The sequence below is a fragment of the Pelodiscus sinensis genome, chromosome 18 (assembly GCF_049634645.1).
Source record: "Pelodiscus sinensis isolate JC-2024 chromosome 18, ASM4963464v1, whole genome shotgun sequence".
Lineage (NCBI taxonomy): Eukaryota > Metazoa > Chordata > Testudines > Trionychidae > Pelodiscus > Pelodiscus sinensis.
Window position 1 is genome coordinate 2,421,238 of NC_134728.1, and position 245,764 is coordinate 2,667,001.

Below are 245,764 nucleotides of genomic sequence, written 5' to 3' on the forward strand. Positions count from 1 at the left end.
AGACGCCCCCCTCGAACTTCCGGTGCGGGGTGTGAACTACCGCCATCCAGCAGTCTCCGGGCATTGGATGCCACGCATGCACGTTGGCGGCCGGAGACCTGGCAACTTGGCGGCCGTCTGCGCCACGAGGAAGAGGCCAGCACCCGCGCGGGAGGCAGGGGCAGGGTGTCCCTGGGGAGTAGGCAGTCACGGCAGGCTGTTGTCATCCCTGGGCACCGCTCCGCAGGACGGGCGAGGGAGAGCGGACGTCATCTCCAGGGGCAGACCCAGGTGGTTGAAAAGGGGGAGTTGGAGCCCCGAGGAGGCGGAGGGAGGAAAGAGGCTTCAGGCTGGACTAGGAAGTCTTGCTTTCCCTCTCCCCAGGTGCCACGACAAGGGGGTGAAACCCCAGAGACTCTGAGGGGCCAGAGGGTCGGCATCGCGTCCGCTGACACTGACAAGTAGCAATTCCAGAGTGAGAGACCCGGGCCGGAGTTTGAACTTTGACCAAAAACCCCCGGGCATACCGGCTAGAACAAGCAAAAGCAAGAGTAAAAAGGCAAGGGTGGGCTTAACTGGATTCCGACTAGGGGTCCTGGGGTACCCCTCTTTCATTCGGACTAGGGGTCCTGGGGTACCCCTCTTTCATTCGGACTAGGGGTCCTGGGTATCTGGCCTTGCTACAGGGTCCAGTGAATTCCCCCAGTGCGAGAGAGGGAGAACAAAATCCGTCGCCTCTTCTACTGTCAGCCAGAGGTGACTGCCCCCCGCTGCCTGTGTGGGGTCCCCGCTCAGGGGTCAGGCCTCCTGCCGTCTCCTTGCTCTGGGAGGAGAAGCCCAAAGCTGACTGCAAAGAGCTACAAAGGGATCTTACCAAACAGAGTGACCGAGCAACAAAATGGCAGGCGAACGTCAGTGTTGATAAATGCAAGTCATGCACACTGGGAAGCACCCCACTCCACGTACAAACCGAGGGGGGGGGGAGTCTACACTAGCTGTTACCATGCACGAGAGAGATCGTGGAGTCGCTGTGGAGAGCTCTCTGCAAACATCCCCTCAATGCGCAGTGGCAGTCAAAAAAGCAACCAGACTGTTGGGAATCAGTAAGAAAGGGATAGAGAGTAAGACAGAAAATACCACATTGCCTCTATATAACATTACGGTCCGCCCACATCTTGAATCCTGCATGCAGATCTGGTCACCCCATCTAAAAAAAAGGATAGATTGGATTTGGAAAAGGTTCAGAAAAGGGCAACAGAAATGATGAGGGGTTTGGAATGGGAGCCCTCTGAGGAGAGATTAATAAAACTGGGACTTTTCAGCTTGGAAAAGAGACTATAGGGGGATATGATAAAAATCTAGAAACTCATGACTGGGGAAGGGAAAGGAAATAAGGAATTGTTATTTACTCCTTCCCATAACACAAGAACAAGGGATCGTCCCATGAAATGAATAGGTAGCAGGTTTCAAACAAGCAAAAGGAAGTATTTCGTCACACAATGCACAGTCAACCTGTGGAACTCCTCGCTAGAGGATGTTGTGAAAACTAGGACTGTAACAAGGTTCAAAAAAAGAGCTAGATACATTCCTGGAGGTTAGGGTCCATCAATGGCTGATAGCCAGGATGGGCAGGAATGGTGTTCCCAGCCACGGTTTGTCAGAAATTGGGAATGGGCGAGAGGGGAGGGATCACTGGATGATTCCCTGTTCTGTTTCCTCCCTCCAGGGCACCTGGCATTGGCCACTGTGGGCAGACAGGACACTGGGCTAGAATGACCTTTGGGCTGACCCAGTCTGGCCGCTCTTATGAGGAGTCCCACAGCTCTCTCCCTCTGCTCCTGGACTGTAGGCCGCAGTTCACTGGGGCTCTCTCAGCAGGTCCGGCGTGGGCTCGGCACCAGCTGCCCTGTCTCCTGAGGGTGTAGAGGCTCGTCCAGGGTGCCAGGCGCTTGCTCTTCTTCCAGACGGAGCCCCGCTAGGACTAAGCCACTGAACTACTTCAGGCCCTGCACAGAGCCCCCATCCCTCTCTTGGTCACAGTTCCATGCCGGGTCTCGGCGAGGGAGCCAGGTTAGCGATGAGGAGTCCTGTGGCATCTCAGGGTGCATCTGCACAGCACAGTTATTTCGAAAGAACAATGTGAGCGTCTGCACGGCAATACCGTGATACATTCGCAAAAACGGAGGGAGGGCCGATTCCGACTTCAGTGAACCTCATTCCATGAGGAATAACGCCTCTTCTGAAATAGTGTGGACGTGCCACTGCTGCTGTTTCAAAATAGCTCCTCCCCAGGGCCAATCAGAGTAAATCCTCCCTAGTGCCTCCTGGGGCTCTCAATCGAGGTAACCCGTCCACGTTAGAGGAGCCTGCCTCGGACTAATGGTGAGGCTTCCCTGCAGTGTAGACGTGCTATTCCGAAATTGACTATTTCAGAGGATTTCTTCCGGAATAGCTTATTTTGGAATAAGTGTGCAGTGTAGACGTACCCCCAGAGACGAACCGATTTATTTGGGCATCAGATGCATGTGATGAAGTGGGTTTTACCCACGAAAGCTGGTGGCCAAATACATCTGTGACTCTTTAAGGTGCCACCGGACTCCTCGTCATTTCATGTCAGTTTCTGGAGCCAGGGAGGGAGTCCCTGCTGCCAGATCAAGGCTGTCTCTCCACACGCAGTTTGATCCTTGCCTCCCAGGTCTCTTGAACCAGGACAGAGCAATCCAAGATATTTCCCCAAGGGCTGTAATTTCCCCAGCCTTCTCCCTGTATTAGGAACAGAGCCGGATTAAGGCCTGGGCTAGCTGGGCAGCTGCCCAGGGTGCCAACCTATGGGGGGCGTCTGATGGCAGCTGTAAGGGGCACGCAGCATCCCTTATAGCTGCCATCAGGCGCCGTGCGCCCGGCTCCCGGATCGCAGGTTGCAGCAGCTCCCAGCGGGCACCCTGCAGTGGCCGGCCAGGGTGGGGGCCGCATTAACCCCCACAGTGCCGGCCAGCACCACCCTTCCCCCCGCAGCTGCGGGGCCCTACACGGCTTGGCTCGGCCAGCCCCAGGCGGCCCCGGGCTACGCATCAGCGGTGGCAGCTTGGTTGGGCCGGGCCAGGCACGTGCATCCTGCCACCGCCAGCTCCACGTGCCCTCTCCCACACGCTGGGTGGGGGTGGGGCTGTGCAACCCGGGACACAATTCAGCTGTCTGTCCAGGGCACCAGAATGACTCGGTCCGGCCTTGATTTAGGAATTTACATGAATTATCTCCCCTCCTCCCCCAACCCCGTGATTTCGGTTCCTGCAGAAGCATCATTTAGCTGCCCTGTTGAGCCCAGAGCCCGGTCCCTGGCAGGCCCATAGGACACAGAAACACAGAACATTTCGGAAGTGGATACGATAGCCTCTAAATATTCCCTCTGTCTGTGACATCTGCCCCAGCTCAGCGACATATGGTCTGCTGCGTTCATGCTGTCAAAGCGCTGCATTTATCCTTAGCCGCTGGTTCACAGAACTTCTAAGGTGGGAAGGTCTCACTGGGATACTCTAGGCTGACCTCCCGAGTAACACGAGCTAGTGAATTTCACCCAGTTACCCCTGGCTTGAGCCCAGTAACTTGTTCAGTTCAGCTGGCAGCTTCCTCAAGCTTCCGTTAGACACTTTTAACAGGAAGAGAGGAACCAGAGCTCAGCACGGGGTTAGGATCTGCATCCAGCAAGCCCCGGACTGTCCACCCTGGTGGAAGGCCGCACCCATAGCACCATTCTCGGACTTGGGCAGACTGAGCTAAGGCCACCTGAGTCATTCCTGGGGAGGCAGGGGGTTTCCTAGTCCAGGACGGGGGATGGAGAGTGTTGGGCCATGCTGACTTCTGCTGATGAAGAAAAGCACTGAGAAAACATCCAGGTCTAGTTGGCATGTCCCAGCCGACCCACCCGTGCTCATTCAGCCATTCCAGCTCTATGGTTCTAGGATTCTATGAATCATAGTATCATAGACTCCTGGAACTGGAAGGGACCTTGAGAGGTCACCAAGTCCAGTTTCCTGACCTCAAGGCAGGACCTAGCACCATCTAGACCATCCGAGACAGGTGTCTGTCCAACCTGCTCTTCAATATCTCCAGAGACAGAGATTCCACAACCTCCCTGGGCAATTTATTCCAGTGTTTAACCACCCTGACAGTTAGGAACTTTTTCCCTAATGTCCGACCTAAACCTCCCTCGCTACAATTTAAGTCCATTGCATCTTGTCCTAGCCTCAGAGGCCAAGGAGAACAATGTTTCTCCCTCCCCCTCATAACACCCTTTTAGATACTTGAAAACTGCTCTCATGTCCCCTCTCAGTCTTCTCTTTGCACGCTCCAACATGGGACGTGGGCTGGTTTTAATCTGGCTTGAATCTCTGAGTCAGTGGAGGACCCCGGCCCTATGAGACCAACGAGGGAGGTACCCACGGCCACGCTGCCCCATGGCGGGAGTCTCTCTGCAGAGACGCGGGGCCTGCCCCAGACTGCGGCTGAGAGCGAGCGAGGAAGTCGTCCCCGTGGCGGAATCTTTGGGAGGGGGGTGGGGGCGGAAGGTTCTCCGTTCCCTCAGCCAGCCTGAGGGAACCCTGAAAAGTGCCGCCCCAGAATGGCTGGGCTTTGTGAGCCGCCCCAGTGGGGCTTGCGGGGAAAGGCCTCAGACTATACACAGCCTCCTTCCCTGGTGGAAGATGTCTGGGCCTCCTGCGCGCCGAGGAGCGCTCCGCTTGGCTTTGGCGGCCGGCTCTCTGGAGAGGGCCTGGAACCCGGCCTGAGTGCCTGACAGGACAGGGCCGTACGTTGGGGATAACGCCCCGGGTGTGGCAGGCCAGCGAGGGCAGTGCCGTAAACCTGAGCCGTCTGCCCTTGGCACGAGCCGCTCCGAAGAGGTGGGCCCGGCCCCCTGGCTGCGGCGGTCAGCAGAAACAGAGCCGCTGCACACCTGGCCTCCACACCACGGCTCCGAGGGAGGCCACTGCTGATTCTTTCAGCCGGCCCCACCCAGCCTCATGTGATTTTCCAAAACAAGCCCCAGCAGGAGCCAGGCAGCTTTTCTGAATCCGGGTTGACGTTAGCTGGCGTTCCCTCTCCCGGCCAAACGGGCAGCTCCTTTGCTGCCAGCGGCCCGGCTTTGGCTTCCTCTCTTCCCCCCAGAGACGAGGGAGAAACGCCAACGGGAGTGTCCCTCTGCCGGACTCCCCACCAGCCAGGCAAAGCCAAACTCCCTCCGGGGGGCTCGACGATGCGCCTGGGCCTCGCGCCCGGACCGACGCAGAACATCTTAAAAGCCTGCCGGGCCCAGAGAGCCATCCGGAATGTTCCTTCTCCCGCCCCAGAGGGCTGGCAAAATCCATCTGTGCTGGGATCGCGGCTGTCCAAATGCCGCGGGAGTCCAGGAGGGTTTCGGTGCCAGAACAGAAGCGAACGGGAAAACCAACATGTGTGTCGCGCCGCACCGGAGGAAGGGAGGTAGGGGGCGGAGAAGAGGAGCTGACGGGGAGAAGAGAAGGAAAGGGGGAGAGGGAGGAAGGGGGGCAGAAGTCATTCCTCCCTCCTGCCCACGGAACCCACTCTCCGTGTTTGTTTTATCGCGTTCCTTTCGTGCCTGGGCGGGAGTGTGTATTAAACAGCCTGGCTTTGGAGAATGGAAATAATTGAAGCAATACTTTTCCTCCCCAGCTGCTACTTGCATGATTGCAGCCAGCAGAGGCCTGTCTCCTATAGGTGGCCGGGACAGAAAGTGCCCTGGGCAGTAGCTAACTGGTTATTGTTGACACATGTCGACGGCATCTTCCAATTTTCTTACAGCTGTTAAAACAGAACGCGGAGCAGTGGCTCCCGGAGGCCACGACTCCTCGCCTGGGTGGTACTGGACCACGATCAACCTGCTCGGCACACCCAGGCTCCAGTGCAAAGCGGCCGGCAGGCAGAAAGAGCAGAGTTCGGTTGCCATCAGAGAGAGAGTCCTGGGGTCACAGCATTCTCCAGAGAGTGCACCAAGAGGAGGAAGGATGGCCTAGTGGTTGGAATATGGGGGCCTAACCCAGGCAGTGAGAGACCTGTGTTCAGTGCTCTCCTATGCCACAGACTTCCAGCATGACTTGGTGTAACGAACCAAGCCGTGTCTGGGCACAGCTGAGGGCATCTGCTCGGGGCGAATTGCTCAACTTTGGGGCTCCTTACAGCCCCTGACTGGTGACCTCTCCAACCAGGCCACAAACCAGTCCCACAGAGCGCTTCAGCTGCCTGCCTGAAGCCTCACGAGCAAAACCCCTCCGACACCCCAGCAATATCCGTGCCCCAGATGGCCCCGGGCCTCATACACAGGTGGGGGGTCCTAGCACCCAATCCCACCTACCCCGAACAAGTTCTGTCCGGTTCCAAGAAACCAGCCACAGATCCCTGGTCAATTTACCCTCTGGACCTTACCCACAAATCACGCTGGGCCAATCCTTTAGAATCTATATCTAAAGGTTTATTATCACAAGAAAGAAAAGCATGAGAGTCAGGTTGTTAAAGAATAGTACGTTACATGCACTGAATCTCTCAGTCCTCGACGCAGGCTCTAGCAGAGATGTTACAGCTGCTGGTTTAAAAGTTCTTGTTGCACATCCTAGCATCAGGATGGGTTCACAGGTCTTCCGGGCTCTTCGATCCCTGCGATGCTGCCTCTGGGATGAAGTGCTGAGCTGAGAACAAAATGGCATCGACCACATGGCCTCTTTATACCTCCTTCCTGGCCTCTTCTAGTATGCAGCCAGTCACCTGGCCCTCAGCCTCTCTCTGCTGCAGCTCTTAGGTCTCCACCCTCCTGCTTTAGGTGTGTCCTTGGCCCATCCAGTGCCATTGTCCCACAGGGCCTTGCTAATCAGCCTGTCCATAGCAATGCTCAACCACATTCAGAGAAATATTCAGCTTCCACACAGATTCCAGATTCCTACCTACACACACAGACATTATACACTCACATAAATAGCGTACACAGGATCAGCAAACAATAAGCTCCATTCAATACCCCACATGGCCCCCTTTTATATCCTTGTTGGGGCCAGCACCCCCACCTATGGGTGCAGCCATGATCTGGCTGCTTCCCTCAAATTTCAGTAACGTGACACTTGGGCAAGTCACCTATTCTCTCAGGCGCTCCGTGCAAATGGAGAAAACGGCCCCTCCCACCCACGCTGCATGGGGATGTCTGAAAATGAGTGAATGCTGGTGAGGCCCTCAGACACAGCACGGGCAGGTAGCATCTCAGCCACATTCGTGAGGCCAGCGGCTGTAAGGTGTCGTTCCCCCCCTCACCTCCCTGTTGCTCCCCTCATCCCCCTGCAGCCACAAGCCCCCAGCGCCCGACATTTCACCGGCCCCTCCCCTCAGTGCTGGGCCGCGGCCCGGAGTTTGCAAACCACTGTGCTAATCAGAACCAGGAGAACTGCAGCCCCTGGCCAGACTGAGGGCAGTGGTTATCTCTCCCCCTTGACAGAAAGTCTGGTGGAAGGGAGATTGATGCCCCGGCGTGGCTGAGCTGAGGCCAGGCAGTGCACCCTCATGGCCAGGAAAGTATGCTTTTATCTTCCCTTAGCTCCCCGCCCTGCCCTGCCGCTGCCAGAAAAATGTAAAAAACTCTCCCGGCAGTAACTCCAATCTTGGCATTTTCTCTAGCTGAGGCTTTTTTAATAATTCCCACGTCTACAGGAGCACGGCGCCCACGGGCCCTGGCCTGCCGACGCGTCCGCGCGTGACGGTCTGCGGGCATTAGCAGGACAGGGGTAGGCGTGGTGGCAGGCTTAGGCTCTCGCGGCAAAGGGGCCCTTTTTTTTTTTAACCCGGCGTGTCTGCTTTGCTTCATGCGTGTCATGGGCATCGGGTGTGTAAGGCAGGGGGAGGCGTTGCCTTCCCAAACCACCAGCCTGGCCCCGCCCACACTCCACTCCCCAGAACCCCTGCTATAGGCTACTGGGGGTGAAGTGTTGCTGCCCCCCTCGTGCTCCAGCTGCCTCCCTTCCCACCTTTCCAGGGGTGGGGCGGCTCAGGCTGGTCCGTACCACATGGCTGCCTTCCTCCCTGCTGCTTCAGGGGCCTGCTTACACTGCATGGCCTCTTTGCTCCCCGGTGCTCCGGGGAAGCTGGGACGCACACTTCCCCTCTCCCTAATGGGGTTGATGTGCACTGCTGCCCTTCTTCCTCCTCCCCTCCCCAGGGTGGGGGCGGAGCCTCAGCTGAGGGGGCGGGGCTTGTAGGTAGGGCTGGGGACCTGCCTCCCCCAGCCCCAGCTGCACCGACCGCCCACGATTCGTGTGATTTTATTTGCAATCCTCCCAAAAATTAAAAAAAAAGTCAGTTTCACACCAGGCTGTCGGCCATTTTCAGTATCCCGTTCGGGGAGGTGACTAGGTTGGGTTGTCAGTCCATCGAGGGAAGGGCTAATTTGCTAAAAACAACGTAGAAATATGACAGAAACATCAGCAGAACATTGGAGCCGGCCTTCGGGGTTTGTCAACAAATTGGTTGCATGAAATCTAAATGTGGGAGGGTCAGACATGACATAGGTTGACGCAGTTCTTGGGAGGGGGACAGCCTGGGGAGGGGGCATGCCCATGTGGGTTTGAACCATCTTTGCACCCCCCAGAATCTAGACTGCAGGCTCCTGGAATAACTTAGACAGCCGGAGGAGGCTACAGTGGAACTTGGCATCTCAGTCCCACTCCCAACATGCCCTACCAGCCTGGCTCCGGATGCTTGGCTGCTGGGGGAAGCAGCAGTCTGGAGCCCTTGGGGTCCATGGCTTTCGGGCAGACCACGTGGTGTGGTTATCCCAGAGCTGTGGTCCCTGGAAAGCCCTGGCATGCCACATGTGTTCCAAATTTCCAAGCAGCTCCATCACCGTGACTGGGAAGATGACACCAGGCCTGCTTATTCTTTGGAAATCAGAAATGTCACAGCCAAAACAATTGCAAACCCTCCCCCCCATGTTTCCAAGACAAAAGGAACAGCTGTGCTCCCCTGCCGCTCTTGCAAATCTCCCAAACATGGGACTTTTCCCAAACCCTGAGCCACTCCTCTGAGCAGCCTGAGGTTCAGAAACGAAGACAACAAGCTGAGGAAGCTGCTTGGCTTCGAACTTTGTCACCGTGAGACACCGTGTGAATGCTGGCCCTGCAGCAGACTCCGGGGAGACAGTAGGTTTGCAAGCCCTGGCAAGCACTAAGCATGCTGGGGAAAAAGACATGCAGGACAGGGGCATGCTGGGAAATGCTATGCCTTTGAACGGCACGTCTCCTGGGGTACGTCTACACAGCAGTGTTATTTCAGACTAATCGACGTTATTCCGAAATAACGAAGAGCACATCTACACAGCAAGCCGTTATTTCGAAGTAATGTCGAGCTGGAGGACTTCTGACTCCAATTCCTGTAAGCCTCACGTCACGAGGAGTAAAGGAAGTTGGAGGAAGAGTGTTCTTTGACTTCCTGCTGTAGAGACAGCGCCAAAAGCCGAATCAAACTACTTGGACTTCAGCGACGCAGTTGACGTAGCTGAAGTTACATAGCTTACTTCGACTTTTGCCCTGCTGTGTAGACATACCCCTGAGTCCTGGGGCAGCCAGTGCACCCCTGCTGGGGCGTGGCATCGGAATAGACCACGGTTTCTCTAATGTAGGTGCTTCTAAGGCCGTCGGGACCAAACTATCTGAGCACCTCCGAATGTCCTTAGCCCCGTTGTACCCTTTCGTTGCCCTCCCAGCGCCCCAGGGAAGTGGAGAACCACTAATATTGCCACTTCATAGGTGAGGTACCGTGACTCAGTGACCAACCCAGGCCACGCAGGAAGGCTGTGCTCACACCACTGCCCCTCCCTGCCCTGTCCCTCTCTCAGGGGGTACGTCTACACTACAAAGTTAGTTCGAACTAACTTTGTAGTGTAGACATACCCAGGGAGACTAGCACTCCATAGCACCCTGTGACTACGTTCCAGTTGCTGTGCTCTGTGGAAGGCTCTTTCACCGACTCAGAGGCCAGACAGAGCTTGGGCAGAGCCTGAACTTTCCAATGGCCCATCTATCTCCAATAAAAGGAAAACACAAGAGGGATGTAAGCTTCATGGGGCAAGTTCCTTGCCTCTGTATGGGCTCCCTGCTGGGTGCTAGCACACCCTGGACTGGACTGCTCTCTCCCTTCTTTGCCATCTGTCTGTGGCTGGGAGCTGTCCGGGTTTTCTTGTAGTGTCCCTCCTGTGTTTATTATTGAACACTATGAATCAAGGGTATTTTTGTAGCCAGAATTCCCCCAGTCCAGTGGTTCTCAAACTTTGATACTGGTGACTCTTTTCTCACACAGCAAGCCTGCGAGTGCAGCCCTCCTTATAAATTGAAAGCACATTTTCATATTTAACACTAGTTAAACCAGGGAAGTACAGACCGGTCCACTTCATTTCTGGGAAGATAAGGGAGCAAATAATTAAGGAATCCATTTGCAAGCATCTAGAAGACAAAAAGATAAATAACAGCATGGATTTGTCAAGAACAAATCATGTCAAGCCAACCGGATCATAAGAACATAAGAACTCTGTCACTTTCTTTGACAGAGTAACTAGACTTGCCACTAAGGGGGAAGTGGTAGATGTAGTACATCTAGACTTTAGTAAGGCTTTTGATACACTTTTGCCTGATCTTCTCATTAACAATTAGAAATACAATCTAGATGGAGCTACTATAAGGTGGGTGCATAACTGATTGGATAACCTTTCCCAAAGAGTAGCAATCAATGCTTCACAGTCATGCTGGAAGGGCATGAAGAGTAGGGATCAGTTCTGGCCCTGGTTCTGTTCAATATCTTCATCAGTTATTTAGATAATGACAAAGAGGGTACACTTATAAAGTTTGTGGATGATCCCAAGCTTTGGGGGTGGGGAGTGTTGCAAGTACTTTGGAAGATAGGGTCAGAATTCAAACTGATCTGGACAAACTGGAGAAATGGTCTAAGATCAATAGGATGAAATTCAATAAGGACAAATCTTATGTCAGCCTGATTTGTGTCCCCCAATGGGTAGTTCCATGCACACACAATTCAAATACTGGGGCAGGTTCATGGGCACAAATTATAAACCGTATAAGGGAGGCCCCTGCACAGAAAATGTGTCCCGGGAATTCTAAACTGCCTCAGCATCCCATCGCAAGCATCCACGGCCACATAGAATCCCGACACCGCGCCGGCCCTTTAAAACAGAGGAACACCACAGAAGTGGCAACTGACAACATGTTTTTCTCACCGCTTGACTTTTCATTTGGCACATGTCACGTTGCGGCGGCGCTGTGCTGGCACTCGCAACGCGGGGTTTCATTGAATGTCTTAATAACGTGAAAACATCTTGTTCCTGTCTAACTGAACACCAGCCCAGTTATGCAAACGCCTTTCCAGCCAGCTCGGGTGGATGGGGGCTTTTTTTCATGAATTGCATTTTATTATTAATGAAAAGTTCATGTTGCCACATCTGGAGCCCCTTCCGTGGGCAGCCAAGTTCTCTCCTGAATATGCTATTTTTATTGGGAGGCTCTAATGCTAGTTAAAAGGGGGCGCATTGGCATATTTGTCACACCCCACCGTGCTTTATGAAAATTGGCTTCTGGGTATGAATATGCATAACTCAAAGATGCTGTATGCAACACGGATTACGAAACATGGCATTTTACAGTTACAGTCGGCTGAATCTGTATGGCCTATTTTTGTGCATGTATCATTCTTGTACGTACAGTTAGACAGATGAAGTGTGGATCTGTTTATAGTTCTAAATGTGCTTGTGAGGGCCATTACTGATGCTCCAGTTCTTAATCATAGAGTCACAGAATCCTAGAACTGGAAGGGACCTCGAGAGATCATCAAGTCCAGTCCCCTGCCCTCACGGGAGGACCGAGCACTGTCTAGATCTTCCCTGATAGATGCCTATCTAACCTGCTCTTCAATATCTCCAGTGATGGAGATTCCACAACCTATGAATCATAGTATCATAGACTCCTCGAACTGGAAGGGACCTTGAGAGGTCACCAAGTCCAGTTTCCTGACCTCAAGGCAGGACCAAGCACCAACTAGACCATCCGAGACAGGTGTCTGTCCAACCTGCTCTTCAATATCTCCAGTGATGGAGATTCCACAACCTCCCTGGGCAATTTATCCCAGTGTTTGACCACCCTGACAGGAGGAAGTTTTTCCTAATGTCCAACCTAAACCTCCCTTGCTGCAATTTAAGCCCATTGCTTCTTTTCCTATCCTCAAAGGCCAAGAAGAACAATTTCCCCCCCCTCCTCCTTGTAACATCCTTATAGGTACTGGAAAGCTGCTCTCATGTCCCCTTTCTGCCTTCTCTTTTCCAAACTAAACAAACCTACTGGCTCAGTACTCAAAGCAATCACCTGCGAATAATCTTGTTTGTCCTATAAGCCCAAACTGTGGTTGGTCCTAGAAAGACATGTGACCATGCCACCTGGTGCAGGAATCCATCTTGAGCCTGGTATTTTTCCATAGGGAATGGGGGTGCCGAACAAAGGGTTCCCATCCTGGGGGAAAGTCTAGGTAAACAATAAGAAGCCATCGGTCCTTTGTCTTCAGCTGGCCCTTTGAAACTGCCTGGCCCACCCTACTAGGATACTTGACAATGAAGAACTCTGAAAAAGGCTGTAGACCCAGGCCAGACTAAAGAGCAATGCTGATTAAAGCTCTTTACCTGACATAAAAACAGCAGTGTAGGGTGAGAATTTGCCTGTAACAAGTTTCTTAGTAGATGTACATGGGTCGTCTCACGCTCACCCCCGTGAGGGGCCAGTCTCTCGCCAGCGTCACCTCCTCGATTTGACGGCAAATGGCGGCCCCAATTCCAGACTCCATCACCTCCCTAGTCCAGGAACGTGGGGTAGGGGGACCCGGGCCCGCCCTCTCTCATGGGCCCCAGTCCAGGGCCCTAAGGACAGGTTTGCCGAGCCCTGTCTGGCCGGTGAAGGTTTGGCCCACAACTCACTGGCCTGCTGGCCTAACCTAAAGGCCCTGCCCTGGGCTACTTCCTACCCTGCTGGTTCCAGCGGCGTCTCCACACTCCCTACCAGACTACTCCTCATCCGTCCTTCCCCCTTGCTCTCTTCCTCTCTGGCTTTTAACCTCCGCCCTCCCCCTGACCTACTGACGTCACCCGCCAACCTTGCCAACAAGCAGAGTGTCCTCTCACCCTGAGCGTGCCCCGGCGCTCGGCAGACTCTCCAAACTCGCCCCGCCGCTGCCCATCAGCTGCGCTGCTGCTGCCGAGCAACGGACGCAGACAACCAGGGCTTCCCAGCTGGTCCCGAGGAGCGCGAGCGCTACCGTGGGGTCAGTGCGGGGCGGATCGGCTCCAGCCGGGCGGAGGCGGTCCGCCCCGTCACAGTGGAGTAGAGCTAAACATTTTTTGTTCTTTTTAACTTAGTAACTTTCTTTGCTCTGACTGTTTTCACTTGCAACCACTGAAAGCCTATTTTTATACGTTAATAAAACACTTTTGTTTATTATCTAGCCCACTGTAAATAACTGTTACCAGGAGGGAGGGGGCAACCACCGTGCATATCTCTCTTTCATTGATAAAGTGGGCAAAGCTTATTAGCTTTCATTGTGTAAAACTTTTACACAGAGAAAGACGGATTTGTTTGAGGTCTCTTTTGGGGGTTTTGGTCCCTTTTGGGGGTTGGTTTCCTGGGTGCTGAGTCCTGGAGCTGAGTCCTGGTTCAGTGGCTGTGTTGTTCTGTAGGGGCGCGGTAACCCCAACTCTGTGTCTTGTCTGAGGGAAACTAGAGGATCTGACTCAGCAGGACAGGGTGGAGGGGAGCGCCCGAGGGCAGGGAGGCAGATGTCAGTAGCATGATCAGCACACCAGGGGATAACCCAAAGGGGACTTCTGTGATTCAACTCATCGCAGCATTGTCTTCATGTTTCCATCTGCACAGCAGCAACTGTATTGCACTGGTAAAATACAACAACAGGCAATAAAATCCACTCCTATCAGACCCCCTTCCTCCATCCCTGCCTTTGGCTGGTTGGGTTTTTCCACTGATTGTTTTTCAGTTCCAATTTGTATGGAAGTCAGAAAACAATCCAACCCTGCGACCCTCCCATGCCTGCTCAGCCGTATGGTACCCAGCTGCAGCCTTGCAACCGATAGCAACCGCTGGGTGGTGGGAATGATCTTCCATGGCATCATGTAGGCTCTGGATTTGGGGGAAATGGACACAACCCTTTCCAGAATCGGCCTTTGAGGGTCTTTCTTATCAGTCTGCCTACCCATTGCAAATGATGCTTTCCTACTCGCCGGATCCGGAGGGTGCATGTACCACACACAAGCTCATGGGCTGTAGTTCTCAGGAGGAACTTTGGTTTTACAGCCTGGTCAACTGAGGACCATCATGTAGGATTCCTATTGGGGTCCGCCCCGCCCTCCCCAAAAATTCCAGTCCACCTTTCCCTGAATATCCAACTTGGCTCCCAATCAAATCAATCAATTCTGCCTTCCAGTCAGTTCCCCTCCCCCAATAAATTCTGCCTTTCCCAAACAAATAAGTCAACGCTGCTCCTCCTAATTCTCTCGCCAGCGATACTGTCAGTCCTGCTAGAGCCATAGGAAATCTTTGGTTTCTCGCTCTCTCCACTCCAGTTAGGGTCCTATTTACCTTAGAGATCTGCCTATGAGCTACACGGATTCTGCCCTTCCTAGCTTTTGAGTGCTAAACAGGCCATAGCCCAAAGAACAGATCTTCACTAGTGGGGCACATCAGCTCGTTGAAGTGTTGGAGCAAGATTCTTGGTAAAGCAGTGGAAGTGGGAAAAGAGAAAGAGGTGTGTGTGTGTGTGTGTGTGTGTGTGTGTGTATTAAAGTGACCTACAAATACTTTTCCCAGAATTAATAAACCAGGGGAGGAAACATCAATATTTCCGGAGGGGAACTAGATGGGCAATTATACAATTTTTGGTCAAAATTTGAGAAACTCATTTCCCCTGATGAACTGCAGCTGGTCTCGTTCTCCCCGCTGATGTCACAATGCGCCACTCGCCGATGTGAATTTCGGAAAATCTGGTGACAAATAAAAAATATAAGGCGGAAAGGGTGACGGGAAGAGGCTTGGGTTTAATAAAACGAAATAACTGGGAATAGTTCTTAAGGCAGGAGCGGGACAGAGCCAGTCCCAATGACCTGCCAAATCACAGGGCTTTTGTTCATGTGCCTGAAAAGTTGTCTTTGGAGATGACAGGGATGGCGGGGACCGCAGGGCTTAATAGAGCCCCACTGCGGGGGGAGGGCTGCTGCTACACACACCCCATCAACTTCTGGGCTCACATGTTTTAACAATTGCAGACCTAAGGAGAAAACGTTCTCAGGAACTCTTCCCTGCCAGAGCCCCCGGCACGATCAGAACTTGCTGCCGTCTGGTTGCGGGGCTGGTAGCATAGTGGGGAATCAGGGCTGAGCTGCTTTTCGGAGAGATGATTGGGATCCAGGGGGCAGAGCCAGGGGTAAGAGTTAGGTCTCTGCCAGGGCCACAAAGCTTGGATCTTCAGCCTGAACGCCCCCCGAGTTCGGTGTTGTTCCGACGTTCTTTAGGAACACGGGTTTGGGAGGGAACTCGGGGGTTACCCTTGTTATCAAAAGCAATCACCTCAGCCCTTTATACTGACAGGGAGAATCAGGGAGTTTACGTCTAGAGTCACATCCAGTGGCGAGGGAGGATCTGCCACCAAGCCCCAGCTCTGCCACTGATTCTTGGTATAGCCTCAGGCATATCACTTAGCTGCTCTTCATCTCACATGCCCTGTCTTTAAAATGGTGGTATAAAACCCCACCGGCCATAAGGCTGCTTACGGGAGGTCACCGATGGCACAGGGATCATACGGCCCATGTTGAGCTCACGTAAGCTCTCCCTCAGGGAGAGGCTGCGCATGAAACTAATGTGACAAGTTTGACCCCCCCCCCCGCCCACTCAGCCTCACTCTCAGCTCCAGCTCATTCCACATCATCTCCTCTCTGTCCCAACAAGTAATGTGGCTCAAGAGGGCTTGGTGGGTTTTGTTAGCAGGGCAACGTCATGCAGCTGCTGAAACACTGAATATTTAAGAGCAGCCAGACTGGGTCAGACCAAAGGTCCCTCCAGCCCAGAGTCCTGTCTGCCCACAGTGGCCAATGCCGGGTGCCCCAGACAGAGTGAACAAAACAGGGAATCATCAAGTGATCCCTCCCCTGTCACCCATTTCCAGCCTCTGGCAAACAGAGGCTGGGGACACCATCCCGGCCCATCCTGGCTAACAGCCATCGATGGACCAAATCTCCATGAATTTATCTAGTATTTTTTTCTGAACCCTGTTAAAGTCCTGATCTTCACAACATCCTCTGGCGAGGAGTTCCACAGGTTCACTGTGCGCTGCATGAAACAAAACTTTGTTTTGTTTGTTTTAAACTCACTACCTATTGATTTCATTTGGTGACCCCTTGTTCTTAGGTTATGGGAACAAGTCAATAACTTTTCCTTGTTCACATTCTCCACACCAGTCACGATCCTATCCCCCCCCTTAGTCTCCTCTTTTCTAAGATGAAAAGTCCCAGTCTTTTTCATCTGTCTTCATACAGCAGCTGTTCCAAACCCCTCACTGTGTTTGTTGCCCTTTTCTGCAACAAATTCCTCGGAGGAACATGTCCTTTGAGGAATCGGATGGAGTGAAATAGTCAGTCATTCAGCAGCAACACAGCCTACTAATGTACAGAGATATCAAATCTTGGATTATAATAACCACCAAGGCTATGTCTACACTGGTGGGTTCTTGCACAAGAATATCTTGCACAAGGATTCTTGTGCAAGGACTCTTGCACAAGAACATGTGCACACGGCCATGTGCTTTTCCACAAGAGAATCCATGGCAGTGTGGACGCTGTCTTGTGCAAGAAAGCCTTGATGGCCATTTTAGCCATACAGCTTTCTTGCGCAAGAGACTTCTGCCGCACGTCCACACTGCCCTCTTGCGCAAGAGAGCTTACACTTGTTAGAAAAGAGCGTAGCTCTTGCGCAAGAAGCCCTCTCCTACCACGCTTTACAGTAAATCTTCTTGCGCAATCTTCTTGTAGACGTAACCCAACTGTGTTCTCCCCCAAGGGTGGATTAGTGTTCTACCAGGCAAGGGCCCACCAGGCAAAAATCCACAGGGGTGTAACTCTATTGATGCGAAGAGCCCCCGCTGACTTCACAGTGTGCAAAGTTAAGCGCATTTGTACGTTTCTGTGAGATCATGCTCAAAATGAGCGTCCGAAAATCTCCTCTACAAACCAGCCAAGACAGAGCCATGTGGGTAAACGTACAGGTCCTGATTCTCATTCACACTCACGACTGTTTCACACCTCTCCGGCAGGGGTGTAAAACGACCGTGGTGCAAATGAGCATCACTCCCATAAACCCCCTTTTCACTGAGGATGACCACATGGCCCCTTTGGAGAACAGCAGCTGATTGCTTTCCTCTCCCGGGATTGTTGGTTCAAACCTTGAATTAGAGCCCTGAACTCCTTAGGTGTGTGGGGTCTTGCATCAAGACTGGACAAATTTATCAACATGGTGTAATCCGGCACCGTGTACTGGAGGCGCCATAAAACCAAGACGGAAACCTCAAGTCCTGCCACAAATGGAATGAGGCAGATGGTGCAGAAATCAGATTTTACGCTACTGACACAGCAAGGCAGTCTGCACAGCTGACAACTGTGCCTGGCTCTGTGTACTCTTACTTGTTTTTGTGTTCTTCTCGCCCCCCTCCCTCACTGCGGTGTCGGATGTGCTGCGGCAGCGCCGGGCGGGCGGTACACGTCCGGCACGTGAGGGGTGGTTGAAACATGGAAACGTCGGTCGCCAGGAATCTGTTCCAGTTTGGGTCAGAAAAAATTCTGAATTTGCACATTTTCCCATGGGCGCTAGTGAAAAGCAATGGCTGTACTGGAGATCTTGGGGCTTTTCAGCCAGGCCGGGGGGCTGCATGCGGCCTATTGGGGTTCTTGGTGCGGCCTGTGAGACATTTTGTTTGCTACGGCCCAAGAGCAAGGTCGCCAGAGTCCGCTGGTTTCTGTCTGCGTAGCTCGTTCCTACCAATATTACTGACGTAGCCCGCACGCAAAGCAAGGCTCTTTGGGTGGGGGGGGGAGACAGGCTGATTGGTCACAGAAATGACCATGAGAGCCGCACGGCCCCTCTGCAGCCAATCAGAGCGCTGCCACGGTGCAGTCGGTCCACCCTGAGAAGTCTAGGGGGAGAACGTGTCTCAGTGATTCTAAAGGGCCCAGGGCCACTGCTGGGAGCCCCGAGCCTGTTAAATCGCTGCCCGAGTGCCACCCAGCATGCTCTGAGCGGCTGGGAGGGGGAGCGGCGTGGCGCACTCCCGGCAGTACTGAAGGCTGCACCCGGCCCTACCCCTTCCACCGAAGGCCCTGCCCCTTCTGGGAACACGGAGTCCCATCCCCCCCTCGCATGGTCAGCCCCCCCGACAAATGCAATAAGCATAATTACCCTCTCCTGGAAGACCGACTTGATTATGCCAATCTTGCATCCCACTCACTAGCCTGGGTTGCCCCTCGCTGCGTTAAGTGAAACTGACGCATAAACAGAAGCCAAACACTCCGGGTTACGGTTTCAACTGCCTCCCCAATCAGACGCGCCAGCCCCCCCGACAGGAGTGGGAGTTGCAGCAGCCCGACGCCACGGGGAGGGAGACGGGAGCAAGGATGCTGCGACAGAGCCAGGGGACCTGTGCCCAGCACGAGGCTCTTAGAAATGTAACACATAGAATCGCCACTGGTTGCTGGTCTGCGCGTTGTATTTTCCAGCCGTTCCCACGCTCGGGTTGGGGTGTTGCTGAACTTGCTCTCAGCCCAGGACACAAAGAAACACCCTCGTTCCACAGCCTCTGGAGATCATTAAAGGCGCAGACAACTGGCAGCAAGCAGGGTTAAGAACAGACCCATCATCCTGTATTTCTTGCTTTGTTTCATTTTGTTTCGTCCCCATTTGTTCGGGGGACTCGCAACAATATTTTTTCCTGACGACGGAAATGCAGCCGACGACGAAATGAAACAATCGGACAGTAAAGGTTTCATAAAAAAGCAGTGTGACCAAGAGGGTTTTAAAGAACCCTACCTTTGCAAACCCCCTTTCCTGTAAGTAGCCCGTGATCGAATGGTACGGCCAAATCCAATGGCTACATCGTGCACCCCCTTTTAGCTGCAGACTTCAGCCAACAGAACCCAGCAGAGTTATGCTGGCTGCGCTGTTTTCCGGGGTTTCATTTCACAGTCCTGGCTCTCTGCCATCCCACGTTCTGCCTCCTGTTTTCAAGGGATGTCCCTGCACCTCCCCAGCCACATCATTCCGCCCCCTCCCCGTCTTTATCCATCCACGTGAAAATGAAACAAAATATCTGATCCTGCAGAAACTTGCTCATTGGCCTGTTATAGGTTCCCCACTGCCCGACATTCTGATCCGCTTGTTAGTGGCACTTAGAGGGAACCGAACGGGTGTCAACTTTCTCATAGGCTATTTAAAAAGAATGGAGCAAAGGAGAGCGGATCTGGTTGTGATTAGCGGCTGGGGTTTTTAATATCGTATAGGACTGTCATGTGATGTGATCCACACAGGTTGCTTCCTCTCTTGCAGCGAGAGCAAGGGAGAAAAAAAGTTTCCTTCCCAAACCCTCCCCCCCCCTTTTTTTTGCAGCACATTATGTCCTGTTTATACCACCACCAAATTGAATTTTCAGGAGTTGGATGAAACACAAAGTTCAGTTTAATAGGTTTGAGTTGTTTCAAATGTAATGTCTTTGTGGGAAGCGCGTCTCTTTGAGGGCACGGAGGAAGTTCCGTTTACGATCCTTTCAAAAAATGCTGAACCACAAAACGGAGAGAAACAGGGAACGGCTCAAAGAGAGACAGACCAGGCAAGGGCTCTCGGCAAAAGGCCTTGGCGAGTCAGTGGAGTGGGGGCTGGAAATCAAATTAATATTAAAGGCCAGACTCGAGTAGGGAGGTGACGGCATGAAAAATCTTCTGGGACGTCAAGGATAGATTGCCAGGAGACACAGTGCAGCTCTCGGGCCACTGGACAATGGCTTGGCCCCTCAAGCTCCATCAGGGCTCTCTACATTACAGAGGCGATCTGGAGGTCGATCTTCTAGCGTTCGATTGATCAGGTCTAGTGTAGACCCCTCAAATCGAACGCTGAGGGCAGCCCCTGCCGGCATTGCATATGCCTCATTCTGGGAGGAGTAAGGAAAGCCGACGGGAGCGTGTGGTCCTATCGGTCTCCTGCAGTATAGATGCCGCAACAGCTCCGCATAAGGCAAGCCCAATCCAGCTACACATTTTACATAGCTGAATGGCGTATCTTAGCATGACCTGCCTGGCCTAGTGTAGACCAGGCCTTGCTGGAATGTGAATAAAGGCACATTTCCCTCACAACTGACAGCAGATAAGTCCCCCAGGATAGACCTGAGGCCCTATTTCAGGGTGGGAAACGCCAGCTTATAATAACCAGTTTTCTTCCTCTCTGCAGAAGACACCACAGGGGTTGCAGCAGAGACCTGTGGCTTCAAGTTGTGGGGCCCAACTTGAGACATCTTACAGAGCCTGGTTTTTAGGGAGCGACACAGCCCTAGGGATGATCATGCATGTTGGGAGGAGTCCTCAGGAGACAGTCAGAGATCTGCGTGACACAGGCTCACAGGAATCCCCTTGGGGTTGTCCTTCAGTGCCACTGACACTCACCTTCCAGCCTTCTGGGGCTCCCCAACACCCCATCCTGATGGGCCAGAAGCTCTAGTCTCCTCCAGCCAAGGCACAGAGTTGGGATTACCATCCCCCTGCAGAGCAACACAGACACTAAACCAGTTCAGCTCTGGGATGGCTCAGTTATAAGAGCTCAGCTCCCAGGAAACCAGCCCCCAAAAGAGACCAAATACCCCAGTAAATCTGTCTTACCCTGTGTAAACGTTTAACACAAAGAAAACTCATTAGGTCAGCTCCCTTTATCAATGAAAGAGAGATATGCACAATGGTTGTTTCCCCCTTCCACAGGTACCAATTATTTACAATGGGCTTGATAATAAACAAAAGTGTTTTTATTAAGTATAACAAGTAGGATTTCAGGGGTTGCAAGTGAAAATGGCTAAATCAAAGCAAGTTACTGAGTTAAAGTAGACCAAAAAAAAGCCAACTAATTCTAATATACTAAGAAGCTTGTTATATGCAAATGTTTACCCTAAACGGTTATTCATATCTCAGGTAAAATGCTTCAAGTCAGAGTTGATCTTTACTCTGGCCTGGGTCTGCAGCTTTTCTCAGAGTGCTTTGTTGCCAGGTTTCTTCATGTGCATCCTCTTGGGGTGGGTGAGGCTTCCGGTGCCAGATGGCATGGTCTCGTCTTTCCAAGGCCAACCACAGCTTGGACATACAGGACATAAGAACGGCCATACTGGGTCAGACCAAAGTCCAACCTAGTGTCCTGTCTGCCGACAGTGGCCAATGCCAGGTGCCCCAGAGGGAGTGAAGCGAACAGGTAATGATCAAGCGATCTCTCTCCTGCCATCCATCTCCACCCTCTGACAAACAGAAGCTAGGGACACCGTTCCTTACCCGTACTGGCTAATAGCCATTGATGGACTTAACCTCCATGAATTTATCTAGTTCTCTTTTAAACCCTGTTATAGTCCTAGCCTTCACAACCTCCTCAGGCAAGGAGTTCCACAGATTGACAATGCGCTGTGTAAAGAAGAACTTCCTTTTATTTGTTTTAAACCTGCTGCCCATTAGTTTCATTTGGTGGCCCCATAGTTCTTATATTATGGGAACAAGTAAATAACTTTTCCTTATTCACTTTCTCCAAACCACTCATGATTTTATAGACCTCTATCCTATCCCCCCTTAGTCTCCTCTTTTCCAAGCTGAAGAGTCCCAGTCTCTTTAATCTCTCCTCATATGGGACCCATTCCAAACCTCTCATCATTTTAGTTGCCCTTCTCTGAACCTTTTATAATGCCAGTATATCTTTTTTGAGATGAGGAGACAACATCTGTATGAACAAGACCATTCCCAGGCCTTGGTTTGAGTGCTCCTTGTCACGTTACTGAATTTGAGGGAAGCAGCCAGATCACTGCTGCACCCATAGGTTGGGGTGTTGGCCCCAAAAATGGTATAAAATGGGGCCATGTGGGGTGTTGAATAGAAGCTCGCTGTCTGCTAATCCTATGGACGCTGTTCATGTGGTTGTATAATGTCTCTGTGTGTGGTTAGGAATCTGTAATCGGTGCGGATACTGAATATTTCTCTGCATGTTGTTGAGCATTGGGCAGAGGCCGGCCTATGGACATGCTAATTAGCGGGGCCCTGTGGGATAATGGCACTCAATGGGCCAAGGACACACCTGAAGAATGAGGGCTGACATCTAAGGGCTGCCAGCAAGGAACGCAGGGATAGGCTGCTGGCCAGGTGACCTGCTGCAGCCAAGAAGAGCCCAGGAAGGATGTATAAAGAGGCCATGTGTGGGCTCCGTCTTGGTACTCAGCTCAGCACTTCATCCCAGAGGCAGCAGTGCAGGGATCGAAGAGCCGGAAAGAACTGTGGACCCATCCTGATCCTAGGATGTGCAACAAGGACTTTTAAGCCAGCAGCTGTAACATCTCTGCTAGAGCCTGCGTCGAGAACTCTCATGCTTTTCTTTCTTGTGATAATAAACCTTTAGTTGTTAGATGCTAAAGGATTGGCCCAGCGTGATTTGTGGGTAAGGTCCAAAGGGTAAATAGATCAGGGATCTGTGGCTGGTTTCTTGGAACTGGACAGAACTTGTTCGGGGTAGGTGGGATTGGGTTCTAAGACCCCCCACTGGTGTATGAGGCCCGGGGCCATCTGGGGCACAGATATTGCTGGGATGTCGGAGGGGTTTTGCTCGTGAGGCTTCAGGCAGGCTGCTGAAGCGCTCTGTGAGACTGGTTTGTGGCCTGTTTGGAGAGGTCACCATTCTGGGGGCTGTAAGGAGCCCCAAAGATGAGCAATTCGCCCTGAGCGGACACCCTCAGCTGTGCCCAGACTCAGCCCAGTGTGTCACACTCCTTAAGGTCCAAAAGTATCACTAATAGCCCTCATTAGCACACAGAATTAAAACTAGATCCCCGCTTCGTAGGTCTAACTTCACAGACAAGCATGAAGAGCAAAAATAGGATATACAGATTCAGCAGATTGTAACTCTAAAATGGATACGTTACATACTGCACTTTGCATAAAGTGGCTTTGAGTTCTGCATATTCATAAGCCAATTTTCATAAAGTGTGGTGGAGGGGGACATGGCAATATGAATCCAGGGGATTCTAACAGATGTAAATGGAATGTGAATTTTGAATTTGCCCCATTCTTGCTGTTTTCAATTCCGGCAACCACAAACCAGCTGAATGCATGAAAATGGATTTTGCTCTGAGATGCTGTTCTTCCTACTTTCCCCTAGATTCCCTTCTTTTTAAACTTGTGAGTTTTCTCTTCACCGCTTAGGCGAGCAATTAGGGTTACCAGGTGTCCGGTTTTGAACCAGACAGTCCAGTATTTGAGCTTTCTGTTTGGGAAACAAATTGAGAAAATAGAAATGAGAAAATAGAACTCTACGGTATTTTCTAAATCAGATGGAATGGGGATTGTGATGTCATGTCCAGTGTGTCCGGTATTTCTGTTGAAACCATCTGGCAACCCTATGAGCGATCTGGTTCTCTGACCCCTGCAAACGTGTGATGAAGGGAACACGATCGCTTGAAGGCCCGGGGGGTCCCGTTGCCGTCCAACACAAGGAGGCAAATTCCGCTCTCTCCTCCTCTGAAGTGACTGCACTGCAAAGCAAGGGGTCATACTTGTGCAACCAAGCAGAACTTGGTCTGGTGGCACGGCCAAGTCGGCTGCCGCCAGGGCTGGTGGTTCGGGTGGATATGTGGATTGTAGGCATCTGACCAGCAACTCCTTTTGCTCCAGACGAAACCAAACACAACTGGAGACCACGGAGACCACAAACACATAAATACCATGACAAATAACAGAATGTGCCCTTCCCATTTAGGAGAAAGGAATCTGCCCATTGCCTGGCCGAGAGAACAACGCTCCGATTCTCCCTGATTAACAGGAGCCGATCCAGCCACGACGGGAGCCAGGGAGACCCACCGCGGGAAGCACAGGGTGTGATTTAGAAACCGTCAGGCTAAACCCCCAGAGGTACCAAAGCTGCCTTCAGAACAAAGGCCCCCCTCCGCCTGCTCCCCCAGCGACAACATCACAGTGGGAACCCCAGACCTTCTCCCCTGGCCTTGGGGTGGCTTCACAACAGAAGGCTTCGTTGGCCGAGCAGCTCCGGTGAGTGGAAAAGACCTGGGAAGGGAGCTGAACAGAGATTGTCAATCTGGCCTGGGGACACATGAGCAATATCTAAGCAAGGAGAGGGGAAGAAAGGAGCATCTCGGTAGCCCACCCTTCCAGAGAGTCTTTAGCACGTCCCCCTAGACCGCATGTAGCATGTCCCCCTAGATCGCATGTAGCATGTCCCCCTAGATTGCATGTAGCACGTCCCCCTAGAACGTATGTAGCACGTCCCCCTAAACCGCATGTAGTACGTCCCCCTAGACCGCATGTAGCACGTCCCCCTAGATTGCATGCACGTTGTCCCCCTAGACTGTATGTAGCACGTCCCCTTAGACTGCATGCAGCATGTCCCCCTAGACCGCATGCAGCACGTCCCCCAAGACCGCATGTAGCACGTTCCCCTAGATCGCATGTAGCATGTCCCCCTAGATTGCATGTAGCACGTCCCCCTAGACCGTATGTAGCACGTCCCCCTAGACCGCATGTAGCACGTCCCCCTAAACCGCATGTAGCACGTCCCCCTAGACCGCATGTAGCACGTCCCCCTAAACCGCATGTAGCACGTCCCCCTAGATTGCATGCAGGTTGTCCCCCTAGACCGTATGTAGCACGTCCCCCTAGACCGCATGCAGCACGTCCCCCTAGACCACATGTAGCACGTCCCCCTAGATCACATGTAGCATGTCCCCCTAGATTGCATGTAGCACGTCCCCCTAGACCGTATGTAGCACGTCCCCCTAGATCGCATGTAGCACGTCCCGCTAGACCGCATGTAGCACGTCCCCCTAGACCGCATGTAGCACGTCCCCCTAGATTGCATGCAGGTTGTCCCCCTAGACCACATGCAGCACGTCCCCCTAGACCGCATGTAGCACGTCCCCCTAGACCGCATGCAGGTTGTCCCCCTAGACCGCATGTAGCACATCCCCCTAGACCGCATGCAGCACGTCCCGCTAGACCGCATGTAGCACATCCCCCTAGACCGCATGCAGCACGTCCCGCTAGACCGCATGCAGGACGTCCCGCTAGACCGCATGCAGCACGTCCCCCTAGACCTCATGTAGCACGTCCCGCTAGACCGCATGCAGCACATCCCCCTAGACCGCATGCAGCACGTCCCTCTAGACCGCATGCAGCACGTCCCTCTAGACCGCATGCAGCACGTCCCCCTAGACCGCATGCAGCATGTCCCCCTAGACCGCATGCAGCACATCCCTCTAGACCGCGGTCAACACGTCCCTCTAGACTGCATGCAGCATGTCCCTCTAGACCGCGTGCAACATGTCCCTCTATACCGCATGCAGCGTGTCCCCCTAGACCGCATGCAGCACGTTCCCCTAGACCGCATGCAGCACGTCCCCCTCGAGTTCATGTAATGTGCTCCTGCACAGTGCATGCAGCATATCCTCTCAGCACAGCAGCCCATCAGAGCCCATGCAGTACATATCTTCCCAGTGCATCCCTCTAGAGTGTTTGCTGGGCCTTGCAGTGCGCATGCAACACACCCTTCCTGAGTGCATGCCGCACACTCCTACAGGGCTTGCACAGCTACGGCCCCCCACGGGGCTCACTTAGCCATGCCCCCTGCAGACACACACACTGCACTTTTTTAGTCTTGCCTCTCATCTTTCATAGCTGCTCTGAAAATAGCCCTCCGAACATTCCCAGTTTCCAACCCGCATCCTCTGTTAAGATGGGGTTAACCATAAATGCATCCCAGGGACCTCGAAGGCCCAGATTGTGAAAAATGAGTCTCTCCCCATTGTGGCTGAAGCTGCTATTTCGGCTCCCAGATAAATGGTTTCATTTCCTAACATCCTCAGCCCCCAGCAATCCCATTAAAACCAATGGGAGGAGTTACAAACCCCAACAGCCTTCGCTGGGTCGGATCCCAGAACTCAGCGCACCGGGCCGGATGGAGCCATCGTGAGCAGCACCGAGTGTCTCAGCAGTGGAGCATAGAGGAGGCGCATCTGCTGGCACTAGGGGAGCCAGCTCTAAATGAACAGGACGGCAGTGAACACAATAGAGCAGAAACCTCAGCAGGGCTGGGTTCACGCCCCCGGTACGGTCCCTTGGCCGCACTTTGGCTCCCCGTGGAGACTTTTCTCACATGGATGCAGGCAGCATCCTGCTGTAGATTCACAGCTGTAATCTAGAGCGGGGGTTGCAAACGACAGGCTGCGCTGGGGGTGGGATGTCGGGCGTGGGGGTTCGTGGCTGCAGGGGGATCGGGGGAGCAGTGGGGGGCTAAGGCAGCTCCCTGCCTGGCCTGGCCCTGCAGACTGCACTGCACCCCAGAAGTGGCCGGCAACAGGCCCAGCTCCTTGGTTTGGGGGGAGGGGGGAGCACACAGGGCTCCCTGCACTGCCCCTGCCTGGAGTGCTAGCTCTGTACTCCCATGGGCTGGGAACCTGCTGCTGGCTGCTTCTAGGGGAGGCATGGTTTGCGGGGCCAGGAAGCTGCCTTAGCGCCCCCCCCCACTACACCACTGACTGGGAGCCACTAGAGGTAAGCCCCTCTGCCCCAGCCCTGCCCCCCCCAAAGCCGGAGCTTCCTCCTGCACCCCACCCTCAGCCCCACCCCGCAGCCCACCCTCCAGTCACATGATGTTGTGCCGTGGGATCGACGATTTCCTTCAACTGGGTCACGAGAGAAAAAAGGCAGAAGCCGGCTGGCCTAGAGCCGATGAACGCGGGGGAGACTTCAGAACAATTGCCCCTCTGCAGAATGGTCCTTAGAAGCGGAGGGGGCTTTCCTCGGCCCTGCGGGATGTCCACACACCCGTAGCGCCTGCTGGGCATCCTGCTGCCGGTGCTTGGGGCTAGGGGCATGAAAACATTTTAAATGCAGGAGGCAGGAAAGGCTCCCTGCTGGAAATACAAGCAGCTAATCAAGGTCTGGCAGCTAGCGAGAGGCCAGTCTGAACGTCAGCCTTGTGTGGAGAGTTAATAAAGGGAATCAGAATGTGTTTTTACATTCCAGAGGGTTCGCTTTCCCTAGAAATACAGGTTGGACCTCGCTGGTCCGGCACCCTCGGGACCTGACTGCTCCCGAACGAGGGATGTGCCGGACCAGGGAAGGTCCCTCCCTTTGGGGCAGGGCTGCCACCTGGCTAGGGCCCCAGCCTGCCCCTGCTGCTGCCTCAGCCCCCTGGGGCTCTCGCTGGCCCCGCTAGTGCCAGGGCCGGAGCGCCACAGCCAGAGCTGTGCAGCCGCCTGTCTCCGCAGCCGGGGCTGAGCTCCGAACCCGCCTGGCTTCACGGCTGGGGTTGGCGCTCCGGGGCGGGGGCTGGAGTTCCCAGACCTCTGGAGCCAGAACTCCCCACCATGCTGTCCGTCCTCCACGCCCCCACCACACACACTCCGGGGCTCCCCGCTGAGTCACCGGTGCCCCTTATGCACTCCTGCCCCGCCGCCAGACCTCCCTCATCCTGGGTGCTGGTCCAGCAGCATCCATGCTCCATGCTGGACCACGGAGGTTGCCGGACCAGGCAGTCCTGGTTAAGGGAGGTACGACCTCTACTGTATTTGGAGTGGAATGATTGAAAAGTGTGTCCCACTGTAAACGTGGCACTGCTGGTCTTCAGTTCTTGCGGGTCACTTTAACTTAGGGGAGGGGAACTTTTGGGGGGGGGTCAGGGGCTGCTGAGCCCCAGAACAATCAGTCGGAGGCTGCCCAAGTGAGAAGCAAAAAAAAGTCACTGAGTGGCCCCCAACTGGGAAGGAAAAAGACTCTCCTCACATTCCCCTCCCGTACCAGAGCCTAGAGGGGACCAGGCTAGTAGATTTTGGAGCCCCCCTGCCGGCTCCGGGGTGGTGACAGAAACGAGGGGTTCGGTGTGTGGGAGGGAGCTGCCGGGAAACGGGTTTGGGGTGTGGGCTCTGGGTGGAAGGGAGGCTGCAGGAGCTTCAGGGGCCAAATCCAGGCAAGTTGGGGGCCAGATCCGGCCCCTGGGCCGTGTGTTCCCCACCCCTGCTTCAATGTGATAACTGAGGAAGCAAACCTGCATTGCTTTGCGGGCTGCAGCGGGAATCGGGCGGCTAGGATCCGCTCTTCCTCCTGTCCGGCTTGGCCATCGGAGCAGCGCCCCAGCCGCCGGAGCAGCGTTGAGTCAGGCGGCGCGGCTGTTGGCAGAGGTGCCCTGTGGGTGTTCTGACGAGTGAGACAGGCCGACACGCTCCCACGTTTATGGAGCACCACGGAGAGTCTAGAAGCGCCCTTTAACACCCGGCAGCGTCCGCAGCGGGAGAGGCTGCCAGTTACCAGCTGAGGGGTCACATTCGCTTTGCCCGGCCAGTCAGTCTGCCTGGGGAGCCAGCCTGCACTTTTACTCCTGGGATACTCCCTGCTGCAGGATTTGTCAGGCCAGGTTGGACCAGCGCAGTGCTCCCTGTAAGCTGAGCGCTTGGGGGGGACCGTCCAGGAGAGAGTCCAATGCTGCCCAGCTGCTTGGCAGTGTCCACAGCCTCCGATAGTGTGTGCTTGTATTTGTGGTGCACATCCACACATGGCCCAGTGCAGAGAACAACATTTATTCCTCACATGGATGGAAACAATTAGCGGGAACATTGGACTTGAGGTGATTGCCAGGCCCCTAGGCAATATGTGGTGGGAGGTGTGTCTGTACTCTTGGCATGGGCGGAGTCTTGGGCAGAAGGGGCGGGGCTAAGGCAGCCAGCTCCACTGTGTCATCCACGCTACCCGCACCCCTCTCCCTGCCAGCCCTCTATTCCACCTGGAGCGTGCAACATGGCGCTCCCATGGTGCTTTAAAAGGCCCAGGGCTCCAGCCACAACGGGGGTGGCAGGAACTCTGGATCCTTTAGGATCGATGGGCCTACGGGCAATTGTCCCCGTTGATCCCCTGACCCCTGCTGGTGGGTCTGGGTCATAGAATCACAGACACTAGGACTGGAAGGGACCTCGAGAGTCATCGAGTCCAGGCCCCTGCCCTCCCGGCAGGACCCAGCACCGTCTAGATCATCCCTGCCAGGTGTCTGTCCAACCTGCTCTTCAATATCTCCAGGGATGGAGATTCCACAACCTCCCTGGGCAATTTATTCCAGTGTTTCACCACCCGGACAGGTAGGAATTTTTTCCTAATGTCCAACCTGAACCTCCCTTGCTGCAAGTTAGTCCATTGTTCAGTTTGACAACGGGGAAGCCTGGGTACTTTGCAACAAGGCACGAAACCCCTTACTGGCCAATTACAGAGACCCTACCCGTCTACCTCACCCTTCCTCCCCACACTAATGTAAGTGGGACATAAATCAAGCCAGGTAGCGAGGCTATCTGCAGGAAGGGGACACAGTGCAGCCGACAGGCTCAGAAGACCACAGGTACCGCCCCTGACTGCATTCCCCTCGCTCCGTTCCCACTAGCGACGGCCTGGGGTCTCGTGGTTCAAAACCCGCGTCTCCCGCAGCCAGTAAGTTCAAAGGCAGCGGCGTCTTCGTAAAGCTCCGTAGCAGGGCGGACTCCCCCCTACAGCACCCCCTGCTGGCCCTTCTAGGAATGAGCTCGGTTCTTCCGCACGGCGCCCTTCTCTGGTGCTGTCTCACTACTAGGACTTCTGCTCCGGGTCCATGTCGCCTCGAGGATTGTGGCATCCCCTTCAGGACACAGCCCTCTGGCCATGCCCCCTCCGTTTTCCTCCCCGCTGGGGGCAACAGCGGCCCTTTCTCCCACCACGCCCCTCAGTGGCAAGGAGGAGAAAGGCAGGAACCCAGGCTCACCCGTTATCCTGAGTCCAGACCCAGGGACCCTGTAGCTGGCAGCCATGTACTGCCCCGTCTCCGGCTCCTCAATCTACTTCCCACAGCAGCCCCCAGCCCTCTTCTGCCCGCATGTCAATGCCTCAGTCGGGCATCGGGCCGGGAGCATCCCCTTGCTCCACTGGACCCTGCCCAGCACTGCTCTGTCCAGGGTGCTGGTGGTTCCTGCAGGGACCCAGTACTTCTCCCCTCGGCTCCTAAGAAGGAACTGAGTCCTAGGCCCTCCTGTCCTTCTTATATATGGACCTGCTCTGCCCTGATTGGCTGCTCCTTGCAGCCCCTCTCTTATTGGCTGCCTACAGGGCAGCCTCCCCAGCTTTTAGCAAATGCTTATTGGATAGTTGACACACTAGTTGACTAGTCACTTCCCACCCCTCCCTTGCTGCATCTATCAGAAAAAGGCAGCAAGGGAGGGGAAGAGCAGGGGGTGCTTCAAAGTGTCATTGCCGCATGGAGCCCGGGGTCCGAGTCCTCAGCTGACCCCGGGCTCCATGTGATGCTGCCACTTTGAAACGCCGCAGGGAGCATAGGGCCAGCAGGAACGGCTCGAGTCCCGCGCTGGCCTTGAGCTCTCCGCAGCGCTTTCGCCTTTGAAATGTAGCAACAGCCCCGGCTGTTCGAGTAGCCGATGCATCTAACTCGAACATCCCTCGCTCAGCCTCCCTACCGCCTCCTCTGAACTCTCCCATCATGTTTTGCTGTGGTTCGCCCAGATGACGACTTCCAGGGATGCTTTGCTCCTATTGTCCAGGCGAGACAATAGCTCCTTTCCTTGGCTGAATGCTCCCGGTTCCACCACATTCCTTGCCCCCGTCCACCTCCTGCGGCTTTTTCATTTCTTTATTAACGGCAGAAGAGGGCTGCTCGTCGCGGCCCTGGCTTCCCGCCTTGTTCTCATCAAGGACCCGCGCAGCCTCTTGGCCAACTGTGTGTGTTGTTCCCTCTTTCCGCTCCGCTGCCATGTCACTATGTCTCATGAAAGGGCTGCGGGTCAAGCACATCTCCGTGAGCATCACATTCCACCCCCCTGCTCATGGGTTCCTGGAAAACACTGGGCAGCAGGCAACTGGAGCCAAGAGGGACCTCCGAAGGGAGCTCAGGGTGTGTCTCCTTTCCAAGGGGTCTGTGATGTTTTGATGAGCCTTTGTCAAAGAGTCCTGCTGTCCGAGGGGGGCCAGTTTTCCTGAGCCCTGAGCACCTCTAGCCGAGGGATTTGCGAGGGCTGAGGCCGCAGGGTGAAGACGGGGCCCCAAGAAGCCAATCGCACACATGCTGAGATACCAGGAAAGATGGTGATGCTGGATCTTTCAGCGTGGTCGAGGGCTGCAGTTTTATCCCTGGGCTAAAGGGTTCCGAGCCTCCTTGTCTCCAGCCGGCTCTCTCACTGCTACCGGACAGTGTCAGGCTGTCCCACATTCTCACACCCCCACAGGTGGCTTGGGTAGGGTCGATGTGTCTGGACCGGGATGCCCAAAGACAGTCGTACTAGATCAAAGAGCAGCTGGGAATCAGCTGTGTGTGTCAGGCGCCGCGTGGGGGGTACTTCCAGGCTGCTGCTCCTTGGGCCCGATGCTCCATTGCAAAAGCCCTACAAGCGCCTGCCCCTTCCTCCCTCCCATCCCACTGCTGCTTTTGTCCACTTTCACATTTTCCACCATAAGAGAGAACCGGACTCACCACCAGCCCCCTGCCTCTCCCCACTGACTTCCCAGACTGCAAAGGGCAGCAGGGCCATGTTCCTGGCTCACGACATGTGTCCGTAGCTCGTGGTTTGTGTCCGGGGCGCTTTCCTGTCATTAAGAAAGTCCCTCAGGGTACGTCTACACTACAGCGCTAGTTCGAACTAACTTAGTTCGAATTAGTTAATTCGAACTAAGCTAGTTCGAACTAACGCATCTAGAACTAAAAACTAGTTCGAACTAGCGTTTTGCTAGTTCGAACTAGTAAGTCCACATTGAGTGGACTCTGAACAGGGCTTAATGATGGCCGGAAGCAGTGCCGGCAGGGCATAAAAGGAGGACTTAGAGCATGGAGATGCTGTCTCAGGCTAGCCGAGGGCTGCGCTTAAAGGGTCCCGACCCCCACCCCGGACACACAGTTCTAAGGGGTGCCCCGCTTGCAAAGAAGTTCTGGCTTGGAGTGCCCTGAGTGCCCACACTGGGCACATCACACCACTCGGCCATCAGCCCGGCTGCACTTGCCGCAGGCTGCCATCTGGGGAGAGGGAGTAATTGGGGGGCTGCAGGAGAGCTTCCACCCCCAGAAGCCCGCAGAGCCAGCCCAGTCCTCCCCATCGGGGGCTCGTACCCCATTCCTCCCTCACCTCCTTCCACTTGCCCTTCCCTAGCCCCCCTTCTTCTTGATGTACAAAATAAAGATAACGTTTCTTCCAACATTGACTCTGTCTTTATTGAAAAAAACTGGGGGAGACTGGGAAAAGGAGGTGGGAGAGGGGAAGAGAAAGGCTGGGAGAGGGGAGGGCAACTAACATGATCAGGGGTTGGGAACAGGTCCCAGATGAAGAGAGGCTACAGAGACTGGGACTGTTCAGCTTAGAAAAGAGGAGACGGAGGGGGGACAGGATAGAGGTCTCTAAAAGCAGGGGTTGGGTGGAGAGGGTGCATTCAGAAAAGTTCTTCCTGAGTTCCCATAAAGAAGGACTAGAGGACACCAAAGGAAAGGAATGGGTAGCAGGCTTGAAACTAGTAAGAGAAAGTTGTTGTTGTTGACAAAGCAAATAGTTAACCTGTGGAACTCCTTGCTGCAGGAGGCTGTGAAGGCTAGAACTAGAACAGAGTTTAAAGGGAAGTGAGATCAAGTCATGGAGGTTGGGTCCATGGAGTCCTATTAGCCAGAGGGTAGGAGTGGTGTCCCTGCCCAAAGTTTGTGGAAGGCTGGAGAGGGATGGCACGAGACAAATGGCTTGGTCATTGTCTTCGGTCCATCCCCTCCAGGGTCCCTAGGGTTGGCCGCTGTCGGCAGACAGGCTACTGGGCTAGATGGACCTTTGGTCTGACCCAGGACGGCCATTGTAAGCTCAGGGCTCAGTGTCGGGGGTCTCAGTGGACCCCCTTGATTTTCATGCACACCTGGTCCTGGGTGGCCAGGCTGGCAGCTCTCCTGCCCTAGACGGCCACTTTCCTGTGCCTAGTGCGGAGATCGTGGACGAGGTCCACGATGTCCGCACTAGCCCAGGAAGGTGCCCGCCTCTTGCGGTCCAGGGCAAGCTCCCGGGAGCCGCCAGCCTGGTCCCGGCAAGAGGGGGTGGGCTGGGGGGCATCGGGTGGGTGGCTCTGTGCCGTGCCAGGTGCAGGGTCTGCTAGCTGGGTGCTGGCAGGCTTGCACCTGGCACGGGCACCGTAGCCAGCCCGTGCCCCTTTAAGGGGTCCGGGGCCGGGAGGGGGGCATAGAGTTTCCCTGGTGTTGGCCAGAGTGGCCACCAGGGAAACCTGGGGAGGGCTAGCCTCCCACTAGTTCGAACTAAAGGGCTACACAGCCCTTAGTTCGAACTAGCTAGTTCGAACTAGGCGTTAGTCCTCGTAAAATGAGGTTTACCTAGTTCGAACTAAGCGCTCTGCTAGTTCGATTCAAATTCGAACTAGCGGAGCGCTAGTGTAGCACCTATTAAAGTTAGTTCGAACTAACGTCCGTTAGTTCGAACTAACTTTGTAGTGTAGACATACCCTCACTGAGTGTAGCCCGCATGCCTCTGCACGTGTGGCTGCTTAATACCAGCCAGCTTTGCAGGACAGGAACCACTGTTGAATCTGCTGCTACTGGGGTAGATCTCGTCAGGAGCAACAGGGGAATGTAACACCAGTGGGGACAATGTCAGGCTGAGTGGGGCTTGATCCCACAGCCCCGTGCTCCCCATCCACATTCCCTATCCAGAACCCACCCCACCTCCGGGGTCACCCTTATCCTGCTTTCCTAATGGGGGAGCCAGCTGCATCTCGGGGGCAAGTGGTGTCCAGCTGCAGCAGGGTTCAAACCCACAACCTTGTCAAATGCCCTAGGCCACCCATGAGCCCACTCCCTCCCTCCCTCCCGGGCATCCCTTTTCCTGTCTTCCAAATGGGGAAGCCAGCTCTCTCCCTGGGGTATCTGGTGCTGGCTGTGAGGACACTCCCAGGGTGGGCGGAGCTCAGACTCACAACCCTGCAGCCCCCAGGCAAATGCCCTAGCCCCTGGGCCACAGGAAAGGAGTAAGGGCTCCCTGCATCCTAGGCAGCTGCTGGGCAGACCATTCGCACACCGGATCCCCTCGCTTCGTTCCAAGAGGGAGGCGGGACGCATGGAGCTGGCCAGCAGGGCTAAGAGAGGGGAAAACGAGGGACCCTCAAAGAAATGCAAAGCAGTGGGTGGGGCGTGTCCTTGGATTCCACGATGGACTGACCCTGTGCGCTGCAGAAGTCCTTGCAATCACGCTTTCCATGAGCGCCAGTTGCACCCACCCTAGCTGTGGGTCCCTAGGACCGTGTCTGCAGCCACAACACTTTGGCCCACCCTGGCATCCACGGCTGCATCCACGCTGCCCTTTTGTTCTCATTGCCCGCTCTTGCCAGGCCAGGTTCGCACCAGAACACACTAACTCCGAGCGAGGCGCCCGCCCCTGCTCCGGCTCGAGTCCAGTGCCCCTCCTGCAATCGGCAGGGGAAGCGGTGTATAAACAGATCAAGTTTGCCAAAGTAAATAGAGGCAGGAGAGAAATCTTCTGAAGGTGAAACAACTCTACAGGCAGGACCTCCCTGGCCCGGCTCCCTTGGGACCTGACCGGTTCTGGACAAGGGAGTTTTCTGGACCAGGGAAGGTTGTGTGTGTGTGGGGCGGAGAGACGGAAAAATACTGCCTAGCACCATAGGCCTGTGCGCCCAGCTACAGCAGCCCTGCGGGTTCTGCGGCCCTGGGAGTTCCAGTGGTGGCCCTGTGGGCACTTGCAGCCCCTCACTTCCAGCTGCAGGCACGGTGCCCCCTCCCCGCAGACTCCAGCGGCCCAGCCAGCTTCCTAGCCTGGCCAGCTATGGGCTCTGGTGCCCCGCTGGCCCCGCCAGTCTGCTGTGATCCCAGCCACTGGCAACCTCTGTTCTGGGGCTCTCTAGTCCAGCAACATCCATGGTCCTCCCGGACCAGAGAGATTCAACCTGTGTTATCGGTGAGAAACTGATTCTCTGCTGGCTTATGTCTAGAGTGGCGTTCCTGGGAAGCTGGGTGCTTGGGCGGCCACTCAAAAGAGATTCCAGTGCTGCCAGCTGATTGGCGCCCACAGCTAGTTTTGTTTCTATTGGTGGTGCACATTCACACATCCCTGAGTGCACATACCAAAATTTATTCCGCACATGGCTAGACAAGATTAGAGGGAATATTGAGTGGCCAGTCATTTGAGCTTGCAAAAATCTAGCAAATCCGGTAGCACACTTGCTTTGCAAAGGGCCATGTGATGACACAAGGTGTGGAGGGGAATCAGACCAGCAGGTGAAATTCACCAGCGATGTAAACTGGGGAAGATTCGCTGTCACCAACAGCGTCCTGGCTGCTTGCCCCACCGGACAGCGTGTGTCCGGGTGTGAGTGGGTATAAGCATCAGCAGGGGCAGAGCGTCCCCAGCTGGAAATAACGATGGTAACATTCAAAAATCATGAAAGGGACGAGAAATGCGTCTGAACATCAGGGAGGCGGGAACAGCCAACACAGCGGACGGGGCAGCGGGAGCAGCCGGCCTGGTTTAGAAAACCTCCGAGACAGGACCCTATTTAAGCTCTCCAAGGGGAAGAGCTCAGTCTGGTGCAGCGGTTTCAGCGTGGAAGGATCGTTTGACAGATTATTGCCAGGAAATTGGGTCCAGGCGTCGGATCGCCCAGCCGCCGTCTTCTTATTTACCACGTCGCTGGCATGTCAGCAAAACTGCTCGGTGCCTGAGCACGGGGGCTTGTGCGTTTCCATGCAACTGTGTGTGTCCGCCCGCTTACCAGGGTCCCTGTGCACTGCACACCTCCCCAGGTTGACACAAGAGAATTATTCGGCTGGGGAGGGAGGGGCGCTCCAGTAAGTCACCTCCCTCCCCCTCCGTGCCTTCTTTGCCTTTTCTCCTGCTCTTTTTGGTCCTCGCTTATTTCCAGCGTGGTCGGTCACAGGCGGAGCAAGCAGGGAGAGAAAGAGGAAAACGCATAAGAGCTCCTGAAGCAATTGAGGTGGGGCTCTTTTTGCCTTGGGGATTTGTGAGTCCTTACGCTTCCCATCGTCAAAACTTCTCCCGGCAACCAGCAGGAGTAGAAGAAAGTGGAGATGCTCCCATAATCACCTGACTCCAGGTGCTGGGGCTTTAAGGGAACCAGCGACGACCCTGCAGATTGCAAGAGCTGGACACACAGCAACTGAAGAGCGGGGGAGGGCTTAGTGACTCCTTTTTTGTCGTGTCCTTTTGTGATGGCGCAGTCGGGGTCCCCCTGATCCTGCACCCCTGTCGCAGCAAGAACAGAGTCCGCCAGCAGTAGAATAGAGGGAGTTTATTGCTTCTCCGGGATACAGCCCAGCACAGATGTGATGTGTTTACAGGCGTCTGGGCCAGGATACTTCAGACCCCTTGAGATGAGGTTCATAGGCCCCTGGATTCCAGCCCTCTCCTTAGACTGGTTCCTCCATGATTCCAGCCCAAGACTGACCCTTCCCCCAGCACACGCTCCCTTTGTCCCCTCTCTTCCCTGAACCAGTAGAACCGGTTTGGCCACTGTCCGGAGGCCCCTCTTGCTGGGCCGTGATACAGAGGCCAGCAGGGGTCCTCCACAGCCCACTGCCCCAGCACAGCAACCAGCAAGGTACTGACACTACATCACAGCAGGGGGGCGAGTCAATGGGAATCACACCTCACAACACAGCGGGACCCCGGGATCCAGAGCAGACAGCCCCCCACGACGCCACACCTTGACGCTTAACTAGATAGGTTATGGTGTCCCGACATAGCACTGCAGTGTAGTCGTACCCCAAGATGCCATGGGAAGTCTGGATGTAGACCGGGGTGGGCAAAAGAGCCTCCACGGGCCGGATCTGGCCTGCCGAGCGGGTGGATCCGGCCCACGGAGGCCCTGCTGCTCCCCTGCCCCTAGGCCAATTAGGGCCTGGGGGTGCCAGGAGCATGTGGTGCTTTGACGTGCCACATGCTGCTCGTGGGGAAGAGAGGGGGGCGAGTGGAGGAGGCTTCGCACACTCCCCCACTGCCAGACCCTAATTAGCCTAGGGACAGGGGAGGGAGGGAAGTCTCCTCCTACACCAGGGGCATGGGCACGTTGGAGGAACTTAGGGGTGGGGGCAAAGGCACTCCCTCACCCCGACCAATCATTGTCTAAGGGTGGGGAACCTGGAAATATCTTGGCCCCGCCCCTTCCGCTCGATGCCCCGCCCCTTCCGCTCGATGCCCCCACCCCTGCCGCTCGATGCCCTGCCCCTTCCGCTCAATGCCCCGTCCCTTTTACACGATGCCCCGCCCCTTTCACTCGATGTCCCGCCCCTTCCGCTCGATGCCCCGCCCCTTTCACACGATGCCCCGCCCCTTTCACTCGATGCCCCACCCCTTCCGCACGATGCCCTGCCCCTTTCACACGATGTCCCGCCCCTTCCTGTGCTGCGCGGGGCCACTTCAAAAATGTTCGGCAAAAATTTTTTGGCCCGCCCCGACGTAGACGATTCTCTTTTCCAATCCTCACTAAGTCACCTTCCTCCCCCACCCGCCCACTGCTTTGTATTTTGTCCCGTTCTTTTTTTTTTTTTTGTCCTCTTTCATTTTCAGCACTGTAAATCTTTACAACAAAGGAAATTAAAAAACCCGAAAGAACGATTCTCCAAATAATTTCACAATCAAAACGTATCCCCCAGTGAATTTAATTTGTAGGAAATAAAGAACAAAGTATTGCAATAAAGGGCTTCTAAGCAAACCCTAATGCCTAACACATGTCAATGCCTCGGCTACACGGAGGCAGCACATTTAGGTTGCTCACTGTTTGAACAGAAGCTTGCACATTTTGTTTGCAATTCCCTGACCGGCCATTTATTGCTGTGCCCTGGGTTAGGGGCTCTCCTTTTTTTAGCTTTTCAGTTTAGGTGCTCAGTAGATGTGATTCCTCTTTCGCGCTGCCCCAGGGGAAAGAGGGCGCAAATGCCATTGCATTTAGGCTGATGATGGCGAAACGGGTCAGGCACATCTCCGGGGAAATGCAGCCCGGAGGGCCGAATCCCGCGTCAGTTCCACATGTGCAAATCCAGGTCAGCTCCTCTGTCGTCAGAGGGATCACTGTCATTTTACAGAAGTGTAAAGGAGAATGGAATGGGCCCCTAAGAAATGCCTTGCACCTCCCCAAGGTAGGGTCCATAAGAACATAAGAACGGCCGTACTGGGTCAGACCAAAGGTCCATCTAGCCCAGTATCCTGTCTGCCGACAGTGGCCAGCACCAGCTGCCCCAGAGAGGGTGGACCGAAGACAATGATCAAGCGATTTGTCTCCTGCCATCCCTCTCCAGCCTCTGACAAACAGAGGCCAAGGACACCATTTTATCCCCTGGCTAATAGCCTTTTATGGACCTAACCTCCATGAAATTATCCAGCTTCTCTTTAAACTCTATTATAGTCCTAGCCTTCACAGCCTCCTCTGGCAAGGAGTTCCACAGGTTGACTATGCGCTGTGTGAAGAAGAACTTTCTTTTATTAGTTTTAAACCTGCTCCCCATTAATTTCATTTGGTGTCTTCTAGTTCTTCTATTTAGGGAACTAATAAATAACTTTTCTTTATCCGCCCTCTCCACACCACTCATGATTTTATAGACCTCTATCAGATATAAGAATGGCCAGACTGGATCAGACCCAAGGTCCATGTCTCCCAGTGTCCTGGCTGCTGACCATGGCCAGTGCCAGGTGCCCCGGAGGGAGTGGACAGAACAGGGAATCATCACGTGATCCCTCCCCTGTCGCTCATTCCCAGCTTGTGGACAAAAAAAAAAAAAAAAATGCACATAGATAACACTCTGTCTGCCCCTTAGTACCTGGACCTGGACTCCAAGCACCTTCCTAGTTAGGTGTTAGGGCCCCAACAAGGGAGTAACTAAGAACAGAATTGTGCTCCATACGTGTGAGACTAGCCACTGTTCTGGGAAAGAGTGAATAAGGAAACGTTATTTACTTATTCCCACAACGTAAGAACTAGGGGCCACCAAATGAAGTGAATAGGCAGCAGGTTTAAAACAACCAAAAGGAAGTTTTGCTTCACTCAACGCACAGTTAACCTGTGGAACTCCTCGCCAGAGGATGTGGTGAAGGCTAAAACTTTAACAGGGTTCAAAAAAGAGCTAGCTAGATTCATGGAGGGTAGGTCTATCGATGGCCATTAGCCAGGATGGGTAGGAATGGTGTCCCTGGCCTCTGTTTGTCTGGAAATGGCTACAGGAGAGGGATCGTGTGAGGATTCCTTGTTGTGGTCCTTCCCTCTGGGCATCTGGTGTTGGCCACTGTGGGCAGACAGGACACTGGGCTGAATGGACCATTGCTCTGACTCAGTCTGGCCGTTCTTATGTTCTTATGACCTCGGAGACCCACATACCCATCCCAGCAGGTCGGGGTGAGTTTCAGAATCCGTCACTCCTGAGGGTTGGATTTGTGCTTACATCCCAGGAAGCCAGGAATTGCCACCCCAGACTACTCCACAGGCCTCTCGAAGTCAGGCGCCCTCCCCTGACAGCCAGCAAGTAATAGCTCCCAATGGCCCGGGTGTTCTGGAGCTATCTCCCCCTCTCGCTCGCTTTGGTTTGGATGGGCTGGTACCCCCTTGCCTCCCTCTACAGTACTTTGAACAAGCCATTCACAACTGCCTAGGGGGCTGTGGAACCTCCATCCCTGGAGATATTGAAGAGCAGGTTGGACAGACACCTGTCTTGGGTGATCTAGACAGTACTTGGCCCTGCCAGGAGGGCAGGGGGCTGGACTTGATCTCTCGAAGTCCCATCCAGTTCTAGGATTCTATGTCATTCAGCTGCATCCCCAGGGACCTCACCCCTTGATCGACACCAGCCCCCTGCTTTGGGGATGGCAAATGGCTAAAAGCGGGCGGTGGCCATCCCTGGAGTCAGGGCTTCTTTCTGGGGTCAGTAGCAGCCCCGCTCACCCATCCAAACACAGGTTCAGTTACAGCGGGATGCGGCGCACGTTCAAACTGTGCGTGGGGCAGAGCCATTGGATTCGATGCCGCATCCGAGCAGTGACCGCGGACGCTGTGCCGTTCAGTCGCCCAGCTGTTGGAACCACGGGACGTTGGAGGGATATTTATTTTTCCATATATTCTTTTTCCAGCTTGTGGTGGTACCTCCCCCTCTCTCTCTCTTAATCATACCTGGCACCTCCAGGAGAATTTTCCCTTCAAATATCCAGCACCACGTTTAATGACTTTTATTCTGCATCGTAATTAATGAGCTGGAAAAAAAGGTCGACGTTCCATATGTGAGTCTGCCCCTCCATTTGCAGGGGAAGGAGACTCACTCCTAAACGGTTTCCAAGCCCGTTATTGGACCAACCGGCAGAGATAGGCCAGTAAGCTCACCCTGCCGTCACAGCAACTGATGCTGGTTTAAATTAAACAAGGAAGCCCCTCTCCCCTCCTCCACGATTGGATTTCAGCTCCTCCCTTACTCCGGTGGAGAGATCGGGCTGTGCGGTACACGTCCGACGGCCAAGCCCGCACCTACCTCCAGCCCAATTCTTTTTCCAATACAACCCTGGCTGCCGCATTGACCCCATGCAGGAGGTTTCCTGTTTTGAGCAGGCCTGCGGTTCGTTAGCAAGGTTAACGAGACCAAGCTGCCCCACATGGCTTGCATTAGGGGCGACATTCGGTGCACCGTCCTGTGGGTTCCTGCCCTTCGCAGCGCCCGAGAGGCCCTCACCAGCTGCATCGATGCACATTTCGGGAGCTGCTGGGGAAGCCGCGTTGCTTATCTCTGGTATCTATTTTCTTCCCGGACCATTTAAGCAAGAAATAACTCTCACCCGCCTCATTTCCTTCCTTGAAACTGCTCTGCTGCTGATAGAGCCCTGAACAACAGTCACCCTGCCAGGGTACACACCCCACCACCTGTCATGCTGGGGCCGGGATCCTTCTGTTGTTTCTTTGGGTTCCATCATTTCTCCATTCCCCTCTGTCGTCTCGTGGCTTGTACTCAGACTGCCACGGGGCAGGTTCCAGCTTCTTGTTCTGTGTTTGTACAGCGCCTAGCACAACCGCGTCTGGTAAGCGAGGCTCAGAGGCGCTACCCTATGAAAAATAGGGAGGTGAAAGGGTAACCGTGTACACACACACTCCCGGTGTGTGTGGGGGGCAGGCTGAAAAGCCGGCTCTCTGTGCGCACCAGCTCCCTAGCGAGCCACCTGTCCCATCCCACACGCTGTTACCTCTGTACTCTCAGGGAGCCGCCTACCCCCTACCGTGTAATGGTGCAACTGCTGAAATTTTCAGCGGTTACACAGTTAATTAATTAAATACATTTGAACATCCCTAATTATAAATAATAATGACACGCCAATAACAATAAAAGATGCTGTCTCCTGAGGTTTAATGGTGAGCACATAAACCGGGGTGAGGGGGGGGGGGCGGGACTGGAGATTCACGTCTGAACACCCCCATGTGCTTCTGATCCAGTTTCAGATCCAGGCTACCCAGCCCAGTCAATCTGCATTGAAGTTTCATCCCTCTGGAGCCTCTCCGCCTTTGGGGAAGCTTGGAACTGCATCCAGGCCCGGGGTCATCTCATGATCTCCCTGGTCGTGTGACCAAACTGTACGTCCACTCAGGCCAATGTGGCTTCATGGGCACCGCGTCCCTGCAGCCTGTACGATCTCCGAGCGCCTCACAAGCAACACAGCCGCTGGGGAGATGCCAAGGAGCAACCAGGAAAAAGGAGACAGAACAATACGGGTGTGACGGCGCGTTGGGGTTTTCCCGTCTCCTGCACCCCCATAATGGCACAGACAGACTCCACCAGCCAGTAGAATAGAGGGAGTTTATTGCTTCTCCAGGATACAGCACAGCACAGATGTCATCTGGTTACAGGCCAGGCCTAGGATGCCTCAGCCCCCCTGGAGATGGGGGAGCCTGGGCCCCTAAATCCCAGCCCATTGCTTAGGCTGCTTCCTCCATGATACCAGCCAGAAACCTAACTCCCTCACTTCCAGCCCTGCTCCCAGCCAGGGCTCCCCTCCCCTTCTTCCCATTGTTCCGCTCCCTGGGAGATACTGGTCAGACAGGTTCGGAGTCCCCTTTGCATAATGACTCACCCCTGCCCTGCTGGGCCGTGCTGCAGCCAGTGGGGGTCACTCACAACCCACTGCCCAGCATAGCAACCAGCGTCAAAGCGGGGGAGAGAGGTGGCTATTGGGACAGACCTTTGTTGCAGTGGCATAGCCATGGGTGGGACTGAGTGAGCTGTGGCCTGACCACTTATGATCCAGGCCCACCCACCCCATCTCCCTAGCACCCTCTTCCCAGCTCCGCCTGCCTGGCGCGCCTGCTGAGGTTAGGCACAAAGCTTGCTTGGCTCTTCCCTTTTGGTGCCTCAGGTGTGGAGCCCAATTGGGACCAAGCCCCCGCGGCCCGACCCTGCTCCCCAGAGGGAGTGTCAGGAAGATCAGGCAAGCCCTCAGCCCACTCCCCAGCTGTAGTGCCAGGTAGGGGACAAAAGACAGGACTATGCAGCACTTTAAAGACTAACAAGATGGTTTATTAGGTGATGAGCTTTCGTGGGCCAGACCCACTTCCTCAGATCAAATAGTGGAAGAAAATTGGCACAACCATAGATACCAAAGGGATACAATCAAAAAAAAGTAGGGGACAGTGGGGGTGCACTTTTTTCAACCCCTCCCTTGCCTCCAGGGTGCTGGCTTTGGGGGGGGGGGAGAAGATGGCCCTGATGGCTCCAGCCCTGCCCTCTTGTCTGTGCCCCCCCCCCAAATTGAGTCCCATCCAAGCGTCCCAGCCTGCCCATGTCACTGCCTTGTGGTATGAAAAGTCCCACAGACCAGTAACGTTCACCTGGGCCAGACTCGGTTACATGACCAGGTGTGTTGTGAGCGAGACACGAGGAGTCCTTCTTCCGCTCTACTCTGTGCTGATTGGGCCTCAGTTGGAGTCTTGTGTCCAGTTCTGGGCACTGCATTTTAAGAAAGATGTGGAGAAATTGGAGAGGGTCCGGAGAAGAGCAACAAGAATGATGAAAAGTCTAGAGAACAGGAGCTGTGAGGGAAGGCTGAAGGAATTGGGCTTGTTTAGTTTGGAAAGGAGAAGACAGAGGGGACATGAGAGCAGTTTTCAGGTATCTAAAAGGGTGTTACAAGGAGAAGGGGAAAAATTGTTCTCCTTGGCCTCTGATAGGACAAGAAGCAAGGGGCTTAAATTGCAGCAAGGGAGGTTTAGGTTGGACATTAGGAAAAAGTTCCTAACTGTCAGGGTGGTGAAACACTGGAATAAATTGCCCAGGGAGGTTGTGGAATCCCCATCTCTGGAGATATTTAAGAGCAGGTTGGATAAACACCTATCCAGTGCTTGGTGCTGCTGTGAGCACAGGGGACTGGACTTGATGACCTCTCAGGGTGCTTCCCCGTTCTAGTGTCTGTGATTCTAGGAAAGGTTTTACCCAGGAGATCTCTGTTCCCGGGGCGTGACACACGAGGTGCTGACTGCTCTGGCCCCCAGCCAGCACGGCACATGTGCTTAAATGTGTTGCTGGATGAAGGCCAAAGAATTCAGCACTGGGCAGTGTTCAGCTCCTGGGTCAATTGAGCTGATATAAGACTCATCGAAACTCCCCAGGGAGCAGGAGAACTGAGTATCCTCCATGGCAGGGCCAGAGGGCAGGTATGTGTCCAAAATTTGCTAACAGGCTAGAAAGGGATTTCTAGAGACTCAACATGCTCTCTCGTGGTTCATGGCCCCACAGTGCTCCAGTGAACTGAATAAGGATCCATGCACTTTAGCACATTTCTCATGTGCGGATCTCAGTGGACCTGAGTGGACATTCGTCAATGTCACCTCAACAACCTCCCTGGGACTATTGTCCCTATTTCATAGATGGGGAAACTGAGGCACAGGGTGATTGACATGATCCGCCCCAGGTCATGCCCCATGTTAGGGGCTGAGCAGGGAATAGATCCCATGAAGCTTGGTTCTCGGGCTCAGGCCACACTGCCTAACTCATGCCGGCTACGTCTACACTGGCCCCTTTTCCGGAAGGGGCATGTAAATTTCATGAGTCGTCGTAGGGAAATCCGCGGGGGATTTAAATATCCCCCGCGGCATTTAAATAAAAATGTCCGCCGCTTTTTTCCGGCTTTTAATAAAGCCGGAAAAGAGCGTCTAGACTGGCCCCGATCCTCCGGAAAAAGTGCCCTTTTCCGGAGGCTCTTATTCCTACTTCAAAGTCGGGCACTTTTTCCGGAGGATCGGGGCCAGTCTAGACGCTCTTTTCCGGCTTTTTTAAAAGCCGGAAAAAAGCGGCGGACATTTTTATTTAAATGCCGCGGGGGATATTTAAATCCCCCGCGGATTTCCCTACGACGACTAGTGAAATTTACATGCCCCTTCCGGAAAAGGGGCCAGTGTAGACGTAGCCGCCGTGTTTCCAGCCAGAACTGACCCTGTACCACAATATTGCAACCTGGCAATTTCTTAGCAAAAAGCGCCATACAGGAAAGGGAAAGAAAACACTTTCTATGCCCAACGAAGTGGAGCGAAGTTTGCCTAAATGACCCGGACGCCAATGGGGCTGCGCAGGATGTAATTCAGAAAACCCGGAACACGTCCTCATCCTGCATCTTAAAGGACAGTGCCTAATCTTCCATGACCTTTATCGGCTATGGAATTCCTGAAACGCATTTGATACCAGTAACGAGATTTGCAAGTGAAAGGCCACAGGCTGCAATACAAACGTGTGCTCTTGTATCAAGACTCTAAACATAGTAATAGAGATGTAGCCGTGTTAAGAATCAATGCACACAAAATGGATATCAAACAGTATCACAAAGAAAAAACAGTTTCTTACCAGTTCAACCAGAAAGGGCATTGTCTCAAGGACTTGATTATCTGCATACTGCTTCAAAGGCATTTTCACACCAGACTTGAAAGAGAAACCTCTGAACTGTCATTCATGCTTAAATTTGCAAAAGCGGCGAGGAGTCCTGTGGCACCTTATAGACTAACTGAAGTGTAGGAGCATAAGCTTTCGTGGGCAAAGACCCACTTCATCATCTGACATGCATCTGACGAAGTGGGTCTTTGCCCACGAAAGCTTATGCTCCTACACTTCAGTTAGTCTATAAGGTGCCACAGGACTCCTCGTCGCTTTTGCAGATTCAGACTAACACGGCTACCCCTCTGATGCTTAAATTTGACACTTTACGCAGGGGTCTTAACAAAGACGCTAATTACCTTACCCATTACAAAGATAGCTTCCCCAATTATCACCTCTAATATCATTAGCCCACAGACATTTACCTCCCCCCCCCAATCCCCTTCTGTTCTGAAATTTGATTTGTCCTTTTTATGTGTTCACTTTTTTTGATTGTATCCCTTTGGTATCTATGATCATGCCTATTTTCTTCCACAATTTGATCTGAGGAAGTGGGTCTGGCCCATGAAAGCTCATCACCTACTAAACCATCTTGTTAGTCTTTAAAGTGCTACATAGTCCTGTCTTTTGACTCTAAACATGTGTGTCTTTTGCAAAAAAGCTTTGCCCTATATTGTAAAAGGCTTCGCTTTATTTCCTTACGAATATAAAAATGGTCCATCTAGTCCAGGGCCCTGTCATCCAGCCATGGCCACTGCCAGGTACCCCGGGGGAATGAACAGAACAGGGAAACATCATGTGACCCCTTCCCTGTCACCCACTCAAAGCATGGCTAACCGCTATTCATGGACCGAGGTCCTTGAAATGGGGGTGATTACTCCCACAAAAAGTTGCCAGCATTCCCTGGAAAAATGAAATCAAAACACACATGGAAAAAGCATGAGGATTTGTCAACAGGGAAGAGATTCAAACCACATGCTGGGAGAGGGAGCAGCAGTAGCAGTCGACGGAAGCGGGCAGTAAAAGCACAGTTAGGCAAAGCAATATATCTATCAACAGCGATGTTAAATGGAACCTACATTAATTTAGCTTTGAAAACAACACGCTCTGGCTTAGGGGTTTAAACCAATTAGAAAACCAAAGGGGTTTAAACACAATTAGAAAAAGGCCAATCTCGCGTCTTCTCAGCACAGCCTGTTAAATCTGTGATGAAAGTCCGGTAGGGAGCGTCTCACTCACGTGGATTCATGACTCAGCAGCTGGACGCGTCTGCGATCGTGCTGGTTTTAAGAGCGAAAAGGGCTGGAGTTCTTACTAAGGATGTTAAGCAAATGCTTATCAGATAGTCCAGTCGACTAGTCAATACCCCTCCCTTTGCTGCGACTATCAGATAGAGGCAGCAATGGGGGGGAAGAGGGGGACTTTCAAAGCAGCAGCACGGCACAGCCGAGTCAGGTCTGGCCCACGAAAGCTCATCGCCTAATAAACCATCTTGTGAGTCTTTAAAGCGCTACAAAGTCCTGTCTTTTGTTTCAGCTACACCAGACTAACACGGCTGCATCTCTATCACTGTTCCACCAGGAGGTGGCGCTCCGGGGCAAAGGAATTCCCCGGAGCACAGTCCTAGCAGCTGCCTGTGCCCTGCGACCCAGGCTGGCAGGGGGCAGTTGACTCCCCACCTGCTCGCTATAGAAAACCCTCCAGTCTCCAGTCGCCACAACAATCAATGGGAGGGAACCTGGATTCGGGCTCCTCACCCGCCGTGAGAAAAGCCAGCTGCAAGCGGGGGAACCCTAGAACTCTGGGGCCGGCAGAGCCCTCTGGAGGCATCGAGTCCGGCCCCCGGCCCAAAGCAGGACCAAGCCCAACTAAATCAACCCGGCCAGGGCTTGGTCAAGCCGGGACTTAAAAACCTCTAGGGTGGAGATTCCACCCCCTCCCTCGGGAACCCAGCCCAGCGCTTCCCACCCGCCTAGGGAAAGAGTTTTTCCTAATATCCAACCTAGACCTCCCCCGCTGCAACTTGAGCCCATTGCTCCTTGTTCTGCCACCTGCCACCAGCCTCTCTCCAGCCTCTTTGGAACCCCTCTTCAGGGAGTTGAAGGCTGCTCTCAAATCCCCCCTCCCTCTTCTCTTCTGCAGGCTAAACAAGCCCAAATCCCTCAGTCTCCCCTCGCAGGTCATGTGCTCCAGCCCCCGAATCATTTTGGTTGCCCTCCGCTGGACCCTCTCCAATGCGTCCCCATCCTTTCCGTAGTGGGGGCCTAGAACTAGAGGCAAAACTCCAGATGTGGCCTCATCAGGACCGACCAAAGAACTCCCCTCTATCTGCTGGCCATGCTGCTGCTGATGCAGCCCAATATGCCGTGAGCCTTCTTGGCTACCAGGGCATCCTATTGACTCACAAGAAGCTGCTGGCCCCTAGGAGGGACCCCCGTGTCACCAGCACCCACAAGGAAGCTGGGAGGCAGAGGAGCAGTAGCCTCCCCAGGAATTGAAATTGGGGGGGTGTTTGAGTTTACATGGGGGGGTGTCAGGGCCGATGAGGGGTGAGACCGGGAGGGTGAAGTGGGCTGTTTGGCACCATAGTTCACAAAACTGGGGGGGGGGGAATTTGGGGGGGATACGTGTAGGGAAATCCCTGCAGAGGAGGGGGGGAAGGTCTCCCAGCCCACACTTTCTGGTAAAAGCGGTGGCACTGCCCTGCTCCAGAACTACGGTGCCTACGAACTCCCACCCGTCTCGTCCCCCCGGCCTGATGCCCGGAACGGGAGGTTTAAATGCTCTGCAGGCTCCATTTCACCCCCGCTCCTTCCAGAGTGGACTCGGCCCTTAACCAGCAAGGCATCACAAGGACCTCTGTGAACACCTCCCGTGAGCATCCCCACCCATCTCGGCTGGCAAGAGGGTGCCCCAAGAAAGCTGTTCAGCCCCTACCCGTCACTGCCCCCAGGACCAGCTGTGTTCTGCCTAACAGGTGGCTTCCCATATTCCCACAAGTAGTGTGGGCACCGTGGTGCTGGACCCCAGGGATCTCCGGCGGGCGCTGCTGGAGAACGGATCAGCGACAGCTGCCATTAGCATCCCCTCGACCACTGGCACCTCTAGGAGGACTTGCGCCCATAGCCCCTTCCGCTTCCCCCGTGGTGCACTCTGGAAAGCACCGCCCGGCCCTGCAAACTCCCCCACAGCTTCGTCCTGCTGCAGGCAGGTAGGCGGGAGCGGTGCTTCTTGGGTAACCGTGGGGTCCGGCATGTCAGACAGGTGCGGTCCTATTGCAACCCGGGGCCCTGCCAGCTCCTTAAACAGCCCCCGGCTGGCTTTTGCCGTAGGGTGCCCCCGCTTCCTTTCAGCTCTGCATGCCAGGGAGTGCTAGCTCAGCCTTCACGGCTGCTTTGGCGCTGGGCAACGGCAGGCCCTTGGCAATGATGAAGCAGCTAAAAAGCCAAGCGCCGGGGTTATTGCTTGGGAGGGCTGCAGCACAGACGCTCCCCAGGCAGTGCGTCCGGGCGCCCGGATGTATTCCTACCACGCTCTGGCTGCCCTGCCTGCAGCGAGAGCCCTGGGACTAAACCCACATGCATGCCCGAGGCCGGTGTCCACGCTGCCTGTGATGACAAGCTGCTTCCCGCGCTGCGAGGGGGTGCCGCGGTTCCCACTCCGCCGCCCGGCAGGATCGTGCACCACCCACGTCACTTCCGCTGAGCTGGCGGCCGCTCCTGCTCTCTCTGCCTCCAGGCTGCGTGTCTGCGCCGCCGCTGGAGAAATCTGGTTTCCTTTCCCCTCATTAGAGTGAAATATTGCACCAGGGCTCATCCGTCGGGAGCAGTGAGCCAAAGGGAAAGTATGAACGCTGGAAAGGGCTGTGGTTTGCGTGACGGAGCCAGAGCCGAGCGTGCGATTCTGCGGCAAGTGACACATCGCTCTACCTGCCTCCTGCGGCCAGCCCCGGGGGCTTCCTTCCAGGCCAGCCGGGCTCGTGTAGAGCGGCACGAACTTAACGAGCTGTCACCATCGCTTCCCGCTTTGGCTCGCCCCCTGCGATTCGGAGGCTGCTACAGGTCGTCGGGCAGGTCCCTGGAGTCATTTGGACCCAGCAGGGATGGGTAGTGAAACTGGCACAGCTGGAGGCGTTAATCTCAGTTCAGGATATGCGCTGGGCATCTGTCGGTCGCAGCCCAACCCATCCCTGTTACTAATTTACCGCACAACTCCTGGTGCCTTTCCCAGGGCCTTTCTTCAACAGTTCTCAGAGGTTCCTTTCTGGTAGCTCCTATTCGAACACAGGCGTGGGTCATAGCCCTAGTTTAGTGCAGGGATGTAACTTGCAGCGATGTTGCTCCAAGGAGTGAGAACTAGACGCTCTGCCAATGGGACACAGGAGTCTACGTAAGGGGCCTAATGCCATTCCGATGGGAAAGCAAATAATGTTTGGCACAGTTGAGGCAAACTACACCTGTACTCCCACTCCATAAGAACATAAGAATGGCCGTACTGGGTCAGACCAAAGGTCCATCTAGCCCAGTATCCTGTCTGCCGACAGTGGCCAGCACCAGGTGCCCCAGAGAGGGTGGACCGAAGACAATGATCAAGCGATTTGTCTCCTGCCATCCCTCTCCAGCCTCTGACAAACAGAGGCCAAGGACACCATTTTATCCCCTGGCTAATAGCCTTTTATGGATCTAACCTCCAAGAAATTATCTAGCTTCTCTTTAAACTCTATTATAGTCCTAGCCTTCACAGCCTCCTCTGGCAAGGAGTTCCACAGGTTGACTACACGCTGTGTGAAGAAGAACTTTCTTTTATTAGTTTTAAACCTGCTCCCCATTAATTTCATTTGGTGTCCTCTGGTTCTCCTATTATGGGAACTAATAAATAACTTCTCTTTATCGGCCCTCTCCACACCACTCATGATTTTATAGACCTCTATCATATCCCCCCTCAGTCTCCTCTTTTCTGAACTCCGTGGTCCACCAAAGGCACCCGCTGTAGATTTCTGGCTCCCAGCCATCACTTTAGCGTTGCCAGGTGTCCGGTTTTCACATGGACAGTCCGGTAATTGCATCTTCTGTCTGGTAAAAAAAAACCCAGAAAATACTGGACATGTAAAATGGGAATTTTCCCAGTATGTTCAGGATTTTTCCCGCCACGCTTGAGATTTTTTGGGAAAATACCTGGCAACCCTACCTCTCTTGGGCAGAGACCAGAGAGCTGCCTGCAGTTTTGACGCCACACATCTCCTGCTAAGCAAGTACATTTATTCTTAAGGAGACAGCGTTACCGAGAAAAGAGATTAAAACAATACAAGAACCTGCCCACATGCTAAAAAGCTCACCTGAAGGTCTCCTCCAAACCCAACCTAGGCCTCTGGTCGGTTCTAGGTCTTCAAAACCCACAACTGAGTTTTTACACCCTGTCTGACCAATGTAGCATTTTATGTGTAGTCCTGCCCTGAGTTTTCCAGACTTGAAGAAGAGCGCTGTGTAAGCATGACAGCTTGTCTTCATTACCAACAGAAACTGGTCCAATAAAAGATATTACCTCACCCACCTTGTATCTGCACAGCCTTCCAGATGAGGCCCAGCATGTATTTTTAAAAGCTGCATTTTCCAAATGCCGGAGGAATTAAATGTGTAAGCACTCCTGCCTGTGGCCTCGGGAAGGCAAGAGAATCCGCTGACTCACAAAGGATGTTCTGATTTCTCTGTTCCAGATTACTTGTGGGCAAGGTCACCTTGATAGTCTCCTGAAGATGATACATGAACTTCCCTGTGGTTTGTGGCTTCTCTGACATTGTTCATGCCTCTGATTTATGTGAATCAAAATTAATTGGCATAGAAAATGAAAATTGCTGAAAACATTTCAACTCTCGTTACCACAAAAAAAATAAAGATGAACACGTTATAAACCAAGTGGCTCAGTGAAAAATGAGCATGCAAACATGAAAATAACCCTGTTGGAATGAAGAGCTGTCCTTAATTGTGGTACAGCCACAAATGCCTGAGTGAAAGTAAAGGGATGCTTTTCTTTACACACAAAAAAAAATCCCACCGTGATACTGATGCATATTTTAATGTTTTGTAATATTGGTTTTTCTTTTAAAAATTAGGTTAGCAAAATATTTTGGTCTTATATTGGCAAACTCTGCTTAGTAGAGGCTGCAGAGATATCGATGGGGATCTAGAAAACAAGATAGGGCAGACTTTCAAACAGGCATGTCCTTCAGCTACATACACTAAGTGTGAGTCTATGTTGCATGCCCACTTACCAAAATTATGAACCTAACTTGGATAACAACATACACAAATGACCAGAACGGGCCCTTTTACGTGTGCAGTTACTGAATCGACCGGCACAAACATACCCACTGAGCATACAAATTAGATTCACAACTGCGCGTTTGTTTTGATCCTGGAACAGGGCTATTTGTTTCTTTGCAAGCCAATCCCTCAGTTTCAAAGCGGGAATGTACCAAGCGTTGACAGCCAATAGGTTTCATGCAGTGTTTTAGGCTGAATGAAAACTGGACTGCAGTTGGATATCTGCAGGCCACAGGAAAGTTCAAGGGAGCAACATGGGATATTTGAGGTGACTTTTCCTTCATTATGTTACTGGCACACTATGTCCCCTGACCCACTTGCATACCTGGATGCGGGCTGCTTATCTCTGATACCACACCTTAATGAGGTGGGATCTTTCCAGTTCCCATTTACCACCCCAACGTGGTTGGATAGCCTGCACAAAACCACTGAGGAGAAATCAGTGACGGGGAAAGGGGCAGAGAATTGGGGTTGGCGCCATCCAGAAAACCAACCTGCTCTTCACAGAGCTACCGCCAGAGAATTGGGGAGTGACACCAGCAGACTGGTACAGGCGTCAAAGATGGATGGTAGCTGGTTACCAGGACAGCTATTTCCCTGGCAACCAGAAGGCAGGAAGGAAACGGAGGAGGAAGATGGCAGGGTGTGTTTAGCTGGGGGGTGAGATAAGACCAACACTTGCGTGAGACTGGTGCGCTCAAAGCACCGACAGACATTCACTAATTAAGCCCCAAAAAGGCCTATGGGATGGGTACACCTTAGCCCCTTTTATGGCTTGGGAACCTGGGACCCAAAAGTTAAGGGCTGCTAACGTTTGATTGCTCCATTGTAGGGTCCTGTTGTCGGTGCCTCGGGCCTGCTATCCAGAGGTGATGAGCACTGTGGCAGGGCTGCGGGAGTTTGGAGGAGGTCAGGTACACGGGAGGTGGGTGAGTGGGTTCCTGTTCCCTGCACAGGCGGCCAGAGACCGCTGCTCAGCACCCAAGACAGGCAGGCACCAGAGCCATGCAGAGCCAGCCTGCAGCAGCAGGCTAACGGGACACCAGCCACTCGTTAAGGCCGGGTGGGCCACTACACAGTAATTCCTCATGTAACACGGTAGATACATTTCAGAAAATGATCGTGTTACGTGAAAACATGCTACGTAGGGTCAATTTTCCCACTGAAAATAATGGAACAGGTGGAGGTTGTGTTTCAAGCGGTGGTGTCGAAATCAATTTTCTGTTGGTGCTGAGTCGTCAATGTCAATATTAGACGATGTACTGTACTGAACAGTAAAACTCCCAATAGGGCATCAGCTGGAACCCAGAAGTGCTCCGGTCAGCTGCTCTCTCGGCGGGGCTGCTCAGAGCCGCATGTGCGCTCACGGCTCCAGCCTGCACTTGTTAGCAGCCGGGACCGGGACATAAGGTTGGGGGAGAAAGGGGACTGGGTTATAGCAGGGAGGGGAGAGGTTTGGCTCTGGGGAAGGGACGGAGAGGAGAGGGAAGGAGGATTGGGTTGGGAGTACAGTATGCCGCTGTGACGGGTCTTCCGGGACCCACACTGCGTCCGTGCGTCTGACGAGGGGGGGGTCGCCGGGGAATGGCGCGGCGAGCGGCGAACCCTCCGCCGCTTTGCAGGGAGGCGGGGGAAGCCCTGCGCAGCTGTCGGCGACAGGCCGGCTGGGGAAACGGTGTTATTTCAGGGACGGTCGTGTTATTCAAAAAACGTTCCCCTCAAAAAATCGCGCTATCGTGAAAACATGTTAAGTGGGCACGTGTTAAACGAGTAATTACTGTAAAAGGCTTCCCCTCAGGGGAGGAGGGGGAAGGAGAAGGGTGACTGACGGGAGACGGGGGAGGTGCAGCGTGGAGGGGAACTGAAGGCTACAAGCAGGAGAGGCGTCACCAAGGTGCCAGGAAAAGGTGCTATGGGAGCTATCGGGGAAGTGGCCCTGGGAGAGGCTGCTATTCTGTGGGGATAAGGACAGGAGCCCACTAGTGGCTGCTACCTAGGGCCCTGGGCTGGAACCTGGAGTAAGGGGAGGCCCCTGACTCTCCCCACGCCCGGGGGCTGCCACTGGGGTAAAAGAGGAGCCTAGGACCACGGAAGGGGTTTTCCCGCACGCTAGTGACTGGCCTGCAATGAGAATGGCTTGTTAGGTGGGGATACTTGCCGGTGGGAGGGTCACCGTGCGTCGGGGGCAAACTAAAAAATCCACAGTGGCTGCCAGCTACATTCCACATCCTAATGACAAAAAAACCAGCCAAAGGGCACTTAGGCTATGGCCACACTCGCGGCTTCTTGCGCCAGAAATATGCAAATGAGGCTGAGCGTGGAATATTGCCGAGCCTCGTCTGCGTACCTAACGAGCCGCCATTTTCGCAGAAGAGGCTCTTGCGCCAGAAGGAGCTGTCTACACGGCCCCTTCTTGCGCCACAAAACCCCTCTTGCGCAACGCCGTTCTTCCTGAAAAGTGATCGCAAGAGGGTTTTGTGGCGCAAGAAGGGGCCGTGTAGACAGCTCCTTCTGGCGCAAGAGCCTCTTCTGCGAAAATGGCGGCTCGTTAGGTACGCAATGAGGCTCGGCGATATTCCACGCTTAGCCTCATTTGCATATTTCTGGCGCGAGAAGCCGCGAGTGTAGACACAGCCCTGGTCTCTCCCTGTCTGCCCTAGCGCGGGGGCCGAAGCAGCCAGTGCTCACCTCAGTCTGGTTTCTTTCCCCACGCTCCTCACGGCAGAACCCAAGTGCGGGCCCATAGCACACGCAGCACCTTGACGGCACGTGACCCAGGGGGAGATGCCCATGCAATGGAGCCGCTTGTTTTGGTAGGGGGTTTTGTTTTATTCGGGTGTCTTCTGCCCCCTGCTGGCAGAAGGAGACACCTTCCCCGACCCCTCAGAGCTGTCTGTTGTACCTCTTCCTACCAACACCCTTCTTTTGAGTTCTCCTGGCCCAGCATGGGGCCTTCCGTGCAGGCAGGCCGACCTCCTTCCACGGAGCCGCTGGCCCAGCACTCAGCCCTGCTCCTCATCCCTATTTCACTCTGACTGTCCCCGCTCCCCTGGGCGGGACGTCTGGGTTCTGACACACTGCACAACCAGGACCAAATCCCCTGAGGTCTGTGCCTCAGTTTACCCAACTACAAAACTGGGGTTGCGCCTGCCTGCCGGGGCGCTGGCAAAGTTGTGCGCAAAGCAAGCTGAGAAGGAGTGGGGAGGGGGGCTAGTACAGTGGAGGCAGCAGATCTGGCAAAGCAGTTGGACCCTACAGGGATAGGACTGAACCTGCCTCCTGCCCCCAAACCTTGGGAGCATTTAGGCTGGGAAACCTGATCTTTGCAAGGCCCTCTTTCTGTGTCTCTAACCTGCTGCCTCTTCTCCCTCGACAAGGGGGGAGGAAGTTCGGGGGCTGCAGCGGGGGCTCCCCCTCGCCTGCCTTTCTGCATCGGAGGCAGGCAGGGGGTTACCCTGGTGGAGGAGCCAGGCATGCCTCTCCTTGGGGGTACACGTTTCCTTGAGCCTTGAAACGGAGACTCACCTCCAGGGTCAGACATTCAGTCTAGCAAGTGCAGCCCCATTCGGCCCAGTGTCTTATTGGAAGACACAGAGGGCCCTCTAGTGGGCATTTGTAATTCCTGGAACAATTGCCTGTCCAGAACCAGGCCTGGTGAGCCCATGACTGTACCACCCTGAACATGCCGGATCTTGTGTGATGTTGGAAGCTAAGCAGGGTCGGGCCTGGTTAGTACTTGGATGGGAGACTTCCTGGGAATTCTGGGTGCTATAGCTCTGCCCTTTATCCTGGACACAGGGACCAACCAATCACTCTGATCTGCTTCCTGGGGTTTGCAGGTGGTGGGGAGATGAATTGAGGACAGTGTTAGATCTCCGGTCACAAGAGAGTGCCGTTCCTTGCTGCAGAGAAGTTGTCTCCTTCCAAATACAGCAATGTACCACAACCATCCTCTTGCCAGCATTTCCACCAGCCTCCTGCTGGCCTGTGATTTCACACACACTGGAGGGCACATGCTGAGAGAGACACTTTCCTGCCCAGTCCCCCTCTCCAGAGCCCCACCGTGGAATAGGGGCATTTGATTTATTTCAGGCGGGATTTGATTTGTCAGGAAAGGTCCTTTGCAGAATTTCCTTCACATGGGAGACTATTTCTGCTCCCAGGAGAATTCCAGGGTGCATCTACACTGCATTATTGCAGCTCTGGGATGGTACTCGCTTTAATCCAGCAGGCATGGCTAAAAGCAGCAGTGAAGATCCACAGATGCACAGGTTCCGGCGCAGGCTTGCAATGCAAGCACGTACCCGGGGCCCCTGGCTGTACTTGTACAGCCTGCTCTGAAACCCATTCTGCCATGCCTTCCCTGCTCTTAGTTGTGCCAGCCTGCCCAGCCTAGGGATGTAATAGCACAGTCGATTAACCGATAAGCAAAAGCTTATAGGTTACTGGTATAGACTACACACGTTTCTCTCCCCCTCCCCTGCCAGTTAATTTTTTAGCAGGCTGGCCAGCAGCCCGGCTCAGTCTTGAATCACGCTGGGTCTGGGACCTATCCCCGCTGTGGGTCTGCATTTAAAGTGTATTAGGAGCTAGGCGGGCACTGCTGCCACGCAGGGTGACAGGTAGCCAGTCTGTGAGGGGAGCTGGATTTTAAACTGCTCCCACCTAGCACCCCATGCTGCTCCCTCTGATCCAGAGGCAGCATTGCAGAGTGGAGGGGGCTCCTCGGGAGTGGGGCCGGCGTGCACTGGCTGCCAGCCCTGCCCCCAGGGCCTATAGAATAGTCGAGTAACCAATAAGAATTAATGAGGTTCATCGACTAGTCAATTAACCAACATTTAACACCCTTCGCCCAGCCATGCTCCAATCACACCTTTGATTGCTATGTAGACAGCCCTCTCCCCCCCGACTGGAGTGTGGTAGCCCCACAGCGCTGGAAGTGAATAAATACGACTTTCGAGACGGCAGGACTCCGCTACAGCTGGCTTCCTGTTCCTCTGGGCTGAACTGCTCGGGAGCAAACCGCCTCCTTGTCAGGTACGTGGTTCTCAAATGTCAGTATCCGTGGCCCCTTTCACATGGCAAGTCTCTGAGTGTGACCCCTAGGTATGGCCGTTAGAAATGATAAAGAAGCAAGGCTTGGGGGTGGAGGCTGGCAGGGCTTTCTTGCAACCTAACCCATAATAACCTCGTGACCCCCAGTCTGAGAGCCCCGGCAGAAAACAGCACGCACAGCTCCACTCTCCATCCCCGGACAGCTCAGAACCTGGAACTCAGAACTCTACAAACATCATCACTCGGCAACCTCGGGGTAAGCAGCAGAAGCTGCATCTGCTGAGTTCCCGTCACCTCCCCTGGGCAGGGCAGAACCGGGTCATTTCAGGCATGGGGGAGAGCTGCTGAAAAGGTCAGTAACAGGCCAGGCAGGGTCTGATTCTGCACCAGGAGGAGGTCCTGCTGCATTCACCAGGGTACCCGTTACTCTTCATACAAAGAGGACCTGATTCTCTGCTCGCACCGTCAGTTTTCCGCCCGAGCACGTGCCTTGATTTCAGAGGCGTTCATCTGGACAGGCACTGATGTGAGGTCAGTAGCATTCCAGGGCTCTGCCTGCTGCTCCAAGCTCAGATCAGCTGGGTTTGTAATGGAGCCAGAGCTTCCCAATGGGACTGAGGGGACGGGCTTCATTGTCCCTCCCTTAAACCACCTCTCCACCCCAGCTTGCCAGCAACAGCAGGTTCACAACTACTTGTGAAAGTCCCATCCAATGAAGCGGGATATGTGGGTGGCACCTTGGAGCAGTAAGGCCCTGGTCTTGCTCACACATATGTGGGAACTTATTTCGCAACACCCCAGAAGTGTTTGCAGCAGTAGGGCCTAAGACAATTGTAAAATAGTCACTTCTTCCTGGAATAACCCGCCCCTGCTCCCATGTACACAGCCTCAGAAGCTGGGCCAATAACAGATATTACCTCACCCACCTGTTCTCCCTAACGTATGTCCTGATCCGCCGGATCACTCCTTCCTGTTAGCTTAGCATCAGAGCGTGGTGAATCAAAGGTGCTCTTTTGTAATTCTGTCCCCTGGCAGGAAATCCTCTGATCCATTCCCTGGCAAGAATACTAGCTACATCTACACTGGCAGCTTCTTGTGCAAGAACTCTTCCAGAAGAGAGCGTCTACACTAGCCTGTGCTTTTGCACAGGAGCATCCGTGCCAGTGTAGACGCTCTCTTGCACAAGAAAGCTCCGGTGGCCATTTTAACCATAGGGCTTTCTTGCGCAAGAAATTCATGTTGCCTGTCTGCACTGGCCTCTTGCGCAAGAACAGTTGCGCAAAAGGGCTTATTCCTGAGCGGGAGTGTCAGAGTTCTGGTGCAAGAAGCCCTGATTTCATCCATTAGAACGTCAGTTTACTTGCGCAAGAACACGCGGCCAGTGTAGACAGGCAGCAAGTTTTTGCACAAGAGGGGCTGCTGTGGCACAAGATCGCGCCAGTGTAGACACAGCCTTGGGGTGTTTTGTTAGTTTTAATAGGGACTGTTACTAGGTATTCTCCCCAGTATCCATACTGAACATAACTGGAAACTAGGGATGTTCAATTGCGGGTAATCAGCTAATTGAGTAGTTGATGGAATTTCCGTTGATGGGGGAAACTGCAGAGCCGGCCCTGGGAGCTAACCCCACTGCAGCTCTGCCTTTTAAAATTCATTAAGAGCTGCCAGGCTCTTAATACGTTTAAAAAGCATAGGCACAGCAGGGACCAGGCGCAAGCCAGCTGATTCCCGGCTCGTACCCAGTCCCTGCTACGCTTCTGCCTCCTCTGCCCCATCTGCCCCCGAGATGGTGCTGGAGGGAGCCGGCTTAAAATTCGGCTCCCCAGCACTGACTCCTGCTCCCCCCGCCTCGCTGTCTCTCTCTGATAGAGGCAGCATGGGGTGGGAGGGAAGAGCGACTAGTTGATTCACTACTTGACTACCCAGTAAGTGCATGCTTATCAGGGAGTCAACTAGTCACGTACATCCCTACTGGAAAACTCCGTAAAAAGGCCCAGATCCTGCCAACACTTATGACAAGCTTCACTAGATTTCTGAGAGTGCTCAGTGAAGTGTTTGCAGGATCAGGGCCCATGCCCACCTGGCTCAATTAAACCGAAATCTGGGTGCCAGAATTAGTTCAACCCCCCTGACAAGTCAAACAGTAACTACATCAGCCTGACCAACAGACAATGGAAGTTTCAGGTTTTCCCACCAGGAAGTCAAGTGCAACCTGACTTTCCACCTCTTTTGCCTACAACTGAGTTTTCCCCATTGCCAAATGTGATTAAACTAAAATGTCAGATTTTTTTTACCCTCAGCTCCTCAGACTAAAAACAGCCTTTAAAAGCATCTTTGGGGAGCCTGTGCTTTGATGCTGGATAAAGTTTCTCCGGCTCTGACGGAGAATTCCCAGATTGACTTGGGGACAACAGAAGGGGAAAGTCAGGGAGACCCTTCTATCAGATTTGGGGCCACCTCCTGCATGAATAACTCAGGGGTGCACCACTCTCCTGGACATAGGGGAAGTGATATGACCCTGTGGTGCCCTCGCACCAGGAATATTCTTGGCCTGGAGCTGCGTCCCAGTGTTCCCTGTAAGCCGAGCACTTGGGCAGCCACCCAGGAGAGATTCAAATGGTGCCGCGCTGATAAGCAGAGCGCCCACAGTCAGCAGCAAGTGTTTATATTGGCGGTGCACATGACAAAGTTTATTCTGCACACAGATGGAAAAATTAGAGAGAACATTGCTGGGCTCCAGCAAACCTTGCCGCCTGGCCCTGCATCTCCCTAACCCTAACCCAGTCCCACCTGCTACCCCTGGGCGATTTACAATGCTTGGGGGGGGGGGGCGCGTCACCAGTACTGGCAGTGCAGCGGGGTTAGGGTGCACAGCCCCCCAGCTGCAGGGATGCACGTGTGGGCAGCTGTGGGAATAAGCAGCCGGAAGCCGCTGTAGCCACACTGAGCTGCCGGTCCCCACCTTTCAGTGTTTTAACTTGCCCAGGGATAGCAGGCAGTCTGGGGGATACCTGGGAGGAGCCGGCAGGGTGGCAGGAGGGATGGGGGAGAACACGCTACCACGGGGGCAGCAGCACCCAGTTAACCTCCACTCCTCCAGGAACCATTACCAGAGAGGGGCACCCCTATCCACTCCCCCACTTGTGTACCCCACTCCCTCCAGAGCCTGCACCCTCTTCCCCTCGCCAGCCCCCAAACTTTCTCCCAGAGCCTGCACCCAGGACCTCCACCTCCCACTCCCCCCTGAGCTCCACCCCTCACCCCGCCTGCACCCAAGCTTTAGGCAGGTGGGGGGGGTGAGCGAACTTGGGGGGGGGTTCTGGGCACCCCCAAAACTTCTGCCAATCTGGAACAGGGTTTGTAGGGGGGGGCTGACGTGAGCCAAACAGGGCGCCCCCCCCCAGAAGGGAAACCACTTCAAGGCAGGGGGAGCTGCCGCGCCCCCCCCCCGTTCCAGCCCCAACGCGAGCAGGGAGGCGGGTCTCGGGCAGCAGCTGACCGCGGGGGGGTGGCGGCTGAGCACCGCACGCCCCGCCCCAGTTCTCGCCGCGGCAGGCAGGCAGGCGGGGCTCGCAGGGCGGCATGGCGGGCCTGGAGCTGCTCCACGCCTCGCAGGCGGCCGGGCTCGCTTGCCCGCAGGACGCGCTCATCTGCTTCGTGCACTGGCAGCTGCTCTCGCACCGGTACCGGGCGCTGGGCACCGGGGACCAGGTAAGGGGGCCGCGGGGGGCGGGGCACCGCCTGGGGGGGGGGGCGGGCTCTGCAAGGCGCCCCCTCCCCGCTGTGCAAAGCCCAGCTGGGCGGCTGAGCCCCGAGTGGAACCCGCTGCCAAGCCCGCACCCCACATGCCCGGGGGGGGGGGGGGGGAGCAGAGGTTCCCACCAGGGCAGGGGCAGAGCGCGCTGCCCGGAATGACTGGCAATCGGGGGGGAGACGGACGGACAGACGGACAGACCTCCAGCAGGCCCTGACGGTGCAGAGAGAGGGCCGGGCCCGCCGTGCAGCAGGACTAGGGCCTGCGCCTTGCTCCTGGAGGTGGTGTCGGCTTTCCCCAGGCCCGGGGGATGGGCTGGCCTGAGCCAGGACCCGGCTGAGTTTCACTTTTGTTTCTGTTGTTTTTGCCCTGCCAGACGCAGGGGCCTGTCTCTGGAGCATCCCACGCCTGTCCCCCCCCCCCCCCCCCCCCCCCCCGCACTGTCCTTATTGCAGAGCGCACAGCCTGAGGCTGCCTGGAAGTTGAATGGGGTTTTTTTTTCTTGCCCCACGTAAAGTTGCGACCCCGAAATGGCACAAACAGACTGCACCAGCCGGTGGAATAGAGGAAGTTTATTGCCTCTCCAGGATACAGCACAGCACAGATGTAGTCTGGTCACAGAGCTGGGCTAGGATGCCTCAGGCCCCCTTGAGATGGGGGAGACTGGGCCCCTAAACTCCAGCCCCTTCTCCTAGGCTCTCCTCCATGCTCTCCCACCATAACTAACTAAATTCCCTTGCCGCCCTGCCCCCCAGCCAGGGCAGCATTCCACCTTCCTTTGTTCCTCTCCATGGGGGGTGTCTGGCCACTGGTTCAACAAGTTTGGCATTACCTCTGCCTAGCGAGGTTTTCCCTGCTGGGTCTTGCTCCAGACAGCAGGGGTCACCACAGCCCAGCAAGTACCCCCACTACGTCACAGGCGGAAAAGGGTTTTCCTTGCCTTTAGGAGCCACCGATGAGACTTCGGGATGCTTCAGCGCTTCCTGCTCTGCATGGCCCTTCCCTGGGCTTGCAAGGCTATTGAAGTGGGGCCCGTTGTGGACCGTGATCAGCCCATGTGGATTAGCTTGCAGGGCCCGATCCTGCATACTCTAGGAAGCGGCGGGAGCGGGGTCCTCTCCGGGGGGGCATGTGTGTTTACATCGAGAGAGCTACCTGTAAGAACGCGCCTGGGCTTTGCAGTGACGCTGTAGCTAGCTGTAAGCGTTGTATCATATAGCAAGTATGTACAGGATAGGGCCCTGAAAGGGCTGTAATGGGTTAATTAAGAAGGGAAGGACTTTGACTGTTAGCTGGCAGACTGTCTTGGCCTGGGGGCTCCTTTAGAGAGGTTACATGTATAATCCCCAAGTGCCAATGCCGGAAAATACCCTGCTCGGGGGAGGGGGTCTCATTCGGGAGAGGGTTGTTTGCAGCCTGTTTTGTGGGCGTGATCCAGGTCGCCTGTGCAGCAGAACCCTGGGTCCCGATCCTGTAATCAGTGCAGCCCCTTGGGGGGGGGGTCCCCCTCCTGTCTGATTCCTATGCCCAGCCGGCGTCTCCGGGCAGTGTCGGCAGTGACTCCAGCTGTGCTCTTTCTGACGCCCTTGCGCAGCCGGGTCCCAACGAGAGGAAGTCAGAGCTGCTGCCGCCCGGGTGGAACGCCAACAAGGACCTGTACACGCTGCGGTACAAGTCCACGGACGACCGCCACGAGCTCCTGCTGAAGGGCATCATGGTGGACAGCAGCATGATTCTCAACATCATGGTGAGGCTGGGCGCTGTGTACGGATCAGGCCCCCAGGGCGTCTCCACTCCCAGGAGGCGCGGGGTCCGTGCCGTCCCCGTAAGGGATAACCACAGGGGCTCCCTCAAGAATCCGTTTTCCTGGGCCCCTAGGTTCCCCCGATGCCCGTGGCGCCTGTTGAGTGAGAGGCAAGAAACCCAGACAGCTGAAGGGCAGAGCGGTAGCCCGCGTGGCCCTGATTCTGTGCTCGGGGCACGCGAGTCGGTGTCCCCGACGTCCGAGAGGAGCGTGGCACCGGCGGCTGTGATGGTGGGGTGGTGCCGAGCTCACGCCCGGGATAGATCCACTGCTGGTGGAGATCAGTGTCCCGTCAGGCCTGCCACGGTGTGGTGCTCTTTCCTGCCCACCGAGGATCTAGCCCAGGCCGTGCTGTGCCCGGTGCAAAGCAGGAGGCTACAGTCAGACATGCCTCGCGGTGTAGCAGGGATCTGACTGCCCAACCCACGCCGGCTGACACGTTGCAGCATCCACTACAACTGGCCCCTGGTTGCCAGCCTGCGTGGTCGGCCCCGTCTGCTTTGTAACGGCCCCTCTCCTGCTGGGTCAGCGCAGCGCCTGGCTAGCCCTTGGCAGCCCAGACAGGCAGAGCGGGTTGCACTGGGGCAGCTGAGAATCCAGACACGTGGATCCTGCATTGACGAGCGCCGGAGAAGCCACAAACTCCCGTGAGGGCCCCTGCGTTAGATCCCTCCTCCTCCCCCCCCACATGCTCACTCGCCTGTTCTGCTGTTGTCTGCGCCCCCTCCCCCGCGTGCGTGGCTGCTGAGGCAGCATGTCGTGTGTCCTTCCCCAGGATTGCAGCTCCAAGCAGGTGGCGGATTTGACCTTGAGCGTGGCGGATTACATCGACCCGGAGCACTTGGAGGATTTCCACAGGTACCGGCCTGCCCCCCACAAGCCCGGGAGGGGAGGGGAGGCGAGCAGCCAGAGGAAGGGGCGGGGCAGTGAAACAAACAAGGGGGAAGAGGAACGTGAGAGGCTGTTTGCAGAAAAAGCTTAAATGCCCCTCCCTGTTCTCCCCTTTCCCCAAGCCCTGGTGCACCCCAGGAGGCTGGGAGAAAAGAGGGAGCTAGGCCACGAGGCCTCTGGCTCAGGCCCGGGATGGGAGTCGCTGCTTTGGGTGTCCTAATCCCAGCTGAGCCTCTGGCTGGCTCTGCAACTTCATTTCCCTGCGTGAAAGCAGAGCCCCTGTCTCCATGGAGCCGACAGCCTGAATCCAACACAGACCCCGCGGTACAGACCTCGGCCATTGACTGGCCGTGGGGGAAGTGGTGGTACTTCGGGGAGGTTTGCTTGCAGTCACGGGTGATGGGTGAAGGTCGGGCTGGGGAAGACAAGCCCCCAGCCCCGCCCCTTCTGCCTAGGCCATGCCCCCATTATGGGGGGTGAGGGGGAGCTCAGAGCATGGGGAGGGCGGGTGCTTGCGGGGCAGCAACACTTCGCCCCCAGTAGCCAACACTTCGCCCCCAGTAGCCAACACTTCGCCCCCAGTAGCAGGGGTTCTGGGGATGGAGTGTGGGCGAGGCCAGGCTGGCGGTTTGGAAAGGCAACGCCTCCTCCTGCCTTACGCACCGGCCGCCCATGCATGCAACCCTGCACATGTACCCGTGGGCGATTGTAGCACTGGAATGGTCACTGGAGGGTGGTTGTGGGTGCTCTGGGGCTTAGGACATCCGACCCTAGAGTTCACCAAGCACCCAGCATGAGGTGCAGGGAGCAACGCCGCCCCAGCTGCGGGGGGCGGGGACTATCCCACAGGGATTTATTTTCCCCGCTTCCAAGTTCTGCAATTCCCTCCTGCCTCTGTCCACTCTCCTGCAAAGCGGAGACTTGCCCCGCTGCTCCCTGCTTCCCAGGCTGCGTCTCGGCCGACACGTCCGCACAGGCCAGTGCCAGGTGTCTGGCAGTGGTTCTGTTCCAGCGTTTGTCACTTCCCCTTTAGCAGAGCCCCGCTGGGGCTGCCGGCTGCCCCACCGTTCACAGATAAGGGAACCCTAGCTTGGACGCCGGCCAGCAATGCCAAAGGAGAAACACGCCCAAATCCACAGAGGTCCCTCCCGCTCGGACAGTCTGGCCGGGGCCGCGGGCCAACCCTGCCCACTGCTGGGGAGTTGGAGAGGGCGCTTGTGCTGCGTGTGTCCCCCATTGGGAGCCCATCGCCCCGTGGCCTTAGGGCCTTCCCCACCCCCCCCTTCCTCGCGGGACCCTGGGAGCGGCCCCGTCAGCCCGGACGCTCCCTCTCGCCCCGCAGGGTGTACAAGAACGTTGAGGAGCTGCAGACCAGGATTGTCACCGGCATCATCTCTCCCTTGGGGGCTCCCAAGGAGAAGGGCGACCCCGAAAAGGAGCCCAAGCCCGAGAAGAACGTCCCGCCTGCCCCCGCTCCGGATTGCGACCCCTTTCGGATTCCTCCCCGGCAGCCTCTCCGGGACTGGCAGCCATCTTGGTGAGCGAGACGCGGGCCAGGGGACGGGGCGGCGTAGCCAGCGCTGCTTTTAGATGAGGTGGGGGGTAGGAAAGCAGCGACGGAGCATCTGGCTCTCCAGAGACCCCCACGTTCCTTCCCACCCTCTGCCCCACTGCCATGGGCCCGGGTGCGTAGTCTAGCGCTGTGTGGCAGGCCTAGCTCTGAAGGGATTAATGGTCTGTCGGGAGCGTCCTGGCTTGGGGAGGGGCCTGCAGCCAAGTCAGGAGGGCTCAGGACAGGGAGGGAAGCAGGCTGGTCTCTGAGGCGTCTGCCCAGCCGAGGGGGGGGCTGAGTGCCCAGGGCTGGGGGGCAAGGGGCTGCCCAGGGGAAGGAGGCTCCCGTAGCCAGCTGGCAGCTCAGCGATGGGCGAGCTGCCCGTGTCTGCGCTAGGTCAGGGCCGATGCTGAGTCCAGCCTGGTGCCTCGTGACTGGAGCGGGGAGGGCAGACGGCCGAGCTCCCTTCCATCCCCGGAGCGGAGCTGGGGTCTGGTGAGGGAGGCCCTGCGGGACAAGCCTGGAGCTGTGTTCTTGTGATGGGGTGTTATCGGGGGCCCGCCTGGCGGTGGCGGGAAGAGCCGTTTGTGTGCCCCGCAGTGCCTCCTATGCTGCCAGGGGCTGAGCCGTGGCCCTGCAGGGGCAGAAGACCCAGCGCCCGCTTATGGGAGGGCGAGGAAAAGCCTTTTCACTTTGCTTCCCTTATCAATGATCTCCCCTCCCCCCCTCCCCTGGAACAGCTTGGCAGCACAACTCCCCGGATGGAGAATCATGATGCTGCAGCTGCACTGCCAACACTTCTCCCTCCTCGCCCCCCCCCCCCCCCCCCGCCAGTGGGTGGGGTCCCTCTGCAGGCTCAGAGAGGGAGTTTGGAGGTGGGGGCGGCAAATTCAATGGACCCATGATGCCCAGGGGCCCTGCTCCAGCAAAGTACTGGGCTGGGTGTCTTCCCTGGCCCTGCGTGCTACTCCCCTCTTCCCCCCCACCCACACACACCTTCCCTGGTTCATCCCCTGGGCCACCCATTGTATCCCCTGGCCCCACCTGTTACCCCTTCCCTTTCCCCGGTGTGTCCTCCAGCCCCACCTGCCTCCCCACTCCTTCCCCGGTGTGTCCGCTTCCAAACTCCCTCTCTGAGCGTGCACCCCCCCACACACACACCCTCTTGCCCCCTCCCCCACCCCCAAACTGTTCCAGACCTTGCACCCCAATCCTCTGCCCAGCCTGGAGCCTGCACCCAAATTCCCTCCCAGGGCCTGCCCCCGCCCCCACCCTCTCCTAGAACCTTAGGCAGATGTGGGGAGGATGCCTCAGCGGGGGAAGGATTTGTGGGCGTTCTGGGTACCACGAAAATTTCCACAGGCCTGCCGCCCCGTCCCGCGACCTGCGGTCTTCTCCCACTCGTCTCTGTACGAATTAAAGCCACCGGCCACCTCCCAAGATGCTGTTAGCGGCTCGCCGGCCCTGACATGCCGGTAACTCTAGTCCGCACAGGGAGTGAAACCGGATTGTTCTATACTGTAGACAAAAATACCCCTCCCCGGCTGCAGCAGAGTCTCGCCCCTGAGCGCAGCCTTCCTCTCCAGCAGCAGGCTCCGCTAGCCGCACGGGCGCATCTGCATGGGGTCTCAGTGCTTCCTGCCCTCTTTCCCCGCACCCGCCGGCCACCGTGAACTCGGCCCTCTCATTGTGCCTTGTGTTTCAGGCCTGATCCGCTGGGCCCCTTTGCTGTGGGTGGAGAGGACCTGGACCCCTTTGGGTGAGTATCACCAGGAGAGGATCTGGCCCCTCGTCAGTTCGCACCCTGGCCTCCAAATGTAGATCCGCTCCGTCAGCTTCTCAGGGCGGCGCGGGGAGCGACCGAAATTCCTCGGCTCGGCCTTGCTGCTGCTGTCACTGACCCAGTTTGCGTGTGTCACGAGCCAGGGACCAACAGCTGGTTCCAAACGAAAAAGGGGGGCGAATTGTTCTGAGTCCCTGCCTCCCCCATAGCTGATCGGTCGAACATGCGGTAATTCCTCTAGTGCATCAAAGGTAAAGACGCAGCCAAGTGCATTTAAGCCTCCCATTGACACGGTGGCTTTTTCTAGCCCCCGTACTCTCCAGCCCTGTTGGATCTGTGGGCTGTTCCGACACAGGAGCGAGCTGCCCGATGTGATGTGAGGTTGAGATGAATGGGGGAGCTGGGGGGGGAGGGGTGTTTCTGCCCTGGGCCTCCAGCCCTGTGGCGTGGGGAGGGGGGAACGGTGCCGTCACTTTCCATTCCAGGAAAAGAGCCGTGTAACCAAAGTCAGCCCAGTCCGTGGGCAGGCTAACCAGCTCGTTAGGGAGGCCGGGAAGTCCTGCCATTCGGAGCTCGGGATGTTCGATTTCGATTCCTCGGCTAATCGAATAGTCGGTGCAATTTGCTACACTTGAAAGGCGAGAGCACCGCGGGGAACACGGGGCCAGCGGGGGACTCGAGCCGGCCCCATGGTCCTCACAGCGATTCGAAGCGGTAGGGCCCAGAGTCTGGCCCGGGGTCCGTGCGGCACTGCCGCGTTAAAGCGCCTTCTCCTCTTTCTGACGGAGGCGGCGATGGCAGGGGGAGCTGCTAGTGGTCTAGTGTCGACTGTCCGAGAAGCATTTGCTTAGCGGAGTCGGCTCGTCGTTCCCATCCCGATTTGGAGCCTCGGGCTGCTGAGGTTCGTTTCCCCTCCGAGGGCTTTGTTCTGCAGGGGCTGGCTAGAAAGGGATCTTCGGGAAACCTCCCGTAGAGGCTGGAGAGAGGAGTGTGAAGTGGAGGGGGTTAGAAATCAGTCCTGCATGCCCAGCGGCGGGAGATCAGCCCGGTCCCTTGCCAGCCCGCTTCCCGTCTCCGAAAGCGATTTCTTTCTTACGTGTACTTAGCGTCTGGCTCTGAAGGGGGCCTCCCTGTGGGCTTCCCCTGACGGGCGAGTGGCCCACGAAGGCGCCTGCTGTAGCTGAGGCCAATTACTTGTCTTGTGGTAGCGTCCCGAGGCTCCAGCTGCGATCACACACACTGGACTACCAGGGCAGTGCCGTGCAAGGGACAGAGGCTGGCACAGCTGGGCTAGCACGCGGCTTCCAGGCCCGGCTTTGGAAAAGGTGCCAAGCGGCTGGGCCCAAAGAAGGGTTCTGGGAACTCCCGCGACATGGCCTTGGGGCAGGAAATGGGGCATTTCATAAAACCCTAGAACTGGCAGGGCCCTCGAGAGGAATCGAGTCCAGTCCCCAGCCCTCCCGGCAGGACCAAGCACCATATAGATCAGTGTTTCCAAATGGGTGCTCCCCCGCAGCCTCTTAAAGAGACAGAGCTTTTTTGTGTTTGGACTTTTTTTTTGCTCAACAAATTGCCGGGGGCTTTTTTTATTTTTAGGCCACCTTAGGGGTTCCATGGCCAAATAAAATTGGGAAACACTGATCTGCATCATCCCTGACAGGTGTCTATCCAACTGGCTCTTAAATATCTCCAGGGATGGAGATTCCACAGCCTCCCTGGGCAATTTATTCCAGTGTTTAACCACCCGGACAGGCAGGAAGTTTTTCCTGCTGTCCAACCTAAACCTCCCTGGCTGCAATTGAAGCCCCTTGCTTCTTGTCCTGTCCTCGGAGGCCAAGGAGAATAATTTTTCCCTCTCCTCCTTGTAACACCCTTTTAGATACTTGAAAACGGCTCTCATGTCCCCTCTCAGTCTTCTCTATTCCGAAACTAAAGAAGCCCAGTTCTTCCCTCATAGCTCATGTTTTCTAGACTTTTGATCACTTTTGTTGCTCGTCTCTGGCCCCTCTCCAATTTCTCCCCATCTTTCTTGAAATGCGGTGCCCAGAACTGGACACAAGACTCCAACTGAGGCCTAACCAGCGCAGAGTAGAGCGGAAGAATGACTCCTCGTGTCTTGCTCACAACGCTCCTGTTCATGCAGCCCAGAATGATGCTTGTTTGTTTGGCAATAACTCTGCAATTTGTATTTAATCAGAGGCAGCCAAGAGCAGGGAGCTACATGAGTGGAAGGAACAGCCATCAATCAGCAAAGGAAACCGAGGCCGGGGAGGGAGGGGGGAAGCGTCTGACCATTCCTGAAGCTCCACAGGTCTGCGGCAGCAGGGGCGGGAGGGGTGACGCGCTGCCGTCCCAAATATTCTCACAGCTGGCGTGGCTCACGGAGCGTCTCTTGACTCCTTGGAGAACCTGGAGGAAAGTGGAACCTGCCCCTCGGCTGAGCCTCCCCCAGTTCGTGGCTGAGCCCCCCATCACAGAAATGTGGGGAGTCACCGGGTCCTGACTCAGCTGGCAGGGAGAACGGAAGGTTTATTAGTTGACAGGGACTCTGCGCAGGACAGACTGGCTGGCACAGACCCCAGGAGCAGTCAGGGCAGAGGGGGGCCCCGAGCCTGGGCCCCCTACCTGCATCTTACGCCAGCCGAGACTCACTCACCCTCGGCAACTGGTTCCGGCCTCGCCTCTTCCCTTGTCCAGCTTCCCCTGCAGAAGGTGTTGCCGGGTTGCACCCTTCTCCCAGGCTCAGGCGACCAAGGGCATCAGCCAATGGGTACCTGCTGAGGCAGCCTCCGTCCATGAGTCACGCCCGAAATCCCCATCCCCATCTAGGGATGGGTGCAGCGCCCAGGGAAACTGAGGCACAGCCAGGGGGCCGTTGCAGGCCAGCAGAGATCCCATGCCACACAAGGAAGCGAGCAGAGCAAAGACCATCCCGGCTTCGTCTCTTACCCCCCCCTCCGCCTCACCACACCCCCCCACTCCCCATGATGGCCAGCGGGGCTGCAAGGGATGCATCTGCCTTGAACAGGCTGCTTTGGGGACAGGAAGGCAGGGCGGTGAAGGGGCCTGTCATTTCCCAGCATGCATTGCGGTAGAACAGGTGTTAACTGACCCTACTCAGCACCCTGGGCAGTGTCTCTTCTCCCCTCCCTCCCCCCGGGGGGTGAAGTACTCGGGCCCCTGACGCGATGGGAACCACAACAGCCCTTAGCTAACGCTAAGCAAACAATTCCGTTGTGTAGGAAAGATAGAAAATATGGCAAAAGACCAGCTTGGCTTAACAAGGAGATCTTGCATGATCTCAAAATAAAAAAGGAGTCATATAAAAAATGGAAACTAGGACAACTAACAAAGGATGAATATAGGCAAGCAACACGGGAATGCAGGGGCAAGATTAGAAAGGCAAAGGCACAAAATGAGATCAAACTAGCTACAGGCATAAAGGGAAACAAGAAGACCTTTTATAAATACATTAAAAGCAAGAGGAAGACCAAGGACAGGGTAGGCCCACTGCTCAGTGAGGAGGGAGAAGCAGTAACAGGAAACTTGGAAATGGCGGAGATGCTCAATCACTTCTTTGTTTCGGTCTTCACCGAGAAGTCTGGAGGTGTGCCAAACGTAGTGAATACAAGCAGAGAGAGGGTAAGTTTAGAAGATAGGATACACAAAGAACAAGTTAAAAATCACTTAGGAAAGTTAGATGTCAGCAAGTCACCAGGTCCTGATGAAATGCATCCCAGGATACTCAAGGAGCTGATAGAGGAGGTATCTGAGCCTTTAGCTATGATCTTTGAAAAATCATGGCAGACAGGAGATTCCAGAAGACTGGAAAAGGGCAAATATTGTGCCCATCTATAAAAAGGGGAATAAGAACAACCCAGGAAACTACAGACCGGTCAGTTTAACGTCTGTCCCAGGGAAGATAATGGAGCAGGTAATTAAGGAAATCATATGCAAACACTTGGAAGGTAATAAAGTGATAGGGAATAGCCAGCATGGGTTTGTGAAGAACAAGTCATGCCAAACTAATCTGATAGCTTTCTTTGATAGGATAACGAGCCTTGTGGATAAGGGAGAAGCGGTGGATGTCATATACCTAGACTTTAGTAAGGCATTTGATACGGTCTCGCATGATATTCTTATTGATAAACTAGGCAAATATAACTTAGATAGGGCCACGATAAGGTGGGTGCATAATTGGCTGGATAACCATAGTCAGAGAGTTGTTGTTAACGGTGCTAAATCCTGCTGGAAAGGGATAACAAGTGGAGTTCCGCAAGGGTCTGTTTTGGGACCCGTACTGTTCAAAATCTTCATCAATGATGTAGATATTGGGATAGAGAGTACGCTTATTAAGTTTGCAGATGATACCAAACTGGGTGGGGTTGCGACTTCTTTGGAGGATAGGGACATAATTCAAAATGACCTTAGCAAGTTAGAGAAATGGTCAGAGGTAAACAGGATGAGGTTTAATAAAGAGAAATGCAAAGTGCTCCACTTAGGAAGGAACAATCAGTTCCATACATACAAGATGGGAAGCGACTGTCTAGGAAGGAGCATGGCGGAAAGGGATCTAGGGGTCATAGTGGACCACAAGTTGAATATGAGTCAACAGTGTGATGCTGTTGCAAAAAAAGCAAATATGATTCTAGGTTGTATCAACAGTTGTGTTGTAAGCAAAACTCGTGAAGTCATTCTGCCGCTCTACTCTGCACTAGTTAGGCCTCAGCTGGAGTACTGTGTCCAGTTCTGGGCGCCACATTTCAAGAAAGATGTGGAGAAATTGGAAAGGGTACAGAGAAGAGTGACAAGAATGATTAAAGGTCTAGAGAACATGACCTATGAAGCCAGGCTTCATGAACTGGGCTTGTTTAGTTTGGAAAAAAGAAGATTAAGGGGGGACATGATAGCGGTTTTCAAATATCTAAAAGGGTGTCACAAGGAGGAAGGAAAAAATTTGTTCCTCTTGGTTTCTGCGGACAGGACAAGGAGTAATGGGCTTAAAGTGCAGCAGGGGAGGTTTAGATTGGACATTAGGAAAAAATTCCTAACTGTCAGGGTGGTCAAATATTGGAATAAATTGCCAAGGGAGGTGGTGGAATCTCCCTCTCTGGAGATATTTAAGAACAGGTTAGATAGACATCTGTCAGGGATGGTGTAGACGGAGCTTGGTCCTGCCTTGAGGGCGGGGGGCTGGACTCGATGACCTCTCGAGGTCCCTTCCAGTCCTATGATTCTATGATTCCCTGTTTCCCATCACGCCAGTGCACACGGGTTCTCATGCTCGGAGCTTTCCCAGTAAGACCGGTGATGTCAGGCATTGGATGGCGGGGGTTGGTTCCCACTCACTCTGCGGCCCCTTTGTGTGGCCAGCGCAGACCACAGGGCCTTGGAGCTGAGCAGGTGTGAAGTCTCCCCCTTGTGCTGTGCCTCTTGTCCCCCGGTCTTGGGATTACACCTAACCACGCTGGTTCTCGCTGCCTGACTCTCCCCCAGTCCCTGCTCTGCTGCGCTACACCCGGGCAGTCCCACCCCTCGTCCCGCGCTGCCATTCAACACCGGACTCCGTTTTCCTGGCTGCTCGGGGAGCAGGGATCCGCGCTCGGAGTAGGCGGGAGCCGGAGACCCTGCTTGCCAATTCGGGCTAGCTGAGACCCTGCGCTCATTCGCCTCTCTTCTTCCTCCCAGGGGCCGCCGGGGCGGTATGATCGCCGATCCGCTCCGCTCCGGATTTCGAAGGCCTCCTTTCAACCCATCCTCTGGGCTCCCAAGCAGGCTTCCGCCTGGGGCTGTTCCGCCAGGTGCCAGATTCGACCCGTTTGGCCCCGGGAGGGGCGGTCCTGCAGGGTGGGTACCTAGCTGTGCGTCTGTGTGTTGCTTCACGGACTGTTACCAGGCTGGAGTTTTCCTGTTGTTTGCTATCTACACCCGACTCTCTTGGCTCTCTGGGTTGCCCAGGGAGGGGTGTTGCATTCTGACTTCCCTCTCTCTCATCCTTCCTTGTTGCAGGCCAGATCCGGATCACCTGCCCCCTCCAGGCTATGACGACATGTTCATGTGAGGACGTTCCCGACTCCTCCTTCGCTGAGAGAGACGCACCTTTGCCCCACCTTTCCCCTTTCTGGAGGACTTCAGTGTCTTCTGCAGTAGTTTTCTCCCCGGGCACTGGAGTCTTTCCCTACACTGAAGATCAGCTTTCAAGGTTTTGCTGCCTGTATAACAGCCGAGAGGCGGAGTGTGGGTCTCGTCCCTTTCCATGCTTGCTACCCTGGGGGAATCCCTTGCCGCTTGTAACCTAACACCCGTTGAAACATGACTGCCGTGTGCTGAGAACCGAAAGCGGCGTGGAGTGTGTTATTCACAACCGGAACTGCTGTAGGAGAACTCTAGGGGAAAGATTGTCACTTCCCGGGCTTCGCTTGTGCCGCCTCCTTGGGAGTGACGTGCTGTTCGCTCTGGGATTGGCTCAGCTGTCGGTTGCTAGAGAGGAACGTTCACGTCCCTTCCCCGGTCCGGGAACGACTTGGTCTCGACGACCTTGCTGTGACCGAGCCCTACGTTCCAGCTGGCCACGTGTGTGCGTCTCCGACCTGGCCTAGAGTGCAGCGAGCCACGGAGGGGCCAAAGCAGGAAGGGGTAGTGTGGCTGCTGCAACAGGCATCTAAAGGCCTCTGTGGCTTCTCCCCTGTTCTTGGCCCTTCAGCTGCCTGTTGAGTAAGTGATTAGGGAGAGCTGGGAGAGACAATGGATTGATTCTTTGCATTTCTGCCTTGGGAACGGCATGGCCGGATTCTCAGAGCTAGACCCAGTTGCTTGGGTCTGTGCCAATTGACACCCGCTGCACATCTGGCCCCGAGGTGTAAGGACACCAACATGCAATCCAGTCAGTTGGTAAAAAGTTCCCGTTTGGTTCAGATCCTGCCCTTGTGTGGATTTTCTGATGGCTTCGGTCTGTCTGGAAGTCTGGCTCTCTCCCTGTTGCAGTGAGGGAGTCATACACAGCTGGTGGGAAGATAGCAGTGACTGTCTCTCAAATGCACAAGAGGAATACGCGGGGGGGACACGGGGAGAATGGCTTTTTTCCTCCCCCTGTGCACAGTCGAATCTGTAATAGCTCCCTTAGTTTGGGAGAGGTCCCTGTGCTCTGGGGTGGGTTGGAGTCACTGAGATCATGGTGGGTTTTATTGTTGAGGGGGAGAGAGAGAAGACCGGGGGGAGCCACTTAGAGCTGTGACTCCCCTTACGTTTTACAGGAGGGCTTTTCCAGCGGGTGGTTCTTTGTTGTATTATCAGTCACACCCGGCTAGTCTGTTAATGGTAGTTCCCAACCTCTGCCAGTCCTGCCGGCTGAATGCACTGATCTCAGTTTTCCAAAGTGAGTCCCGAGTTGGGGAGCTGCTGTCAGAGGGGCCTGATTCTCAGAGGGCGGGCACCTCACACAGTCGGAAAGTCCTGCTCCGTGGCAGGCCCGCAAGCTCGGACCCGCATTGTTAGTTGTTACTGTTGAAAATTTGAGTTGCTGATTCGTCTCTTGGTTTGAATTTTTTTTAAGGAGCCTCTAACTCAAATAAAAACTTGGTGAACTGCTGCCTTTGTGCTTCCTGGACTCTGCCCCCTCCTCTGACTTACAGGCAGCGAGGCGACGTCTCCAACTTTCAGCCCAGCAGCCGCTTCTTCAGTGACAAAGCAAAGCTTCCGCCAGGCGTCCTCATCTTCTCGCTTTCCTTCCTGGATAGAAAAATCAGAGTCACATGAAATGTTTTATAAGGGATTGGGCAACAAAATGACAACTGAAATTTAATGTTGATAAAAAGTTGGAGAAAAGAATCCCAACTATACATACAATATGGTGGGGACTAATTTAGCTGTAACTACTCCAGACAGAGATCTTGGAGTCACGGTGGATAGTTTTCTGAAAATATCCACTCAGTGCGCAGCACCAGTCAAAACAGCAAACATTAGGAATCATTTAAAAAGGGATAGAGAATAAGACAGAAAATACTGTAATGCCTCTGTATAAAACCATGGTACGCACACGCTGCATGCAGATGTAGAATAGTGATAGAAATGTAGCCGTGTTAGTCTGGTGTAGCTGAAGCAAAATACAGGACTATGTAGCACTTTAAAGACTAACAAGATGGTTTATTAGATGAACAGCTTTCGTGGGCCAGACCCACTTCCTCAGATCAAATACTGGAAGAAAATAGTCACAACCATATATACCAAAGGATACAATTTAAAAAAATGAACACATATGAAAAGGACAAATCAAATATCAGAACTGAAGATAACAGAAGATAACACTCTAGTTATCTTGCCCATTACAAAGATAGCTTCCCCAATTATCACCTCTAATATCATTAGCTCACAGACATTTACCTTCCCCCTCCCCGCCCCCCCCGCATCCCCCTTCTGTTCTGATATTTGATTTGTCCTTTTCATATTTGTTCATTTTTTTTAATTATATCCTTTGGTATATATGGTTGTGACTATTTTCTTCCACTATTTGATCTGAGGAAGTGGGTCTGGCCCACGAAAGCTCATCACCTAATAAACCATCTTGTTAGTCTTTAAAGTGCTACATAGTCCTGTATTTTGCATGCAGATGTGGTTGCCTCATCTGAAAAAAATCTCTTGGTATCGGAAAAGGTTCAGAAAAGGGCAACAAAAATGATTCGGGGTTTGGAATGGGTCCCATATAAAGCATGGTTAATAAGACTTGGACTTTTCAGCTTAGAAAAGAGACTAAGGGCGATATGATAGAGGTCTATAAAATCATGACCGGTGGGGAGAAAGTGAAGAAGGAAAAGTTATTTACTTGTTCTCATAACATAAGAACTAGGGGTCACCAAATGAAATGAATAGGTAGCAGGTTTAAAACAATCAAAAGGAATTATTCATACAATGCAGTCAACCTGTGGAACTCCTTGCCAGAGGATGTTGTGAAGACCAGGACTTGAACGGGGTTCAAAAAAGGACTAGATCAATTCATGGAGGTTAGGGCCATTGATACTTATTAGCCAAGGCGGGTGGGAATGGTGTCCCTAGCCTCTTGTCTGTCAGAGGCTGGAAGTTTGTGATGGGATGGATCTCTGGGTGATTCCCTGTTCTGTTCCTTCTGGGGCACCTGGCATTGGCCACTGTGGGCAGACAGGACACTGGGCTAGATGGACCTTTGGTCTGACCCAGTCTAGCTGTTCTTACGTTCCTTCCTTGATTCCCCCTCCCCACAAGCTCAGATGTTCTCTTTTCAGACCCCCTTGCAGAAGCTGTGGTGGATAACAGCTGAGTTCCCAGCACTGGGTAGTTGGAGGACCAGCCAGTGCTATCAAGTTAGCACCATGGCCAGCTCCTGTGTCAGGGTTCATGGTTCCATCAGTCTCCTGCCCTGGCCACTAAGGCTGCAGCGTCATATCCTTGCACTACCCTGGCCCACCCTCCAGTGCCCCTCTCCGTTGGAGCGTGGCCCCTCCACGGTTCACGGTTCTGTGACTCTTTCCGGTCACTGTGAGGAAGGAAGCAGGTTTTCCCAATGGGCTGCCATTGCCGAGATCAGCCAGGGAAGGAAGAGCCTGGCACAGTTTAGTAAAACACGTTAAGCTGTCTGTTTCCGTTCTGTCCATGCGGGGGGAGGGAGGGTGCTGGGGGCAGGGCAAAGGGGGTCGGGGATGTTCTGGCTCCCGCGTGGAAAATGCCAGTTCCTCCGCTGTCTTTCTTTCCAGGAGGACTGTGTGCCGTTAAGGGCTCATGACAGCGACAGTGGGCAGGGTGGGTAATACCAGTGTCCGGCACACAGCCCAGTGGAGGAGATCCCGGGGGAGTGCGTGGGATGGTCAGAGCTGGACGATCTCCCATGTGCCCGCGCGGGGAAGCTGGCCGCCAGCATGGGCTGCGCTATGAGCCGCTCGGACGTGGCGGGTGGGAGCCCAAGCAGCCGTCTCCTGGTGAGGGGGCAGCCAAGTTTGCGCAGGCAAGATGAGGCGCTTTATCCCGCAGCGCGAGGGAGGCTGCTGGGGGTCGGAGCCCAGGGAGAGCCCACGCCCTGCTCTTGTGCATGACAGGCCTGAGTCAGCCACAGGCCGAGCACCATCGCCTCCTGCCCACGGCCGGCTGGGGGGAGGGGAGGGAGCTCGGCGCCTGACAGGCTTGCTCCCTCAGCCGTGGGGGCTGTATAACAGCGAGGCAGAGGAGCGGAGGGCCCTCAGCTCCCATCTCAGCCAGTGCCCTGAACTTTGTTTGTTCCAACCGCTCCCGGCCCTTGAGCGCCTGCCCACGTGTGCGATTGCCAGAGAGTCCAGCAAAGCCCCGCTCGCGGCCCCCAGGGCAAGCCCCGCCCCCCCCCGTTTGCTTTCCCGCTGGGCAGGATTCCTAGCCAGGCAGCACTAGGGATGCTAAATATCGGTTAATCGAATAGCCAAGTAACCTCGTGAATTCTTATCGGTTCATCGACTATTTGATAGTCCCTGGGGCGGGCCTGGCAACCAGTGTGCTCCAGCCCCACTCCCGAGGACTCCCCTGCCACTCGGCGGGGGGTGCCAGGTGGGAGCTGGTCCGCGAGGGGAGCCAGTTTAAAAACCAGCCCCCATCACAGACCGTCTGCCTGTCGCCCAGTACCTCTGATATAGAGGCAGCAGTGCAGGGCGGCAGCAGCCCCCGTCTGAGGGTGGGGCCAGAGAATGCATGTAGTCTATAGCATTAACCTATAATGAATTGGTTAATTGACTACACTATTACACCCCTAGGCAGCACGGTCCCTGGCCCTGCTGAAACATTTGCCCTAGACTGGCAGGAGAAGGGTTTGGCTATCTCCTGTGGGGGCTGGCACAGAGAGGGGTGGAAGGCAGTGGATTATATTGGAGGGGATAGCTGAAACAAAAGACAGGACTATGTAGCACTTTAAAGACTAACAAGATGGTTTATTAGGTGATGAGCTTTCGTGGGCCAGACCCACTTCCTCAGATCAAATAGTGGAAGAAAATTGTCACGACCATATATACCAAAGATATAATTTAAAAAAATGAACACACATGAAAAGGACAAATCAAATTTCAGAACGGAAGGAGGATGGTGGGGAGAGGTAAATGTCTGTGAGCTAATGATATTAGAGGTGATAATTGGGGAAGCTATCTTTGTAATGGGTAAGATAATTAAAGTCTTTGTTCAAACTTAGGTGTAAAGTGTTGAATTTAAGCATGAATGACAGTTCAGAGGATTCTCTTTCAAGTGCAGTCTTAAAAGGTCTTTGAAGCAGGATGGAGGGAATCAAGTTGTTGAGACAATGTCCTTTCTGGTTGAAATGGCAAGAAACTGTCTTTTCTTTGTGATCCTGGCTAATATCTGTTTTGTGGGTATTGATCCTTTGGTGAAGTGTCTGAGATGTTTGTCCAATGTACATAGCAGACGGACACTTTAGGCACGTGATGGCATAATTTGTATTTCTGGATGAACAGGAATATGTGTTCTTGATCTTGGAATAGGGATGGTTAGGTCCAATAATGCTATCAGCAGAGTAAATATGTGGACAAAGCTGGCACCGGGGTTTGTTGCAAGGGAAAGTTCCAGGGTTGGTATTAGTGTGGTATGTCCTGTAGTTGTAGGTAAGAATCATCGGCTGTGTCTAGACTGGCAAGTTTTTCCGCAAAAGTAGCTGCTTTTGCGGAAAAACTTGCCAGCTGTCTACACTGGCCGCTTGAATTTCCGCAAGAACACTGCCGATCTCATGTAAGAAATCAGTGCTTCTTGCGGAAATACTATGCTGCTCCCATTCGGGCAAAAGTCCTTTTGTGCAAAAGCTTTTGTGCAAAAGGGCCAGTGTAGACAGCCCAGATTTGTTTTGTGCAAAAAAGCCCTGATTGCGAAAATGGCGATCGGGGCTTTTTTGCGGAAAAGCACGTCTAGATTGGCACGGACGCTTTTCCACAAAAAGTCCGTGCCAATCTAGACGCTCTTTTCCGCAAATGCTTTTAACGGAAAACTTTTCCGTTAAAAGCATTTGCAGAAAATCATGCCAGTCTAGACGTAGCCATCCTGAGGTTAGGTGCTTGTCTATAGGAGACTATGGGTAGTTCTCTAAAGCACTGAGTCTCCAAGTGTGGGCCGCAGACCACAACTGTCTTGCAGGTGGGCTCAGGGCTCATCCTGCCCTCCCCACTGCCGGTGAGGTTGGAGCACAACCACTGGCTTCCTGTTGTGGGGGGGAACCTCGCAGGCCGGATCCAGCTGCTGGGACAGGACATGGCTCCCTGTGCTGCCGCTTCCCCGCCTCCTGATGGGGGCGAACAGCAGCACAGGAAACTGCTCGCCTGGAGGCTTTCCCTGCTGCTCCCATTGGCTGGAATCATAGCCAATGGGAGCAGCAGGAGCAGTGCCTGGGAGTCAGGTATGCGCCCCCCATTCCCTGCATGCCTGGACCCTGCACCCCCACCCTGCTCCTGTTCCCTTCCTCCCACCAATACCCCACTCCTACACCCTCCCTCTCAGACCCTTGCCTTCAGCCAACTCCTGCACCCTACTTCCTGGCCGGACCCTGCACCCCCACCCCCTCCTGCATCCATTTTGTCATCATGGGTGGTGGCTGGTGGTTCACAGAAAGGTCTGCATTGAGTGGGGTGGGCAGACAGCCAAAAAGTTTGAGAACCGCTGGTCTAGAGAAAGCACCCGAGTAGAAAGCAGGAGGCTAGAAAGCCCCGATTCTAAACCTGTCTCTGCCACTGCTTTCCTCTGGCTTTGGGCAAGTCAGTTTGCCTCCCTGTGCCTCAGTTTCTCCCTCTGTGAAATGGGGGAGTCTTACTACAAAAGGCCATTGGGCTCTTCTGGAGACACAGGTGGGGTGGATGCCCGGAGGTGAAGATGAAAGCACTCAAGCCCGACCCTGTGACTCAACGCCTGGCTAGGCCAGCAGAACTCCCCTGTCTTCCGCCCTTCCCGTTCTCGGTGCCCACTGGGTTTCGCCTCCTGCAGAATGTGGCTGAAACGCCAGCCAGCTTTTCTGCAAGTCCATTTGCCACGCCCCTTAATCAGACCATTGGCCGGCTCGGCGCCGCCGTTCCCAAAGCAATGCCCCACCCAACCATATATATATGGTTGTGCCAATTTTCTTCCACTATTTGATCTGAGGAAGTGGGTCTGGCCCACGAAAGCTCATCACCTAATAAACCATCTTGTTAGTCTTTAAAGTGCTGCATAGCCCTGGTTTTTGTTTCAGCTACACCAGACTAACACGGCTCCATTTCTATCACCACCCAAACCTGCACTCTTCTCCTCCACTGGCATCACTTTTCCACGGGTGTGTTAACCACACGCTGCTGCCTTTGGGAAGGAAGGAAAATGCAGCTTGCTTGCGTGTGGCCACTTATCGGGAGTTGAGTTCTTGTGGGAGAGGGAGTTTTTTCTCTGGATCCACGTTCCTTAGGCTGCAGGATTTAACCCTTGTGGGTGCATGACTCTGTGATGCTGGAGGAAGAGACACAAAAAGAGCCCATTAAAAAGGCCAGTTGACTTGGCCCCTCATTTTGTAACAATACAGAGTCAGCCTATTTCCCTACCCAGCTCCTGGCTCCAAACTCCCCAAAGTGGACAAGAAAGGGGAGTTTTTCACAAATGAGCGAGTCCCAGGTTCCTAAATCCCTTTGTCACTTTAGAAAGTCTTAGAACAACCTGTCCATACGGGACATTTCTTGTAGCAATGCAATGGCCCAAAGCAGAGAGATTTATAGAAGAGCTGCCCAGAACACGTCAACACTGTCAAAAACGTTGGCACAAATACTAGGGGGGAAAAGTCCCAATTGTGACAATTTCCTCCCCATTTTTAGGCAGTTCACATTTATCTCCCATCTTTTAAAGCCCTAGCAAAGCAAACAGCCATGTCTTCCTTATGGGGAGAACTGTCTAGTCCTTTCTTAGAAACTTACAAAGCTTCTGTCCTCAAGGTAAGTTTGTGGCAAGGAGTTCCACAGATTCATTCTAGGGGGTGCTTGAAAAGAAACCCCTTTTACCACTTGTAAACTTGCTGATGGTGCAGCGATAGGTCAGAGGCAATCACTGATATACAGCACTGAAAGCTTTGTCCTTGGTTAGGTGCATGGGCTGGGATTTTCCCATTTAAGACAAGTAACCCCTAATTGGAGGTGAAATCATTATCAGCTGGAGAAGAGGGAGAGCCAATAATCACAGCTGCTTGGCTCTGTTAAATCTACGGAGCTGGTCCCAGAATGGTGCACTGGGGAGGAAAATTGTTATAAGCGGGCAACCCAATACTAGATAGACTTTTAGTGCCAGGGTGTCTGGGGAAGGGGCTTTGCTATGTTGTGTTTACCTGCACTCTGGAAGCAGGTGCACAACAGGGAAAGAGTCAGCCTGCCTTTCAGATTGTCTGGTGCTTAGGGCAGTCATGCCTAGTGGTCAGAGTCAGGAGCCAGAAACTGGAGCTGGGCTTCAGAGCTGGAGGGAGCGAGAATAAGACAGAGAATCTCTTATTGTCTCTGTATAAATCCATGTTGTGCCCACATCCTGAATCCTGCATGCAGACATGGTCGCCTCATCTCAAAAAAGATCTTTTGGCATTGGAAAAGGTTCAGAAAAGAGCAAAAATAATAATGAAAGATTTGGAATGGCTGCCATTTGAAGAGAGATTAAAAAGACTGGGACTTTTCAGCTTAGAAAAGAGGAGACTGAGGGAGGGGATAGGATAGAGATCTATAAAATCATGGCAGGTGTGGAGAAAGTGAATAAGGAAAAGTTATGTATTTGTTCCCATAATATAAGAACGAGGGGTCACCAAATGAAATGAATAGGCAGCAGGTTTAAAACAAACAAAAGGAAGTTTTGCTTCATGCTGTGCAAAACCTGTGGAACTCCTCGCCAGAGGATGTTGTGAAGGCCAGGACTTTAATAGGGTTCAAAAAAGAACTAGATACATTCATGGAGAGTCGGTCCATCAGTGCCTATTAGCCAAGAAGGGTAGGAACGGGGTCTCTAGCTTCTGTTTGTCAGAGGCTGGGAATGGGCGACTGGGGAGGGATCACTGGATGATTCAATGTTCTGTTCACTCCCTCTGGGGCTCCTGGCACTGGCCCCTGTTGGCAGATAGGACACTGGGCTAGATGGGCCTTTGGTCTGACCCGGTCTGGCTGTTCCTATGTGTTGAGACCTGTGAACCCGCCCAGGCTGGCACTCAGGGACAAGCAAGTTGTATTTAGTTGAGAAGAACACATGGGACTATCCCCTTTTTGGGCCGTGCCCAGTTCAATGGGTGCTTGTCCATTAGAGCCGGTCCTAGACGCTCCCACCCTGCGAACACTCATTGTTAAAGCCAATGACCAATCAAAGCCACTGCAGAGTCATGCCTGAACTCACCATCCTTTTGTTTGAGCTCCCTCACCTTCCCTTGCCCAAAAACAGGCTCGGGCTGTCTTGGGGGTGATGGGGTGGAATCCTCCATGGTCCCCTCCTCTCCCCAGGAGTTGGGGTTAGCTGTGTCCCGGATGGTTGAGGCTGCGTGGGGGTGAGTGCTTTCCCAGGTTAGTGTGTCAAGGAACAGGGCAGGGGATATGCACGCTGATTGTACAGACAGGCCATAAAGACAGACGGAAGCTGGACAATCAGCATTCGTGGTGGAGGCTCGGGCCACAGACAACGAAGAAACAGCCCTGCTCCTCCGTGGGCTAAAGACAAGTCACTTAAATGTCACATTCTAAGAAATGCACTTGCCAGAGTAGTGGCAGTAGCTCAAGATTACTAGAGGCCCGTTTGGGATCTCCATGTCCCATTTCTTCAGCCCCAGGGCAGCCAACAGGTGGGGGAAAAGTCCCAGATCTGCAGACAGCAGGGCTATGTCTAGACTGGCATGATTTTCCAGAAATGCTTTTAATGCAAAAGTTTTTCCGTTAAAAGCATTTTCGGAAAAGAGCGTCTAGATTGGCACGGACACATTTCTGCAAAAGCACTTTTTGTGGAAGAGCGTCCGTGGCCAATCTAGATGCGCTTTTCCGCAAAAAAAGCCCCGATCACCATTTTCGCGATCGGGGCTTTTTTGCAGAAAACAAATCTGAGCTGTCTACACTGGCCCTTTTGTGCAAAAGTTTTGCACAAAAGGGACTTTTGCCCTAACGGGAGCAGCATCGTATTCCCGCAAGAAGCACTGATTTCAGACAGTAGGAAGTCAGTGCTTTTGTGGAAATTCAAGCGGCCAGTGTAGACAGCTGGCAAGTTTTTCCGCAAAAGCGGCTGATTTTCCAGAAAAACTGGCCAGTCTAGACACAGCCCAGCATGGATCTAAGCCGTGCTGGACTGAGCCATATTTGCACCCCGGGCAGCGGGCGCACGGCGCATGCACAGCCCCACCCCGGGTGCGTGGCACCTGATTGACATGGTAAGGGGTGCCACACCCTTGGGCGAGCTGCACAGGTGCGGCTGCACCCCCGGGTGCAAACCTATGGGGGAAGCCTGATTGAAGTGGTAAGGGGTGCGCGCACCCGGATGCACGGTGTATGCGTGGCATCCCCTTACCACTTCAGTCAGGTGCCCCCCATAGACTGGCAACCCAGACAGCTGCTCAACTAACCCCCCTCTTAATCCAGCCCTGGATCTAAGGGTAGCACTAACAGACCCTACCACTCTTACATCTGCGCTGCTGCTTCTGCTGGCTCTTCCCTCAGAGCTAGGATCCCGGCCAGCAGCCGCTGCTCTCCAGCAGCCCAGCCCTGAAGGCAGCATCTGCACAGAAATATGTGTTGAAGCATCACAACTTCCCCTCCAAGAACCTTGCACTCCTCCGCCCCACAACTGATCAGGACCCCTACAATTACAATGCCAGGACAGTTCAGATTTAAACAGCAGAAATCATGAACTTGACTATTTTAAAAATCCTATAACTATTAAATTAATACAAATGGTCCCTAACTTTGGTAGAGCCCTGCTTATAAGTGCCTAGAGAGACTGGGGTTGAAATAAACAATTTCTCTGTTTGAATTACTGTGCCTATCACACCAATTGAGCCTATGGCTCTTTGGAAGCTGAAATGTGTAGATGCCAAGGCTGGAACGGACCATTATTCTCCCCTACCTTCCTGCATGACCCAGGCCAGTGAGCATAATTCCTGCACTGAGCCCATAACTTCTGATTGAGCAAGACACAGCTGTTAAACTCTCCCTGTGAGGGCAGTGCTCTGGAAAGGAGACATCCCTGGCCTCTCCTACTCCCCGCTTATTCCTGAAATGAATACAGCATGGACAGGGACAGCACATGTGTTCCCATACTGCTCTGCCAGGGCGCTGCATGCTTGAACTAGAGGGACTCTCATCCCATTTACCCTTTCTACATCTTGGCACAACAAGAGCTTCTGTCCAGTCTTCAGGAACATCCTCTGTGTTCCCCGACTTATTGGAAAAGCAACCTTGATGGGCCATTGAGTGCCTCGGCCAGTTCTTCTAAAACTCTTGGGTGCAAGTTATCAGAGCTGCTCATTTAAAAATATCTGCCCATAGTAGCCTCTCTTTGACATGCTTCTGAGATACTAGTGGGATGTAAAGACTGTTGTAAATATGATAGCCGCATCAGTTTCCCCCACCCCCAACACAGGACGGAAATATGTATTGAACAATTCCACTTTTTCTCCACTACTATTGAAAATTCTACCATTTCCCTCTAGTAATAAACCAATGCCATTTTTAGCGTTCCTAAAATGTTTTAAAACACCTTATTGGGCTTAGCGCTGCTAGCCATAGAGGTCTCCTTGTGTCCTTTTGCTTCCTTTATCAACTTGCTATAATTCCTAGGTTCTGGTTTATAGTCATTGCTATTATCTTCCATTTGTTTTATGTAAAAAATTCACTTCTCCTCTAATGCAGGTCAGTTTTTCAACCAACATGGCCTTCCTCCTTGATTGTGGCTTTCAGGGCATTTAGTAAGTTCTTAAACAATTCCTATTTACCACTCCCATTTTTTTGGATTGAATTCTTCCTCCCAGCTGATTTGGCTTTTACTAGTTTTCAGCTTTGTAAAATTGATCTTTCTTCCCTCGCACATTCTACACAGGTTTGTAAGGAGCCAGTCCTCCTGTCCCTAATCTGGTGGTTTGTAGCCAACACCAACTAATCCCCCCTTGGTTGGTGCATAAGTATTGAGGATCATTTTCTTACATGTTACCAGTGACTCAGAAACGGGGAATGCCATTTTTTATGTAAATTTCTTGTCCCTCCCGTCCCCTTTTGCCTACTCGATCCTCTAAAAAGGCCACAACCACTGACTTTTAACATCACAGTCCTGCGCATCTCCCCAGCTGGTTTCAGTAAAACCAACCAGATCAAATTTGTGCTCACAAATATGCAATTCAAATTCCTCTTGTTCATAGCATGGCTGTCGAGACAACTTGAGAATTTCTTCTCTTCATAACCTTTGGAGTCTGGATTGATTTTGTTCCACCATCTTGATTTTGTCTTAAATGAATGCTTCTTCTCTCTTTTCATTCCCCTCTTTAGTTCTTAGTTTAACACCCTCCTCCTGCGGATCCTCCCACCAGATTTCAGTAACACCAACTAGATGGTATGTATGCTGACTAATGCCCAGGCCTCTTCCCTGCCCAACCTTGGTGCCTTGGTTAATTTTGTTCAGAGCATCCCAGTTTGGGCCCCGACCTGGTGTGGGCTGGTAAAGAATCCCCCAATGCTTTGCTCTAAGCCTGCCCAAAGAATAGAGGGGATGGTGGGGGTCTTGATTGAAAGGCATTGACAAAGCTGTGTGAAGACTACCGGTACTTGCCCCATCCAGCTTCCTTTATGGCCCAATTCTACTCTTAGGCAGCTGATGGCAAAGCTCACCCCGACTTCAACAGGAGCAGGATTGGGCCCTGCATCTGGCTCTCCCTGGCCACATCAATCCTCCACTCCGATCAATGCTGAAACTGACGCCAGCCCACGACCAACGCGGCGGCAGAACAGCTGTACCAGCTCACTCCACAGACAGGCGTGCCCAAGGGGGCTGAAAACAGACTGAGCGTATCGCACAAATAATTGTAACGAGCCCACGGAATAAATAAGTGCACTGGTTAGAGAACCCCCACGGCTAGAAATCCATCGGCTCTGCGGGGCTCCCTGTTAATCGCTCGATCTTACAGTGAGGGACACAGACACGTTACTCAAGGCAGACAGTGCTTAAAATGGGAGGGGAGGAATAACTTAGAATGGCCCTGCTGAGGGGCTGTTTTGAAATAGCAGCAGTGGAGCATCTACACTGGGGATGTTAAATGTCGATTAATTGAATAGTTGATTAAACTCATGAATTCTCAGTGGTTACTCGACTATTCTATAGTTCCCGAGGACGAGGCCGGCAGCCAGTGTGCTCCATCCCCACTCCTGAGGAGCCCCCTGCCACTCCGTGCTGCTGCCTCTGTATCAGAGGCAGCAGCGTGGGATGCCAGGCTGGAGCTGGTCCACGAGGGGATCCGGTTTAAAAACCATCTCCCTTCGCAGCCCGGCTGCCTGTCGCCCTGCACTGCTGCACAGTGTGAAGCGGCAGCAGCCCCTGTCCAGGGGGAGGAGCAGGACTGAGTTCCCAGACCCAGCACGAGCTGAACTGCCTGCCTGCCTGGCTCCTGATAATTTTAAATGCAGAGCCACTGCAGGGATAGGTCCCAGACACAGTGCAACCCAGGACTGAATTGGGCTGCTGGCCAGCCTGCTAAAAAATTTACTGGCCAGGGGGGAAGGAATGCCTGTAGTCTATAGCATTAATCCATACGCTTTTGCTTATCAGTTAATTGGTTAATCGAAAACACTATTACATACCTAATCTACACGTGCCATATTTCGAAATAGCTATTTTGGAATAGGCCTTATTCCTCGTAGAATGCGGTTTATAGATTTCGGCATAAGCCATCTGTTATTTCAAAATTATTTTGAAATAACAGAATGGCTGAGTAGACATTCGCCTTGTTATTTCATAACGCTAGTTATCTCGAAATAACGGTACAGTGTAGGCGCACCCTACGATGACTCTATTCTGCCTCTGCAGGATATTAGTGATTCCCCTGGATGGAAATAGAAGTTACTTGACTCCTGTTGTGGGAAGATGGAATGCAGATCCTATCTGATCGGACGCTGCAGTGTAGTGAGTAAAGCACGGCTCTGCAAGCTATCCCTGGCGCACAATCCAGGACTCACACGTGCAGGTTCTGTTTCGTTTTATGTTCCGACAGACGAAATCCACAAATTCTAATCAGCAAAGATTGCAGGGATGCTGAACGGAGGCCTTTTTTTTGTTTCTCGTAAGAGCTTCTATTGTTCTCTTGTTGAACAACTCATCACAGAGAAAAGTTACCCCCTTTACCCACAAACCTGGCTTTACCTGGAAAAAACTGTGAAAGGATCTGGCAATGTAACTGGCATGTGAAATATACGAGGGCGGAAATGGCTCTCATTTTGGGTCATTCCAGTTCAGAATTAAGACTCTCCGTAGCCATGATCCTTGCAGAGTCATTTCAAAGTCCCTTCCAGTGATTTTATGCAAATGGATGGAAAAAAATGAGGGAAACTCATTTTCTACCCTAAAAGAATCAAATAATCCCTAATTTTTGGCTCTGGGGCCTATCTGACTCCCATGCTAACAGAAATCAGCTCTGACCTTAAGATCAAAAATGTTCCCAGACAGGGACTGATTTTTCCCTTCACTTTAGAATGTTTGTGGGGTTTATTATCACTTGCTAACTCCATGGTGGCACAAAGTTTGGCTTAGTCCCTAGCATTAACCTCTCTGGGGTGGTTTTTCGCCTCCATTTTACAAATTCAACGGATCACTGGGCAGTGAGCAGAGATAAGTAAAAAGAAAATAAATGTTAAGCAAATTGTAAAAAAGCTCATTCCAGATGCATGTGGATAGCTGGACCTCTGTGTGAGGTGACTGTTTGCCAGAAAAAAACCAGCTGGCTTTAAATCGAATGTACATCTGTGGGTGTGTCTACAGAGCACCCTAAACTCAAAGTAAGACACACAATTTGCGCCATGTGAATTGTGTCTCTTATCTCGAATCTATTTTGAAATAGCTTATTTTAAAATTTGGCACATCTATAACGCACTATGTCAAGGCATCGCTTACCCCTCATGTAACAAGGTTTATCGGGATGGTGAAATAGAATACCCATTATTTTGAAAAATACTTTGAAATAACTGGCGGCTTGTGTAGACATGGGGTAGCTATTTTGGGATACCTCCGGTATTCCAAAATAGCCATGTAGTGTAGACGTACCCATAGTTTACCAGCATCTGGGTGATTTTTTTTTTAAGTCTCTCTCAATACCTAGAGTTTTCTGATGTTACAGCCTCTCTCTCTCTCATGTATTTTTTCCTAGATACTCTTCATTCATCCTAAACATTTATATTTCATTCAAGGGGATTTCTTCCCCAGCCTCCAGGCCTCCTTAAGGAATATTACAGTAATACATTGGGAAAGCAATGACAGCCTGATTCCATTAAATTCTCTTCTTAACCAGCCTTATGTTATCATAGAAATGGAGCCCTTCTTATACCCTCATAAATCAGGGGTGCAGCAGATCTAATCTCCTAACAGGTTCATCCTTTCAACACTTAAGAAGCATTTTGTCTTATTTAAAGTGATAGAAATTGATTTGTCATTTTATTCCCTTAACAGGCTTATTCTCCAAACTGGTCTCCTCGTCACTATGATTTGGCATGCCGGGGGTTCCTTTCGCTCATTGCGGAGGGCTAGTCTGCACTCCAGACAGCCACTGGAAGTGGATTTTGTGTTCTTAGAGCAGGTTTAAAGCCTGGGGCCAGATCACTGCACCCTTTATTCACTTGACTACTCCCATGGGGACCAATCTGAGCCTGATTCTGTACCTTCTGGGAAGCACTGAGGGTCTTTATCTCTGGCTGATACTAGCGTCAATTCTAGCTCTGCATCTTATTGGATCAAGCTGATTAACTTCAGAGGGAGTGGCATTTGCTCAATACCTGCACTGATTTAGGGATGGAAAGGGTTAACCAGTTAACCAGTTCTCTGGTAAGTGGTGATGCTTACTGGGTAAGCGGTTAACCAGCAGCCAAACCGTGCTGAAGCAGACCCCTGCCAACACGATCCCAGTTAACCAGTTACATTTAACGGTTCACTGGTTAATTTTTTAAATGGGATTTTACATCTCTACACAAATTTGGACCCATGATTTTAATCCCCGTCATGGATGTCCACACTGATTATCCTCTAGCAAACCTCCCCAATGAGTTTGGGGTAAGAGGCACCAGTAAGGACTGCAGTGCCGGTTCCCATTGATTTCCAGGTGCAAGAGTGTGACCTCAAGCCCAGTGAAGATAACACAAAGACTCCCTTTGATTTTCAGGAGGGGTTGGATCAGGTGTAACAGGATTTCACCAGGGCTTCTCAATGCTCAATGAAGAGTTACAGAACATGGCATCTGAGATTTAATTAACTCCACAAAGATCACAGTTTCTAGGGACCATTAAAGAATGTGGTACTTCAATGGAGTTTATCTAAGGTACTAGAAACCATAATTTAATTCTGTCTCTTTAGGAAGACCCCACCGCAAACTGCCAGAAAAACCCCCCACCAGCTGGTGTATCGACTACTCCCCCTCAATGGATAAACTTTAATAGTTATTTTAGGGGTAACCTTTGAAAGCATTGAAATAAAATATCACATGAGCAATTCTTTTGCAGGCAAAATGACTGTTTTGCTGGTAGACATTTTGTGTTTGGATATTTAAATATATATTTGTGTGTGCCTGGGCACATTTGAATGAAGCCATTAATAGTATATATTTATTTATATACTATTACACAGGATATATGCACTGCGGTACACTGCAAATGTCACCTTTTGCTTAGATTATTTTCCTGTCAAAGAATTATTCCCACTTTTAGACTTCCTGCTTACGCTATTTTTTTCTCTCTCTATGCAGAATATTTTGCTTTACTTATATTTCAGGTTTTATTGCCAAGATGTTACTTCGTCTTCTAACTGCAGGCCCTCTGTTCTGGGGCCAGCATAAATGATCGACCTCAAATATCTGAATGGGGAGAAATGGTTCATTTAAAATGAAAATCGGGAAATTGTTTACAATGCAAGTTGGTTTTCTGATTTCTCATCTTCTGGGCAAAGCAGAAGGTTTTAAAAAGGCTTCGAGGGCTGTGGATTTGCTGGTGTGACTCTCAGGTGGAGTGAAGATTGTGTGTTTTCTATCCTCTGTTGTGCAGTCAGGAGGCCATGGTGAAGGACTGGAGAAGTCTTTTATACCCACATAACTTGTGAAAACAGTCGCATGTTATCCTCATATTCCGCCCTTACAGTTAGGAACAGTGAAAGCTGCCACACAAGTGTTCCAATTCACTATTGCTAAAAAGTTGTGTACAGCTGAAAATCACACCCGACCTAAAAAACAAAACTGGGGCTCTCCCTGTGTTTTGTGGCCCATACCTAGCTCACCAGAGGGCCGCTGATATGTGACTTTGGCTATGCTTATTACCGCAAGCTACCACTGGAACCCCTGGCACCAAAAACTCCCCGAAATCTTGCCCTTTTCCCTCATTCTGATGGCAAGGAAGCAACTCCCTCCCCTCATGCTCTTAGAAAAAGCCACATTTGGTTCCCCAAAGGCTGCTGGCCTTGTTCAGTAGTGGGGTGGGAGTGTGAGCTGCATGTTCAGTGTCTTGTTCTTGCTTTCTTGCAGCAGGTGAAATTCCAATAGCCCTGCTCGGCTCTGGGGCTTGGAGTGACTGTGAAAACCTCCTTGCTCGACAGTCAACCCCCCACCCCCGTTTTCGGGGTGTGTTCACCAGGCAGGCCCCAGGCAGGGGCAGGGTGAGCGGGGGTCTAAGACCCCTGGCTGGTGGTCACCTGGGCGGCTTCATTCTCCACCAAGGCCTGTCCCCCGTCGCCGCCCAGCTGCCTGAGCCTCAGGCTGACGGAGCCGTAGGTTTTCCTGGGCCCCCTGGCGCCGGGGAAGCTCCGCCCGCGGTGCAGCTCCCCCTTGCAGATGGAGGCCATGAGCAGGCCGGAGAGCAGCAGCCCCCCCACGGTCAGCAGCCCCAGCCCCGCGATGATGCACCGGTCCAGGCGCGTGCCCAGGCGGGCGTAGTAGAGCTCCAGCCGCTCCATCTCGCGGGCCGGCAGGGCGGCGGGGTCCACGCGCGGCGCCCGGGGGATGGCGTAGGCGAGCCCCACCAGCAGGATCCCGCTGCCCAGCAGCAGCAGGGCGGACACGAAGCCGTAGTCCACCGAGGGGCCGGCGGGCTCCGGCGGGGGCGCGTCCTCCGAGCGGGGCGAGAGCTCAGCGCGCTGCGCCCGGGCCCGGCCGGGGCTCCCCGCCTCCGCCGCGCCGCGGAACCGGGTCTCCTCCTCCTCCTCCTCCGGCGCCTGGTAGGAGGCGTTGTCCAGGCCGGCGGGCGCTGTCCGCGGTGCTGAGCCGCTCCTCGGGCTCCTCAGCTCCAGCGCCATGGGCCGGGCGCTCGCCGGGCCTGCGGAGACACGAGAGCGGGCGAGCCCCGGGCAGCCAGCGCCCCCGCAGCCCCGCGCCAGGGCCGCCCGGGGCGCACGCGGGGATTGCGGGGCGCACGGTCTGCAGGGCGCACGCGGGGGGGGGGGGGCTGCGGGGCGCACGCGGGGGGCGGGGGCTGCGGGGCGCACGGGCAGGTGCCGGCAATACCCCCCCCCCCCCCCCGCCGCCGCTCACTTGTTATTCTCGGACCTGCCCCGGACGCGCGCTGCGGGTTGGCTGCGCGGGGACGGGCGGGGGTCGGTCCCGGAGCTCGGCTCTGCGGCACAGCATGGGTGCGGGGGGAGGCCCTGCCCCGCGGGCTGCGCCCTCCGGAGGTCAGGCCGGCGAGGCGTGGCCGGCGGGGCTGCGCGCCCAGCCCGGCGAGTGGAGTCCCGCAGTGTCTCCCGCCCAGCTCAGCCCCGGCCTCCTCCCTCCAGGCCCGCCAGAGACACCTGCTGCAAAGCAGCCGCCGCCCCTGGCCGCTGCTCGGTTCCCGGGGGCGCCCCCCAGCTGGCTCTGGGGCGCCGGATCGCAGGGGGCTACGCCAGCCCGGGGTCGGGGCCGGTAAACAAAGGCGCCGCCCGGCAGATCCTCCTCCTGCGGCCAGACAAGGGGCCCCGGAGACCAGCGGCCGAGCAGCCGCCTGCGGGGAGGGGACGCGGGGGCACCTACCTGGCTGGGCAGGGCCGCAGCCGCCTGGCCGAGGCGATGGAGCCCGCGGGCTGCTCCGGGCTCCCTGCGGACAGCGCGGAGACATCCCCCCGGGCCCGCCAGCCAATGGGGCCGGGCTGAGCGAGCCAATGAGGGCACCTACCTGCGGGCTGGGGAGGCCGGGCGTGCGGGGCGGGGCGGCGCAGAGCGGAGCGGCCGAGCCCAGCCCGGAGCCGAGACAGGCCGGGCGCACGGAGCCACGAGAGAGACCAGCCGGCGAGAAAGTCCGCGGACTGCCATGCCTGGCGCTGGGGTGTGCCGGGGGAGGGGTCATGTCTCCCGTCACTGGGGGGGGGGGGGGGGGAAGGAGAGTCCCACATGGCGGGCGCCACTGCGCCCCTCTTGCCAACCAAGGGCCTGGCTCAAAGCCCCGGGGAGCCAGTTGATGTCAGTGGAGTCGGGATCAGCCCTAAATGTTGCTCAGTTGCTCCATCGATTGCTCCTAGCGGCCTAATGCACGGGGCAAAGCTGCACCGTGTCCCTGCCGTGGCACACTGAGATTCGGCCCTGGCACACAGCAACCCCCCCTCCACCCCGCCCCAGGGTGGCTTCCTTGGCACATCTCTATTTCCTGCCTTCTGTGTCCTCCAAACATTCAGATGGGAGCCCTTCCATTTCCCTCTCCCAGGGGGAGCTGGGTTGGTCTGTAACTGTAAAAAACAACCCGCAGGTCTAGGACACCTTAGAAACTAACAGATTCTTTAGGCCAGGAGCTTTGGTGGATAAAACCCACTTCCTCAGATGGGTTGGAGTGGAAATAACAGAACCCAGGGTCTCTATAACTGCAAAAGAAGTCACCTGTCAATTGTAGGTCCAGTGATAACTTAGCTCATTCAGTCAGGCTGGATGCCTCTCATTCACAGCCCGTGATGTGGAGATGCAAATATCAAAGCCAGGGAAGTTGCCTTTGCAGTGTGTTAACCAGTCCAGATCTTTATTCACACCTAAGTTGATAGTGTTGAGCTTGCAAATGAACTTCCATCTCTGGATTGGCCTGCGGGTGGGGTTCGTTTATCTGTTTCTGAAATATGTGTTCATTCTTCTGCCTGTACCTAGAGACTGTGTTGTGGACATAAATACAAAAATGATGTGGGGGAGAAGGGAGGGATATTCAGAGCCAACTAAGAAACATGGGCATGCCATCCCCAGTTGTTGTAAGGCATCAGTATCCCCCCGGCAGCTTCAAACTCCCACGCTGTGTCTACATTGGCGTGATCTTGCGCAAAAGCAACCGCTTTTGTGCAAAAACTTGCTACCTGTCTACACTGGCTGTGAGTTCTTGTGCAAGAACACTGACGTTCTAATGTGTGAAATCAGTGCTTCTTGCGCAAGAACTATGATGCTCCCGCTCAGGAATAAGCCTCTTGCGCAACTGTTCTTGCACAAGAGGCCAGTGTAGACAGGCAACATGAATTTCTTGCACAAGAAAGCCCTATGGCTAAAATGGTCATCGGAGCTTTTTTGCACAAGAGAGTGTCTACACTGGCACGGATGCTCTTGTGCAAAAGCACATCGCTTGCACAAAGGCACGTGCCAGTGTCGACGCTCTCTTCTGGAAGAGTTTTTGCACAAGAACTCTTCCTCAAAAGAGTTCTTGCACAAGATCATGCCAGTGTAGACGCTCTCTTGTGCAAATACTTTAACGCAAGAAGTCTTGCGCAAGAGTATTTGCGCAAGATCATGCCAATGTAGACGTAGCGCCAGCCATTGCAATGAATAAAGTTCTTAGCCTGACCAGCAGATGCTCGGATGAGGGCGGTGTAGTAACTGGAATTGACTAGTAGGCCACATTTATCCCAGGGACAAGCCTGTTGTATGTGACACAGTCCCACCATGGGTAAGATGAACTGCATGGATGACCTTTATCTTCGATATTGCCACCTCTGAACATCTTTTAGAGCCAGCTTTAGTGTTTCCTTTTTACAGAAACTACCCCCTTGCTAATGGGGATGTGGGATTTTAGCTGCCTCCTCTGATTTGATCGCAGTGCACCCAGTTCTCTTAACAGTGGGTGGGAGGGGGAGGTCTTAGCCCAGTGTGCAGTAGACAAGAGGCCAAGGTCTGACTAAGGACGGGGATTGAACTTTCTGCTCACCCCCAGAAGCCCTCTCTCAAGGTCCTGACTGGGGCACACGGGCGGGGCATTGTATTAGGGGGAGGGGGAGTTGGACTGTCATTCCCTGTCTTGTACCTCTCCCCTGGACAAGGGGTTTCAGTCTCTGTGTTTGTCAGGCCAGGAATTCTTTCGGGGCACCCCTCTGGCCTGTGTTCTACACGATCAGACTGAGGATCCCAGAGGTCCTTGCTATGACTCTCTGAGCTTGGCAATACTTTTCAAAGAGGGATGCACTGAATTTGGGGCTGTGTGGCCTGCACCTACCATGCAACCGCTCGCTCACATCTCCAGCTCTTCGTTGTATCTGTCAGACCCACAAAGCTTTCCAGGAGCCTAGGAGCTGCTGCTCCCCAGGATGCCTCCATAACTGGGGCCTTACAAGCAGAATTAAAGTATAAACAAATGTGCACCCAATATGGTAACCCCATGGACACAGATTGCCAAGCTACACATTCCTAGGGCTAGAAAAATAGCCTCAGACCCAGGCAGATCCTGGGTGGCTGGTAATGCAGGCAAGGGAAGGCATTGCCTTCTCAACATTGCCTACACGCCCTGGCCACCGGGAAGTCTTGGGCCACAGCATGGCAACACGGCTTCCCCAGCCCACTAGGAGAACTGGGCCCCAGCCCTCCAGGTGGCCAGAAAGGGTCAGGCTGGGGTGGGTGAAGCTTGGCTCCAGGGGCAGGGCTGCCTTCCCCAACACACACACACACACACACACACACACACACACACACACACACACACACACACACACCTCGCCTATGTGCAGATCAGGTAGATGCTTAACCCAAAATGGTGCATCCTCATGGGAATATGTGTGCATAGTGTGTGGGCACACGTGTGTGGATAGATAGATAGATAGATGGGGGGGTGTATGGGATAGATCATGGGTTTCCAAACTGGGGGGCATGCCCCCCGGGGGGCAAGAAGAAATTCCAGGGGTGCGAGGTGACCCAACCCCTCCCCCCATCAAATTTTGATGCCCTAGTCAGTTCCTTTTTTTTTCTCAAGTTTTGCTGCTATTTGGGAGGGGAGGCATGAGGGTTTCTCAAAAATCAAAAAGGGGACGTGATACTGAAAAGTTTGGGAACCACTGGGATAGATAGATAGATAGATAGAGGGGGTGTGTGGGGATAGATAGATAGATAGATAGATAGATAGATAGATGGGGTGTGTGGGGATAGATAGATAGATAGATAGATAGATAGATAGATAGATAGATAGATAGATAGATAGATAGATAGAGGGGGTGTGTGGGGATAGATAGATAGATAGATAGATAGATAGATAGATAGATAGATAGATAGATAGATAGATAGATAGATAGATAGAGGGGGGTGTGGGGATAGATAGATAGATAGATAGATAGATAGATAGATAGATAGATAGATAGATAGATAGATAGATAGATAGAAACTGATTTATCCACTAGACAGAGACTCTTCTAATTATATTTAAATCATTGTAATAAAGAAATTCCAGCCCATATTTCCTCTAGCAGAGCAATGACTTATTTATTTTCTGGCTTTGTCTGTGAGCTTTTATGGGGCTCAGGACTAGTGATGGGAATGGTTAATTGGTTAACCAGTAAGCATCCCCCTTACCATGTGATGTTTAACTGGAGGGGGCTAGAGCAGCTCTTGTCCATGGCAGGGTCAGCCCAGTACTCCAGACTGGCTGAAGCAGCCCCCATCCATGGTGGGCCTGGCCTGGCATGCTGTGGGCAGGGATGCTCCCGCCTGGCAGCCTCCCCCTCACCCATCCCCGTTTAATCGGTTAATATCACATTGAACCGGTTCACTACTTAAATAGGATTTTACACCCCTACGCAGAACACTGTGGCCAATATTTTCAGAAGTGACAAGTGACTTTGAGTGCCTAGCCAGAGACACCCGAAAGGGTCCAATTTCCTGAAAGAGCCGAGCACCCGCCTCTGAGAATCAGACCCCACAACAGAGCCAAACTGAACCTCTAAAGACCAGGCATGGATAGCTTGTCAATTACAGGTCTCCGCCCCTTTAAGGCCAGGGACCTGAAGAGCATGTGACTGGAACTGGCCACTCAGAGGCTGGTCTGCTGGGCTATAAAAGAGGCAGCCTGGTGCTGCCTATGGCAGAGTGTGTGGCTGTGAGAGAGGGAAGTGCTTTTCTGGGGGAGCTGAAGGGGAACAGCTGTGGCTGTGAAGTCCATCCTGGCACCCCCTTTCCTGGGTCTCAAGCCGAGCGCCCAATGCATGGAGGCCTGCAGGTGGCTAGTGACTGCTAACAGCCCTTGGCCAGCCGTTAGGGTTGCCAGGTGTCCAGGATTCAACCGGACAGTCCGGTTTTTGGGTTCTCTGTCCGGTAAAATAATTCAGGCTGGGTGCCCGATGGAAGCCTGGCGGGGGTGGGGGAAGTGGCTGGGAGGCGGGCTGAGAGCCTCTGGTTGTGTCTGACATAGAAGTGATGCCTTGGGGAGGAGGAGAAGCCTTGTCCGTGCTCCTGAGCACTCGTGCTTTGTCAGGACCGTGCGCGGGACGGGCAGCGCCCTGGCATCTGCATGTGCCCAGGTCAGTCCCGCTCCCCGCTGGCCAATTCTCCCCCCCCCCCCCCACCCTCTCGGCAAGCTTTGCTTCCTGCCGACTGGTTCTCCTCCTCCCGATCTCTCTGTCTTCTATCACAGCCTCTCACAGGCCCCCTGCACAAGGGCACAGGTGCGAGCACACACACGTCTCTGCCATTACACTGCTACCCTGGGACTTGGGAGAGCCCGGCTCCTGCAGCCTTCCCTTGGGTCCTTGGGCAAGTCACTTAGCCGCTCTGTGCCTCAGTTTCTCATCTATACAATGTGGATAACAGCCCTGCCTTGCCCCTTAGAGGTGGTGTAAGATGCTGAAATACTGCAGGGATGAGGGGGGATATAAGCAGAGCCCTGGAAATTTGTGGGGATCACTTTTATATCCACATCCGCATGCGTGGCTGCAGGTATCTGTGACTCATTTTTGTGGATGCAGATACACATTTTGGATGCACGCAGGGCTGTACATAAGTCTGCATGTGGGGCCTGGCTCCCCACGGTGCATCTTCACTTGTATGCTCAGGGGTGGCCCCCACAGTGTCCGCGGCGTTTCACTGCCATACAAACGGGAGTCCCGCAGCGGTGTCTTGGACCCGCTTGTGCTTGGGGCTGGGCTCAGTCTCCTGCCTGCCCCCAGCCTCATCTTGGACTCACTGGGAGACGAACCTGACGGCCCTCTGGGGCTTTTCTCTCCCCTCCGCTTGGCCAGCCCATGAGGCTCTGCCTCTGCACGGGGCTTACTGCCTCGCCCACTTCTGCTCCATGCAGTCCCACCAGCCCCGAGCGGGTACCTTGCAACATTGCCCCTGCATAGTTCCTGTCCTATTTACCCTGCACGCCTGCCCCAGCGGCTGTGTGCTCCCTGCCCCGGCATCCGCAGCGAGCGAGAGGGGCTGCCGCTGGCCTTGCTTGGCTTGGGTGGTTTTCTCTGTGGGGAGCAGCGAGAAGCTCTCTCCTGCGTTCTCTGCCAAAGCCCAGAGGTCGGGCCTGGTTCCACATGACTCACAGCTGCCTCCCCGCTTCACTTGGAGCGAAAACCCACACGTGCACGGTTGAGTCACCAGTTGCTTTTATTCTGCTCGGTGCCACTGTGCAGGGGACGCTGCCGAGCTCGTGCAGCCGATGCGGAGCTGCCCAAGGACGGGGAGGGAGCAGAGGGAAGATGTCCCAGAGGCCTTAGGGGCCCATGCGGGGGCCCAGCCAGCAGGGATGCAGCTGGAGGAGGAGCAGAAACTGCATCTGGAGCAGGCGCTGGCCTGGCTGAGGAGGGAGCTGGTAAGACCTCTTCAATTTCATAGCCCTGCCCAGAACCCTCCCTTCCCTCTGCAAACATGTGAGCACACACAGCCAGGCCTGCAAGATGTGAGCGCACGCGCGCGCGCACACACACACACACACACACACACACACACAGAGCCAGGCCTGCAAGATGTGAGCACACACACACACACACACACAGACAGAGCCAGACCTGCAAGATGTGAGCGCGCGCACATACACACACACACACACACACACACACACAGAGCCAGGCCTGCAAGATGTGAGCGCACACACACACACACACACACAGACAGAGCCAGACCTGCAAGATGTGAGCGTGCACACACACACACACACAGCCGGGCCTGCAAGATGTGAGTGTGTGCGCGTACACACACACACACACACACACACACACACAGCTGGGCCTGCAAGATGTGAGCGCGCGCACACACTCAAACACAGAGCCAGGCCTGCAAGATGTGAGCGCGCGCACACACTCAAACACAGAGCCAGGCCTGCAAGATGTGAGTGCGCACACACACGCTCGCGCACACACACACACAGCCAGGCCTGCAAGATGTGAGTGCACACGTGCATACACACACACACACACACAAACACAGAGCCACCCCTGCAAGATGTGAGCGCACACGTGCACATACACACACACAGCCGGGCCTGCAAGATGTGAGTGCGCACTTGCATACACACACACATACACACACACACACAGCCGGGCCTGCAAGATGTGAGTGCGCACTTGCATACACACACACACACACACAGAGCTGGGCCTGCAAGATGTGAGTGCACACATGCACGCGCGCACACACACACACACACACACACACACACGCACACATACAGCCAGGCCTGCAAGATGTGAGCGCACACGTTAGTGGACTTACCATGGGATCAGTTTTGTACCCAACTCCCTACAGCTCCCAGCCCGGTTACACCAGGGGCCAATCTGGCAGCGGCCTGCCAATAGGGAAGATCAGGCCAAGCCCAGGGCTGATGATATAAGCAAAGTCTTAACTCCCCCCTTTGGCTGCCTATTCCAGCACGTCACCCAGATGCGGAGGGGTTCGGATCAGCGTGGACAGGGAAGCGAGCCCAGTCGCCTTAAAACTACAGCGCCCCCTGCTGGGGCGGGCCGTGGTTACTGGGATGCGCAGGGCCTGTTGCCCCCAAACATATGTAAGCCAAGGATGGTGGAGGACCCTCCCCATGGAGAATCCGCCTCTTGGTCAGAGCTGCCCCCAAAGCCACATGATCTGCAAGAAGAGAATCCCTGGACCAGAGACGTTCGGGAGCTCTGCTACCCTAGAATGGGGTGGGAGGGAGGCATAGACAGGAGAAGGCTGCAGTTACTGTCTGCGACTCGGGAGCCGGGAGCAGCAGGGAAGGGCCGCGCTCGAACAACGGGGATGCCAGTGGAAAAGAGAGATGGCTTACGTGGATGGGGTCCAGAGTGACCCGGACAGATTAGAGGACTGGGCCAAACGAAATCTGATGAGGTTCAGCAAGGACCAGTGCAGAGTCCTGCCCTTGGGACGGAAGAATCCCAAGCATAGTTACAGGCTGGGGACCGACTGGCTAAGCAGCAGTTCTGCAGAAAAGGACCTGGGGGTTACACTGGATGAGAGGCTGGAGATGAGTCAACAGGGCGCCCTTGTAGCCAAGAAGGCTAATGGCATATTAGGGGGCATTAGGAGGAGCATTGCCAGCAGATCCAGAGATGTCATTGTTCCCCTTTATTCGGCTCTGGTGAGGCCACATCTGGAGTATCATGTCCAGTTCTGGGGCCTCCACTGTAGAAAGGATGTGGACGCATTGGAGAGGGTCCAGCCGAGGCAACCAAAATGATTCAGGGGCTGGAGCGCATGACATATGAGGAGAGGCTGAGGGATTTGGGTTTGGTTAGTCTGTGGAAGAGAAGAGTGAGGGGGGATTTGAGAGCAGCCTTCAACGTCCTGAAGGGAGGTTCCAAAGAGGATGGAGAGAGGCTGTTCTCAGTAGTGACAGGTGGCAGAACCAGGAGTAATGGGCTCAAGTTGCAGCGGGGGAGGTCTAGGTTGGAGATTAGGAAAAACTCTTTCCCTAGGAGGGTGGGGAAGCGCTGGGCTGGGTTCCCTAGGGAGGGGGTGGAATCTCCATCCCTAGAGGTGTTTAAGTCTCGGCTTGACAAAGCCCTGGCTGGGTTGATTTAGTTGGGTTGGTCCTGCCTAGAGCAGGGGCTGGACTTGACCTTCTGAGGTCTCTTCCAGTTCTATGGTTCTATGGAGAAAAACCAGATTGGGCTTGTGGAAGATGCTGGGGGGGGGGGGGGGGAGAGTTGGGAGACTAATTAGAAATGGGGGTGGCTGGAAGGAGAGAGAGACACTGGTGGACAGAGACGCGGGGGTGCTATGTAAGGGAGGTCCAGGAGGGGATTGGCCACTTGGGAAGTGGCAGCACAGTTCAAAAGGGAGGGAGTGTTGGAGGAGAGATGGGAACCAGACAACGGGCCCATAAATGAGGGGGCGGCTGGAAAGTTCTTGGGAGTGAAGAAATGGGAAGGGGGAGAGACGCGTGTGAAGGGCAGGGGCTGGGGGGGGGGGGTGTCCTGCAATGCACGGTGATTTCGCTGGCAGAAAAGGCGATGTGGGGGGGGGGGAGGCCGCACTCCACTGTGGCCCAGGCCCGAGCTGGCATTCGCTGCCAGCCCTGCTGGGAGGGAACGTTTCATTCCTGCCTCTTTAGTATTCATAGCTTTCCACAGCAGCCTGCACACCCGCTGCTGAATGCAGCTCAAGGGGACGCAAAGGTCAGGTCTGGATTATGAGAAAAACAACCGAGCAATTCTGGAGCCAGCGAAAAGCACCGGAGGTCGGGGGGGGGGGCTTTATACTGAGGCAAAGAACCGCATCTGCTGCGGGGCTTTCTAGCACACCGGCCGCCTGGCGACGCCACGCCGGGGCATGTGCTGAGGTAGAATCCCTCTCTGAATACAGAGAGCGCTACGCCCACGCACACACACAGTGCATGCCCTGTCACGCTAAACATGGCTTCTCCGCTCCTGCCCACGCACAATCACTCCCCTATTCACAATTAAACGCTTGCGCATGCTCAGAATCACTCATCCCAGAGTCGTGGCCGGAGCTGCAGAACTAGGACTGCCGCTTAGACGGCAACTAAACGTTAGGCCCTGGTGACCTGGCTTCGGCTCCTAGCTTGGCAGCAGACTCCCCGTGTGACCCTGAGCAAGACACGCACTCCCTCTGTGCCTCAGTTTCCCCACCTGGGAAACGGGGGGTTTATAATCCTTCCTTTGTCTGCCATATTTGCGTGGCTTGTAAGGTCTTTGAGGCAGAGCTCGTCTCTTATTACATGTATGTACAGCCCGGGGGTGGGGGGGGGGGCCTGATTTCAGCTGGATACTCTAGGTGCTACCTAATAGGTGCCTAGAATCCAGGCTGGCATTTAAAACCACAAAGGACCGTTTTTCTAATGCCCATTCCTGGTTTCAAGGCCCCATCTTCCCTTCCCAGACTAGAGCCCATATTCTACCATGGGCCCTTTCCTCGGGGTCCTGGAAACACTCCCAAGATGAAGTTAGTCATTTAGGATTGAGGTGCCCATAGCATGGGGTTATGGCCAGGGCTGCCGGTGGCTTGCCAGGAGCACAGGCCTCCTTAACGGCCTGAGTTTAACACACAGACCCGGTCTGAGCGTGGGCAGCTCAGTCTCAACCACAGGGTCCCCACCGGGCAGGGGTCTGAGCGTTGCTCTGGTTTTATGTCCCGCCCTCGGTCCATTCAGCGAGACCCGGATCCTGCACCTCCGCTGCTGCGGGGTGGGGCTGCTCAGGCTGAATGCGCCCCCGTTGTGGAACCATTTGTATCCCCCCCCCCCCCGGTGTTCAGCGGTGCACAGGACAAGACGCGGGACAGAATGAGCCGCCTCTGTCCCTTTGCTCCACTCCCCGAGGGCCTGGCCCGACGCCCCGTGAAACCACCGACAAGGCTCCCACTGACGTAACGGCCTTGGATCGGCCTCACGTCCCCTTTGTCCTTCCTTTGATGTCCGGGGTGGCTGGGTTCCCGCCACGCTGCCAAGTTCTGATCTCCAGCCAAGTGTGGGCATGAGGCGGAACCCACTGGGGGTCCACCGCTCGGCGGCCAGGGGAGCTCCGTTTTATCTGTTCCACCGACAGGAACAGTTCATCTGCAGTGGTGCTGTGGTGCTGGCGCCTTGCGGAGGGAGATTCCCTCAGGAGCCCACTTGCTGTGCCAAAGGATACCAAAGTATTTCCCTAAAACGTGTCCCATTGTACACCCCTGCACACACAAACACACACGCACAAAGACTTACCTGGCATTGCCCAAGTCCTTCAGTGGGGGCGTCCAGGAGTCAGGGCAGGGCCTTGGGATGTGGGGGGCAGGGCAGGAGACCGAGGGCTTGGGGGTGCAGGAGTCAGGGTGGAAGGCTGAGGAAGGCCTCAGGGCAGGAGCTGGGGATGTGGGGGGGTACAAGAGTGAGGGTTGGGGAGTGAGGAAGGACTCAGGATGGGGGGGTCCCATTGAGCAGGGCCTTCTCCCCCCCCCATCTCCCAGTAAGCACAGGCCTTCTGCCCCCTCCCCCCCCCGGTCCCCAAGCTGGCAAAGGCCTTCTGTGTCGCCCCCAGCCCTCCAGTCCTCCCAGTGCGGAAGCTAAGGGCCGGGGGGTGGGAAGGGTTTGGGGCAGGGGGGCTACTTACCTGGTCTTGTGGCAGGCAAGATGATGAGCCCCAGCCCTGTTGGCTGCTCTCTTGGTGCAGCTGCCCCCTAGTGGCCAATCTGCAGTTTAGCTCTCCCCTGCGCTCGCTGCCTCCAGTGGCCACGCTCAGTATCACGGCCCTCCTCGCTGTGCCCCCTCCCTTTCCATGGTATGGAAAATAGTCCCATTCTCAGCACTTCCTGTTTTCCTGGCACAACCAAGCCCTGACCTTGCTTTAACTTTGTGCCTTTGCTGGGAGAGACAAAACAAAACACAACACACCAGCTAAGCTTAATATACTAAGGAATTTGTTACATCCACATTCTTCCCCTAACAATAGTTCTAATCATCTTTTTCACAAGCTAGGCAGCCTCCTAGCTTGGGTCTGATCCTCCCACTGTTCAGATTTCAGCAGGCATCTTGGGTGGTAAGGCATCTCCTGGCACCTGGCAATTGCCCTATTGTTTGGTTTCCCACCTTTATATCCCCTTTGCCCAAGGCAGGAATTCTTTGTGTTCAGTTCCAGATCCAAAATGGGTTCCAGCATCAGGTGATCTGGCCGCATGTCTTGGCAGGACCAACCACAGTCCAGGCTGACAGGTCATTGGTTTGAGCACCAAGCTATTATGTTTCCAGAGTGGCCCTCATTAGCACATCTAGAGTTATAAACAGATCCACACCTCTAATTTCATATGCAAGAACGATACCTGCACACAAACAGAATATACCCCATTCGGCAGATTGTAACTTTAAAAATGAGATGTCACGTGATGCATTTTGCCCAAAGCATCTCTGTGTTATGCATATTCATATTTATACAAACATTTCCATAAAGCAGGGGAAAACCCTTCGCCCGTGACTCACTAACCCTGCCTCCCTTGGGCTTCAGTCTGTTTCCCCATGTCCACCCCCCCTTCAGAAAGCCCCCTCCTGTCCTCCAGCAAGGGCTGGAGGGCTGCAGCAAGAGGAGAGGGGTGAAAGGTTGAGGGTTCCCAGTATTGGTTCCCTCATGTCTAGCTCAGACAATTCTCAGCAGTGGCTGGTCAGGACCCCCTCGTGTTTCTTTTCCCCCTTCTCTGCACGGATGGAATAACAGTCTCATTACCCAAAGGCAGATACAGTGGTAAAGACTCAGCGCCCCAGCTACATATATATATTTTTATGCCCTGCTCCAGTCTGAGATGCAGCTCCAGGATCAGCAGCTGCTGGAGAAGCTGGTACAGCTGCATACCAGCATCAAGGAGCTGAAAGTGGAATGGGCGTACTGGGAGAGCGCCGACCCGAGCAGGGAGACAGTCAGCACCAGAGCGCGGTCTAGCTCAGAAGACAGGGGAGCTCCAGTTCCGACAGGAGCCTCGGCGCCATCCCCGAAAGGAGAGACAAGCCGGAGAAACTCCGTCCCGTAGGGTGGCCCCAAGCCATGGGAGGAACAGAACTGCTGGTCCCGTCAACGTGACATTCATCTGGAAACAACAAGACGCCTTCTCTCTTTTGTTTTCATGGCCATCCCAATGCATGCGTTGGGGCTGCGCGGGTCACTCTCCATGAACTGAACCAAGCGTTCATCACATGCACCGTCAATCAGTGATACTGCCACGTCCGTCTTGGCATCTTCAGCCCAGCGGGCCAGGATGGTCCCGGCCAACAGGCCTCCTTCAGGGGGCACCGTTTTAATCCAACGCCCCTTCTGGGAAACACCTGTGCATGCTCCCTAGAAAACCACCACAGGCACCGGTTTCATGAACCTTCCTTCCCACTTCCCACCCCCACTGCCCCATGCTTGGGGCAAGTCACCACGAGAGCTTCCAAAGGACAGGAAGCCTGGGAAGGGATTTGGTTGGGTTCCTGAGCATGTCGACATCTTTACTGCCACTCAGAATCACCGTCCTCCCCTTAGTCAATGGGGCGCCTCATGGAATAGGGGCCCGCTAAACCCGAGATAAGGGGTTGTCTGCACTGGCTGACGAGGGTGCTCTCCGGGGCAGCTAGCCGGACACACGTTAGCTCTGTTTGAGCGATCGTGCTGGTACGGCGGCTGCAGCAACGTGCCTGGCTCCTTGGGCTCGCCATGAAGGTTCCTAGGGGGTCGCACAGGCTTGTAGTCAGGCACGTGATTGACGCCCCAAGTCCCAGTTCGTGGGGTGGGGGGGAGGAATTGGCTCCCCCTCCCACAGCTGGTGCAGTAAAGTGCTGCCTGGAGGCTTTTTTCCCCACAAAATCTACTAGTCTGCCCCCCCCCCCCCAGTTTCTTCTGTGCAAGGGGAATATGGAAGAGGGTATTTTTACTTCTCAGTCAGGGGCCCAGTCCCTGAGGTGTTACTGTTTGTTTTGCTTCTCACTTGTGTGTGGCCCCTCGCTGATCTTTCCATGGGGTCGGGGGCTGCTGACCCACAGAACTAATCGGTCGGGGGCCACACAAAAGTGGACCACCCCTGCGAGACACCTGCAGACTGTGCTCTGGGGCTGAGTGCTGAGTCCCCCCTGCTCCATGGCCTTCCTCTCTCCGCCGATTCTCTGTAGCTCTCCGGAGAGGTTCAGTGACCCCTGCCAAGGAGGGAAGAGCCGACCTACGGCAGAGCGATCCTGCAGGCCGCAGTGGGTGGAACGAGCCGCGGATCCATCACCCGGTGAAACCCATGCGGAAGGAAGGACACATACCCCCTGGTGGGAACCAGTCCCCCCTCCCGCCCCAAAGGTTCAATCTGCCCCACTGCAGGTCCTGTGAGCTCTGCACTTCTGAGAGGGGGGCCTATCCCCAGCAGACACGCACAGCAGCAGGCAAAGGATCTGTTTCTAATCCCAAAAGCCGCTCGGGGGGTGGGCGGGGACCACTGGGGTGCCAGGGATTTGCATAAGAAATGTGTCAGTAGGTAACCTAGGATAACTGACGTCTAATTATCTTCAGCTAGCACCAGGCCACGGGGGAGGTGGGGGACGCCGCAGGGGGCGGACGTGTCCCTGGCGCTGAGGCGGCTGATGAGTCAGGCAGAGGCTTTGACGCCCGGGGGGCTGTTGTCTGTGCTTGGCTTTAAGGTAAAGCAAAGTGGATGTGACCAGGCTGCAAAACCCAGTTCGCTGTCTTCTTTTTGCTGGGATGTGTACCAGTGGGGTGGACCAGCTACCTCCCTTGGAGCCATTTGTGGGGAGAGGGGCTGTGTGCCATTGAGGCAGCAGCGGCGGCTGGAGATGCCCTGGGCCCCTCTGAATAGCCAGGCCCTAAGGCAATTGCCCCATTTGCACGCCCCTGTTGGCGGGCCTGGCCGAGCCGCTGCATATCCCATCACCACTGCAGCTCAGAAACAAAAGATTTTCCATCAGACGCAGAGAGGGAGGCTCACTTTTCTTATCTGTGGTTTCTCGTAGGGCCTGGGATGTCAGCCCAGGGCTTTTATTAATCACTCGCAGACTTACCCGGCACTGCCCGGGTCCTTCAGGGCAGGGGGCTGGCGGGGTGAGTGATGCAGGAGTCAAGCCAGGACCTTGGGAGTGTGGGGGGCAGGGCAGGAGGCTCGGAGCATGGGGGGGGGGGTATAGAATCATAGAGCACTAGGACTGGAAGGGACCTCGAGAGTCATCGAGTCCAGTCCCCTGCCCTCATGGCAGGACTCAGTACTGTCTAGACCATCCCTGATAGACATTTATCTAACCTACTTTGAAATATCTCCAGAGACAGGGATTCCACAACCTCCCTGGGCAATTTATTCCAGTGTTTAACCACCCTGACAGTTAGGAACTTTTTCCTAATGTCCAACCTAAACCTCCCTTGCTGCAGTTTAAGCCCATTGCTTCTTGTTCTATCCTCAGAGGCCAAGATGAACAAGTTTTCTCCCTCCTTCTTATGACACCCCTTTAGATACCTGAAAACGGCTCTCATGTCCCCCCTCAATCTTCTCTTTTCTAAACTAAACAAGCCCAGTTCTTTCAGCCTTCCTCCATAGCTCATGTTCTCTAGACCTTTCATCATTCTTGTTGCTCTTCTCTGGCCCCTCTCCAATTTCTCCACATCCTTCTTGAAATGCGGTGCCCAGAACTGGACACAAGACTCCAACTGAGGCCTAAGTAGCACAGAGTAGATCGGAAGAATGACTCCTCGTGTCTTGCTCACCGCACACCTGTTCATGGAGCCCAGAATCTCGTTTGCTTTTTTTGCAACAGCATCACACTTCTGACTCATGTTCAGCTTGTGGTCCACTACAACCCCTAGATCCCTTTCTGCCGTACTCCTTCCTAGACAGTCGCTTCCCATTCTGTATGTGTGAAACTGATTGTTCCTTCCTAAGGGGAGCACTTTGCATTTGTCTTTATTAAATTTACAAGATAAAATAAAAACGTTATTAAACTTACAAGGGTACAAGAGGAAGGATTGGAGGTGAGGAGGGGCTCGGGTGGGGGATCTCATCCAGCAAGGTTTTCTCCCCACCCCAGGCCAGCGGGGCCTTCTGTCTCCCCCTAGTCTCCCAGGGGACTTTTCTCCCCCACCCTCCCTTCCTGTGCTACTTTTCTTACATTCAATACCCAATTGACATATCTCGATAGATTTGTTAGTCTCTAGGGTGCTTACTACAGGACACTCATTTTTCTCAGAGGATTTGGTGAGTTCCAACAGGGCTCCCATCACCCAATGGGGGACAGTCTCAGAGGGGAGGTGGGCAGGGGTGGCCCGTGGCTATAGGCCGACTCGGCTGTCGCCTAGGGCGCTGCCTTCAATGGCGCCCGATGATGATGTCATGGGGCGCCTGGGGCGCCCGATGACGATGTCACCCCATTGACGGCTCAGTGCAGGCGGGGGTGCCGATTGCTCAGTGCAGGCGGGGGTGCCGATTGCTCAGTGCAGGCGGGGGTGCCGATTGCACATTCCGCCTGGGGCGCCAGCTGCCGCAGCCAGCCTCAGGCTGCTCCTGGAGGTGGGTCGTGTCTTCTGGGGTCCCATTGCCTGGCTTCTGTCCAGGTCACTTTTCTATTGGGGCCCATGTCCCAGGGGGGTTTCCTCACCTCTGGCGGAGCAGCCGTTTGTAAAGCCGGTAAGTTGAGGGTCAGTAATATGGAGTCAGCAGGCCTAAGGCCTGCAACATGGAAACAGCAACAGGCCTGCAATCTAGTGAGCAAGACTTTGGTTCAGTAACAGGAGCCAAGAAAGAGGCCCTATTGATAACTGTGTGATTGTGTCAGTTAGGTCGAGCATGGAAGGACACAGGGAGGCACTGGGTACAGACTGTGAGCCAAAGGGGAGTATTGGAACATCTTAATAAGAAATGTCTTGGTACAAAAACTCCCTAAAAACTAATGCACAGACCGACCTAGGTTCGGGACCGGGTCGAAATTGACAGCATGAAGGATAGTAAGGAAGCCCCCCTTCCATAAGGTGAGGGGTGGTAACTAGGCAACAGAGGGTGGTAACCTGGTACGTAAAGAAATGATGTAAGGTGTTTGTACCTGTCTATAAAAGGACACCGCAGAGGGTGCTCTCTGGCCGACCTTGGGGGGGGGGGGGTGTGCACTAGGCGCCTGAACAGCAGGTGTCATTGCCTAAACTTACAGAATGCACAGTAACTTAACTTTGACTAACTGCTGTTAATATCTGTTATACGGCAATAGGCCTGCCCGATGTTGGTACCTTGTCAACGCGGGCCATAGTGCCCAGTGGTGTAACATTGTACTGATCTCTGTGACCAGCTGGTAGAGCTTCGCATTTGACAATAAACCTGCTCGATTGATTTCAAACCTTTCCTGCATCTGTCGTTTCCGGGGCCTCTCAGAGATCTCTTGTGTTGACCCAAGTGCACGGGGTCTAACACTCTAGATAAAGGGAGTACCGATTGTTACGCACACAGCCGAGAGTTTATCATCACCGACGGAGTAGAGGACGACCCTGACCAGATGACGCTGACATTGACAGTCCAGACCACCGAAGGTACCGAGGTACGAAAACACCGAGGTACGACAGTGGAATCGCCATCCCTGGAGAGATTGAAGAGCAGATTAGACAGACACCTGTCAGGGATGATCTAGATGGTGTTTGGTCCTGCCGGAAGGGCAGGGGACTGGACTTGATGGCATCTCGGGGTCCCTTCCAGTTCTAGTGTTCTATGTTCCTATGGTTCTATGACGGTGCAGGCAGGAAGGGGCGAGGTACCTCTAGCCATAGGGGATTGGGGGATGGTAGCGAAGTGATAACCTCCGGAAAAACATGGGTCAGGTTATCCGAACCTTCGCCCTTACCCCCATTCCATTGGGAGTAGCTCCCACCCCTTCACTCATGCACATTGCTGATAGGTGGCTGCCTGCCATGTTCTGGTGTGAACCCCGACAGAAACCTCGGGAGGGGTCATGTGATCTTGCATCCTCCCCACATGTTGCCTTGAGAAGATGTGGTGCTGGGTACCAGGAGAGGCGCGTCCAACCCAGGGGCCCAGCCGGGTCTGAAGAGCAGAGAGCACTGGGTATTGAGGATTGGGCCAGGACAGTCAGTCACCCATATCCCCGTATGAGAGAAGTATATGCCAGGGGTGGGCAATAATTTTTGTAGGGGGGCCACTTCACCAATGTTGGTAGTGGTTGTGGGCCCATACTGGAAGGGGCGGAGACTCAGGCAGAATGGGAGGGGCCTCAGGCGGAAGGGGCAGTTCTCTCTAGGCCTCGTGCGTGTGTGTGTGGGGGGAGGGGGAGAAGACTTTGCATGCTGCCCCATGGGGTGGAGGAGCACAGGAGTTCTCTCTCCATCCCCCGCCTTGCCCTGCTAGGGGCGTGTGGCTCCCAGAGGGAACTGCCAGCCAGTTTGAACAGCTGGTGGTTCCCTCTGGTGCCGTGCATCCTGGCTGGGAGAGAAGACTTAGCACACTCCCCGGGCGCTGCAGGGTGGGCCGTGGGCCAGATCATACGGCTTGGCGGGTGGGATCCAGGCTGCGGGCCATATCTTGCCCACCCTTGGTGTATGGGGATGTGTGAATGTCAACTCTCCCCATGCAATCATTAAAGATAACAAGGTAAATAAAAAGACTCCAGCTAGGCAGTATTTCTTTTTAACAGGGGTTCAGTCAATTTTAGGTATAGAATCATAGAATCATAGAATCATAGGACTGGAAGGGACCTCGAGAGGTCATCGAGTCCAGCCCCCCGCCCTCAAGGCAGGATCAAGCTCCGTCTACACCATCCCTGACAGATGTCTATCTAACCTGTTCTTAAATATCTCCAGAGAGGGAGATTCCACCACCTCCCTTGGCAATTTATTCCAATATTTGACCACCCTGACAGTTAGGAATTTTTTCCTAATGTCCAATCTAAACCTCCCCTGCTGCACTTTAAGCCCATTACTCCTTGTCCTGTCCTCAGAAACCAAGAGGAACAAATTTTCTCCTTCCTCCTTGTGACACCCTTTTAGATATTTGAAAACCGCTATCATGTCCCCCCTTAATCTTCTTTTTTCCAAACTAAACAAGCCCAGTTCATGAAGCCTGGCTTCATAGGTCATGTTCTCTAAACCTTTAATCATTCTTGTCGCTCTTCTCTGTACCCTTTCCAATTTCTCCACATCTTTCTTGAAATGTGGCGCCCAGAACTGGACACAGTACTCCAGCTGAGGCCTAACTAGTGCAGAGTAGAGCGGCAGAATGACTTCACGAGTTTTGCTTACAACACACCTGTTGATACAACCTAGAATCATATTTGCTTTTTTTGCAACAGCATCACACTGTTGACTCATATTCAACTTGTGGTCCACTATGACCCCTAGATCCCTTTCCGCCATGCTCCTTCCTAGACAGTCGCTTCCCATCTTGTATGTATGGAACGGATTGTTCCTTCCTAAGTGGAGCACTTGTATGTAATATGTAATATGTAATCAATTTTAGGTATGTAATATGTAATATGTAATCAATTGGTAAATATTATTAGAACCATCAAGTCTCGCTTTGCTATAAAATGGGCTTAGTAAGAACAATCGATGAGAGAGAATGGGCAGGATTGACCCACAGGTCCTGTGCGATGTAATTAGACGTTAACAGGCCCTTCACACCGGTGACCCAGTGCATGGCGTTCCAATGCGTGGGAATTAAAGGAACCACGACCTCCTGCCTGGTACTGTAGTGAAGTGTAAGTGAACTAGGCTTTATTATTGCATTATAGTAGATCTTCTATTAATTGTTTTTCCATTGCTTTGCACTGTATTAATTGCTTTAGAATGTATAGTATTTAAGGTTTCAATTGTATAGTAATTGTTTTTAAGGCTTGTAAAACTTAAACAACTTTGTTAACTGCTTAAAGCTTGCAAAAAATAAGAAAGTGGTTAAGTAGCCCTGGAGTGTCTTAGTTTCCCTTGGATCTCAAATAAATTGAACCACACAACACCTGAGCCCTCAGCCATGATCCTATCTCACTCAGGTTCCTGGTTCTGCTGCCTTCTTGAATGAAGAAAGAGAAAAGGGAAGAAAGTTTCATCCTGGGCAAAGCCAGAGTAATTCAGATGCACATTGAGCTAGTGCCAATGCAAATGTTTTGTGCAATTCTCTATATGCAGGGAGAATCACAGCAACAGAATTGCAAAAAAGCCATGGGAATCTTTGTCCCTGCCTCAGTCTGACCTGGAATGTATCATTGTGGCAATTCTCCAGAACGTGCAAAACCAGCATGAGTGACTTGTCTGTCCATCTCACCATGAGCACTACTTAATGCCAGACACTGACGTAGAAGAGTCCATTGGTGCAGCTGTCAGATCATTCGATTTATCCTTTACAGGGGCAGTGCCACCTGGCGTCCAGGTCATGTAAGTTACTGTTCAAAATGCCATTCTGGGAAAGTGATTGTAAAAGGACACTGTAGGGTTCTATATTTAGACTCATTTAAAATGTGCTCAGTTCACAAATCAAAGCAGCTTTTGTCTCAAGGCCACAGTTGCATGTTACACCAGGCATGTGAAAAGCCAGCTGTGTGCAGATTCCCACCTCAGCGTCTTAGCAAGTGCAATTGGAACGTCCGGCTCACTCTTGCATATCTGCATAATAATCGGAGTAAATGAACTGGCTCAGATGCAGACTACTAGGAACTCATGAAACAGGTGCTCATGTCTCTTCACTGCCCTACAAGCGCGATTCTGAGATGACCATGAAGATCGTCAAATCTCTGAATGGTATGGAACCCGGTTATCTGACTAACATCTCTCTCCTTGGCCCAGCACGTTGGCTGAGATCCATTCAGATGTTCTTCCTGCCAGCTTCTATGGGTAAACTCTGAGCAGTAGCAGCTTTCTGCCAGGGGCTGTCACCCTTTGGAATCATTCTCCATGATTAGGGAGAGTCTGAGTTTTGGAAGTTGGTCGGGCCCAAGACCTGTTTATTGTCTTTTGCACAGGGCTGATTAATTTTGTTCTAGGTTTATTTTCTATTGACATTTGTTGAGGAGTTAGCTGGGGGGAGGGCGGAGAAAAGGGCCACCATTTCAAGGGAGCTAAGGTTGGCTCATATAAGTCTTGTTCTGCATTCACTTACACCAGTATAATTTTGCCCGAGTTCAGAGGAAATAGTCCTGCTTCACACCAGCATCAGATCAGCTTTCCATTCTATGGGCCAGATTCCATTCTCCTATATTCTAGTGTAAACACAGAGTAATTGCATTGCAGCTAATAGATTTATAGCCATATTAACAAAAGCAGCATTTGGTCCTTTCTTAATGTACCTTTCTTAATGTCATGGTGATAGGTGTTGTGTAATTAATACATCATTGCACTGTTTTTATTAATTGACAATGGTTTATTGTGTCCTGTGGATGTTAGCTTAGGCAATTGGACATCCCATTGAGCAAAGAATATAGCAGAGTAGGGTATATAGCTTGATGGGTATGAATGCACATTTCAGACTGGTGGATATACTCGTTGGTCTCTTGCCATTCAAGTAAACCGAAGATTTGCCATTGACTTCAAAGGGAGCTAGTGACGAAAGATTTTTAAGGGCAACCAACCACTGTAAATTGCATGAGCAGATTTAGCAAACATATTTCTTCACTGACAGGAAGGGCGAGTTTCAATAAAATTCAGACCCCTTTCCTAGAGGTGAAGGCTGTTTAAGTTCATTTTGAACTAGGCACAATAGGCAAATTGTGGATGTGTGTTCGAAATGTTGTCCCTTATGTAGGTCTGTTTGTTTTTCTTTTAAAGATAGTTTCAAAACTCAGGGCAGCATAATCAAACATATTGCCAGAAAAAACAAATTCCTAACATCCTGCGCCTAACGTGAGGCATGTATGTCAGCAATTGCAGGAGCTAGGGCTTAGCTCGCAAAAAGCTATTCATAAATAAAATAATGATTATGATGCTGACAAAAGAATGGCATTTTGCGCTGATAGGACACCTTTCCTCTCCGGCTCTCAAAGTGCTTTACAATGGAGTCTGGTTACCTGGGGGCTGATTGCATGCCAGGGGGAAAACAAGGCAGAAAGAGCCGTGGCTAACTCGTGTTTACCCACCGAGTCAGTGCAGGGATAAGTTAAAGCACGTGTGTCCGGTTGCATGTTGACATGATCCATGCATGCCGCATGGTACACAGCAAAATGCAGGACAATGTAGCACTTTAAAGACTAACAAGATGGTTTATTAGATGATGAGCTTTCGTGGGCCAGACCCACCGTTTGCACCTGGGGGTGGTGTATGTTTCTGGCAGGCGCCACACCCACCAGCGCACAAAGCCCTGAAAACAGCGGCAGCCAATGCAAGCAGCTCCCACCCGCAACCCCTCTAGCGTGGCTAGGCCGAAGCGCGCGCGCACAGCCGACCGTGCGCGTGCTCCCGGGCAGCTCCCGGGCGGCAGAGCGCGAGCGAGTTCCCAGGTGCGCGCGCCCACTCTGGGCCCCTCGCCAACGGTAGCGGGTGCCTGGTGGCCCAGTGCGCATGCGCAGGCGGGAGGCGTTGGTCGGGCTGACGGCGGCGGGCGCTGAGGAGAAACGCACGGGCTACGGGCCGGGGCTGCCGCTGCTCTGCGTGTACGGGCTCCCCGCGGGCTATGGCTGCGCCCCCCCCCCGTGTGCACCCCGCCCCTCACCCCCTGTGTGCGCCCTCCGCCCCAGCCCCCCCGCCCCTCTGTGTGCCCCCCTTCTCCTGCCCCTCACCCCCTGTGTGTGCCCTCTGCCCCCCCTGCCCCTCTGTGCCCCCTTTCTCCTGCCCCTCACCCCCTATGTGCACCCTCCGTCCCAGCCACCCCTGCACCTCTGTGTGCCCCCTTTCTCCTGCCCCTCCCCCCTGTGTGCGCCCTCCGCCCCAGCCCCCCCTGCCCCTCTGTGCCCCCCTTTCTCCTGCCCCTCACCCCCTGTGTGCGCCCTCCGCCCCAGCCCCCCCTGCCCCTCTGTGTGCCCCCCCTTCTCCTGCCCCTCACCCCCTGTGTGCGCCCTCCGCCCCAGCTACCCCCTGCCCCTCTGTGCCCCCCTTTCTCCTGCCCCTCACCCCCTGTGTGCGCCCTCCGCCCCAGCCACCCCTGCCCCTCTGTGCCCCCCTTTCTCCTGCCCCTCACCCCCTGTGTGCGCCCTCCGCCCCAGCCACCCTGCCCCTCTGTGTGCCCCCCTTTCTCCTGCCCCTCCCCTCTGTGTGCGCCCTCTGCCCCAGCCACCCCCTGCCCCTCTGTGTGCCCCCCTTCTCCTGCCCCTCACCCCCTGTGTGCGCCCTCCGCCCCAGCCCCCCCTGCCCCTCTGTGTGCCCCCCTTTCTCCTGCCCCTCACCCCCTGTGCACCCTGCCCCTCCCCCCCTGTGTGCGCCCTCCGCCCCAGCCACCCCTGCCCCTCTGTGCCCCCCTTTCTCCTGCCCCCCACCCCCTGTCTGCACCCTCCGCCCCAGCCACCCCCTGCCCCTCTGTGTGCCCCCCATTCTCCTGCCCCTCATCCCGTGTGCGCCCTCCGCCCCAGCCCCCCTGCCCCTCTGTGTGCCCCCCTTTCTCCTGCCCCTCACCCCCTGTGTGCACCCTCTGCCCCAGCCCCCCTGCCCCTCTGTGTGCCCCCCTTTCTCCTGCCCCCCACCCCCTGTCTGCACCCTCCGCCCCAGCCACCCCCTGCCCCTCTGTGTGCCCCCCTTTCTCCTGCCCCTCACCCCCTGTGTGCGCCCTCCGCCCCAGCCCCCCTGCCCCTCTGTGTGCCCCCCTTTCTCCTGCCCCTCACCCCCTGTGTGCACCCTCTGCCCCAGCCCCCCTGCCCCTCTGTGTGCCCCCCTTTCTCCTGCCCCTCACCCCCTGTGTGCATCCTCTGCCCCAGCCCCCCTGCCCCTCTGTGTGCCCCCCTTTCTCCTGCCCCTCACTCCCTGTGTGCCCCCCTTTCTCCTGCCCCTCACCCCCTGTGTGCGCCCTCCGCCCCAGCCCCCCCTTACCCCATGTGTGCCCCCCTTTCTCCTGCCCCTCACCCCCTGTGTGCACCCTCCGCCCCAGCCCCCCCTGCTCCTTTGTGTGCCCCCTTTCTCCTGCCCCTCACTCCCTGTGCCCCCCTTTCTCCTGCCCCTCAACCCCTGTGTGCGCCCTCCGCCCCAGCCCCCCCTGCCCCTCTGTGTGCCCCCCTTTCTCCTGCCCCTCACCCCGTGTGCCCCCCTTTCTCCTGCCCCTCACCCCCTGTGTGTGCCCTCTGCCCCAGCCACCCCCTGCCCCTCTGTGTGCCCCCCTTTCTCCTGCCCCTCACCCCCTGTGTGCGCCCTCTGCCCCAGCCACCCCCTGCCCCTCTGTGTGCCCCCCTTTCTCCTGCCCCTCACCCCCTGTGTGCGCCCTCTGCCCCAGCCACCCCCTGCCCCTCTGTGCCCCCCTTTCTCCTGCCCCTCACCCCCTGTGTGCGCCCTCCGCCCCAGCCACCCCCTGCCCCTCTGTGCCCCCCTTTCTCCTGCCCCTCACCCCCTGTGTGCACCCTCCGCCCCAGCCCCCCCTGCCCCTCTGTGTGCCCCCCTTTCTCCTGCCCCTCACCCCCTGTGTGCGCCCTCCGCCCCAGCCACCCCCTGCCCCTCTGTGTGCCCCCCTTTCTCCTGCCCCCCACCCCCTGTGTGCGCCCTCCGCCCCAGCCCCCCCTGCCCCTCTGTGTGCCCCCCTTTCTCCTGCCCCTCACCCCCTGTGTGCGCCCTCCGCCCCAGCCACCCCCTGCACCTCTGTGCCCCCCTTTCTCCTGCCCCTCACCCCCTGTGCACCCTGCCCCTCCCCCCTGTGTGCGCCCTCCGCCCCAGCCACCCCCTGCCCCTCTGTGTGCCCCCCTTTCTCCTGCCCCTCACCCCTGTGTGCGCCCTCTGCCCCAGCCACCCCCTGCCCCTCTGTGTGCCCCCCTTTCTCCTGCCCCTCACCCTCTGTGTGCGCCCTCTGCCCCAGCCACCCCTTCACCTGTGTGTGCCCCCCTTTCTCCTGCCCCTCACCCCCTGTGTGCACCCTGCCCCTCACCCCCTGTGTGCGCCCTCCGCCCCAGCCACCCCTGCACCTCTGTGTGCCCCCATTTCTCCTGCCCCTCACCCCCTGTGCACCCTGCCCCTCACCCCCTGTGTGCGCCCTCCGCCCCAGCCACCCCCTGCCCCTCTGTGTGCCCCCTTTCTCCTGCCCCTCACCCCTGTGTGCGCCCTCTGCCCCAGCCACCCCCTGCCCCTCTGTGTGCCCCCCTTTCTCCTGCCCCTCACCCTCTGTGTGCGCCCTCTGCCCCAGCCACCCCTGCACCTGTGCCCCCCTTTCTCCTGCCCCTCACCCCGTGTGCACCCTGCCCCTCACCCCCTGTGTGCGCCCTCCGCCCCAGCCACCCCCTGCCCCTCTGTGTGCCCCCCTTTCTCCTGCCCCTCACCCCATGTGCACCCTCCATCCCAGCCACACCCTGTGTGCGCCCCTTTCTCCCGTCCCTCACCCCTTGCTATCCTGTGTGCGTCCCACGCCTCCCTCACCCTCTGTGCCCCCTTTTTCCTGCCCCTCACTCACTCTGTATACCCTCCGCCCCAGCCACCCCCTACACCATTGTGTGTGCCCCGCTCCTCCCTCACCCCGTGTGCACCCCCACCCTTCACCCCAGCCACCCCGTGCACCTCCTTTGTGCACCCCGCCCCTCATCCCCTGTGTGCGCCTCAGCCACCCCCTGTGTGCCCCGCACCTGCCTCACCCTCTGTGTGTGCCCCCACCCTCTGCCTCAGCCACCCCCCTTCTCTCCTGTGTGTGTCCTGCGCCTCCCTCACTGTGTGTACCGCCACCCTCTGCCCTTCACCCCAGCCACCGTGTCCTGAACTCCTTGTCCCCACCCCCTCCCTGCACCTCCTGTGTGCACCCCGCTCCTTCCTCGCCCCCTCTGTACACCGCCACCCTGTCCTGCACCCCCTGTGTGCACCCCGCTCCTCCTTCACCCCCTGTGTGTACTGCCACCCCTCTCCTCCCTCACCCCCCTGTGTGCAACCCTCTCCTCCCTCACCCCCCTGTGTACACTACCACCCTGCCCTGCACCCGCTGTGCGTACCCCGCTCCTCCTTCACCCCATGTGAACAACACCACCCTGCTCCTCCCTCACCCCCTGTGTGCACCCTGCTCCTCCCTCACCCCCTGTGTGCACCCCGCTCCTCCCTCACCCCCCTGTGTACTACCCTCCTGTGTACTGCCATCCTGGCCTGTACCCCCTGTGTGCACCCCGCTGCTCCCTCATCCCATGGGTGCACTGCCATCCCGCCCTGCACCCTCTGTCCCCTGCATCCCAAAACCTTCATGCATTTGCCAGGCTGGGCATGGGTAACGGGGCGGGATCACTGGTTGATTCCCTGTTCTCTTCCCTCCCTCCCTCCAGGGCATCTGGCACTAGTCACTGTTGGAAGACAGGACACTGATGTCCTTGGGACCTTGGGTCTGACCTAGATGGACCTTGGGTCTGACCTGTCTGGCTGTTATGTATTCCCCCACCTATCCCTGTCCTGTACCCCCTGTGTTCATCCCTCACCCTCTGTCCCTGCATCACAGCCACTCCACCCTCAATTCCCCACACTCCAGTTACCCCCCTCCCTGCACCCGGGGTCCTCTGTCCCCACGTACCCTCACCCTGTGCCCCGGGTGTATGCCACATCCTCAATCCCCAAACCCCAACCACCTCGCTGAACCCCTTGTGTGTACCTCCACCTTCTGTCCCCCACATTCCAACCCTGCAACTCCTGTGTGCATCCCACACCCTAACCATCTTTCCCTGCACCCCTGGTCCTCTGTCCTCACCTATCCCCGCTCTGCACCCCCTGTGTGCATCCCACATCCTTCACCCCCCTCACTCCAACCACCCCACCTGTACCCCATGTGCACCCTGCACCCTCTATTTCCTGAACCACAATTACCCCATCCTGCTTCCATGGTCCTCTATCCTCACCTACCTCTTTGTGCACCTAACCCCATCTATCCCCTCCCTGCATCCTTTGTGTACACCACACATCCTCCATTCCCCTCACCCAAACCACGCTGTCCTGCACCCTGTGTGCACCGTGCACCCTCTGTTCCTTGAACTACAATTACCCTACTCTGCATCCACTCTCCTCCATCCTCACCTATTTCTTGTGTCCACCCTACCCCACCTATCCCTGCCCTGTATCCCTTGTGTGCACACCACACTCTGTCCGTCCCCCTTACCCAACCACCCCACCCTGCACCCTGTGTTCCCCTCACCGAACCCCTCCACCTGCAGCCCCACATCCTCCCCACCCTGCATCCCTGAATGCACTTCCACATTCTGTCCCCTGAACCAGTTACCCCACCCTGCACCCTCAGTTCTCCATCGCTACGTACCCCTGCCGTGCACCCCATCCTACATCCCTCTCACCCCAACCAACCCACTCTGCACCCCTTGTTTACATCCCCTAGTCTCCATTCCCTGCACCCCAACTGCCCCTGCCCTGCACCTGTTCTCCTCCATCCCTCCATCCCACACCCCCTGTGTGCATACCATCCCCGACACCCCAGCCACCCTAATGTACACCCCCTGTGTGCACCAGCATTCCAGCCACCCCACACTCGGTACACTTCTCATCCTATGTCCCCCTCACCTCAATCACTCAGTCTGCAACCCTGTGTGCAGCCTGCATCCTCCGTTGCTCACACCCCAGCAACTTGCCCTTCACCCCTGGTCTTCCATTCCCACCTACCTTGGGCCTGCACCCCCGTGTGCATTCCTGTCCTCTGACCCTCTTCCCACTTTACCTTCCCCCCATGTGCACCTCACATCCTCTGTCCCCTGCATCCCAATCCACACCACCCTGCCCCCATGTACACTTCCAGCCCTCCGGTCCCTGCACTGCCAGCCACCTCATCCTGTATCTCCTACTTACACTCCACACTCTGTCCTCACCTACTCCGGGTGCACTCTCCTGCCCTCCACTCAACTACTCTGTACTCCCTTGCTCCCCAGTTACCCTCGCCCTGTATTCCTCTGTCCCCTCCTATGCTGCATCCTGCACTCCCCAAATACTTCTGCTTTGCACCCCTAGGTATATCCCATCCCTCACGCTAGTTACTCCCCCACCACGCACCCCCGCAAACTACCCACACTCTCCACCCCCCTCATCCCCAACTACCTGCACCTTGCACTCCCTCTGTGCACTCCAGGCCCCCCATCCTTCTCACCCCTGCTCTGTACCTCACACACCTATATTACCCCCCTCATAAACACCACACACCCTCCGTCACCCTCACCCCCTACTATCTTTCATTCTGAGTTCCCATGTGCTCCCCAGGCCCTCTAGCCCCCTCAGTCCTGTTTTTCACCCTGCATGCCCTATGTACACCCCACACCCTCTGTTCCCCTCATCCCTGCTTTGCACTCCATATCCGCCATCCTTCTCACCATTGCTTTGCATACTGCACCCCCTTACCCTACGTACCCCACCTAGCATACCCATATACAACCCATGCACTCCACCCCTTCACCAATATCACCACATACCCCACCCTGCACCCCTTACATCCCTATCTTGCACACTCCATGCCCTCCACTCCATACACTCCTGCATATTCCATCCAGCATCCCCTGCTCCGTATAACCTGTACTTCATTCACTCCATTCAACCCCCATCTTACACCCCATTTATTGTATCACCCTTACCCCATACACCTGCACTGCATAGATACGCCAACCTGTTTTCCCCATGGCTTGTACAATCTTACCCCATACATCCACATGTATCCTCCCACCATGTATTCCCATCAAGGATGTAAAATTGCATTTAATCTGTTAACTGGTTAAATGAAATGTTTAACCGGTTCACCGTTATCCCTGTGTGTGGGGGCTACTTTGGCCAAGGTGAGCTGGAGCACCCCGCAGCATGGCACAATCTCTCAGCTCCTATTGGCTGGAAACCACAGCGCAGAGAGCTATGTGAACCAGCTAGCCATTTTGAGCCAGGGGCTGTGGCAGACAGGAAGTCTGCCTGAGGGTCCTGCTGGCTGGAGCCACCTGGTTAAATGCCTCCTGACTAGAACCTGCACCTAGTACCTCACCCTCTCTTGAACCCCAACTCCCTGCCTCAAGTCACCACCTAAACCCTCTGTACCCTCTCCTTGTCCCACATCACAACACCCTCCTAGATCCTGCACCCCATCCTACATCCTATTGCCCCCCGCCCTATACCCTATAATATCCCTGCCCCTTCACTCTTTTCCCCATGTACCTCTCTCATTCTCTATGCCACCCTCCTATTAAACATAATCCATCATCCCTGCCCACATATCTTCTGCATCTTCCCCTTCTCCCTGTGCCCCCTTCTCACATCCTTGATCCCTTCTCATCCTATACTCTTTCCCCCTACATGCCATATAATACAGCTCTCTTCCCCATATACCTCTTTCACCTCATTCTCTGCTACATGTTTGTGGCTTACAATCTACTTCTCCCACAAACTTAGATCATAGCTGCTCCCCTAATCTTCGCCCCTACACATTTTTCCACCCTCCAATTTTGTTTCCCCTTTCCATCTACCCCTGCATCTTTATTTCTCCAGACCCCCCACTTATCCTGTTCTTTCAAACTAAACAAATCTTAAGTGGGCAGCACGTTTTGAAAACATTCTCTTCCATGCACCAACAAATTTAGTGATTCTAGATGCTTCACATTGAGTTGTGTGTCTGCTAATGAAATGAGTGTTCCAAATCTCACCCTCACACCCTCTGATGTGTATTGTTTCATGGGGTTGTGGCACACTCAAAGAAGTTCAAGAGGCTGTAAGGCTAGTTGGTGATGATTGGAAAGAGGGGATGAAAATAAGTACTCCAAACTTTGTTCTATTCCTGTCTGCTTTCATGTTATTCCACATCTATTGCTGGATCTGCTCATCTTCCTGTGAACTGGATCCCCATGCTAGTGAAACCTTCCCAATTTCCAGATTTATCCCTACACAAAAGAGAACCCTTGCAGCCCAAGCTTCTTCCTATCATATTCATGCTTTCATGAAAAGCTGCCTCTTAACTCAAAATTGTCACATTAGCACATACACACACACACACACTCTCTCTCTCTCTCCTTCCCTGATGAGCCTCCCAGTGCTATGCAACACTTATCCAAGGGGTATGGAAAGGTCTCTTACGTGTTAGCTGTGTTCTCAAGTTCCTTCCTTCTTTCAAGACTTTAAAGAAACTTTATAATTTCTGTCATATCATATAAACCCACTTTACAGAATGAATAACAGTGACACTTTTCAATATGTTTAAAGTATGAAGCAGTAGATTGAGGTGAAAGAGGAACAATAGGTGGCTATTCGCAAGAAGGAACTAGAGGAATGGTATTCGGAAGAGGATTGCAAAAGTAGCTGCTTGTACTTTCAGCAGATCTATGGTATTCTCTTTGCTCCCTCCTTTTCTGAAGATCATTGCAACATTTTATAAAAGTGCATCTTGGGAAGTCTGTGCCCTAGAATGTCCTCTGCTGTGACTCATTGGTACTTCAGAGGCAGTGGCTCCTTTCTTCAGTGGGGAGCCCAAGGAGTACGGTGGTCTTTTTTCAGCCATGATGTGGTGGAAAACAGTCAAATGGCTGTTTCTTGAATCCATGGGTCATGAGATAATAATACTTAAATCTTTTATAGCACTTTTTATCTGTAGATTTCAAAGCATTTTGCGAAAGAATTATTCCTGTCTCTACCCACGCTGAGAAGATAGAAACAATCGCTTCTTGCCTTTATAAGCTAGCACTACAAAAGAAAGAAATGTTGGGTTTTACCTCATGCCCCTGTTTTCCTTTCAGTATTGATTTCCTTTTATATCTCCTACTTTTTCTCTTTTTTTGGCCTATCCCCTTTTCTTCCTCTCCATTTTATTAATTTTCTCTGCATTTAAGTCTTCCCTTTTACTGAAAACACTTTTTAAATTTTCTTTCATTCGTTTGTTTTTTAGCATGCCAGAACATATGTGCAATATTAAAGCAGTCTAATTTATTCTGATATCTCCGAGAGTGGCAAATATAAGATGCTTGAGAGGAAGGCATAAAACTTCTATATACCTAATTATGTTTTTGTTTCCTGATATGTGTTGTTCTTTTGCTTTACCTAATACACTCTGCAATATTTTCCCTGTTCTCTTGTTTTTGTTCGCTGTCCCTCTTTCCACTTCTTGTGTGTGTGTGTGTGTGTGTGTGTTCTGTTACCATTCTCTGTCAGAATAACCAATTCAGGTTTTTGTACTACTGGGCCAAGTACTTTAAAAAATAAACATTCTGTTTAAAAAATAGAAACACCTGCTATTGGATTTCTGACTCAAATGTTCAGTGTGGCTTACAGTTTATCTCTTTAGTTAGGGTTACAGATTATTTGACGTACGTCTCTATCAAGACAAGAGGCTTCTAATAATTTACTAAAAGATCTAGATTTTTACAGAGCTTAGGGCCCACAATTCACATGCATATATGTAGTTGCCACCATTAAGCACAGAAACAGCTAATCAGGCACATTTTCATGTCTAATCATACAATTTCTACACACAATAGGATTAATTGCACAAACATTTTGCAGGCCTAAACTGCCTAAAAATCCAATCCAAAGTATTTTATCCCTTTTATCTTATAATGAACATTAACATAATTTTTCTTTAATCTCCACTAAAACTCTGCATTCCCATTTTTAAGATTAATTCTTATGTTTTTCCCTAGTGCATGCAAGTTCAGTTACGGAGTGAAGGCAACATGTTTTATATGCATTTGCTTATGAACAAGCGTGGGCCATTGGCCAAAATATGGCTTGCTGCTCACTGGGAGAAGAAGGTCACAAAAACACACATATTTGAATGTAATTTGGAGACTACTATTGAAAAGATCATTTCACCAGGGGTATGTAGCCAATTATGATATTTAAGACCAGTTGTAGAAAGGTAGATCTTTTATTGGATAAAGAATATATCTACAGATTTTGTAAAGGTCCTTATTTGAAGTTAGGGAGACAAGGTGAGTGATGTAATATCTTTTATTGGACCAACTTCTGTTCATGCAGGAAACAAGCCTGTCTTAGAGATCTTCAGGTGTGGGAAAGTACTTGGTGTAGTTATTCAAGAGGGCGGTCGGGATTTACTGCCGAGGTGTTCTCACAGGTTCTGGCTCTGTTGATGATAACTAGAATGCTGCTTTCATGTGTGCTCAGTGCTGTGTGCTGTGTAGACTTGTGCACTTAGTCTCCACAGCAGACCCCAAGAGAGACCCAAAGACCACAAACCAGATAAGGATCAAAGGCTTCCGGCCAGGTTTATTGCTAAGCGAAGTACAGTAATAGTTGTCAATAGACTCTACTGAACCACTATGCATATGTACCCCATAGCAATGGAATGATTCAATCAGTTGGGAATTTCCACTGCCCCCTAGGTCATCCAAAGACTGTCCCCCCAAGACACCACCTTACATGCAGGTACAACAAATCACACCTCACTGCTGACAGATTACTACCCTCTGATGCTACTTAGATACCACCCATCACTCTGTACCTCATGGTTTTATTAGATCATCTCTGTGCATCATTCTGTCATTTTTAGACCCTTTCCTACACCTGAGTCTATAGTCTTTTTAATGAACTAGTGATATAATGCACTTTCCACTTATGACCAGTACGAATTATTGTTCTGCAGTCAGTACCTAGCACCAGTTAGTTTTTTGCACACTCAGCCCTGTTCATGCCAAGTTCAGTGGGCTGACACCTGCCTCTTGCTCACAGATATGTTTTGTCCATTGTTAGGGAGGCCTCAGGCCTCAGACCAGCCCTGTGCTGCACGGGCTTATGTTTTAGGCCTTCATCTTACTACACTCGGAGTGCCACAGCTAAAATAGCATGAAATGGATTGTTTAGCATAAGTAGTTATTAGGGCTGTGGTAGTGTACACAAATAAATGATTACCCTTCACAGTTACACACAGGCTCCACCACCCCTGTGCTGCTGCCTCTGTTTCAGAAGCAACAACACGGGAGTGGGGTTGGGGGGAGCAGGTGGGAGCTGGTACACGTGGGGAGCTGGCTTTTAAGCCAGCTCACTATGCATACTCCCCTTACCTCATGTTGCTGCCTCTGATATAGAGGCAACAGCACAGGGGGAGGGGCAAGCAGCTCTGTGGGAGCCAGTGCTCGTGGGAAACCAGCTTAAAATGTTCAGCGGTTACACATTTACCGTAATCAATGCATTTTAATGTCCCCAGCAGTTAATAGGGATGTAAGAATTTAACTGGTTAAACTCCCGGCCACAGATTAGTTATACAGTTAGGGATTTTTAAAAAAAATTGTACATCCCTAGTAGTTAACATATATGAAGGAACCCTCCAAGGTGAAGTGGGACAAAGGAAGAGGGGTAAGGCTGCTGGCGTGAACAGGTTGTTTATGGATCATAGATTGTTTTTAATAAGCAACAAAGCCAGACCCTCTGTTCCCATGATACTTAGTGGCTATTAGAATTATACATTTAATCTCCAAAGTTTATTTTCTTGTAGGGGTTGGGCAGGTTTCCTTTGATAAAAGGGACTGAGAGATCAAATACGTAGTGATCAGTTAGTGAAAAGTGTTCACCCACAGACATGTGGTGGTGGTGTTCTTTTTCTTTTTCCCATGATAATTCATGTGATATCATCATCATTGTTTTGCTTCACCAACATAGTTGTTGATGGGGAACTTACTGCACTGATGAAGTATGCCATGTATTGTAGTAGCCATGTGTGAGACAACTGGATTTTGAAAGGTGTGTTGTACTCATTGGAACAGTATAGATATGTCTGCAGATTTTGCATCTGTTTTTCTGGCTGGGTCTGGTGCTACTTTGAGATCCACGGACAGGGGCTGCTGCTGGGGTCCAGCCTCTCTACCGAGAGCTCAAGCCCACCACAGACAGAAGCTGCTTCACAGTAGCCTCCCCTGTTCCCTCCAGCAGAGGGACACGGGGCAGACAGCACCACAGAGCCAGTGCAAGGAGAAACCATCTTTTAAGCCGGCTTCTCCCCCCCCCCCCCCCCCCCCCCCCCCCCCCCCCGTTGCTGTCTCTGATACAGAGGCAAGCATGGGGGGGGGGGAGAATGCGTGCAGTTGACAAGATTAACTGATAAGCCTAGGCTTATCAGTTAATCGTATAGTCAACTGCACATCGACATCCCGAGTGTGGAGTGCAGCGGATGGTGGCATCTAGGAACAGGGTGGTGCCACAACTCTGTTGGCAGAGATGGGAAGGTGTTCTAAAAAAAGTTTTGGGACACTGGCTGTGAGGGGAGGGCGGTCATGCAGCTGCTCTGTCAGTGCTAGAAGCGGCTCCAGTGTGTTCACTTGCTGCTCCATATGTGCCCAACCCCTATTCAACTCCAGCTGAGACAGGGGTTATTGCTTGTCATGGTCCCAGCCTTCCCTGGCTGCTGGGGAGCCAGGCTGCCGTGTGGTGTGGCCCCAGGCCCTCCTGGGCGACTGGTCATTGTAGGCAGTTTTGCCTGTATTACCCACCACCCATGAACAAATGGTGGGTAGGGAGACAGAACAGAGAGGTGAAGTGAGTTGCCCAAGGTCAAATAGCAAGTGTGGCAGAGCCAGGAACAGAACCAAAGTCTTCTGAGTCCTAGTCCAATGTTTATCTACAAGGAATTGTCTTCTTTAAGTGATGATGACTCTTGATCTCCAACCCTGTGTTAACTTGAATATCTCAGTGCCAGATATTGTGTTATTTTATTGTTTAATTGAACTCCTTTTCTATGCTTAGTTTGCATAAAATTTATTCCAAGGCTTCACTGGTATACTTTTTGCTTTGTGTAATAATGGAAATGATTTTGTTTTAATAATTTGGCCAAAATAATAAGACTTATACAATTTTTAAAAATTGTTAAAGGTTAAAATTGCTCTGCGCACGTCAGGACACTTGCTTTTGGGAGTGGTGCGAATATATCATAGGAAAGTAAAGTATCTCTTGGCAGACTGCAATGAAGCTTTAGTGAAAATGAAGATGGCCTTTCGTCCAGGTATGTGCAGAAGTCTTCATTTCTCAGACCATATCTTTTATAGTGTCTCTTTAAATGTTCTTTGGGATAGTCCAGTCAGACATACATGATTGATTTCAAGAGAAGCTGGACTTCCTGGTGTATAAATGACTATTACATTTTGTTGTTTTAGTATATTTTGATCTTTTTTGGCTCCTTTATAGTGGAGGAACTAGTGACAATGAAGACAAAACTATCCTGTTAAATACAGATACTTTTTCATTGTTACTTCATTCCTTGTCCTTTCTAATCCGGACACCCAAATTCTCTGCTGACCCTAGCAGTTAGTGCCAATTGTGTTAGTGTTTTTGTAATCTACCAGGATGCAGACCACCACATTCATTTAAAATGTAGCATCTGTTAAAGTTTCCTTTTATTTGGGTACCTAATAAGGAGGTAGTATTGTCTCATAGTTAGAGCAGAGGACTATGAACAGTGGAACTTCCACTCTATTCCCATGTGTACCATTGAATAATTCTATCACCTTTATCAAGTCACTTAAGCTTTTTATGATCTAGGGCAGGTCTACACTTAAGCTGTTGACACTACATTCCTCTGGGGGAGCATCCAGTAACCCCATATTAATCATTTATATATAATTGTGATACTTCACAGGGCATGCTTTCTGTGAAATATTGGGAAAGGCTATGATCTGCTAAATGCCATTGTTCTATCTAAATATGGATATTATTAGTGCATATGAAGTTATGACGCTGTTTTATGGTGGTCACTAAAATATACTGTGATTTGGGGAAGTGCCAAGATATTAGATCCCTGGAGACTAGGAAAAGGAAGCCAATAATGCCTGGGTGGGTGGTGAACAACCATCAATAGTCATTGTCCAGAAAAGGAGTTACAAGTCAATGACTCACTTGCACAAGGCCACATACTGGGAGAATTGCTATGCCCTGGGGATGTCATCAGATAAACCACTGTAGCAGCACAGCTTCAGGGCTTCAGTGAAGATATTACCTATGCCAGAGGGAGATAGGCACTCCACCAGGGCTGCAAACAGCTGAAAATGAATTTTATGGACAGTATATAAAAAAATTACAGACATCCAACTTTTTTTAAGGACACATTCTTATGTAATATAAAGATGGTTCAAAAGGATAAAAATGAACAGTATTTAGTGTTTGTATTCATTCATCACAACAGTCACGTTGTTGTGCTACTTTAATCTACTTACTAGCCACATCAGCGTCCTCTTAATTCTCCAGTTTGTGATCATACATTGCAGTAGCCACACTGTCAACCATTGCTTTAGTAATTTTTCCAGATCCATTTTTGACAATCAGTAATCTTTCCAGCATGGGAGTGGATGGTTTATGTCTTAGATTTAAGTGACTAACCCGCTGCTACACGTGATTCGCCAGCTGAGGAGAGCCCAGCAGGGGTATGTGCTGCATGCCCACACACCCACCAAAAGTTGCTGCTCTGCTGATGCTATGATGCTGAAGAAGAGTTCAAAGCTGGAGGCAGAGAAGAGCAGCCCCCATCAGTTAGGTCTCTGCCAGGAGAATTTCCTTCCCCTCACCTGCCCCAGGAATTGTAGATCCCCTGAAGCTGCCCTGTAGCACAGAGCTCACCCCAAGCCAAAGGGGAGGGAATGCAAAGCTTGATTTTTTTTTTTTTTAACTGATATCTAAATGTTTTTACGGATTTTATTGAGAGATCCAATTTTAGCTCTCTTTTGTAGACTGTCCATGAATTTACTGATGGTTGGCAAGCCAGTACTCTACCTCTCCATGAGATGGTAGCTGTGTCAGTGGAAGAATTCTCCTGTCACATTGTCTGTACAAGCCATTTTGTTGTCTGTTCAGGTTGTCCATACAGGTCAGTTTCACTGTGTCACCTCAGCCATATCTAGAGTGTGGGAAGATTGACATTGTGGCGTTTGATTTAGTGGGCCTAGTAAAGACCAGCTAAATCAAACACTGAGGGCACCCCTGTCGGCATCAGTACTCCTCACTGTCGCAAGGAGTAAGGGAAGTTGACAGGAGTATTTCTCCCATCGACCTCCCATTGTGGGAATGGCGCCGAAGTTTGCCTTAAGGTACTTTGACTCCAGCTACGTTATTTACATAGCTGGAATTGCATACCTTAAGCTAACCTTCTCCCATAGTATAGACCAGGCCTTAGGGTGTGGATTATTCACACCTCTGAGCAATGTAGTTATGTCAACCTAATTTTCCTGGGTAGACCTGACCCTAGTGGCTGTCAGTGACCAAAAGCTTCCATGGCCTTTAGTGCTACTAGTAGTAGTTCTAGCAGATTTACAGCATTGCAGAACCTCTAACAATTTTCAATGGTACAGTACATTCGTAGGTATGCCAATAAATAGTGTGCCTCTAAAATGTACATAAATTAAAGATCAAATTCTATTTTGGACTCCTAGTGACAATGGCAAACTTTGTTTAGGTTGGCAACAGAACGCCCTGATTGATTTAGTCTTACTGTATACAGGCAGTCCCCGACTTACGTGGATCCGACTTACGTCGGATCCCTAGATACGAACGGGGTGAGGCAACTCCCACACATGCGCAGCAGCATTCCCGGGGCTCGCTCACCTGGGTCCTAGGATCCTCTTCCTCCTCGGGCGGCTCCGACTGGGGTCCCGCAGAGCTGCCGGGCAGAGGAAAAGTGCCTCCCCACGCCCGCTGCCCCCCCTGCCAGCAACAGGCTGCCCCCTCCCCTGAGCAACAGGCTGCCGAACAGACAAAAGCAGCCTCTCCGCCCCTCCTCCCCTCTATACATGCCGGGCTCCCGGAGCGCAGCAGCGTCCCCGGGGCTCGCTCACCTGGGTCCTAGAATCTACCTGCTCCTCCTCTTCGGCCAGCTCCAACTGGCCTCTGCCTGCAGCAGCTGGCCACAGGGACAGGGATCCCGCAGAGCTGCCGGGCAGAGGAAAAGTGCCTCCCCACGCCCGCTGCCCCCCCCCCCCCGCGGCCTCGCATCCTGCACGCCTCCCCCCTCCCCCCTGCCAGCAACAGGCTGCCCCCTCCCCTGAGCAACAGGCTGCCGAACAGCGGACAAAAGCAGCCTCTCCGCCCCTCCTCCCCCTATACATGCTGGGCTCCCTGGGCAAACAAAGACTCCACCAAAACAAACAAAGTGCTGGCCTCATTGTGTTAGCAAAAAAAGGACCCTCCTCCTAGAACCCTGGGTGGTGTGTGGAAATAAAGCTATTAGCTCAAAGCATGGTGCAGAGCTGTTTGGTATTTGATGAGTTACTCCTTTAGTCCTGAGTTTGTCACAGGGACAGAAATAGATGTGAAATCTTCTGAACAGGGGAACAGACAGCAAAACAAACATTAGAGGGGAGTTAACCTTTCCCTATGCTATCCAAAACTAAAAAAAATGTTTGGCTAGAGTTTCCCCTACAATATGTACCAGTTCCGACTTACATACAAATTCAACTTAAGAACAAACCTACAGTCCCTATCTTGTATGTAACCCGGGGACTGCCTGTATGCTTGTGAGAACATGATTGTTTATCACTGCTAATTTTGTTATGTTTTGCATTTCTTTTAGGACTTATTGATTTTCCAAAAGAGTGCTTTGAAGCTGCTTATAATTCTATTACATTGCCTGAAGAATTTCCTGATTTTGACACACAGCTGCCTGACTTGAGGTAAATGTTTCTCAAGGTTTTTTATATATTTTTTATATTTTGTTTGGCCTCATTCTTTCAGAGATAAAATGTATACTCTCGCTTGTTTTCTGACCCATATCCAACATACAGGTAGTCATTCTGGTTATTTGAATTTAATAACCTGATTCTTTCCTATTTTAAGATGTAGAATTATGTATTGGTACAGTTCTTCCAGTCACCTTTTATGAACACAGATTTTTTTCAGTTTAGTAGTTGTTTTTCTTTAGGCTTTAGAAGTTTTTCATTTTATTTATTTGAATGAATACTAGAGACAGAAAAGTTGAACTGCTTTCCTCCAAAGGAAGCAGCCCAAATAGCCCAGTTCATTCTTTTGTAAGAACAGAGTAGCTTGTATCCATGGCATAGCAGTCCTTTACAGCTAAGATATAAAATTGAATGTATTATTCTGGTCTTTTGCTCCCCTGGTATGCTCCCCTAGGGGTAACATGTTGACACTTTAAAGGTTATGAAGAGCTAGGAACTAAAATACTTTTTTCTGAATTACTTTAGTGGGGGTCAGAGCCAAGGCATAATGCACCTTCAGAGAGATTTCCCCTTTATGTCACAATACATTTATTTTGGATCTGAAAGTCTTTAGTGGGGTTTTTTTGTTGTTACAAATCTAATTTAAGAATGCCTGTAGCTTACTGATAAATAATACATAACTATTTTCAGTCTAATCAAATAGCACAGTGTGGCAATCTGTGAGGAACAATGATGGGTCTCCCTCTTTAAAATTACCTTAAGAGTTTATAGGATTTAATTTACAGGTGATAACGCTGTGTTGAGGAGTCCAATATGTGGCATTTTAACAGAAAAAAAACAGATCTTGTTTGTAAGAAAATTTTATAGAATTTTATAGAAGCTGAAGTTGGGGAAGATAAAAATGTGGTTGGTAGACAAAAAGAAGATTTTATAGAACATTATGGGGTGATATTTTCCCCTGTTAAGGGGATGCCCCCATCTTTTGTTAAGCAGGTTTGGAGTCAAGGGATATATCTTGATTACAGATTGCTCTTGGAGTTAGAGGTGGTATCAGTACACAGTAGCACCTCTTTCTAACTGCACTTAGCTAAATACTTTCTCGACAGTGTGGACCTTACCATAGTCATTGTACCTTTGTAACTTCATGCTTAGATTATTTAAAATTCCGTGCAAGCTTTTTTGAAGTAGGGATGTGAAATCCTATTTAATCAGTTAACCAGATTAACTGGTTAACAACTTAAATAGGTGTAAGTGGGGGTGGGGGAGCACTCCAGCTCCTCCCACCTGGGGCACACGAGGCTGGACCCACTGTGGGTGGGGGGAAGAAAAGGGAGGCTGCTCCAGGTGTCCCCTGCCTGTGGCAGGCGGGGGAATGCTCCAACCCCTGCTGGTTAACCGTAACTGGTAAGCATCACCCAGTAAGGGTGATGCTCACTGGTTAATCAATTAATCATTCACATCCCTACTTTGAAGATTATGTAGAACTTCAGCAACTACAGAAGGCAGCTGCCTGCTTGCTTTGAGGTATCAAATGTAGAGAGTATATAGCATCTATTTTCCAGTGGCTACGCTGTCTTCTTTTTAGCTTCTAGATGAAATTAGAAATGTCAGTTTTAATCAATAAAGCCCTAATTGGTTTGGGTTCTGGCTGCCTGGGGATTGCCTTTTTCCCTGAACAAGAATTGACATCATCTGGGGTGTTTTGGAGACTAAAAAGTAGCAATTTCATGCACTTTGTCTTTCTGAAGGAAAACAATGAGGTTTGAGTACCCTCTGGTAACAGGCTTTTTGCCTTCCAGTACCTGGGCCAGTGGATTACAATTTTCATGTGGGTTTTTTATATCTTTACATTTTTCATTAGTGCCATTGATGTTGCTGAACATTTTACTTTGAATCAGAGCAGACGTGAAGACATCACACTTCCAGAGGATTACGGAAGGACCATATTTCCCAGTGATGGGAATTTTGGTGAGAACAACTAATAAATTAGAATTTAGAATATAAAGAGTCCTTAATGTAAAGGAGACTCAAGCCTAGGATTTTGCCTATATTGTGCTTTCATTGGTAAAACTTTTGTCTGTCAGGAGATGAAAAAACTTCTCTCTGACTCGCTGGGAATAGTCTGCAAACAATAAGCGGCTGCACTGCATACCATGGCTGTAGCTGCACTTAAATTGTTCTGTAATGCAACGTTATTTTGAGAATTTTGTAAAACTCTGAGGAAATTGACAAGAATGCATTTCATCATATTGACAGAAGGAGTTGTCAATAATTATGTGTGTTTGTTCAGGTGTGGAGACCGAAATATTAAGAGGACATAGCTTCTTCAGTGATGACATATTGATGAGTACTAATAGTTTCTTGCCTGATCAGAGCTCATTGAGCCTCAGTGGAGACAAAGCTGTACTATGTGACAACACGCATGGATTCCTACACGATGGTTTTGGAGACGAAGATGTTCCTGGGGATATGATTGGTATGGTTTGTCGTAGATGAACAGAATCCAGTCAATTCTGTCCAAAGTATTTTTACTGTAAAAACTGTACACAAAATGTAAACAAAAATAGAATTTGCATTTGAAAACATTTTTTTCTGCAACTTACTGTTTTTCCCTTTTATGCTTTCAGCGTTTCACTATATATATCATCAATTTAGAGTAAAATATATCATGAGATAATTTCAATATTCCCATAATCAGGAATTATAAAACCAGGAGATTGAAAGTTAAGGTTAAACTTGAAATAAATTCAACTAAGATATAGAACTGCACAGTTAGGTGTACATTTATGCCAAAATTTTAAAGTATCTTTTTAAATTTGAACTCAATCTAGTTAACAATTTTCTGGGAAATTCTCAGAAAATTAATTCTGTTCCTAAAGAGTAAGTTTTGCAGCTTTGGGAAAGATATGCTGTATCTTCACATGTAACAAAGCTCTGGAGTTGCTGCTTCAAGTACAACACTGAGCTCTGCCTTTATGTCACCAAAAGTCGTGTATTTTGCGGGATTAAACTCTGTATAACTGCTTCTAAATAATTCATTATAATGGATTCTACTGGTCTACTTCATAAATAATGCTTTTAAAAACATTTGTATCTGTTTGTCCTGCTGACCAGATCACCTATGATTTATTTAATAGCTTTTTATTTGAGATGTAAATTTAATTTTGTGTTGATGCAGTGGGTATACCATAGGGTATTGTAAAATATTCGTTTTAATTTTCTAATGTACGTATTTAACCTTCCGGTGATTACTGCTGTCTTTGGCTATTCCTCTGTGTGCGCCAAGGGGATTCATTGGAGGGTTTTTAGGTGGCTGAGGAGCCCAATTCATGCCCTGCAGATTTTCCCACAGGAGTAACAGGTGTAATCTTGGAGGAGATATGGCTGTTTGTTAGACTGTGTCCTTTCTTTCCTTCCTTTTTTTGCTTCTTTGTCTCATGTTGAGTGTATCTATTCTTCTCCAAAATGAACTGTGGCTTGGTGTACAATGTGGCACTACTGTGTTCTGTTCTGTGCTAAGTCCTCCCAATTTGATAAGTAATGCCTCCCTTTTTAAGGGGTACAGGCAGTCCCCGGGTTACGTACAAGATAGGGACTGTAGGTTTGTTCTTAAGTTGAATCTGTATACAAGTCGGAACTGGCGTCCAGATTCAGCCGCTGCTGAAACTGATCAGTTCAACAGCGGCTGATCAGTTCAACAGCGGCTGAATCTGGACGCCAGTTCTGACTTACATACAGATTCAACTTAAGAACCCCAGGCATCCCCAAGTCAGCTGCTGCTGAAACTGATCAGCGGCTGATTCCAGGAAGCCCGGGGCAGGGGCTTCCTGTAGTCAGCCACTGGTCAGTTTCAGCAGCGGCTGAATCAGGACGCCTGGGGCAGAACAGCTGGGGTGCTGCCCGGTTGGTCCAGTAGCGCCCAGAGCGGCGCTACGGGACCAACTGGCAGCACCCCAGCTGCTGTACCACAGGTGTCCGGAGCAAAGCCACGGAGCACGGGGGCAGCGGGACAGCCCAGATGCGCCGTGGCTTTCCTGCTGCCCTTGGGCTCCGTGGCTTTGCTCTGCTTTGCTCCCCGTCCCCCTGGTCTGCAGACCAGGGGGACGGGGAGCAAAGCGGCGGAACACGCGGCTGGGCTGTCCGCTGCCCGCATGCTCCGGGGCTTTGCTCTGCTTTGCCCCCCCCCCCCCCCCCCCCGGTCTGCAGACCAGGGGGACGGGGGGGGGGGGGCAAAGCAGAGCAGCGCGTGGGCAGCGGACAGCCCTGTCCGCTGCCCACATGTTCCGCTGCTTTGCTTCCTCTCCCTGGTCTGCTGGAGACCAGGGAGAGGAACGGCCCTGTTCGTAACTGCGGATCCGACATAAGTCGGATCCGCGTAACTCGGGGACTGCCTGTACTTTCAGCATGTCTTTGAGGTGTTTCAACTGCCTCCGTGAACCGTTCTTTCCTGACTTAACTCAAGAGAACTGGGAGGTGAATGACAGGCATACATAATAAAGCAGAGTTGGTGTTTCATGGTCTGCACTTCTATATTGCTGATGTTGGCTACAAAAAGAACACTGGAGTGTATCAATCTTCCCAGCTGACCTTGAGAATCATCCTGAGGCAGTGCTGCTCCAACCACTTGAGAAGTTGTCAATAGGTTACCCAGGTTTCACACCTATATTGAAGGATGCGGATGACAGCTGCCTTATAAACTAAATTCTTGGTGCCTGTTTGCAGATCCCCATCACTGAAGACTCGTTTGAGTAGTCTTCCAAAGGATGCACTGGCACAGCCAATTTTTGGGTTCAGTTTGTGTCAATGCTGACTGTTTGGAAGAGGTAGCTGCCAAAGTTTGGAAAATGGTCTGTTTCCCAGGGGTTCCCTGCTGATGGTGATTTGTGGAGTGCAAAGAGTAGTTTGTGTAGCTGAGAGCTGATAGAATCATAGAACACTAAAACTGGAAGGAACTTCGAGAGGTCATCAAGTCCAGTCCTCTGCCCTCATGGCAGGACCCAGTACTGTATAGACCGTCCATGATAGATGTCTATCTAACCTGCTTTTAAATATCTCCAGAGATGGAGATTCCTCAGCCTCCCTAGGCAACTTATTCCAATGTTTAACCAAGATAGAGTACCTTGGTTTCTTCTTCGAGTGATGTCCCCGTGGGTGCTCCACTACAGGTGTCGGGCTCGTCCCGGCGCCGCAAACCGGAAAGTTTTGCTAGCAGTAGCCCCCTCCGGAGGACCGCGCATGTGCAGAGTGTCCCGTGGCGGTCGCGCCTTTTCTGCGTTGCGCGGTCCGACCCGCCAGTTCCTCCTAACTGTCCACGGCCGCAGATGGATTTGGAACACGCTCCTCTCCTGAGGAGAAATCGCATTGATATATTTAGATATTCTTTCCCAGTTAGCCCCTTCCTACTTAGTGTTAGTCAGTTATTGCTTAGATTAGTTAGTTAGTAGTTGATAGTTGAAAAAAAAAAATATATATATTATATATATTTCCTCTCCCGTTATAAATCTCTGAGGCACACTCTGGCGAGCCCCTCAAGTTGATCTTTCCCCGGAGACCTCCTCAGCAGACATGCCAGGCTCTCCGGGATTTAAGAAATGTGCTTCGTGTGGAGAGGCCATGCCCGTCTCTGGCCACTCCCATTGCATTCGCTGCCTAGGAGAGGGCCACATCCCCCAGAAATGTGGTCACTGTGCCAAGTTAACTGCACGCACAAGGCGCGACAGAGAAATGCGCCTGAAAATGCTGCTTTTCAATAAGGCCCTCCAGCCCCCGTCAGCAACAGAACGAGAGGATCCGGGTGCGCAGAAGTCTAAGGACAGGAGAGGCTCTGCTCCGTCCAAGAGCCTAAGTGCAACAGACGCACGAGGCTCGTCGGGCCACCCTCCCGCGCAGGGAGCGGTCAAATTATCGAAAGCCCGCAGCACATCAGTGCCGAGTCCCGCGCTCTCAGTGATATCGGTCCGGCCGGGCCGCCTGGAATCGGCGGCACCGAGTCTCCGAACGGCACCGCAGCCAGATACGGTGCGGTCCTTGGCACCGAGGCACTCGGCACCGTTGCCTCATGATCGCTCCCAGGCTAAGCCGGCACCGGGAGTCGACCCGGCACCGAAGCCTAAGCAGGCACCGAAGACTAAGCCACAGCCACCTAAGGCACAGGATACGGCACCGAGGAAACACTCGGCACCTAGGTCATCCCATTCAAGACCTAGTGATGCAGCTATCCCACACACTCAGGGCACGTCCGCACCAACACACACCGACCAACCATCGTGCACGGCCGAGCCGGCTCCGTGTATGGTTTCGGCACCGGCCCTTACGGCCCTACAACCCCATGTCTCTGAGAGTGACACGGCTCCACCATCCCCATCTTCGGCACCTCGGTCACCACATCTTCTGGGAGAAGTCTCGGAAGTTGCTTCAGTTGCCTCGATTCCGGGTAGCCCGGTCCCCCAGACTCTACCATCCACGGCGGTGCCGACTAAGGCGCAAAGGAAGATCCACCATCCTTGCACACCTTCTCCAGGTTCAGATAGAGCAACCTTCTCTCCTGGGCCATCGCTCTCAGCACCTCAAAGACGGCAGGACCATTACTACGATTATTCCCCTACGTATCGCTATTACAATTCCCCAAGGCGATCCATTATACTGCCTCACTATCACCGCACATACTACTTGAGATCCCCGTATCGTTATTCATACTGCTCACGATCCCCGCGATCTCCTCCTCACTCCCGTTACTATCGCCACAGGAGCGCCGCTTCTTACTGTCCGCAGTATTCACACCGTGGTTCTCGCCATCGTATGCACACCTCGCCTCATTCTGATCGTTCACGTTCAGTCACAAGGCACTCACCTTTGTCCCCAGACCGGCAACAATTATATTCGCCACGGCCGACTACCCAGGGCTCTATTCCGCCGGCTCAACGCCCACCAGCACCTACCGGGGATGCGTCAACTACTTCCGTCCCGCATGACGATACCACTCAGTCACCGGTGGCAGAGCATCAGCCCGTGGCCTCTCCGACAGATGCCGCTTCTTCTTCCCCGGACGACGCGGTTTTTAACGACGAACCTCCTCTTACGGATGACTACAAGCAATTTCATGAACTTTTCAAACAGGTAGCACATTCACAAAACTTGGTGCACCTCTGGGGCACCACCAAAACACCATGCCCTCCTTAGAAACTTGCAGCAGTCCAGCAAGTCAAAACTAGCTCTTCCCTTCGATGCCGCTATCCTGGAAGTAGCTAATGACATCTGGCAAACCCGACATCTATGCCCCCTACCAATAAACGTACAGACAGAAAATACTTTATTGATGCAAAAGACGCAGAATTTCTTTTCACTCACCCCGTACCAAATGCCATCGTTGTCGACGCAGCTCAACAAAAGGCAAGGTCCGCACAAGCGAGAAATTCCACCGCGGACAAAGAAGCCAAGCGTCTGGACTTGCTCGGCAGGAAGGTATATTCATCGGCAACAGCCACATTAAGGATGGCAAACTACTCCGCCCATCTTGCTATCCATGACTTCGATAACTACTCGAAGTTGGTGCCGTTGATACAACATCTTCCTCATTCCAAGAGAGACGTACTGAAATCCATTGTGCAGGAGGATTACACAGTGGCCCGTAATGCACTCCAGATATCTCTGGATATTGTCAACTCAGCTTCCCGCACTACGGCGACATCGATTGTCATGCGACGTGACTCTTGGCTCCACCTGGCCTCTGTGCCAAAAGATCTACAGCCAAAGGTGGAAGACCTTCCGTTCGACCGAGCGTCCTTGTTTGCCCAAAACACGGATCAAGTGTTTCACTCTGGAAAGGACTCCCGAACCACGTTAAGAACTCTCGGGATGTACACTCCGCCTTTCAGGCGCAGGAGAGCTTGGCCGTATAACAGACAAAGGCCTCCTTCTCCTTCTCCTTCTTCTCCTTCTCCTTCTTACCAACGCTTTAGACCTTACGACCAACATAGACAAAGGCAGCGCCCCCAACGCCGCCGCCAGCAGCCTAACAAAAACCACAACCAGCAACAACCGCGGCAGCAGGTTTGACGGACTTGTCGAGGGTCTGCGCACCATCCCCCTACTGGAATCCTCAACACGAGTAACCAAGCTCTTCCACCACCGTCTGAACCCTTACTCCCTTCGTTGGTTCGCCATCACCACGGACCGTTGGGTCAGGGAGATCGTAACCTCTGGACTCACCATTCCGTTCTCAACTTTACCTCCCACCAACCCCCCATTCCTGTCCCTTTTCAGGGACCCCTCTCACGAATCCCTGTTACGTCAGGAGGTCATGCACCTGCTTACCATAGGTGCGGTGGAAATAGTTCCTCCCGAGTTTCGAGACAGAGGTTTCTATTCCCGGTACTTTCTCACCGAGAAGAAGTTGGGGGGATGGAGACCAATCCTGGATCTTCGCGGCCTCAACCGCCACCTGCGAAGACACAGATTCAAGATGGTTACTCTGGGTTCTATTATCCCAGCACTACACAAAGGGGATTGGTTTGCATCCCTCGATTTACAGGACGCATACTTCCATATTGCCATCCATCCAGCTCACAGGAGAGTTCTACGCTTTACCGTGGGAGACGATCATTACCAATACACGGTGCTCCCCTTTGGCCTATCCGCAGCCCCAAGAGTTTTCAAAAACCATGGCAGTCGTAGCTGCGTACCTCCGTCGAGCCGGCATCACCATCTTTCCTTATCTCGATGACTACCTCCTCACGGCCTCTTCGAGACAAGAGACCGAGACCGCAATTACCCCTACAAAAGGTATCTTCGACTCTTGGACTAATTATCAATCTTCCAAAATCTACTATGATTCCCACCCAGTCCATCGTTTTCATTGGAGCCAAACTAGACTCTACCACCGCTATGGCGTTCCTACCTACAGACAGAGCCGACACCGTACGGGACCTATCGAGCGTCTTGCTTACGGCCCTGACAGTCTCATACCTTACCTGCCTGAAGCTGTTAGGCCACATGGCCTCCACCACGTATGTCATAACCTACGCTCGCCTCCGCATGCGATGTCTACAACATTGGCTCCTTGTAGCCTACAAACCGGGCATTACCAATATCAACGGTCTCACACCTGTCCCTGCCCGTGTCAAGGAATCGCTCACATGGTGGCTCCAACCGGCCAATACTCTGGCGGGTGTTCCCTTCTGGATCCAATCCCCGTCAATCCAACTTACCACGGATGCGTCCCTTGTAGGCTGGGGGGCACTATGCTGCACTATCGGGTCCAAGGATTATGGTCCCACCAAGAATCCCTACTTCACATAAACTTCCTGGAACTCAGGGCAGTTTTCAACGCTTGTCGCCACTTTGTCCACCGAATACAGGGAACCACTATACAGGTCCTTACAGACAACATATGCACTGTATACTACATCAATCGACAGGGCGGAGCCAGGTTCAGGACCCTGTGTGCGGAATCAGTGCGCCTTTGGAACTGGGCAATTCGTCACAAGGTCACACTCACAGCCTCCTACCTCCCCGGCAAAACCAATACAATTGCGGATGCACTCAGCAGATCCTTCCATTCCCAACACGAATGGGAACTCCTTCACTCCGTAGCCCGCAATCTGTTCCAGCTATGGGGCTACCCAGAGATCGACCTCTTTGCTACTCGCAACAACAAGAAATGTCGCGCTTACTGCTCAAGAGCGGGCATAGGCACCCAATCGATGGGGGATGCCTTCCTGCTCAGGTGGGGAACATACCATCTCTTATATGCCTTTCCCCCAATTCCACTGATACCCCGAGTAATAGAGAAGATACTATCTGAATCAGCGACAGTAATCCTGGTGGCCCCGTTCTGGCCCCGCCAGACATGGATCACGCAACTCATGCAGATGTCGGTATCCACACCTCAACGACTTCCACGGATCAGCAACCTGATCTCGCAGCAGAACGGCAATCTTCTCCATCCAGACATCGACCGTTTGCACCTGACAGCTTGGCTCCTAACTGGCTCCAAGGCCTAGAGCTAACCTGCTCCCAAGCAGTCAGGGATGTACTAGTACAGAGCAGACGCCACAGCACTCAACGATCTTACCTCTACAAGTGGCGTCGCTTCTTCGCTTGGTGTCAATCACAGACCATCGATCCCCTCAAAGCACATATTCAGTGCATCCTAGACTATGTACTTCATTTGCATTCGCAAGGATTGGCTGCTGCTTCCCTAAGAATACACTTGGCAGCAATTTCGGCATCCACGCTCCAATAGAGGGTTTTTCCGTCTTCTCTCATCCAATTACGAAGAAGTTCCTCAGGGGTATTTCGAATCTCTACCCATCACGTAGGCCTATCTCGCAACCATGGGATCTTACCCTCGTCCTCGACACTCTTACCTACCCACCATTTGAACCACTTGCAACTTGTGAATTACAGACCCTCACAATTAAAGTTACCTTTCTCCTTGCGATCGCCTCGGCTCGACGAGCCTCCGAGCTCGCGGCACTCTCTGCCGATCCTCCCTACACAATATTCGCTCAGCAGGGAGTCTCACTTAGATGTCATCCAGCTTTCCTGCCAAAGGTTAATTCATCATTCCACATCAATGAGCCTATAGTCTTTCCTACCTTCTACCCCAAGCCACATGCTACACCTGAGGAAGCCCGCTGGCACACATTAGACGTCAGAAGGGCGTTGGCATTCTATTTAGACAGAACGCGTCCCTTCCGGAAGTCCCCACGATTACTATTGTCATTGGCGAATCGCTCTAGAGGTCATCAACTGTCGTCACAACGTATTTCGGCACATATCGTTAACTGCATCACTCGTTGCTACACCCTCAGGGGCAGGTCTCTATCCTGTCCGCCAACTGCGCATTCAACCAGGAGTATGGCCGCCTCCACGGCTTTCCTGAACGTACCGCTACGGGACATATGCCGTGCGGCTACATGGTCGTCTTCATCCACGTTTGCTCGACATTATGCCCTTGACCGTCTCAAAGCGACAGACATAGCAGTCGCTCAGGCAGTTCTTTCTTCTGTACACAAGTAATTCCGAAGCACGACCAACGGTTAGATGACTGCTTCATAGTCACCTGTAGTGGAGCACCCACGGGGACATCACTCAAAGAAGAAGAAATTGTTACTCACCTTGAGCAGTAACATCTGTTCTTCGAGATGTGTGTCCCCGTGGGTGCTCCACGACCCGCTCTCCTCCCTGCTTCGGAGCTCTCTTTTGTCTCTTTCAGATGTTCTGGCTAGGAGGAACTGGCGGGTCGGACCGCGCGACGCAGAAAAGGCGCGAACGCCGCGGGACGCTCTGCACATGTGCGGTCCTCCGGAGGGGGCTACTGCTAGCAAAACTTTCCGGTTTGCGGTGCCGGGACGAGCCCGACACCTGTAGTGGAGCACCCATGGGGACACACATCTCGAAGAACAGATGTTACTGTACAAGGTGAGTAACAATTTCTTTCCCAGTGTTGGGACAGAGACCCAGGCTGTGATAGGCATCTGCAAAAAGATTTAGGGCACTTTGCAGGGTGGCCTCATGTGCAAGAATGATGCAGTCATCTGAATGCTACAGTATAAAAGCTAGAACAGATTTTGGGGATTTTTTTAAATAAGGAATTTATAGATAAAACTTATTTTGAAACAACATTAAAGATCATACTTTCATAGGTGAGAGGCAGAAGATACAAAATTAAGTCTAATTATCTCCATTATTCACATGGTTTTGCATTGAAAAGAAAGTTATAATTCTAAATCTTCAGTTTCGTTAAGTCAGTCTCTTGCTTTAAACATAAGATGAATATTTAAATAGTATCATTTGTCTGAGTCATTTGTTTTTCCACACCTAATGCTTTCCATCAACCAGTAGATTGGGATCTACCAGTAGATCTTGGAGCCTCTGACAGGTGATTCTGACTGGCCCTTCCACCCACTGTCATGCTGCTCCTGACCTCTGCCTTGGAGCTGCCCCCCCCCTTTCCCGGGAGCCTCCCGCTTGCTGTGCAGTGTGTGGAAGGGAGAAGGGGGGTGCTGATGTCAGGTGGTCAGTCCTACCCCACTCCTGTACACAGAAAGAAAGGGATGGAGGGAATTTGGCAATGCAAATTTCTGTCACTCTCACTGTGTGTGTGTCATTCATTCATTTTCTCTCTCACTTACACTCTCTCTCTTTCTCTGTCATTGTCCTTCACATTCCTCTCCCAACACGTTCATGAGTAGTTGTTACTTCTTATACTGCTTGCAGATGTGTTGTTTTTGGTTTTTGACTGGACTGTGCTTTTCATAATTTTCATTTCTCTCTTACGCTTCAATGTCATTCTTTGAGTAGTGAGTTCTAAAATGCCTAACCTGTTGTGGCTGGAGTAATTATCCCTGTGGTAATTGCTGCTCCTGGAAGTAGCTAGTATGACTCTCCAGTTCCTGAGAAGCAAGGGGTCTCCACAGGCAGTCCTTGCCTGCAGACACCACTCCTGCAGCTCCCATTGATCAATAATGGGGAATTGTGGCCAGTAGAAGCTTTGGGCTTGGTGCCTGTAGATGAGGGGCAGCACACGGCACCATGGAGCTGCCAGCTGCTTTCAGGAGTGGTGCAGGAATAAGCCTGCCTTAACCTCTCTGCTCTACTACCTGGAAGCCATCTCAGTTAAACAGTGCCCAGCCAGAGCCTGCTTCTTGAATCCCTGTTCCAGCCTTGAACTTCCTCCTGCCCCGGACATGAGTCCCTCTGCACTCAAAGTCCTTCCAGAGCTTGCATCCTGAAACCCCTCCTGAACCCCAGTCCCCCACTCTGGGCTAAGTCCAGAGCTCCTCCCACACTCCAAACCTCTTGGCCCAAGACTAGAGCCTGCACCCCAACCTCTTATCCCAGCCCAGTGAAAGTGAGAGAGGATGGGGGAGAAAAGGGAATTGAGTGAGCAGGGTGAGGCCTCAGAGAAGGGGTGAAGCAGGAGCAGGTCCTCAAAAAAGCGGCGGGAAGGAAGTGGGGCATGGGTATTTGGGCTTGAGGTAGCTCTTACATTGCACTTACATTGAAAAAGTGATCTTGTTAAAAAGGTTGGAGGCCATTGGCTTAGAATGATTAAAATTATACATTTTATTTTCAAGAAAATCTGCTAAGAACAGACGAAAATAGACGAACTTATGACATTCTTGACATGGAGGAAGAATTTCCTTTGTCACAAGAGCTTCCTAATGATAAGGCAGTGGGTGAGTTTCTAGTGTTTCTATTTCTTATTACCTAAATCAGCATTTCACTTTCTTGTTAATCTACTGCATATTTTAGAGAGTTTGTCTGTTTGCTCAATAATACCTCCTAAATGGTAAGAACTAGGAGTACCACATTTGGTATAGTTTCCTCTGATCATAACTTAAAGCAACATAAGGGTTTAGTCTGCCAGGAAAATGGGATGTGCCTGCGCGCGCGCGCGCGCACACACACACACACACACACACACACACACACACACACACACACTTTGTGCATCTGTCTGTGAGTCTGTTTAAAAACTTCTCTTAAAGCCAGGTCAGGGTTTGGTTCTGCCAAGAAAACAGGATGGTGCCTGCAATGTTATTGTTTTCCATAACATGGAAAGGGAGGGGGCAGAAAGAGGAGGAAAGCAATGCTCAGTCACCACTGGGGGCAGTGAGTGCAGGGGACAGATATGCTGCAGAGTGACTAATGGGGACAGCTTCAGCACTATGGGAGTGGCCAGCTGGGGGATAGGACTTGCCATGTTGTCTGCCACCGGCCCAGATAAGTGGTTCCCCTACCCCAAACCCCTCCCTTTGGCCTCAGGACTCAGGAGCAGCGCCGGGGCTGGGCAGCACAGCCCTGGACCCACCACCAGACCACTCAGTGTGCCCAGGGCCAGCTGTCCTGAGCAGACACTTCTTCTGTCCTGGGGAACACCAACGGGAGGTCTGTATGCCCCGCTCCCCAGCCCTGGGTCACTCCTGGGCAATGTCAGGCAAGTCTTCTAATATATAATATTAGTACAGCCGGTCCCCGACTTACGAATGGATTATGTTCTGAACAGCTGGTCGTAACTCAATTTGTTCATAAGTCGGAAATACCCTTATATGAAGCACTCCCAACAAAACAGCAATCAACAATGAAAAATAGAAACACGTGAAAAAATCAACACTACTGCAATGACAGCAAACTGTATTTAACAAACATCAGCATGAAATACAAACCACAATGCAGTAATTTAAATACAGTAATGTGAACCAACCGTGACTGGCAGTGAAAGTTTGGTCACAGTCATACCTCTCCTTTTTCTTTAAGTCTTTGAAAAGACTACGAGCCTTAGATTGTATTGTCATGAGGCTTAACGGTGTGCGTTTTTCAATTTGGTCTTCCATCCAAAGCACTAAGGGTATGTCTACACTACAAAGTTAATTCAAAATAACAGCCGTTATTTCAAATTAACTTTAATAGTATCTATACATGCAAACCATTATTTTGAAATTAATTCGAAATAGCGGAGCACTTAATTCGAATTTAGTAAACCTCATTCTACGAGGAGTAACGCCAAATTCGAAATAGCTATTTCGAATTAAGTGCTGTTTAGACACTTAATTTGAAATAGGGGGCCTCCAGCCCTTCCCAAGGAGCCCTGGTGGCCACTCTGGGCACAACCAGGAAAACTTACTCTCCTCTCCCCCAGCCCCAGAGCCATTAAAGGAGTAGACCCTAGCCACAGTGTTTGTGCCAGCTCCAAGCCTGCCAGCCCAGAGCCAGCAGTGGCCACCAGGGCCCCTGACCAGTGGCCCCAAAACATGAGCCAGCAAGCCACTGGCAGCCAGCCCTCCAGCACTTCCCAGGAGCACTCTGCCAGCTGACAGGGGCCAGAGAAGGTGGGCGACTTCCTGGTCCAGGGTGGAGATCATGGACCTTATTCAAGTTTGGGGGGGATGCCCCTAACGTCTATGATCTCCACACTAGATGGAGGAACGCGGCTGTCTATGGCAGGATAGCTGCCAGCCTGGCTACCAAAGGAATCCAAGAGATCAGGTATGCATGAAAATCAAGTTGGTCTAGCGAGACCCCCAATCCAGGGCCCTGAGCTTCCTCTCCCTCTTCTTCCCCTTGCTTCCCCCTTCCAGCTCCCTCTTCCCAGGTTTCCCCCTGCCCTCTCCCAGCCTCTCTCCTCCTGTCTCCCACCTCCTTTCCCCAGTTTTGTTAAATAAAGACGGTTTGTGTTTATGAAAAAAACGTGTCTTTTAGTTGACATCAGGAAGGGGGACTAGGGAGGTGTAAGTGGAAGGACGTGAGGGAGGAATGGAGCATGAGCCCCCGGTGGGGAGGACCAGGATGGCTCTGAGGACTCCTCGAGTGGACGCTCTCCCATAGGGCCTCCTGGATCCTGACAGCCCCCCCCGATGGAACCCCCCGCATGGCAGCCTGCAGCAAGTACAGCTGGGCTGATGGCAACGACCCCATGAGATGCACCAGTATGCCCAGGGGCAACTCTGGCTCCATGTGGCCGAGTGCTGTGGTGTCCCGAGTGCGGGCATTCAGGGCACTCCAAGACAGGATTGCTTTGCTGTCCCTCATCAAGGTAGAAAATCAAGTGGGGAACCCTGAGAACTGTCTGTCCGGGGTGGGGGTAGGGTCCCTTTAAGCACGGAGCTCAGTTAGCCTCATGCAGCAGCCCCACACACTAAGTCCTAACCTGATGCCCTGCCGGCACTGGTTCCGGCCAGCCTTAACTTTGGTTCACGGTCCACTCAGTGTGGATGCGCTATTTCAAAATAGTTTTTGTGTATAGATGCGTTATTTCGAATTAACTTAATTCGAAATAGTTAATTCAAATTAAGATAACTCGAATTAATACTGTACTGTAAACATACCCTCGAGTTTTTCCATTTCCAGGGTGGGACCTGCTCTTTTCTTTGTTAGAATTTTTTTATTTCATAGGTGCAGACCCTTTCACTGCTTCACGAATGCGATCACTATGCTTTATAATGGTGCTTACGGTGGATTTTGATAGCCCTAAATTACGTGACATGAATGACGCTGTTTGACCTCCTTTGTATTGTCTCACTATCACTATTTTCTGTTCCAAATCAATAGCTTTTCTCTTTCTTTTCTCACCACCCTCATCACTAGCCCTTTTCCTATTACTTGCCATGATGGCCACAAGTGCAAACTGAAAATACTGTAAGGGCAAGATATGTATATGAGGGAATGAAATGTAAACATGCTGCCCAACCGCAGACATTCAAACACAATGGGCTACTGCGAGATAGATCATAAGTGTGGATGGTCATAAGTCGATGTGTTTGTAAATCGGGGACCAACTGTATTATGCAAACTGCAGAAGTGCAAAATATTTGTATTAGGGATATAAAATCCTATTTTATCAGTTAACCACTTAAACATGGATATGCCAGAGGGAGGGGCATTCCAGCTCATCTGTGTTGGGATGCCTTTGCCCACAAATACCGGGCCAGACCCTCTGCAGGCAGGGGCAGCTCTAGCCAGGCTGGAGCACATCTTCACCTGCAGCAGGCCCCCCTGCTCCAGGCTCTATCACTTAACCGTAACTGGCAAGCATCACCCAGTAATTGTGATGGTTACTGATTAAGCATTCACATCTCTAATTTGTACTGAAGTATCATTTCTCCCTGAAACTAATTTCTAAAATAAATCATTTGTACTTTTAAGACTTATCCTAATTTTTCTAATTCTAATCTTTGTATTTTGATACCAAATGAATTAACAACATGATTTTTATTGGATTGTGGAATGTGTGTTTTACAGTGGATTCCAGCCACGTAGGTTCTATGCTTCCAGAAGAAAGCCACCAGATGAATGAAACTACACTGTTGATCAATGAAAAAGAAGGATTTGTACTTGAACCAGTTGATGCAACAGGTCAGAGTTCAATCAGTTTCCCTTCAAGGTGCATGTAAAGATTACCATTCCTGCTGCATGGCAAACCCTGAAAAGCATTTTATATGAGATTATATCTAGTTATATTACTTTACTCTCCTTGTTCATTATTACTAAGGATATTTGCATTGGAGATTATTTTTATTTATTTATGTCATCTGTTCTTGCTGTTAAAGTTCACACCTATTCTGAAAAATGACTATTGAAAAGGAGCATTTTCTTACTCAACTGATCAACTCCCACTGCATATTCACAGTTTTCTCCACTTACTAAAATAAGTTTGATTACTTTTCATTCCTGTTAGCAATGTGAAACTAACACTGCTATAGGAGAGTGAACTGGATTCTACTGTAGTTCATATATCATCAATAGACTTGTTACCCTAATTCCAGTTGCAGATTTTTTTGTTGGTGAGGTGTGGCCAGAAATAATCAAGATAGGTTTAAGATTCCAGAGTGAGTTTTTAGGGTTTGTAATCAGAAAAAATCTTTTACTTATTGTAATGGTTGGAAGGGGTACTGTTTATAAAGGGTTAAATTCGAAGGGTCCCATATGAGGAGAGGTTAAAGAGACTGGGACTTTTCAGTTTAGAAAAGAGGAGCCTGAGGGGGGATATGATAGAGGTCTATAAAATCATGAGTGGTGTAAAGAGGGGTGATAAAGAAAAGTTGTTTGTTAGTTCCCATAATAGAAGAACTAGAGGACACCAAATGAAATTAATGGGTAGCAGGTTTAAAACTAATAAAAGAAAGTTCTTCTTCACACAGCATGTAGTCAACCTGTGGAACTCCTTGCCAGAGGAGGTTGTGAAGGCTAGGACTATAATAGAGTTTAAAGAGAAGCTGGATAAATTCATGGAGGTTAGGTCCATAAAAGGCTATTAGCCAGGGGATAAAATGGTGTCCTTGGCCTTTGTTTGTCAGAGGCTGGAGAGGGATGGCAGGAGACAAATCGCTTGATCATTGTATTCGGTCCACCCTCTCTGGGGCACCTGGTGCAGGCCACTGTCGGTAGACAGGATACTGGGCTAGATGGACCTTTGGTCTGACCCAGTACGGCCGTTCTTATGTTCTAAGAATTTCTTCCTTGGGGTTCAACTTCAGTTGATCCAAGCACAGAGGAGTTCCAAGCTGGGAAATAGAAGAAACTAACCTGAGTGCAGCTACCTAAACATTTCCTATCTACTTACATTTGTTATCTCAAGTTTTTGTTCTCCTAGATATGGTTATTGCTGTAAATTTCATTTTTGCCTCCCAGGCTCAATCCATCTCTCTCACAGCTCCTGTTGCTTCTCTCGTACACAAACAAGACTAAAACAGGCAACCTGTTTTTCAATTCAAATCTTAACTCTTTCCCGTTGGCTCTCCTGGATACCTGCCAACAGTTCCTGGATTTTTTTCAGGGTTTCTCTGAATTTAACCCTTTACAGGCAATACCCCTTCCATCCATCACAGTTATAAATTGATAAAAGTGTTGGTCACTTTTAAATTAGAAAATATTCTCTATATAAATTAATTTTAAGTTTTCTCTATAATATTAACAATTCTTTATGTAGAGAATGGCAATCTTATCTTCAAATTTCCTGCCTTTTATTGCTTTGTTTCATGATCTTAATTTTACTTAACCATAAAGATTTCCCACTCTTTTTTGCACTTTTCCAGCCTGTCCTTTTTATTCCAAATATTATATTAATTATTAAGTCTAGGTCTAGACTACAGGGCTTTATCGGAAAAAGCTACGCAAATTGCGGAGCGCAGTTTGCATAGCTTTTTCCAGTCACTTTTCTGTTATTTGGCCCTATCTAGATGGGGCCAAATGGTGGAAATGTCTCCTCTTTCTGCAGAGCCCTTATCCCTTGTGGGATGAGGTATACAGGGCTCCCCGAAAGAGCGCATTTGCTCTTCCATGAAAAAAGCGAAAGAGCAAACATGCTCCCTGGATGCGGCAGGGTCTTTCTAGGATATCTCTGGTATCCCAGAAAAAACCCATGGTCTAGACATAGCCTAAGTTTTAAAGGCTTAGAACTTGTATGTATATATTCATACTTCAACAAGAAATCAGAGGGAAAAGTTCTAATCTGGAGTCAAAATGCCTTATTGTTTGGCTGGTGAGTGTTGAATTGACACTAATTTATTTAGCTTCAAGATTAACTTCAGGATGTGAGATGAAGGTGATACTTTTAGCCTTGCAAGAGGGCAATAAACAAAATGCCTTCTAATTTGCTGCAGGAATATTTTACAATATTTTATATTTTACAAAGTGAGTGAAGGACTGGGAGTAAAGTGGGGCAAAGGGCCCACAAGGAGAAGATCAGCAATGTCAGGATGGAATAGTATCCAAGTCTCTCCTTTAGGAAGAACACAGGCCAACCCCTTCCCACTCCTCACTTTTGGTACAATATAAGCTGTCATCAGAAATATGAGTGAGGAGAGCTCCTGTCCAGATGTTGACCCCACCAACATGCTGAACAATGAAAATATGGGAAAAAAATTCAGTTTGAATAGCATAGTTTACTTCAGACGTGTACAGTAATAGACAAGTGCCCATCAGAAAAAGAGATACACGTCCATGTTTGTGAATGTTTCTTATGCTTAGTTGCTAAAAAAGTCACCGTGGCTTAACCACCATGTAAAAGAACCATGAGGGACAAAAAGATATCTTTTAAGAAGTGGAAGTCCAATCCTAGTGAGATAAATAGAAGAGAACATAAACTCTGTCAAATCAAGTGTAAAAATGTAATAAGAAAAGCAAAAAAAGATTTTGAGGAACAACTAGCCAAAAACTCAAAAAGAAATAACAAAATGTTTTTAAGTACATTAGAAGCAGGAAGCCTGCTAAAAAACCTGTGGGTCCCCTAGATGATCGAGCTATAAAAGGAGCAATCAAGGACGATAAAGCCATTGCGGAGAAACTAAATGATTTCTTTGCTTCAGTCCTCACGGCTGAGGACATTGGGGAGATTCCTGAGTCTGCACCATCCTTTGTGGGTGATGAATCTGAGGAACTCTCCCGGATTGAAGTGTCATTAGAGGAGTGTGACGTAGTGGGGGTACTTGCTGGGCTGTGGTGACCCCTGCTGTCTGGAGCAAGACCCAGCAGGGAAAACCTCACTATGCAAAGGTAATGCCAAACTTGTTGAACCAGACACCCCCCATGGAGAGGAACAAAGGAAGGTGGAATGCTGCCCTGGCTGGGGGGCAGGGCTGGAAGAGAGTTAGTTAGTTGGTGGCTGTCTGGGAGCATGGAGGAGACAGCCTAGGGAAAGGGGCTGGAGTTTAGGGGCCCAGTCTCCCCCATCTCAAGGGGGCCTGAGGCATCCTAGCCCAGCTCTGTGACCAGCTTACATCTGTGCTGTGCTGTATCCTGGAGAGGCAATAAACTTCCTCTATTCCACCGGCTGGTGCAGTCTGTTTGTGGCATTTCGGGGTGCAGGAGACGGGGGACCCCCAACGCGCCGTCACACTGGTGTCAGGGGTGGGATGCACTGCACCCCGTGGATGGAGCTTCCAGCGGCGAGCGACAAGGCGCTGTAGAAGCAAGAGCCCTGGAGCCAGGCGCGCTGGAGACAGAGCGAAGCGGTTCCTGAGAATCGTGGGGCGCTGCAGCACTAGACTGGTGAGTCTGCACCAAGGGGCCAAGCGGGCAGATGGCCTACGCCCGACTCTTGAAGGCAGAGCTGGTGGGGCTGTGCAGAGAGAGGGGCTTGCCTGTGCGGAAAGCAACCAAGGCCCAGCTGATTGCCCAGCTGGAAGAGAATGACCAGCCACAGGGCCAGGATTTTGTCCCCAGGGGAGGCAGCCAGACCCCCCCCGAGAGTGTGTCAGTCTCAGAGAGGGGGAGGAGCGCTGGAACCCACCGGAGAGATGAGACAGCGTCTCCCGGGAGGCCTGCAAGCTGTAGCCCATCTAGGGCAGGGGCCAGCCCAGCGGAGCTGCGGCGGCTAGAGATCCAGCTGCGGATAAAGGAATTGGAAGCAGAGGACCGAGAGAGGCAGTGACAGCATAAGCTGTCCATGGCAGAATGGAGAACCGGCGGGGCACCGGCTGCGCCAAGTGCGGATGGGCCCCAGGGTTCCAGGACTGCCAGATGCTTGGAGAGGCTCGTGGTGGCCCAGTTGAAGGACATGGGTGACATAGACGGGTTCCTCAGTGCCTTTGAGAGGGCCTGTGGACTGCAACGGGTTCCCCCAGCTGACTGGCTGCAGGAGCTCGTCCCCGCACTGAGCCAGGAGGCGGCCGGAGTGCTCAGTCAGCTGGAGGACCTACAGCCAGGGGATTACAACCGAGTCAAGGAGGCCCTGCTGCACAAGTTCGGGCTGACCCCCGAGATGTACAGGAAGAAGTTCCGGGGGGTACAGAAAGGGCCACGGGAGACCTATGTGGATCTGGCCTGTCGCAATACGGCCGCAAGTGGGTGTCTGGAGTCTGAGCCCAGACCGCAGAGGAGCTGCTCAAGCTGGTCCTGATGGAGCAGTTCTATGAAGCGTGCCCACCCAAACTGAGGCTGTGGCTCAAGGACCGGAGACCAGAGAACCCCCAGGAGGCTGGGAGGCTGGCGGATGAGTTCACGGAGAGCCGGTCCGGGTGTGAACGGGAGTCCCGGAGAGAAAGGGAACCGCGCAGAGACCGGTTCTCGGCTGAGCGACGGAGGGAGTCAACTACGGGGCGAGACCAAGGAACAGGTCATCTGTGCCCCAGAGAACCAGCCAGGGCCTGGACAGAGAAAGCCCAAAGCCTAACTTGCCATCGCTGTGGGCAAAAAGGCCACAAGAGGGCTCAGTGCACCAGGTCCCAGGACCAGGGACCTTCCAGGGTTAACTGGCTGGGGCGGGAGGAAGGGCAGGCTGCCCCAGAGGCAGGGGCTGGCAGGCAAACCTCAGCTCAGAGAGAGGGGAAGGATGCTCAGTGCACCTGCCCTGGGAGGTCTGATTCTCAGGAGGCGGATTTCTCCGTGTACCGGGTGGGGGCAGGACGGCCCTTGCGGAGCGAGTGCCTCATACCTCTGGAGGTGGATGGTAGGAAGGTGACGGGCTTCTGGGACACAGGGGCGGAGGTGACGCTGGCCAGATCCAACATAGTGGCCCCAGACTGGATACTACCCCACACCCAGCTGACCCTGAAGGGCATAGACGGGTCCCTGTTTAAGGTGCCTGAAACCCGGGTGCATCTGAAATGGGGGGCGAAGGAAGGCCTCAAGGAAGTGGGGGTGCACCCGCACTTGCCCACCGAGGTGCTGATGGGGAATGACCTAGAGGAGTGGCCCCATGAATCCCAGCGGGCTCTAGTCACTACCCGGAGCCAGAGCCAGCGGGGGGCTGACAACGTGGGTCCAGGGAAGGACTCCTGGCAGCGTCCTCAGGGTCCCATCCCAGTGGACACGGGGTCCAGCCAGGCTGGGACTCCGGTCCTAGGCAAAGGTGGGGAACAGGTCCCGATCCCTGCCTCAGCAGCTGAATTCCAGGCTGAGGTGCAGGCAGACCCCTCCTTGCAGAGGCTGAGGGACCAGGCTGGCCTCCGTGCAGCTCAGCCCCGGGGGAGAGGTGGCCAGGAGAGATTCCTGCGGGAGCGTGGACTCCTGTTCCGGGAATGGCTTCCCCCCAGGAAGGTGAGGGCATGGGGGGTCCAGCGGCAGCTGGTCGTCCCCCGAACGTATCGCCTCAAGCTGCTGTATTTGGCCCACGACGTCCCCGTTGGGGGCCACCGGGGGATCCGGAGCACCCGTCTGAGGCTGCTCCAGCACTTCTATTGGCCAGGAATCTTTACAGCCGTGCAGCGGTACTGCCGGTCCTGTGACTCCTGCCAGAGGGGCGGGAAGGCCCAAGACAGTAGGAAAGCGGCTTGGGGGTCTCTACCCCAGATAGAGGACCCTCTGGGCTTGCTGAGAGAGTTATGGGAGGGGAAGACCTCCCTGGATGGAGCATCGGGGGTGGAAGCCGCCCTGGCTGTCCAGAGAAGGCTCACTGGGCTCATGGCCCCGGCCCGAGAGACCCTGGCCAGGGATCAAGGCCAGTGGAAGGGTGGGTGTGACCCCCCAAGGACAGGCCTGTGCCAGTCGCCCTGGAGTGGGGTGGCGAGTGGACAGAGGGAAGCCAACTCATGTGGGTCCTCGCCACTGCCGGCCCGAGTCAAGGGGAGCACCCATGTCCCCAGGGCGGGTTCCCACGCAGAGGACCCGAACTTCCCTAGGTCACGAGCGGCGTGACCCTGCTCAGTTCGCTCTCGGAGGGGGGAGAACAAAGTGTGATGGCGCGTTGGGGGTCCCCCGTCTCCTGCACCCCGAAATGCCACAAACAGACTGCACCAGCCGGTGGAATAGAGGAAGTTTATTGCCTCTCCAGGATACAGCACAGCACAGATGTAAGCTGGTCACAGAGCTGGGCTAGGATGCCTCAGGCCCCCTTGAGATGGGGGAGACTGGGCCCCTAAACTCCAGCCCCTTTCCCTAGGCTGTCTCCTCCATGCTCCCAGACAGCCACCAACTAACTAACTCTCTTCCAGCCCTGCCCCCCAGCCAGGGCAGCATTCCACCTTCCTTTGTTCCTCTCCATGGGGGGTGTCTGGTTCAACAAGTTTGGCATTACCTTTGCATAGTGAGGTTTTCCCTGCTGGGTCTTGCTCCAGACAGCAGGGGTCACCACAGCCCAGCAAGTACCCCCACTACGTCACAAGGAGGTTTTGGAACAAATAGAAAAACTTAATGTTAACAAATCTCCGGGACCGGATGGCATTCATCCAAGGGTTCTAAAAGAACTTAAATGGGAAATTGCTGAGCTATTATCTGTGGTTTGTAACCTATCCTTTAAATCAGCTTCCGTACCTAATGACTGGAAGGTAGCCAATGTGACACCAATATTTAAAAAGGGCTCTAGAGGCGATCCTGGCAATTACAGACCGGTAAGTCTAACTTCAGTACCGAGCAAATTGGTAAAAACAATAGTAAAGAATAAAATTGTGAAGCATGTAGAAGACCATAATTTGTTGGACAAAAGTCAACATGGCTTCTGTAAAGGGAAATCCTGTCTTACTAATCTGTTAGAGTTCTTTGAAGGGGTTAACAAACATGCGGACAAGGGGGATCCAGTAGATGTAGTATACTTGGATTTTCAGAAAGCCTTTGACAAGGTCCCTCACCAAAGGCTCTTGTGTAAATTACATGGCCATGGGATAAGAGGGAAGGTCCTTTCTTGGATTGAGAACTGGTTAAAACATAGGGACTAAATGGTAAACTTTCAGATTGGAGAGGGGTAACTAGTGGTGTACCCCAAGAGTCAGTCCTGGGACCAATCCTTTTCAACTTATTCATAAATGATCTGGAGAAAGGGGTAAGCAATGAGGTAGTAAAGTTTGCAGATGATACAAAACTGTTTAGGATAGTCAAGACAGAAGCAGACTGTGAGGGACTCCAAGAAGATTTCACCAAACTGAGTGGGCAACAAAATGGCAAATGAAATTTAATGTGGATAAGTGTAAAGTAATGCACATCAGGAGAAATAACCCCAACTAGACGTACAGTATGATGGGGGCTAATTTGGCTACGACAAATCAGGAAAGAGATCTTGGAGTTATCGTGGACAGTTCTCTGAAAACTTCCACGCGGTGTGCAGCAGTGGTCAAAAAGGCAAATAGGATGCTAGGAATTATTAGGAAAGGGATAGAAAATAAGACCCAGAATATCTTACTGCCCCTGTATAAAACTATGGTACACACACATCTTGAATACTGTGTACAGATGTGGTGGTCTCACCTCAAAAAAGATATTTTGGCCCTGGAAAGGGTTCAGAAAAGGGCAACTAAAATGATTAGGGGTTTGGAATGGGTCCCATATGAGGAGAGGTTAAAGAGACTGGGACTTTTCAGTTTAGAAAAGAGGAGACTGAGGGGGGATATGATAGAGGTCTATAAAATCATGAGTGGTGTGGAGAGGGCCGATAAAGAAAAGTTATTTATTAGTTCCCTAAATAGAAGAACTAGAGGACACCAAATGAAATTAATGGGGAGCAGGTTTAAAACTAATAAAAGAAAGTTCTTCTTCACACAGCGTGTAGTCAACCTGTGGAACTCCTTGCCAGAGGAGGCTGTGAAGGCTAGGACTATAATAGAGTTTAAAGAGAAGCTAGATAATTTCATGGAGGTTAGGTCCATAAAAGGCTATTAGCCAGGGGATAAAATGGTGTCCTTGGCCTCTGTTTGTCAGAGGCTGGAGAGGGATGGCAGGAGACAAATTGCTTGATCATTGTCTTCGGTCCATCCTCTCTGGGGTACCTGGTGCTGGCCACTGTCGGTAGACAGGATACTGGGCTAGATGGACCTTTGGTCTGACCCAGTACGGCCGTTCTTATGTTCTTATGCCATAGGGAGAAGCAGCTTTAAAAGGAAGAGGAAGTTGGTTGTTGATGTAGAGAAGGAGCTCAGCAGCAGTACTATTTACGAACAGCTTAACAACTACGAGGATACTCTTACTAAGTTGGATCTTGCACCCCCCACAAGAAAGTTGATGATGTGGGAGAAGTCAGGAGGAGTGGATAAACTTCTATCCCGTACTACACAGCCTTTGATTAATGCTGAGCTGCAAATGGTAAAGGTTATGTCTTTGTATGCTGTTCCAGCATTAGCATTTAAGTGATGGGATTGTTGCATATTTAGGTTCTTATTATCAGAGAAGGTCTTTAATTTTGCAAGCTTAATTATGTGTGCACAGGTAACTGTGTGTCCAGTAAACTGCAGGTGCAAATGTTAATAATTGAACATTATCTAATTGTACAGAAAAATCAGGTAGTTAGATATCTGATGACTATATTTGTATCCACTGGTATTTACTTCTATCAGTACAGAAAAGTACTACAGTACACTTCTATTCCCTACAACAAAGAAAAGACAATAAATTTTCTAACCTGCTCCATACCACTGGCTACAACAGCAACTGCCTCAACCCACCGGATAATATTCTTAACCTCTCCAGCTACAAACTCAATCCAGCAGAAGATTCTGTCTTGTCCCGGGGTCTCTCTTTCTGCCCCATGTCCCCCACAAACTGGATACAATTTTGTGGTGACCTTGAAGCTTTTTTCGCCGCCTCCGCCTCAGAGAATATTTCCAAACCAACAATGAACATCAATCTAACCTACCAGATCCCCCCTATCAACACCAAAGGAAAAATAATTCTATATGGACTCCCCCTGACGGTCGGAATTACAGTCTGGATTTCTATATACACAGCTTCCGCAACAACGCACAGACTAACATTATTCGCAAATGACAACAAGCGACACACAATCTTAGCCGCGCTGAACACCATGCCATCCAGAGTCTCAAAAACAACCTGGACTTTATAATCAAACCAGCTGACAAAGGAGGTGCTGTGGTCATTATGAATAAGGTCGACTATAAACAGGAGGCAACCAGACAACTCTCGAATACCACATTTTACAAACCTCTCCCCTCTGATCCCACCTTGGAATACCAAAAGAAACTACACTGTCTCCTTAAAAGCCTCCCCACAGCTACTCGGGAACAAATCCACACAGAATCACCTTTTGACCCCTGACCAGGATTGTTCTATCTACTTCCCAAGATCCTTAAACCTGGGCACCCCAGACATCCCATCATCTCTGGTATTGGCACGCTCACGACTGGTCTATCCAGCTATGTAGACTCTCTTCTCAAACCCTTCACAACCAATACCCCCAGCTATCTCCGAGACACTACTGCCTTCCTAAGGAAACTACAAAACATCGATAACCTCCCCAATAACACCATCCTTGCCACCATGGATGTAGAAGCTCTATATACCAACATCCCACATGAAGGCGGATTACAAGCCATTAGAAACACTATCCCAGAGGACACTACTGCCACCCTGATAGCAGACCTATGTAACTTTGTTCTCACCCACAATTATTTCCAGTTTGAGAACAACTTATACCTCCAGATCAGCGGCACAGCCATGGGTACACGCATGGCCCCACAGTATGCTAACATCTTTATGGCTGACCTAGAACAACGTTTCCTCAACTCCCGTCACTTTTCACCCCTTCTCTACCTACGGTACATCGATGACATCTTTATGATCTGGACGCATGGCCAAGAAACACTGGAGATATTCCACAGAGATTTCAACAACCTACACCCCACCATCAACCTCAGCCTGAACCATTCTACACGAGAGATCCACTTCCTGGACACCACAGTACAAATCAACAATGGAAAATTAGACACCACTCTCTACAGAAAACCCACCGACTCATACAGTTACCTACATGCTTCCAGCTCCCATCCAGAACACACCACACGATCCATTGTCTATAGCCAAGCCCTTCGATACAACCGCATCTGCTCTAATCCCACTGACAGAGACCAGAAGCTTCAGGATCTCTACCAAGCATTTATAAACCTCAACTACCCACCCGGAGAAATAAAAAAGCAAATTGAAAGAGCCAGACGAATACCTAGAAACCATCTACTTCAAGACAGACCCAAGAAAACCAACAATAGAACACCACTTGTCATCACCTACAACCCCCAACTTAAACCTGTCCAACACATTATCAATAAACTACAGCCTATACTGGAACAGGATACCATACTCCAAGAGGCTCTGGGAGACAGACCCATAGTCTCCTATAGACAACCACCTAACCTCAAGATGATTCTTACCAACCACCACAGGACATACCACACTAATACCAACCCTGGTACTTTCCCTTGCAACAAACCCCGTTGCCAGCTTTGTCCACATATTCATTCTGCTGATACCATTATTGGACCTAACCAAGTGAGTTATAAGATCAAGAACACATATTCCTGCGCATCCAGAAATATAATCTCTGCTATCATGTGCTGAAAGTGTCCGTCTGCTATGTACATTGGACAAACATCTCAGACACTTCGCCAAAGGATTAATGCCCACAAAACAGATATCAGACAAGATCACAAAGAAAAAACAGTTTCTTGCCATTTTAACCCAGAAAGGACACTCTCTCAATGACTTAACCACCTGCATTCTGCTACAAAGACCTTTTACATCTGCACTTGAAAGGGAATCCTCTGAACTGTCATTCATGTTAAAATTCGACACTCTCCAAAAAGGAATGAACAAACACTCGAACTATCTTACCCATTACCAAGATAGCTTCCCCAATTATCACCTCTAATACCATTAACTCACAAACATCCCACTCTCCCCACCTCTAATATCATCAATTCACAGACACTTACCTTCCTTCCTTCCCCCCAGCCCCTGCATCCCCCTCCTGTTCTGAAATGTGATTTGTCCTTTTCATATGTGTTCATTTTTTTTAATTGTATCCTTTGGTATATATGGTTGTGACTATTTTCTTCCACTATTTGATCTGAGGAAGTGGGTCTGGCCCACGAAAGCTCATCATCTAATAAACCATCTTGTTAGTCTTTAAAGTGCTACATTGTCCTGCATTTTGCTTCAGCTACCCCAGACTAACACGGCTACATTTCTATCACTACAGTACAGAAAAGTAAGCCATATTTAGAAACCACATCGTTAATTTTCAAAATTCCAAAAATCAGTAGAAGAGGGCATCGAAATGTGAGAGTATATTTTGAGATTTCACATCTAGGCATTTTGAGTGCCCACTGGGAAGAGTGGAACATTTTTCTTCTTCTTCTGTTGTATTGCTCTGTAATCAGTACTAGATCTTCTGCAATTGTTGTAAGATTTAAGAGTACTAAAATGCAGGTTGGTCCTTGCTGGTCCAGCACCCTCGGGGCCTGACTGGTCCCGAACAGGGGATTTGCCAGACCAGGGGAGGTCCCTCCTCTCTTGACCCAGACTGCCATCAGGTTAGGGCACCAGCCTGCACCCACTGCTGCCCCAGCCTCTAGGGCACTCTACATGCCGCTGGCCCCACTGCTCCCGGGGCTGGAGCTCCACAGCTGGAACAGGGCTCTGCAGTCACCTGGCTCTGTGGCTTGGGCTGGAGCTCCACAGCTGAAACAGAGCACTGGGAGCAAAGCCACAGCGGCGGCGGGGTCCCGCGCCTCCCCGGCTTTGCCACAGCAAAGCCTCCGAGGCGTGGGACCCCTCCGCCTCCCTGGCTTTGCTCCAGGTGTCCCTGGTCTGCTGGGGACCGTCTCCAGCAGACCAGGGACACCGGGAGCAAAGCCGCAGCGGCGGCGGGATCCCGCGCCTCTGAGGCTTTGCCAGAGCAAAGCCTCAGAGGTGCGGCACCCCGCTGGCAGCCCAGCTGTTCTGTCCCAGGCTTGAGATTCAGCTGCTGCTGAAACTGATCAGTGGCTGATTCCAGGAAGCTGGGGGCAGAGCAATTCTGCCTCCAGCTTCCTGTAGTCAGCCCCTGGTCAGTTTCAGCAGCAGCGGCTGAATCTGGAGCCAGTTCCGACTTACATACAAATTCAACTTAAGAACAAACCTATAGTCCCTATCTTGTACGTATCCCGGGGACTGCCTGTATTCTGATGTCTTTAGGCTACCAAGTAAATACAAATGTAATATGATTTTTGTTTTGTTATTCTAATGTACTTAAGTAGAAATTGTATTCTAAGAAGCCCCAGTTTTGAACAATGAATTCCAAGGGAAAAAATTACTGCCTTTAACATTTGGAAAGACAGATAAGATCAGCTTGAAGAAAAATGTGTGACTTGACATGGTGCTATATTGTTAAGAGCTTTATAGCAGTCTTGTAAGGCAAGAGTGTTTCAGAGAAATGGTGTTAAAATTGTTTGACATATCTATGGATTTATCCAGTTTTACTGAACTTACTGTCATTTCATTAATTTTAGTTTCTGAAACTAAATGGAAATAGTGCCAGCCAGCTAATCAGATTTGTTTGTGTGTGTTTGTTTAAAAACCAAACTTCACCTGGTTACAAGTAGAACATATTTTGAAAAAACCCAAAACTGTTCTTTAAACTCTTTTCTGGAGCACACAAATCATTTATCTAACCCAGTCAGGATTCAGCTATTCAGTCATGGCACAGTGAACAGTTGTCACTATCTCAGTCCATCAACTGTTAGACAAAAGACTTTAGTCTTTCAGTACCATGGAAATAAAGTAATTGGAACAGAACATTATCACAAGAAGATTTCTCGCAGATAACTGTTGAAGCAAAGCAGAAGGTAGAAGTATGTTGTGAATCCTCAACAACAGTTTGTATGTTTAAACGAGCAGCCTGTGGTATAACTAAGTTTATATTTTTATTTCAAATGTTTGTTTTGCCCTTTTATTTACCGTTTTAGAGGAAGGCAATTGAAATCATGGGGGCTATTTGTATAAACTATAATTATTAATACTTTCAAAGCAGTGCTGGGGATTTAGCTATATCAAAATTTCAACCTGTGGTTTTAATATTTCACTTGAATTAAAAACTTTCATTTGTTAATTGCAATAAAACACGGTACTACACCTTTTTTTGATAATACCGTCCTTACTAGTGTGCCATTGATGTAAAACTTATCTCTGTATCCAGCTATGTCTATATTTAAGGATGTTAAAATGCGGGGTGGGGAATGTTGTTGTTGTTGTTGTTTTTGATAAATGTGTAACCGCTGAATTTTTCAGTGCTTACATGTTTACACCCTCAGGCAAAGCAACACATTTTACTGACTTTCAGCATCAAATTTCTGTATCAAAGTATCCCAGGTTCTTATGGCTCTGCGCTGAGCTCCTCTAATAGCCCTGGTCTTGAGCTGTCCAAACTCAGCTTCCAGGCACCATGGTCCAGCCCTGAGTGAAGTTTTCACCCCTCCCTTTGCAAATATTATGAAGGGTACAGCACGCAGCCATAACCGTAGGGATGTTATCGTCCAGGTCCAGATTCCAATATAAATAACACGAGTGGGCTTTCAAATGGCCAAAAGCACACTCCACGCTTCCATTTTGCGCCTGCTCAGCCTATTATGGAACCACTCCTTGCTGTCATCAAGTTGTCAAGGCTCCCTGTGTAAGGCTTTATGAGCCACCCCATTAAGGAGTGGGCAGGATTTCCAAGGGTCACTGTGGGTATTTCCACTTCCTTCACAGTGATCTTCTGATCAGTGAAGAAGGTTCCTGCTTGCAGCTTCTGAACAGGCCAGTGCTCTGAAAGATGCAAACGTCATGCACCTTTCCGGACCAGCCAGCGTTCATGTCTGTGAAATGCCCGTGGTGATCCACAAACGTCTGCAGAACTATGGAGAAATACACCTTGCAGTTAATGTATTTGGCGGCTAGGTGGTCTGATGCCACAACTGGAATGTGTCTGCCATCTATCACACCACTGCTGATTGGGAAGCCCATCTGAGCAAAGCCACCCACAATGTCACACACGTTGCCCAGGGTCACAGTGTTTTGGAGCAGGATGCAATTGATGGCCCTGCACAGCTCCATCAGCATGGATCCAACTATCAATTTTCCCACTCCAAACTAATTAGTGACTGAGCAAAAGCTGTCTGGAGTAGCCAGCTTCCACAGTGCGATTGCTACATGCTTCTCCACTGTAGGGCAGCTCTCATTCATATGTCCTTGCACCACAGGTTGGGGGCGAGCTCAGCGCACAGTCCCAGGAAAGTTCTGCAGCCATTGCTCATCATCCCAGGTTTGCATGACAATGTGATTCCCATCATTTAATGCTTGTTTCCCGAGCCCAAAAGTGGCATTCCACTGTGGTCAGCACCTCCGTGAATGCCACAAGAAATCTCATGTACGAATGCTGCACGGACTCCTCCTCATCCCTTTGCAGCTTCAGGAATAACTTGATTGCCATTCGTGACATGTTAGTGAGACCTATCAGAACTTTCAGCAACAGCTGTGGATTCATTCCTGCAGATGGAAGAGACAGAGTGCGCAACACTGAAGCCATTGAAAGATGGTGCCAAATGCAGATAGAGGCATAGGGGTTGCTAGGATGTGAAGTGATGCACCACAGGACATGTGGACAGGACCCAGGATGCCCTGCACCCGTCCCCCCATCCCCCATCTTCCTACAAACCTCCATGGCAAAAGAGGAAAAAGTGCTGGAACTGCCAGCGCTTTGCATCTGCCAGTGTAGACATAGCCTAGAATCTCTGCAAAATTTCTTAACAGGGACTGAATCAATGTCTCTAAGTTCTGGATCAAAGGAATTAATATAGAGTAATGATCCATTTCTTTGTATTTTCTATTGTGTTATGTTGCTAGTTATTAATCTAAATTTACCTTCTGGAAATATGTAAAAGATATATGTTTTGTTTTTATAGTTGTTTACAAATTGCTTTAAATATCATGGCTTTAAGAGTGGAAGAAAAGGTATGCAGATGGAGTCTGACCCTGAAGAAACAAGAAAAGAGACCGAGACTACAGGTGAGGTTTTATACTTTGTTTGTCCTAACTGATACTATCTAACAAAGAGAAAATATTTTTAAAAGAACTTACACACTTTATTTAGCATTTCAGACAAACCAGATTTGATGTGCATCCCTATACAAACCAGAAAGGCAAGAAAGTGTAAAGCTTAAGAAAACTGGTTACCCACTTGACCCAATTTGTTATAATAATTATAGAGAAGAAATACATATTTTGCTTTTGTAAATACTTTGTCCTGTTGAGAGACGGTGTGAGACATGTGCAGTCGGTTCCCCTTCACAGTGGGCTATTGGCCGTTTTGACAGTTTTGAGCACGTTAGTGATGTTTTACCATTGTTTTTAAAAATGTCTTGTCTTGTGCTCCCGCTCCATATATTGGAACATACACATTAATCCACCTCTGTATGATACTATTAAGTCTATTTACAAACAAACAAGCAAAAGGAAGTGAGGACAGAAGCATTTGCAGACCATAGACCAGCTCTCTCAGCACATACAGCCATCCCTATTCTTTTTGGCACTAGTATATCTTGGATTAGTTTCAGTCCTGCCATAAATAAGTGCAGAGAAGACTATATAAAATGCATCTTTTATTCCAGTGCTGAAATAAAAGATTTCTCTCTCTTTAATTTGAGATTGTGATTAGCACTTTACTATTGAGTAGAAGAATATGAAGTGGTTACTTGAATTTCACTATAGGATCTCTTGAGAGAGCTATGCATGCAGTGGAAAAAAATGTTTATTCCATGATAAATAAATCTGTTTTTTCATTAGTCATTTATTTTGTAAAGTTTGCACCACTTTCCTGCAAGTGAAAGACTGATTTTTTAATGCTTCCAAGAAAACTCTTCCACTGGTTCTTTTTATCCCAAGATACCATTGAGTATGCAGCTCCTCCAGTTAGCACTCATTTTGATCCTTATCCTCTGTGATTGTTAGGTGTTAATAGTGGTTGATTTTTGAGATTCAATGTAATTTCATTTTAAACTTTGCTTTTTGTTAATATAGAGATGTTGATAACAGAAGAGTTAAGTTACCCGCAAGAGTCAATTCATACAGAAACTGAGAGATCTATTACCGATGATTCAATTGTGTTGGCAGCAGCCAGTGGCAGATCTGTGGATTCTAATAAAATTGATGAAGCTATAGTAAGCTCTTTTAATAAATGTAAATGAACCAATGCATGTATTTATTTGGTCACACTTCATATTTTCATTTACAAATAGTTAATGAATAATTCATAAATGTTACATTGCAGACATGAGAAGCTTTTGTTATAAAGATGTTTTACGTACACCAGTATAATATCTTACAGATGATTATAAGCCATGGTTATATATAAACTTGTTGGATGCCATACTGTTTTATTAACCATTTATTAAAATATCCATTCACTTATTAATCCTGTATAAACTACTAGAAGGTGAGGTCCGTCATTAACCAGGCAGTCATTTTTCATAGATTACTCTTATAGGAAATGCATCTGACGAAGTGGGTCTTTGCCCACGAAAGCTTATGCTCCAACACTTCGGTTCGTCTATAAGGTGCCACAGGACTCCTCGCCACTCTTATGGGAAAGTTCAAGAAATCAAATATATGTCTCAGAATTTTTTATTAATGTACTTATTTGCAAAAGGGAAGTAAAAGAACAGCCTGAAATTTCAACTTCAAACATTATTCATTTTATTGAATAATTACCATACATAGTAAATTTGAATCAGAAACTCGTATAGCTTCCATTATTCTTTCCATAACTAATTTGAATTATTTTGTGATTTGTAACAGTAAAAATTTTCTTTGCACTAAAATGACAGTTGAATAGGCGACTCAATTTTAATTTTGTTAGCAAATATTTTTATGAACTGTAATCATTCATGACTTTTTTCAGATGAAAAACAGAAATAATTATTTAAACTATTTACCCAGCATATTCTGGTATAAAAAGTAGTGCATTAAGCTAATTTAAGTGGCAGGATTGTTTATGCAAAATTTGGTATCTATAGCTAATCCCGAAGTATGCCTTTATTTTACACAAACAAATCCACAAACAAACTCTTCAAAATATATAATAGATTTATAAATTGAACCTAATTATTATTTGTGTGCTGAAAAAAATACATGCTATGGCCATTCTTATCAAAGATAGGATTTCAGATCTCCCTGGTGTTTAATAACATCACCCTGGACATGATAAAGTCCTTTAGAGTCCTAAGCAAAGGTAGAAAGTGCCTTGGTTTTGTTATAATTCTGCTGTAATGTAGAGTTCATTTTTATACCAATGTGGTGGATCCCACAGTACATTTTTCTCCTTTTTAAACCATGCTGTAGTGCAGGGCATAAGGGTGTAGAGTGGCTGTCCTCTGGGTCCTTTGTGCACCACTGAGGTAGACTCTGAACAGTAGGTGAAGGTTGGGAAAAAACTGAGGTGGAGTCTTTGCATACACACTGACCATGAATTTGGCCGGTGAGATTTTCCAGTGGTGATTGTGGAGGCATTGCAATCACGCTTGCAGAACACAAGTCTGTACTTTGCCCATAAGGATGGGAAAATTAGTTACTGTAAAAGTTCTGAGATATTAGACTGGTAGTACATACTCCTTTCTATATGGAGAGGATAAAACCAATAAAATAATATCCCTGCAAAATTACAAATAAAAATGAATAGATGTTTATTTTAAAATGTTGAATTTGTGTTTGTCAAGTAGGTGTCAAAATTTGTACAAATATGAAACTATTATTTTACTCAGGGCCCCTGTGGATTCCATCTTTCCAGCATTATGGAATTTGCCTTGAATTAACTCCTTGCTCCAGTATATAAGCTTTCATTAAAAATGTTTATGACTTTGATGTTTGTGAATAAAACCTTAAAAACTTGCACCAAGTTTAAACTTGAATCTGCAGCAGCCTGAAACAGTAGCTCAGAGTGGTGTGAAGTGTCCTATTCATCTTCTTAATAGGTCATTAATTCCAAAATGTAAAGATTGGCCTATGAACAGCAGCAAAATAGGTTCTGATATTCTTATTCACACTAATAAGCACCTTACTGTGCAAATAGCCCCATTGAAGTCAGTGTGGCCACTAGCACAGTAAATAAAATGCGGTTAAATAAGAGTTGATCCTATCTAAATTTATCTAGCTGACACTGTGATCACAAAATTCCGTGCTGCCAAGTATGATTTGAAAGGTGCCAAAAGCCCCAACTATCCCCTATACAGCTAAACACACTTGATACATATCTAATGTGATCAGGCACTGTCAAAATAAATAACACATGGGCTACATAAAAAAAAATCAGTCTTAAAAAGTAAAGTTTACCAAGTAGGGTGATAACTAACTGTTAATATTGGATGAGTGAGCTATAATACTTGTCCCATTTTTAACATTTTGGCATATGATTTTATATGTTATGTCTAATGTTTGTATTAATCTGCCCTATAGGAGCTGGTTAAAAATGATCAAGACAGTGAAGAAAGAAGGTTGCGCAAAAGAACTCTTAAAATATTGAACACATTACGGGTATGATGTTGGATTCAGCCATTAGATGCTTTTTAAAGCAATTATTGACTTGAACCATAACACACAATTTACAACCATCTGCTATTTGATGATGATACATAACATATGCTACTTGTCTGTCAGAATGATACAACCACATTTTATTGTGTGTTTACATGGATATGCCCAGGCTTCAAAAAGCTTTGTATAGTGGCAAATCCTGCCGAACTTCGGGAATTTTTGGAATTTTCTAATTTTTGAGTACTTGATTTTTCATTTTTAAGTTTGTTTTAACACTAGATTATGATGTTGGTGGTGGTGGGTTTGGTAGCACTGCCTATTATTATTAAGGTTGTCAGATACTTCCCATTACAACGCCCTATTTTCAATTGCTTATAACTTTGTCAAATGTTGCCTAACTTCAATTGTTTAAGCTAAAGTTTCACATATTAGGTATCTCTATCAGGCTATTTTTTTTAAATTTCAGCCCAAATTGTTCAGCCATTTCTCAGAATGATGCTAGGGAAACATACATTGTTTTGCACATACGTATTAAAAAAAATTCTGTTGACTTTTTTTTTTTTTTTTTTTTAAAGAAGCTCTTGTACTCACATGCTTTGTAGTAGGAACCTGAAATTTGGCAGGGTTTTTTTGCCTTTGTCAGGGATGTGCCATTTGTCTTCCCTATGAAAATTTGCCCAAACAATCAAATTGTAAGTCTTTGAACAACTGAGGTTGGTTCATCCATGGTAGAGACTTGGTAGAACTTCACAGCTGAACACTCAGAAGATTCTGTGTGAACTGGGCATTCGCCATACCAGGACTAAAGCATGATTTCCCTGAGGTTACAGTTGTGGATGGCTGGGGCCAGGCATCAGAAGTGAGAGCAAGGAGATTGGCGCTCTGCTCTTGATGCCCTTCTGCTCTTCTCCCTCACCCCTACCCTCACCCCTATGCTGGCACCACTGAGGAGGTGACTCTGATTTGAATGTAGAGGGGACAGGAGTCAGATCTGAGAGTGTGCGGGTAGATGACAAGGTGGGTGAGCCTGGGAGGAAGGAGAAACTGGGCTTGGGAGCAGATGGATGAGACCTAGGCTGGGGGATGGCTGGAGAGGGGAGACACTGGGTCTGAGAGATCAGGGTAAAGAATTAATAGTTTTTCTTCAAATGGCTCTGCATATTCCTCACTTATGGGCTTTGTCCCTCCTGGTGGCACCTAGCAGTTGAACCTTCTCCAAGCACTGCCTATTAGAGCGCATGCTCACCCCCTCCTAGCCTGCCCCTTGGTGCTTTCGATGTTCTGAGAGCAAGACCATAAAAGCAGGCACTGCACCCTTTACCATCTCAGTGCCTTCCAACTGCTGCACTAGACAGAAGTGAATCCTTCCAGCCCATTCAGATCCAGGGGTTTTCCTCCTCTGATAGGGCCTTTGATAGCTTTCGTAGAAGTTCTCATTTAAATACACTGCCCACTAAGTGTGGGTCGTAAGGGATAGTTGTAGGTTCAATTCCACAATGTGGCAGAACAGAAGCAGCAGCTGGGATTTAAGAGATGTGCTTTGTGCCCAGCCGCCTTCCTAGCATTTGCATGACCACATGATGTGTCTGAAGTGTCAGGGGGAAGGCTATTCTCCTTCTGCATGTTCCTTTTGCCAGGTTTTCATGCCTCATGTGCACACAGACTGGTAGAATAGACTTCAGGTGCTTCTGCTTATGGGAGCTTTAGCTCCTAAATCCTCTGGTTTCAGATGGTCATCAAAGCTAAGCCTAAGAGATCAGATTCAGCTCCTGTGGCTTCCTCCAGCATGATTAAGCTGCATAAAGGTTCCTAGGACATTGGGATCTTCAGTGGTTCTGACTTTAGATCCTTTTGTTAAAGCTTTCAAGGCTTCGAAGACACCATTAGTGGAAAAAGGCCATCTGCCTTCTAAGGATCCTGTAGGCACTTGATTGGCTCCAACTTCTGTGCTGAGGAAGAAGGCAAGGAATAACGGTGTTAGCAATGCCAGATTCTGTACCTTAGATTTATCAGCTCCATCCAACTCTGACATGGCCTTTGTATTTCTGACTCTGAAACCCTATTTGGTTCCAGGTTCAACTTCAGTGTTGAATCCTGGGACTCACGTCTGTAGGACAGGCTCCATCCTCTGCTTTGGTTCAGGGATCATCCTCAGACCTGAAGAGGACTTTCACTGTGGTGTTTGATGTGCACAAAAAATGAGTAACGTTAGTTCGAACCAAGGGGGTTGGTTCGAACTAACGCGTCCCGGCGCGCTCTTTCACTTTCGAAACAGCTGTTGATCGGAGTAATGCGCCGGCGAGATCATGCTAATGAAGTGCGGGATATTTAAATCCCCGCTTCATTGACTATTTCGAATGCCTACATTTGCATCCCTAGTTCGAACTAGGGTGCAAGAGTAGACATACCCTTAGAGACTAAATGTAGAGAAGGACAGAAAGAATCAAGACACTTGATTTATTTCAGTTCATGTCTCCTCAACCTGGGTTCTCTCTCTCCTTTGCTGCTTCTCCTGTGGTGTGCTTCCAGATGCCATCTGTGGAAGAGACTGGAAGCCCTAGTCATTCTCCTTATGGCTGGAGAAGGTGATGTTTCATCTGCTAAGAATCTAATGCCTTAGTAATCCTTGAACATGGTTGCACGAGATCCATTGACAGCTCAGGCAGTGGTGCACTATCAGAAGAGAAGGATGAGGAACAAGAACAAATCGATAGACTTTGATGTCAGCTGTGGCGCAAATAGGCATAGTTTCTGCTGCTTCTCCTCCTGAGGAGACTTTTCAATTCTGTGACCTGGTGAATTGTATGGCATCCACACTGAACCTGACTGAAGTGGCTGAGGAGGAAACCTCATCTCTGGTATTTGACATTCTAGGGACTACCTAGAAATAGAATTTTGCCAGTTTTGGATGGTCTTTTACAGCTTGCTAAGACTGATCAGCTCCTGCCTCCTGTTGGTTTATTTTCAACTACTCAGACTAGTTTAGATACCCGAAACTATATTAGATATCCTACTAATTAACTATATTAGTGAGGCATTTTCTTTTTTCCATATACCTCCTGTGCTTAATTCAGTGATTGATGTTAAGTCTACACTACCAAGTTTTGTCAACAAAACTTGGGTCAACACCCAAAAGTCAACACAACAAAAATTGCCAGAGGGCCTTGCTCCCTCTGTTGGCAGATCATGTCCACACTGAGGGCACTATCAGCGACACTGAGAGTAATGCACTGTGGATATGTATCCCAAAATGCAGTGTTGTGGGAAGGCAGAACTGATCCCTGTGCATCTTGGGATTCCCTCCGTTTTTGTTGACTATAAAGAAAGGGGAAAAGAAAAAAGTGTCTCATAGGGGTGGAAGTTTTTTGTCAACAAAATTGGGCATTTTTCCCACAAAAGTTGCATTGCAGTGTGTATGCTCTCACTGTTTTGTCACCAAAAGGCAGTTTTTGGCAACAAAACTTGGTAGTGTAGATATGCCCTAGTAGGTTTGGAACTGCCCAAACCTACTGCATTCCTGCAAACTGAGAGGAAATAAGAGCTTTTTTCTGCCTGTTCCCTGGGTACTGGGATGACTGATTACTAAGCAGTGATGGCCCATTATCAGTTCCATTTATGGGAACAGATGTCTGTGTTTGTTCAAGATTTGCCCGATGACAAAAGATTGCTGTTTTAACAGAGGAACGGAATGTGGCAAAGTATGCTCTCAGTATATTTCTCACGGGCGGTGCATCTAAGAGACTAGGAGAGTATAAGTCTCCCCAGGATATAGCCATGCCGGGGGCAATTGCTGGATATGGCATGGGTCACCTCCCTTTGGAGATTCACCATCCCACTGCCTTTGCACGCTAGGAGCATGAGCACTGGTACTCCCTAGAAGGGAGAGGAAACCTAGTGCCTAGACTGTGACCCTTTCCCTCCCCCCCCCTCCCCCCGCCCTGCCACTGTATTCCTGCCGGAGGGGCAGGCAAGGGGAAGAAAGGAGTGAATGGCAATAAGGCCTCAAGGAAAGAGGCAGAGTAAGAGTGGGGTTTTGGGGGGAAAGGGCAGTGTAGGGGCAGGGCCACTGGGTGCTGGTGATTCCCACTTTGAGGGATGTTCTGCTGCTCCTGGAGTCAGCACTTCAGTCAATAGGACTCTGCCTCTCCTCCTGAGTTTGCAGTGCTGCCTATAAACTTGGGAATATGCAGAACAACTCAAAGAAAAAAGGTTACTCCCTTGTATCCAGAGTTCTTTGAGATGAATGCATAGTCACAGTTCCCACTCATCATCTTCTCTTTCTCCAAGCCTTATTATGGTTCTCTGGGTTAACGGTGGAAGCAACCGGGTCATTAGAAGAGGCAAGACCCCCTTATGAAACATCACTCTCAGAAAGTTCCAAAACACTGGAGGGCAATGGTAGGCAGAGAGATCATCTCTGTTCTGGGCATTGTTAAGAGGTGATCTACCTGTAGGCAGCACCAGGAAGTGCAGTGCCCATACATGTGAATATGTAAAGTCACTGGGAAGAGCTCTAGTTACTGTGATGGGATCCCCAGGTTGCAGCATGGAACCATGGGACCGCTGTGCTCTTTGAACTTTCTCCAGCCTGGGCTGTCTCTCACCTCGCCTTGCCAGTGACTAGCAACAAACCCCTCCGGGTGTTATCACTCAGCACAACAGCATGTGAAGCCCTCACACCCAGCTAGATTGCATAAATGCTCCTTGAGCCACTCATGAATCACAGAGAGAGGCACCAACCAGATCCTCCTCCCTCCCCAGCTCCTTGCACTGTACCTCAGGAATACACTGTCTAATGTATTACAGGCAGTCCCCGGGTTACATACAAGATAGGGACTGTAGGTTTGTTCTTAAGTTGAATTTGTATGCAAGTCGGAACTGGTACATATTGTAGGGGAAACTCTAGCCAAACATTTCCCCAGAGCTCAGTTTTATTCTCCCACACCTCACTTCCCTCAGTCCTTTATTCTCAAGCTGAGGTGTCTGCTGAGAAAAGCCGCTCCGCGTTTCCCTGGTCTGCTAGGGGTGGGGGACGCTAGCTTCGCGTCTCCCTGGTCTGCTGGGGGGAAGCAGCTAGTGCGGGGTTGCCTCACCCTCTTTGTAAGTAGGGATCCGATGTAAGTCGGATCCATGTAACCCGAGGACTGCCTGTAATTGGTTCATCACTTCAGCAGTGGAAAGTAGATAGACACAAGTCTTAGCAAACCTGAGCAAAAAAACACCACTGGCAAATATTTCAGGCAAACTCACCGGTAAAGATAAACAGTTAAACAAGTTTATTGACTACAATAGATAGATTTTAAGTGACCTGCAAAAAGTTACAGTTAGCTACCAAAAGAAAAGAAAATACAAACACGCAGTCTAAACTCTCAACTCTATTAGCCTGGGCAGCAACTAGATTAAGCAGTTTTTCTCACCCCCCTGGATACTGTGGTCCTTTAATATATAGGTATGTCCCTTAAACATGGGCCAGTCTTCTCTGTTGGAGTCTTCAGTCTTCTTTTCAGTGTCCTTGTTGTTTGCAGCATAGCTGGGGGCAGGAGAAAGGCCCAGCATGTGTTCTGTTTTTTTATGCCCTCAGTCCCATGTGCTTGGGGAGGACAAATGCGGGGAGGACAAATGCAGGCAGGTCTGGGGGCCTTGCTGAGTCCTCAGGCAGTTCTCCAGCTGTGGCTCCATGCAGGCTCGCCATAAACAGAGGCTGCTCTGGGAGATGCTGCTGCTGCGAAGCAGCCCCCTCTCCCTCCAGTGCTGCCTCTGATAGAGGCAGCAGCACGGGGTGGGGGGCAGGCAGCACTGTAGAGCCTGCTGGGCTCCCTCCAGCTCCCTCCCTCCCCCTGCCTCTGATACAGAGGCAGCAAGGGGGGCGGGAAATGTGAATAGTCACCAAGATTAACCAATAAACTTAGGCTTATTGGTTAATCGTTTAGTCGACTACGTGTTGACATCCCTAGTTTAAACACCATGAGATCTAGTTTGATTAGCAGTTAAATGGACCTAACTATATATTTTTTTTCTTTTTCTATACAGTACATCAGCAAATCAGGAGAAAGTTCTGTCAGTTTTCGGGAGCTCTGTAAGAATAATGACCGGAAGCAAGTTGCAGCCAAGTTTTATAGCTTCCTTGTTCTAAAGAAACAGCTGGCTATTGAGCTTACTCAGCGTGCTCCCTATGCTGATATTGTAGCAACTGTGGGTCCAAAGTTCCATACTATCTGAGCGCTAGCACTGACCGTGCATTCAGAGCCATCCGTCCATTCAGACAACTGTGCTCTGAATTTTTGAAAAATTATTTTTTCCATAGAAATATTTGTTAATATTATCAATTGTTAAATATTTTGTAGAGTGAAGAACTAAAAATAAGCATTTCACACAAGTAAATTTGGTATTTAATATTAAATGTTTAAAAAAACTCGATGAAAATTCAGTAAAACCAGTCTAGAGTTATGACTAACACTATTTTAAAAAATTAAGCCAGAATTGTTTGCACTGGGTATTTTTTCAAAAACACCTTATTACATATTTGATCCAGGTGTCACAGGGTACACGAATAGATTTGACTATTTCCTTTGGCATTGTAAGGTTGTATAAGTGAGATGCAAATGTCCATATGCAATGTCCATGAAAGCCTACTGACCAATGTAAGCATTCAGCTTACGTAGATCTTGGAAAACTTACAGCTTTTCATATGCCAGGGTACCTCCTATTTATTTCCTAACTGAAAGGCATGTGTATTTAACTTAATTTTTATTGGATAACACCACTTAAGCATATTTTGCTACTTTGTGATGTTACCCTTTAAATGGTCTTAATCAGAAACATGAAAGTCTATTCTAAAATTATAACTTTTTTCTTACAAGGAGAGTTCAAACTTTGTATTTTAAACTCTAGCAATAGATTTTCAAATACTGCTGACAGTGTCTCTTACTCTGAACATTAAAAGTTCCATTTTCTATTATTCTGCTGGTTCTTTAGGGCTTTGTAGAGAAGTTATTCCAGCCTCAAAATATTCACATAACATCAGGAAGACACGTTAAACTAAGAAATATTGCTCAGTATTTTTCTAAAGACTACGTTTAAAAAATCATTCTTTAAATTCTGTTATATTTATGTATAACTAACTCAGTACATTATTATACTTTTCCTTCCTTTTCTCCTAGAATGTTCTGTCATTTCTATTTCAATTTAAATTGGTGATTTCTGCATTGAGAAATTAGTTATCTTATGTATACTGAAATGTGAGATGGTAATGTACATTACAATTTTTTAACAAAGTGCTGATGTATTTTATGTGCAAACCATTGAAATTAAATTAAAAAGTAGAAGCAGCCATCTTTTTATCTTGTTGGTATCATTTGTAAATAGTCAAAACCAATAGATACATATTGGTGCCAGGGTATGTTTCTTTGATTTAGCCTCTCTTTGGCACCACGGCAAATTATAGGGTTTTAAAAAGTAGTATTTACTCTCTATTTGCAAGAGTAGCCCTAACAGATGATCCACTTTAGGGAAGTATCCTGGAGAAAATGTCTCTCTGTCAGTTGCTTAAAAGTAAGACTGAATGCTAAAGGCTCCTATTCTCCCCATAGGTATCTATTTTTTGTGTAGATTTTATGTAGAAGTGATCTTATTGCCTTTGTTATTAAAATTGTACAATGAGCTGATATGCTCACTCCTAAAATCCGGTGTGCGATTCAGGAAAAGTGCAAGTTACAGATGCCCAGAATGACAGGAAGAAGCTGAAAACAGGGAAGAGCAGAGCTAGTTTGGCATGTATCTAAGCAGATTGCACTGTATGTGTTTTATATTGTACAGGCACCTTGAACTTCCGACATGGGCATACGAGAAATCAAATATTATAAACTTAACTGTACGTCCCAAGGGCTCCAGCTCTGTTCTTTCCTTCTCCCAGTTGGGCTTCTGCCTTCAGGATAGAATTCTGGGGCGCTCTGTTCAATTTACCACTCACTCGGCCGTGTTTCAATTTGAAGAAGAATTCTAATTTGTTTAGCAGTGGCACGGCAACAGACATAAAGATAGACCTTGTCCCGGTGGGCTTATAAGCTAAAAGATGGATACAGAGGAGACAGGCAACCCTGAGAAATTCAGAGGAGGGACTAGCTTCTAGATTTGTTTGTTTTTTTGACATTGCTGGTTTTGGTGTAATGAATTCACAATTTGTAGGCACTGCAGAAGAAGGGAGTTTTAGAGCATGAGCCAAGAAGGGCTTTGGATCAGGTGTAAGGGGCATAATTTAAAGACATATGAGCGGCAGAGATGTTATGGAAGCTAGGATATTTTCAAGATCTTGCATTACTAAGGATGATGTGTGAGAAGGAAAGAAGCCAAAGCCCAGATTAAGTTTATATGGCTGGCATTTTAAAAAATCTCTTTTAAAGTGAGGATATTTGGTTATAGAGTCCACAATACACAGGCAATCTGACCATGACCTTTTTACAGTTGCTTTTCAAAGCAGGACTGTACTTTTAACATTATGCGGGCATAAAGGTGCACTTGCAGTTGCAGAATTAGGGCTCATATTTATATTAAATCTAAGAAATTCTTGAATTGAAATGCGCCTCCACAGGTACAGTTGCTTGCAGCTCCCATTGGCAGCCAATGGGAGCTGCAGGAAGTGGCATGGAGTAGAGAAAGTGAACAAGGAAGTGTTGTTTATTCCTTCATGCAACAAGAATCAAGGGTCACTCCACGAAATTAATAGGCAGCAGGTTTTAAACTAACTGGAAGATGTCTTCACACAATGTACGGTCAACCTGTGGAACTCATTGCCAGGGGATATTGTGAAGGCCAAAAATGTAACAGCGCTCACAAAAGAATTATATACGTTCATGAAGGATAAATCCATCATTAGCTATTAACCAAGATGGTCAGGAATGCAACCACATGTTCTGAACCTTTGACTTCCATAACCTGGGAATGGGTGACAGGGAATGAATCCCTTGATGACTGACTTTTCTATTAATTGCCTCTGAAATATCTGGTATCAGCCACTTCAGAAGATAGATTACTAGGCTAGATGGTTGGTCAGTCTTACCTATATTTATTTTAGAGTGTGTCTGTCTGTCTGTCTTCTCAAGTACTCCTCCTAAATGGTAAGAGCTAGGACCACCAAATTCAATATACAGCTTCCGCTCATCATAGTTTAAAGCAAGGTCAGTGTTTGGTTGTCCCAGGAAAATGGGAGGTGGTTGGAATGGGATTGTTTCTCAGAAAACCATATAGAAAAGAGTCAGAATCACCAGGCAGGTGAAAGGGACTGGCTGGGGTGCCCCTCCATCTGGAGCCATTCCCACCCTCCCCCCCCACCACCACCACCAAGTGCCCTGTAAGGAGGGCAATAGGGGCTTCACCCACAACCTCCCCGCCTCCCACATTCATATGGAAACATTTCTGACTCTACCTTTGTCAGAGAACAAGGGGAAAGTGCCCAGTTTGCTGTATTCCTCACTCTGGCTGGGGACCACTGGGGGCAGATGGACCTGGACCTGCCCCAGCCAGGGGACAAATACTCCCCCACCCCCAGCTGTGCCCACTGGAGCTGTAGCAGCCATGGTGAAGTGCTTCTCACCTGGCCCCAACCTACTGCGGTAAGAGAAGGCTGGGTAATCCCAGGCCCGGCCAGAGTTTGCAGGGCCCAAGGCAGCTCTCAGCCAGGGCAGCAAGCGAGCGGGCGCCAGGCAGGGCAGGGCCCTGAAGGCCTGGGGCCCAAGGCAACCGCCTTGCTTACCTTGTCCTAAGGGTGGGCCTGGGTAGTGCTCTCGCCCGGGGCAGCCTGAATACTGAACCCCTCGTCCCCAGCCTGAGCCCAGAGCAATGACACAAATGAAGCTTGGTCATTTTCATTCCATTTTCCAAAAAACAAAAACCGAGTGAAGGAACCAAGCAATGTTGGGTAAATCATCTAGTAAGGAATCATTGGATTTCAATCTAACTAAGACTTTTTTGCTGTCTTAAAGCAGTTTGAAGCAGAATGAGCCTCTGCCTGATAAGTCAAGGATCATATTCTGTGTAGTCAGTTATACATCACTGGGTGCCACATACTAGCCATACAGAAAAATGCATGTAGTTTGGTTTTTTAAAAAGGGTTAATTCAAGTAATAGATTGAGCCCAAACTTGGGCCCTAATCCCATAACTGCATCCATGCAGGGAAACTCCGGAACATGTGTGAATATAGTTTCAGGGCTGGGTCCTTAGTACTCCATTATTGGTTACAGGAAACACTGCTATTTATGTGCAGTGCCAGGAATGGATCCAGGATTTTGAAAAGAGTCAGCAAAGACAGGCATGTTGTTTACCAGGCGCTATCATTAAGGTTCAGTCCACCGTGTTGTGTAGGAAAAAAAATCTCGGGAGTTTAAATATCTCAGTCTCAATTGGTTTTTACGGGCTGAAGGATGGAATACGCCAACCTGGGAGCAAATACTGTTTATTGAAACTGACAAAAAGATTGGTTTGCCATCCCTTTGAGTTACAGGGATGTCTCCCCAAACCAGTTAAATGGATGAGGTTAACTTTATTTCTGAATTTCCTGACATTTCTCAGTTTGGATACTTCCTCCGAGCCCAACCCCATGTTGCTTACCATTGACGCATAACAAGTTACTCGTTTGTGGAATCAGGGCTCAATCTTTAGAGCTCTGCAAATCCACCAATATCTACTTTAAATCCGTGGATGTGGATGCAGATATCCGCAGCTCATTTTTGCGGATACCAGTTTTGCATAAGAATTGCCCTTCCTATTGATTCAATTAGACTACTTGCATGAGTAAAAGTTATTAGAATGAACCATTCGTTGTTACTTAAAAGCTGTTTGCTTGGTGGTTTTTGCCCACGTAACCTCTTAGATACAAATTAACATAAGGCCTAGGGGTCACCAAATGAAATGAATAGGTAACAGATTTAAAACAAACAAAAGGAAGTTTTTCTTCAGGCAGCGAAGAGGATTTGAACAGGGTTCAAAAAAGAACTAGATAAGTGTATGGAGGTTAGGTCCATCAATATTTATTAGCCAGGATGGGCATGAATGGTGTCCCTAGCGTCTGTTTGTCAGTGGCTGGAAATGGGTGACAGGGAGGGATCCCAAGATGATTCCCTGTTCTGTTTACTCCCTCTGGTGCATCGAGCATGGGCAACTGTTGGAAGACAGGATACTGGACTCGATGGACTTTTGGTCTGACCCGTGTGTTCTTATGTCCTTGCTGTTATTCCTGGACTATCAGTTTGATAGATTGTCTTCCGTGAAGAAAGAGACTCTGAGGCAGAGCTAAAAGACTTTAAGTCTTTCTCTACAGAAATAGAGCACTTTGGATTGATGACATGGGCAGGAGAAATCTCCTCCAAATGTAGACTGCCCTGGGCTGAGGCTGTAATTACGAATGGCTTATGTTTTTCTTTGAGGGCTGGCCAGACATCTTTATTTAGGAACTTGAGTACCAATTTGTGGAGGAAAAGCGAGTTTGTTTTTTCAAAATCTAGCATGTGTTACCCTGGGAGCAGGCTGGTGACCAAGATAGCAATAAAAACTCTCTCTTACTTCCACACCCAGGCCTCACCCAGCAAATTTGCTGCCTCCCCACTGAGTCATTAAGAGCCATCTTGTGTGGGACTCAGGAAGGTTAAGCGAACCTTCTAGAAAGCGTAGTTGTAAACAGAAAGGGAAATCTTGTGAGAAGTAGACTCTGGTATTTTGTGAGGATTGCTTTTGGAAATTGCTTCCTTGCTGGGTAGTTTTCAAGGACTCCCTAGTTGGGAGGAGTGTGTGGGGAGGGGTGAAGAAAGTCCCCACCCTGCCAGACCCGGCTTGCGGAACCCGGCAGAAAGCGGATCTGAGCACTGCCACTCCCCCAGCAAAGGGGGAAGGGGAAAAAGGGCCATGCACAGAGCACACCGGCAAAGCTCAAATATACCCCCCTCTGCAGCACTCCACCCAGGCTCTGCACGGTCCCTGCCGGGACTCCGGCAGCAGCTTCAAGGAGCGGCTCCGTCCAGCGCCCCTCCCCCTCCACCAGCGATGGTGGCCACTGTACAAAGAACAAGCGGCCGCCTGCAGATGGAGAAGGCAGTCCAGCAGCGGGAGGGAAGGGCCACACGGAGGTGGGGGCTTGCTGGACAGCGGCGCGCACTGCACTGGAGCTCGGAGCTCTGGACACTGCACACCACTGGAAGCGGCCCTGGCTGTCTGCGCAACGCACCAAGGGAGCCGCTTACGTGCTGGGTGGAGGTGGGGTGTTGCTGCTGCGCTGCGCTAGCGCGGAGCGTCTTGTGAAGGTGTCCCAGTGAGGGAGGGAAATGGTGCCATTTGTAGCCGGATCCGAACAGGCTTTCCGGGACATTTGCCTCCTTTCTAGGGACACCAGGACAGAACCTTTAAATCCGGGACTGCCCCAGAAAAAACGGGACGTATGGTCACCATACCCTTGGGCCAAGTCTGCCTTTTTAAGGGAGTAGTTACTGACTATTGCTTGTCACACCCCTACGCAAACTTTTATGCCGTCTGACTGCCCGAAGGTGGGAGTGGGTTATTCAGTGATTGTTCTGCTTATTCCCTGTGAAAGGCTCTGACTTACGCCACTGTTGAAAGACAAGATACAGGGCCAGATGGACCATTGGTCTGACCCAATATGGCCAGTCTTATGTTCTTCTGTATTTGTGGAAAACCTTAAGTGTATATTTTATATCTGCACCCACCTTCTGATAGTGCTTTCCTATATCTTTGGTAGCCCATTGGAGGATATGTCTAGACTGCAGGCTTATTTCAGAAGAAGCTTTTTTGGAAGAGAGCTTCCGAAAAAACGTCTTCCAAAAGAGAGCATCCACACTGCCAACATGCATTGAAAAAGCGATCCGCTTTTTCGAAAGATAGTGTCCACACTGAATGGACGTGCTCTCACATGTAAGCTGTGATTACTATGGGCAAAGTGGCCACCAGGGCTCCTGCGCTTTTTCCTCTTCTTCTTGTGAAAGAATTCCCTCCTCCATGTTCACACACGCCTTTTTCCGAAAGAGCTCTTTCAGAAAAAGGCTTCTTCCTTGTAGAAAGAGATTTATCAGTGTCGGAAAAATCCCTCTGTTCTTTTGATTTTTTTTTTTCTGAAAGAATGTGATTGCAGTGTGGACATAAGTGAAGTTGATGGAGAGGAGAGGAAACAGCGAGATTAGGTGACAATTCATCTGATGTGGGGTGTGTTTAAGGAATTTGGGCTTCTATTTTCTATTTCCTGCTATTCAATGTGTGCGAGTAGATACCTAGATACCGCAGACAGTCCGTCAAGGGGCTTGGGAGACTTTTGGATGGAAAGTGCTGTCATTTTAGTCTGTAAAGTCCTAACCCTGCAAAGACCAGTGGGAGGAGAGAACAAAGCCACGTCTATTGACTTGACTCCCAATTATAATTACATATTTGGTGAGGTGGAGTAGGGCCAGACTCTGACCAGTTCCAGTGGTGTAGTTAGAGTAACGATTGTCTGCAGTGAGTTATTCCATGATGCCTGAGATCAGCATCTATCCCAGAGACGGTGCTTTGGGGAAATCTTTCTGGATTGGGATGCATGTTGCTATAGAAACTATTGCTTGGGTGACATTTCCTGATCCTGTGGGTCTTTCCCTTTGTGTGGTAGCCTTCCCAAGCCGTGCAAACCATGGGGCTGCGCCTGGAGCGACGTCTCCTTTTCTTCTTGCTGCAGATTCGTGACGCGGGACCCCGTGAGTCTGTGTGAATTGCAGCGGGGCTGAAAAACCAGGCCGCTAAGCGGCGTGTGCTCAGCTAACCGGGGCTCTGGCAACCCGGAGCTGAAATCTGGAGTAGGGATGTGAAAGTGTAACTGGACAATGTGCACCGTTATACAACCCCCCCCCTCCCTCCATGCTGCAGGCCTCTCCCCCTCCCCAATGTGTAACCATGTAACCACTGAATTTGTCTGCAGTTACACAATCACTTAAGCCAGGGTGGTGAACCGAAGGGGTGTGTGTGTGGGGGGGGGTGCATTTGGCCCCGTTTGCCTGGATCTGCCCCTGAGGCTTGGGGCTCCCCCACCAGTATTAGGGGGGCCGTGCTGGTGTTCCAGCCCCCCCTTCTGTCCCACTGTGGGGTGGCACACACAAAATCTACTAGCCTGGGAATTGGGGGGAGCCTGTCTCCTGCCCAGCCAGGGCCACCTCAGGGAGGGGCTGGCTTTTCTTTCTCGCTTCTCACTTGTGTGCAGCCCCCACTGATTTCTTCTCTGGGTCAGCGGCCCCCGACCCCCAAAAGGGTCCCCGCCCCGTCGTGCGGAGTGGGCCCAGGGCGGAGTCCGGCCAGGGCCCCTCCCTGGCGTGGCTGCAGGGCCCTGGGGAGCGCAGGGCTGCGGCAAACTTTGCCCGAGCCCCCGGGGCGGGGGGCCGGCGGGGCGGGGACCCCCTTGGCGGCCGCCAGGCGCCCACTAGCCCTTTAAGAGGCGAGCGGCTCTTGCGCAGCGGCGTGTGAGCCAGGCAGGCGCAGCCGCCCGCCCCTCCCCGCAGCCCCCGCCCGAGCGCCGAGCCCGGCCGGCCAGACAGCAGCGCCCTGGCGCGGCACCGGCCCGGCAGCAGGTGATGGAGGCGGCGCGGCGAGCAGCCCGCGGGGGGTCTCGGCGGGGGCCGCGGGCGGAATAGGGGCGGGACGCTGCCCCCCCTCCCCCCGCGCCTGGGCTGGGCTTGGGGGGCTGGCGCTGGTGGGTGACCCTGGGCTCTGTGCTCCCTGCCGGCAGGTGCTGAGCCCGGCTGCTGCACCGCCCCCGCCCCGGAGGAATCGCTGCGGGCCCCGCTGAGCGAGCTCAGGTGAGCCCGGGGCGCACGGGATGCGCACAGAAAGCGCCGCATCACTGGGGAAGGGGGGGGGTGCAGCGCATGGGCTGGAGGGGGACAGCCGCGGGCTGGGGGGGCTGCATTGGCCATGCGGGCGCAGCGCCAGCCCGCCACCCTGCCGCGGGGGTGCCAGGACGGGTCGCCGGTCCAGGCTCCCCATCAGTAAAACTTCCTGCGGCTGCATGTGACCGGCCCCCCCCCCCCTCCCCTTTGCAAATGCAGCAGCTGCGGGGCTCTGCAGCCAGGAGGGGGCTGCCGGCGGCTTGGGTCTGGAGCCCACCCCGGGCGAAGGAAAGCAGGGGATTTATCCCACCCTGGGGCCGACACCCATCTGGTCCGCATCCTGCTGGGCCCCTTCCCGGGCCTCCCCTGCAGCGCTGGGCCTGGCTGGCCAGAGGAGGGTCTGTTATTTACTGATTTATGCTGCATGGCCAGGGGGACGCTAATCGCACGGGGGGGGGGGTAGGGGATGGATGGGGGGGCCTGGATCAGGTCTGCCCCCTCAAGGTCAGCATGGCCGGTCCTCCTGGAAACTCCCTGCTGTGCATGTCTCATCCCTATACAATACGGCGCTGCCTGCCCGGCTGTTGGGGAGGCATATTTGATGTAATGACCTTGCTTGGGCTGTTAAAACCACCATTTTCCCCACCTTTCCTAAGGCTCTTTGAGCTTGAAGTGGCTGCGTCTTGCGCTCAAAAGAAAGCGACACATCTGCCTATGGCCCGTGGCGCCAGCGCAAAGTCCCCACCACGGAAACCCTGCGTCAAGCCCCCCCTTTAGGCTCAAAGGGACGTTAGTGGTCCCCAGATCTTGTGCTGGCCCTCTGGACAGCCTCTCCTGGCGCAGCGAGGGTTGAGGTTTGAAGGGAGCTGGTTAGAGCAACATTTCGGGTTTTTCTTCCCCACCCCCGAACTCATTCGCCCTCACTCCATGGAATCTACCTTTGTTCCATTCTGGTTCGTGAGTGGCCCCCACGCCGGCCAGCTCGCTTTGCCTCCTGTAATCAGCTGTGCTCTGTCCGGTTGCTGCTTCTCTGACTCTCCATTGTAGCTGGGCCTCACCTAGGAAGGTGGAGCCTGGACCCCAGGGGTCCTGCCTTTCATTTCCTCCTGCTGTTACCCCGCTGGTCCCTACGCGTCTGCCACAGAATCCTACTCAGCAGGTCTCTGCCCGGGCATAAGCGTCTCTGCGTCACACGGGCCTTCTTGGGGAGACTGTGTTTTGATGTGTGCCGCACGCTGTGCACATTGGATCAGGCACAGGGTAAAGCTGACAGCCTGTTCGCCCCCCTGGAATTCAGAGAAGCTGAGGCAGAGAGCGCAATAGGGATCGTGCAAACTGAAACCAGCTTCTAGAATCTTGCCGAATGTGTCTCGAACTGTTCTCGAAGATGCTCAGGGAAGTTTTTCTGTTGGGCAAAAAGGGGGAGGGTTACCCTACGGTGGTCCCTTCCTCCCGGGAGGACCAGCGCCCTTTGGCCCTGCGCTATTATCAGTTTGAAAGGCTGATCCTCTGCGTAGCACCATGACGTAGTCTTGTCTAAGGGGTTCTCTTTGCAGTAGGATCTTTGGGGCAAACTCAGCATTTCTTGGTGAGCAAAGGGAAGGTTTCCAGTGACGTGCAAGAACAGCTCCCGGAGAAACCCCTTTCTGCTACTGAGGTGGCTCCTTGATGCACAAAATTGTGTTAGTCCAAAGCATGAGGTTTCCCTCGGCACGTGTAGAAAGTCACCTGCCCCCTTGAAGCCACCAAAACCCCAGAGCCCACGGAACCAAATCCACCTGAAGTGGGGCAGATGGTTCATGAGCACGAAGCAGTGTAAACCTCAGATTTGCCCTACTATTAAATGGTTACAGGAAATTTCCTCCAGATTCTGTGTCTTTGAAAACCATCATCCCATCTCTTGGATAAGAAGGTTTAAAAAATGTAAAAGGACAAGCACCGTGTTTGCTGGGTGGGAGATTGGAAGGACCAAAGCTGAACAGCCACGCTGATGGTTTTAGTGCACTAGCTTGAGCTCTGTTAGTACGTGTGTAATGAGGCTGTGTGTGGACTTACCAACAGAGTCTTTGTTGGCTTTCAGTGGCCTGCCAAGGGCTTAGCACGTCGGCACATCCACCCCCAAGTGCTGTTATGCAGGATTCTACGTGCACAAGTGAAGCACAAGTATTCCCCAGTGAAGGTGATTCACCACTGCAACAATTTAACAAGGGTTGTGGGCAGCGTTCCCTCTAATCCCAGGGTGTCCAACCAGTTCTGAAGCAATAGTCAGTATAGTGGCTACTGCTATAGCGAACTAGCCACGTTCAGCCAGCCAAATAGCCACATGTGGCTGGTGGCTAGCATGTTGGACGCCATGTCAAATCTTTTCCATTCACGTGGTGGATTTTTTCCATCCGTGTGCAGAATCATTTTTGACGTGCACTGTGGATGTGCAAATGTGACCACCACAAAAAAACCCCAAAACTTAGCGGTGGGCACTCTGCTAATCAGCTAGACATTTGAATCTCTCCTGAGCGGCTGCACAAGCATCCAGCTTACAGGGAACACTGGTTGTGATGGATTCTCCATAAATCAAGATTGGATAGTCTTTGAAAGATGTGCTCTAGTTCACGGGCAGGACAATAATCGGTGGCGCTTTAGAACTCCTCTGGCCTCAGGGCTGGAGTAGGGACATGTTCTGTGCCCCTCCAAAAGCTGTGAAATTTAAATTCCTGCTCTAGCTCAAACAGGAGCTATGTTGGGAAAGTCTTACGGTCTGTGCTATTCAGGAGGTCAGGCTAGGTGATCACAGTGCTCCCTTTTGGCTTTATAGCCTATTCATTGAATCTGTTGAAAATACCCGTAATTCCCACGGACCCGCTTGCTGTCAGAATTGGTACGTTTGTATCTGCAAATGCTCTGGGGTTACTGCAGAGGCTGAGATGTGGCTCTTTTGAAAACTTGGCCCAGGATATCTTCCCTACCCTGCAGCACTGGAGAATAAGCGTTTCCACTCCCAGAACAGGGCGTTTTCCCACTGATTTTGGTGGGTCAGGCTGGCACCCAAGAGACAAGGAATTATACAGAAAGGCGCCATGGTGGCTTGGGTTGAAACCCAGAAATAAATTAGAGTGGGCCTAGTAGAAAACTGCAAGCGTCTCCGGGTGCCAACATGAAACGGCTTTGGCGGCGTTTGCATGGCTGACTGTGCGTTACCCAAACCGGTTCCTTTCTAACGAAGCCAAGCAGGGCTGAGGGCACATGCTCTCAATGTACTGCAAATCCATCACCTCCCTTTAGGATGCAGTTTGGGGTTAGGCTGGTGGATAACGAAAAGCAAAGGATTCTGGGTAAGCAGGGCCAGCCTTCTGCGTGCTGTATTTCAAATGTTGAAATGTTAATGGAGCTGTGGATTTCAAGGCAGTAGCAAGGCTAGTATTGCACCCAAGATGCAGGGCTCAAATGGCTAAGCATTTAACGCAGCAGGAATTTCTCTTCCCTCCTCCCCGTTGTATATTTGGCAAGTAACAAATCTGAGACCCCATTAGATTGTAACGGTAACCTCACAACCAAAGTCCATCAGAATTAGGGAGCCGTTTTGGCTGGTCTGTTGCAAACAGCTGGGCTTCAGACTGTTAAAGAGTCCTACAGCTTACAGAAATGACCAGGCTCTTCCTACAGTCACTGGTGCCATGCCACTGATAACAGATCCTGGGAGTCCATGTGGGTCCAGTTTCAGGGCGGCTAGATCCAAAAAGCCTGTCTCAGTCTGCCCCTGTGTTCAACATTGTTTGTAAGTTGTTGGCTCTAACATAAGCCTCTTGTATTTTTTACTTCTCCCTCCCGAGGAGAATCATAGAATAATAGGACTGGAAGGGATCTCAAGAGGTCATCGAGTCCAGCCCCCCGCCCTCAAGGCAGGACCAAGCTCCACCTACACCATCCCTGACAGATGTCTATCTAACCTGTTCTTAAATATCTCCAGAGAGGGAGATTCCACCACCTCCCTTGGCAATTTATTCCAATATTTGACCACCCTGACAGTTAGGAATTTTTTCCTAATGTCCAATCTAAACCTCCCCTGCTGCACTTTAAGCCCATTACTCCTTGTCCTGTCCTCAGAAACCAAGAGGAACAAATTTTCTCCTTCCTCCCTGTGACACCCTTTTAGATATTTGAAAACCGCTATCATGTCCCCCCTTAATCTTCTTTTTTCCAAACTAAACAAGCCCAGTTCATGAAGCCTGGCTTCATAGGTCATGTTCTCTAGACCTTTAATCATTCTTGTCGCTCTTCTCTGTACCCTTTCCAATTTCTCCACATCTTTCTTGAAATGTGGCGCCCAGAACTGGACACAGTACTCCAGCTGAGGCCTAACTAGTGCAGAGTAGAGCGGCAGAATGACTTCACGAGTTTTGCTTACAACACACCTGTTGATACAACCTAGAATCATATTTGCTTTTTTTGCAACAGCATCACACTGTTGACTCATATTCAACTTGTGGTCCACTATGACCCCTAGATCTCTTTCTGCCATGCTCCTTCCTACACAGTCGCTTCCCATCTTGTATGTATGGAACTGATTGTTCCTTCCTAAGTGGAGCACTTTGCATTTCTCTTTATTAAACCTCATCCTGTTTACCTCTGACCATTTCTCTAACTTGCTAAGGTCATTTTGAATTATGTCCCTATCCTCCAAAGAAGTCGCAACCCCACCCAGTTTGGTATCATCTGCAAACTTAATAAGCGTACTCTCTATCCCAATATCTACATCATTGATGAAGATATTGAACAGTACGGGTCCCAAAACAGACCCTTGAGGAACTCCACTTGTTATCCCTTTCCAGCAGGATTTAGAACCGTTAACAACAACTCTCTGACTACCGTTATCCAGCCAATTATGCACCCAGAAAATAACAGATTGAACTAAAATGCCATTTTTCAATTTCAAACATCTTCCCCCATATCAGATTAGTGTTTTGTTGGTAAATGTAACACACAACCTACCCACACAAAAGCCTGATCTGGAATAGTGCCGTGAGGTCTCTTTAAAGTGCACCTCAGCATTGTGTTAGCCATAGGGTGGCCAGGTGTCTGGTTTTGAACTGGACAGTCCAGTATTTGAGCTTTCTGTTTGGGAAACAAATTGAGAAAATAGAAATGTCTGGTATTTTCTAAATCAGATGGAATGCAGATTGGGTTGTGATGTCAAGCGTGTCCGGTATTATTGTTGAAACCATCTGGCAACCCTAGTTATCCATTTCACAGCTCGGTTCTCTCTTCGCTGTGTGTTTAAACTGCAGAATTGACACAGGCGGAGTCGAGCTCAATAGCCACTTTGCAGGATCTAGACATGACCCGGATACTTGCGGTATCTCCCGAGAGCAGAGTGAAAAGCAGTGTATAGAAGCCGGAATGGAAATCTTCCATGTTTTGGGCGTGCCGGCTGGTTATGAAATGTGTGTATGCCCGAACTGTGTTCTTGATGCTACTGGAGTGATGTGTGGTAAAGAAACCAAGGAAGTGCTGAATTCAGACACTCTCTGCTTTTCCTTTAGCGCTATCATGCTTTGGGTTGTTATCAGTGAGGCAGGGCTGTGTGGTTGCACTGTCAGGCCGAGACAGCCTTGCCACAGGATTTCCTTAGGTTTGTCAATGACCTTTAGGGCCTCTTGTTGTTTTTCAGAACTGGCCTCCAGCGTTGTGGCCGCAAATGAAAGTGTTCAGACATTCCCTCGCTGCGCCCACAAGCCAGGCGTTTGGCCGGCTGAATTCTGACGTGTGCCCAGAGTTATTTGTGGGTGTAGAATTATGCCCACAGAATTGGAGGCTGGGTTGAGACTTGCCCCAAAGCGTGGGGTGGGTTGGCTTTGGGCTGTTCCTCAAAGCACAGGCCCTCATTCTGAGTCAGGATCCTGTAGCACGGACCCCTGCCCCCATGCCGTGTGTATCTCACATCAGTGGGGCTCCGGGCTGGTTCATATTAGTGTAATGTCAACAGGCGGAACGGAACCCGGAACCTCTGGAGCTTAGTGCATGAGCCGCTACGGCTTGAACTAAAAGCCAGCTGGCTCTGAGCTAAGGCTGCAGAGCAAACTCATTCTCTCTCTCTCTAAGTCATTTCAGTGCCAGTGCATGGGACAGTGCACCATTCGCAGGCAGTGTGGGGGTTACAATAGCTTGTTGGGGATTTATATTAGTGTATGTGGGGGGAAGGGCGAGTGTTCACTTTTTACCATAGAAACCAAACTTGCCATCCAATTCCTGCCGGTTTTATTTGTTACCCATCAGTTAAAATCTCTGCTCCAGAACGGGTAGAATTCCCATTTAATGAAGAGCCCAGGCTGCAAAGGGCAGACCCGTTCATCACTAAAAATAAACTCTTCGCCTTTGAGAGAAATGTGTTTTCCCGGGCTAGAGCCTAGTGCAGGGGTCACCAACCGGTGGATCGGGATCGCCTGGTGGATTGTGGAGCCTGTGACGGGATCCAGACTGGCCAAGAGGCTATCAAGTGCAGGCCCTTCAGCTGCCCCCACCCCCCACCCCGGCCCAGTGATGTGCGGTTCCTGCCCTTCGCCTTGGAGCTGTCCTCCCCTCCAGGAGCCTCCTGCTTGCTGTGCAGGGAAGGGAGAGGAGGGTGCTTCCCACCGTGTAGTCTATCTCCACAGAATGGAGGGCAGGGATATCACAGGGCTAGCGATGGAGGGAGTTTGCTGGCTGCTGTTGAGTGCTACAGGGCTAGGGCAGGGGCGAGCCGGCCTTAGCCCCACGGCACCACCATCCAGGAGCCACCTGAAGTAAGCAGTGTCCAGCTGGATCCAACTCCGAACCCCTGCCCCAGTCACGTACCCCCCTCCCTCACCCCAGCCTTAAGCCCTCCTAGACCCAAACTCCCTTACAGAGCCTGACCCCTCTCCAGCACCCCAACTCCCTGCCCCAGGTTCGCTCAGAGCCCCTCTCACACTCCAGATCCCTTAGCCCAAGAACTGAATCTGTGCTCCGGCCCTCTGCCCCTGCCTGGTGTAAGGAGAGGAGGGAGGGGGGACAGAGTGAGCAGGGGCGGGGCTTGGGAGAAGAGGCACGGAGGAGGCGGGGCCAGGGTACCTGGGTTTGAGGCAGAGTCTGGATTACACTTGCATTCAAAAAGTGATCTTGTGCTTTAAAAGGTTGGAGAGTCCTGGCCTAATGAATTCACCTGATTGTGACGTGAACTGGTCCCCTCTGTTCAGACACAGCCAAATTTAAACCTGGCTTGATAGCTCTGTGGGCACCTAGCAGAGATCAGTCTGCAACCAGGTTTAGTTCTGGGGTGGGAAGGGGGGGAATTGTCCCATCAGTCACAAGAGCCCTTAGGACACCGCTAGCAACAGCTGCATTGAAACTGAGCTGTAGCTTCCTGGGCTCTGGTCCCAGGAGGATCTCAGCTGGGATGGATGGAATCGCCCGTTTAGAACCGGGGTGTCCAGCGCGCTGGCCGCATGTGGCTATTTGGCCAGCTGAGTGGGGCTGGTTGGCTAGAGCAGCTGCTATAGTGGCTTCTGCTTCAGAACTGGCTGGGCCGCGCAGGGAGCTGGCATCAGCCCAGCCCCCGGGAGGCCAGGCCATAGTGTTAGAAACACACAGGTCAGCATTGGAGGCAGTTCTGTAAAATAGAACAAAAGGAGCAATGGAAGGGAAAACGACCGTCAACCCGACACAATAGCAGCCCTGCAGGAGGCAGAGGGACTCCGACAGCAGGCGGCCATTCCGCTGGAGTATCCCGGTTAATGCTCTGAAACACGTCTCCTGGGAGTGGCCGCTGCAGGTCCCTGCTCTGGGAAGGAGCTGATGGGTTCTGCTCCAAGGAGCGGAGGGAGGCTGTTGTGACCGGCCACCTCATCACAACCTCCCTCTCTGAACATTCAGAGTCGCCCGGGTGCAGGAGAGTGGTAGGCTGCTCCGCCGCCAGCCTGGACTCCTGCCACATCCCAGGAGCACGGACATGCTGGGGTCCCCCAAAGAATTCTGGGTAACTTCCATACCGTCCTGGGAACTGTCCGTCCTTTCCCGTCTTGGGTAACGGCTACGGGCACCGTGCCCCGGCTCTCACAAGGGACTCATCCGTTCTGCTGGGAGCTGGAAGATACGCGATGGTGTCTCGGCGTTTTCCGTCAGATGGTCAGCTGGGGCAAACCAGCGTCACTCGGCTGACATTGTGCCATTCAACCGCCGGTGAGACTCTAGTCCTGTCTCTGTAGAGAACAGACCCCCCCACCCCCACTTTGAAGCATTTGATTCTTTTACTGGGTAGACCCTGTGTGATGTAGTGGGGGTACCTGGCTGCTGGCTCTGGGGTAACCCCCACTGGCTGCAGTGGGACGCAGCAAAACAGGATGAGTCACTATGCAAACCAGTATGGCCAGACACCCCCCATGGAGAGGAACAAAGGAAGGTGGATGCTGCCCTGGCTGGGGGGCAGGGCTGGAAGAGGGTTGGTTAGTTGCGGTCTGGGAGCATGGAGGAGACAGCCTAGGGAAAGGGGCTGGAGTTTAGGGGCCCAGTCTCCCCCATCTCAAGGGGGCCTGAGGCATCCTAGCCCAGCTCTGTGACCAGATTCCATCTGTGCTGTGCTGTATCCTGGAGAGGCAATAAACGTCCTCTATTCCACCGGCTGGTGCAGTCTGTTTGTGCCATTTCGGGGTGCAGGAGACGGGGGACCCCCAACGCGCCGTCACACCCTGTTCTTCCCTTTGCGGGAGCTTCATGGTCCTCACGCAGAGGAATACGACTGCTTGGCTCCTTTGTAGGTGGCTACTCTCTCTCCCTGCCTGAGTGAAGAGGGTGCTGAGGGCCTGTGTGTTGGAGTCAGTGAGCGGCGTGGACATCCGTGTGCCCATAAGCATGCTGGGAAACAGAACACGCCCAGGGAGGCTGCTGAGTTAGACTGCTCTGGACCCGGCACAGTATCAAGGGAGCATGAATTGGTCAGAATTACTGGGGGGGGAGAGGAGATGCCCGCACATGTATATCTGCCTGGCACAGGAAAGGGGAGGCCAGGCTGGGCAAACGGCACACTTATTCCAACGCGTGTCTTCATGCGGGGTGCCGCCTGGAGGCCGTTGACGTGACAGTGGCTCACGCATCCTCCTCGGTTCGGCAGTCGCGTCAGGCTGGTACGTGATGCTCTCAGAAGTGCTATTGATGCCTTGGCTCCCGTGAGGCCCGCCCGTTGAATCCGCCGGCTTTTCTATCTGTGGTGTCTCTCGCAAGTGTCAGCAACAGCCCGCGCCGCCTGCGAAGCATCAGCCTGTGACTGCGGGAATCACAAACTAGAGCAAAAGGCTCCAGATGGATCGCTTAGCGGGGCTGGCCGCCTGGTGGTGTTAAAAGCTCCATCGCTGGGCATGGCACAGCGTCAGCCCCTGAAAGGCCGGCTCTGCCAGAAAGGACAGGTGAGGGTGCCCAGTGGCTGGCCGGAGAAGGTTCAGTGGGCAGGTAGCCAGGGGTCTGCGTGAGACAGGGCGTGGGAAGGGAGGATCTTCAGGCATTTCACAAGCAAGGAACGGAGCAGCCGTGTGCAGGTGAAAGTGTTACCAGAGAGCAGAGGAACAAAGGCTCAAACAAGGGAGCCCAGTCCCCTGGCTCTGACAGCAGCCAGCGCTGGATTCACCAGCAGAAAGTGCAGGAAACCCTGGAGATGTTTTCCTTTCTGAGACACCGATGGGTCAGAGGCTGGCTCAGGCCCTGGACTCTGAGGGTATGTCTACACTACAAAGTTAATTCGAACTAATGGACGTTCGTTCGAATTAACTTTAATAGGCGCTACACTAGCGCTCCATTAGTTCGAACTTAATTCGAACTAGCGGAGCGCTTAGTTCGAACTAGGTAATCCTCATTGTACGAGGACTAAGCCTAGTTCGAACTTACTAGTTCGAATTGAGGGCTGTGTAGCCCCTTAATTCGAACTAGTGGGAGGCTAGCCCTCCCCAGCTTTCCCTGGTGGCCACTCTGGCCACACCAGGGAAACTCTATTGCCCCCCTCCTGGCCCCGGATCCCTTAAAGGGGCACGGGCTGGCTACGGTGCCCGTGCCAGGTGCAAGCCTGCCAGCACCCAGCCAGCAGACCCTGCACCTGGCACGGATCGAGCCACCCACCCGATGCCCCCCAGCCCTCCCCCTCTTCCCGGGACCAGGCTGGCGGCTCCCGGGAGCTTGCCCGGGACCGCAAGAAGCGGGCACCCGCCTGGTCTAGTGCGGACATCGTGGACCTTGTCCACGACCTCCGCAGTAGGCACAGGAAAGTGGCCGTCTAGGGCAGGAGAGCTGCCAGCCTGGCCACCCAGGAGCAGGTGTGCATGAAAATCAAGGTGGTCCACTGAGACCCCGACCCTGAGCCCTGAGCTTACAATGGCCGTACTGGGTCAGACCAAAGGTCCATCTAGCCCAGTAGCCTGTCTGCCGACAGCGGCCAACCCTAGGGACCCTGGAGGGGATGGACCGAAGACAGTGACCAAGCCATTTGTCTCGTGCCATCCCTCTCCAGCCTTCCACAAACTTTGGGCAGGGACACCACTCCTACCCCCTGGCTAATACCACTCCATGGACCCAACCTCCATCACTTTATCTCACTTCTCTTTAAACTCTGTTCTAGTTCTAGCCTTCACAGCCTCCTGCAGCAAGGAGTTCCACAGGTTGACTCTTTGCTTTGTGAAGAACAACTTTCTGTTACTAGTTTGAAGCCTGCTACCCATTCCTTTCCTTTGGTGTCCTCTAGCCCTTCTTTATGGGAACTAATGAAGAACTTTTCTTGATGCACCCTCTGCACCCCACTCATGCTTTTATAGACCTCTATCCTATTCCCCCCTCAGTCTCCTCTTCTCTAAACTGAAAAGTCCCAGTCTCTTTAGCCTCTCTTCATATGGGACCTGTTCCCAACCCCTGATCATTTTGGTTGCCCTCCCCTCTCCCAGCCTCTCTCTTCCCCTCTCCCACCTCCTTTTCCCTGTCTCCCCGAGTTTTGTTCAATAAAGAGAGATTCTATTTTTGAACACAATTGTCCTTTATTTTGTACATCAGGAAGGGGGGCTAGGGAGGGGTAAGTGGAAGGAGGTGAGGGAGGAATGGGGTAGGAGCCCCCGATGGGGAGGACTGGGCTGGCTCTGCAGGCTTCTGGGGGTGGAACCTCTCCTGCAGCCCCCCAATTGTCCCCTCTCCCCAGATGGCAGCCTGCGGCAAGCACAGCTGGTCCGATGGCCAAGTGCTGTGATGTGCCCAGTGTGGGCACTCAGGGCACTCCAAGCCAGGACTGCTTTGCAAGCGGGGCACCCCTGAGAACTGTCTGTCCGGGGTGGGGGTCGGGTCCCTTTAAGCGCAGCCCTCGGCTAGCTTGAGGCAGCAGCTCCATGCTCTAAGTCCTCATCTGATGCCCTGCCGGCACTGCTTCCGGCCATCCTTAACCCCGGTTCAGGGTCCACTTAATGTGGACATGCTAGTTCAAATTAGCAAAATGCTAATTTGAACTAGTTTTTTAGTCTGGATCCGTTAGTTCGAATTAGCTTAGTTCGAATTAACTAATTCGAACTAAGTTAGTTCGAATTAGCGCTGTAGTGTAGACGTACCCTGAGAGTTTATCTCCATTCCTCAATTCTTGGAGCTGTTTCACCTTTAGCCTGTAGCTTGGGAGATTCCATTGGCCACAGAAATGCCCAGTTCTTTTTCTGACTCATGCAAAATCCTGTGGCGGTGAGTTCCACACGCTAATTGAGTTGTAGGGAACATAACGTTCCAATGGGTAACGTTAAACGTGCTCCCTTCTGCTTGTACTGAATATCGCCCCTTCCTCCGATTATTGTAGTACAAATAGAAGGGCTGATCTCCCGACTGTAAACCCTTCTTTATTTGGGCTTCCGTCCAACATACTGGGCCCGAGCACCCGCTCCATGTCATGCAAAGCCCCATATAAACCAGTCTCCTAAAAATAACTAGCTATTTAGGAAGCAGGTGCTGGGGGCGTGATCTGCTCTGCCTTGCGTCCCTTTTGTTCGCTAGGTAAATGGTTCCCAGGCAGCGAGGGGCAACCTAGGCTGCGAGGGGGTCTCCTTCGTCTCACTGGGCCACAAGGTTGTGGTAGCCAACAGGGCCAGGGTGGTTTAGCAACTGTGCTTGCATGGCTGGAATTTGTGGGTGGAGCCAATTGAGCTGTAGCCGCGCTGGGATTGGCTGCAGAGGGAGCGTGCGGTTCTCCTGGTCCGTGCTGTGAGCAATCAACATGCCCCGGCTTCCCCTGCGTGTCACTCTAGTAACACCGGTAGGAAAAAACCAACCTTGATGGAAACCTGCGGGATCTGTGCACGGGCAACAATAACGCAACCTCTCGCAGGCCACACACAGACCCCAGTGGGCCCACGTGCCCCAAGTTGCCCACCGCTCCTCTCAGGGGAGACCCCAGCCTGTTCTGGCTCCTTCCAGAGATGAGCCCCCTTCAAATGTCCAGGGATGCAAACAAGTAACCGCCCTTACCGGGTGGTGCTTACTGAGTACCAGTTACCAGGGAGCAGCTCCATGGGCGCCAGGAGCAGAAGCCAGCTGCCTCACGCATGCGGCTGCTGGCTCCTCTGCCAGTCCCCGGGAGCCTTGCACGGGATGGGGGGAAGGAGGCAGGAGCAGAAACCACTTCGTCCAACTTCTGACTCCTGCTCCCAGCCCCCTGCTTAACTGATCAACTGGGATTTTACATCCCTAAACGTGTCCCTAAAGCCTCGTTTCTGGGTGGGGGTAGAAGGCGGCCATCCAGCTCTCCCTGCTCGCTACCCCTGGCATGGGACGTGTGCCCAGGGTAAGGCTGCAGCAGGCAGCCCTGCAGAGATCCTGAGCCAGGCTGTGGTCCACAGCTGGGCCTGGGAGGCTGCCATAACGAAGGCCCCCAGGATGGTGTGTCACACAGGGACCCTGTCCAATGCCCAGGGAAGCCGAGCTTTAACAGGATAAAACAATCTCTTAAAGCCAACTGAGCCTTCTCCCTGCCCCCTCTTCTCCCCCCCTCCCCCTCTGCAGCAACTTCCATGCAGCATAGCCCAGAATCTCAGCCCAGAGCTTTTCAATCTCTGTTAGATTCTACGTTCTTCCACGTCTTTCTCATTGCCCAGTTCAGAACCTTCTGTATTTCTGTTCTAGCCTCTTGGAGATGCAGTGAATGAAGCAGAGTATTTGAGGTGCTGGCATTTTATAGAAGGGCACAGTTTTGCTCTCCCTCCCATCCCTTTTTCATTCTCTGGCCAGGTCTACACTGGGGGAGAAATTCGATTTAAGATGCGTGAATAGCTTAGCTGGAATCAAACAACTTTCTGGGGTGCCCCGCTGCGGGAAGTCGACGGGAGAGACTCAGTTGAGGAGAAACTTTCCTGTCAACTTCCCTTACTCCTCTGTGGAGGACTGGGGTTGATTGGGGTGCCCGCAGCATTTGATTTAGCAGGTCCTTACTAGACCCACTAAATCAAACCCTGTAAAATCGATCTCCGAAGCGTGGATGTCCACATGGATAGAGACAACGCCTAACATTTGGTTGTCTCTTGTGACTCCTGCCGCACGCTGAGCAGAGATCTCCTGCAAGCTGTCCACACGACAGCAATTCTTTTTGCTAGCTTATAGCTAACTTAGAACTCAGAATGGAATGATTGGGAGAGCTAGGGACGCTAAGGCTACATCTAGACAGCGGGGCTATTTCGGGATACTGGAAGTATCCCAAAATAGCAATTCCACATCTTTAAACGTGCCCATTGTTTGGAAATATATTTCAAAATAACAGGCGCTCTATCCTGGTGTCCCTGTAACCCTCGTTCCATAAGGGTTAAGGGACTTGTCAGAATTGCGTTTTTGGTTTTTTTTTTTCGAAATTTGGCACTGTGTAGACAGCGCCAAATTTCGAAATAAGCTATTTCGAGGTAAGGGTGCTGTGTAGATGCCACCTATGTGCTAACTTGCTCTTACATGGTGCACTGCAGAATGTCCTAAATCTGCTCTTCTGGATTTTGGGCATGTCAAAGTATGGATGCTTTGCAGTTTCATTCCCAGCGACAAGTCTCACTTGGATAGGTAGGGATGAATTGCAGAGTCTGGATACAGCACGGCTATCCTGCACCAGACTAGAGAGCTTGGAACGGTGTTCTGGCTGTGATCTTAATTTTCACATTTAGTGCAATAAAATCACCATGTTTCAATTGAAACTAAGGCCAAGTCTACACTGGCATACACTGGTCACAGCACTACATTTTCTGGCTCTGGGGTGTGAAAAACCACCCTTCTTCCCCGAGCACGGCAAGTTACAAGGCTGCAAAGCGCCAGTGTGAACCTAGCGCCAGTGTGAACCTAGTGCCAGCGCAGGGAGCTGAGCTCTTGGCTCCTCTCCATGTCGAGGTGGTTTCCGTGGTGCGCTGGGAGATCTCTTCCCCCCACGCTCGTGCCGTGGCCTCACGGTCACGGCTGCGCTTTAAACTTTTCCGTGTAGCCGAGGCCTTCGCTGCCTGGGAATTCAGGTCTGCAGAGCACCCCACAATCCGGGGGACTGGGTGCAGAATTTCCATCCAGCTTGTGCGAGAGTCGATGGAGCGAAATGCTCTAAGCACGGGGAAGGAGTCAGCTAATACGAATTCCATAGAAACCGTGAAGGTCGCTCTCTGAGCTGGCAGCTGGGAGGCCCTCCCACTACCATCTGGTATGAGATTGTGCTGGACTGTGGCGGGAGCTGGAGGAAGTTGCCAACACCTGCGTGCAGGCTGAGTCGGAATGCGTCTTCGGAAAGCCCAGCCCCTTGCCGGTCTCATCTCCCAGGCCTCCCTGCACGTGAGACTGGGCACGTTCTGTCTTGGATTTACTCTGTACTGACCCAGCCTGCCAATAGGGAAAGTTGGGGCAACTGCCCCAGGGGCCAGAGATTCAAAAGGGTCCAGGACCGCCGGACCCCACTACTGTGGCAACCAGAACCCTGGGCCCTTTTAAATCCTCGCCGGAGCACCGTGCTCGGGGGGGAGGGGGGGAAGATGCATTGCAGTCTGGACAGCACTGAGGGCTGGCTATCCCAGCCCCGCCCCTCTTTCCTGAGGCCCCGCCCCTTCTGGGATTGGCTTCCGTCCCCACTTGCCTCCTGGCCCAGGGGCCTGGCAAGGCTGTTGGCTCCCCTGGTCCTGACTCCAGGGTGCTGGCTTCTGAACTTGACTGCAGAATACAGGGCTTAGCTGCCGGGAGATGTGTTAAGGATGGACGTAAACAGCACCTGACCTGTTAGAACCTCCTGCGAATGGCCACTGGGTGCTGAACAGTGGCACCATTTGTGGCATTGGCTGGGTGGGGCCCTGGGCCGGAGGTTGCTAAGCCAGTTCCTGCCCTAACAAGAGAAGAAAGTTCCATGTTTTGGGTCCGCGAGAGGCGCTGTCTTGCCCAGGCCCACGTGGAAAGGATAAGACGACGTTGGACACTCTCCTGGTGACTGACTCGTAGTGGGTTGTTGCACGGCAAACGAGTTACAGCCACACGGGGTGACGTGGGTTTTACCCACGAACGCTGATGCCCTAATAAATTTGCTGGTCTCTGAAGCACCACAGGACTCTTCATTGTCCTACCCTGTGCGGCTTAGGTCTGGTTTGGTGCCTCGTAGCCGCTTCCTCCATGGTATGGGTCTGCTCCCTCCACTTACATAAGAACAGCCACGCTAGGTCAGACCAAAGACCCATCTAGCCCAGTGTCCTGTCTACCGACAGTGGCCAATGCCAGGTGCCCCAGAGGGAATGAACAGAACAGGAAATCATCCAGTGATCCCTCCCTTGTCGCCCGTTTCCAGCCTCCAGCAGAGGCTAGGAACACCATCACTGTCTATCCTAGCTAATAGCCATTGATGGACCTATCCTCTGTGAATGTATCTAGTTCTTTTTTGAACCCTGTTAAATTCCTGGTCCTCACAACGTCCTCTGGCAAGGAGTTCCACAGGTTAACTGTACATTGCATGAAGAAAAACTTCCTTTAGTTTGTTTTAAATTTGCTGCCCATTAATTTCATTTGGTGACCCCCTCGTTCTTATGGAAACAAGTAAATAACTTTTCCTTATTCTCTTTCTCCACACCGGTTATGATTTTATAGACCTCTGTCCTATCCCCCCTGAGTCTCTTCTCTTCTAAGCTGAAAAGTCACTTGCACTGCATGCTCCTACATTCTTAATCGCTTCCCCATACTGCTGGCCCCATTGACTCCAACCCTCTCATCCTAATCCCTTAGGCAGTGGGGATGGGAGAGAGGCAAATGGAGTCATTTCTGTTGTAGTTTGAACAAAGGAGTCACACACAACCAAGGAGATTCCGGTGGCAGGTTTCTGTTGGAAGGCTCTGCTGCGTTCCTGCTTTGTCCTTGTGCAGAACTCCGTTGCATGCCTGCGTCCCAATCTCTGCCACCCATTGTCTGCATGCTGCGTACCCCACGCTCAACACCAGCACTAAGGGAGCATCCCCATTAGGGGGCAGCAGGAGCAGTCTCTTGTGAACACGGACCAGTTACTAGAAGAGGCAGCGCCAAACTTAGCTAGTGCATTACAATGAGAACCAACAGTCTCTCAGTTCGGCTGCATTGCTGGTGTGTGTGGCTGCCGGCCAGGCCTGGCTTTGGCAGATGCTCTGGGACGTAGTCCTGCATGGAATCGTGGGACTGGAAGGGACAGTCTAGTCCGATCCCCTGCCCTCAGATCAGGGCTGTGTCCTAAGTAGCCCATTTATGACAGGCGTTTGTCTAACCTGTTCACAGACCCTACTGTGGGGGTCCTACAGTTTACTGGGGGGCAGGTATAGTTTGGGGAGGCCTGGCTCCAGGCTCCCAGAAAGGGTGGGGCCGCGGGGGGGGGGCGAACAGCCAGCCAGCCCTTGGTGCTGCCTGGACCATGCCGCTGCTGCAATAGTGGTGGCAACGCCCGGGAGTCCTGGGCCCCTATGAATTGCTGAGCTGTGGGGCAACTGCCCCCTTTGCCTCCCTGTTGGCAGGCCTGGAGGGGGAGCTATGCCAAATAATTTGAGGGGCAGGGCCATCCAGTTCCCTCTACAGTTCCCGTGTTGTGGGGCCCCCTGCGACCGCGCGGACAGAGAGCCCCGGAAGCCAAGTCCCCACGGACTCCAGTGGCCTCTCCCCCTGGCGTTCTGACCGGCTCTGAGCTTTCGTGGCTTATGAATATTTTGGAGGCTGCAGAAAGCGAATCCCGCTGCTTGGTCCTGCCTGGCGCTGGCACGCAGCAGGAGCACGGGGGGGGGGGGGGGGGGGGGGGGCTGTGTGGTGTCTCCTCTGCAGCAGGGTCAGATGATCTCTGATGCTTTAAACCCCATCCCAGTTGCCATGACAACCGCCTCAGCTGGGTGACAGCAACCTTGAGGCCTACCTCGATTTTTCTGTGGCGCTGGGAGCTGCTGCTTCAGGGAGAAGGGCTGGGGGCAGGCCGGGCCTTGGGTTTCAACGTCAGCTAGGCCGGCAAAGTCCGGGGGAGCCGGGCTGCAGGCAGCGTGTGCATTCTCCAGGAAACGCAGCAAACTGGAAGGGGAAGGAGCTGGGGATGGGCAGTTCATGGAGTTCCAGTTGTAGGGTAGAGGAGGGTTAGTCAGACCCTGTAGCAGGGTCAAACTTCTCCCCAGACTGCTGTGTTTTGGGGGGAATGGTGACCTGTAGGATAACGCCCGGAGCAAAGAAAAAAGTAAAAATTATCTGGCTGCTTTCCAGCTTTATTTCAGGACTCGGTTATCACGTTGCACGATGCCTTGTTCCACCTGGCACTAGTCCCCAGCAGGACAATCCAGTGCCCCGGGTGCATGGCACTTGATTGACGTGTATGGGGTGCTGCGCCCCCAGGCGCACAGCGCATGCGCTGCCCCGCCCTGGGCGGCAACCTAAGGGGGGGGCGCCTGATGTGGCGCTCCTTACCACTTCAATCAGGTGCCCCCCATAGGTTGGCGCCCCGGGCATCTGCCCGGCTAGCCCCCCCCTTAATCCAGCCCTGGTCCCCGGCATAACCCCCCCTCTACCATTCTGGCGGCAGATGCAGCTTCTGAGGGCATGGGGCACTGAGGTGGGGGCGCAGTTGCTGCTTTTGGGAGAACTTGCCTCCAGATGCTTGCTCTGCTAATAACGGCTCCTGAGGGCAAGCCGCCCGTGGACAGAGGAAGGCCGGGTTTGACCAAACCGTGGGATCCCGTCTTTTCAGCCCCATTTGACAAGAGGCATGCAAGCACCGCCCCTCAGAAGTTGTGCTCGCCGGCGGGGTGTTCGAATGCACGTGAAAAGCTTTCCCGGCAGCTGTGCTATCTCAGCTCCTTCCCCTCGGCCTGAGCGGGCCGATGGCAAATGGTGTGAAGATCTGAGGGTCAGTTTGCTTCTGAATTGACGGGATTCTCTTACGTCTGCCGTGTTTCTTCTGCTAGGCTTTGTGGCATGAACATAGCCTGCGTAAGCAGAGCTAGGTGCCATAGCCCCTAGATCAGGGGTGTGCACGGGTAACTGGTTTGCTGGGGAGCCGGCAGAGCCGTGGGGGGCTGGGGGGCTGGAGCGATGAGGTCTCACTGGAGGGTTAACCGGGTAAACATTCAGTTAACCTACATTTAACTGATTATCTGGGATTTTACATTCCTAGTATAGACACAGACGCACGCACATGGAGTTGTTCTGCCGGTGTGGGAATACCACCTCCCCACGGACCGTTGGCTAAGCTGACAGAAGCACTCTTCTCTTGGCAGAGCTGTGTCTGCGTTGGGAACTTGCCAACGCTGCTGTTCTAGGCCGGGCCGTGGCTTTTTGCACGTCTCTCACCGGCGGAGCTGTGCTGATCTCGGTTCTCAGTGCAGACCAAGTTAGATTCCACTGCAAGGCGTTCCGCCTGGTCCTTGCTCCCCAAAGTCGGCAGCGCTGGAGCGTTGTTTTACAGTGGGGGTTTCCGGAAGCCAGTGGTCCTCGCTGCCCCCTTAGTCCTGTCTGCCCCCCTCCACCTCATAGACTCATAGACTTTAAGGTCAGAAGGGACCATTATGATCATCTAATCTGACCCCCTGCACAGTGCAGGCCACAGAATCTCACCCACCCCCTCCTACAATAATCCTCTCACCTAGATCTCAGATATTGAAGCCTTGAAATACTTTGAAGACCCCAAGATGCAGAGAATCCTCCAGCTGTGATCTGTACCCCATGCTACAGAGGAAGGCGAAAAACCTCCAGGGTCTCTGCCAATCTACCACCTGATACAGCTGGGGCCAGGAGCGGGGCTGGGACTCTGGGTACATGGATGGGAAATGCAGACCGGGTTAAGGAGGCCAAGCTGTGCGGGAGTGGGAGCAACGCTCCTGGTGCAGGGCTGGTGATGGTGGACCCAGCGGGTGAACTCCAGGTACAGGGTTATGACCAGAACCCTGGGCGTGGCTCCTTCAGCTGGGACTGCACATGCAGGCCCAGGAGTGGAGCCCGGGCACCAGGAAGGCAGCGCCAGGACCCTAGGCAGAGAGTGGTGTGTGGGACCCGCACAAAAACTAGCTCCCCTGCCTATGCAGCCAATACTCACTGGGAGGAGGAAACTGTCTCGCCTGCTTTGGATCGTATTCAGGGCATCAGAGCCACTACCTCGCAAGCCAGAGTGGATGGAGCTGATGAATGAGTGTGATCTTTAACAGGCTTCAATGCAGCCATCACCTCGAGGTGGATGGCTGAAGTTCTCACCTCCGGGGGTGCCCAGCTGCCAATTCGGCAAGAAGTGGCTGCATGAATGACGCCTGCATGCTGCACCCAGCAGGACCGGAGATGCTGCTGTGTACTTAAGTCAGCAGGTAGATCTGACGACTCTTGGTTTGCGTGGCCCTGGCCTGCCCAGCGTTGCTGTTCGCTCTCTTTGCTGCAGTAGATGAGCCGTAACCTGGTCCCGGTTTCCATTTGGGGGTGTATGTTGGCCTGATCGATGCTTCTGTTAGGTTGACACACACAGGGAGGGGTCTGCTAGCATGCACAGGTATACTACAGAATGATCACTAGGGGGCGCTGTTAAGGGAGTGGCTGGGGGCGGGGCTCTGGATGTTGCTGGCTACCGTATACAGGTAAGGTTACTGTGTTGGTGAGCCTTATTCAGGGCTGTGAAAAATTTTCACGCCCTGAGGGCAGTGATTAGGTTGACCTGCCCCCCCAGTGTAGACACAAGAAGGTCTACAGAAGAAGTCTTCCATTGATCTAGCTTCCACTGCTTAGAAAGGATGGAAGAGCCCTTCTGTTGATGTAGGCAGCATCTAAGCCAGGGGCGGGCAATAATTTCTGACCAGGGGCCCCTTCAGAAATTTTTGAAGTGGCCCAGGCCACACTGAAAGGGGTGGGGCCTCAGGCGGAAGGGGCGGGGCCAGGACACTTCCCTGCCCACAGACCCTGATTGTGGGTGGGGGAAAGTGTGAAGTCTTTGCCCCCACCACCTTCCCCCAGAGAGAACCACCAGCTGTTTTGAACAGCTGGCGGTTCCCTGGAGGCACCCTGGCCCTTGGTGATGGGAGACGTTGTACGCTCTCTGCCGCCCCCCGGTCGATCAGGGTGTGGGGAGCACGCAGAGTCTGCCCCCGCCCTGCAATGGAGCGCTGTGCTTAGTCAGCTGCCTGCTGAGCAGCAGCTGACTCTTTAGTGCCAAGCCCCTTGCAGGGGGGAGGAGACTTTGTGTTCTTCTCTATGCCAATCAGCATTGATTTCCATGGTCCGGAACCAGAGGTTGCAATCGGGTTTCCCTTGCAAAAGTCTCATTGGTTTCCACGGAGCCAGGATTTCATCCAAATGGTTGACTTGAGATCCTGGCTTTTCTGTTCCATACGCCCTCTGCAAAACCTTCCTCCCCATTCCCTTGGCCCCTTTCTCAGGTGTGATCCCATGGAAACCATCCCGTGATGCTTTGGTGCTCTTCGGGCCTGCTCGTTTGTTTGACTCTCGGGATGCTTTTTTGAGAACTCAGATGAGGCAGGTTGGCTTCTGTGTTTTGGCTTTCCTCTCTGGCAGACACCCCTTTGTTCCTGGTCCCTCCCTGCCTCTGCCCTCTTCAGAGTTCCCTTAATTGGTAGCAATGCTCCCCCCCTTTTCTAAGCGATGTAGTAACTAAAGTGACACAGTGCCTTTCTCATATCTGCATCCTCGCCTCTCTGCTTTGGCCTTCCCATCTTGCGCTGAAACCCTGCTCATTCTCTCCTCACCCGATGCTTTTAGATCTCCCAGAAGCACCTCTCTCTCTGCTGCCTTTGATTACTCTTCTTCCTTTGCATGGCCATCCTCGGTGGCAGCTGGTGTGTTTGATTGCTGGGGAGCGTGCTGCGCATCAGGGCGTTCCGTCACGTCTCGCTGCACGCTTTGCATTTCCTCTCCGTCTGCTTTTCCTAATGACTAAGGGAGAAACAGCCCCCGTGGGGCGTCTTGCCCCCAGGGCTTGGGCTCGTGGCTGCAGCCAGAAGACAGCTTTCTTTAACGCTGCTGTCAGAAATGCCAGGCATTTCCAGTGCGCCCTGGGAGGAAGAAAGCAGGGGGGAGATTCCTCCATGGAGGTACATGGGCTTCTGCAAATGTAGCAACCCCTCTGGCTGATTCAGCCACAAAGGTGACAGTGAGGAACCATGGCGTCCAGCAAAGCGTCCGTATTTTCACCACTTCTCTGCAGAATGAACACTGTGCTTCCCAGGAAGAACTGGCTGAGCTTTATACACTTACTAGCACCTGCACCCGGCGTTACTCTGGCTATTAAGGAGGGGTTCCTGCTAGGGGGATGCAGGGGTCAGTGTTTGGGGGGGGGGCGTTCTGCCTGCTTGCTGGCATCTCGGGGCAGCGGGAGCCGGGCTGCCTGGCGGGTGGCTCCTTGGGGCTGGTTGGGGAAGTGGGGGCCATGTTGCCCGGCCAGCAGCTCCTGGGGGTTGACCAGGGAAAGGGGCCCACGCTGCCCAGCCAGTGTCTCACTAGCATGGGAACTTTACCCGTATACGGTGGCCGGTGACTCCAGAGCCCCACCCCCATCTAGTCACTCTAACAGAGCCCCGTCCCCCCTGTGGTCGTTGTGGAGTATAACTGTGCATGCTAGCAGACCCCTCCCTCTTGTTTTGTGAGAAACGATTGTATTCCAGGCACATCCGATTGTCTTGGCGCAACTGAATCCTGACCTTGCTTTAAGTTTTGATCAGAGGATGCTGCCTACCAAATTTGGTGGTCCTCCCTCTTTCCGTTTAGAAGGAGTTCTTGAACAGACAGACTCAGCAATGGCTAGAGAGTCAAACTCTCGCAAGTAGATTGTCGTTTAGCTTTGTCCTGGGCGGGGTCTCTTCCTTGCCTCAGAGCTCTTGGTCAAGCACGTTAGAACTAAGCTCTTTGCTGCTGGTTTCTTCCTTACCTTTAGATCTGAGTCCCTAGTCTTGGGGTTGCTGTTGCTTCTGACGGTAAACAAGGACCCCGGGTTCCATATTGGCAATAACTGCACATGCAAATAGATACTTAAATGCTTTTGTGCGTGTGGTTGCCATAGCTACGTAACAGACTGCAATCGAGGCCGTGCTATCGTGTCGTGTAGCCTATCCAACGTGACCTTCCCTGGCAGCCCTTTTGCACGTCGACGCTTGAGAGAGCCAGACAGATTCCTTGAAAGCAAGACAGTGACTGTCAACGGTGATTCAAATCAAAGATGCTTGTTAGAGCCGCTCTGGAAAAGCCTGCCAAGGCAGACCGAGACGTCCGTGCTAGACCAGGAGAATGTGCGGGTTTGGAGCACGTTTGCCTTTCAGGCTGGGGTTGGCCAAGAGGTTGGGGGCTGTCCGCAAAACACGTTGGAAGCCTGATGGAACTGAGAACCATTCTTGGTGAATGTCCAACAGCTCTTCTGCCTGCAGGTTCTGCCTTTCTGTGGAGACAAGACCTTTGGCTGCGTTTCCGGGCCTAGATGCCCTCGAAAAGGCAGAGACAGAGAGTTTGCCCTGCGATGGAGCTTTTCCCTTTGCTTTTTTCGTTTCTTTTTTTTTTAATTAGCTTTACCAACCTAAAACGATAATATACTTAACCGTGAAAAGGCAATTGTGACTCAGACAGTGCCGCTTTGAAGTCGTGTATCCAGACTACAAAGGACAACGGTTCGTGCCCACTGTCCAGACTCGGCAAACTATAGAACAGGGCTGGGGGAACTTTTTTGTGTCGGGGGCTCACTGACCCACAGAAAAGCCCGTTGGGGAAATGCACAGAAGGAAGCAGCAAAAATAACTGCAAAACCCCTCACTGACATGGCCCTTGACTGAGGAGAAAAACCCTCCTCTCCTTCCCCTCGCACACCAGAGCCTAGGGGGCCTGGGCTAGTGGATTTTGTGTGCCCCAACCCATAGGAGAGGCCCTATGCCTCGGGGACTGGATCCAGCCAAGCCGGGGGGCCACATCCGAGCCTGGAGTTCCCCACCCCTTCTGTAGAAAGTAACAAATGAGAAAAATGCTACAAAGTGAGTTTAAAAATACCCAAGCCAGTTGCGAAAGTCTGAGGTATGGTTAGTAATTCCAGTAGGTGGACTGTTAAGAGCACTGAGTGGGTAGGAAGATGGCGCGTCCATGGAGGAGGCGTGGGGCGGTGGCCCTGAAACAGAAGCTGACGTGGTATTTCAAGGTCGAGCTTTGCATGACCGTGCTACTTAGCCCTGGGTCGCAGCCCCGCCCGAGAGTTACATTAAAGCCACCAGAAGCAGGGAGAAGCTAGAGCTATAATTATGCACCGTCTGAACCTATCGCCAACACCCAGTGCCGCCGTATTCCTGCACGGTTGGGAGCCGAGGACAAGGCTGCAGCCGGAGGGGTTTGGGAAGAGACCTTGCTCTCGGAGCTCGCAGACCCAACCCTCCTGCCCCAGCCTTGGAAATGGGTCTCTGGCCAGGGAAGTGTTGGGAAAGGAGTCGGTAGAGATCCCCGGGCTGGGCGAAGGAGAGAGCGGGTCAGGGAGAGGGGCAGAGAGCAGTCTGGGGATGTGCGTGGTGGGGGGGGGGGGGGCACCTAACGAGCTGTAGGCTAACGTGGGAGATTTCAGAAGCACCTGGGGCAGGTTGGGGCTTAGCTCCCCCTGGGGACTTGGAAAATCCTCCCGAAGACAAATACTAAGGATGTTAAAGTAGCGGAATGGGGTAACTGTGTAACCTCTGACAATCCCAGCGGTTCCACAACTCAGCTTTATACTCAGCAGCGCTTCCCCAGGGGCGGGACTGCCAGTCCCTGCCTGCCGGGCTCCTGGGGAGCAGGCTTCACCGAGTGTAACTGACACCGTTAACCGGGTTCAGTGGTTGGTCGTTTACACTCACACATCCCCATTGAATGCAGTCTCCCCCCTGTGGAAAACCGGGTAAAAGCGGGAGGCGCAGGCGATACTCTGTGACTCCCAGCTCTAAGGAGACCTCGACCCCTGCAGAGAGGGCACAAAGTTGTTTCTGTTCTAGCCGGGCCTAACCCCTGCTGTGGAGAGCTGCTCTCTGGACGCACGGCAACGGACAAACCCTGTTCCAAGGAACTCCTGGCCTAGCTAGACAGGGCAGACAGGAAGGTGTAAAGGGACGTCTGCCCCACACTGGCCCTCTAAGGGTTAAAACCCAGCCTTGGGAGAGGGCTGAGATAGTGCAGCCTGCAGCTGAGGCAGGTATTAGCCAATTAGGGCCCAGCTGGGGCTGTATAAATAAGGGCTCCTGAGAGGAGACTCACTTGCCCTTGTTCTGGCTGGGGAGCCACAGGGCCTGGTTGCCAGGGAATCTGGAGGCTTCCTGAGACCGAGTAGGGCTGGGGAGCTCAGGCCTGACCTCCCTCCCAGGCTGCAGGGCCTGAAGCAAGGCTGGAGGGTCCTAGGGCTGTAGGGAGGCAGCAGATCTGCACCCCTTGCAGATGCTGAGTGACCTTTGCAGATGCAGTTTGCCCCTGAGGCAGGGGCTAGATGACTGGCTGTGGGTCACTGAAGCAAGGTGGGCCTAGGGGGGTCCCTGAGTGCAGGGGCACTGACCTAGGGCAATAGTAGGTGGGAAGGGCTCTCTGGGCAGGAAGGGACATGGAGCTGCACCAGAGGCTGGGCCAGCGGCCAGCAGCGGCACTGAGAGGCAGGGGAGCGGATTCCCCAAGTGACCAGCAGGAGGCGCCGTGGGGGGTGAGTGTTCGGCCTGTGACAGAAGGACTCTTACCCCCATTTTACACGTGGGGCCTCGAGGCAGAGTGGTCTAGCAAGTTCCAAGCTGCAGACAGTCAGTGGCAGAGCCAGGAACTGCACACGGCCGGGCTTCCTGGGTAGCGGTGGGGCTCGTCTGGGATCCAGCCAGCCACTGCCTGGCCTGGAGTTCCTTGTCTCGCACGTGCAGCAACCTCTGCAGGTACCAGCTGGTCTTAAAACAGTTGGCAAAAGGAGCAATTTCTCTCCAGGCGGCTGCCATTCACGCCCTCCCTCTCTGTAGCCCAGTGCTGCGCCTGGAACCATCTAGCGCAGTCCCCAGCTCCAGGGCTGCCACCGGAATCCCCCGCCACGCCGTGGGGCATGCCTCTGTGGCAGCGTGAGGCCGGGTGCTGACCGACTGGGGGGGGTATTTGCAAAGCCCCTGCAACCGCCTGGCTTCGGGAAGCAGACCAGGGCGTGAGCACAGCTGAGCTAGAAGCTTTCATCCAGCATGGCCCGTCCCCCTGCAGCCTTCACACCTGGCTGCTGCCACCCCAGCTTCCCACCTCAAGCTGTTCTGTCCTGCAGGCCTGAATGAGGGCACGGCCACCCGCCCCCGCGGCTGCTGATCTAGCTCCGGGGCTCAGGGCGTTGGCTGAAGTCAATAGGTTGCAGTTCAATAAGCACAAATGCAAAGTGCTCCACTTAGGGAGGAACAATCCGTTTCCCATGTACAAAATGGGAAGCGACTGTCTAGGAAGGATACAGCAGAAAGTGATCAAGGGGTCATAGTGGACCACAAGTTAAATGAGTCAACAGTGTGATACTGTTGCAAAAGAAGCAAACCTGATTCTGAGCTGCATGAACGGGAGTGTTGTGAGCAAGACACGAAGAGTCATTCTTCTGCTCTACTCTGTGCTGATTAGGCCCCAATTGGAGTATTGTGTCCAGTTTTTGGGCACCACATTTCAAGAACGATGTGGAGAAATTGGTGAGGGTCCAGAGAAGAGCAACACAAATGATGAAAGATCTAGAAAACATGACCGACGAGGAAAGGCTGAAAGAATTGGGCTTGATTAGTTTGGAAGAAAGATGACTGAGAGGGAACATGATGGCAGATTTTAAGTATCTGAAAGGGTGTCACAAGAAGGAAGGAGGAAAATTGTTCTCCTTGGCCTCAGAGGACAGGTCAAGAAGCAATGGGCTTAAACTGCAGCAAGGGAGGTTTAGGTTGGACTTGAGGGAAAACTTCCTACCTGTCTGGGTGGTTAAACACTGGAATAAGTTGCCTAGGGAGGCTGTGGAATCTCCATCCCTGGAGATATTGAAGATCAGGTTAGACAGACACCTGGCAGGGATGATCTAGATGGTGCTTGGTCCTGCCAGGAGGGCAGGGGGCTGGACTCGAGGCCTCTCGAGAGCCCTGCCAGTTCGGGTGTTCTATGATTTGGTGTCTATTGGTGGTTTGTGCTTTAGATTCTTTACCATTGCAGCCCTGTTGGTTTGGGAGCCCTCTGTGCAGGTGCTGGGCGTGGCGGGAGTGGGGAAAGCCATGAGGAATGACATTGCAGTCCCAGGCACCAGGCAGAATTTGCCTTAGTTGGTGCTTCCAGAAAAAAGAGGTTGGGGGAGGAGAGAGAACATAAGAACGGTCAGACTGGGTCAGACCAAAGATCCATCTAGCCCAGTGTCCTGTCTGCCGACGGTGGCCAATAGCAGATGCCCCAGAGGGAGGGACCACAACAGGTAATCTTCATGTCATCCCTCCCCTATCACCTACTTCCAGAGAAACAGAGTCAAGGGACACCATTCCTACGCATCCTGGCTAATAGCCAGGTCTTGACAAATCCGTGTACTCACCTGTGGCGAGTAGATTTCAGCCAGTCGCCCCGTTCACCAGCAGCGCACGCATGTGCAATGCAGGTCTGGTGCATGCGCAGTGCGGGGCTGGTGAGTGGATTTTGCTGCAGTTTGTCAAACCCTGCTAATAGCCATTGATGGACCTAACCTCCATGAATCTATCTAGCTCTTTTTTTTGAACCTTGTTAAAATCCTAATCTTCACAATATCCTCCGGCAAGGAGTTCCACGGGTTGACTGTGTGCTGAGTGAAGAAAAACTTCCTTTTGTTTGTTTTAAACCCGCTGCCTATTAAATTCATTTAGTGACCCCTAGTTCTTATGTTGTGGAAATAAATAAATAACTTTTCCTTGTTCACTTTTTCCACACAAGTCATGATTTTTTTTAACACCTCTCTCCTATCCCTCCTGAGCCTCCTCTTTTCTAAGCTGAAAAGTCCAAGTCTTTTTAATCTCTCTTCATATGGGATTGTTAGAAGGAGGGTGATGAGCTACCAAAAACGATGGAAAGCCCTTCAGCTGCCATTGTTTCCATCCCTGATCATCTCCTTCCTCCCTTCCTTTCCTGCCACACCCCTCCCCCAAGGAGCATGGCCCAGCCAGCACTTAGTGTTTCCACTAGCCACCCTATTGATTATTCGATGGCTGGTTTGCTTGTTCCTGCCTCGCTGACATAAGGGATGCTGGCAGCACTTTCCATGCAGGGGGGAAACAGGTCAAGGACAGCGGCACTAACTGTAGCTTGTCTCAGCTGCTCTTCCCTTGTGGGGCAGAGGAGGCCTGGTGGGAGCCAAAAGGAGACCCACTGACTGGGACGCAGAGCAGTCCTAGGCCAGGCTACGCTAAAAGGGAAGGTCGAATCAAGATATGCAACTCCAGTTCTGTTAATTACGTAGCTGGAGTCGACATACCTTGACTTGAGTTTCCCCGCCATTCCCACAACAGGAGGCCGATGGGAGCAAAGACTGCTGTAGGCTTCCTTTACTCCTCGCGGGAGTACCTGCTGCCAACAAGGGTGCCTTCTGAGTTTGATTTAGCGGGTCTTAATTAGACCCGCTAAATCAAACTCCGGAAGATCAATCGTGGCAGCGTCAATCTTGCATTTAGTAGAGACATGGTCATATTTTCCATAGGCGTATGGTATGTTGGATAGCGTGTGAACAGGAGGGAATGTAAAAGAGGCACGGTATTCATCGATTATAAGGCCAAAGGGATGGTTGTGGTCATTTTGGTCCAGTGGTTTTCAACCAGGGATACACAAACGCTTTGGAGTGCACACAGGTCTCTTGGGGTGGGGGCAAAGAGGGAAGACCTCAGATCATCTAGAGATGTGCCTAGATTTACAACAGGCGACTTAAACAACATAAGTGAAGTCAATACAAACTAAAATGTCATACAAATACTGACTTGTACGTACTGCCCTGTATACAATACACTGGAATGTAGGCACCATCTTTACCTTCCAATGGATGTATTTTATAATTATATGGTAAAAGCGAGAAATCGGCCATTTTTCAGTGCAGCTTTTGTGTTCGTAGGTCTGATTGGGTAAGCAAGTCATTGGGAAGTGAGGAGCAACTTGGGGTACGTGAGACAGCTCACACTCCTGACGGTACAATTGTCTGGACAGGTTGTCAGCTGCTGATCGAGGCTGGTGTCCTATCTGAGATGGGCTGTGGAGCTTCCCTGAATTAATTTCTATTGGAAATGGAGCTGATCGTCCGGAAAACTAGCCCGTCTGGAGTTGAAAATGTCCAGTCAGAGAGAACCCATCCCAGTGATTAATCGCTTCTCCCCACCCCTTCCTGCCTCTTATCAGAAGCAGCAAGGGGAAGGGAGCAGGTGCTGGTGCTGGAGTGAGCTGGCTTAAAAGCTGGTCTCCCCCCCCACAAGACCCCGTAGGGGGCATGGGAGGCCGAGGCGTGGTGGGGGAATCGGGCGCTGCAGCTCTGCAGTTCCCTCCCTTATCGACTACTCGATTAGCTGATTAAATGCAATTTAACATCCTTACCCTGGTTGGGAACCATTGCTCTAGAACACCTCTTGGGAGAAGTTAGGTGCTGCCATCATGTGTTCTAGATTTCTCGTCCCTTGCAGTTCCTTATTCCTAGTCCAGAGCCTGATCGAAAGGAAAAATTCGGATTGTCTTCAGTGAAGCAGGCTCCTTATGTGCATTACAAACAGACCCATTTGTTTTCTTCACAAGAGTCTCTGCGCATGCTGCCCTGCCTGGCACGTCTGATCTCTTTGTGCCATGGATGATTTTTATTTAACTGAGGAGTAAAATAGCAGGAGACTATATCCCCTCTTGAGGCATGCATGTTACCGGCTCTCTGGCTCCAGCAGGAGAGGGGGATCTAGCTAAGGCCCGGAGCTGGGAGCTAGGGACTTGTCTTCTACTCCCCATCGGCCAGCTGATTCATTGTGAAATTTTAGGCGAGTGGCTTCAGTTCTGGCCTCAGTTTCTCTTCTGTGACACAGGAGGAAAGTTGGGCGGGGGGGGGGGGATGGAGGCTAATATCGATGAAGTGGTTTGAGAGCCCTGCGTGAAAGGCCCGGAGAAGAGGACGGGAGCGGGGCGGGTGGCGATAAAACCGAAGGAGGGTGATTAACCCACCGGAATGGTGAATGGAAACACACGTTCTGGAGCAAGTCTGCATAGAGCGGAGCTCAGCAGAGCTCCTCCGACATGGCCCGGGGCCCGCTCCCAGGTGGCCTTTCCCCGGCGCTGGGCAGGCTGCGCATCTGACGGTGCTTCCATTGTCGTCTGCGTGTGTTCCATGTAGCAACCCGCAGGTCCAAAGTGCCAGCTCCAGCGCACACGCCAGACAAAGCCGGCCTTTGCCCCGGAGAGCTCCCAAAGCCTGCTCCAGCTCTCCCGCGGGGGTGTCTGTCTAGGGACGTTTCCCCCCTCCCCTTCCAGTTCTCACTCTCTTTCCTCCTGTCTCTCTGTCTAGCTGGAGCGCCGGTTACCTCCTTCCCAGCACCCGCAGTGCCGTTGCTATGTCCCTGCCGGGAAGCAGACGGCCCTCCACCGGCTCTCGAAGGTGAATACGTCCAACCTATTGTCCCCTGGAGGAGGAGAGTGCAGTCTCTGCAGTGCCTTTGCCCATAAGATGCAAACTAGCGGCCAGTTTCCTACTCCTCCCAAATGCAGTGAGAATGCAGGAGTCGCTCTGGCGTAGGTGCAGCTGCGGACGAGTGACGGGGTTGGAGAGGCCCCCCCACCCCCGCGACTCCCCGGCCCCTTCCAGCGAGAATATTCATTTAAGAAGGGAGCTAGCAAGGCCCCCTGCGCCATTGTGTTCGGTCCAAACTCCAGGGTTGGGCTTTTGTTGAAATACCGTGTTGCATGTCGTCTGCGCGTGGGCCCACGTTCGTGCAGGTGGAACGTCGACAGGCTCCGGTTGTTTGCGGGTGGAATCGAACCTGGGACCTCTGGATAGGGTTGCCAGGTGTCCGGTATTCCACCGGACAGTCCAGTTTTGGGGCCCTCTGTCCGGTTAAAAAAAACCCTCAGAACATACCGGACATGTGTAATGTCCGGTATGTTCTGGTTTTCCGGCTGGGCGCCCGATGGAAGCCAGGTGGGGGCGGGGGAAGGTGGCTGGGAGGCGGGGAGCGACCGGCGCTGGCAGCCTCTGGTTGCGTCTTGGGGAGGAGGAGAAGCCCTGTCCGTGCTCCTGAGCGCTGTTCAAGCGCGTTGTGGAGCAATAGCCAGACTCGCTCGTGCTTTGCCAGGACCGTGCGCAGGATGGAAAACGCCCTGGGATCTGCCTGTGCCCGGGTCAGTCCCACTTCCTGGCAGCCAATTCTCTCCTGCCCCGCCCTCTCTGGCCAGCCCCACTCCCTCTGACCCTTCCCGGCTCCTCCCGACCCTCATCCAGCTAGCCCTGCTCCTCCCGACCCCCTTCCGGCTAGCCCTGCTCCTCCCGACCCCCTTCCGGCTAGCCCTGCTCCTCCCGACCCCCTTCCGGCTAGCCCTGCTCCTCCTGACCCCCTCCCAGCTAGCCCTGCTCCTCCCGACCCCCTCCCGGCTAGCCCTGCTCCTCCCGACCCCCTTCCGGCTAGCCCTGCTCCTCCCGACCCCCTCCCGGCTAGCCCTGCTCCTCCCGACCCCCTCCCGGCTAGCCCTGCTCCTCCCGACCCCCTTCCGGCTAGCCCTGCTTCCTGCTGGCCAGTTCTCCTTCTCTCGATCTCTCTCAGCGAACCCTGCTGCTCCCAACCCCCCTGCCCCGACCAGCCCTGTTTCCCATGTGACACCCCCCCCCCAATCTCCCCTGGCCAGCCCCACTGCTTCTACCGCCCCCCTCCCCCCCCCATCCATCAAGTGTGTCCAGTATTTTTTCTGAAGCTACCTGGTAACCCTACCTCTGGAGCTTCGTGCAGGAACCTCTACAGCTTGAGCTAACAGCCAGCTGGCTCCCGGCTAAGGCCGTAGAGTAAACTCATTACACTGTCCCTGAGTGGGCTCACCGCCACCCCCACCCTCCAGTAGGCGTGTGGGTTACTGATGCCCCCTTGCCGTGTTGTTTCTGCGCTGCAGAAAGTGATACCGGGATTCTCTCTTCACTGCTGTTGGGCCAAAGGCAGGTGGTGAGTGTTGGTGCCCTTGTCCTCAGCCACTGGGGTGAAGACCGGAGAGTTTGGGCGGGGTGGGGGGGGGCCTTGAAGAGGTCGTCCCTAAGCTGCTGGACTCGGAACAATCTGAGGACAGGGATGCGTGTTCACCCCGGAGCGTGTTCATTGCTCACGTCCTCCCCGCACAGGGGTTACTTAAAAACACAACAGTGGCCAGACTGGGTCAGAGCAAAGGCCCATCCATCTGTCTGCCGACGGGCCAGTGCCAGATGCTCCAGAGGGAGTGAACAGAACCAGGAAGCATCCAGTGATCCTCTGTCACCCATTCCCAGCCACCAACAGAGACTAGGGATGCCGTTCCTACCCATCCCGACTAATAGACATTGATGGACCTATACTCCCTGAATGTATCTAGTTAAAGTCCTGGCCTTTGCACCATCCTCTGGCAAGGAGTTCCACAGGTTGACTGTGCACTGCATGAAGCAAAACTTCCTTTTGTTTGTTTTAAACTTGCTCCCTCTTCTTTTCAATTGGTAACCCCTAGTTCTTAGGTTATGGGAGCCAGGAAATAACTTTTCCTTATTCACTTTCTCCACACCAGTCATGATCTTATAGCCTTCTATCATATCCCCCCAAAGTCTCCTCTTTTCTAAACGGAGAAGTCCCCGTCTTTCACGCCTGCTCGTGTCCATGCCTTGCTCGCAGTCCCGGCAGAGTAGTGATGGGACGCTCTGGAGCAAGCGATGCCCAGAGGTGGCTTTTCACACTGATTTGGGAGCAGGAGCGTGGACTTGGCTATAAGTGAAATTCCAGCGAGGTTGGGGGCGGGGAGGTAGCAGCAGGTGCGAAGGGAAACTGTGTCCTTTGTTATCACCGCGGGAGGGAGGAGAGCTTCAGCAGCTCCACACCAGAAGCCTCCCCCGAGGCAAAACTCACCCTTGCTCTCCTGGGGTACCAGACCCCTGAATCGGGACAGGGAGCCTGCAGCGCCCTCTGCTGGGCTCCTCAAGAGCTGCAGGGGCTCTTTGTGGCACTGGGCAGGTAGATAGGTGAGTTGGGGCCAAGCAGCCACGCCAGGCCTGGCTCCCGGGGGGCAAGAGGACAGCGCAGGGGGTGCAGCGCCCTGCCGCCCCCCCACCCCAGGGCCGTTGGGGCCGTGACCGTTGCGAGACAGCCTTGCCCTGTTCCATCTTGATCCCTGCTGTTTTTGTCCTTTTGTCTTGTGTGTCCTGGTGTCCGTGGCGGTGTGGAAGCCGTGGGTTTTACGGAAGGAGTGGCTTGGCCTCGTTCTTTAAGTCTTCAGCGCCCCCTGCCACTCCGACTGAGAAACAGCCTCTTCTTCCTGCCTCCAGGCGCCCCTCTCCCCCCGTGAGCATGCGGGACACCTACGGCACCTCTTCGCTGAGCAGCAGCAGCAACTCGGGCTCCTGCAAGGGCAGCGACAGCAGCCCCACCCCAAGGTAACCGGTCCGGGGCGCCGGGGGGAGGCCCCCTCGCCCGCCCGCTGCAGGGGATCCGGCCCGGCAGGGACCAGGGGGCTGCCCGTGGCTTGGGGAGATTTCGCCAAGGGGTTCTTGTCCGGGAAGCCTCGAAGGCGGACTGCTGCAGAGAGCACGGCCATTTTCCCCAGTCGCTGGCTGTCCCGGCAATGAGCAGCCTGGGTCGGAGTCCCGGGCATGACGTCCCTTAGTCCTGTGGGCCGGGGAATGCGCACGTGCCATCAGGCCAGGCACGGCGAGTTTTCAGAACGGTCACGTCAGAGGCAGGTTTGGCCCTGGTGTCCTTGTCCACAACGTCCCCCTCCCGACTCCATTTCCTTTCCCTCCCATCATCTTGATTTTCAAACACCCTTTTCCCTTTGTTGCTTCCCCGCCCCCCATCACCCACGCTGTTGCCTCTTGTCTGCTCCCCCTCCTCGCACACCGGTGGGATACCGCGAGAGCCGTCAGGCGCCCGGGAGACAAGCACTGTCGGCGGTTGTCCCTCGGTGATGCCCAGAGGATGCCGGACGGGAAGGCGGGAGACCGCTGGGCTTGTCGGAAGAGGAGAATTCTGCCTGGGCCCTGTGATGGTAGAGCACGGAGCACACGCAATGGCCCCGGAGACTCGACACAGCTCCTGTTGCTCCGCTTTCCCCTGGGAGTGGGCCCCTAGGTCTGGGGATGCTGTGAAATGCAGACAGCTAAGTTGCTCCCCGGTCTCTAATGAGTCGTTCGTGCCCCCATCTCTGCTCCCAGATGTAACTGCTGGTTCCCCATAGAAAGGCCCAGGCCGGGGAGAAACTGGCCAACTTCTCGTGAGAAGGAAACACCCCCCTCCCTCAGAGGGGGCTGGGAAGGACTGACCGGCTCAGAAAACCCCCGTCTTCCGGGCAGCTACTGGGAGCCCCTCGGCTCTCTGTCTGGCACCGCTTGTCTGCATGTCGTGCCGCAGCCCTTTGCCGACCCAGCACCCAGCTGGCTTGGGTTTCCGCACGTCTACTCCCCCTGCACACGCTGCACGTCTGAGCCGGGCCTTGCTCTGCCACATATCTTGGCGGGCTTTGCCCAGGCCGTGCAGCCGAAGGCATTGGCTGCGTGAACCTCAGCCCCCTGGCCTGGGGATAAACGACGCCGGGTTTCACAGCCAAGGGGCAATTTCTCCGTCCACCCCCCTTCACCGCGCTTGGCTCCCCCGTGCAGCTCCGTTGGCTTGAGACCAGCTGTGCCCATGGACACCGGCAGGGAAGGCGGCTTGTTTGTCTGCAGCGTTTCGTGTGCTGAGGGCTGGATCAAACCTCATTCCCAATGGGCCCCCCCAAACTCCTTGGTTCTCCAGAGACCCTCTCGGCCCACGGGTGCCCTGCTAGGAGAGACCCTTTGGGTTGATTTCTGGATGGATGCACAGCTCCGGCTAGCGATGACCTAGCAAGCTAGCCAGAGTCTGCAGCTAGAGGCTGGCTGGGGCTTCCTTTGGCAACGACCCGCCACCCTGCTCCCGTTCCAGGCTCCCACGCACTCGGGTCAAGATGCTTCCATCCCGAGAGGCAACCCCCCTTCTAATTCAGCCCCAGCCTTCTTGAGCAGCAGCTACTGATCATCCCCCTTGTCCAGCGGCTTCGTGCTGTCGACGGGTGGTGGCCGTCTGCCTTTCTTCGCCCCTGTGATGCCGCCAGGGTTTGGCCGTTGCTGTGCAGGAGCAAAGCCCACGATGAAGTCCTCGTCCCAGCCCCGAGAACCCTCTGGGTGCCCCTTCCTAGCAAGCAAGTTCTAATCCAGATCTCTCCGGCCCTGGGGAACGTGCTGCCGGTTCCGTGTTCCCGGGGAGAGCTCCCCCCTTGGGCTCCTTTAGAAAATCCCTGAGAATCTTGCCTTGCCGAGGAGCGAGATTAGGGGGTGTGCTGCCTGCAAGGGTCCCCTCTCGCCCAGCGGAGCTCTGCAAAGGTTCTCAGCTTCTTATCGGCCCAGCTTTCCTGCTGGCGTCTGCAAACGGGCCAGCGGCGTTTCTGCCAGCGCCTCTCGTCACAGGCGCCTTCTCTTCTGGCGCTTGCATTTTCCAGGGTTTGTCCGCCGCGCCCATCCTGCTGCCCACAGAGGGACTGTGAGCTGTTTGGGGGCAAGGGCTTGTCTTCGGTGGGTCTGTCCACGTCCGTGGATCTCTAGTGACCATGGCCACGTGGCTCAGGACTGCGGCACGGATCCTGCCTTGGAGGGGGGTGTCCCGAGGGAATCGGGGTACAGGCTCAGTCTGCTTTGAACTCTGAATGGAAATGCATTCGGCAGTTCCCAACGTTCTCCCCGGGTGTCCCACTCTAGGAGTAGCTTGCGCAGCTGGGCGAGAGGGGCGTCCTGTTAGTCCCACCGGCGGGATCTGGGCGGCTCTAGGTGTGGGCAGCTGGGGTGTCCCGCTGGAAGCCAGGAGGGCGGGTCATTCCGGGGGGTTGTACTTGGCATCCTGAGAAACGGGGGGGAAACCGTTAAAATTCCCCACTTGGTGACGCCCCTCTTGTTCTCTTGGAGATTCCTGGCTCCTAGCAGCCGGCGCCCTGGCTCCCGGTTGTGCAGAATCCCTGCCTGCAAAGCCAAGGAGCTGAGGGCAGTGCCGATGGAGCTGGACTTGGGTTGCTTGGTGGGGATGTTGACTGTCATGTTCCCCCAGGCGGCCAATCAAGTATAGCCTGTGCAGCGACAACCATGGCATAAAACCCCCCACTCCTGAGCAGTACCTGACCCCCCTCCAGCAGAAGGAGGTCTGCATTCGGCATCTGAAGGCCCGGCTGAAGGATACCCAAGAGAGACTCCAGGACAGGTAAGTGCTGGTGCAGGTGAGCAGGTAACAGGAGGAGCCCAACATCAGTGCACGCGAGGGAATGAGAAGGCTGTTGTTGGATGTGCAGGAACGCCGCAGAATCCTAGAACTGGCAGGGACCTCGAGAGGCTACCGAGTCCAGTCCGCTGCCCTCACAGCAGGACCCAGTACTGTCTAGACCATCCCCAACAGGTGTCTGTCCAACCTGCTCTTCAATATCTCCAGGGATGGAGATTCCACAACCTCCCCAGGCAACTTATTCCAGTGTTTAATCACCTTGACCGGTAGGAAGTTTTTCCTAATGTCCAACCTAAACCTCCTTTGCGGCAATTTAAGCTCATTGCGTCTTGTCCTGTCCTCAGAAGTCAAGGAGAACAATTTTTCTTTCTCCTCCTTGTAACACCTTTTTAGATACTTGAAAACAGCTCTCATGTCCCCCCTCAATCTTCTCTTTTCTAAACTAAACAAGCCCAATTCTTTCAGGCTTCCCTCATGGGTCATGTTTTCTAGACCTTCTCCAATTTCACCACCTTTCCTGGAATGTGTCCAGAACTGGACATGATACTCCGACTGAGGCCTAATCAGTGCAGAGTAGAGCGGAAGAATGACTCCTTGTGTCTTGCTCACAACGCTCCTGTTCATGCAGCCCAGAATCCTGTTTGCTTTTTTTTGCAACAGTATCACACTGTTGATTCGTATTTAGCTTATGGTCCATGATGACCCCTAGATCCCTTTCTGTGATGTTCCATATAATGTACTGGCCTATCTCTGGCAGTGGACAGTACCCACTGCTTTACCAAGGACACCAGGACATACGTAGTAGACAACTGTGACCAGCTGCAGGCCACTTGTGGTTGGTTGGTGCCCTGAAATGAGACTCGATACCTCTTGTCTAGCATAAAAATGTGCAGCTGGGGATCGTCTCGTTAGCCACAGGACTGGCTCCTTATGTGAATCTAAGCAGTTGGTAACATCCTGAGACAGTGAGTTCCACAGGTTAGACAGGAGTTGCGTAAGACGGGGCACGTTTGTCAGTGTTAAGTTTGTTGCCAAATTTGGGAGGGACATTTGGCGATTAGAGACTCATTTTCACCTGGTAAGTCTGTGACTCTTCCGTTCTCCACAAAGTTGTTCTGTGTCTGATTTTCATGAGCAGCAGCTATTGGTACTCGGGGTTGTTGACATTTCTACTTCTGTTCATTGAGCGGTGTACATGAATACATCTCCCCATGCCTTCCGATACCTGGTATCGTGGCGCTGTAGGGGAAGGGATGGAGTTGTGAGCTCTACTTATGGAGCAGTCGGTTAGATGGGACCCTTGGAGCCATCTGCTCTGATCTCCTATACGTTGCTGGACACAGATCCTCACCCACCCCCTGGAACAGACCCATAACCTCTGGCTGAGTTACTGAAGTCCTTAGATCCTGGTTTAAAGACTTCATGTTAGAGAGACTCCACCATTTACCCAAATTTAACCCTACGGAGCGGAGAAAATTCTCATCTGAAGGGATCTCTCTAAAAGATGCTTATAGGATTTCTGAACTACCGCCCCCCCCCCCCACACATACACACACTCTGCTTCCCTCAGAAAGTATCCCCACCACCATTATGTGCTTTCTTACTCCTTTCCCCATTGAACACACACATAAGAACGGCCATACTAGGTCAGACCAACGGCCCATCTAGTCCAGTATCCTGTTTGCCAACAGTGGCCAATACCAGATGCCCCAGTGGGAGGGAACACAACAGATAATCTTCACATAATCCCTCTCCTGTCAGCCATTTCCAGATACAGAGGCTAGGGACACCATTCCTACCCATCCCAGCTAATTGCCATTGATGGACCTAACCTCCATGAATCTATCTAGCTCTTTTTTGAACCCTGTTAAAGTTCTAGCCTTCACCACATCCTCTAGCAAGGAGTTCCACAGGTTAACTGTGCGCTGAGTGAAGCAAAACTTCCTTTTGGTTGTTTTAAACCTGCTGCCTATCCATTTCATTTGGTGACCCCTAGTTCTTAAACTGTGGGAATAAGTTAATAACTCTTCCTTATTCACTTTTTCTGCACCAGTCATGAGTTTATAGACCTCTGTCCTATTCCCCTTAGTCTCCTCTTTTCTAAGATGAAAAGTCCCGGTCTTTTTAATCCTTCTTCATATGGGACCCGTTCTAAACCCCTCGTCATTTTTGTTGCCCTTTTCTGAACCTTTTTCAATGCCAAGAGATCTTTTTTTGAGATGAGGCAACCACATCTGCACGCAGGATTCCAGATGTGGGTGTTCCATGGATTTATATAGAGGCATTAAGATAGTTTCTGTCTTATTCTCTATCCCTTTTGTAATGATTCCTAACGTTCTATTTGCTGCTTTGCCTGCTGCTGCACACGGAGTGGATGTTTTCAGAGAACTATCCTTAGTGACCCCAAGATCGCTCTCTTGTGTAGTTGTAGCCAAATTAGACCCTATCGTATTATATGTACAGTTGGGATTATGGTTTCCAATGTGCATTACTTTATATTTATCAGCATTACTTTTCATTTGCCATTTTGTTGCCCAATCACTTAGTTTGGCGAGATCTTTTTGAAGCTTTTCACAGTCTGCTTTGGTCTTCACTATCTTGAGCAGCTTGGTATCCTCTACACATTTCTCCACCTCAATGTTTACCCCTTTCTCTAGATCATTTATAAATAAGTTGAATAGGTCCTTGGACTGACCCTTGGGAAACACCACGTCTCCATTCTGAAAATTTACCATTTATTCCTACCCTTTGTCTCCTGTCTTTTAACCAGTTATCAGTCCGTGAAAGGACCTTCTCTCTTATCCCATGACAACTTACATTGCTTAAGAGCCTTTGGCGAGAGACCTTGTCAAAGGCTTTCTGGAAATCGTAGTACATTATATCCAGTGGATACCACTTGTCCACAAGTTTGTTAACCCCCCCCCCCCCCCTCAAAGAACTGTGGTAGATTAGTAAGGTATGATTTCCCTTTACAGAAACCATGTTGACTTTCTCCCAACAAATTATGTTCATCCATGTGTTGGAGCATAAGCTTTCGTGGGCAAAGACCCACTTTGTCAGATGCATGTAGTGGAAATCTCTAGATTAGCTGCTAGAAGTGGGCCTCATCCTCCCTGATTGGATCCACCACGTCATCTCCAGCCTGATCCTGGCCTGCATATTTATGCATGCATCTGACGAATTGGGTCTTTGCCCACGAAAGCTTATGCTCCAACACTTCGGTTAGTCTATAAGGTGCCACAGGTCTCCTCGCCGCTTTTGCAGATTCCGACTAACACGGCGACCCCTCTGATACTTGTTCATCCATGTGTCTGACAATTGTATTCTTTACTATAGTTTCAACTGATTTGCCCGGTACTGATGTTAGACTTACCGGTCTGTAATTGCCAGGATCACCTCGAGAGCCCTTTTGAAAAATTGGCATCGTGTTGGCTATCCAGTCATTGGGTACAGAAGCTGATTTCAAGGATAGGTTACAAACCACAGTGAATAGTTCTGCAGTTTCCCATTTGAGTTCTTTCAGAACTTGGGTGAATGCCATCTGGTCCCGGTGACTAACAACTGTTACACATCCCTCTCAGTGCTGCTGGTACCCGAGGGAACCTGGGATTGGCAGTCTGATCACGGAACAAGTCTTCCTGCCAAAGTCCTTCGTGTTTCCGTCTAGGACCATTTTAACCTGTGTTTGCCCTTCTCCTGGCCCAGAAGGTCTTTGCATAGGTCTGTGGTTCTCAACTGGTGGTCCATGGTGACTTTTTCGGTGGTCCCCAGGAACATTGTCCAAAGTTACACGGCGTGGGCAGGCACCAAAAATCTGTTAGTAAGAAATAAATTTCAAACCAAAATGTTCGTTGTCTGCTCTTTTTTATCATATCTCAAAAAGGAGGTGGTCCATGAAAATTTTTTGATTGGCCTGGTGGTCCGTGGACTGAAACGAGTTGAGAACCACGGGCAGAGGTGATAGACATAGCTGGTGAGTGGCGGGGGGGAGGTTGGACAATAAATTGCCCTCCAAGAGGGACCCCTGAAGCTCACCGTCCAAAGTACTTTTGAGTGTGGACTGTTAAAATTCCAGTCGGCGCCCCAGAACGCGTGGCCGTGGTAGTGATAGTCCGTCTGTCTGTCTGGTGCAGGGACACGGAGATTGAGGATCTGAAGACCCAGCTCTCCAGGATGCAGGAGGACTGGATTGAGGAGGAGTGCCACCGCGTGGAGGCTCAGCTGGCGCTCAAGGAGGCCCGGAAGGAGATCAAGCAGCTCAAGCAGGTGATCGACACGGTCAAGAACAACCTGCTGGAGAAGGACAAAGGCCTTCAGAAATACTTTGTGGACATCAACATCCAGAATAAGAAGCTGGAGACGCTGCTGCACAGCATGGAGGTAGCGCAGAACGGGGTGGTGAAGGAGGAAGGGGCGGGGGAGTCGGCGGGGGGCTCTCCAGCCCGGTCCCTCACCCGTAGCTCCACCTACACCAAGCTGAGCGACCAGGCAGCCGGGGACAGGAACGTGGGGGACTCGCAGACCCTGACGGCCGAGGAGATGGCCGACAGCGGCTTCGTGGCGGCCGACGACTCCCTGAGCCGGACGGACTTGCTGGAGCAGAGCAGCCTGCTCTCCTCGGGGGTCGAGTTCTGCACCGAGGAGGGGTCTCTGCAGAACTCGTTCACGCTGGGCTCCCGGCTTCCCACCAGCTCGACCTACGAGAAACTGCTGGGCGTGCACGGCAGCGTGGAGGCGGGGGTGCAGGCGAGCTGCATGCAGGAGCAGGCCATCCAGACAGACTTTGTGCATTACCAGCCAGACCTGGACACCATTCTGGAAAAGGTGACGTCGCAGGCTTGCAGCCTGGGCAGCCCCACTTCCGTGTGGGTGTCGGAAATGGAAGACCTAGCGCCCGCCTCCGAGGCTCTGGCCCCCAACATCTCCGGGACCAGGGACTCGATGGCGACCGATCCCCACTCTGTGATGGTGGTGACTGCAGGAGATGGGACAGAGACCCTTGCCCCAGAGGGCTACCCCGGAGCGGGGGCCCACAACCCTGCTGTGCACCAGCCCGCCAGCATCAGCCCGTCGGTCAGCGTCGCTTGCCCGCTGGAGGAAGACGTGACCGAGCTGAGTGCGGAAGCTACCGTGCCCAAAAGCTACTGGAGCCGTTATTTCATTGTGGATCTCTTGGCCGTGGTGGTGCCGGCCGTGCCCACGGTGGCCTGGCTGTGCCGCACACAGCGGCGGCAGGGCCAGCCCATATACAATATCAGCTCGCTGCTCCGCGGGTGCTGCACGGTGGCGCTGCACTCCTTACGGAAGATCAGCTGTCGCTCTGTCGGCAACCCAGGCGGCGGCAGCGCCCAGCCGTAACTCTCCTCTTCCGCCAGCCAATCGCATTGCACATGCTTCGAGGCCCGAGGGTGTGAAACGGCCGGATTTGATTTGACCGCTGATTGTAAATGCCAGACACGTGGCCCGTTCCCTTTATTTATTTGAAGTCCGGGGGCAGCTGGACGTGCTCTGATCTGCTGCGTCGAGATTATGCAATTCCAGTGCGGGGGCGGGGGCTCGCCGGGTCCCGAGTTGACGAGATTGGGGGTTGGCTTTGGCTGCGGAGACGTTGGAGGAATAAAAAAGGCCGAGTGGAGAAGAGCGGCGTGGAGGTGTGGAGGCCCCCGCCTCCGTGCGGAAGGACGCTCGCCCAGCAGGCGATGTAGCGGATGGGTTTTGCACTGTTCACGAGTGAAGTCTGCATAGTGCACGCAGGGTGGGTGCACACTGTGCAGCCCCCTGTGGTAGCCAGTCCCAGAGCCGACTCCACGCTCGTGCGGCGGGGCTAACCAGTGCAGGGGAGCCATTCCTGCTCCGCCTCGGAGTTTCAAACTTTTTTCCCCTCGTGATCCAGTTGAAGAAAACAATTGATGCTGTGACCCAACGTGGTGGTATCTTTTGACTAGAGCGCGGCTCCCGTGGGGGCCAAGGTGAGGGGCCAGGCGTGCTCCAGGTTCCGGAGGCTCAGCCCTGGGGCAAGGGGTTGGTACTTGGGATTGGCCATGGCTTCCCCTCCAGTGGCTCCCGGTCAGGCTTCCTGCCTTCGGCGCCGTCAGCCGCATTGTGCCCTGGGAGCAGCCAGGGGCGGGCCTGGCTCCTAACTGGAGGTACGCAAGCAGCTCTGCACACTGCTCTGACCCACAGGCACAGAGCCCGCCCCTCGCCCCCGCCCCCAGCTCCCATGGGCCAGGAATTGGCCAATGGGAGTGTGGAGGCAGCGCATGGAGCCCCGGGGCCCCTCCCCTTGGGAGCCAGACGTGCCGCTGGCTGCTTGCTGAGCCAGTGCCAGGAGAGGGAGGAAGATGCCCCCCCCACTCGTCACCTGGCCCCCCTACAGCCCGGCGCCCCAGTGCCTCACACCGTGCAACCCTGAGCTGGGTCACGACCCCTAGTTTGAAAACCGCTGCTCTGGCCCTTCCCACAGTCACTTCAGCTAGGCCGGGGGCTCAAACTCAGGGCCAGGGCCAGTCCTCAAGTCCGCCTCACAGGCCAGAGACCACCCCCCTCTGGCAGCAGCTCTGAGGGGGGGCAGGTGTCTCCGTTCGCTGGGGGAGGAGGGGAGGGAGGATGTGTCTCCCAGTCCCACCTGCCAGCCTGTGCTCTTCTCCCCCCCCCCCCCCCACCTCCTCTGTGCCAGGGAGGCAAAATGCCTTGGGAGCCCCCCCCCCCCCCCCCCCGGTAGCACAGCAGGGCTAGGGCGCCTTCTGGCTGCTGGCTCCATGCCGCTGCTGGCACGTCCCTGTGGCACCAGGGAGGTGTGTGCAGAACTGTCCCATCCATAGGATGGTTCAGGGCAGCTGCCCCGGCCCCCTGGCTTTGCCCGTGTCCCATGGTGGCTGCTGCAGCTGCCCTGTGAGTGGGGCAGTCTCCCACACGCAGGTTATCCCGTGGACCTAGGGCCTGGGAGATGGTGGCAGAGCAGAGGCCACTGGGTCACTCTGATCCCCCCCCCCCCCCAGCTACTGCAGGGGCCCAACCAGTGCTGCAGTCTTCCCCCTCCCCCCCCCCCCCCCCGGTCCCCTGGCAAGTCCTGAGGCTGCATCTGCTGGGGAAGGAGCTGGGGGGGGGGAGGGAGAGGGCAGAGCAGCAGTGGAAGAGGCAAGGAAGGGATGGAGCAGGGGCTGGGCTTGGGGGGAGGATGTGGACACACCCAGCCACGGCTGCAGGGACTCCCAGGCCGGCTTGTGGAGCTGTAGGGGGTCCGTGGCTGAAAGTTTGAGACTCCCGATCCATTTTCCTGGACTGATGGAGCCCTTCCACCCCACCCTGCCTCCCTTGCCTAATCCTCTTCTGCTGTTCCCTCCGCGCACAGGCCGGCTCACATGAGGTTAGCTGCCCAGCCGGCCTTTCACCGCAGTGCACTTGTTCTGTCGTGGTTCCCAGCGCACATCCCTGCGGCTGTGATCGGTGTACGGGGCAACCTCCCCCGTGCTCGGAGAACAGGGGCTAGAGCCGGACGTGGCTACGTCTCCCGAGCGCCGTGGCAGAGAGTCGTTTAACGGGTGGCGGCCAAGAGGGAAATGGAGACCTTTTGCGTTGGGGGTATGGGCTCGAAGGGACGTCCTTATGCTGAGCAGAATCAGCAGAGAGGGCTGAGGTCCTGGCTTGCAGAAAAGAGCAAAATCTAACGCGGTCTGAGAACAGGTGCAGGACGGGGCTTCCCTCTTTTTAAGAGCAGAGCCGGAGCCGGGAGGGCTGCCCAAATCGGTTCCCTGGGCCCGAGGGAGGCCTCCCGCACAGGGTGGGGGCCCTGGACTGAATGAAGAAAGGCTTGTGCACAAATTCACTTTGGAAACTACGTGACTGTCCCTCCCTTGTCCTTGGTGCCTCCCGGGGACTTGGACCTGCTTGTTCAAGTCCTTGCCCTGCTCTATAGCTCCTGCTCCTCCCAGAGCCCACTGCTCAGCCTCGGCGCGGTGTTATCTCTGCAGCCAGGGTGCCCAAGAAAGCGCTGTAGCGTTCAGTCCATGCTTGGCACCACGGCCACTTTTTTGCCTATAGACGTCCCCATGTAGAAATTGGCAGAGATGGCCGCAGGTTTCAATGACAGGCCGAGGCCACGAGGGTCACCCTCTGCCACGGACAAACCAGCACGCCAGGGTGCTGTGCGTCTGCCCTGCTCCCTCCCAGCGCTTTGCTCTGGCTCCTCTCCGCTCCAGGGTGTCTGGGAGCAGTGCAGGGGGAGGGGGGCGTCTGGTGACCCGTCGCTGCAGAGTTCTCGGCACTGATTCCGAAAGCCGCGGGTGCCTGAACTTGCCCGTGACAGAGCCCTGGTTTGCTGGCCGGGGGTGGGGGCACCGAGCAGGGGGGCACAGGGAGAGCACAGCCCTGTCCTCTGTCTGAAACAGGCTGGCAGAGAATGTCTTCAAGTGAGGGTGGCCTCGTGGCATGCCTTGAAAAGCCAAACTCACAGCAGAGCTGGATCAGCTGGGGATGAATGCCTGGAGAGAATGAGGCTTCATCCACGCCCCTTCCTCTGCCCGGCCGGGTGCCCAGCACCAGCCTGCGGGCCCATCCCCGTGCCCTGGCACCAGCCAGCGGTTCGGGGTTCTTCGCAGAGCTTGGCCCGGGCAGCCCGAAAACTCCACTCGGTGCGTTTGGGTGGCCTGGCCTCCGTCTGCTCTGCACGTGACTGCCTGGCAGGGCCTGAGTTTCTGTACCCACCCTGCCCGTGCACAGCGGTAACTATGCACATGGACCCTGCCTACAGAACGGCGCACGCCTGCTTCTGAACCAGGCAGCAAAGATTGTGTTTACCTTGGCGATTACTTGAACTCACAATGTTTCTTCTCTTACGTTCCCCTGCCCCGGCCCACAGCCATTTCCCCCCACACTTTGGGGGAGGGCAGAGTTTGATTTTGGGATGGTTTAGCGCTACTTTCAGGGTGGGGGTCCAGTCATCTGATCACACTGCTGCACCTCCCCGTGGTTTCCCCCTCCAGCTCAGACTGTCAAACCGCTTTATTTCCACTCTACCACAGGTGGCTGGCTACCTTGGTCACATCCCCGCCCCTCCCCACCGACTGTTGCGGGGGCGGGGTATTGCTGCATGTGTTACTGTTGCCACATGCTTGTATTTCCCCAGCCTGTGTCCAGCATGCCTGGACCATCCCCCATATACATCCTTTGGACACAAGAGCTTGCTGCAGGATAAAAATGGACCACTGGCTTCCGGCAGGCAGCAGCGAAGGAGCGTGGGGTTTGATCCTGTAATATAAAGTCTTTGGCAAGAAGTGGACAATATTCAGCCAACGGGGCAACTGGAAGTAGGATGTCAGGCTCTCGTGCACTGTATTTGTGAATGTGCGTACGCGTCTGTTAGACTATCCAAAGCTCGGCCGAGAAATCCGTGTAGGATTGGATCGGAAAGAGAAATCTATCGATATATTTTTAAATACAGAACTTAAACACTGTAGCCACTTTCTGTTTCCAGGGGCCTGTAATCTCTGTCTGTTGGTGGATGTAATAAATGTCATTGGGTCGTTGCCGCGTCTCTTTCCATGGAGCCAGCCGTGGCCGCCGGTGGTGAAGACCGGCACTGGAAGCCTTCCGCCGTTGCTCTCCCGCCTCAGAGGGGTGAAATGGCGTCGGGGCAGAGGCACGGCTGTACAGGATCAGACTCGGTATCTCCGCTAGGTCCATTCCGCTCCTAGGATGCGAATGCGCTCTCGGCCAAGCCCAAGCCGGGGTGGGGGAGACGTGGCCGAGGCTTTTGGGCCTGCCCGGGTGGTGAGAGCCTGTTTCTGTCTCATGTGCATCCCAGGGCAGGGTAGGGGGGGAAAGGACGAGGGAAGTAGGAAGGCCGATGAAGCCAAGGGGACAGGGCGTTTCTCGTTCAACGCCGTGGTGGCAGAGCGCCGACCAGCTCCTGCCGGGCGTGGCTCTAGTGGATGAGGGAGACAGGAGCAAGACTTTCTTCGCTAGTGCTGAGTGCCGGGTTCTGAGCCAGGACTGGGGCCTTTATGCTGCCTGGAGTTGGGACGGCACTGGGCTCCTGCGGGTGTACTAAGGTGCCCCTGTCTTGCTGCCTTGAGGCCTGTCCCAATCTCACCTGTGTTGCCCTTTACTCTGTTACAAACCCCAGCGGGGTTGCTCGCCTGCTCCGCAAACCCTCCCCGGAGCACAGCCACTGGCCCCGGATGTAGCTCCTCCCCATGGCCCAACGTGTGCGAAGAGGAATGAGCAAAGGCCCCGCTGGCCAGTCGCAGGGCTCGGTTAAGTCGGTCCCTAGGAGCCGCGTTCGTTTAATTTATTAAGCTAGCTCTCGGCATGGGGCCTTTCCATCCCAAGGCCTCCAGCAGGAACGACCTTACGCTCCCAGTCCTGCACCTCGCTTCTGTTTGTCTCTCCCCCCATCCACCTCCCTGCGTTCCTTTGGGCACCAGCTGCTTGGGTGGGCAAAGAGAGCTCCAGCCTGGCCAGGAGACGGAAGAAAAGATTAAAGGAAACAGTCGGTCTTTGCTCCAGCGCCTGGCTCCCCAGGCACCGTACGAAAGTCTTTGGTCAAGTTCTTAGAGGAAGGAAGCTTCTGAGCTATGGCTGACGTTAAACTTCAGGAAGGGAGTGGTCCATGGAGGACTTCATCACGCTGGGTGACAGCCTAGGAAGGAGATGGGGGAAGGCCAGTTAGGAAGGGTTTGTGCAAAGGAGCTGCCCAGTATCTTCTCCTGGCAACTCTACTCCGTCCTCCGACTTACACGACTGCGGAGTGGGGAGTGAGAGGGGAGGGGAGGAATTAGCTCGTCACAGACAGCACCAAAAACTGGTGCCAGGTACAAGCCTAGCGGATGGGGCACCCGGGGATGCCCAGTGACAGAGGAGGCCCCGGCTCCTGCCCAGTGAGAGGAGAAGCGCCCCACAGGAAGACAGAGGAATAGTCCCACAAAAAGCCTCCACTCCCCCCCCCCCCCCGCCACGGGCACAAACAGGTTGGGCACAGAGGGCACAGCCCACTCTCATAAAAGCCCCGTGGCCCTGGCCTAGCCGAGCACGACGACCCCTCCACCGATGCCTCCGGCTGGGACGCACCAGCCAGGAGCACACGCGCTGTGGGTGGGGGAAAACCTCCTACCGTTTGACCATGTGCTCGTAGATCACGGCGGGGATGATGGTGATGGTGACGGCCTGGCCAGCTGTCGTCAAGAGATCCAGGATCTGTTTGTCCTGGAGCGGGGAGAGGGTTGGGAAACGGGATATGGCAGGCCAAGGTGCTGCCCCCGCCACGCTGCCGGGCGAAGGCACAGCTGCATGCCTGGGGGAGGGGGAGTTATCTGAAACCCCCAGCGACTCTCTCTAGCAGCACAGGCAGGGACCCTCCTGCCACCGATAAAGCAGCCGAGGAGGGACGCTGCCATCGCTCCGGGTCTCGCTCTGCCGTGAGCGAGGACCCTGGCTCCCCCCCGCCAGGCCTGGGGGCCACGCTGGTCAGTGGAAGGAGGGAATAAAACAGCCCCAAGAGGTGGCTGCAGAAATACTCCATTTGAGAGAGACGTCCCAGCTTGCTTTGAGCCACTGTCTGGGGGGAGAGTCTCTAAGTCCCGGGGCGTGCGGGGCTCTAGTCCCACACACAGGGCGGCTCTAAAAGTCTTCCCCTCCAGCTCCTGTGTCTCCAACAGCCGCCTCAGGCAACGCTCAATAGCAGCAATTAGCAAGGAGACCCGGTAACGCACAGGCGGGCCCTGGTCCTCCCAAGGGAGCCTAATCCGGACCCGCAGGACACCCTGCCCCGACTCGGCGTCCGCCCCAGCGAGGCGCCGTTGTGGGGCCAGGCCCCGAGGGAAGTGGGGGTTATGTGCAGGGGCATCTTCCCCTGCCGGCCCAGCTCCCCCTTTACCTTCAGGCCGATGACGTTCTGCCCGTTCACCTCACAGACATAGTGGTTGATGAGGAGGCCGTTCCGGGCGGCCGAGCTGCCTTTGGTGAGAGAAACGATCTTCCCCTTCCTGATGACAAACCCGACGTGCCCCGTGCTGTCCTTGTGCATCGTCACAGTGCGCTGGAAGGGCCTGAGGGGGGCACCAGCGCACGGGGGTTAGTCGGGCCCTGGCGCTTCACGAGGGCAGCACGCCAAGCGTCTCCCCTCCCCGCTCACCTGTCCCGCACGATCACGACGATTTTCTCCGGGGCGGCCTTTTTCAGGGCCTTCTTCGCCTTGTCTGTGCTCCAGCCGGCGCAGTCCTTCCCGTTGATCTGCAGCACCTGGTCCCCAAAGCGCAGCCCCACAAGGGAGGCGGGGGAGTTGGCCTTCACCAGCTGCACAAACACCCCCTGCGGGACCAGAAGGAGCCAGACGGTCACATGGGTGCATCACAACGTGGCCGGCAGAGGGGCCCAGCAGGGATGCCAGCCTGGCCGGATGGGGGGCTGCCACGTGAGGGTTTGGGACAGAAAGGCAGCGGGCACTGCCAGGCCGACCTTGGCACCTGGCTGGCTACAGGGCGTCTGTAATTTGGCTACACAAATCAGGAACGAGATCTCGGAGTTGTCGTGGACAGTTCTCTGAAAACTTCCACGCAGTGTGCAGCGGCGGTCAAGAAGGCAAATGGGATGTTAGGAATTAAGAAAGGGATAGAAAATAAGACCCAGAACATCTTACTGCCCCTGTATAAAACTATGGTACGCCCACATCTTGAATACTGCGTACAGATGTGGTCTCCTCACCTCAAAAAAGAGATTTTGGCCTTGGAAAGGGTTCAGAAAAGGGCAACTGAAATGATCAGGGGTTTGGAACAGGTCCCATATGAAGAGAGGCTAAAGCGACTGGGACTTTTCAGTTTAGAAAAGAGGAGCCTGAGGGGGGATATGATAGAGGTCTATAAAATCATGAGTGGTGTGGAGAGGGTGAATAAAGAAAAGTTCTTCATTAATAGAAGAACTAGAGGACACCAAATGAAGTTAATGGGTAGCAGGTTTAAAACTAATAAGCGAAAGTTCTTCTTCACACAGCGCATAGTCAACCTGTGGAACTCCTTGCCAGAGGAGGCTGTGAAAGCTGGGACTATAACAGAGTTTAAGGAGAAGCTAGATAATTTCATGTAGGTTAGGGCCATAAAAGGCTATTAGCCAGGGGATAAAATGGTGTCCTTGGCCTCTGTTTGTCCGAGGCTGGAGATGGATGGCACGAGACAAGTCGCTTGATCATTGTCTTCGGTCTACCCCCTTTGGGGCACCTGGTGCTGGCCGCTGTCGGTAGACAGGATACTGGGCTAGATGGACCTTTGGTCTGACCCAGTACGGCCATTCTTAGGTTCTTATGCCTCCGGGTACCTGGCTCAGTCAGAGCATCCTCTGACCCAACGGCTCACTATGCTCCCAAGGGTGCTAGCTTCTCCCTGCATTTGTCTCACGGCTCCCTCATTGTCAGGGGGACCCCCTTCATTCCAGAGCCAGGTCGGGCCCCACTGAACCCACCGGGAGCGGCGTGGACTGGCCCGGGAACCCACCTTGTCGATGCTTCTCAGTTTGAGGCCTATCTTCCCGCGTTCGTCCTTGCAGAGCTGCAGTTCCCGCAGACCCGGCTTGATCTCCGCCCTGCGCAGCCCGAGGCTGTTTCCCGTCAGCGGGGCGACCAGCAGGCCCTGGGAGGAGGGGTCCAGGCCCCCTGCCTGCTGAGAAGCCAACCGGCGCGTGAACAGTCGCGTAGGAGCCATGGGTGACCCTGCCTTGCACACAGCAGCAGGGACAGGGCTCAGCCAAGGTTCCTGCCCCAGAGCGGCTGCAGAACATTGCAGATGCCCCGTGCAGGGCCCAGCGACGGGGCCGGGGCAGGAGCAGGTTGCGTTAGGGTTCCCTGGTGTTCAGGGGGCTCTGGGGGGAGGAGGGATTCCAAGCTGCGGAGGAGACCAGGATACGGCATGTTCCCCGGAGACAAGGGACAGCCCACAACGAGGCGTCGGCGAGCACCATCGAGGGGCTGGCCAGGAAGGGGTTCTCCCAGGACCAACTTTTGCCCGGCTGCGGCCTGCAGGTTCCTCTCCCCGAGGCCGTGCAGGGGTGGGGACGAGGATGCCACTGACTAGGGCGGGCGGGACAGACGGACACAGGGGTACATCTCTGGACAGACAGACGGCGCTACCTACATTGTCGCTTGCCGAGATCAGGGCGAGGTCCTTCTGGACTTCTTCACTGGCGAGCGAGAGGCCCATGTAGTCCCCCAGCTCCGCGAGGTTTGGGTACAGAACCGGCGAGGCTGAGGGCGAGAGAGAACGTGGGTCAGAGAGCGACGCCGACCGGGCGCTGAGCCCACTGCCTGGAGCCCTGTCCTGCCCTAGGAGGCGAGCAGCCCCCTGGAGAGGAGCAGTAATGCCCACCCCTTGCAAATCCGGCCGCCGCGACGCCTCAGCCCAGCGGGGGAGAGACCCCGCCAATCCCCCAGCTGCTCCTGGGCCAACTGGGCTCTCTCCAGTGGGCACGGTGGGGTTAGCCCCGCCTGCCTGGCGCTGGGCAGGAACCAGTCACGCTGCCGTCAGCAAGGACTGAGGTCTAGCCCTTCGCCCCCCCCCCCCCCCCGATTCTCTGCCTACCAGGCTGTGAGGGAGCTCCGGGCTCTGCCCTGCAGCAGGGTGGGGGGAAAGGGGCTTCTGCCCGGCAGGGAAGGGTGTCGGGGCTGCGGCCGTGTGGGAGGCGTCTGCCAGGGCTCAGGGCATCACTGGGAGTGGGACCCCACAGGGGCACCCCACAGAGCTGGAGCCCCCAGCCCCAGTGGACGCGCCCCGGCTCTGGGACGTGGGGAGATTGTCATGCACGGCTTGGGGGGTCAGTAAGTTTGCCTGCCCGGGTCCGGTAGCCTCAGGGCAAAGCTCTGCCCTACCCGCCCCAGGTAGGCGGTTCACTGCCCCTTCCCCCGACCCTTCCCGGGGGGGGGGGGGGGTGCAGCCGAGATTAACCCTTTGTTCCCTGGAGATTATATGCTTTCCCCTGCTCCCTGAAATGCCATGGAAACCAGGCCTGTTCTGGGAGGCTGTCCCTCCAAACCCCCGCTCCTGGCCAGACGCCGCGAACCGGCTGGGACTTACCAGTCACCTGGGCTGGCTGTGAGGTCGCTGCCATCCCAGCCAGCACTTTGGCCGCTGTATGCGCCTGAGCCTGCTCAGAGAAGACAAAGTCGCTGGTTGGCCCAGGGAGAGAGCGTGCGGTCGGTTCATCCCTCCCCCGGCCCGACCCCCCCCCCCCCCACCAGGGATTGCCCCTGTGCTCTGTCGGTGGATGGAGTGAATCCACCCCCCCCCTTCCCTTTCAGCTCAGTGTAATCAGCTGAGAGGCATGTTCTCAAGGCAGGGTGCTGAGCCCCAGCCCCGAGGTGACCCTGCGCATTCAGTGTCCGAGGCCTTCACTCGAAGAGGGACGCGCGGCACGGTCAGCTGACGGCGCATCGTCATCGCCCCGTCATGCAGACAGGGCCTCCCGGAGCTCCTCCAGCTCGGTGCCAACAAGCCCCAAAACCCAGCCTCTTACTTGCAAGGTTTGATCCACCTTCATGTCCTCCAGGGACGGGTACAGCGCTGACATGGCGGCTTCCTGCGCAGGAACCTCTGGACAGGGACAGGACAAGGCAAGGGTGAGCGAGCGGCTCTGGCGCACACAGTGAGCCAGGACGAAACCATCCCCCCTCGGCAGGCGCAGGGTTCTGTGTCAAACCGTATTCGGCGCACGCTGAGGTCCCAGGGGTGCCCAGCCGTTAGGGGGGTTCAAGGCTTCACGCACGGTTGCTTTAAAGCCCAGGTTCTGCAGGGCCAGTCGGTGTGGGGCTGGGCACACACTAGCTTGCAGTGTACCGTGCCTGTTCTTAGCCTCCGGGACGTGAAGCCAGAGGGAGACAAAGCAGGCTCACCCCCATCTTGCTGTAAGCTATTTCTGCCTGCGCTGCCCACTCTACTACGCAGCCCCGCATCATGCCAGCAGGGCCAGGAACACCCTCCCCCTGTGAAAATTCCTGCGACCCCCTCCAATCCCAGCAGTTCTCAAACCCAAAGCGCCACGTTTCACCTGTCTCGGGCCTGCTGCCGCAAGAAGGCGCGTTCAGAGCAGGGCCAAAGGAACCGGCACCGGGCCCGAGTGCCTTGTATGGTGCACAAGCTCCGTCTGGGTTCTCTTAGCCACACTGGGCGCCACTCTGTTCCCAAGCAGCCGGAGCAGAGATCCGCCCAAACGCCGCCCCGTCCTCCGCTCGGCTATCACGGGCAAAGGCCTCGCAGTGGGAGACGATGGCACCGTGGCCCGTCCTTGGTGCACATCAATTCTACAGGACGGAGATCAGGCACTCACGCACGTGGGTGCGCGCAGTTTGCATACGGCACCGCGGTTTCCGTGGAAACCGCACGGGGACTCTGCTGCGTCATGCCTCCTTCACGTTCGAACCTTGTCGGTGCTTGGCCCACCCCCCACGCAATGAAAAGCATGTGGTGGCTGTGGGTGGTTCGAGGGTGCGAGGTGGGGAAACTGAGGCAGCACACGGGTGACGGGCCACAGCCAATGCTGGGAGCGGCCCAAGTTCCGCGGCATTAGCCCGTGTGACCGGCTGGCAGAATGGCTGCCGCTGTGCCATTAATACCCACATAATGAACAGGCAGCAGGGCGGATGCCTGCCCCGGAGTTCAATTTCCCCACAGCTGCGAGCTGCCCGGGCTCCGAGCTCTGGGCCCAAGCGGCCAGTGTCGGCCAGCGCTGCCCATGAAAAGTCCCATTCAAACAGCTTGGTCATGTGAGGCCTGGCACGGATACAGCTTCGGGTCCAGGCCAAGTTTCTGCAGCATCACATGATCTGTTTCTGCACGTAAAGGGAGGGGTGCCCTAATGCCACAGCCGCTTAAAGGGATAGGAACCCTTTTTTCGCTCGCACTCTCCGCGGCACCTCCCCCACTCTAGATGGTTTGAGGATGCAGTTCTCTGCCCCGGCTCTGTCCCACCTTTGTCTGCACTGGCTGGGGGTGGGTGGGGGAGGAATCGTGTCTGTGTAGATGTCCCTCTGTGGACGCGTGTGCATGCACACCTGTGCCTCTGCGTGTGTGTGAGGGAGCCAGCCATGGAGCCTATGAACGAAGGCCAGGGCAGGACAATTACTCAGTTCTCAGCTTCAGCCCCTGCCCTCTATGGCCATAGAGAGAGAAAGAGAGAGAGAGAGAGACGCACACACAAAACATGCTGAATCAAACACACACACACACACATGCTAGTTGCAGCTAACAACAGCCTATAGGGGAAAAACAAATATGTTGCTGATCACAATGCCTGAGCCTCTTGGAAGGTACCTCACGTAACTGCAAATCCTTCCCCACGGAGAATTCTCAGATCAACTTAGCCCCCCCCAAACTGAGGGTTTTTTTTATGAGACACTTTTTTGCAAACCACTAAAGCTACGTCTAGACTGGCATGATTTTCCGGAAATGCTTTTAACGGAAAAGTTTTCTGTTAAAAGCATTTTTGGAAAAGAGCATCTAGATTGGCAAGGACATTTTTCTGCAAAAAGCACTTTTTGTGGAAGAGCGTCCGTGGCCAATCTAGACGCGCTTTTCACAAAAAAGCCCCGATCGACATTTTCGCGATCGGGGCTTTTTTGCACAAAACAAATCTGAGCTGTCTACACTGGCCCTTTTGCGCAAAAGTTTTGCGCAAAGGGGACTTTTGCCCGAACGGGAGCAGCACAGTATTTCTGCAAAAAGCACTGATTTCTTACAGTAGGAAGTCAGTGCTTTTGCGGAAATTCAAGCGGCCAGTGTAGACAGCTGGCAAGTTTTTCCAGAAAAGCGGCTGATTTTCGGGAAAAACTGGCCAGTCTAGACACAGCCTAAGCATCACTGACCCTGGCAAGACAGGAATAAACATTCACCTGCCTCACCCAACCTGATGGGGTCCTGGGTGTAAAAAGGTGAAACTGACCATCAACACAGGTGAAACTGGCTAGTTTATTTGCCTGGGAGGCAAAAGGACCACAAACAGTAAAAGCTGGCTTGCCAGCCCGCTCTGTTTTCGGTACGATTAGTCACGCAGGCCAGCACACTCGGTACGGCTGTTTCTATAGATCTGGTGTTAATAGCCACAGGTCCGTTTGAGTCACTTGGTGGGGGGAGCTGGCCCACAGTTTTAGCCTCATGTTGGCCTGCTGAGCAGCAGTCCTCTGTGTGCGTTTTTGGTACCTCTACGCCTGCCCCTTCAGGGGCCCTCACAGCTGAGTACAGCCCTGTCTTGGAGGTATTCAGCCTCAGGCATTCTGTGCAGTAGGGGAGTGGACTTAAACGCCTTTCCACAGCTGGGAAACTGAGGCACGGTGCTCACGCGCAATGTGCCCAGGTCGCACAGATGGACACGGCCGAGGCAGATTTGCACCCAGGTCACCTGAGGCCTCGGCTAACGGCCACAAGGGCTGGTCGTCCTCCGCTCTGCCTAAGGCACAAATGGGAGAGCTACAGCAGGGGTCTCAAACAATTCATCTCAGGGCCATTTCTCAGGTTCTCGTGGGCCACCTCCCCCCAACTCCGGCAATGGCTCTGGGAGGCGGGGAGGATGTCCCACACACACCTGTCTCCCAGCCCTGCCTGCCAGCCTGCGCTCTTCCCGCACCCCGCGTGTCCCCCAGCCCTGTCTGTGCCCCCTTCTCCCCCAGCACTGGCAGTCCATGGGGCTAGAGACAGTTCTTGCTGCGAGCTCCGTGTCGCTCCTGGCACGTGGGGGATGCAGGGGACGCAGAGCTGCCCCACCCATGGGATGGCTCAGCGTGGCCGGCTCAGGCCCCACAGTGGCCACACCCCACCCCACCCGGCTGCCCCACCCAACCTGGGGACAGGATGGGTCCCATACACAGGTTAGCCCGGGAGGCTGCTGCATCACTCCACTTCCCCACGGCTCCCACCACCGCAGTGTGGGGGAGCAGGGGCTGACCCCAGCTGTCCCCCTGCCAGGCCACCAGAGGCTGCGTCTGATGGGGGAGGAGTTTGCGGAAAGGGATGCTATTGGGGGAGGGAGAGGGCACAGCAGGGGTGGGAAGAGGGTGGGGGTGGAGCAGGGGCTGGACTTGGGGGAGGGTACAGACAGCCCTTCAGGGCTGCAAGGATTCCTGTGCCGGCAGCCGGACTGGGGCGGTGGGTGGCCCTCCAGGGACACCGGCACTGGCCATAGCGCAGTTTCATGGCAAGTCCCGGTCTGACGGCAAAGCACACGCTGCTGCGAGCCCGGCGGGTGTCTCTCTGGGCAGAGCTGTCAGACCAGAGCCCCCCGACGGCTGCGTCCCACCCACAGAGAACCCCACAAAACCAGCTGTGTGCTGCATCAGGGCCCTCCCCGCGACACTGACAGAGGGGCCCAGACTCCAGTGGCACCGAGATCAAATGGGATCCTCCTCTCCTGCGACTGAGGCCTACTCCTGCCGGCGGACCCCAGGCCGGACTCCCGGGACCTGCAGCTGGAGTGCTGGGAAACCGAGCAGGGAAGGTGGAAGACACAAGACCCTGCTTGACTCAGCCGTGTAGCTTTACTTGTTGCCCTTCCTGCGGGCTGGCCTGAACCTCCCCTGCAGAGTGCGGCCAGTTCCCAGCGGGTGCAAAGGAGGGCAGCTTTCCAAGTTACGCCGGGGAAGAATCTGGCCTCTGGCACGTTCTGAAACTAGCGTAGGAGGCAGGGACGTGAGCCAGACGCCTAGCTTCCACTGAAGCGTGGATCTGAGCCAGGGGCCCTGCCCCCTGGATCTGTCCAGCCTGGTGTTAAACACCCCAGAGAGGCAGGAGGTGGCTCTCTTCCCACCCACGTCCTTAGGAAACAGCTGATCTGATAGCAAAGACTGGCCCAGCCCAGCTCATGTCACGCTGTCGTCAGCCAGCCACGGTCCGACCCGCGACGGCTCTGTGTGTGTGTGTGTGGGGGGGGGGGGATTGCTCAAGTCAGGATTAGTCAGAGCCAACTAGACGGTGTTCCGGAGCCCTGGCCGTCTGTTTCCCCACTGGCAGGGCTGCGGGTTGCAAAGGCAGGCAGGGAAACAGAGCTTAGCTCCGAGAACACGACCCCCCGAGATCAGGCTTGCCGGGAACGGTGGAGTCAATGCCAGGATTCTACGTGCAGGATCTCAAAACAGGAGCACATGCCAGAGGCCAGCCGCAGTCAAGAGAAATAGCATCACCTTGGGTCTGGGGGCCCCCCACTCCGCCCTGCCTCGGCACCTGCCCCAGTGCCCAGGAGTTCAGAGGTAGCGAGACAGGCAGTGCCGGGCATATGGAAACTAGCCCCCAACCTCAGCTGGGCAAATGTCATGGCCTTCCCCAGCCCAGAAACTTTGGGACCCAGCCAGGGTGCAGTCAAGTCAGTGACCGGGTGACTCCCGAGGGAGCAGAACCGGGTGACTCCCCAGCGGATGGAAAATGTAGCGGAACCCCCCCACTCCCACCGCGTCCTAGCATCTCTCCGCCCGATTCGGACGCGCCAGGACGGCCACAAAGCGAAGCAGATCCCAGAGCGATTTCCCAACACGGGGAGCAGCGCTCCCTTCCCACGAGCCCCCAGGCTCCACAGCAACGTCGCCCTCTGGGGCAAAGGGGTGTGGAAATCGTCAGAGCCCAGCTGGACTCCATGGGCCTTGGACAATTTGCATTAGCGGGGAACCTGTCTCCAGAGGTGTCAGTGCCCAGGGCCCACGGCGGGGCCCCGAGGCTCTCAGCAGCCGGTGTGCACCCCAGGCGATGCCCCCTTTGGAAAAACTGGCCCCCATCCTGTTGTGAAGTGGGTACCTGGGGGTCACCCTGGTCCCAGTGGAAATGCTGCTGCCAGGGATCAGAACCTGGGCCTATCATGTGCTCAGTTACAACAAGCGAAAGCCCAATTTAAAAAATCAACAGCCGGTGTCCCCTCCCGCCCCTGCCACCCACCCCCTGGCCAAACAGCACAGGGCGGAGCAGCCCAGCAAGGAGGACCAGCCTCTCCCAGAGTCGAATGCAGACCTGGGATGATTTCGATGGGGCTGGTCCTGCTATGGGCGGGGGGCTGGACTCGAGGACTCCTGAGGCCCCTTCCAGCCCTGGGATACTACGACTAACTGGGCTGACTTGGAGCCCATCACACGCCCCAGGATTTGATTCCCAACCCTGCGGACGCCAAACACCCCAAAGAAGGGGAAGTGGAGTGGGGGAAGCAGGGTGACACTTCACACATCCCACCCACAGCCATGCAGAAGGGGCATCCCTCCTTACCTGTGGGACAGCTCCGGAGCAGGTGTCTTCTCCTGCACGCTCTACCTGCCTCTCCCACGGGCCGGTGACTTTATAAGAGCAGGTGCTGCCTGTCTGGGCGGGGCCTCGCCCTATCAGCTGACCTGGCCGTCAGCAGATTGGAATTCGGCAGCCCAGGGAACAGGCAGGTGCCGGAGAGAGAGAGGAAGTCTTCCTCCATCCAGGCTCAATGTTGGCGAAAGGTGCTAGGATCAGGGGTTTTTTTGTGACGGTACTGCCCAGGACACTGTACTGGAACCTCCAGTCAGCGCTTACCTGGAAAGAACAGAGCATAAGCATACCAGCACCTCTCTACAGGCAAATGTTCGACAGTCGGCTGGGCCGTGTGTCTTAAAGGGGCTGCTTGTCTTAAAAGGGCAAGGCCGGCCCCACCCCATCTTTTTTTTTTGCTCAACAACTGGAGTACTGGCACTTTTTTTTTTTAAACAAAATAAGCACTGGCTAGGATCACCCATGCCCAAAGTCTGTGAAGCAGGGCATCTGCGCCTCAGGCTGCTCTGCGCAGGCATCTGGAGTCCCCGCCTCTTGGGGGCATCGTTTCCACCATCGCTCCTAGCATGCGGGTCACTGGCCCGAAAATGGCCCAGGGGCTCAGGGTGTAGATGGGAGGCAGGTTCTAAACTGGAGAACGGCTTCCCTGAGCTCGGGGTGGGGAACCTAAGGCTAGGAGCTGGATCCAGCCCTCGACTTGTCTGGAGCCAGCTCTCCCGGCACCCTTGCAGCATTGGGGAGCCGGTGCTGGCACTCCAGCCCTGCAGCCTCGTTGCCCCGAGCCTCGCTGGAGTCAGGCAAGCCTGGAGCTGGGTCCAGCCCTCAGACTCTGCCTGGCAGGGGGAGGAAGTGGCTCCAAGCGCTGCCCCTCCCCCTCCCCTGGGCTGGGGAAATGGCAGCACAGACCACCCCCCCTCCCAATGCCCAGCCTGCTCCTGCACCCTCCTCCCCCCCCACATCCTCAGCCCCCACTCTGCTCCTGCCCCCCACCTTCCCTGCTCAGCCTGCTCCTGCACCTTCCCACTCAGGCACCACACTCCACATGCGCTTCCCAGCAGCCCCCCCCACACACACACACATTGAACCCCTCCCTGTTTTGGCCCCCACCCCAGAGCCTATGGGGGGGCACAAAAATCTACTAGCCTGCCCCCCTGCCAGCTGTGTGTGAGGGGAGCGTGAGGAGGGTCTTTCAGTTGCAGGTGAGGGGTTTTTCCTTCTCACTTGTGTGCAGCCCCTGACTGATTTTCCTGTGGAACAGAGGCCTCCCACCCCAAAAAATCCCCCCCCCGTCCTATCTGCAAGGTCAACATCAAGCACAGGGGCAGCGCGGCCTAGCGGGTGAGGATACAGAGCAGGGACCAGGGCTGACTCCCGGCTCTGCTCTCTGCCTTGTGGCCTTGAGTATGTCACCTCCCAGCTGCAGGCTGGGGTCGCTGCTCCTGCCCATCGTTCCCTCGCCTCAGCCCAGTCCGCTACGAATCCCTCCCGCCGCCGTGTGACCCTCTGGGACAAATTCAAAGCTGCTGCGAGGCCTTGGTCCTCCCTGAGAGCCTGGTTGCCGCTGGCAACCGCTGCCCGGCGTTGGCTAGCACATCGCACAGCCTGGGCCCCAGCGGCAACCAGACCCACAAGCTTGGCCAGCATGGCGATCGGAGCCTCCGCCCCCCGGATGAGAGGAGAGCTCATGTGGCGCTTGGTCCAGGGGTGCAGGATACGGACACAGCCAGGGGCTGTTAATACTGGCACTGCCTGGGCCGCTGAAGGGGAGACCGGCCCGGCCAATTCCATTGGCTTGAAAGGGCCCCGTCTGCAGCCAGGGGCCAGGTGACCCTGGAGACCCCATGACGACAGGGTGTTTGCAATGCTCAGTGCTGCATGGCCACGGTGAGGGGCTGCGAGTCACCGTGTTACGCCAGCTGATGGGAGCCTTGCTTGGGCTTGGCGGGGTGCAGGCTGGCCAAGGGGGGGGGCGAGGGGGGCGGCAATTCAAAGGGGCCCAGGGTTCTTGGTTAAGTCATTGGCACAATGTGGATGGGGCGGGGACTGCAGCGAGCTGGCTGCCTCAGCCCCGCCCCTTCCACCTGAGGCCCCGCCCCTTTCTGGGAGAGCCGAGCCCTCCACCTTATTTAGGGGCCCATGGCGGCTGTCAGCCCCGCTGGCTGGGTGGCAGAACCTGCCGCCAGCAGCCTGTCAGCCAACCACCTCTTCTGGGCCATCCCAGGCTCGCCTTGCAGATCAACAATTTGCACCCGGAGTCCCTTTGCCGCGTCTCCCTGGGACATCCCAGCCCCTCACCCTGGCCACGCCCAGAAATCCCAGCTCCTCTGCCTCCAAAGGGCCTGAGCACCCAGCGTCTGCCTGAGATCCCAGTCCCTGTGCGGAGCCCTGGGGAGCCCTTGCAATGACACCCCCGGGGGCTGCGTTATGGGAAGAGAAACCTTCAACCAAAACTAAGAGGCTGGTGCACGCCACTGGCTACGATTCAAAAGAACAGACCAGCCTGGCCTGACGCTCCTGGGACCCCTTTCCTAGCTAACAAGGCAGGTGCCCCCCAATACCGTTTGCTGCTGAGCAGCCTGGCTTCCCAGGAGCCAGCGCCCAAAAGCTCAAGAAAACTGCCCTGCCCCCCAACGGGCTCCTGAGTGAAAGGAGACAGGGAGCCCGTCCTCCGCTGGCTTACGCTGACACGCCCGCGGCTTGTTGTGTTTCCTTTATCACCTGCCCCCTGGCTTTGCGTGTTTGCCATTGCCACAGATGGGGTTTTGCCAACATATTGCGCAAGGCCACACAAAGGTGAGACCAACACCCTACCCGAATGGGCCGGCGCGGAGACACGTCGTCCCCAGGGACTCTCTGCTACCCCCAGACAGCACAGTCTCAATAGAACGACAGGCCTGGCAGAACCTCTGAAAACCGGGATGCTCTGGTCTGGCAACTCCCTGGCAGGACCCCACAGCTGTTCCTAGGCCAGGCAGCCCCAATGGAGGGGACTCAGCCAGCGGGAGGGACTGGCCGGGAGCCAGGCCGCAGGGCAGCGGGGCAGGTGGTGGCAGCCATGGGGCAGGTTTGGCAGCAGCTGTGGGGCAGCCTGGACTGGAGCCGGTGGCAGTCCCGGGCCAGCAGCCACTAGCAGCCTGAGCAGGTCATTGGCCAGGAACCCAGCAGGGCGGGATCGGCCAGTTCAGGGCAGGATCGGCCAGTTCAGGGCGTGGCGGAGGCGGCAGGTTGGCAGCTGGGCCAGAATTGACCTCTCTTGGCCCGGCAAAATCCCTCCTCCGGGACCAGCCAGGTGCCGAGGGTGCTGGAGCAGGGAGTCCGACCTGCAGCCCCTCAGTCTTATCCGCGCACGCGACCTGCAGCCCTTTCTGCAGTGACTCCCTGGCTGACTAGCCAGCCAGACGTGCTCGGGGCTGAGCTGAGAGTTGTTTGCAAAGCTTAGGGGATCCTTGGGCACAGGGTCGGTCTGACACCCTGACACTGATGCAGCAGGACAGGATAGTGGTTAGGCTACAAGCGCAGGCCTGGGCTCGCTTTTCCGGCCAGGGAGTCTCCTACCCTGTTTTCTTTCCATTTGCAGGACACAGGCGCCTGCTGTTCCTGCTAAGCTCCAGTGCATCGCCGCAAATGGGTTCCTTGGGGCTGGACGGGGGGGGGGGGGGGGGGGGGGAGGGGCGGGAGGCAGGATCTGACAACACCCACGCTTGACTGTGGAACAGCTACCGGCTTCACGGTTTGCCTGCCCCTTGGTACTGGCGTTCCCTAACAGAGTAGCTTTGTACAGTCGCGGGTGGGGGCGGAGGGTGCAAGAATGTAGCGAGGTCTTTCTTGTGGCTCTGTGCATTGTCCCTGGCACTGAACACAACTGTGTCCAGCTCCCTGTCAGTGGCACATCCCAAAAGTTAATTAAGCCTCGCCACCCCCGGGGAAGGCAGCACGACTAAACCCATTCTACAGGTGGCAAAACTGAGCCGCCGCCGGCTGCACAGACATCCGCGGCCGAGTTAAGAACAGGGCCCAGGAGTCTGCATGATGCTCCAGCCTGGCTCTGGAGATGGGGATGGGCATCTGGGTCTGATACCACCAGGTGAGCGGTCACAGGCCTTCCCCGCAGCAGCCCGCGTCGCAGCCAAAGTACAGATTCCACGAGCCCTTTGCATCCAGGAAGAAAATCAGTCGCCTTCCTCGCAGATACTCATGGGGATGGATCTCTCCAGCGGAGGGGGGGCCTGTGGATTTCTACGGCGCGCAGGGCACACACCGAATTTCAAAGGTATCACGGGAAGACCAGGTTCGGACACAGGTTGCCTGCAAGTTTGTTCTGCACGGCCTTTCCCTACACACACCCTGTGGTCAGCTTCCCCCTGGGCTACACGGGGGCGACGCCGGCTCATTGGACCAGAGGGGGAAGATGCTGAGAAGCAGTTTTTCACCCGGCAGCGTCAGCCTGAGAGGCCCAGGAAGTAAGGGGGCAGGGAGCACGGGGGCAACTAGGAGGGCAAACCTGCCCCCGGGTGTTCCCTGCTGCTCTGATGTGGGGCACAAACCCAGAGGCCATCACATAAAAGCAGGAACCTGCTGGTTGTTTGGCAAACCGCCCCCTCCCTCCCCCCCGTGTGCACCGTCACCCTGCTGCCCGCAGTGTGCGTTAGACACCAAAGGCCTTGGAATGCTGCCCAGCCGGCTCTGGGCCATCACGTCAGGAGGGCACATGGGGCGGGCAGGCTATTTTTAGCAGCCGCCGCGGGAAGGAGTGCCCCAGAAGAGCGTCACTGGAGCGGTGATCAGCTTTTTCCGTAACACCCGGGCTGTAACCTGGGCCTCTGCCTGTGAGGGGAACCCCTTGCTAAGTGCAGGGACGCCGGTGCAGCTGCGTTCATCCACCCACAGCGCTCTCCACCCAGTCCCACCGGGGGTGCGGGTGGGGGGGCTCCTGGCTGAGGCCAAAAGAGCCCTGCTTGATTTCCTGGGGGCAGGGCTGGCGGAGAGAGTGAGCCAGCCAGATTCAGTCAGAAGTGTGGAGACTTTCATCAGCTTGGCTCCGGAGGGTGGGGGGTCTTGCTTGTGGCTCTCCCTTCTTGGCATCATACCTGGTATTGGCTGCAGCTGTACCCAGCTCCCTCTCAGGGCACGGCCCAAATGTTCATTAATCCTCACTCCCGTCAGCCTCCTGCTCAGAGCCGGCCCCAGCCGGCTCTCCTGCGCACGCGGCTGATTCCTGTTCAATAAATAAGTCTTTGGACTTCAGGCTTAGTGGATGCAGATAAGCACGTCCACCCCCAGGCTTGGCCAGGTTTCTCGGCACCTGCTCACCTGAGCAAAACCGGAGCAAGGTGGGAACGTAGTCCAGTGCCAAACTGCAGGGTTGAGTCCACAAGGGGACGCTGCAGGCATCTCCCACCTCCCCCCCACCCCGCCGTCATGCCCTATGCCGAGCGGATGCTGCTCATTATGAAGGTCAAAGGCCAATGCCAGGAGAAAAATGACCCAAAAGCCACGTAAGGGACAGGGGGTAGCCCAGCCCAAGGATGAAAACACCTTAGCTGGCTGCACATCGCGGAGCAGGGGCGTTTTGCTCGGGAAGCAGGATCGGGTCCTGATTGCTGGGTTGCTCAAATTAAAGCTGACCCTGAAATGGACACTGCTGGATGCAGCTTATGCCAGCTACACGCCGCCTGCTGCCCCGACACACTCACACCCCGCTCCGCCTGTGGCCTACACCAGACCAAAGCTTGTTGCTGAATCTCCAGGCCTGCCAAACCCAGGGCAGCAGGCTGGTTATGTCACAGGTTCCTGACTGGGCACACTCCCTGTTTCCAGGCATGGGGAGAGGCTTGTTAGGGGTCAGGCGCTGAGAAACTGGCCGCAGCCAGCTCGGGCTGTAAAACTCTGGTGGGTCTCAGCTTCTGCCGCGCCACGCGCCGGGGAAGCCAGCCAGCTGTGCGTGGGTTAAGTCCAACCTTCCAGGTTGCGCCAGGCGCTTGCAGCCCAAACATTGCCCTCTCTTGCTGCAGCAGAAAGTCAACCCGCCTAGCAGAGCAAAACTTGGCTAAGGAACACCCAGGAAAAGGTTACTTCATTAACAGCTGCCTCTGCACAGCTGCTAGGCAACCCAAGGACCCACCCGGTGGATTATAGCACACCCAAGGAATTCACTTCTGCCTTGGATCTTGTGGCTCATTGGTTCAGTGCATGGTCAGTCGCTGAGCCGCTGGTGGAGTTGGCACGGTGGCATCATTCCAGCCTGCCTGTCTCCTGCTCAGCGCATGCTCCAGCCCGTTCTCCGGCTCAGGCAGCCGCACCGATTTTGGTTCATGAAATAAGTCTTGGGACGTTTTGCTCTGTCATAGCCGCGAAGAGCAGACGAGACAATCACAAGCAGCTCGTTTGATTTCAGGCATAACAGGCCAGGGCCACCCCACCCAGGAATTTCTGCATTTCATTATGAGAGTCTTAGCGATTCCCAACAGGGCTTCAGTGAGGCGGCTGTTCTCAGGCATTCGTAAATAGCGTCACGGGGCTTTGAAAATGTAACTGTTCTAGCCAGAGGGTCGCTACTGCTGCAAGTTGCAACTGCCTCTTTTGGGGGGCTCTGAACTTTTTCAAACTTTTACTCTTCGGACTGACATTGGCCAGGTTTGGGCTCTGGGTTACAAAAAAAAGTTGAAACAGTTGAGCCATTGAGAAGGAGGAAGAAATGAGAGGGTTTTCTTTCCTGTGACCAAAGAAGCCTCCCCAAAGCATACAACGTTATTCGGGCCAACACTGGACAGTAAGATGCAAAAATATGACAAGGAAATAGCCGTTCCTGAGGAGAAAGGCCTTTGAGAGCTGTGCTGGAACTGAATTTGATTTGCCAGAGATGTGACCCTTTGAAAATTGCATGCTGGGGTCACCAGTATGAGCTGTGTACTTGTGCAGATGCTCCGGAGAGATTCAAACACTGCCCAGCTGATCAGCAGAGCGCCCACAGCTAGTTTTGTTCCTACTGGTGGTGCACATTCGCACATGCCTCAGGGCATGGAAAAAATTCATTCTGCACAAGGGTGGAAAAAATTTGAGGGAACATTGCAGAGTTCAGTTTGCACAAGGTTTTTCACTAGCCCTGCTGCCACAGAGAGTGACCAGCTGGCAAGCATGCAAACTAGGGACACTTTTTTCTTTCTTTTTTTGAAGTTGGGAGGGACGACTTGCCTGACACAAAGCCCCTCCTTGTGGGTTGTCTCGTCACGCTACTGCCCCGACTCTGCAAAAACGTAAAACCACACGTAGCTTTATCCACCCTGGGTCGCCTCGCTGAAGTCAGTGAAAAAGATCAGTGCAAAAAACAAGCGACTCCGGCGTTGCTAGCTAACACTTCCCTCAAGTGCTGTGGTGCTCGGTATTTTTCTGAAAGCCCCAGCGAGAGTGCGGCTGAGTCGCCGCTGTCATTTTTGTTTTTGAAAAGTAAGTTTCTAGCCCTCATGTTTGCAGAGACAAGCGTGTAGAAGCCAACCCCTAAAGGCACAAAACCCAGCAGGCAACACCCCCTGCCTCCCTACCCTAAGCTCACTTTCCTTAAGTTTGAAAATCTCATTCTCAAGAGTTTGGAGTTGGCAAGAATTCAATCCCACAAGCCAAGAGGGCAGAACGGAGCTTCGTGCCCCACTGGGGATATTCACTTGGGTAACCACACTACCGCCCAGCTCTTATTGTCCATGAGCCTGCAACGGCTTCACAGGATCAAACCTAGGCACCACTGGTCACTCGTGGATCTCAAAGCACTTCAAAGTTGGTCAGTGTCACCCTTGTTTTATGGAGGGGGAAACTGAGGCGCAGCGTGGTGACATATCTTTTCCAAAGTCACCTGGCAGGTCACCACAGGAGCTGGGACTAGACCCCAAGTCCTCAAATGCTTAACCCTTGCTCTACCCACTAGCCCACACTGCCACCCTGGCAGCCATTGAGCTATCTAAATTAGAATACTGCTAGTAAGAAAGACCTGCCCATACATATCAGGTGTTGGCCTTACGAAGCTGGTTCAGTGATTGGGGTTTTTTTATCAAAAAGTAAACACTCTCACTTCCGCATCTGACGCGCTCTCTGTAATGCAAATAATGAATTTGTAGCCCCTGTATTTTACTTGTAACCAGGCGGTGTCCAAGGGACCCAGCCGGCCCGGCACGGTAACTAAATGAGAGGGAGAGCCAGCAGTGGCAGGGAGGAGACAGGTTTCTGTTTCACACTGGAGAAAGCCCCCTTGAAAAGCCAGGCTGACTCTCAAGGGGTCCCTGCTGCGTAGTGTGTGGGAGGCGACCTGCTGCACGCCCAGGATGCAGCTTCCTCCACCAACCCGGCAGAGCGAAACCTCAACACACGTGGCCCCTGCAGGCTGCGGCCTGCTGTCAGGCCCGGCCCTGTGTGTTCAGAAAGGCCTGGCCGTGGAAAAAGCGACAATGGAGTTCCCAGAGCAGGCCAGAGGTGAGCTCTGTACTGGTGGCTGTGTGGCCTGGCCTGCTTTACAAGGGTGGCACAAGAAGCATCGGACCCATGGATCGACCCGCCCTCGGCATCCACCCTCCAGCCAGGACCCCACTCGGGATAACTGGCCACGCGTGGCAGGTGCCTGGTTCTCTCCCCTTCCCGGCAGGACTCGGACCCCCAGAGAACTCTGAGCGTTGTTGCTTCATCACACCGACACCAACACAAGAAGTCGCCGTGGCTTCCCCAGCAGCAGGACGAGGGCCCTGAGGGGTCCACGCCCCAGGGCATCAGCCAGAGATGGGCCGTGAATGACAGAGGCCCTGGACCGTGCT

General features: G+C 53.0%; 5 protein-coding genes across 10 annotated transcripts; 3 read left to right on the forward strand and 2 right to left on the reverse strand.

The window, feature by feature from the left end:
* The first annotated feature begins 56,884 nt into the window (after positions 1–56,884).
* On the forward strand, positions 56,885–74,010 carry PSMF1 (proteasome inhibitor subunit 1). Of its 3 annotated transcripts, none has more exons than XM_075900897.1 (8): positions 56,885–56,990; positions 60,179–60,349; positions 61,924–62,139; positions 62,972–63,054; positions 64,430–64,624; positions 66,345–66,398; positions 72,111–72,269; positions 72,432–74,010. In XM_075900897.1, the coding sequence occupies exons 2-8, from the start codon at positions 60,221–60,223 to the stop codon at positions 72,481–72,483; spliced, it is 888 nt and encodes a 295-aa protein (XP_075757012.1). In that variant the 5' UTR covers positions 56,885–56,990; positions 60,179–60,220; the 3' UTR covers positions 72,484–74,010. The 3 variants fall into 3 exon arrangements, with proteins under 3 accessions (XP_075757012.1, XP_075757011.1, XP_075757013.1); XM_075900896.1 differs by lacking the exon at positions 56,885–56,990 and adding an exon at positions 57,029–57,169; XM_075900898.1 differs by lacking the exon at positions 56,885–56,990 and adding an exon at positions 57,029–57,169 and having other exon boundaries at positions 61,987–62,139.
* A 15,077-nt stretch (positions 74,011–89,087) lies between these two features.
* On the reverse strand, positions 89,088–90,898 carry TMEM74B (transmembrane protein 74B). The gene has a single exon (XM_075900771.1). It carries the CDS (start codon positions 90,879–90,881, stop codon positions 90,258–90,260), a length of 624 nt encoding a protein of 207 aa, XP_075756886.1. The 5' UTR covers positions 90,882–90,898; the 3' UTR covers positions 89,088–90,257.
* A 22,113-nt stretch (positions 90,899–113,011) lies between these two features.
* On the forward strand, positions 113,012–172,373 carry RAD21L1 (RAD21 cohesin complex component like 1). Of its 2 annotated transcripts, none has more exons than XM_075900900.1 (13): positions 113,012–113,125; positions 122,372–122,548; positions 125,553–125,682; positions 129,235–129,334; positions 131,202–131,308; positions 131,631–131,816; positions 142,423–142,524; positions 146,087–146,200; positions 154,572–154,792; positions 161,422–161,524; positions 162,536–162,675; positions 164,966–165,043; positions 171,074–172,373. In XM_075900900.1, exons 2-13 carry the CDS (start codon positions 122,375–122,377, stop codon positions 171,260–171,262), a joined length of 1,644 nt encoding a protein of 547 aa, XP_075757015.1. In that variant the 5' UTR covers positions 113,012–113,125; positions 122,372–122,374; the 3' UTR covers positions 171,263–172,373. The 2 variants fall into 2 exon arrangements, with proteins under 2 accessions (XP_075757015.1, XP_075757014.1); XM_075900899.1 differs by lacking the exon at positions 113,012–113,125 and adding an exon at positions 113,149–113,278.
* A 7,058-nt stretch (positions 172,374–179,431) lies between these two features.
* SNPH (syntaphilin) lies at positions 179,432–224,008 on the forward strand. Of its 2 annotated transcripts, XM_075900902.1 has the most exons (6): positions 179,432–179,629; positions 179,788–179,857; positions 209,808–209,897; positions 212,685–212,891; positions 215,569–215,718; positions 219,870–224,008. In XM_075900902.1, the coding sequence occupies exons 3-6, from the start codon at positions 209,854–209,856 to the stop codon at positions 221,092–221,094; spliced, it is 1,626 nt and encodes a 541-aa protein (XP_075757017.1). In that variant the 5' UTR covers positions 179,432–179,629; positions 179,788–179,857; positions 209,808–209,853; the 3' UTR covers positions 221,095–224,008. The 2 variants fall into 2 exon arrangements, with proteins under 2 accessions (XP_075757017.1, XP_075757018.1); XM_075900903.1 differs by lacking the exon at positions 179,432–179,629 and having other exon boundaries at positions 179,646–179,857; positions 212,784–212,891.
* A 1,129-nt stretch (positions 224,009–225,137) lies between these two features.
* On the reverse strand, positions 225,138–237,179 carry SDCBP2 (syndecan binding protein 2). Of its 2 annotated transcripts, none has more exons than XM_075900908.1 (9): positions 236,943–237,179; positions 231,229–231,305; positions 230,790–230,859; positions 229,854–229,963; positions 229,218–229,379; positions 227,867–228,042; positions 227,609–227,780; positions 226,847–226,938; positions 225,138–226,375 (listed from the first exon to the last, which is right to left on the reverse strand). In XM_075900908.1, exons 2-9 carry the CDS (start codon positions 231,280–231,282, stop codon positions 226,321–226,323), a joined length of 891 nt encoding a protein of 296 aa, XP_075757023.1. In that variant the 5' UTR covers positions 231,283–231,305; positions 236,943–237,179; the 3' UTR covers positions 225,138–226,320. The 2 variants fall into 2 exon arrangements, with proteins under 2 accessions (XP_075757023.1, XP_075757022.1); XM_075900907.1 differs by having other exon boundaries at positions 229,218–229,382; positions 236,943–237,178.
* Between the last annotated feature and the right edge of the window lie 8,585 nt (positions 237,180–245,764).

Excerpts from the sequence above, each read along its gene's own strand:
- TMEM74B (XM_075900771.1), bottom strand. The coding sequence starts at position 90,881 with ATGGCGCTGGAGCTGAGGAGCCCGAGGAGCGGCTCAGCACCGCGGACA.
- SDCBP2 (XM_075900907.1), bottom strand. The coding sequence starts at position 231,282 with ATGTCAGCGCTGTACCCGTCCCTGGAGGACATGAAGGTGGATCAAACC. Across the intron at positions 229,383-229,853 it reads TGATCTCGGCAAGCGACAAT|CAGGCAGGGGGCCTGGACCC; the intron begins GTAGGTAGCGCC and ends TTGGCTTCTCAG. Across the intron at positions 226,376-226,846 it reads TACGAGCACATGGTCAAACG|GCTGTCACCCAGCGTGATGA; the intron begins GTAGGAGGTTTT and ends TCTCCTTCCTAG.
- SNPH (XM_075900902.1), top strand. The coding sequence starts at position 209,854 with ATGTCCCTGCCGGGAAGCAGACGGCCCTCCACCGGCTCTCGAAG. Across the intron at positions 209,898-212,684 it reads CCCTCCACCGGCTCTCGAAG|CCGTGGGTTTTACGGAAGGA; the intron begins GTGAATACGTCC and ends GCGGTGTGGAAG. Across the intron at positions 215,719-219,869 it reads CAAGAGAGACTCCAGGACAG|GGACACGGAGATTGAGGATC; the intron begins GTAAGTGCTGGT and ends TGTCTGGTGCAG.
- PSMF1 (XM_075900897.1), top strand. The coding sequence starts at position 60,221 with ATGGCGGGCCTGGAGCTGCTCCACGCCTCGCAGGCGGCCGGGCTCGCT. Across the intron at positions 63,055-64,429 it reads CACTTGGAGGATTTCCACAG|GGTGTACAAGAACGTTGAGG; the intron begins GTACCGGCCTGC and ends CTCGCCCCGCAG. Across the intron at positions 64,625-66,344 it reads CGGGACTGGCAGCCATCTTG|GCCTGATCCGCTGGGCCCCT; the intron begins GTGAGCGAGACG and ends CTTGTGTTTCAG.
- RAD21L1 (XM_075900900.1), top strand. The coding sequence starts at position 122,375 with ATGCAAGTTCAGTTACGGAGTGAAGGCAACATGTTTTATATGCATTTG. Across the intron at positions 146,201-154,571 it reads TGAACCAGTTGATGCAACAG|GGAGAAGCAGCTTTAAAAGG; the intron begins GTCAGAGTTCAA and ends CTTATGCCATAG. Across the intron at positions 161,525-162,535 it reads AAAAGAGACCGAGACTACAG|AGATGTTGATAACAGAAGAG; the intron begins GTGAGGTTTTAT and ends TTGTTAATATAG.